Below are 277,737 nucleotides of genomic sequence, written 5' to 3'. Positions count from 1 at the left end.
CCCAAAATCGGCTTTCGATTATGCCGATTGGACGACCCTGGGAGAAGGGCGCCCATCTCCCAATTTGTATCGAAAGATGGGCACCCTTCTCGTTCGAAAATAAGCCTGCAAGTGTCACCCAGGCTCCAGTAAAAGATAAAACTATTGTCCCTTATAAAATCCCCTGCTGTACTGACACAAATCTATTAAGCGGATCAGGAGCTGGCTGAAAAGCACCAAGCAACACAGTCTGACTACCATCCGCTTGGAGACAGAAAATACTGAATATTCTGGGCTGCACGATACCCTTAAAGGGTGATTCACTGGGAGCCATCTTTCTTTCCATCTCCATCTGCTCCTTAATAGACAGAATTATTATTCCCAACTGGTCTGGTTGTTCAACAAGGACTAGCCTGCAAAGGGACACAGCACAAATCACTATACCAAAAAAAATAAGGGTCAATGCAAAGTCAAGCTGTGGAATTTGTCGCCAGAAGATCTGCATGGTGGGGTTACACAATTCCTGGAGGACGTCCACAAACCATGAATAGCCATGTAGACCCAGGAAAGCCACAGCTATCTCTGGTATGATTAATACTGGATCTGCTCCTTGGGATCCTGCCAGGTATTTGTAATCGGATTGGCCACTGCTGGAAACAAGATACTGGGCTTGATGGACCTTTGGTCTGACCCATTTTGAAATGGACTTGAAATTCAGGTTCTCTTAACCACTGAGCCAAACTTCATCCATAACCATTACAAGGATGGAGAGTTCCACATCACCCCAAATATGTATATTAAAATGAATCCAAGCCGCTTGCAGTGGCAAGTCATCGCATTCCAGTTAGAGACATTGTGCTGTGGAATAGGAAAGACTGACTTGCTTCACCCTGACTACTAGGAAGAAAACACAAAGGGGATTTCATGCAGTGCTTTCTGCTTTTGTTTCTTTTATTTCCTTTGACCCAGCAGTTTCCTTGTGTTCGTCTGGGCCTCCGGGTCTATCTCAACCAGGGCTGGGCTCTTCCACCATCATCCTTCACTTGCAGCTAAGTGGAGATCCCCCCCCCCCCCAAACCTAATCTGGTCATTGCAGTGATGGTCCTGGACCATTCACCTTAGCTCCTTCCGGAATCATGAGATCATGGGTCCCAAGTCCAGCCACCCTTTACTACTACTACTTGACATTTCTAAAGCGCCACTAGGGTTAAGCAGCGCTGTACAGTTTAACATAGAAGGACAGTCCCTGCTCAAAGGAGCTTACAATCTAAAGGACAAATGTACAATCAGTCAAATAGGGGCAGTCAGATTGGGGTAGTCTAGATTTCCTGAATAGGTATAAAGGTTAGGTGCCGAAGGCAACATTGAAGAGGTGGGCTTTGAGCAAGGATTTGAAGATGGTAGGGAGGGGCTTGGCGTAAGGGCTCAGGAAGTTTATTCCAAGCATAGGGTGAGAGGCAGAAAGGGCGGAGCCTGGAGTTGGCGGTGGTGGAGAAGGGTACTGAGAGAGGGATTTGTCCTGTGAGCGGAGGTTTCGGGTGGGAACGTAAGGGAATGAGGGTAGAGGTAATGAGGGGCTGCAGACTGAGTGCATTTGTAGGTAAGAAGGAGAAGCTTGAACTGTATGTGGTTTAATGACCATGACTCCTCATTCCTTAAGCTGTCCCGCACCACTATTCAATCTCCCACCATCACATGCTCATGATCGGTTCAATCCATCTTGAACTTGTCCTATACCTAATAGTGCTGTTTATCCTCTGGTTAACTTGGGTTGTGCTGTTGGATCTCCGTAGGTTGTTAATGGCTCGGGAGCTGTCCAGTCCTGCATCTGCCTGAACAGGAAAAACAAAAGAAAACATTCATCCAGGTTCCTTCTAAAACTGAAGGCTGCTGAGATGTCGTGCAGGACTATAGTGGGTGCAACTCTTGTAAGCTACAGAAAAATAACAGATATCATCACCATCACCAGTTTTCCATCAACTATTTTCATTTAATAATATTAGTATCAACTAGAGAAGGATTCTTAATTCTTCACACAGCACCAAGGATGAGCAGAGCTCCAAAAAGTAGACCCAAGACTTGTCAATATGACAGTATACAGATGATTGAAAATCTGCTTCCTTTCAAAGCATTTACTTGGATAAAACATATTTAAGTAACAAAAACACTAATGAGTTTGTATCGTACCTTTTAAAAAAAAACCTCTGTGAGCGCATAGTGAAACTCAGACAAAAAGGGGCTGAATTCGCACCAGTTGAAACCTGCAAGTAGCAGCACTAACTGTCATGAACCACAATTAAAGCCTTGACACATCGGAACTACTGCTCACAAGCTTCATATTAGTGATAGTTCAATCTGTTTGTGTGTCTACAGTACCTTATTTCTGTGGTGAACTCAAACAATTTACATACAAAACATACAATACTACATTTTATCACAATACACACAATATAGAAACATAGTAACATAGTAGATGACGGCAGAAAAAGACCTGCGCGGTCCATCCAGTCTGCCCATCAAGATAACATATTTGCTGCTTTTTGTGTATACCCTACTTTGATTTGTACCTGTGCTCTTCATGGCACAGACCGTACAAAGTCTGTCCAGCACTATCCTCACCTCCCAACCACCGGCCCCGCCTCCCACCACGGCTCTGGCACAGACCGTATAAGTCTGCCCAGCACTATCCCCCGCCTCCCAACCACCAGCCCCAACTCCCAACCACCGGCTCTGGCACAGGCACAGACCGTATAAGTTCTGCCCAGCACTATCCTCACCTCCCAACCACCAGTCCCGCCTCCCAACCACCGGCTCTGGCACAGACCGTACAAGTCTGCCCAGCACTATCCTCACCTCCCACCACAGTCCCGCCTCCCCAACCACCGGCTCTGGCACAGACCGTACAAGTCTGCCCAGCCACTATCCTCACCTCCCAAAACACCAGTCCCGCCTCCCAACCACCGGCTCTGGCACAGACCGTACAAGTCTGCCCAGCACTATCCTCACCTCCCAACTACCAGTCCCGCCTCCCAACCACGGCTCTGGCACAGACCGTACAAGTCTGCCCAGCACTATCTCACCTCCCAACCACCAGTTCCCGCCTACCAACCACCGGCTCTGGCACAGACCGTACAAGTCTGCCCAGCACTAGTCCCCGCCTCCCAACCACCAGCCTCGCCTCCCGATCTTGACTAAGCTCCTGAGGATCCATTCCTTCGGCACAGGATTCCTTTATGTTTATCACACGCATTTTTGAATTCAAGTTACCGTTTCATTTCCACCACCTCCCGCGGGAGGGCATTCCAAGCATCCACTACTCTCTCCGTGAAAAAATACTCCTGACAATAAAACACTTCATACCAGTACCATAAACGTTGTCGTTCTATTGAACCAACGCTTTGTTGTTACGTTTCCTAATGTAGTTTATTCTGTAAGGGCAAGGCATGATCTAATCACTAAGCCTCGCCATAGTTCTTGCTGCTGTGTTCTGTAACAGATGAAACCTCTTGTGGGTGGTAAGAAGTGTGGACTGTTGTTGAGACCAGGTTCCTAAACAGAGATCTTACTCTATTCTTCACCTGTTTAATAAGGATCAGATGCTTCTCATTTTTACAGCAATATATTTTATGGATTTTCTAATACTCAAGCAAGGCGCAGTGAGGATGCCAGCGGGGCACGAGCTGGGGGCGGTAGGAATTTTCCCGCCGCACAGCAGCACCCTGCTGAGGTGGGCGGAGAGCAAAAGGGGTTTATAACCCCAGGGCGGAGCCCGGAAGTCCTCTAATAAAGATCTGGATTACAAATTACAATGCTGGATTCCCAAACACTTCATTCTTACAACTAGACATCAGCAGCTCACTGCAAGAAGGAAACCATTGAAGAAAATCCTGGGTATTGCCCACTGGACAGGTCTCGTTACCCTCTACTCATGGGCTGCCTCAGTGGTATAATACTACAGAAATCAGTCATAAAACACATATCAAATTTAGAACTTAAAATAATAAAACACTAAATGATGGTATGTGTAAATTATACATATATAGAAAGCAAACATAAAAGGCACATGCATAGCATTTAATACGTACATAAAAACTATATATATTCATATAAAATCACAAACAGCAATTGAACATAAGGGTGACATGCAAGGCATATAATAAACACTTTATTTATCAACATAATTGGAAATCATATTAATGTAAAATCATAAATATAAAAGAAAAGAGAAACCTAAATATAGGTACAGGATATCTGATATGTATTATATGCCATGCATGTCACTCATGATTAATTGCTGTTTGTGATTATATTAATATATGATTTTTATGTAAGTATGTATATTCCATGCATGTTCGCTTTATATATATACTAGCCGTTAAGCCCATTAAAACGGGCGAGATTTGTAATTCTCACCTCCATGTCCAACAAACCTCCTCTCTCCCCTGCCCTCCCCCCATGTCCGGCAGCCCTCCTGTATCCCCTGGCCTCCCCCCGTCCACCAATCATCCTCTCTCCCCTGCCCTCCCCCCATATCATAAGTACATAAGTACATAAGTAATGCCATACTGGGAAAAGACCAAGGGTCCATCGAGCCCAGCATCCTGTCCACGACAGCGGCCAATCCAGGCCAAGGGCACCTGGCAAGCTTCCCAAACGTACAAACATTCTATACATGTTATTCCTGGAATTTTGGATTTTTCCAAGTCCGTTTAGTAGCGGTTTATGGACTTGTCCTTTAGGAATCCGTCCAACCCCTTTTTAAACTCTGCTAAGCTAACCGCCTTCACCACTTTCTCCGGCAACGAATTCCAGAGTTTAATTACACGTTGGGTGAAGAAAAATTTTCTCCGATTTGTTTTAAATTTATCCAGCAACCCTCCTCTTTCCCTTGGCCTCCCCGCCCTGTCCACCAACCCTGCTCTCTCCCTTGCCCTCCCCCCATGTCCAGCAACCCTCCTCTCTCCCCTGCCCTTCCCCCATGTCCAGCAACCCTCATTTCTTCCCTGCCCTTCCCCCCATGTCCAGCAACCCTCCTCTCTTCCCTGCCCTCCCCTCCATCGATCCATATCCAGCAACCCTGCTCTCTCCCCTGCCCTCCCCCCCATGTCCAGCAGCCCTCCTGTCTCCCCTGGCCTCACCCCGTCTACCAACCCTCCTCTCTCCCCTGCCCTCCCCCCATATCCAGCAACCCTCCTCTTTCCCTTGGCCTCCCCCCACCCTGTTCTCTCCCCTGCCCTCCCCCCATGTCCAGCAACCCTCCTCACTCCCCTGCTCTCCCCCCATGTCCAGCAACCCTCCTCTCTTCATGTCCAGCTACCCTCCTCCCTCCGTGCCGGGCCCTCTGCACTGACATGAGAGTGCCTCTCACCTCCATGTGAAAGCGCTACAGGCAGCAGCAGATCGCTCTGCTGCTGCCTGCAGCGCTTCTACACGGAGGTGAGAGGCGCTGTCATGTCAGTGAAGGGCCCGATACGGAGGGGGAGGGAGCGGCGGTGACGTCGGGGATGGGGGGGGAGGGTGGAGGTTGGTGCGCCGGCGATGTTCCTTTCCTTCGTCCAGGCTCTCCAGCGGCAGGCTGGCAGCGTCCGTTTCCCTCTCTGTTCCGCCCTCTGACATCATCAAGTCTTGACGAGAGGGCGGGACAGAGAGGGAAGTCTCTACTGCGCATTTGCGGATGAGTCGGTCACTTGTCTTTTATATATATTTGATATATATATATATACCTATATACATACACACACACTATAATAAAACGCACCTCCAACGTTCTGAAGCTGACTCCGTGGCTTCAGTGAAGGGTTCGTAAGGGTGTCACATCTCTCTCTACCCCGCCCTCTCGTCAAACGTGATGACTGTTGAGGGCAGAACAGTGAGAAGTGCCCCGCCCTCGTGTCAAAACGTGATGACGTCGAGGGCGGGTACTCCTACTATATAAATGAAGAGCGGTGGCACGTCACAGGGGGGGTGGGAAACAGATTAACCAAACTGGCTTCCTTGCTTACAATGGACTACATAGGCTCACTTCCACTCCTGTCTATTAAAGCCTCCTTGGGCAGCTCTTTCTCACTTCTCCACACCCCCCCAGTCTTACAGCTTTCGCGTTTCGCCCCTGCAGCCTCTCTACAGCCGCGTGGTCCATTTCAGTGCCCTGAAGCGTTCTCTCTCCGGCACCGGCAATTCATATAGTCAGCCCTTCTGCCCAGCGTCGGGGTCTCTCCTCAGGCACGTCCCACCTACTGTAATGCAACGTCCGTTTTCCGCAGAGGTGGGACGCGCCTGAGGAGAGGCCCTGACGCTGGCAAGAAGGCTGACTCTCTGAATCGCCGGTGCCGGAGGGAGAACGCTTCAGGGCTGTAAAAACGTGATGAGAGGAAACTGATTTTAACACGATCCAGCTTCACTGATTTTTGTCATGCTAAGGATCCAATATACCAGGATAATGGCGTTTCTCCAATATGTTACTTCCTTTGATCCTATCTCCATAAACTAGTCAATGAAAACATAGTTTCACCACTAAGGTAACGGAAGTGTGTAAAGCATTTTTTTCTCACTTTTAAGCAAAACATCTTTCTATTGGTATGCATACTTGGAATGCTTGCAATACAAAGGACAGTATGACTGTAGCCAATAGGTGAGTGCCCACACTCTCACACACACACGCCGCTACACTGTCCCCCCCCCCCCCCAACATCATACACAAACTCTGACACCCTCCCCACCCCATCACCACCACCCACCCACATCATACACAAACTCTCCAAGGGACAATCAACAGACATACATCCCTTCAAAACACCCCCCCCACCCCCCCAAAATCATCATACATACACTCTGCCATGGAGAAACAGCATCTCTGTCACTCACACCCACACACTCCCCTCCCACCCCCCTTAATACACAAACTCTAAAATGGAAATCAACATCTCTCTCACTCACACACACAGACACTCCCCCCCCCCCCCCCCCCCCACTAAATACACAAGCTGTACCATGGAGAATCACCATCTCTCACTCACACCCACAACCAAACTCCACTCCCCCTCCCCACAAGAACATACACACACTCTGCCATGGAGAGACAGCATCTCTCTCTCTCACTCACACACACACACACTCCTAGCCCCACCCCCCTTAATACACAAACTCTACCAAGGAAATTCAATATCTCTCTCTCTGACTCACACACACAGCCCCCCCCCCCAAAAAAAAAACACACACACAAACACATGCACTGATGTGGAACACCGCTACCATCTCCCCCCCCCCCCCCAAGAATGGCAAAGCAGATTGGTCATGCAACTCACACACTCCCAACCAAATCAATAACCAAGCCCCTCCCCCTTCCGCTACGGGGCTAAGGGAAGTTCAGGGGAAGAAAGACAATTGTCCCCCCTTCAAACACTCTCACACACAGACGCCGCTACCCTCTCCACACCCCCCCCCACATCATATACAAACTGTGCCACCCTCCCCACCACCCCACCACCACCCACATCATACACAAACTCTCCAAGGGACAATCACCATCTTTCTGTCTGACACAGACACACATTCCTTCCACCCCCCCCCCCCCCCCCCCCCCCCCCCCACAACATTATACACACACTTTGCCATGGAGAAACAGCATCTCTCTCTCTCACTCACACCCTCCCCTCCCACCCCCCCTTAATACACAAACTCTAAAATGGAAAATCAAGATCTCTCTCTCACTAAGACACACACACTCCCCCCCCCACTAAATACACAAGCTGTACCATGGAGAATCACCATCTCTCACTCACACCCACAACCAAACTCCACTCCCCCCCCCCCCACAAGAACATACACACACTCTGCCATGGAGAGACAGCATCTCTCTCTCTCACTCACACACACACACTCCTAGCCCCACCCCCCTTAATACAAAAACTCTACCAAGGAAATTCAATATCTCTCTCTCTCACTCACACCCTCCCCTCCCACCCCCCCTTAATACACAAACTCTAAAATGGAAAATCAAGATCTTTCTCTCACTCACACACACACACTCCTAGCCCCACCCCCCTTAATACAAAAACTCTACCAAGGAAATTCAATATCTCTCTCTCTCACTCACACACACAGCCCCCCCCCCCAAAAAAAACACACACAAACACATGCACTGATGCGGAACACCGCTACCATCTCCCCCCCCCCCCCCCCAAGAATGGCAACGCAGATTGGTCATGCAACTCACACACTCCCAACCAAATCAATAACCAAGCCCCCCCCCTTCCCCTACGGGGCTAAGGGAAGTTCAGGGGAAGAAAGGCAATTGTCCCCCCCTCCAAACACTCTCACACACAGACGCCGCTACCCTCTTCACCCACCCCCCCCCCCCCCATCATATACAAACTCTCCAAGGGACAATCACCATCTTTCTGTCTGACACAGACACACATTCCTTCCACACCCCCCCCCCCCCCCCCCACAACATTATACACACACTGTGCCATGGAGAAACAGCATCTCTCTCTCTCTCTCACTCACACCCTCCCCTCCCACCCCCCCTTAATACACAAACTCTGCCATGGTAAATCAAGATCTCTGTCTCTCACTCACACCCACACACTTCCTCCCCCCCCCCAATAAATACACAAGCTCTAACATGCAGAATCAAAATCTCTCACTCACACCCACACCCACAACCAACACAAAAAAAACACAGAAAAACAAAAAAAGATATTACTCATAATACAACAATGTAAATTATTCATTATCATGACAACACATTTCTCCTAACAATCCCTTTCAGAACATTAATTGCAGGAAGCCAATACCTTACTAGCGCCCGTTTCATTGGTTTCAGAAACGGGCCTTTTTTTCCTAGTATATATATAAATACCATCATTCAGTGGGTTCCAATGTTTGTTGTGTTTTATCCCCCAAATTCTATATAGCGTGCCTAGAGATCCACGCCGAAATCCAAGCGTATTCTTAACTTAATTGGCTTAACAAACTAATCAACGTTGATAACTGCTCTAACAATAAGAATTTACAGGCACAACTTACTAAGCTCATTCAGCAATGTAGTGCACCTAATTTCTAACGCATGCAGGCAAAAAGGGGCATGGTTATGGACAAGGAAATGGGCTTCTCATTTTCCCCCCCCAAACCCACCTCCCCGCTCCCCCCGTTTTCTATTTCTGTTGATGGCTCTCTCATTCTCCCTGTCTCCTCAGCTCGAAACCTTGGGGTCATCTTTGACTCTTCTCTCTCCTTCTCTGCTCATATCCAGCAGATTGCCAAGACCTGTGGTTTCTTTCTTTACAACATCCATAAAATCCGCCCCTTTCTTTCCGAGCACTCTACCAAAACCCTCATCCACACCCTTGTCACCTCTCGTTTAGACTACTGCAATCTGCTTCTTGCTGGCCTCCCACTTAGTCACCTCTCCCCTCTCCAGTCGGTTCAAAACTCTGCTGCCCGTCTCATCTTCTGCCAGGGTCGCTTTACTCATACTACCCCTCTCCTCAAGACCCTTCACTGGCTCCCTATCCGTTTTCGCATCCTGTTCAAACTTCTTCTACTAACCTATAAATGTACTCACTCTGCTGCTCCCAGTATCTCTCCACACTCGTCCTTCCCTACACCCCTTCCCGTGCACTCCGCTCCATGGATAAATCCTTCTTATCTGTTCCCTTCTCCACTACTGCCAACTCCAGACTTCGCGCCTTCTGTCTCGCTGCACCCTACGCCTGGAATAAACTTCCTGAGCCCCTACGTCTTGCCCCATCCTTGGCCACCTTTAAATCTAGACTGAAAGCCCACCTCTTTAACATTGCTTTTGACTCGTAACCACTTGCCTCCACCTACCCTCCTCTCTTCCTTCCCGTTCACATTAATTGATTTGCTTTGCTTACTTTATTTATTTTTTGTCTATTAGATTGTAAGCTCTTTGAGCAGGGACTGTCTTTCTTCTATGTTTGTGCAGCGCTGCGTATGCCTTGTAGCGCTATAGAAATGCTAAATAGTAGTAGTAGTAGCTTTTCGTGGGCATTCTAAACTTTTTAGAGCACCTTTTTAAAAGGGACCCTTGGCTAGGTAAGCTGAAATGGGATTTAAAAAATATTCCTGCATAATTGCAAATGAAAGTTCAGTTCTGATTGACACCGAAGCCCAAACGGAGAGGGGGTGGGGTGCAAACTGACAGCCCCACCCCCCCAAAAAAAACATAGTTTCCCAAAGTTTGACAAATGTGAATATTTCATAACTACCTTTTGCAAGCGAATATGTGAAACTGGACAGCTTTCCTTTTTTAGTAATTGTTTAATAATCATTATTATTCCAATTTTTGAGTCAGCATTCAAAAAAAACAAAACAAATACCAGCTAAAATACACAGTTTCTGCTCCCCAACATGTTAACGGAGTCAAAACACACAGTGTGGGGGTTTATTTTCAAAGCACTTAGACACTCAAAGTTGGTACTCTGTTAGGCATATTTTCAAAGCACTTAGCCTTCCAAAGTTCCATAGGTTTCTATGGAACTTTGGGAGGCTAAGTGCTTTGAAAATATGCCTCTGTGCGTCTAAGTGCTTTGAAAATGAGCCCTTAAAAGTAAAATGCTTAATCACATCTTAGAAATACAGGAGGTGGGTATTTATTTATTTATTGCATTTGTATCCCACATTTTCCCACCTTTTTGCGGGTTCAGTGTGGCTTACAATAGGAGTTAAATGTTGGAAATACAATTTGTTACATATTGGTTATGGATTATATTTTGCAGAATTATGCGAAACAATTGAAGTGTCGTTGAGAGTGTAACAATGGAGCACAAACATTGAAACATTGGAAGGAAACAATGGGAGCTTAGAGGGCGATAAGGGGGCATAAAGACATATAATATATATCGTTCTGTGATTGGAGGTTTGAATGATGTGATATTACGGGAATGAGAGACATCTCACCAGAAAAGGAACAGATCAGACAAGGTGCACTCACCGGAGCATTTCTCTTGGCTTTAACTTCTGTGGCTACTGAGAAGGAGCGAGTTATATGCTTGGCGGAACAGGCACTGCTTGGGCGCTGGCTCACAGATAGCTGGGAGCCAGTTAGACTCAGATCTAACCCATCACCAGTAGCTTGGGAGGAGGAGCTGCTGCGGAAGTTCTGCATCTGGAGGGAGCACGAGAAGGAAGCAGGGCTACGATGACGAAAGAAGAAATTAGAGAATGACAACATGGGGAAAAGCACTCCAAAACAAGGGCGTCAGCATTTTCCGACAACCAGCTATACCAGAAATGATGGATACAATGAATTCACCACTGGCTGCAACATTCTGAGAGACTAGGTCAGGACTTCTCAAGCCAGTCTGGTTTTCAAGATTTCCACAATGAATATATGCATGAGATATATTTGAATACAATAAAGGCAGCACGAGCAAATTTCTTTCACGATTGTGGATATCTTGAAAACCAGACAGGCTTGGGGGTTCCCTGAGGTCTGGGTCGACAAACCCTGGACTAGGTGCATTAAGTCAGGGATCTGGATTTAGCTCGTGCTTTTTCGGTAGTAGCTTAGGAATTGATTATTGAACAGAAAACAGAGGGTAGGGTTCATAAGTATTGCCATACTGGGAAAGACCAAAGGTCCATCGAGCCCAGCATCCTGTTTCCAACAGTGGCCAATCCAGATCACAAATACCCGGCAAGATCCCAAAAAAGTACAAAACATTTTATACTGCTTATCCCAGAAATAGTGGATTTTCCCCAAGTCCATTTAATAACGGTCTATGGACTTTTCCTTTAGGAAGCCGTCCAAACCTTTTTAAAACTCCGCTAAGCTAACCACCTTTACCACATTCTCTGGCAACAAATTCCAGAGTTTAATTACACGTTGAGTGAAGAAAAATTCTCCCCGATTCGTTTTAAATTTACTGCATTGTAGCTTCATCGCATGCCCCCTAGTCCTAGTATTTTTGGAAAGCATGAACAGACGCTTCACATCAACCCGTTCAACTCCACTCATTACTTTATAGACCTCTATCATATCTCCCCTCAGACGTCTTTTCTCCAAGCTGAAGAGCCCTAGCTGCTTTAGCCTTTCCTCATAGGGAAGTCGTCCCATCCCCTTTATCATTTTTATCAATGGAGAAGGTTCAGCAGTAGAGTACTAAGCCACGCTAGCGTTTTTAGACAGCGCTAAAAATTAGCACGCATTAATGCCAGAGACACCCATATATTCCTATGGGTGTGTCTAGGATTAGCGCGGACTAAAAATGCAAGCGCACCTCAGTAAACAGAACTCCTAATCTTTTCTTTCCTTTAACTATAGAAAATGTAAAAAAGTTATCAGCAATAAATCTCTGAGCTCAATTAGAGGAAGCAAAACAAAAGTGAGTGAGCATATATTTGGGAATCTGCCCTTGTAACATAGTAACATACATAGTAACATAGTAGATGACGGCAGAAAAAGACCTGCATGGTCCATCTAGTCTGCCCAACAAGATAAACTCATATGTGCTACTTTTTGTGTATACCTCACCTTGATTTGTATCTGTCATTTTCAGGGCACAGACCGTTTAAGTCTGCCCAGCAGTATCCCTGCCTCCCAACCACCGGCTCTGGGACAGACCGTATAAGTCTGCCCAGCAATATTCTCGCCTCCCAACCACCAGCCCCGCCTCCCACCACCGGCTCTGCCACCTAATCTCAGCTAAGTTTCTGAGGATCCATTCCCTCGGAACAGGATTCCTTTATGTCCTAAGCATGTTTGAATTCCGTTACCGTTTTCCTCTCCACCACCTCCCGCGGGAAAGCATTCCAAGCATCCACAACTCTCTCCGTGAAAAAATACTTCCTGACATTTTTCTTGAGTCTGCCCCCCTTCAGTCTCGTATTGTGCCCTCTAGTTCTACCGCCTTCCCATCTCCGGAAAAGGTTCGTTTGCGGAGTAATACCTTTCAGATATTTGAACGTCTGTATCATATCACCCGTTTCTCCTTTCCTCCAGGGTATACATGTTCAGGTCAGCAAGTCTCTCCTCATACGTCTTGTAACGCAAATCCCGTACCATTCTCGTAGCTTTTCTTTGCACCACTTCAATTCTTTTTACATCCTTAGCAAGATACGGCCTCCAGAACTGAACACAATACTCCAGGTGGGGCCTCACCAACGACTTATACAGGGGCATTAAAACCTCTTTTCTTCTGCTGGTCACTCCCCTCTCTATACAGCCTAGCAACCTTCTACTTACGGCCACCACTTTATCACACTGTTTCATCGCCTTCAGATCCTCAAATACTATCATCCCAAGATCCCTCTCCCCATCGGTACCTATCAGACTCTCCCCGCCTAACACATAAGTCTCCCGTGGATTTCTACTCCCTAAGTGCATCACTTTGCATTGAATTTTAATTGCCAAACGTTAGACCATTCTTCTAGCTTCCGCAGATCCTTTTTCATGTTTTCCACTCCCTCCCGGGTGTTACAAATCTTTGTATCATCCGCAAAAAGGCAAACTTTACCTACCAACCCTTCGGCAATGTCACTCACAAATATATTGAACAGAATCGGTCCTAGCACCGATCCCTGAGGCACTTCACTACTCACCTTTCCCTCCTCCGAGCGAATTCCATTTACCACCACCCTCTGGCGTCTGTCCGTCAACCAGTTCCTAATCCAGTTCACCACTTCGGGTCCTATCTTCAGCCCGTCCAGTTTGTTCAAGAGCCTCCTATGGGGAACCATGTCAAAAGCCTTGCTGAAATCTAGGTAGATTACGTCTATATCACATCCCTGATTTAATTCTCCAGTCAAAGAATTCAATATTTGTTTGGCACGATTTCCCTTTGGTAAAACCATGTTGTCTCGGATCTTGCAACTTATTGGTTTCTAGGAAATTCACTATCCTTTCCTTCAGCATCGCTTCCATTACTTTTCCAATAATCGAAGTGAGGCTTACCGGCCTGTAGTTTCCAGCTTCTTCCCTATCACCACTTTTGTGAAGAGGGACCACCTCCACCGTTCTCCAATCCCTCGGAACCTCTCCTGTCTCCAAGGATTTATTAAACAAATCTTTAAGAAGGGAGGTCACGTGATGCTGTGAGAGAGCCAGACGTGCAGAGCTAGCTCTCCGAGGCCCCAACCCGAAAATCGAACTTTATAACTCTAAACGAGACAACTCGGGTGCAAATCTTGATAACAGCAAGAGTGAGGAGTGAATGGAAAAATATTTGGAGAGCTCCCCGAGCGGAATGGTAGGCAAGGGAGTGAAACGCGAGAAGGAGAAAACGAAAGCGCTGGGAGCGAAAATGGAGGAGAAAAAGCAACAGGAGGGGCCGGTTTTCTCCGAGGAACAAGTCTCACAAATAACAGCTGCAGTTGAGAAAGCGCTGGAGCCGCAAATCAATCGCTTAGAAGAGAGAATAGTAAGCATCGAAACACTACTTACCGACATTAATAGAAGAGCAGGAGAACTAGAGAATCGGGTCTCCGCGCTAGAGGACACGGGCCCAGCAACAGCAACGGCAGTGGAACAGCTTCAAAAGAAAGTGAGCAGGATGGAGGAGAAAATGGACGACCTAGAAAACAGGTCCCGCCGAGCGAATCTCCGAATCATAGGACTCCCAGAGGAAATAGGAGAAAGGGATCTCTCGACAATACTAGAGAAGTGGCTGGCTGAAGAACTGGCCTTATCGGACACATTCGGGCCCTTGTGCCTAGAAAGAGCGCACCGCGTGGGGAGGCTTCAAGATGGCCGCCGAACACCAAGAGCGGTATTAATAAAAGTCCACAATTATACCCACAAGGTAGAAATCCTCAGGGGATATCGCATGAAACGCGACACACTACAATACAAAGGACATAAAATTCTAATATTCCAGGACTACTCAATGATGCTCCAGGAACAACGGAAACAGTTTACTCCTCTGTGCAAGAAGCTTCACGACCATAACATAAAATTTTTGCTGCTATATCCAGCGATTCTCAAAATCCACCACAATAATCAGTGGAAATCGTTTACCGCCACGGAGGCTGCACAAGAGTATGTGGCACAATTATTGGATAAGTGAAACAGTTATCATCCAATGCTGAGACTGGTAATGTGGTTTGATTGATAATGCAATATGAGTAGAAAATGCACAGAGTTTATCGTTCACTGTTAAACAAGATAGCTGGAAATGTTATAAATAACTGTCTTGTGGGAGTTAATGATACCTTATAAGATAGGGTTGGGGCCGATGGCATTGAACATGACCTGGGTATCTGACTCATTAGTGGGTCGGATGCATGTAAAGGGCAAAGAAGGGAAGGGGAAGATAGGGGAGGGGGAGGGAAGGGGGGGAGGGGAAGGCAATAGGGAACAAAAACCTAATATAGTCTGGAGAGAGAGAAGAGATGGACGAATAAATAGTAACGGGAAATGGGGGATAATAAATAAACATACTGGCATGGATAACCTGGACTGCTCTGGGGTGAGGCTGGGCGCCCTAGGGTCGAGATGTAAGGTATTACACCTAGAAGAATATTGGCCCATAGATAATGGTTAAACAAAAAGGTAGATGTGTACGACTGATATCTTGGAATGTTTGTGGCATTACTTCGCCAGCTAAGAGAACAAAAATCTTGCAAGCTCTGAAAAGGCAACAGGCAGACATTGTTTGCCTCCAAGAAACGAGGCTCTCATCAGAGGAACACAAAAAATTAATACGTTATTGGGTAGGGGAAGTGTATGATTCTCCTGCTGATGGGCGCAGAGGGGGAGTGGCCATTCTGTTTAGTAAATCCCTACAATACAAGGCTAAGTTACTTTTTAAAGATGTAAAGGGCCGATTCGTGGGGCTTCAGGTAAACGTGCAGGGACGAGAGTTTTTGTTGGTGGCCCTATATGCCCCTGTAGGGAACAAGACAGAGCTGTTTGCACATCTATTGAGGGAATGCCAGAAATATCCAAACCTGCAACTGGTACTGGCTGGAGATATGAACGCGGTGATGGATCCAGCATTGGACCGCACAGGGCAGGGGTCCCATGGGCCCACACACTCACCTACTGAATTAGAATTGTTCACCACAGCGTTGGGGGTGGTGGACCCCTGGAGACTCCTCCATTCGGAGGAGCTGGACTTTACACACATTTCCAGGGCACATAAAACACAATCTCGACTGGATTATATTTTTGTGACGCAGCACATTCTCCAACATATATCTGAAGCCACAATAGGGCCCGAGGGGATCTCCGACCACGTGATGATATGGGTGGATTTACGGGCGCCCCACTACTTCCAGGGAACACCGCATTGGAGGTTCCCAACTTACCTATCATCCTCAAGGGAGTTTGTCACTTACCTACAGGCTAAATGGCAAGAGTATGAGTCCACGAATAGCCAACATATAGAAGACCCCGTACTGTTCTGGTCAACTGCAAAAGCAGTAATCAGAGGGAGTGTAATATCGTATGTTAGTGGGAGAAACCGTAGAATAACTGCCAAAATAGTGGAACTGGAAAATAAACTGAGAGCACTAAAAAAGAGATATACAAGACAGCCCACACAGAACACATATGAAACATTGATAGCCACTAGAGTGGCACTCAATAGTCTCATACATGAGAGAACAACTAGAGCACTCATGTACCAGAAATATAGATTTTTTAGATTTGGGGAAAAAAACTGGGGGAATGATGGCACGCCTAGCTAAAAGAATGCGGAGACCTCACTACATATCAGTGGTGAAGGATGAGCATGGTACTCCCATTACAGATCTCACAGAGATTGCTAGGATTTTTAGGAATCATTTTGAAAAAACATATGCACCAGAGACCTCACAAAGATCAGAAGCAGAAACGAAGAAGTATATAGAAAAATCTGGCATGTTACACCTGTCGGAAGAAACGGCAGAGGCACTAAACGCACCAATCTCCATTAGGGAGATTCAGAGGGCCATCAAAGCATTAAAATACTCCTCAGCCCCTGGGCCAGACGGCTACACGGGAGAATTTTATAAGATCTTACAGAACCAGATTACTGGTCCCTTATTAGATTATTATACAACAGTAGTAGAAGAAAAGAAATTCCCTCAACACACCAACACAGCGCTGATTAGCCTTATACCCAAACCAGGGAAGGATCATATGCACCCGGGTTCTTACCGACCAATCTCATTGATCGATGTGGATATAAAGATTTTGTCCAAAATCTTATCGGAGAGATTGTCACCGATGATACCCCGGGTGATACACGGAGATCAGACGGGGTTCGTGAAGGGAAGGCAGTCTGTCATCAACGTTAGGAGACTAATAGCGGCATTACTACATGGAGGGGCCGGCCGTAACCCATATCTGATTGTGAGTTTAGATGCAGAAAAGGCATTTGATAGGGTGGGCTGGCCTTTCCTGTTCACAACCTTGCGGAGGGTGGGACTGCATGGGTGGTATCTGGATGCTATACAGGCTATGTATTCTACGCCCCAGGCTCGAGTGTTAGTAAATGGAGTGCAGACAGATTCCTTTCCCATTGGCCGAGGGACCAGACAGGGCTGCCCCCTGTCTCCTGTGCTGTTCCTTTTAGTATTGGAGCCATTACTATGCATGATTCGCGCAGATGAGGATGTAGGGGGAGTGTGCCTGAATGATAGTAAACTTAAAGTGCTTGCATATGCGGATGACCTCCTTATTCTCTTAAGTAAACCACAGAGCTCCTTACCCAGGCTGCTACAAGTGATAGAGGAATATGGTACCCTTTCGGGGTACAAATTGAACCTCCTCAAATCCTTGGCAATGCCAATACAAGAGGAGACTCAATTGACATGGAGGGGGGCATTTCCACTAACATGGGCTAGAGAACAAATTACTTATCTAGGGGTGACCATTACTGTTGATCCCATGAAATTATATGAGAAAAATGTAACACCATTACTTATGGAAACAAAAAGATTGTTGGGTCTTTGGGGCGGGGTCCCCTTGGCGCTGGTGGGACGCATTTCACTATTTAACATGATGTTAGCGCCTCGTTGGCTGTATTTGTTTCAAATGCTACCACTGGCGCTGAGGAGAAAAGAAGAAAGAATATTACACAACGCCTTGCAAGGATTCTTATGGAGAGGACGGAAACCAAGATTGCCAATCTCTAGTTTACAAAAACCCAAAGAACAAGGAGGTATGGGACTAGCCAATATTAAATATTTATCAGTAGCATGTGCCATGAGACACATACGAGATTGGATCGCAGAGACCAATGACTTTTCGGACAGAACAGTGGAGGGTGCTTTGATGCCATCTGCACATCTCAGTTGGCTATTGCACACAATGCCTGGAAGACGGGTTCAGGGCATAAGGAACAATCCAATGCTGCGGTCATCCAGAGCGGCCTGGAGATGGCTCTGCCGGAGGCATGGATTCTCTGCAGCGAGCACCCCATATCTGCCCCTCAACCACAATCCAGACTTTATAGCAGGTACCGAGTCGAGAGGGTTTCGGCACTGGACAATACAGGGGATAAAATATATAAGCCAATTGATAACAGAGGAAGGAACTATCAAACCCTTTACCGAACTTAGACAGTCATTTGGATTAAAGCACACTGACTGGCTTGCATACTTACAGATAAAACACTACATTACCTCCTTGGGGTGGTCTAATCTGACTGAGGATGTGCGGGATGTGTTGAGCGAAGCACTCACCCTAAACGCTAGCACTGCAGTACCATTGCGCTTTCACCACAGATACCTTAAGGATACGACCGAAGAAATAAACTTCAAGAAACTCATAGATCAATGGACTGAGGATTTACAAATTACCATAACAGAGGATAGATTTCGTCAGCACTTCACATCCATTCAAAGGAGAGAGACATTTCCAAGATACTGGGAATTACAGTATAAGTTTGCCTTAAGACTTCACATATCGCCAAGGAGGGCATACAGAGCGAGGTTGGATACAAAAGGAGCCTGCCCTAAATGCGCGCAGGGCCTGGCCACCTTAGCACACATGTTTTGGCAGTGCCCAGACATCTCCAGCTTTTGGACACAGATCATCCTAACCGCATCTCGGCTCTGGAAGAAACCTGTTCCAATTTCAGAGTTGATTCTATTTGAGGACTTTCAGCTGGAGGATAGACCCCCAGCAGGCTTGCTACAATTCTTACGCAAGTCAGTATTGATGGGGAAGAAAGTGATTCTATTGTATTGGAGAGAGGTGCATGGACCCTCGGTGTCAGTGTGGAGAACACACATGATAGACTTGGTACGATTGGAAAGATGTAGCTTGCAAAGGGCCTCATTTGCCGAGCAACGACAGTTTAAATATACGTGGCAGCGTTTTTTGATGACACTCCATCCAGTGGCACGTAAACGACTAACTTTCTCACCGGACTAGACTCATGATAAAGGTTATCAGAAATGGGAAGGGGGGAGGGAAGGGGAAGGGGAACTGGGTGGGGGGGAAATTGTTGTAAATGATGACATGAATCTGCAGTATTTGTATTTGTTTCTTTCTGGTTCAATAAAATGTTTTAAATATATAAACAAATCTTTAAGAGGACCCGCCAGAAATTATTCCTCAGCTGCTCCTACAGACAGCTTAATATAGCATTTGCTATTCCAGTCTGAAATCTTAATACATTTTATTCTTAGTGTTCAGCAAAAACATCAGACAACTCTCTTAAAGCCTTTGAAACCGCGGCAGGCTGTTTAGGGACAATTGACTCTATTCAATCACACTGTTCTCACTCATACAACTCTTAAAACACTTTAAAACCGCTTTTAAAAGGGATTTTCTGCCACTGCTGCTCCCAGACTCAAAACACATCTATCCAGCTTTAAGCTGACCTCCCAGCTGACCAGCAAGCCGTTGCCAAGGCAACCAGGTCTCAGCTTGCTCAGCGGTTCTCCCAGAGTGATGATGTCACTTTAGAACCTTAAGTTTTTCCCTCTGGAGGAGCCCAGAAGATTATTTGAACCCCCTATGGGTTACACATGTATGAACTTAGGTGTACAAAGAGATTGATGTCAACCCTTTGATAACCTGAAAGCACACCCAAATATGGTCACCAAGAAAAGGCAGCCACAGCACAATCGGTTGATGTCACAATGGCTGGCAGCTATATAGGTGGGGCTCAGTGGACCTGACTCAGAAGCACCTGGATGGGAGCCCAGGTAGATAGCAGGAGGAAGAGACAGAGCAGCAGTCAGGTACAGTATACTGTACTTGCACATATAGTCTTACTATACTTACTACAGGGAATTAGGGAGGGAGGGAGGGATTGGGAGTGCAGAGGGCTGCACAGGGAGGGGGGAGGGAAGGGATTGGGAATGCAGAGGGCTGCATAGGGAGGGGGGCAGTCCCTGTATTCTAGAAGGCTCACCCCAAATAAATAAACTGAGGAAAATTGGTCCTCCTGGAGAAAACTATGGGGCCCTTTTAAGAAAGGGTTACCACATGGCAACCCGGAACTACCACTGCACTTTCCCAATGTGCAACCAAAGGGGCTTCTTTTCTTTTTAATCGTAAATTACTTAGATGTTGCACATATGTACATTCTGTGTATTACAATCGGTCCATGAATGAAGAAAAAATAGCTTTCCAGACGAATTAGGAATTGTAATATTGTGTGACTACTACTACTACTACTATTTAGCATTTCTATAGCGCTACAAGGCATACGCAGCGCTGCACAAACATAGAAGAAAGACAGTCCCTGCTCAAAGAGCTTACAATCTAATAGACAAAAAATAAATAAAGTAAGCAAATCAAATCAATTAATGTGGACGGGAAGGAAGAGAGGAGGGTAGGTGGAGGCGAGTGGTTACGAGTCAAAAGCAATGTTAAAGAGGTGGGCTTTCAGTCTAGATTTAAAGGTGGCCAAGGATGGGGCAAGACGTAGGGGCTCAGGAAGTTTATTCCAGGCGTAGGGTGCAGCGAGACAGAAGGCGCGAAGTCTGGAGTTGGCAGTAGTGGAGAAGGGAACAGATAAGAAGGATTTATCCATGGAGCGGAGTGCACGGGAAGGGGTGTAGGCCTGGAACAGAACAAAAAAAAAGTGTCTAGGGGGCTGCAGTTGGATTCTAAACCCTGAACAGATTCTGCAGCACCGACTGCCCAAACTGACTGTCGCGCCGGGTGTCCTGCTCAAGGCAGTAGTGTGACGTGAATGTGTGGACTGAAGACCACATTGCAGCCTTGCAAATCTCTTCTATGGAGGCTGACTTTAAGTGAGCCACCGACGCAGCCATGGCTCTGACATTATGAGATATGACATGGCCCTCCAGAGTCAGTTCAGCTTGGGTATAAGCAAAGGAAATGTAATCTGCTAGCCAACTGGAGACTGTGTGTTTTCTCCCTCCTGTTGGGAACAAAAGAAACAAACAACTGGGCGGTCTGAAGGGCTTTGTCCGCTACATGTAAAAGGCGAACGCTCTCTTACAGTCCAAGGTGTGCAAGCTGCTTTCAGCAGGACGGGCATGAGAACGGGGAAAAATGTTGGAAAGACAATTGACTGGTTTAGATGGAACTCAGACACCACCTTCAGCAGGAACTTAGGGTGCGTGCGGAGGACTACTCTGTTGAAGTGAAACTTAGTATAAAGTGCATCCACAACTAGGGCCTGAACCTCACTGACCCTACGAGCTGAAGTAAAAGCCACCAAGAAAAGGACCTTCTAGGTCAAGTACTTCAGATTGCAGGAATTCAGCGGCTCAAAAGGAGCTTTCATCAGCTTGGTGAGAATGACGTTGAGATCCCATGACACTGGTGGAGGTCTGACAGGGGCCTTTGACAACAGAAAACCTCTCATGAAGAAACAACTAAAGGCCGATCAGAGAGGCTTACCTTCTACATGCTGATAAGCACTAATTGCACTATGGTGACTATTGCAAATGAGCAACAGATGCACCCATCACATGGGAAATGGCCCAAATATTCTGTTTTCTCTCTGATTTTTCTGTCTAGAAACAGGTAACGGCTCCCCCAATTTTCAAATTTGAGTAAAAAGAAACTGAGGGATTTGGGTGAATTGAGAATGTAAAGACAAAATCGACAAATGTTTACATATCAAATCATTTTAAAACGAAAACAAGCTAATTGAAATGAAATTCTAGCTGCGACAGGCAACCAAAGAAGTTTTACATAAAAAGGAGAAATCCTATCAAACTTAGATAAACTATCTAATTGCCATATTCTGCACTGTTTGCAACTTTCTCAATGAGTTCTTGGAGCAACCCCGACAGATCAAATTGCAGTAATCAAGAGATGACAATAGTAAAGAATGTATCAATCGTTCATACTGGCTAAGTTCAAAAAATTTACTAATTATACAAAGCTTCTTCATTAAAAAAAAAAAAAAAATTAACTACACAATTTACCCGTGAATCTAATGAGGTAGAACTATCAATTTGACACCACCCCCCCCCCCAATCTTAATATTTGAGGAAAGTTGGAAATCAACATCATTGATAGTAAGCTTCTGAGGAATTTGTTCTAGTCTAGAATGAAAACATAGAAACTTTGTTTTCTCTGTTAAGTTTTAGCTTATGGAGATACATCCACCTTTCTAATAAATCCATACAACACTGAATTCTTGCAGTATTCTTGCAGGAATCTCATCTGCATAATTGTAATGAAGGAAATCAGTATCGGAGAGAGTGGAGAACCCTAAGGAACTCCACAAGGGTTACACCATCTAAAAGAAAACTCCATCTGTAACTTGACTCTATAAGATCTACTAGCCAAGAAACCCCTAAATCACTTCAAGACATCACCCGCAACTCCCAATTCCTCCAAATTCTCTAATAGAAAGCATGAATCCACTAGGTCAAAAGCTAATAAATCGAATTGAAGAAATAGGGCACACTTTCCTTCACTCAATAACAACCTAGCATGATCTAATATGAACACAGTATAATTTCCGTGCTGAAAAATGCACGAAACCTGGATTGAGCTGTGGGAAGAATATCATATGAATCAAGATATTCAGTTGCTCAGTGACTAAGCACTACATAAGTTTCACAAAAAATGGGATAGAGATCACTGGTCTATAATTGGCAACCACCTATTGAGATAGACATGGGGAAAACCACTGCTTGCCTCAGGAATGGTAGCATGGAATGTTGCTACTAATTGGGATTCCGCCAGGTACTTCAGACCTGGATTGGCCACTGTTGAAAACAGGATACTGGGTAGATGGACCATTAGTCTTATGTCTATTCTTATGTCAAGTTGGGATTTGAACCCTGGCTTCCTTGGCTCTCAGCCCACTGTTCTGTTAGGTTATTCCTCCACTGCTGAGTTCCAGACTCTTATGTTGGCAAATCTGCTGCAAAGTAGCATAAGTTTATGCAATTGAGAGGCTCTTCTAAGAAAGGGCCAGTGATGGAGTACTGTGCAGTGCTGCAGAGAAGAACTGAACAGAGGTGGGTGGGTGGGGGTGTGTGTGTGTGGGGGGGGGGGGCGGGGTAGGGGTGCAAAGTGCACTGTCCAAGCTGAGTGCGCACGATCTCTGCACTGGAATAGCAAGGGCAGCTGCAAAGGACAGGTAAGTGGTAAGCATAGTCTTGGCTCTGGATATTAGCCTATATTGCAGCAGAAGCAATGGATTGCATCAAGAAATTAGGATTTGCATAGATAAAACAAGGTAGAGGATGGGGGAAGACATACCCAGTGCTCTGCATGCCTCCCAATCCACATTATGGAGGGGTGATTTTCCTAAAATCAAACAGGACTCCTTTTAAAATAATTCTCAGAAATGCCCAAAAGATTGGTGGGAACAGGACCCCATAGAACAACTCCTCTGTGCCCAATTTCCCTTCCTACTTTGATCTGTACAAAAATGTTTCCAAATATCCAGCAATGTGATCCCCCTTTTTTTTGGGGTCAGGTAAAAAGATTTTATTACAACAAAATCTGTGATGTTGCTATGTTGTTTCAGTTGAAAGAGTGCAGTACTGTCTATAAAAATATACAAATGACATAACTATTAGTGTAGCTATTCATCCAATGTTATGTAATTTGAAGAGGATCGAATGTGTAGGCAGATTTCAGCTTATTGCTAGTATCATTACTCCTTTTTGCTGAAATTTCGTCAGGTGCTTTCTATAAAAATATACAACCATCTTTAATAAAGAAAAGCTTGCAAAAGGCTTAATCAAAACCCTTTTCAGAAGTCAATACTATCATAGGTTTCAAAAGAGCAGAAAACCAACTGCTCCAAGAAAGGGTATTTTCAAAGCACTTAGTAACCAATGGTTCTTTGAAAATACGCCTCCAAATCCCACGCATTCGGGGACCGGCCTCCCCCCCCCCCCCAAGTCAAAGTCATACCTGAAGTCGCCCACGCCCACTCTCAATATCGCGACTTTCCTTCTCCGGTGCCCCGTCCGTCCCCTGCTGCTATGATAATCACAACAATCTCTCTCCCAAGCAGTCCCTCCGCACATCCCGCCTTCCCTTACCGGAAACAGGAAGTTGCGTCAGAGGAGAGAGAGAGAGAGCGCGCGGCCGCTTGGGTTTGTTGTCTGGGGCTGAGGGAATCGGGAGTCGGTTGCCATGGCAACTGGACGCAGTGTTGCTCCGCAAACGTAGATGCAAGGGTAGCCGTGCAAAGCTCGGTGCCAAGACGATGATATAGAGAAGCTCATGGCAGATAACTCACCTAGGGGCTCATTTTCAAAGCACTTAGCCTTCCAAAGTTCCATACAAACCTATGTGCTTTGAAGACTAAGTGTTCTGAAAATATGCCTCTCTAATGTACTTAGGTGGAACCTAGTGGTTAGTGCAGTGGGCTTTGATCTTGGGGAACTGAGTTTAATTCCCACTGCAGCTCTTTGTGACTCTGGGCAAGTCACTTAACCCTCTATTGCCCCAGGTACAAAATAAGTACCTGAATATATGTAAGCCGCTTTGAATGTAGTTGCAAAAGCCTCACAAAGGCAGTAATCAAGTCCCATTTCCCTTTCCCCCTTTCCCTTATGACATCACAATATCAGAAGTGAGCCAAGTATCGGGCAATCAAGCCATTGTGACATCACTGATGAGGTTGGCTCTTATTGGTGGAATGAGTGGAGGAGCAGCCTAGTGGTTAGTGCAGTGGACTTTGATCCTGGGGAACTGAGTTTGATTCCCACTGCAGCTCTTTGTGACTCTGGGCAAGTCACTTAACCCTCCATTGCCCCTGGTACAAAATAAGTACCTGAATATATGTAAACCGCTTTGAATGTAGTTGCAAAAACCACAGAAAGGCAGTATATCATCTCAGTAACAAGATTCCAGGCACAATCTCAAAGTGTAGCAACATTCCATTTAGAGCCCCAATGAATAGCAAGATTCCGGAATCCCAAGGAGTGGAAGAGTAGCCTAGTGGTTGCTACTAATTGAGATTCTAGATGGAATGTTGCTACTATTTAGTTATTTATTTTGTTACATTTGTACCCCACGCTTTCCCACTCATGGCAGGCTCAATGCGGCAGGCAATGGAGGGTTAAGTGACTTACCCAGAGTCACAAGGAGCTGCCTGTGCCCGGAATTGAACTCAGTTCCTCAGGAACAAAGTCCACCACCCTAACCACTAGGCCACGCCTCCACTATTGAGATTCTGTTGCTACTATTTGAGATTCTAGATGGAATGTTGCTAATGGAGGAGTAGCCTAGTGGTTAGTGCAGCAGATTCTGGGGAACTGGGTTCGATTCCCTCTGCAGCTCCTTGTGACTCTGGGCAAGTCACTTAACCCTCCATTGCCCCTGGTACAAAATAAGTACCTGAATATATGTAAACCACTTTGAATGTAGTTGCAAAAACCCCAGAAAAGCAGTATATCAAGCCCCATTTCCCTCCCCCCCTCCTAGATCAATGCCATAGAACCAGGGTTTTTTTTTGAGGGAGTACTGAGTACTGGCACCTTTTCCATTGTCTTCTACAATTGACCTATGGTACCCAAGTTTTAATGAAAGAGCTCAGGCTCTACACACCAATTCAGTGTTGTCATAGATTCTGGGACTGGTTGCAGGGGGCCTACCTATCATGGGGTGGGTCCCTCAGTAATCACCCCACCCCTGAAGGGTGGCCTGGCATTTGAGTACCAGCACCTTTTTCGCTAGAAAAAACGCACTGCATAGAACCCTGTCACTCCTTTCCTTTCACTTCTTCATTCCAGGTATTCTTGCATTTTGCTTTTCCCACCTTCACTTCCCTTGAGAGACTGGTAACCACAGCTCAAAAAAAAAGATATAGTGGAATTAGAAAAGGTACAGAGAAGGACGACAAAAATGATAAAAGGGATGGACGACTTCCCTATGAGGGAAGGGCTCTTCCACTTGGAGAAAAGGCGGCTGAGGGGAGATATGATAGAGGTCTATAAAATAATCAGTGGAGTGGAACAAGTAGACGTGAATCACTTGTTTACTCTTTCCAAAAATACTAGGACTAGGGGGCATGCGATGAAGCTACAAAGTAGTTTTAAATTTACTGGCTGCGGTGCCTCCAGGGTCAGGTTTGGGAACCACCACCCTAGATCACACAATATTGACACTTTAAAATTAAACCTTATTCTTGATACTACAAATTTGTGAAACAGCCAAGTTAATTTTCAAAAACTTACATCATTAATTTCAAAGCATATATTCACAGGCAAGCTGTTCCATCATTTTAAAACCCACTAAGCTAAGCGCCTGTACCACATTTTCTGTGTAACAAATTCTAGAGTTTAATTACACATTGAGTGAAGAAATATTTTCTCTGATGTTTTAAATTTACTACTTTGTAGCTTCATTGCATGCCCCCTAGTCCTAGTATTTTTGGAAAGAGTAAACAAGCCATTCACATCTACCTTTCCACTCCACTGATTATTTTATAGACCTCTATCATATCTCCCTTCAGCCTTTTTTTCCCCCAAGTTAAAGAGCCCTAGCTGTTTTAGCCTTTCCTCAAAGGGAAATTGTCCCATCCGCTTTATCATTTTTGTCACCCTTCTCTGCACCTTTTCTAATTCCACTATATCTTTTTTATTTATTTGTTACATTTGCCACATTTTTGCAGGCTCAATGTGGCTTACATATTACCGTTAACGGCGTTAGCCAATTCCAGTCTGAACAAATACATGGTATGAATGAATACAAAGTGATATTGTGGTAGAATGAGGTACATGGTAGGTACAATTGGGGGGAACTTAAGACAGGGAAAGGGGGAAGAGTCAGGCAATGTGTGTTACAGTCTTTGGTTACATTGTGTCACAAGTGTCCGGATATTTTTATGTTGGGTCAATGGGGTATGCTCTTCTGAACAGGTCTGTCTTTAGTGGTTTCCGAAAATTTTTTGAGATGAGGTGACCAGAACTGAACACACTATTCGAGTTGCGGTCGCACCATGGAGCGATACAAAGGCATTATAACGTCTCATTTTTGTTTTCAATCCCTTTCCTAATACCACCTAACATTCTATTTCCTTTCTTATCCTCCGCAGCACACTGAGCAGAAGGTTTCAACATATCATCGACGACACCTAGATCCCATTCATGGTCACTGACTCCTAACGTGGAACTTTGCATTATGTAGCTATAATTCGGGTTCCTCTTTCCCGCATGCATCACCTTGCACTTGCTCACATTAAACATCATCTGCCATTTAGCCGCCCAGTCTCCCAGTCTAGTAAGATCCTCTTGTAATTTTTCACAATCCTCCTGTGAATAAATTTGTGTCATCAGCAAATTTAATTACCTCACTAGTTGCTCCCATCTCTAGGTCATTTATAAATATATTAAAAAGCAGCAGTCCCAGCACAGACCCCTGGGGAACCCCACTAACTACCCTTCTCCATTGAGAATACTGACCATTTAACCCTACTCTCTGTGTTCTATCTTTTAACCAGCTTTTAATCCACAATAGGACCCTAACTTCTATCCCATGACTCTCCAATTTCCTTTGGAGTCTTTAATGAGGTACTTTGTCCAACGCCTTTTGAAAATCCAGATACACAATAGCAACCGACTCACCTTTATCCACATGTTTGTTCACCCCTTCAAAGAAATGTAATAGATTGGTGGAGCAAGATTTCCCTTCACTAAATCTATGCTGACTGTCTCGTTAATCCATGCTTTTGAATATGTCTCTACCATTTTGCCAGCACCAGCATCAGGCTCACTGGTCTCTAATTTCTCGGATCTCCTGTGGACCCTTTTTTAAAAATCGGCATTGCATTGGCCACCCTCCAGTCTTCCGGTACCCCAGTCGATTTTAAAGATAAATTACATACTACTAACAGTAGTTCCGAAAATTCATTTTTCACTAAGACTTTGCGGAAGGCTCTTACCTCCTTGGAGTTGGCACATGGTCAGTCTACTCCCCCCCCCCCCCCCCATGCTAATAAGTTTTGATCCCGAGAAAGCTTTTGATTGGGTGGCGTGGGATTTTTCTGTTTGAGGTTTTAAATGCATATGGGATATTTGGATTTTTCCAAGAAGCGATCCGCGCTTTATATACTTTTCCTCAGGCTCAGGTATGGGTTAATGGATCGCTTTCTTGGCCCCCGACAAGGCTGCCCATTATCACCCCTATTGTTGGTTCTTAGCTTAGACCCCTTGATTCAAGACATTCAGAGCAATCCTGACATTCAAGGCCTTACATTAGGCACAGTTACTTTTAAAATAGCGACCTTCGCTGATGACTTGCTGGCTCATGGTAAATCCGCCTGCTTCAGTTGTTGTGCTGTTAGAATGTAAGATTGAGTATGGGGATTTTTTCAGCTTTAAGCTAAATCTGGAGAAAACAGAGGCCACGCAGAGAGCAGAGTATGTGGATTAGGATGGCATGGACCGTTCCCACTGAAATGGGCGGGCAGTTCTTTCCATAATCTTGGTGTGCCACTATCTTTTTTTTTTTTGTTACATTTGTACCCCGCGCTTTCCCACTCATGGCAGGCTCAATGAAGCTTACATGGGGCAATGGAGGGTTAAGTGACTTGCCCAGAGTCACAAGGAGCTGCCTATGCCGGGAATCGAACTCAGTTCCTCAGGACCAAAGTCCACCACTCTAACCACTCCTCCTTGGTGTGCTGTTGTCTGTGGAGACACAGGATATCTATCATTTGAATGTACACAGGCTGTTACAGAACACTAAACTTCAGTTTGAAAAATGGAGCCATTTACCTTTATCACTAATGGGTAGGATTAATCTCTTTAAAATGGTGACTTTTCCTCATTAGCTTTGACTTGCAAGTTTTACCAATTTGTCTCTTACAAAAAGATTTGCAGTTATATAGACTGTGTAGGAAGCTTTTTTTTGTGGGGTGGCAAGAAATCAAAAATGCGAATAGAGTATCTTGGTCACAGGAAGGTCTTGGTTTACCCCGTCTTAAACGATATAATCAGGTCTGTTTATTGAGGCATCGTCAAGACTGGGTATTTGTGTTTGATCAATTTACACCAGTATGATGGGTGCAGGCATTGCTTGCCCTGTGGCATTTAAATTTTCTTCTGCAGGCCACAGATAAGAGTTTGCCAATGACTTGCCGCAACAGTATTGTTCTGCAAGCAACGAGAAGACGCTGGAGACAGCTTTTGCATTTTTGGAACCAGAATCCTGTTAGTGATTTGCTGTTATTTATTTACTAGGATTTACTTACCGTCTTTTTGAAGGAATTCACTCAAGGTGGTGCACAGCAAGAATAAGTCAAACATAAGCAATAGACAATGAAATGCCGTAGAGACTTATTATCCAACGTAAACAGGATCAATAGGCTATTGGATAATCAAAAATTTGGACAATACATACCAAAGGTTTTCTGGGTACAGGAGTTTCAGCAGGTGAGTGAAATTACACAAGTCTTCCAGTCTTTAGGACACAGGGCTCCTCTATTTATTTCTGACATTTTTATCCCACACTATCCCACATTAAGCGCAGGTGCAATGTGGCTTACATAAACATCAGTTAAAAGATTTCAGAACTATGTAGGGGCAACGATGATTTTGTGCCTGTTATGACCCGGTAGTAGTGAGCCCCTGTGCCCCGACTGAGCACGGCTGAGATGGAGTGATGCCAGCCAGTCTCGGTCAGCCAGCCAGACAACCCCTAGCTTCACCTGGGAAGCGACCACCGTTCACCGAGAGTTGAGCTCCCAGCTGCAGGTGGCCACCAGGACTTCTGGAACTGGCGGGGTTGCACAGCCGCTGACCAGGATGGCAGGAAACAGACACAGTCCAGCACCAGAACTCCAAATAGGCAAGAATAGTCAAAAATCACTCCAGGGTCAAGGCAGGCAGCAAACAAGCGAAATCCAAGAAACTAGCCAAAGTCTGGTACACAGGAAATCAGGAACAGACTATAGCTGGCGAACAGCACTCCGACAGCAACTCCTCAGAACAACTGAGGCCGAAGCAAAGAAGGCCTGGAGGCAGTGCTTTAAATAGTGAAGCAATCAGAGCAAACCAAACTCAGGTGAATCCAACATGGCAGCCCCCATAGGAGATCCTCCCAAGACCAGATATGGAGTTCCTTCCTGTTCTCGTTTAGACAAGATGGCTGCCCCCTCCTGAGCTAGCCAAGATGGCTGCTGCTCTTGCTCCAAGCCGGATGACGGCCGCCAGACTTAGGAAACTGAAACAGACCCTCCTAAGACTGAACCTTGTCCCTTTTGGACGGAGCTGCGGAATGACTTAGCCGGGAGGAGCGTCGAACAGGTGAGGGACGTAACAGTGCCGGAAATGGAGTCTGGACTCTTTTAGGAGATGTTCAGACTTAGATGTCACTTTGCTTAAACATCTCCTTCATAACGATGGCAGATTCTATTCTTTCTTAGAATTACAGCAAAGACTTTCTTTAACTCAGAAAGATTATTTTTCTTATCTACAGTTGCATCACTACTATGCTAGTTTAGATCAGGCAGCCTTAAAAACAGGTTTAGGTCAGAAGCTTAGAGAATTTAAAAAAAAACAAATGTTCCCCTCCGAAGGGACACCACCGTGTCGTGGAGGGGCTTCAGTGTTTCAATGACTCAGAGGGCTATGCTGTAGGGTTACCCATATCAGACAGGCCTCTGAGGAGAAACCAAAGAGTGTCCCAAACTGGAGGATCCAAGATGGCGTTGAGGGAGGACGAACGTTAGTTGAGTTCCTGTTTTACGCCAGAATACCTGAAGAAGTAGGCGCGCTCCCCAGAGAATGGGGAAGAGAAAAGGTAAAGCCGTGGTGGTGTCCTCCTCAAACACGGCTGGGGTTCCCACCACTTCTCAGCCTACTTTGGAGAGATTCGATGTCATAACATCGGGGATATCGGTTCCTGCTTCGGGGAACAGCAAGGCTTTATTGCCGAATCTCAGTGGAGGAGTGACTTTGAGTCCCCCTGTTGGCATGACCCCTCCAAGACCCAGAAACAGTAATGCTTCGCTATGGAGGTCGACAGTGGAAACGCCCGAAGTGGGTCAGGATTTTCACGCGACCCGAGGAGGTCCTGGCGCAGCATCGACTACAGATAATAAACCAACTGGGGGATTGGAGTTCTCTCTCCCCCCCCCCCCCCCCCCCCCCCCCCCCCCGAAGATATCTGGAGCGGTTTCTGTGGAGAAATTGGACCTGGTGAAGCCAAAAAATGTCACAATGGACGCATTATGAGAAGCGCTGCAGAGTGTGAATAACTTTCTTCTTCAGATGTTTAAAATTTTTCAGGAATAAACATGTGAATTAAAGAATTTATATCAATACTTATCTAACAAAGTGGAAGTCCAAGATATGAAAATAGAGACTTTGACTATGGAATTTTTTCTTTTATTGAACTGTTGAAGACATATTCTCTGATAATTTGCAAACATTTTCTGATAGCCACCCTCCAGTGTCTAAAACGATTTATATTTCCCCTAAATAATCTTCTTTATCAGAGAAAAGAGATGTGAACTTAACTGATATTTTGGAAAAGCTATATTACTAGTGACTTTCGCCTTTGATTTAGATAGGAATAATGTTTTGAAATTGTATTTCTGACACATGGTTGATAGTTTTTTTGGGTTCAAAGATAACTATATTTCCTGACTTCTCAGGGGAATCGCAGACTAGGTGTGAACTCTTGGCTTTTAAGCCAAAGATCATTGCCCTAAGTGGGACCTTCCTAGTGCGATTCCCTTGTAAGTGTTCCATTTCTTTGAATTTTAATAATTACTTATTTGTTGAACCTAAGAAATTACAAGTGTTTGTGGAGTTGAAAGAACAGATGACGAACCCTCTGCAGCAACTTCCTTTAGTTACCACTGTACCAGCTGCAATTACCGATTAACCTTCCTCCCTCAGAAAAAGTGAATTGTAAGATTAACTATTTTGAGTTTTTCTTATTTTCTTTGAGATTGTTTTCCTGATCTTGGATCACCCAGTTGTGGACAATTATATAACATATATTGGTGGGAGAAAATGTTTTCTTTTTTAATATCAATTTCTGTTTTCCCTTACATTTATATGATAAATGTGAATGTAATTAAGTAAAATGATAAATAAATAAAAAAAATGTTTTTGGATTGGTCTCTCCTCTCCCTCCACGGGAGTATGGTTCTGTCAAGGAAGCATGAAGCAGAGACCTTGGGTAGGACTTGGTGGGGGTGGACTTTCCTAAACTGAGAAAGGCTAGCCTGAAGCAGGTTTTTAGAGCTGAACTCCAAGAGTGTCAATACTGCACACTTCAGAGCATATATATATCACAGCTACAGGCCTCAAAAGCGGGTTGGGTGCCTATTGAACAATGCTCCAAGTGGCACAGGGGGGTGGGGGGAGCTGTAGTAGTATCCAGGCTTTTTGGAGAACAATTCATAGATACTTGGGGACTCTTTACTGTCAACGTGTATTCTGTTCTTGGAAGGGAGTTCTATTGACTAAATGGGATTCTGGATAAAGCTTCCTGTTTATTTCTTAGCAAAGCCTATGTATTGGGAAAGAAATGTATACTTAATCATTGGTTGCAAGATGTGCCTCCCCCTTTTTGGTACTGGACAAACAGACCACATGCTTTTGTTATGGGCGGTGCGGGCTGCCCATAGAAGACAAAAGGCTTTTCTGTCTGTTTGGAATTGCTATCTACACACTATTAAGTGCAGTACTGAATAAAATTCCAGAGTGGATCATTTGGTTATCGCCGATAATAGGCTGTCTGGGGGTCATCTGCCTGGGTGGGGAGCGGTTAGGGCAGTGGCGTAGCCACAGGTGGGCCAGGGCCCACCCATTTAGTGCTCAGGCCCACCCAACAGTAGCACACATTTAGCAGTAGCTGATGGGGATCTCAAGCTCGGCCAGCTGAAGACTGCTCCCTGATGGTAACAAAAACGCTACTTTCCACGATACTGGCACCTGCACACACTCTGTTTTCAGCGCATGCCTGCTGCATACCTCCAAGGTGGAAAGAAGCATTTTCCCCACCAGCTGAAATATTTTTTTTGGTGGTGGTTGGAAGGGGGGAGAACACTTGGTTTCCACCCACTTCTTGCCTAGGCCCACCCAAAGTTTGTTGTCTGGCTACGCCCCTGGGTTTGGGAATCTTGGCCACGTTCATCTCAATAAGATGGTCTGAAGTCAGAGTACAAACAACAGTCATCGTTGTATTCTCAAAGGATCAGGCTCATGAGTGGCTTGTATTATTGTTCAGCAGTGTGCTGTATTGTTCTTTTGATCCTGAATAAAAACCATTAATGATCAAAGCTGTTTAAGTTTTATGAGCTGAATACAGTCACACTTATTTGTGTGCCCAAAGTTCAAGTAGTAAGAGAATTAAACTAACTGTTTTCCACAACAAAACATACTATGAAAAACAAAGCCAGTTTTTACTACAGGAAGAGTCATTTAAAGGCTCTGAACAGAAGAATTTGATGCAGTGAATTCCACCAAGAACTAAGCAGACATTGCACCAGGGGCGGACTAACCATTCGGGCAACCGGACAGTGCCTGATGGCCCAGAAGCTCTGGCCAGTAGCCCTCGCTGCACATTACTGCCCTCCCCAGTCCTACTTTGAAGGGCCCTGGTGGATTGTAAGCTCTTTGAGCAGGGACTGTCTTTCTTCTGTTTGTGCAGCGCTGCGTACGCTTTGTAGCGCTATAGAAATGCTAAATAGTAGTAGTAGCAGTAGTCAAGTGGCCTCTGCAGGAGCAGGAAAGAATCCCACTCTTTTCCTGCCCGCTGCTGTTACTCTGCTTGGCGACGCCATGTTTTAAAAACGGCTGCCGAGTCCTACTGCGGTAAGTCTCGGCAGCCATTTTGAAAACACAGCAGCACCAGGCACAGTAGTGATAGTGAGCAGGCAAGAGCGGTGTTCTTTCCTGTCCCCCAAGAAGCTACTAGACCACCAGGGCCCCAATTGCTCAGGGTATGTGGGATGGGGGCACACCCCAATGACCTTTACTGCCTGGGGGTCCTGACCACTGTCAGTCCACCCCTATAGCCAACTAAAAGAAATTAAGCCAACATGTTTGAAATAGGGCCCTATAAATAAATTTCCTACTTCCAAAGGGGAAAAAAAAAAAAAAAAAGATAGGAGGAAAACAAATAGCAAAGGTGAAAATGAGAATGAGGAGGGACTGCTGCTGCCCCCTCTTTCATTATCAAGGTGGAGGAGTGTGGTAGCCGTGTTAGTCCACTCTTAAGGTTATCAATAGAAATCAAACAAAATAAAACATGGAAAAGAAAATAAGATGGTACCTTTTTTATTGGACATAACTTAATGCATTTCTTGATTAGCTTTCGAAGGTTGCCCTTCTTCCTCAGATCGGGTTCTACATGGAATGCTGCTACTCTTTGAGATTCTGCCTGGAATCTTGTCACTCTTTAGCATTCCGGAATCTTTCTGTTCTTTGGGGTTCTGCGTGGAACGTTGCTACTCTTTGAGATTCTGCCTGGAATCTTGTTACTCTTTAGGGTTCCAGAATCTTGCTATTCTTTGGGGTTCTACATGTAGAGAGGTGTGGTAGCCGTGTTAGTCCACTCTTAAGGTTATCAATAGAAATCAAACAAAATAAAACATGGAAAAGAAAATAAGATGATACCTTTTTTATTGGACATAACTTAATACATTTCTTGATTAGCTTTCGAAGGTTGCCCTTCTTCCTCAGATCGGAAATAAGCAAATGTGCTAGCTGACAGTGTATATAAGTGAAAACATTCAAGCATTACTATGACAGGGTGGGAGGATGGGGGTGGGTCGGAGGTATGCATGGGGACATCAAAGCATATCATTGATATTCTAACAGGATGGGTGTGGATAGGTGAGGGGAGGGTGATCAACATACAGCTTTATGGTTTATAATGGGCTAGGAACCCCAGGTCCTTGTTAAGTCCTTTATGTTGGGTGTTAAAATATTCAATCATTCTGACTTCAAAGGTCTTACGTTCTTGTATGGTTTTAAAGGTACCTTTCAGTATTTCAGTAGGGCCCCCACCCCGGTGGGACAGCACTTCACAGAACCAGGACACTGTATCAGTGATTTCACAGTGAGAATACTGAAAGGTAACTTTAAAACCATACAAAAACGTAAGACCTTTTAAGTCAGAATGATTGAATATTTTAACACCCAACAGAAAGGACTTAACAAGGACCTGGGGTTCCTAGCCCATTATAAACCATAAAGCTGTATGTCTCTGTTGATCACCCCACCCCTCACCTATCCACACCCACCCTGTTAGAATATCAATGATATGCTTTGATGTCCCCATGCATACCTCCTACCCACCCCCATCCTCCCACCCTGTCAGACTGTCATAGTAATGCTTGAATGTTTTCACTTATATACACTGTCAGCTAGCACATTTGCTTATTTCCGATCTGAGGAAGAAGGGCAACCTTCGAAAGCTAATCAAGAAATGCATTAAGTTATGTCCAATAAAAAAGGTATCATCTTATTTTCTTTTCCATGTTTTATTTTGTTTGATTTCTATTGATAACATTATCAAGGTGGGAAAGGCAGAGACGGTTTCTGGCCCTGTTCAGATACTTTTTAATGGCTCTACACAGGCTCAAAATACGGTACATCAGTTTTTAACACCTCATAAGACATCTCCTAACATTTTCAATAGCTACATAGTCTCTTGACCTGCATAACACTTTAGATCTAAAGTGTTATATAGTATTAAATGTAATTATTCACTCAGCACCGATGATGCACATGGCTGAGTGGAGGAGGGTGGCTGATTCCTGCCACATGAAGTCTTTTCTCATACAGAGGAGGTAGGTATGTACTTAAGGACATTTGGTCCTTGAGGCTCATCTTTATATATGCATCGCATTATAGGATTTAATTGAGGGCTTAGCCAAAACCTTTTAAAACAAAATGCCAGTATTTGTATTAAAACAAATATCTTCTTTTCAAGAAAAGAAACATTCAGGTAGACTCTTAGGTGAGGATGTAGACTGTGTCCCTTTAAATATTCAAAAAGGAGAAAGAGGAAGGTTGCCTTTGCATGGCATTTAATGTATCTGTGCATTCCCGGTCCTGCAGCTCCGAGTCTGTTGCTTCAGAATGCCTCTTCCTTGCAGCTGGCAGGGTAACTAGGTTCATCCCGGCAAACAGCGACGTACTGTGGTCCTGTGCTCCCCCAGAATGCAGAGTTAAGGTCTGTGTGTCAGAGGAGGTGAGTGTTGTTCTGTTCCTAGACACCTCTGTACCTGCCAGCATGGTGAGTGGTGGTCCTGCACAGCTTGCGTGAGTAGCTGGATGTTGGGGCTCCTCACTTCCTGGCTCTCCCCACGGTGAGGGGGAAGCCAGAGCAAGTTCAGAATGAGAGTTTTTGGAGGGCACAAGCTCAGGTGTACTTAGTAAGAAAGGGGATGACTGTAAAGGTTGTGCTACGCTTTCGCTCGCAGCCGTGGGGTAGGTGTTGGTGAGCAGATCCTCCTCTGAGACACAGGCTGACCGGGATTCACACTGCAGGCTTTCGGAGGTCAGCTTAACTCTGTTCAAAGCTTCAAACTGCCTTAGAATCTGATAAACCACAAGGATGAAAGATGAAATTACTTTGAGCAATGTATCTACAATCAGTCTTACTGCCTATGGTGATGACACAACATATACATTTTATAGTTAAGTGTAAGATTTCCCTGCACAGAGCAGAAACAAGCAGTGGTAAAACAAGGCTCTCTGTGCACTGCTTTGCCACTCCATCTCACCCCAGTGCTGACAGATGAGACGAGAGCTTGATCCTTATGCTCGTTAAAGATGCACAAAAAAACTAAGGCAGTTAAATCACTTTCTCTGAAAGTAAGACGAGTCAGATTTAGGTGTTGTTGTTGTTACATTTGTACCCCGCACTTTCCCACTCATGGCAGGCTCAATGCGGCTTACATGGAGCAATGGAGGGTTAAGTGACTTGCCCAGAGTCACAAGGAGCTGCCTGTGCCTGAAGTGGGAATCAAACTCAGTTCCTCAGTTCCCCAGGACCAAAGTCCACCACCCTAACCACTAGGCCACCTCAAATGTAACAAAAATAAAATAGATACTATTGGAGATTCTACATGGAATGTTGCTACTATTGGAGATTCTACATGGAATGTTGCTATTCCACTAGCAACATTCCATGTAGAAGGCTGCGTAGGCTTCTGTTTCTGCGAGTCCGACGTCCTGCACGTACATGCAGGACGTCAGACTCACAGAAGCAGAAGCCTGCGCGGCCACATTGGTGATCTGCAAGGGCCGACTTCTACATGGAATGTTGCTAGTGGAATAGCAGAATCTCAAATAGTAGCAACAGTGGAGAAGTGGAGGAGTGGCCTAGTGGTTAGGGTGGTGGACTTTGGTCCTGAGGAACTAAGTTCAATTCCCACTTCAGGCAGCTCCTTGTGACTCTGGGCAAGTCACTTAACCCTCCATTGCCCTATGTAAGCTGCATTGAGCCTTCCATGAGTGGGACAGCATGGGATACAAATGTAACAAAATCAAATAGATACTATTGGAGATTCTACATGGAATGTTGCTACTATTGGAGATTCTACATGGAATGTTGCTATTCCACTAGCAACATTCCATGTAGAAGGGCTGCGCAGGCTTCTGTTTCTGTGAGTCTGACGTCCTGCACATACGTGCAGGACGTCAGACTCACAGAAGCAGAAGCCTGCGCAGCCACATCGGTGATCTGCAAGGGCCGACTTCTATATGGAATGTTGCTAGTGGAATAGCAACATTCCATGTAGAATCTCAAATAGTAGCAACAGTGGAGGAGTGGCCTAGTGGTTAGGGTGGTGGACTTGGTCCTGAGGAACTGAGTTCGATTCCCACTTCAGGCACAGGCAGCTCCTTGTGACTCTGGGCAAGTCACTTAACCCTCCATTGCCCCATGTAAGCCGCATTGAGCCTGCCATGAAAGCGCGGGGTACAAATGTAACAAAAAAAAAAAACACTGGCTGCAGTCCACAGCCAATCAGTATTTCTGTCCTAAGCCTAACATTCAATTAAGCAACCAGAAATTTAACCCTCATCAATCTGGGGAATAATCAGCAAAGGCAGTGTCCAATGAACAATTATGAACTGAAATAAACAGAGTCTGAAAATCTCTGCTTGTCCTCTTTCATGAAGACAGACTTCACTGCGGTCTCCTAGAGGGTTCTGGAGGGACTAAAGCAGGTGTTCCCAACCCAGTCCTCAGGACACACCTAGCCAGTCAGGTTTTCAGGATACCCACAATGAATATGCAGGAGAAATTTGAATACACTGCCTTCTTGGTATGCAAATTTACATTATGCATATTCATTGTGAGTATCTTGAAAACCTGACTGGCTAGGTGTGTTGAGTGGACTGAATTGAGGACCTCTGGACTACAGCAAGGAAAATTAGCAAGTTAAGAACTAATTTCTCCTCTTAGCATCCCTTCAGACCATTCCAGACATGTGGGAAGTACCAAAGAAATACAGCTAGTCCCATGGACAGAATTCTCAATCCAAACTCTGTATCCCGATGAGGCTGGATATCCGGCCAATAATGCTTCACGAAGGAATGCATGAACACCAAGTTAGTGCCCTACAACTGTCCTGAGGGGTAATAAGACTATGCTTCATCCAGGAAGTTGCCTTAAGAACTGAAGGAACTTGGCAGCCCCTGAAGACATACGCCAACAGAATGGCCTCCTTTATCCACCGAGCTATAGTGACCTTCAAGGCCACCTCATCTGTCTCTTGTCTGCCAAACAGGACAAAAAATAAAAGTGGTATGAATACCGGAACTCCTCTCTCCTTCCAATATATCTGTCAAGCACCCTACACATAGAAAATGACAGTAGATAAAGGCCATATGACCTGTCCAGTCTGCCCAACCACATCATCCACTATCTCTTCCTCACCTTAAGAGATCCCACATGCCTGTTCCATACTTTCTTGAATTCAGATACAGTCCTGGTCTCCAGCATGTCCAAACAAAGCAGCTTCTTCTGGAGTCCATCACCTCATGCATCCCCCAACACCAGCACTGAGATGCACTGGTGAATATGGAAAGAATAAACCACTTTGGGGAGGAAGCAGGGCAGGGGACAAAGAGCCACTTTCTCCTTAAGGAACAGAACAAAGGGTTCACTACACAGAAGAGCCTGTGGCTACAAAATTCTCCTACTCAAACAATAGCCCCCAGGAATATTGTCTTTAGGGTGAAGTCCTTCAACACAGCTTCCCTCCATGGCTCAGGGAGAGGCTGAACTACTGCCAACAGCATCAGCTTCAAATCTCAAGAAGGAATGACTGGATGCCACAGCTGAGCAATTTAACATTTCTTAAGGAGTTCCACCACATAGGACAAAGACAATGCTCTGCCTCGAAGCATAAGAACATAAGCGTTGCTATACTGGGATAAACCAAAGGTCCACCAAGCCCAGCATCCTGTTTCCAACAGAGGCCAATCCAGGTCACAAGTACCTGGCAAGATCCCAAAAAAGTACAAGTTTATGCTGCTTAGCCTAGAAATAAGCAGTGAATTTTCCCCAAATCCATCTTAATAATGGCTTACAGACTTTCCTTTTAGGAAGCTAGCCAAACCTTTTTTTAAACCCTGCTAACTGCTTTTACCACATTCTCTGGAAACGAATTCCAGAGTTTAATTACATGTTGAGTGAAGAAAAAGTTTCTCCAATTAGTTTTAAAATTTACTACTTTGTAGCTTCATTGCGTGCCCCCTAGTCCTAGTATTTTTGGAAAGAGAAAACAAGCAAGTCATAGTAGTTAGACTCTGGAATTCGTTGCCGGAAAAAGTGGTTAAGGCGGTTGACTTATCAGAATTTTAAAAAGGGTTGGACGGCATCCTGGAGGAAAGGGCCATAGAATGTTATTGAATGGACGTGGGAAAAATCCGCTATTTGTGGGATGAGCGGGACAAATTGTGTTTGTTCTTTTGGTCGCTGTCAGAGACAGGGTGCTGGGCTCGATGGACCCTTAGTCTGTCCCAGCATGGCGATGCTTATGTACCTATGTACCCATTTTACTCCACTCATTATTTTACAGACCTCTATCATATCTCCCCCTCAGCCGTCTCTTTTCCAAGCTGAAGAGCCCTAGCCACTTTAGCCTTTCTTCATAGCAAAGTCATCCCATCCCTTTTATCATTCGTTGCCCTTCTCTGTACCTCTTCTAATTCCACTACATATATGCATGATTGAGAAGGCTGATTTTAACATGGTGAAATTAAGGGCATGTAACATTGTGAGCACACAAAAATAACTACAGTTATATATATAACTACAAGTTGTCTTAAACAAGAGGTACCAGGCCAAAAGATTTGTTTTTACTCCCCTTTCTAGTGTTGCAGGTTCCACAAGCTGGAACTTCCTGCCATCATACCCGTGTCTGGAAACTCGGTTCCAGAAATGCAAAAGTTGCCCTTGACATTTTTTCCAAAAAGCACTTGATCTTTAAAGACATGCATTATTCAGACTCAACCGCTGCTCAAGAGTACGAGTGCTGAGTCTTGGGAGTCTGGGATGCACAATGACAGGGGATCTTATAATATTCCTTTCTGTATACTGTAAATTGTATTTCTCACTTCGTTTTCCTTTTCAATTTCTACTGAATGCATCAGATATGGCAAATTGCCTAGATGGCTTACCAACTAAGGGATATTTATTTATGACATTTATATCCCACCCAAGGGCAGGCTCAATGTGGCGTACAATAGTTAATAAGCAAACAATAGTACAAAATACAGGTCACAAGAGGGAGAAAGAAATAACTGAGGAAAGGAAGAGAGGGGAGGTGATAAATTATCACAGAGAGCCGTGGGTTAAAAGGGTGGGGCACCAGAAGGGCCCACGGCATATGCTCTGCCAAAAAGGAAGGTCTTGAGTTGCTTCTTAAAGGTCGGGTGATCAGGAGTGAATTTGACCTCTCCAGGCAGCCCGTTCCACATTCCAGCACCAGCTACAGAAAGACACCTCCCCTTCATCTCAATGGGTTGAGTGTAAAGGGGGGGGGGGGGGGGGGCCACTTACCTTTGTTGCTTTGTTTGCTACTGGTCCTGGGTTCCCCTGGCTGAGCTGCTGCAAACTGGTTTTGATCACCATAAACATCTGGTCATGTGACAAAAGATCAGCACACATGAGGGATGAGATGGCACACAAGGCTCTCTGGGGGGGGGGGGGGGGGGGGGAGATAAGGCACACTGTCAATTAACATGCCTTTGCAAGAACACATTGCCAGGTCAACTTCGAAATTGTAGCAGTGTGACACAGTTTAGAAAATTGTTGAAATCAAAACTTGGTTACAGTATTTTTTTTAACCTTGAAGATTGTATTTTTGTTATGGTTTGTTTTGTTTTGTGTTATGAACACTGAATATGTTTATTGTAACCTACCTAGTTATCGATGCTATAGAAAATTTTAAAATAAATAAATCAATCATTCCACCCCACTTCTGGAGTTGCCGACACTCGCAAACACCCTTTACCCTAAAACAGTAACTGAACCTTTCGGCTAAATCTCCAAAACAAGATGCTCAAACAAAACGCTCAGCTGTGTATTTTTCAATTAACTGTTAAAACAACCTAAATATTCCTCATAGTCAAAAAATGACAACTTTAATGCATACAGGCAGGCTACAACTATCACATCCTCCGAATCCCAAGCAACTTGGCAGTTCTGCTCATACCCTGCTCTGCAGCTGCAGGTATTTCTGATCTTTATAAGCTTTGTTGTATCCAAACATCCCTTCGTACAAATATTCAATTCTTAAAATTTTAAACACTTTGCTGTTCTCACAACAAACATCCTCGTTGCCCATCAGATCACTCCTTTATACACATAGGATCAGACATGGAGTACTAGCCTCTACATTTCTTTAGAAAATAGTTCAGATTCTTTCAAAATGAGTTCAAACAACATCATATGTCACATGCATTTTCCTTCCGATTACCACAGTCCACATAAAGCCTGTCAAAGATGAAAACTTCAGTTGTCGGAGTGAAGAGAATGTGAGCAACGAGGAGGACGTTTGTTGTGAGAACAGCAAAGTGTATGAAGGGATGTTTGGATACAGTAAAGATTAATATTTTGCAATAGTTGTTTTTATAACTGTGGTAGCTACAAGTAATACAACTATTATATAACTAGTAAGAAAGGCCCGTTTCTGAGGCCAATGAAACGGGCGCTAGCAAGGCACTTTCGTTCCCATCCCCCTCCCCTTGTTGCTGGACTTACCCTCCGTGCTTCAGGGTGTCCCCGCGACTTAGAGTGTGGCTGGCTGGCTCCCTCGCTGCCTGTCACCTACAGCCTGCCTGGCTCACTCCCTCCGTTCGTCCTCGCGTAGTAGATCGATGTATGCCCCGCCCTCGCGTCAAATGTGATGAGGTTGAGAGCGGAGCGATGCGATTGGTCAAGTGTCACAGCTTCGCCCTCGACGTCATCACGTTTGACGCGAGGGCGGGGCAAACAGTAATGGGGCTAAATTCCGATCTCTGGCACCTCACAAACCGGAAGTTGCAGCTTCATTAGAACGTTGAGGTAGCAAATTATGTGCGGAAGAGGCGTGGCTGTGGGTGGGTCTATCAGTGAGAGTGAGTGGTGACAGCCTAAGTGCAGGGCTCCAGAGTTTCCCTGCTACAGAGTGAGCTTCAGAATGTTGAGGTGAGAATTCTTAATATAGATATTTTACCCTAGTATTACTATTGTAGCTTTCTAAGTTTGAGTTATACTACAACTATTAAGATGTCTGGGCCTCTGACTTTATTGACTTTGCTGAGCTGGGGATCAGTGCATGCAGCACGGGCGCCTGGATCAGAGCACCAAACTTCTCTTTGCTCCATTCATATTCCAGGCATCGTAGTGACATTCAAACATGTCCTCACCATTTGGACACAGGTACTTGCATCATCGAGGCGAGTGGTTCAAGAGCTCCAGGATGGCTTCACAGTTCAGGAGGGCACACCTATGAAGGACAGACAGCTCATGTTAAGCAACCTTCCCTATGCTAGCAATTACACATTCTACCACTGTGGCAGTTCTGTTGTTAACATTTTTTCAGAAAGGAGGGGATTTTCCTATATATTTTTTTTATCTTCATAAGTGTATTTATGAGTTTAAGCCATAACTGGAAGGGAAGAGATAAGCTCTGTGCAACTTACCCTTTCACAAATTCCTGCACTTCCTCTCGGGTGAGGAAGACTGTCTCTCCCTTGGTTATTACCTTCACCAGGTTTATCTCTTGCAGACAGTCATTCAGGTTGATAGCTTCCACTCTGCAAAACAAATTATTAATCCTATAACAGAGGAAAAAAACACCCCAGTCCTCCTAATGCAGACCTGGAAATGGCCCACGTAGGCTTTTGAAGCTCCTTGTCATTCTGCTAAGGCTCCGTTTTGGTTGCATGGTTCTTGTGATGCGTGGGCTCATTGTAGATTGGGACTTTAGGATCCTTTTGTTGCAGGGATTTTTTCTGCCATTTTTTAGCTGTTGCGTAGGAAGCCAGGCTCTTTTCTCATTCACCATGGCCTGTCAGTGCTCTGTCACAGCACATGACCTATTGACAGTAAGTACTAGGCTAGGAAAGGGGAAGGGGAGAGCCAGCATGTGCTCACAGGCCATGCAGCAGCACTCCCCCCTCCCCACCCACACAGGCTTTTGCCCCAAAAAAACCAGCACGGACCTAGGCTGCTGCAGGTCTGTGGACCATGCACCAGCTTACACTGATTGTTCCCTATTACTGCTACAAAATACTTCTACTGGGCCTCAGATCAGACAGCTAAATGAGGTGAGATTCGGTGGGGGGGGGGGGGGGGGGGGCACCATTGGAAGACGGATCCTACAAGGGGCTATGTGGAGAAGGGGGCCATAACAGGATGGGAGAGAAAGACCAGGAAGAGGAGACCATGCGTGGGATATTGGTAGGGCAGAGTAAGTGTCTTGAGGAGAGATGATGGAGCATATCTAGGGTACAGGACTGGGGGTCCCTTTCCTAGGGTCCCACTAGGCTTATAACCGGATTCTCATTCTGTAGGGTTTTTTTTTTCTATTACCCTTTTGTATAAAGACAAATCAACAACTTAAAAAAGGAAACAAGTCAAGTCACTATTTTTATGCCCATGAATGGGCGTTTCAACTGAAATTATATATTTAACTTGCACACCAGCCATGTTTTTTTAAAAATACCTTTAGTGCAACTGTTGTATAGTAAGGGACCAAAGCCCTAAGCTACTTTTCTAATCTGTATTATTGGGGGCCTTGGCACAATGTATCATCTTTAAATTTTCCTATCATAATACCTATAACATGCAGGTCGTCAGTTCCATTTCTCACCTCTCCGTTGGATCACTCGCCTCTCTGCTGGCTCCAGACTGGCCGTCACTGCCACATTTGCTGCAGGATTCCGATGTCCTGCTGAGGTCACAGGTCTCCTGTGATGAGTTCTGGGAGCTGTTGCCACTGTCATTCTCCTCCCACCCTCCTCCTGCCAACCCTGGCTGGCGATAACTTCCTTAAAGGGAAGATAAAGTACCACATATTTAAGCTTTCCTCTGACTACACACGGGTTTTCTCCGATAGTTGATGGACAATTGGATTTTTTGGCTTGAACTATTTAAAAAGTACATGTAGTAAGCAAAACGTATTTCAACCAGTACGAACGTGACCATGTTCTGGTCTGGAAAGCAGCTGTGATAGCCAGGTCTCCCACTATTACCTAGTATAGCAACAGGCAGAACCTATTGAGACCGACGTACCTCTCGTGCTCTGGGTTGATAGAGGTGGAGTTCTCCTTGGCATTTGACAGCTGTCGCCAGTCGATGGAATCGTCACTGGCAGATAGACTTCTTCCTGAGGTTTACTGCTAAGGGAATTGGGAGGCCCAGCATTGGACATGGCCTCCGCTGCCTTCTGTATGGTGGAAAGCAGAGACTCGCTTACAGAACCTAAGAGGAAACCAAGGGTGAGACAACAGGAAGAGTACCAAGTTTTAAACAGCTTTAAAAGTTGCCCCATGTTTACCAACAGAGACAACCCCATGGAAAAAAACACATACCATAGCTAAAGTGCTCTGAGTGTAGCCAAAGCCTTGTAGAGTAGCAGAGAGAGTGGGCTCAGATCCCATCCCTTGAGCAAGAGAAAAGCGATAAACTGCACCCATTGAAAAACAAACAGGCTGTAACGTTATTCAGGAGAAAACATGATGGACCAGTAGTTGAGAATGGAATATCTGGCTGTCTGCATAAAACAGTCTGCTACGTTTGCAGGGCCGGTCTTAGGCAGAGGCGACCAAGGCGGCCGCATAGGGCCCCGCGCCTAAGGGGGCCCCGCTCAGCATGCCTCAATCTGCCTCGTGCCTCCGCTCCGGACCAGGACCGCATCGACTCACTCAACCTCTCTCCAGCCATAGGCAGATAAAGCATTCCTGGCATACCTTGTACACTGTAGCACTGTGCTGGATCTTTTCTTAATATTTTTCCTTATTTTTCTCCTTTGTTATGAGAATTGGAGCTACTAATTGTAGTGGACTGAACTGAATAATTTCTGGGGAGGGGAGGTTTCATGATGATAGCATTGTGCTTATTATTTTCAATCAGTTTTTTTTGTACAAGTTTAGCTTCATTTGTCTTTATTTGAAATTTCATAAATAAAAAATTTCTAAAAATGGAATAATCTTATCAATGGGGTGGAGCTAGGGTGGGGGCGGGGCTAGGATGGGGCCCCACCAAATTGGTCTGCACAGGGCCCCGCACGTTTGTAGGCACAATGCTTCAGACCAATGTCACCCAGCCTGGATTCCTCAGATCACCATAGCATAAAACATGAGCTACTGAGGTCTTACTCCAAAGACCCTGGCTTAGGAGCGACGTTCCATTACTGACCACTTAAGAGACAAGGCGGCTTTTAGGAGGAGCAAAGAAAGAGACATCATGCCTGTACCTCCGAGGGGTAGAGCATTATGCTGTATACTGTGATAAGTAAGGGGGTGTCCTATACGGTGTAGGCCACTAGAGGGCGATAGAAGAAGATGGAGGTCGCTAGGACCGGGGAGAGCCCTGGGAGGCCCACAGATGCAGGAGATTATGGGCTGGGTCCTGGGTGGCTAATTAACCACTTTATACCCCACCTGAGTTGTGAAAGGGAGGGAAGTGAGCTAGCAGCAGGAGAAGAGAGAGCCCCTGAAAGACACTGGCTAACCTTATGGACTTGGGGGTGGACTGGGTGTCCAAAGGAGATCAGCAGGCTGATAGTCCTGGGGTAAGAAGTCCCTAAAGCATTAGAATTTGACTGTGTGTCTAGAACTGTGTGTTCAAAGAGGGGACTGTGTGTCCAAAGTATGAGAGAAGCAGGCTGCAAAGCCTGGGGTTGAGAGTCCCCAAAGTATTGGTGTAGTACTGAGCCCATGTATCTGTGTGGGGAGGCTCAATGTGAAGATCTATGAAAGCATAAAGTGTTAAGCTAGAAGAAGTGTGCCCAGGGGCTGGAATAAAGAGTTGCCTGAGATATATGCAGTTGGTGAGACCTGCTTAATTTGCTGAGTGGAAACCAGGTCACCCTGAGCGAGAAGGGGTAGCACACTAATCTGCATATGATTTGCATATCGAGAACCAGGTCACCCTGAGTGAGAAGGGGGATATCACAATACTCATATCCATCAGCTGTCTCTTATAGAGTGGTATACAATGTATTTTTGAGAATTTTTTTTCTATTACTGCATTTGCTTATTATTTTGTTATCCACTTTGAACCTGATGGCATAAATCCACATTTTAAATCTCTCTGGGCCAGGCTGGTAGATTTCATAATTACCTGTCTGTGGTAGAGCTCTGGACGTTGGAGTCAAAGACTGTGATAATAAGGCATCAGAAAATAAAGCACTTGCAAGTCCTGGAAAACAGCAGACAAAACAATGAGGATCACAAGAAGCAACGAAAGAACAAGAATGCTGCTCTCGCAGACACCGATGGCTGAAGGGGGCCTTGGCTTCTCTTTTTTAACATTTTTATTTAATTTTAGTATTCGATCACACCTTCCTAGTGGTAGTTCAAGGTGAGAGTTATATTCAGCAACACTAGATATTTCCCTGTCCCCAGAGGGCCCACAATCTGTTTGTAAATGAGGCGATGGCAGGTTAAGTGACTTAGCTAAGGCCACAGGTAGAGTCAGTGGATTTGAACTCTGATCTCTCCGTTTTACACCTCAGCAATTGGTTCAGATATGGGGGTAAACCAATAAATGCTGGAAGCTGCATTTAAAGACAGCTGCACCGAGAACTGTACCCCAGGTTTCCTTCTCGGCGCCACGACCTAGTCAGCACTGGGAAATTCAAATTTCTTCTCTCCCCGAATCCGTCATGTCTCAGCTGTCACCAGTGACTCCAAGTCACAACTCTTGCCAGTAATGCACTAACTAATCTACTCCTTTGAGCTGTGTCCAAAATCCAGGACTTACTTACCTGTGCAGTCGCTCGAACCTTCTGATAGAGGCTACTCCCATGTAAGGGGTCTGAAGGACCGCTGAAAACTAGACAAAAGGAGAATGCCCTCAGCGGAAAGCAAAAGTAAACGGCAAATTCATGAAACGGATCTGGAACTGCCTCATCCACACAGCCCACTTCCAAAGCTCACGTTCCTTCCCTTTTACCATGGAGGCTGGTTTGCAGGACTCAGCAGTAGCTGATGTGCCAGAGGATAAGGATGGACTACAAGACTACAGGATTGAGGATGGGACAAAAGCCATGCAAGGCTTATCTGTGTACGATGATTTACTATTTATTGTGAACATTTATATCCCACATAATCCCACCAAGGCAGGCTCTATGTGGCTTACAACGTTGGAAGAAGAGAACAGTAGAATCAGTCATATGCAAGATGGAGTAGAGAGTAGAGGAGGGGAAGAGAGGGGGTCAACAGGGGACATGAATGAGGGAACGCAGGAGATCAAGCAGGAGTGGAGTAAAGTAGTGAATGATACATACCTGTAGCAGGTGTTCTCTGAGGACAGCAGGCTGATTGTTCTCACGACTGGGTGACGTCCGCGGCAGCCCCCACCAACAGGAAGAAGCTTCGCGGGCGGTCCGCACGCAGGGCACGCCCACAAGCAAAAAGATGAAAACGCAACTCCAAAGGGGAGGAGGGAGGGTAGGTGAGAACAATCAGCCTGCTGTCCTCGGAGAACACCTGCTACAGGTATGTATCATTCACTTTCTCCGAGGACAAGCAAGGCTGCTTGTTCTCACGACTGGGGTATCCCTAGCTCTCAGGCTCACTCAAAACAAGAACCCAGGTCAATTGAACCTCGCAACGGCGAGGGTACAACAGAAATTGACCTACGAAGAACAACTAACTGAGAGTGCAGCCTGACCAGAATAAATTCGGGTCCTGGAGGGTGGAGTTGGATTTACACCCCAAACAGATTCTGCAGCACCGACTGCCCGAACCGACTGTCGCGTCGGGTATCCTGCTGGAGGCAGTAATGTGATGTGAATGTGTGGACAGATGACCACGTCGCAGCCTTGCCGATCTCTTCAATAGTGGCTGACTTCAAGTGGGCCACTGACGCTGCCATGGCTCTAACACTATGAGCCGTGACATGACCCTCAAGAGCCAGCCCAGCCTGGGCGTAAGTGAAGGAAATGCAATCTGCTAGCCAATTGGAGATGGTGCGTTCCCGACAGCGACCCCTAGCCTGTTAGGGTCGAAAGAAATAAACAATTGGGCGGACTGTCTGTGGGGCTGTGTCCGCTCCAAGTAGAAGGCCAATGCTCTCTTGCAGTCCAATGTGTGCAAACTGACGTTCAGCAGGGCGGGTATGCGGCCTGGGGAAGAATGTTGGCAAGACAATTGACTGGCTAAGATGGAACACCGACACCACCTTCGGCAGGAACTTTGGGTGGGTGCGGAGCACTACTCTTGTTGTGATGAAATTTGGTATATGGAGCATGAGCTACCAGGGCCTGAAGCTCACTGACCCTACGAGCTGAAGTAACTGCCACCAAGAAAATGACCTTCCAGGTCAAGTACTTCAGATGGCAGGTATTCAGTGGCTCAAAAGGAGGTTTCATCAGCTGGGTGAGGACGACGTTGAGATCCCATGACACTGTGGGAGGCTTGATAGGGAGCTTTGACAAAAGCAAGCCTCTCATGAATCGAACGACTAAAGGCTCTCCAGAGATAGCTTTACCTTCCACACGATAATGGTAAGCACTAATCGCACTAAGGTGATTCCTTACTGAGTTGGTCTTGAGGCCAGACTCCGATAAGTGCAGAAGGTATTCAAGCAGGTTCTGTGCAGGGCAAGAACGAGGTTCTAGGGCCTTGCTCTCACACCAAACGACAAACCTCCTCCACTTGAAAAAGTAACTCTTTAGTGGAATCCTTCCTAGAGGCAAGCAAGACACGGGAGACACCCTCAGACAGACCCAACGCAGCAAGTCTACGCCCTCAACATCCAGGCCGTGAGAGCCAGAGACTGAAGGTTGGGGTGCAGCAACGCTCCGTCGTTCTGCGAAATGAGAGTCGGAAAACACTCCAATCTCCACGGTTCTACTGAGGACAACTCCAGAAGAAGAGGGAACCAGATCTGACGGGGCCAAAAGGGCGCTATCAGAATCATGGTGCCACGGTCTTGCTTGAGCTTCAGTAAGGTCTTCCCCAACAAAGGTATAGGAGGATAAGCATACAGGAGGCCGGTCCCCCAATGTAGGAGAAAGGCATCCGACGCTAGCCTGCCGTGTGTCTGAAGTCTGGAACAGAAACAGAGGCAGCTTGTGGTTGGTCTGAGAGGCGGAAAAGGTCCACGAGGGGGTGCCCCACTCTCGGAAGATCTTGCGTACCACTCTGGAATGGAGCGACCACTCGTGCGGTTGCATGACTCTGCTCAGTCTGTCGGCCAGACTGTTGTTTACGCCTGCCAGGTATGTGGCTTGGAGGAGCATGCCGAACTAGCAAGCCCAACGCCACATCCCGACGGCTTCCTGACACAGGGGGCAAGATCCGGTGCCCCCCTGCTTGTTGACGTAATACATTGCAACCTGATTGTCTGTCCGAATTTGGATAATTTGGCAGGACAGCCGATCTCTGAAAGCCCTCAGTGCGTTCCAGATCGCTCGGAGCTCCAGGAGGTTGATCTGCAGATCCTTTTCCTGGAGGGACCACAGACCCTGGGTGTGGAGCCCGTCGACATGAGCTCCCCACCCCAGGCGAGATGCATCCGTCGTCAGCACTTTCGTGGGCTGCGGAATTTGGAATGGACGTCCCAGGGTCAAATTGGTCCGAATGGTCCACCAGAGCAGTGAAGTGCGGCAACTGGTGGCGAGGCGGATGACATCTTCTAGATTCCCGGTGGCTTGGAACCACTGGGAAGCTAGGGTCCATTGAGCAGATTTCATGTGAAGACGAGCCATGGGAGTCACATGAACTGTGGAGGCCATATGACCCAGAAGTCTCAACATCTGCCGAGCTGTGACCTGCTGAGACGCTCTGGTCTGCGAAGCCAGGGACAAGAGGTTGTTGGCCCTCGCTTCGGGAAGGAAGGCCTGAGCCGTCTGGGTATTCAGCAGAGCTCCTATGAACAGGGCCGTGCCTAGGGTCTCTGGCGCCCCCCTGCAGACTATCAGTTGGCGGCCACCCCCCCCCCCCCCCCCCCCCCCCCCCCCCCCCGTGAAAATGATCGCTCACCACTTGCTACACTGACAGGAATTGTCAGCAATATTCTTATAAACAAATTGCTATACATTGCAAAATAAGATAGCAGATGTAAATTCTCAAAGTAGACATATTCCAAACGATAAAATGAAAATAAAATGATTTTTTTTCTACCTTTGTTGTCTGGTGACTTTCTTTTTCCGATCATGCTGGCCAGTATCTGAGTCTGCTGCTATCTGTCCTCTTAACTCCATTTCCAGGACTTCCTTTCCATTTATTTCTTTACTTTCCTCCTTTCTTCTCATTTCTTGCTCTATATCCATTTCCAGCAATTTCTTCTCTCTCCCTGGGTCCTGTCCTCCCATCCACGTCCATCCTTGTCCCCCTCTGCCCTTCCCTCCTCCATCCATAGCCAGCAATCCTCCTCTCTCCCCTCCCCTCCATTTCCAGCAATTTGTCCTCTCTCTGGGCCCCCATGTCCATCCTTGTCCCTCTCTGCCCTTCCCTCCTCCTCCATCCATAGCCAGCAATCCTCCTCCCCTCCCCTCCATTTCCAGCAATTTGTCCTCTCTCTGGGCCCCCATGTCCATCCTTGTCCCTCTCTGCCCTTCCCTCCTCCATTCATAGCCAGCAATCCTCCTCTCTCTCCCCTCCATTTCCAGTAAATTGTCTTCTCCCTTCACGCGATTCGCGAACCGCTTAGCACTGCTTTAAAAAAAAAAATTACACGTCAGCAGGAACAGGCTGCTTCAGCCAATCCCAGGGGCCTTCCTTCAGCGTGTTCCGCCCCTGAGGGCTGAAGGAAGGCTCCTGGGATTGGCTGAAGCAGCCTGTTCCTGCTGACGTGTAAATTTTTTTTTTAAGCAGTGCTAAGCGGCAGCGTGGTTCGCGAATCGCGTGAAGTGGGGGGTGGGACGACGCGACGGCAACGAAGAGGTCGCAGCAGCGTCAGTGAAAGCGGAGCGCTGCCGACGTCTACCTTCCCTTCGCGCTCTTGGTTCCCTCAGTGTCCGCCTTCTTCTGACGTCAGAAGAAGGCGGGACACTGAGGGAACCAATGAGTGCAAGGGAAGGGAGACGTCGGCAGCGCTTTCACTGACGCTGCTGCAACCAGGTAAAAGATTTAAAGGCCTCGGCGGCACGGGGCGAGAGTAAGCACCGCGGCGGCGCCCTCCAGAGGTGGGCGCCCCCCTGCGGCGCTTACCCCGCTTACCGCATCGGCACGCCCTGCCTATGAATTCCAGAGACTGTGTTGGCTGGAGATGGGGCTTTGGGTAATTTATCACAAACCCCAGCAGCTCCAGTAGTTGAATAGTGCACTGCATGGACCGGAGGGCTCCTGCCTCCGAGGTGTTCTGGACCAGCCAATCGTCGAGATATGGGAACACGTGCACTCCCAGCTTGCGTAGATACGCCGCCACCACCACGAGGCACTTTCTAAACACTCGTGGGGCAGAGGCGAGCCCAAAGGGCAGCACACAATACTGACAGTGCCGTGCGCCCAGGCGGAATCTGAGATACTGTCGGTGAGCTGGCAGTATCGGGATGTGAGTGTATGCGTCCTTTAAATCCAGGGAACATAGCCAATCGTTTTTCTGAATCATTGGCAAAAGGGTGCCCAAGGAAAGCATCCTGAACTTTTCTTTGACCAGGAATTTGTTCAGGCCTCTCAGGTCTAGGATGGGACGCATCCCCCCTGTTTTCTTTTCCACAAGGAAGTACCTGGAATAGAATCCCTGCCCTTCCTGCCCGGGTGGTACGGGCTCGACCGCATTGGCGCTGAGAAGGGCGGAGAGTTCCTCTGCAAGTACCTGCTTGTGATGGGAGCTGAAGGATTGAGCTCCCGGAGGACAATTTGGTGGCAGGGAGGCCAAATTCAGGGCGTATCCGCACCGCACTATTTGGAGAACCCACTGGTCGGAGGTTATGAGAGGCCACCTTTGGTGAAAAAATTTTATCCTCCCTCCGACCGTCCGGTACGGACACTGAGGGCGGCTATGTTCCCGTGGATCCAGTCAAAAGCCCGTCCCCGGCTTTTGCTGTGGAGGCGCAGGGGGCTGCTTAGGCGCACGCTGTTGACGAGAACGAGCGCGCTGGGGCTGTCCCTGTGCCTGACGAGGCCTTCGGGCCGGCTGGGTGTACCTACGCTTTGCAAAAGAATAGGGTACAGCCTGCCGGGCCCGGAAAAACATCCACCTGCTGAGGTGGATGCTGAAGGCGCCCGGTGGGAGAGCTTGTCGAGGGCGGTTTCCTGCTGATGCAGTTGGTCCACCAGCTGCTCGACCTTCTCACCAAAAATATTATCCCCCCGGCAAGGGACGTCGGCCAGTCTCTGCTGGGTGCGGTTGTCCAGGTCAGAGGCACGCAGCCATGAGAGCCTGCGCATCACTATACCTTGGGCCGCAGCACGAGATGCCACGTCACAGGTGTCATAGATACCCCTGGACAGGAACTTTCTGCACGCCTTCAGCTGCCTGACCACCTCCTGATAAGGCCTGGACTGCTCCGGCGGGAGCTTATCGACCAGGTCCGCCAGTTGCTTCACATTGTTCCGCATGTGGATGCTCGTATAGAGCTGGTATGACTGGATGCGGGTCACGAGCATGGAGGATTGGTAGGCCTTCCTCCCAAACGAGTCCAGAGTGCGAGACTCCCGCCCCGGGGGTGCCGAGGCGGTATCCCTCGAACTCCGTGCCCTCTTGAGAGCAGAATCCACGACCGCCGAGTCATGGGGCAATTGGGCCGCATTAACTCTGGGTCCGAGTGGATTCTGTACTGGGATTCCGCTTTCTTGGGGATGATGGGATTAGATAGCGGTCTCATCCAGTTCCGAAGCAGTGTCTCCTTAAGGACATTGTGCAACGGCACCGTGGAAGACTCTCTAGGTGGTGATGGATAGTCGAGGACCTCGAGCATCTCAGCCCTCGGCTCATCCACAGAGACCACGGGGAAGGGAATGCAAATAGACATATCCCTTACAAAGGAGAGGCTCTCAGGAGGTGAGAGCTTCCTCTCCGGTGAAGGCGTGGGATCAGAGGGGAGGCCCGCAGACTCCTCTGAGGAGAAATATCTGGGGTCCTCCTCTTCCCCCCACGAGGCCTCTTCCTCGGTATCGGACATAAGCTCATGTAGCTGAGTCCTGAACCGGGCCCGGCTCGACGTCGAGGCACCGCGGTCTCGGTGTCGTCGAGCGGTGGACTCCCGCGCCGGCGGGGACGAAGCTCCCTCCATCGACGGGGACTCCACCTGCGTGGCGGTTGAGACCGGCGCCGCAAGCGTCGACGGCCTCGGCACCGGGCTAGAGCTCGCCGGCGCCACAGTCATTGGCGCCGAGGGTGCAAGCACCCCCGGCGCCGGCACCGCCTGGCGCATCAGCCCTTCCAGGATCCCCGGAAGGATGGCTCGGAGGCACTCGTCCAGGCCCGCTGTCGGGAAAGACGTGGGGGCCGGTAGAGGCGTCTGTGCCGGAAGCTGCTCGGGTCCAGGAGAGTGCACCAAGGTGCTGGGACCCTGACGTGGCGGTACCTCCACCACCGAGGGGGACCTTTTCTCTCGACGAGGACGCTTCGGCGTCGACTCCTCCCCGGTACCGAGTGTCGAGGGTGACCGGTGACGGTGCTTCTTAGCCTTCTTGCGGTGCCCGTCACCGGTGCCAGGTGGTATGGAGGAGGAGGTCGATCCCCCTTGGTCCCGAGTCAGACAGGGTTCGGTTCCGAGGGCCACAGGCTGAGGGAGTGACCGGGGCAGACTGCCCACGCGGTCTCTCACCCCTACCCTCACCGGAGAACCGGCGGGCCGACGGGACCTGTTCTCCTGGGGTCGATGCCATCGGTGCCGATTTCTCGGGCATAGATACCGGTACCGAAGGGCCGGGCGTCGATACCGATGCCGTCGAGGTAGACGTCGAGGGGCCGGCGCAAGTTCCAAAAAGGCGGTCCCGCAGAACTTGCCTCGCAACCTGAGTCCGTTTCCGGAGACCGAGACACAGAGAACACGACTTGATATTGTGCTCCGGCCTGAGGCACTGGAGGCACCAAGCATGGGTGTAGGTCTGCGAGATCGGCCGGCCGCACCGACCACACTTTTTAAATCCACTCGGGTCCTTCGAGGACATCGACGGAAAAATCGCGTCGGCGAAGTTAAAGTCGTCGATGGTGGCGGAAATCACACCTCGGAAAAATAAATCGATCGCGCGGCCACAAGGCCGCAACGCAACGCCCTCGCTAGAAAACGAGGGAAAAAAGGAGCACGTGCTCTCTTTTTTTTTTTTCCCCAGAAAAGAAAAACAGGAGTGCGCGGCAACAAAATCAAACGAAAAAATAAACAAAATCGCGTAAACGCGACGGTCTTTCCGGGGCTGCTAAGAGAGAGCGGCGACGGCACGACTCTCTCCAGGCGCGGAAAAGAAAAGACTGGCGGGAACGGTCACGCACTGGCGGGTAGACGGCCGCGCATGCGCGGTGGGCGTGCCCTGCGTGCGGACCGCCCGCGAAGCTTCTTCCGGTTGGTGGGGGCTGCCGCGGACGTCACCCAGTCGTGAGAACAAGCAGCCTGCTTGTCCTCGGAGAAATATTGTTCCAACTATTTTTCCATAGTCACTTTCACTTGCTCATCTTCCAATGTGGTATATATCATTCAGTGTAAAAAATGTAACGAAGGATGCTATATTGGAGAAACAGGCCAGATGCTTAAGACAAGTTTCAATTTACATAGACATCATATGAACAATACAGCCAGTAGGGCCCCCACCCCGGTGGGACAGCACTTCACAGAACCAGGACACTGTACCAGTGATTTCACAGTGAGAATACTGAAAGGTAACTTTAAAACCATACAAGAACGTAAGACCTTTGAAGTCAGAATGATTGAATATTTTAACACCCAACAGAAAGGACTTAACAAGGATCTGGGGTTTCTAGCCCATTATAAACCATAAAGCTGTATGTCTGTTGATCACCCCACCCCTCACCTATCCACACCCATCCTGTTAGAATATCAATGATATGCTTTGATGTCCCCATGCATACCTCCGACCCACCCCCATCCTTCCACCCTGTCAAACTGTCATAGTAATGCTTGAATGTTTTCACTTATACACACTGTCAGCTAGCACATTTGCTTATTTCCGATCTGAGGAAGAAGGGCAACCTTCGAAAGCTAATCAAGAAATGTATTAAGTTATGTCCAATAAAAAAAGGTATCATCTTATTTTCTTTTCCATGTTTTATTTTGTTTGATTTCTATAGATTCTACATGGAATGTTGCTATTCCACTAGCAACATTCCATGTAGAAGTCGGCCCTTGCAGATCACCAATGTGGCCGCGCAGGCTTCTGCTTCTGTGAGTCTGACGTCCTGCACGTATGTGCAGGACGTCAGACTCACAGAAACAGAAGCCTGCGCAGCCTTCTACATGGAATGTTGCTAGTGGAATAGCAACATTCCATGTAGAATCTCCAATAGTAGCAACATTCCATGTAGAATCTCCAATGGTATCTATTTTACTGTCATAGTAATGCTTGAATGTTTTCACTTATATACACTGTCAGCTAGCACATTTGCTTATTTCCCATCTGAGGAAGAAGGGCAACCTTCGAAAGCTAATCAAGAAATGTATTAAGTTATGTCCAATAAAAAAGGTATCATCTTATTTTCTTTTCCATGTTTTATTTTGTTTGATTTCTATTGATAATCCATAGTCACTGAAACAAATAACTCAGTACTAGCATCAAACAAATGACTATATCAAAGAGCACAAACACTGCTCATGTCCTAAACACTGGAGGAGTAAGTGTCGCATTTGGAAGCGCAGAAGGATAAGAGGCATCTTTAGGTCCTTCCTACATCATTACCTTAACAGATTTACTTTCCCAGCTGGAGGTTCCCCTGCACAGCTCTAATTATAAATCTAGTGGTTGTATTACTGGACAATCAATATTCTTCTCAAACAGCACAAATATCTCCTCTACTGTTCCGGATCAGGGATGGCCTTAGACTTACCTGCTGCTTCCTGAATGAAGGTGACATTCCGTCTGAGCTCCAGCATAAACTGCGGCGAGCCATGCACGCACATGTAGAGCAGAATCTTCAACACCTGGAGACAGAGAAACCTGCACTGTAACTACAGTGTTGAGTGGGGGTGAGGAGCATCACAGAGAGATACTCAGCCCTGGAGGATTGGGGTGGGGGAGGGCCGAGCAGCAAAACTATAAAGAACTTAAAAAAAAAAAAAAGATTTTCAAGATATCTACAAAAGAGTGTTTTTATTAGATCACTGGTGTACTTCTATTCTTCAAACCTATTTCTAATTACTCTCTTACCCCTCAAGGGATGCAAAAGTAAGACCAAGAATATTATAATGCCCCTTTCTCTCCATGGTGCAACCTCACCTTGCATACTGGGTTCAATTCTGGTTGCAGTATCTCACAAAAGATATACTGGAATTAGAAAAGGTTCAAAGAAGAGTGACCAAAATGATAAAGGGAAGGCTGAGGGGGGAAATGATTGAGGTCTATAAAATCCTGAGTGGTGTGGAACAAGTAGAAATGAATCAATTTTTCACTCTTTCATAAAATACAAAGACCAGGGGACGCTCAATGAAATTACAAAGAAATACTTATCACTCAAAGAATAGTTAAGCTCTGGTACTCACTGCCAGAGGATGTGGTAACAGTGGTTAGCATATCTGGGTTTAAAAAGCTTTGGACAAATTCTTGGTAGAAAAGTCCATAGTCTGTTATTAAGATGGACATGGGAGAAACCACTGTTTGCCCTGCGATTGGTAGATGGAATCTTGATACTCTTTGGTATTCCAGCATCTTGCTACTAATTGGGTTTCTCTCGGGTACTTGTGACCTGGATTGGCCACTGTTGGACGCAGGATACTGGGCAAGATGGCCCATTGGTCTGACCCAGTATGGCTGTTCTTAGAATGTATAGCGTCGAGCTTATAGTCTGAAATTTAAAACTATACTATTAAGCCCCCACACCCCACCAAACCAGAGACCAAACATATAGACCATTGGTTTCAGTCCAAAAGTTTGGACTGCTCCGGACAAACACGCAAGCATCCACTCTGCACACTCACACGTGATGTGCCACATGGTCAGTTAAGCCCAGCCTTTTGTTACAGACAGTGGCCATTCCTGGTCACTTGGAAGTAGCCAGCAAATTCCTCACTGATGAGACTAATGACACTCAGAGTCTGCAGCCACCATGGCAATGGTACATGCTGCAAGACACCTCAGCATTTACCTTCAGCTTGACATGACAGGACTTATTCTGCAGTCGGTTCAGCAGATATTCGAGAAGACATTGACTGCTTCCCTCGGACTCCTGAGATATTTCTGAACAGATGCTTGATTAGGAAAATGCCCATGCTTGCTGATCATCAGGGAAGATTTCCCCCTTTAACACTCCCAGGAAATGTCCAAACTGGAAATCATAGCATCGAAAATACAGATGCATCGAAGTGTTCTGTACCCCATTTACCCAAACAATAGTTCAGCTGAAGGCCCTCCCATGACCAAATACAGCCCTCCTAACCCATGGAGAAACAAAGCGGATTACGAATAGAATATGGGTCTCTCATAAGGCTGAATCCTGTAAACCTATCTGTGTAACTAATTACATTACAACTTCATAATGCTCAAATAATTTTATATATGTGCATTTTTTTCAAATTTTCCTTTCATCAGTTAACAGAGGTGGATAAATAGATTACAAACTTCGGAACTGCAGGGTTTGAATACCGCAGTTGAATGGCAGGCATTTTATTTTAGCAGCATTGCAATATATTTTCAATTATTTTATTAGGATCCGTGGTAGAATGGGAGGTTGGCGACCTGTGAGCTGTGCAGGGGAGAGAGTTTTGGTCAGAATTTGGGGTCAAGAGGTCAGGCACTGCTGGAGACAAAGTGGAGGAGTGGCCTAGTGGTTAGGGTGGTGGACTTTGGTCCTGAGGAACTGAGTTCAATTCCGGCACAGGCAGCCCCTTGTGACTCTGGGCAAGTCACTTAACCCTCCATTGCCTGCCGCATTGAGCCTGCCATGAGTGGGAAAGCACGGGGTACAAATGTAACAAAAATAAAAAAAATCTGCAACCAGAACATCTAAAAGCATATTAGTACCTGTGGCACGCGGCCTGAAGGGGCATGACTTAAGGGGCCCACCCCTTTGGAGACCATAGGAGGCTGGTGGGGCTGGAAACTTTTGACCCAGCAGTTTTTTTCTCTCTTAATTATGAATACTTTGTTTTCTGTTACTATGTGGAGGAATTGCAAGGTAAAACAGTCATTGACTATTCCTAATAGTAAGGGTGTGGTAGGTCCAATGGACAGACATTTTTTGATATGACTCAGATTTTGGATACCAAGGGGCTCATTTTCAAAGCACTTAGCCATAGAAACCTATGGGACTTTGGAAGGCTAAGTGCTTTGAAAATATGCCTCCAAGTCTTCCACTCCTTTATCATCCTCCAGTGCATCTCTTAGTCCGGGCGGTCCCTCAACCCCTCCTCTGCTGAAGACCTCCTTTTATGAATAACCTGTGGATAGGCCTTCCCAAGAGCTGCTCTTATCTCCTGAAGCTGCTAAAACAGGATCAACTTTGGCTGAGTCCTCCTTTTTGAACAGATATTGTTCTCACCCCCGACTTTTATACCCGAGCTGTTGGAGCAGGTTCCAGCAGATATTATCTTGGTAGATGTGTGGAAGTTGTTACCAAGAGTAGAGACTACGCTGCAGAACTCTGCTACTCAGCTTTGTGTTTTTTTTCAGAACAGACACGTAAATTTCAACAGTAGATTCTGGAGTTCAGGACTCTACTCGACGCCTGCTGAGTATGGAGCCTAAGGTGGCCATACTTCAGCCAACACTGACTGTTGGTATTAAGGACAGTTTCTTGCTCCATAGTAAATGTGAATCCTTGGAGAATATGTATAAATTTATTATGATTTATTTACCATCATTTTGAAGGCATTTACTCAAGGCAGTGTGCAGTAAAAATAAATCAAACGAGCAAACAAGTGCAAAGTGATGCATGTGGGTAAGAGGAACCCGAATTATAGCTACGTCTTGCAAGGTTCCGCGTTAGGAGTTACGGATCAAGAAAGGGATCTGGGTGTCGTCGTCGATGATACGCTGAAACCTTCTGCTCAGTGTGCTGCTGCGGCTAGGAAAGCGAATAGAATGTTGGGTGTTATTAGGAAGGGTATGGAGTCCAGGTGTGCGGATGTTATAATGCCGTTGTATCGCTCCATGGTGCGACCGCACCTGGAGTATTGTGTTCAGTACTGGTCTCCGTATCTCAAAAAATATATAGTAGAATTGGAAAAGGTACAGCGAAGGGCGACGAAAATGATAGTGGGGATGGGACGACTTTCCTATGAAGAGAGGCTGAGAAGGCTAGGGCTTTTCAGCTTGGAGAAGAGACGGCTGAGGGGAGATATGATAGAAGTGTATAAAATAATGAGTGGAATGGATCGGGTGGATGTGAAGCGACTGTTCACGCTATCCAAAAATACTAGGACTAGAGGGCATGAGTTGAAGCTACAGTGTGGTAAATTTAAAACGAATCGGAGAAAATTTTTCTTCACCCAACGTGTAATTAGACTCTGGAATTCGTTGCCGGAGAACGTGGTACGGGCGGTTAGCTTGACGGAGTTTAAAAAGGGGTTAGATAGATTCCTAAAGGACAAGTCCATAGACCGCTATTAAATGGACTTGGAAAAATTCCGCATTTTTAGGTATAACTTGTCTGGAATGTTTTTACATTTGGGGAGCGTGCCAGGTGCCCTTGACCTGGATTGGCCACTGTCGGTGACAGGATGCTGGGCTAGATGGACCTTTGGTCTTTCCCAGTATGGCACTACTTATGTACTTATGTACTTAACAGGCAATTACAGCAAACATTAAAACAATACAAAGTATGGCATAGTATACTACTTACAATGTCAACACAAAACGTAACAGAACATTTTAATTGACAGTGTAGGGTATAAGCACAGATGGAACATATAGATAGGTAAGAGAGTAAGGAGTTAGAAAGTAAGGCGACTAATTTAAAGAAAGTTGAGCATGAGGTCAGAGATATGGTTTAAATATTATCTCAGCTAGGGTAGGAGTGGATACACATGTTCTGATGCAGTATGTGCAGCCAGCGTCATTCCTTGTGTGTTTGAGTGAGACTAAAGTTAGTTCCTTCATCCATTAAAGGCCTGCTTGAAGAGCCAAGCTTTCAGTTGCTTCCTGAAGTAGAGATAGCCTTGTGTTAAGCATAGCCTTTCAGGCAGTGCATTCCACAGTTTGGGGGCTACTCCGGAAAGGCTCGCTTGCAGGTATCACATCGTGTAATGTCTTTTGGAGAGGGTGTGGTTAGTGATAGTCCTTGAGAGGACCTTAGGGTCATTGTAGAGGATCATCCTATTCTTCAGGTACTCGGGGCCATTTCGTTTAAGGGCCTTAAAGATCAGAGTTTTAAATTTAGCCCTGTCTTGTACTGGTAGCCAGTGAAATTTTTGCAAAAATGGTGTGATGTGGTCACATTGCTAGCAACCTTCTGTTAGTCTTGCTGTAGCATTCTGAATCAATTGGAGCTGGTGCAGGCCCTTTGTAGTCAGACCGTTGATCAGCGCATTACAGTAATCCAGTCTTGATGTTACCATGGCATTCACAACTGGGATAAGATTTACCTTCTCCATTTAAGGATAGAGGCAGCATAGCTGTTACAAATAGTAGAAGCAGCTCTTGAAGGCTGCTTGGATTTGGGGAATCAAAGTGCTGAATCTAACTATATTCCAAGGTTTCTGACCTGTGATTTGAGCGGGAGTTCGTACTTCCCAAAAGATTTTGATATCAGGTATTTTTATGTTACCGATATATTATCCCTGAGGAAATCCCCAAGGAAGCTTATATATCGGTCTCCTCTCAGAAGGCTGCCCCACATCATGTCTGTATAGCATTAATAATGTGTGGCATTATTGTGTCATATAGTCCCTATGAAAGAAATAAACCTGTAGATACAGAATAATGAAGACAGAGAATAGAGTCCAGTAATAAAAGATTTATTCTTACCAAAAGCACATCAGACAGTCAAGTCCATCAATCAGATTTCTGACATAACGGCAGTACTTCAGGATGACAGCTGGATTAGTCTCCAGCCACACCCCAAATTCTCTTCTCTTATATACACTTTTGCACCCATTATAACTAATGGTTCCCATTGATTCCTATGTAAAACATGTTTACCAAATATTCTTCAACCGCAAACTTGCTTCATCGAAAGTCCCCTCCTACAATTTCTCAACACCTGCAGTTTCTTTCGAGAAGACAGTTTTTTTCTTAACTTTAGATGCAAGCATAAGTATCCATTTTGTGACAGTTTCCATTTTGATTTCAGATTCTCTTGACCTAAGTTTTCCAATTTAAGTCATTCCGGCCTTATTCTAGGCTTGATAACTACACCTGGCTTTTCCATCAGGCCTCAATCTGGGCTTATAACTAGGCCATACTTTTCAGCAAGCTCCTAGAGTCAAGCTAGCCATCAGATTTCTGACCTGGCCTGTGTCTCAATACCCTGAGCTCTATGACTGGGTCCTCCACCATTCCAATGGGGGTCCAGCAAGAGTCTCTGGCTATATTATATCTTAACAGTATGTATCCACGTGTAGGGACTAGACACCTGCACAGGAATGGGATTCACGGGAATCCCTCAGAACCAGCGGGATTCCCGCGGTGAAGCAGTTCTGCAGGGTTCAACAGGGATGGAAGCAGTTTCTGCAGGATTCACGTGGGGATGGAAGCAATTCCTGCAGGGTTCCCATGGAAGTGTAAGCTACACTTGTGCCAGCCTCTTATCTACCAAGACCCAAGTTCTTTGAGTGCTGTCTCGTCCTCCTCCTTGTTTTAACAGCACAAATGTGGAAAGTCTTCCATTAAGTAGGTAGTAGAGACACAAATGATGAAGGAATTCAAAAAGGCAAGGGATAACACAGAGGATCTCTAAACTTAAATGGCTGCATGTGTGTGGTTGTGTCGAGTGACGCTTAGGTGCCGTCTCTGGCTGATTAACTAGGACCGATACCAGGCAGACTTGTATGGTCTGTGTCTAATATATGGCAATCTGGTTTAGGATGGGCTGGAAAGGGCTTAGACAAACGTCAGTGGCTGGAACATGAAGACAGTGCTGGACAGACTTTTACGGTCTGTGTCCCACAAATAAGACAAATAGACTGGAATGGGCTTCGACGGCACCTCCAGCAGTTGGAACATAAGGATAGGGGCTATGTATGTCCCAGAAACTCCAAAGAAAGAACATAAATCAGCATCAAGTTGAACACAGACTGTTTGGTCTATAAAAGTTTGGTTACTGGCCGGTAACTTTTAAATTTGTCCTGGTCAAGGTTGTTTTTCTTTAGCAAAGGGTGCATCACTGCCCTTTTTAATACAGTTGGTAGCTGCCAATTAGAAAGAGAAGTGTTCACAATGTTTGTGGCGCCTTCTATGAGGCCCATACTTGCCTACTGCACTATCTTTGATAGGCAGGGGTTGAGGTAGCAGATAGTTGGTCGAAGGGCTCTCCTGTCATTGGTTAAAAAAACGTCCCATCTGTCAGGAGGGGGCGAGTTTGTGCACCCCTGGTTAACTGATTGGAGACTGGGTGGGACTGCCTGTAAATCCTGGGGGGTTGCAGTAGGCTGTTTTCAACCAAGCAGTTGTTCAGTATACTAATGGCAGCCTGTGCAATGCATTGAGAGAAATATTGTTTTTTGGTTACTGTTAAAGCTTGGTGGTACTTTGTCATGTGCTTCCTATGGTTTAGCCCATCTTCATCCAGGTGAGATTTACGCCATCTCCTTTCCAGTTTCCGTCCTTCGTATTTAAGGATCTGGAATTCTGGAGAAAACCAAGGTGAGCGTTTGTGAGTGGGGCATAAGACCTTTTTAGTGGTGCTGTTTTCTCTAGGTCTTGGTTAAGTGTATATTCCAAATATCAACTTGTTCTGACACTGTAGTTGTCTTTTCATCCACATGTGGATAGTCCAAGGCCTCTAGGAAATTCAACGGTCAGCTTTTTTTTTTTGTCTCTGATCTCCCTCCAAACTCTGGGAGGTGCCATTTGTTTCAGGTGGTCACTTAGGGAAAATTTAATTAGAAAATGGTCTGACCATGTGTAGTGGAAGTGAATTTTAAAGATTGTTTTTCAACTCTGCCTTGACCGACCGTGCACTCGGGGTCTGTATTTTTGATTAGAAGTAATTCTGTTTAAAAATGATTGTTTAACTTTGTGTGAAAGTAAGTTGGAATGTAGAAGATAAAACACAGCTCTAACTAATTTGTTATGTGAAGGGAAAGATGAGGCCTGTTTTTGAGTTCAGACTGGCCACCTAGACTAGGAAACAATGTGACCACATTCCCACAGTATGGCTTGTTGACCTAAACAGAGAAGCATTCTGTGATTTTCCTTAGCCCTGAACAGGAGTTCTAAACCTAATAAAAAAGGGAGGCCTCTGGCAGTGAAGTGGGAGCTCATCTGTGAGTAATGTACAAACTGCGCAGAGAACCATGTTTCCTGGTTAAAGAAACTCCTGGCTTTCGCTGTGAACGGGCCCCCCCAGCTGATAAGAGCCTGGATGATATAAGGACCAGTGATGACTGTTTTATTGCTTCTTTTCCTGGTCTAGGAACTCTTAGCATTGCTTAGATGTAGAGACCAGTGATGTAATGACTGTATATAGATCTTAATCATTGTAGATTTTAGCACCTCTAATAAAAGGTCTCATTTACCTAATACGAATCCAAAAGAATCCACAGTAATTACTGTGTGTTAGTGAAGCAGGCTGTAAATCCACAGCAGTATACCATGATAGGGGTGTTATTTCAATACTGTTACCCCAGGGTTAATCCAAGTTAAGAATCTTAGGATACTTAAATTTCCCTGTCACTCATCTGTTGTCTCCTGAAATTTCGCTTTGAAGATATCTAAAGGAGGTTTTGGTTCTTTCAGTTGCTGATTCTTTGCAGTTATCGAATTTATATTATATACCTCAAAGGAAAATTATTCAAAAACCTAGAGTGAAGCTTTGGATATTTTAGACTCTCAGGTTGATTTTGATTTAACTGCATTTTTAGAAACTTCCTAAGATGGGTTTATGCACTAGGCAACTCTTTTGGTGACTTTTATGTCTGAATTGGATTTTAAAAATATGGTGTTGCATACTTATTTTAAGAAAAAAAGATGCTTTGTTCTGTGGCCAAAAAGTGCAAATCTTTCCTGATGTCGCTAGGACCAAATACAAGACAGACAGCAAAAGTTTCTTGACTTGAAGTCTCGCTTTCTTGCATTAGGGGCTTTTTTTTTTTTTTTTTAGAAGTTTCCTTGCAAGTGTATGGTGACACTTCAGGGTTCTAATTATGTATTTTATGATCCTCACCAACTTGAAACTTTTTTGATGGAGGAAGAATCAGTTGTAAAGACTAATGCAGGCAGATAGAGAGTTGGAACTATTTAGTCAGCTAATAGGTTAGTGTAAGTTAAGCTAGTACTTTCATGTCTTGTAATCTTTAATGATGTTAAGTTTGTCAATATTCCCAATAATATGGGCTGGAATTTATTTGAATTTTCCTATACCATTTCATTGCTATTTTAATGTTTAAAAATGTTAAAAAAGGAATCCATGGTAGGATAACTTCTGGGTCCACAGGTCAGCGTTCTACAGAAATTTGGAGCACCATTTTGAATGCTGTGTAATTTTGTTAGCAGCTTTCATTACTCAGTAAGGTATCGGTAGAATCTAATGGACTGCCTTCTAGGAAGTGTATTAAACACCAATTCTGTATTTCATTCTTAGGTGATTTGATTTATTTATTTATGGCATTTATACCCCGCTCTTTCCCGCTCGATAGCAGGTTCAGTGCGGCTTACATGTATGGTACAAAGTATAACAGAGATAATAGAAAGTATAGGACAAAGTATCGCATAGATGACAAAGTTACATAGAGTAGGACAAAAGTAATAGGTGTGGGGAAAGAATTGGAGTGTGGGTGATGCTAGTGGTGATCATTTTGCGGGTTAGTTCTTCAGTTTCAGTAACAAGGCATTGAGACAAAGGCTTCAAACGAAGCTGAGGTCAAGGAAACAGATGACTCCACTGAGCTCAAGCATTTTAAATCAGCCTTAAAAATAAAAGTTTTTCGTGTAAGTGGAATATTTACACTAAGCTGATACAAAGACGTTTATTTTGAAATATCAATGTTTATATTCTTATATGATAACTTTAAATTGGTAAAGGGATACATTCATGCACAAATGAGTAATAAACGAGGGGTTTTTAGACCAACGATGGTGGCGTTGACGTGAGGTTCTTCTGTGTGTTCCATATTTAGAGCCATAAGAGACACTGAGGACTTTTCACGCGAAAGGAAATTAAAAAAAAAAAAAAAAGAATATATATATATATATATATATATATATATATATATATATACTGTATATAAAATTGTTTGAGCATTATGAAGTTAGTAATGTAATTAGCTACACAGGTAGGTTAACAGGATTCAACCCTTATGAGAGGTATTACCCGAGATTGTATTCTGTTTTTCCATAATTACTGATAGTATAGAATACAGGTCACCCATCTGGCCACCTAGAAAGTGCAATATTAACTCACTCAGCTGGGCCTAACAGCAATTTATCAGCAGCAAGTCAGAATAATTACATTAATAACTGCTTTGTCTTTTTCCTCCAAAAGCTGTCAAGCAATACATAAGGAAGCACTGAGTCCAATGGAGCAACTCATGACATTTCAAAAGCTTTGCGGTGTGTGTTCTCTCTAGTGAGTCGAAGTCTCCTGGGATTTGCTCTGCACTGCTGAAACCATATTTCCTAACTAAAAAGGATACTAGCAATATCTTGAAAGAGATACCCGGGACACGGCACCTCATCATCAGACGTTCCCTTCATCAGGACGGGGAGCTGAAAAGACAAACAGTAACTTGTACGTAGCAGGGGCTTCTCATATCTGGTTTGCAGTTTTTGGACTAGAACAAACTTGGTTTCTCTCGGAACGTGCGATGTCTCTCATTAAAACATAATAAGCAGATTGTTTTGGCAAAGTGAATGTAGCCTTGTTAAGCCATAGAGCAGATCCCTGCAAATGCTGAACTGCCAATTCCTTTTATCTGCATAAAAGAAAGTTCTGAGAACACAGCCTGCATACTGCTATGCTTATCTGCCTACGTGAATCGAGGGGTGAAAAAGTACGTTTACTCAAGCAGGTGTTGAAATAAAATCTCTACTTTCAAGCAAGTATTTTGTACCTGCTTCAGAGCAACTGTTGGATATCGAGGTATCAATGTTCCTTGCTTGCTGCAAATTTTCAAAGGGAAACTGAGGGGGGAATATCTCCTTGAAAACGATACTACAGGCCTATGGGTACAAAATTCTGCATGGAAACTGAAAATTGCCCCTCTAATTTTGCAATAAACATGTAAAAGGAGGAAGGGGTTTCCTTACCAATACACAGACAAAGACCTTTACAAAAGCAAAACTGGCTTCTTTTGCACTGAATGACAGAATTCTTCAAATTTTCACCACTGGTAATTATGTGTAACATGAATTTAATTTGGATCATGTGCAGTATGGCATGTCTCAAAAAGTATACATGATATGTTTGTATTTTTGTTATTTATGTCTTTTACAATTTTTATTTTGACGTGTTTATGACCCTGGTGCAGGGACAAGCCAAAACGTAGCTGTATTGGGCTCCAAAACTGTTACACTAATCTGCTAACTTCAGCTCCTGATTGGATACTGGCAAGTCTCTCTGCTGATGGTCCTTATCCTCAATAGTTCAATTACTGGATTGTTCGATATGAATTTACTTGGTTAGTACATGCTCAAAGTCAGATTATTATTATTTCTTTTTTGTCATTTATAAAATAGGCATAAAATAAATGTTTTTTTAAAAGATCTTTTACAGATACCCTATTATTAGGTTACCTCTTAATCTCTGTAAGTCTACCTTCCTTCTATTTACGTGGCGGGGTCAACCGGCTAACTTTACCTAGTTAGTACTGAATATCCCACTAGCCAACTGAAGCCCCTAGACACTTGCATTTGGATTTTTCAGAATTACTTCCCTTTTCCAAATTAGAGCTCAAGGGGTGTAGTGGATCTAGATACTGTTTTTAAGCCTTCCTGTGAAGTGACTTTCCCCAAGGGCATTGGGAAAAATGTGCTTCTAAACCCCTGTTTCCTCATTTCGTGGCCTGCTAAGTTGACCACTAAGCTGCTACTTTACTCCATGCAGGATTGAGCCCCTTTTATCAGACAGCCAGACAATTTATAACTGGGCACCTCCAATTATGGACCCAAAGGGGCGTGGAGTCAGAGCCCGGCACCTAGATTATGCTGACCATCAGTGCACCTAATAGGTTCTTCCATTTATGCCAGCCACGGAATTAGTGAAAGTGGAGCAAGGATGCAGATGGACAGGACTTGCAGAATGCAATAAGTTTATCTTACAAACTGCAGATACACTCTATGTAAATTAAGCTGGTATTTGCAGAACAGAACTTAAGCACTATACAAGAATTTACACATATTAGCATGCATGTAATGTGAAAAGACAATTCTGTAATCACATGTGTACATCGTACGATTTTTAACCACACAAATTCAGTCGGTTAAAGGGACCAGAATTTAGCCAGATAAATATTCTGAATGTCAACCTCCAATCTTTTTTCTTCCCATAAAACACTGAATGAGTAAAAAACCTTAAGGAATCAGAACTTGTATCTTATTTTCATTTCTCAGCCTTCTGGCTAAGATCAAGTGTAAATATGTAGTTTAACCTACTCGTAAAAACAATATTATGTAATGACTGTGCTTTAAAACTAGCCAATACATTGCAAAGCATGACTGAGAGACAAACATCCAGATCCAAGAGATCCAACCCACGAAAACAAATGCAATGTTGCTCAACTACTAGTGAGTGGGAATACAGAAATCCAACAGAATGAGTTTCAGACATTTCAGGAACATCCATAGGTTAGGGCCTTGAAGGCCATAAATGGACACATACCCAGTCCTCATGCCTCTGGCAAGCAGCACCACTCTGATTAGTCACAAAAAAAAGCTTTCTGCAGCTAGCCAAAAACCGGCCCCCACAAAAAAAAACCTCTCCCAAACCTATCATCCCCAGAGACCCCAAAACACCTTCCCAGACTATAGAGACACTACAGAGACAAAACCATCACATCCCCCTCCCCAAAGAACACAACAGTCATCACTCCCCCTCTCCCTACCAGACCCAGAGACCCCAAAACACCTTCCCAGACTATAGAGACACTACAGAGACAGAACCTACTACTACTATTACTTATTTCTATAGCGCTACAAGGCATACGCAGCGCTGTACACCATACATGAAAAGAAAGTCCCTGCTCAAAGAGCTTACAATCTAGAAAAGACAGGCAAACAGACAGAACAATAAGGGTAAGGGAATAAAGAGGTGAGGATAAAAGGACAGGGCAAGTGAGTAGTGGTTAGGAGTCAAAAGCAGTGGTAAAGAGGTGGGTTTTAAGTCTGGACTTGAAAACGGCCAAAGACGGGGCTAGACGTACAGGCTCGGGAAGTCTATTCCAGGCATGAGGTGCAGCAAGACAAAAGGAACGGAGTCTGGAATTAGCAGTAGAGGAGCAGGGGACAGGCAAGAGAGATTTATCTACAGAACGGAGTACCCGAGAGGGGGCGTAGGGAGAGACAAGAGTGGAGAGGTACTGGGGAGAGGCAGAGTGAATGCAGTTATAGGTCAACAAGAGAAGTTTGAATTGAATGCGGAAACGGATAGGGAGCCAGTGAAGTGACTTAAGGAGAGGGCTAATGTGAGCATAGTGACTTTGGCGGAAAATGAGTCGCGCAGCAGTGTTTTGGACTGATTGAAGGGGAGAGAGATGGCTAAGAGGGAGACCGGTGAGAAGCAGGTTACAATAATCAAGACGAGAGGTGATAAAGAGTGTGAATAAGGGTTCTGGTAGAGTGCTCAGAGATGAAGGGATGGATTTTGCTGATGTTACAGAGAAAGAAACGACAGGTTTTAGCAATCTGCTGAATGTGAGCAGAGAAGGAGAGAGAGGAGTCAAAGATGACCCCAAGGTTACGAGCTGATGAGACAGGGAGAATGAGAATGCCATCCACCAAAATAGAGAAAGGGGGAAGAGGGGAGGTAGGTTTAGGAGGAAAGATGAGAAGCTCGGTTTTAGCCATGTTAAGTTTCAGATGACGTTGAGACATCCAGGCAGCGATATCAGATAGGCAGGCTGAAACATTGGTCCGGATGCTGGATGAGATTTTCGGGGTAGAGAGGTAGATTTGGGAGTCATTAGCATAGAGATGGTATTGAAAGCCATGGGATGATATCAGAGAGCCAAGGGAAGAAGTGTAGATGGAGAACAGGAGAGGACCGAGAACAGAACCCTGCAATTGGTAGAGGGATAGAAGTGGAAAAGGATCCACCAGAGTGTATACTAAAGGTGCGAAGAACAGAGCCCTGGAATCCAAATGAAGACAAGGAGTAGGTTGTGATCAACAGTGTCAAAAGTGGCAGATAGATCGAGAAGGATGAGGATAGAATATAGACCTTTGGATTTGGCCAGGAACAGGTCTTTGGAAACCTTAGTAAGTGCAGTTTCAGTTGAATGAAGAGGGCGAAAGCCAGATTGGAATGGGTGAAGAACAGCTTGTGTTCAAGTAATTTGGAAAGGAAGGGGAGGAGGGAGATGGGTAGATAGTTGGAAGGACAGGTAGGGTCAAGTGAAGGTTTCTTCAGGAGCGGTGTGACCACAGCATGTTTGAAGGCACTGGGAACGGTCGCAGTGGAAAGAGAGAGATTGAGAATATGACAGATAAAAGGGGTGAGAGTGGGAGAGATGGTGTTAAGAAGGTGGGTAGGAATGGGATCAGAGGAACAGGTAGTTCGTTTTGAGGAGGAGAAGATGTGATGTTTCTTCATCAGTGACCTCAGGAAAGGAGGAAAAGGATGGAGGTTTATCTTCTGAACCTTGTTGTGGAAGAACTCAGCTAGGGTCTGGGGAGTTGGGGGTGGAGGCATCTTGAGGAGAGAGTTTAGTGTGGTGAAGAGAAGTCAAGGGTTTGAGCCGAGAGAATTAATCAGCTGGATGTAGTAGTCCTGTTTGGCAAGCAAGAGAGCAGATTGGAAGGAGGTCAACATGAACTTGAAGTGTGTGAAGTCAGCAAGGGCAGGAACCATCACATCCCCCTCCCCAAAGAACACAACAGTTATCATTCCCCCTCTCCCTACCAGACCCACAGACCCCAAAACACCTTCCCAGAGACAGAACCATCACATCCCCCTCCCCAAACAGCACAACAGTCATCACTCCCCCTCTCCCTACCAGACCCACAGACCCCAAAACACCTTCTCAGAGATAGAACCATCACATCCCCCTCCCCAAACAGCACAACAGTCATCACTCCCCCTCTCCCTACCAGACCCAGAGACCCCAAAACCCCTTCCCAGACTATAGAGACAGAAACATCACATCCCCCTCCCCAAAGAACACAACAGTCATCACTCCCCCTCATCCCCCTCCCCAAAGAACACAACAGTCATCACTCCTCCTCTCCCTACCAGACCCAGAGACCCCAAAACCCCTTCCCAGACTATAGACAGAACCATCACATCCCCTCCCCAAAGAACACAACAGTCATCACCCCCCCTCTCCCTACCAGACCCAGAGACCCCAAAACCCCTTCCCAGCCTATAGAGACAGAACCATTACATCCCCCTCCCCAAAAGAACACAACAGTCATCACTCCCCCTCTCCCTACCAGACCCAGAGACCCCAAAACCCCTTCCCAGACTATACTACTACTACTTAACATTTCTAGAGCGCTACTAGGGTTACACAGCGCTGTACAATGTAACAAAAAAGGACAGTCCCTGCTCAAAAGAGCTTACAATCTAAAGGACGAAATGTCAAGTTGGGGTAGTCTAGATTTCCTGAGTAGAGGTGTAGTGGTTAGGTGCTGAAGGCGACGTTGAAGAGGGTAAAATTATGTATCATACCTGATAATTTTCTTTCCATTAATCATAGCTGATCAATCCATAGACTGGTGGGTTGTGTCCATCTACCAGCAGGTGGAGATAGAGAGCAAACTTTTGCCTCCCTATATGTGGTCATGTGCTGCCGGAAACTCCTCAGTATGTCGATATCAAAGCTCCATCCGCAGGACTCAGCACTTAGAGAATTACACCCACGAAGGGACACTCTGCCCAGCTCACCACCGCCGAAACGGGGGAGGGGAATTAACCCAGCTCATCCCCACACAAGTGGGGGAGGGGAATCCGTCCAGCTCATCCCCGCAGAGCGGGGGAGGGACACCACACCCGCCGATGCGGGGGGATCTGGCTTATCCTGCAACCGCAACCGCGGGAGGAGCTGACTGACCCTAACACCGCCGAAGCAGGAGGGGTACAAAGCTGCCCTACAGCCGCACGAAGCGGGAGGGAGTGCCGGCAGAATTTAAATCTCAATCCAGCCCCGTAAAACGGAGGGGAGAGGAATGCAGCAGCTCACTGTAACACAAACTCGTCTCAACTCTTGAAGAATCCAAGTGAAAGAAGAACTTGAACACGAAGTCCTCCTGAAGTAACTGAAGGCTAAACTTGAACCTAAAATTCAACCAGAATATAAACAGTACAGATATCTGGGAGGGGCTATGGATTGATCAGCTATGATTAATGGAAAGAAAATTATCAGGTATGATACATAATTTTACCTTCCATATCATCAAGCTGATCAATCCATAGACTGGTGGGATGTACCGAAGCAGTACTCACCCAGGGCGGGACATAGAAATCCCTGACCGCAACACTGAAGCTCCAAACCGGGCCTCCGCCCGAGCAGCCACAGTCAAGCGGTAATGCCTGGCAAAGGTATGGGCCTTCCCCGCGGCCACCTAAGCCGCTGCAATGGCTTCCTTGCCCATCTTGCCACTGTAGGCTTAGAAGCCTGCAGACCCTTACGAGGACCTGTAAACAGGACAAACAGATGATCCGATTTCCGGAAATCATTGGTCACTTCCAAGTATCTGATGATGACTCGTCTCACATCCAGAAAATTGAGAGCAGAGAATTCCTCTGGGTAGACCTCCCTACGAAAGGAAGGGAGACAGAGCTGCTGAATCACATGGAAGCGAAAAACAATCTTGGGCAGGAAGGAAGGCACTGTGCGAATAGTCACTCCTGCCTCAGTGAACTGCAGAAAAAAACTCTCGACATGAGAGTGCCTGGAGCTCGGAAACTCTTCTGGCTGAAGTGATAGCCACCAAAAAGACTGCTTTCAACGTCAGGTCTTTCAGAGATGCCCTCGACAAGGGTTCAAAAGGCGGCTTCTGCAATGCTCTTAGCACCAGGTTGAGATTCCACGCAGGCACCACTGAGTGCAGAGGAGGGCGCAGGGGATTAACTCCCTTAAGAAAGCGCACCACATCTGGCTGCGAAGCCAGGGAAGCACCCTTCAGGCGGCCCCTGAAGCAAGCCAGAGCCGCTACCTGAACTTTCAGGGAACTGAGCGACAGGCCTTTCTCCAGACCTTCTTGCAGGAACGCCAACACTGAAGAAATTGGAGCAGTGAAGGGAGAAAGTGAGCCTGCTTCACACCACGCTGCAAAGATACGCCAAACCCTGGCGTAAGCAGTAGAAGTAGAGCGCTTCCTCGCTCTCAGCATAGTGGCGATGACCTTGTCTGAGAAGCCCTTCTTTCTCAGACGCTGACGCTCAATAGCCAGGCCGTAAGACCAAAGGGGGAGGGATCCTCCATCACCACGGGACCCTGATGTAACAGGCCCTGCTCCACTGGCAGCCGCAGAGGATCGCCGACTGAGAGCCTGATCAAGTCCGCATACCAGGGACGTCTGGGCCAATCCGGACCCACCAGGATTACCCTGCCGGGATGCTTTGCCACCCGGTCTAGCACCCTGCCCAACATGGGCCAGGGCGGGAACACATAGAGAAGCTCTTGTGTCGGCCACTGTTGGAGAAGAGCATCTACTCCCAGGGATCGAGGGTCCCGTCCTCTGCTGAAAAAGCGCGGCACTTGGCAATTGGCCGATGACGCCATCAGATCTAGGCTCAGCTGGCCCCAGCGCTTCGTGATGTCCAAGAACGCCTGAACAGATAGCCGCCACTCTCCGGGCTCCAAGGCATAGCGACTGAGAAAGTCCGCCTTGACATTCATGACTCCGGCAATGTGGGCCGCTGACAGCTGTTCCAGGTTCGCTTCCGCCCACTGGCATAGATTCATGGCCTCCTTGGCTAGAGGGGCGCTCTTGGTACCTCCCTGGCAGTTGACATAGGCCACAGCCGTGGCATTGTCCGACAGGACCCGTACAGGCTTCAACACCAGTACCGGGATGAACTCCAACAACACCAACCGAATGGCTCTGAGTTCCAGGAGGTTGATAGACCACTTGCCTCTGCAGGAGACCAGAGCCCCTGCGCTGTCCTTCCCAAGCAGTGGGCTCCCCAGCCCATCAAAGAGGCGTCTGTCGTGACGACAATCCACTCCGGGGTCACCGGAGGCATTCCTGCAGGCAACTTGTCTGTCTGCGTCAACCAGCTCAGCGCCTTGCGCACTGCTGGGTCCAAGGGAAGGCGCACAGCATAATCCTCCGACATCGGAGTCCAGCGCAGCAGCAGAGATTGTTGTAGTGGTCTCCTATGAGCCCTGGCCCAGGGCACTACTTCCATCGTGGCCATCATAGAGCCCAACAGCTGCACGTAGTCCCAAGCCCGAATAGGAGAGGCTACGAGGAACTAGTCCACCTGAGCCTGAAGCTTGACAATCCGATTGTCTGGCAGGAACACTCTGCCCACTTGGGTGTCGAATCGAACTCCCAGATACTCCAGGGACTGAGTCGGGCGCAGCTGGCTTTACTCCCAGTTGATGATCCACCCCAGGGAGCTCAAAAGAGCAACCACCCGGTTCACAGCTTTGCCGCACTCTGCATAAGAGGGGGCTTGGATCAACCAGTCGTCCAGATAAGGATGGACTTGAACTCCTTCCTTCCTCAGGAAGGCCGCGATGACCCCCATTACTTTGGAGAAGGTCCGCGGAGCAGTAGCCAACCCGAACGGGAGGGCTCTGAACTGGAAGTGTCGGCCCAGTACTGCAAAACGCAGAAAGCGTTGATGAGGAGGCCAGATGGGAATATGCAAGTACGCTTCCTTGATGTCCAAGGATGCCAGGAACTCTCCTGCCTTCACTGCCGCTATAACAGAGCGGAGGGTATCCATGCGAAAGTACCGAACTTTCAAGGCCCAATTGACCCCTTTGAGGTCGAGGATAGGCCGTACAGAACCTCCTTTCTTTGGTATCACAAAGAAAAAGGAGTAACATCCCTTGCCAAGCTGATTTTCTGGCACCGGAACGACCGCCCCCAGGCGGATCAGATTGTTCAAGGTCTGCTGCACTACCACAGCTTGACCGGAGACTTGCAGGGAGAGAGTACAAACCCGTCTTTTAAGGGTCGGCAGAACTCTAGCTTGTAGCCGTCTCTGATGACTTCCAGCACCCAAGCGTCTGAAGTTATTGTGGTCCACTCGCCCATAAACGAGGCCAGCCGTCCTCCAATCTGTACTGGGGCGTGGACCAAGGCCCCGTCATTGGGTACGAGACCCTGGGGGAGGACCGGAGGGGACACCTCCGGGACGGCGGTCTCTGCGACAGGAATGCTGCTTGGGGGAGAAGTTCCTCTTGAAGGAAGAGGGGGCAGAGGAGCCCGACCTGCCCGGGCGGTACCGACGGGCTTCCTGAAACCGTCCTCTGGAGGTACCAGGGCGAGTACTAGCCCGAGCCCTGACCTCTGGTAACTTCTTGCCCTTAGACGTGCCGAGAACGGTCACGATTTTGTCCAGCTCGACCCCAAAGAGCAGCTTGCCTTTAAAAGGCAATCTAGCCAGGCGGGATTTAGAGGCGTGGTCAGCAGACCAATGTTTCAGCCAAAGCCACCGCCGCGCAGAGACATCATACAGCAAGTCTGCCAAGTAGGCTAAGCCCGATTCCAGGGCCGGCCAATCAGCCCTCAAGGAAAGATCCGAGGGGAAAGCCCGCTGCACCATAGACAGGCACGCCCTGGCCACATAGGAGCCGCAAATTGAGGCCTGCAAACTTAAAGCAGCCGCCTCAAAGGACGACCTTAAGGCCGCCTCCAATCTTCTGTCTTGGGCGTCCTTTAGGGCCGTGCCACCTTCCACCGGCAACGCCGTTTTCTTAGTCACCGCAGTGATTAAAGAATCCACGGTAGGCCACAGATAGGCCTCACGTTCACTTTCAGTCAAAGGATAGAGGCGGGACATAGCCCTAGCCACTTTAAGGCTCGCTTCCGGGACATCCCATTGAGCCGCAATTAAGGTGTGCATGGCATCATGCACGTGGAAGGTTCTAGGCGGGCGCTTCGTCCCCAGCATAATGGCAGAGCCAACAGGGGCTGAGGGAGAGACGTCCTCCGGAGAGGAAATCTTCAAAGTGTCCATGGCCTGTACCAACAGGTTGGACAAATCCTCTGAGCTAAAAAGCCGCGCTGCAGAGGGGTCATCCGCTCCATCCGAGCGGGGATCCGTCTCCTCCAAGGAATCCGCAAAGGACCGTTGGGAGACCTCAGATACGCTGCCCTCATCTACATCGGAGGAGACAAAGTCCTCCAAGGCCTGGGAATCAACCTGAGGGCGTTTACCTCTGGGAACCTCAACCTCTTTACAGACGAGGGAGCAGGGGCAGTGTTTTGCATAAGGAAGGCCTGATGCAGCAGCAAAACAAACTCGGGGGAGAAACCCCCCAGACTGTGTACTTCCGCAGCCTGGGCAACAGGCCTAGACGCACCCTCAACCGGCGCTCGCAAGAGCGGGGGAGAGACATGCTGCGCATCCAAAATGGCGTCCGGCGCGACACTCCACGAAGGAGCCGCGTGGGAAGAACGGCGCTTAACTTTAGCCGCTTTTGTGCCGTCGCCCAAATTAAGGGCGTTCATGGCATTAATGTCTCCAACCTCAAGGGCGGCCCAAGAAGAAGCCGTCCGAGCCGCGTGGCCGGCCAAGATGGCGGAGGCGAGGAGCGGGGGATGGGCGTTTATGGCGGGAAAAATCGCCACGCCGGAGGAAGGACCGGGACATTCATCGGCCACGAAACTGTCACCCAACAAGGGCGAATCAGGCTTTAAGACCCCCGCATCCCCTCTAGAAGCGCCCAAGCGATCCAGGGAGCGACTCTTTACGCCCTCGCCCTCCGACGCCATATGCCACGTGGAGATAAATCGGGGAACCCCCTGCCCGCTATAAAAAGGTAAAATTACCTGCTTGCCGCTCCGAGCTGTAACGACCTGGTGTCCCAGTGAGTAGCTGCAATAAACGTTTAAATAAACGTCGAAATAAACGCCTTTAAGGACGTTTAAAATTTTTTTTTTTTTTTTTAAACGGAGCCAGCGGGAGGGGGGAGAAAAGGAGGGACCTGGCACCACCAGGTTTGCACTTGCTCAAAAGAGCCCTCAACCCCAGGCCTCAACAAAACCTAAGGATTAGGCTTGGAGGCCTAGCCAGAGCTGCTGCTGTGTGTGACCACCACCTGCTGAGATAGAGAACATACTGAGGAGTTTCCGGCAGCACATGACCACATATAGGGAGGCAAAAGTTTGCTCTCTATCTCCACCTGCTGGTAGATGGACACAACCCACCAGGCTATGGATTGATCAGCTTGATGATATGGAAGTGGGCTTTGAGCAAGGCTTTGAAGATGGGAGACAGAACCTCACCCCCCTCCCTACCATCCCCAGAAAGCCAAGAACAATTTCCCACAGAGAGACATCACATCCCCCTCCCCAAAGAACACAGTCATCACTCCCCCCTTCCTCAAGGGGGAAATAGAAACCAGGCCATCCTCCCTACCCCTACCTTCTGCAAGAAACTCAATCTCTCCATCAACGCAGCCATTGCCCTTCTTTTCGCCCCCAAGAATGTTGTGCGCTCTCCACTGCGACCTTAAGTTAGCTTCACATCACTTCCGCCTGGAAAACCAAACCGGTTACCGACCAATCACAGTCGGCTTAACTGTCACTCACAGCCAATTGCAGCTCTGCGGCTGCCAAAACACGCGCACTTACAGCCAATGCCGAGTTTTATGTATTGAAAAGGCAGGGCTACGGGGGGGAAGTCTGAAGATGACACCACGTTCCTGTCCTCCAATCGGAATCCCGCTCGGTATTGCTGCGGACCAATCAAAGGTGGCGTGGGGGGGGTGGGGTCGGAGCGGATGGGATCTTAGCGCGAGGGAATGGGAATCTCCTTTGGTTCATTCCAGGAGACTGCATGATCCTATCTGGGTTGAATGTCGTGGGCGGAGCTTGCCGCCATATTGGCCAGAACAAAACAATCGCTGCCTGTTGCTATTGAAAACAAAATAGCAAATATGTGAAATTTATATTGCTTTGGTAAAGCTCCTAGGTTTGCATTCCCTCTGATAGGAAGGAGGGATGGGGGGGGGGGGGGGGGGAATGTAAGTATATTTAGTGCTCCATAGCTTCCTTTGTTATTTCCAATTCTGTGCATTTCAGTGCTGCTCTATATGCTTTTCTTTTTTCATTTTTATAGAGGGTTGTCATCATAAGGAAGATATAAAGGCATATATAATAATTATTATTTTTTTTTTGCAGCGCTACAATACAGCATTGCAAATAACTAGATTAAACATTTCTATAGCGCTACTAGACTTACGCAGCGCTGTACAAATTAACATGCAAAGACAGTCCCTGCTCAACAGAGCTTACAATCTAAATTGGACAAATATAAATAAGAAAGCAAGGTCTGGAGCACTGACAAATACATTTTGAATATAACCCTCCTCCCTTCACAGACTCCTCTAAAAGTACTCCACCAACCCCCCCCCCCCTAAAAAAAAAGAAAAAAAATCATAATAAACCCTCCCCTGAGTCCCCTCCGATCACGTCTGTTATTGTTTTCAATAGCCGTAGCAATTGTTTTGATCTGGCCAATATGGCGGCTGCACGGGAGGAGTTGCTTCAGCTCTTTGACGTCATGCCGGCTCCTGTCCATTAACCCGTCCCTCCTCCTTGAGATTAGGCTCCCTGACCCTGGGGCTGGACTGGACTCAATTAACCTAAGCTCCTGGGAATGACCGGAGCCGCCTCCGCCGCCGGTGTGTGGCGCCGCAGTCGGGAGAGGCTGGCGAGGTTCGGGCAGCAGCTAACGGAGTGCGGGGCCGAGGTGAGTCTGGCTCCTGGCACGTGAGTCTGCGCGGCTATTGTCAGAGGACGCTGCCCGTCTAAGTCTTGATATGCAGTTTATTTTGCAATCTCTTCCAGGCAGCTGCCTATGGGAAGTGCGTTTCTGCAGCGGTCTCTGCCCGGGACAAGGAAGTGAAGAAAGATCTTTGTGCTAAAGAGTTTGAAACCCTGAAGATGTGTTTGGCCAGTGCAGTACGTTGTTTTATTTGACATTGCAATGGAATGTGGCACTGGATAAGTGAGGTGAACGTTTGTGGGCTCAGACTCTAAGGGGCTTGTTCGGACCAGGATAAGGTGTGAGAATCTTTCAGGGCCGCCCCCCACCAGAGCTCACCAGGTCCTCTCTCCACCCCCGGGCCCTCTGCACTGACCTTAAGCACCTCACCTTTGAAAGCGCAGCAAGTAAGGTTGCCAGGTGGAAAATTTTTTTCCCATCCAAACCAGCCTAAATCCAGCCCAAAACCCGCCCAAATTCAAACCCCGCCCCTGACACCCCACCCCCACATCATCAGCCCCACCTCCCCATCACCAGCCCCGCCTCCCCATCATTGGCCCCGCCCAAAACTTCACTAACCCCGCCCCCGCGGCCGAAAAAAACACCTGAAAACCGCCCAAAAAACCACAACCCGCCGTAGGCAAAAATTTCCCGCGGCGGGTCACGGAAAACCGCCCACCTGGCAACATTGGCAGCAAGCAGCGGCAGACCACTCCTTCCTTCCATGTCCCACCCTCGCGGAAGTTATGTCAGGCAAGGGCGGGATACGGAAGGAAGGAGTGGTCTGCCACTGCTTGCTGCGCTTTCAAAGGTGAGGCGCTTAAGTTCAATACCAGGGAGCAATGGTGGGCGGGCCCAGGGAATTTTGTACCCCCTCTCGGCAGCCCTGGAACCTTTAAACTGGGAATAAAACGCAAGTCTGTATGCATTTGGTATAATAACTTTCAGAAGACATAACATCTCAATTTTCTTTCCCCCCACAGGCAAAGAACAGAAAATAATCGTAGTGTACTGCGATTCACGGGATGAGCTGGCAGGGACTGTACTGGATGGGAATTGACGGCACAGGGATTGAGAAACGCATTAAAAAGAGGAGATGGGAGATCTAACCTCAGTCCCAGGGTTTCTAGACCTATCTCTGCCCTTGCTTGCCAAACGTAGGTGTGTGTGGTGGGGGGAGTGTGTCAACTGTCTGTGTTGGAGCTTACAAAATATTTATATTTAATAAATAACTTTTCTATTCAAATATTCTTTATTAAAGTTTTGTAAGTAACAATACAAAAGAAGCTTATGTTTACAACAAGTCAACAGGTTTCCAGAATTTTATCATGTCTTACAATCAACCTTGAGTAAGTTTTTATCCCTTTCTAATCTAATAGTAGATAATCCAGATATATACACTATTATTTCTGATGCTCTGCTTACATGTAATGCTGCCTCTAAATATTATTCTTATTCCTACATGCCCAGAATTCTTCCTTTTTACAAAAGTATTGGTAAGATACTTGTTCTGTTGTTTTGACTGATCAACAGTGGTTTGATTTCTGGACAAAGGTTAATAGACCACTAGCATCTGCACAAATATTACAATTTATATTTTCATATGCATAGAACTACTTGGACCCCAGGCTGCATAACTAGATTATGAAGAAATATGTTAGCCTTGCTAGCTCTTGCTCTCAGTAAAATACAAGCTAATGGCTCATAATAAGAGCTAGGCTTCTTAAAATCAAAATCACCTCTGATACAAAAGAGAGCTAGGCCTGTAAAAATCAGAGGTTACCTTTGACACAGGTACATTTCACTGTAGCAAGTGCTGAGCTCGCAAAGGGGGGGGGGGCATTTGCTTTGGGACTGGCACCTGTGAAAAGTTATGAGCAAAGCTGTTAGGGCTAATGTACGTCATTAGAAGGTCGGATGCAAGGGGGGTAAGCACACCAAGGGGAGGGGGTGGAGCGGAAGAGGGCAACATGACCTGTGAGATCATCTCACAGATGGGCTTTTGTTTATACTTGGGGCTTGAAAACATGTGAAGTCATTCTAATTAAACTGATAAGGGCTAGGAGCCCTGTTGAGACAGCTGGGTCCATTGGAACCAATGAAGCCAAAATAGTATAAAAATGGGAGTCAGAAGGGTATTAGATTCAGAAGACTCCAGAAGGCTAGAGAGAGAGGACGTACCATGATATGCGGTTCCATTATGTGAATGCTTGACTTGCCTGTACTGCTATTGGTAAGATTGTAATAAACTATCTTATTATATCTACTACATACTGGGTTCCTTTCTAATTACTAGGGTCTATACTGCCTTGACCGAGTAACACTGTCATGAGCAGATACCAGGTTGGGGTAATTAAGGATCTAGAGGGGTTATGAAGTTCTTTCCAGGATAGTACAGAGAGCCCATGGCGTCCGCTGCCCAAATGGGTGAGGCAGATCCAAATTAATATACAATTAGCATAAATTAGAAGTATTATTGCTTAGTCTTGTAACTCCGCAATAGGTAGTCTTGATCACATGCTTGTCCAAACTTGCAATTATTTTGGACTTTAGTTTGGAATTTCTACACTACTTCATTTACAGATCCAGTTAGACTTCCTTACAATTATTTTCAGATCAGTTTGTCAACATTATCTCCAACACAAAATAAATTATTTAATACATAACTTTTAAAGAACCTGTACTTAACTTTTCTGTGGCATGTTTACTCACTCTTGCACCCCAAGAAAAAATGGTGAGTAGCATGCACCAGTTACAGTGGTGATCCTAGCCAGCATGACACCCGGGGCGGATAGCCGATGCGCCCCCCCCCCGGTGCACGCTGCTGGGGGGGGGGGGGTGGTGCCGCAGCGCGCGCCCGTCAGCTGAGTTCGCTAACTTCGCTGCAGCTCCCTCTGTTCCGGGACAGAGTGAGCTGCAGCGAAGTTAGTGAACTCAGCTGACAAGCGCAAGCCGCAGCACCCCCCAGCGGCGTGCACCCGGGACGGACCGCCCCCACCCCCCTTGGTACGCCACTGACCAGTTATAACCCTAAAAGAGGTTCTCTTCTGTTGTGACATACAGAACACTAAAATTCACAGCTGAAGGAAAAAAAACCTTCCTAAATAGTTCATTGTTAAAAATGATGCAAAGGAAAAATAAATCTAAAATATTCTTAAACAGAATTTAATTTTAGCAATTTATAAAACAAAAAAGTTTTGATCTTCACTTTATCAATGAGAAATCTGGGACTGATGAGTCACATTAAATTTTTTTCCATATGGGATTGTAGAGTAGGTAATTTCATAACAACCCATCAAGTCGAGAAACTTTTATCCATTCTAGAGTCTGTATAGCTTAACATACAAAATCAAATATTTTCACATTGTGGTGTCACATCAGTAACAGCAACACAAAAATCCCTCTATTGCCAAATACTGTGAAGTAATACAAAATCCTGCAAATCCTCAGAAATTATGTAGCAAACAAAACATACGGATAGTAGACTTTTGGGGACTTATGGCAGCAGGGTAGTCGAGAAGCAGAAATAGGGACTAGTTATAGACATGTCAAGGGACATACTGGTTGAGAACCACTGCCCTAAAATAAAGCATATTGGGGGGGGGGGGGGGGGGTCGGGTATAACCTGCACCAAGCAGCAGTTACAGCCCTAAAAGGGATTATGGAGGATTTAATTTGCAGTCTGGCAGTTATTAGCTGTCATTATGTACTGCCCTGGTGATGGTTTGGAATAGAGTTCCAGCTGCCATTTGATTCAGACAAATCCCTCCCCTCTAAAACAAATCATATTAGCCCAAAATATGGAGCAGGATTTAGGACTCCTGTATTTTTGAAACCTCAGCATAGTTGTCTTATAGGTCAAGGCCATTGTAGCAAAGTAGTCTTGAAACTGGTTGCTACACTTTCCATGACTAACTAATCACGGAGAGAGGGGGATAAAGTTTAAATTACTTGTCTGAATTATTTTAAAGATTTTTTTTTCTGCAACCTACCTTTGCTTATAGCTCAAGGTTACAAAAGGTCCTGTTGAATGTCCCCTGTTGACTTTGCAGGAGGAGCAGACTGAGCCCCATCAGCCTCCATAGCTCTGTTGAACATTCCAGAGAATGTGGCTTTGGTATTCTGAGATTTTATCCTAACTTTAGGGTTTTCTTTTTCCTTTTCACTTAAGTGAGTGCAGACACACAATTAGTCAGTTATTTGCCTTTTAAGCAGATCGCTACATCTAGTTCCGTTTAAGATACACTTAAAAGCATACTTACCCATTTTCTTTGCTTATTTTACTACATAAATTTCACTTAGGCCCCAAGGCACAAAACTTACAGGGGCAGTAATGGCTCAATGAGCACAGAATACAGTGAGAAATGCATAAAGAGGTTCTGCGTTGCTGTTTTATGTTAGCGGAAGCAGCCAATGGGAATGAAATACTAATGTAATTTAATGAGCTATTTACTATTCAAATGTGCACTCCGAGGGATGCACAACCATTTCTGCCTGATGCAGAGAAAGGACTGCCAACCTTGTCCGAGGGAATTTTAACATGAAGTCAGGCGCTATTGGTAGTGGCTGTGTGAAGTGTCCCTGGAGCTGTCAGCCACAAGAGCTTTTTTTGTATGCAGGGCTGGGGACTGGAGTAGGGTAGGTGATTGGACCCCCTTACGACCCACGCAGGCTGGCAGCATCAACAAAGACTGCAGAGATACCCTCCAGTGGTCATCTGGTTATTTAGGGCACCTTTCTGTGACTTAAACAGGTCTAGACCAAAATGTCTAACTTTTAGCCCTGGACATTTTTGCTTTGTTCCACGATGGTAGAAAACGGTCCAAGTTTTGGGAACACCCAAATCCCACCCCCAACATGCTGCAGAGAAAAACTTCCAAATGCCACTTTATGACATTTTACTCTTTTGAAAATTGCCCCACCAAACTTTCATAGCCTTTATCTGTTAATCTGTAACCTCTCGTTTGGTAGCTTTTTGCTCAACAGGTTCATATAATAATTGTAAGTTATGTACCTACTAGTTAGAAAATAAGTCGTCCTTGAATCTGAAGAAGGCGTTTGGGATGCAAGGGCTCCTTTTAAGTCACTTTAACTTGTAGGCCAAACTAACCCACAGGCTACATGCATAGGAGACAGAGCACTTTGGGTGCTGAGCGGGTATTGGCTTTGTGTCCAGGGAAGGTAATTTTGCAACTCCCAATCTGTTATACATATATCTACATAGTGAGCATATGTGTGTTACCCTCCCCATTCCACCTAGACACTATATAAACAGCGGCCAGAGATCAGTTTTTGGTGATACTTTTGACAAATAAGCAGCTTTGGGAGTTATATGTTTACTGACAGATGGTATATGTGTAACTCCTTTTGACGATCTGGCCCTGCAGTCAAAACAGCAATAGCTCCAAGGGGAAGGGCTCAGAAAGTGTGGAGTAGCAGCCTAATGGTTAGTGCAGCAGACAGAGATCCTGGGGAACTGGGTTCAATGACCCTGATCAAGTCACTTAATTCTGCACTGCCCCGGGTACAAAAAAACTTAGATTATGAGCCCACTAGGGACAGAGAAAGTACTTGCATATAATGTGTACAGCACTGCCCTCTAGGGACAGAGAGAGTACCTGCATATAATGTGTACAGCACTGCCCTCTAGGGACAGAGAAAGTACCTGCATATAATGTGTACAGCACTGCCCTCTAGGGACAGAGAAAGTACCTGCATATAATGTGTACAGCACTGCATATGTCTAGTAGCGCTTTAGAAATGATTAGTAGCAGTAGAAGCAAGGTCAGGACATTGTTTTTCATAGAGTGGCGGGACCATGGGATACCCTCTTGTATGCAATAAGCACATCTAGAAGCAAGTGTATTAACATGGCACTATTTTTTAATTGTTTCAACAATGGCTGTTGGGTTTTTTAAAACATCACCCTGTGGCTGGGTGGTACAGGCCAGCATGACAAATCAGTTTGCAGCTGGTTGGCAATACAGGTAGCCAGCCACCTGTCAAGTTATTCAAGGGAACTGGGGGAGACTAGATTTGGCTGTGAAAATGGCACCAGGCTCTGCTGAAGTAGTAAAAAAAAAAATGCAGATACTGGCAGAGCAGTGTGACCGGAAGATCATGCACAAGGCCAGGTGTTTGGGCAATAAACTATGTTAGCACTGGTAGGCCTAGGGGAAACGGGATCTTATAAAGAACAAAAGACACAAAAATAAGGATACATTTTCAGTGTGGTCACACTTTGGCTGCCAGCATGGTCAGAAGATTGGTTGGGTTTTCTGCCACTAAGTTGGCTAATTCTAAGCCATACTAACCACATTTGGGTCCTTAAATCTGTAAAATAAAAAACACCACTCAAACCAACAGTTGCTGGATAGGACTGCTACTATCTGGCCAGTATTACAGAGTACCTTTTCCACTGCTCACGAGAGTATCTCAGGCCTTTGTCACATATGCTAGGGCTGGTCTAGACATCCAGACTTTTCCATTCTTTAATCTCCACAGAAGACAGCCTAGGCTTGTAGGATCCTCTGCTGTATTTTCATGTCCATCTCCAGTGGAATTAGAAAAGGTGCAGAGAAGGGCGACGAAAATGATAAAAGGGGATGGGACGACTTCTCTATGAGGAAAGGCTGAAGCGTCTAGGGCTCTTCAGCTTGGAGAAGAGACGGCTGAGGGGAGATATGATAGAGGTCTATAAAATAATGAGTGGAGTGGAACAGGTAGAAATACTAGGACTAGGGGGCATGCGATGAAGCTACAAAATAGTAAATTTAATACAAATCAGAGAAATTGTTTCTTCACTCAACGTGTAATTAAACTCTGGAATTCGTTGCCAGAGAATGTGGTAAAGGCGGTTAGCTCAGCAGGGTTTAAAAAGGGCCTGAATGGCTTCCTAAAGGAAAAGTCCATAGACCATTGTTAAATTGACTTGGGAAAATCCACTGCTTATTTCTGGGATAAAAAGCATAAAATGTATTGAACTTTTTCGGGATCTTGCCAGGTATTTGTGACCTGGATTGGCCACTGTTGGAAACAATACTGGGCTTGATGCACCTTTTGTCTGTCCCAGTGTGGCAATACTTATGTACTTATATTACATTCTTATTAAAAAAAAATAAAACCTAAGGAATTTAAGTAAATAGCAGCAGAAGAAGGCTGTCGGGCAGGTATTTTAAATCATTTTACAAATCATGCTGAGCTGAAGAATAAACCATTTTATTGGGCTGTAGCCCTCCTATTCCACTGAAAGGCATGGAAATAAGGTCACCACTGAAAAGCTATAAAGATGAGAGCTTCAGAATGGACTCAATGTATATTTCATCTTACTTTAGGAACTTCATATCCTCTTTGGAAATGGTATAAACCTCCAGAAATGAGGCAAGAAATGTATGAAGCATCAGTTTAATAAAGATCAAAGCACCAGAAAAACTACAGAAAACCAAAATATTTACACTTGTTTACAAAATGCAGACATGGTCCCTTTGGTCAGACTGAGCAGGACCAACAACTGCTGAATTAAATATTAAAGGAGACTCTTCCTGGAAGTCAGTCCGAACCGTTTTGACATTGATGTTAACAATATCCATTGCTTGGCTATGTCTCCATTTTCAGCTAAATCCTTGCCCCATTATACCATTAAACAGTACAGAAGAAAGCACAGGGAGAGACACAAGGGCTTTTGCTTTTTCATCATTCTGAATTTCATGTGAACAGAAGATCCACCATGAAAAGCGGTACTCGTAGCCCCTTCCATCCCTGAAGGGCCTCTGCTGGTGTCAGGGAACCTATATTTATAGCAGATGGATCCCTTCCGGTTTGGGATCTCAAGGGTACATTTTCTTCAATGCCAAAACGCAAAGAGAAACAGAACAAGGAAAGACATCGTACGGTCTCAGAACTGCCCTCCACACCCAACGCCATACAATTCCGACAAACTTGTTGACAAGTAACAAGTGCAGTAGCAAAACCAGCTCTGAAGGCACGCGCTTCAATTAAAACTACAAAACAAAATGATCTGAATCACTTTCCCTGAACAGAGACCGTATAAGGCCAGGCTTGAACAAGGTTCCTTTCAAAATGACTGACAAGCCTAGTCACTTCCACATACAGTATCCAAAGGTTACAAAAGGCCTTGGAAGAGATTTGAATCTTAATTATTTCCATTATATCTGAAGTTGCCACACAGCAGCACTAACCAGGAAGCATGTTAGGCTGACAACTGCTGTGAACGCCCTGGGCCTGGCAGATCAATCAGGCGTCTTCTTCAGCCACGGGAAGCTGCTTGATGTGCCGGCTCTGGATGACATGTAGGCTTCCCTCAGCCACCTGGTTCAGTTGCATCTCCAGAGCACGGTGCAGTTCATTCACTTTCATATTTGGCATAGGCTGTAAACTAATGATCATACCATCCTCTTCACCCCTGTCCTCCATCATGACACTCCTCCGCTTGCGCCGACGCAGACCATTCTGCTCTTTAAGGTCTCGGATTGGTTTGAGTTGTTCCTCCTCTAGATTTTCCTCTGACTTGTGGAGCTGTACATTGTTTTCTTGGGGAGCCTTGAGCAGTGAGGCTGGTTCCTCTTTGGTAGGACTCTGCTCTTTGTCACCTGCAGGATTGACTGGTACATCTGCCTGCTGCCCACCTGCTTTCTCTTCCTTGTCACTGTCTGGAGTTTTCCGATGCTCCACATTTGGTGGTTTCACAGTTGCAAACTCAGACTCTCTCCTTTTTGTCTGAGAACTACTGCTATTTTTCTGGAGTGGCTTGCTTCCTGCCTCTACTCTTGCTGGGACAATGGCCTCCGACTGCTTGGCAGAAAGCCCTGGCATTACTTCCTGGGCAGCAGCTACTGTTTGTTTCTCCCTGGTGTCCTGCTCCAGGCTTTTTCCTGCGGCCACAGCTCCCTGGAGCGCCGTTTCCTTGTCCTTCGCCTTACTGTCTTGCTGGGTTTTGACATTGCCAGCTGCAAGACCAGGACCACCATCAACATCTCCAGCAAGAGGAACATCATTGGGTGCAGCCGCTTCAGCAAGACTACCTGAACGCTTGGCTACCACCTGCGACTTGTCATCGTTTTCTTTCAGTTGCTTGGCTGATACAATGGGGGGATTTCCAAGAGCTTGTTTATGTGGGTCTGGGGCTTCCTTCTTCACTTCCTCTTCAACTATAACAACCTGGATCTCTTCCTCCTTACTTTTCGTTAAAGGTAGGACATGCTCTTGCTGTTTTTCTACTGTGGGAAAATACACAAAAAAATAGTTATCCTTCTTTGTATGTAAACACATGAAAACAGATCAAGAGCCCATGGCCTCTGCCCATCCATACCATCCACTATCCCTTCCTCTCCCTTACAGATCCTATGTACTTGTCCTGTGCTTTCTTCTCGAATTCAGATACAACACATACAGATTTGTTATTAACCACTCATGAAAATGAGCTGTCAACACCATCAACTGAAGTAAAGCAGATTCTTCCAAAACAGCTCTGCCAATGCACCTCATTTCTACCCCACTGTAAAACCTGCCATTTGCTCATTGAGACCACCTCTTCCCCATAGTTCTGTCAATATACCTCGTTCTAGTACAGAGACCTCCCCCCCCTCCTTCCACATCTCTGTCAAGGACCTTAGGCCTTTCCTACAGCACCCCATGAGTAATGACAGAGCAATTTCTGAGCTAGCTTTTGGTGTGGCCCTAATCTTTTTACCCTGCTTCTCCTCCGCCTCCTCCTGTCTCTGTTGGTGCATTTCCTTGTGCTGCTCTTCAATCACCGCCAGCAGTTTCTCCTGTTGGTCTAAGAGCCGCTTCTGCTGCACCTGCTGTTCTTCAATTACTTTCAGAAGAATGGCGTGATCCAGAATTTCAGCTTTGTTGGCTTCTAAAATCGGGAGAGAAAGAGGTGAAAGCTTCGGTCATATGACCGCGGTGGTAGAGTGTCAGAAATCAGAATTAGAGCAAAAGAACTCTCTTCAGGGAAACCACAAACCAGAAGCAGCAGGTTTGACAGATAACTGGTACCATTATGTTACGGAGTCAGATCGCTAAATTTCAGTTTACGACTTTACTGGCAAAAGCTGGGTACTTTGATTAAAACGACATCCCTACCTTAAAACCCACCTCTTCAGAGATGCTTTTCATTAGTACCCTTCTTTTTACGCCTTCAACGAATTACGGAACCCTGGAAATGTTAGTAGCACTCCTTTTGTTTTACCCGCCCCCCCCCCCCCCCCCATCCTATCAATCATATCTAATATTGTAGTTCTATCCTCCATCCCTTGTGTCAGGTATCGTCCCCCCTCCACTTGAATTTCTGTCTTTGCACCTTTCTTTTTAGGCTGGATAGGTCGGGATAGCAAAACTATAATAAACTTGGAAATGTTTATGTTTTCTGGTACACTAGTAAAAAAGGCCCGTTTCTGACACATATGAAACGGGCGCTAGCAAGGTTTTCCTTGGAGTGTTCTTCTCCACGCGATGCTCCCCCCCGCCGCCATCCCACCCTACCGTCTCGTAGTTTTGCTTGCGGGGGACCCAAAATTCCGCCAGCAGAAGTCCTCTGTTGTTTGCTGTGCTGACTCCGACGTGATCTTCAGCATTGGTAGCCTGTGCAGGGCGGGGTTCTGTGCGTCTGACGTCCTGCGACGCACAGAAGCCCTGCCTGCAGAGGCTAGTAATGGTGAAGATCACGCCGGAGTCAGAAGACAGGACTTGTTCTTGCGGGGTTTTGGGTTTCCCGGCGTCCAAGCTAAGCGTCGGTGGGTGGGTAGGGGTGGGGGTGGGTGTTGCTTCATCTGCATGTTGTTGCGTGGCTTATTTTGTTGCCTGGTTTTTCGTGGGTGGGTTGGTGGGGGGGGGGGGGGCGGCTTGGGGTTGGTTGTTGCACCTCCAGCATGTGGAAGCGGGGCTTCTTTTTTTTTTTGTGGTTTTTCGTGGGTGGATTTTGTGGGGGGGGGGGGGGGTGTTGGACATCCAGGGGTTTCCCTACTCCTCCCCCTGCTTGTTTGCGTTTCGTTCGTTGTCACCCTTAACGTTCTGTGGGCAAAGGTTCTGAAGTCACAGCACAACGTTAAAGGGTTCATTTGACGTCAGGACGTTTGACGCGAGGGCGGGGCACAAAGTCATAGTGGGATGGCTTCACCACCATGAACTTACGAACCCTTTATCGTTGTGCTGTGAGTTGAGAACCTTTGTCCTCAGAACGCTGAGGGTGCGTTTTATTATAGTAGATATGATGGTGTCTATTGTATAGGTCTTATTTACGTAAATTGCTCTGCAGAACATCAAAATGTTAAATTAAACTAAAACGTGAACCTTCTTGTTCCCCTCCGATGCCGCAGAAAACATGGTTGAGCCTGGGCCCCGACGCTAACCGACAATACAGCTCCTGAGCTGTTCTGACCCGTCCAAGAGCGAGCGAGCGCGCGCTCAAGTAGTTTGCGCCTCATTTTTTTTTTTTTTTTAAACAGCTGAGCCAGCAACAAAAATAATTAAATGACAAAAAATCTCCGATTAAAGCCCCAGACACTGTCTTTTCTTTTGTAGGCAATTCATTTTCTTAGACTCCTCAAACATAATAAAGCAGAAGAGCTGCCTGCTCGTTATAATTCTGGGGAAGCAAAGCCTTCTTTGAATTCGTTTAAAGTAGAATTGGCCACCTATTAAAGGTGGCTGCCTCTCCCAAAGACGGAACACCTTTCCAGAGAAAGGGTCGGCCCTTCCCAACTAAACAAGGGAGATGGGGAGGAAGGGGGGTGGACTCGGGACACCCGAGTTTAACACCCCAGAGGCTGTCAAAGAAAGAAAAGGAAAGGAAAATCTATCAAGCCTCTAAATGAGATTTCCGGCACAGAAGAAACAGTATAAATATATGTAATATCTTAAAGAAAAAGAGAGAGACTAATGGGCTCACTTCCTACCTGCTGGGAGACTGAGAAAATACTGAGGCTAAGGTCACATGGCCAGGGCTCCTATTGGCTCTCTAGAGTCAGAGTTTTTTCTCAGTCTCCACCTGCTGGTAGGCGAGCACAACCCATCAGTCCAATCCTGGTCCGGTCCGGAGGGACGCTAAGGAACATAATGTTAAATTAAACTAAAACGTGAACCTTCTGTGCAGGTAACTACTTCCAACAAGATAACCTGAAAGAAAGTAGCTGGTTGGAGGCACCTGGCCTGCATGGTATCTTACGCTATACTTAAGGCTTTTAATGTTAGATTTTAACTAAAATACCAATAAAACAACCCTGATGGGGGGGGGGGGGGGGGGGGGGAATACATTAAAATAGGCTTTATTCAATAAACCAGTCTAAAATGGATCAAGGTAGTCCGGGAAGTTCTAAAACACCAACAGCCTATTACTGGTAAAACAGAACAAATGAGACTTCTACAAAGTTCTACACTGAAAATACATGAAAACAGAATATACCTTGGTCACATGCAAAACACAATCAGACCCTCAACTAATACAGAACAAAGAATCATAAATTAGAAATATGAAAACAAAAATTGAACTGAGAAGCCCAAGTCGTCAAACTCGGCATCCACAACAGCACAGGAGAAAGAAATGCATTTCCTCTTGTACTGAACAAAATACAAAGACAACTGCAATGTACACTTTCTAAAGCTAACATATTCCAGTTAATACATTTAAAAAAACAACAACACTTTTTTCTGCCTTTCTTAGTGTCCTCACCAAATCAGTTCAGAACTTGCTGACATTGTGTCCACTGACCAGCAGCTAGAGACACAACACGGAATTGCTTAGGGCACTATGCAGCTTCAGATCTCAATATTTCTCTATCTCCAGCAGGTGGAGGTTGGACTTCTGTGCAGCTCTTGAACTGGTTTGCTGAGGCTCGTTCCTGGAACAGTTTCTTAATTGATGTCTTTTGAGGCTTAGAAATTGGGCAGCAGAATCAGCTTCTAAATCTTACTTCACCAATGAGGGAAATTGTTTGGAGAGGATCTTAAAATCATGGGCGTAGTTTGACTGTTTCATTTGGGGGGGCAAAATGGCTTCCTTACTTCTGTTACAGTGGACGCCTATCTCCTGGCTCACTCCACTCCCGAAGCTGCAGAGGCGAACGGGCGGGTGGGAAAGCAGCCACACTGAACTCCGTCCTTCGCTTCCTGAATCCTGCCCTCTCTCTGCGTCCCGCCTTCCTCTGATGCCATTTCCTTTGGGGCGGGCGGGACGCTGAGAGGGCAGGATTCAGGAAGCAAAGGACGGAGTTCAGTGTGGCTGCTTTCCCACCCGCCCGTTCGCCGCTGCGGGAAAGAACTCGTCTTCGTCGTTTAGGGGGGGCACTGCCCCCTCTCGCCCCCCCAGTCTACGCCCATGCTTAAAATGGTTTAAAATTTAGGGGATGTGAGGCCTCAAAGACCTCTAGAAGATAATCCTAAATCTTCCTCTCATTCTTTGTCTGTTCCTGGAGCATTCTAGTTACTCTCAAAGATCTCACTTCCAAGCCAGCAAGTTTTCTTTTTAAGCTGACAAAAAAAAGCACAGCTCAGGGAACTAGAGCTGCAAAGTAGGGCTCCAAATACTTGGAGTAGTTATAGACCATCACTTAACATTCGAACCACAAGTCTCTTCGGTTGCCTCTAAAACTTTCAAAACTCTTTGGAAGCTAAAATTCATAAGGAACTCTTTCTCAGCCTCGACCCTCAGACTGCTGGTACAATCCCTTGTACTAACACAACTGGATTACTGCAATGCAATATATGCCGGTTGCAAAGTACAATTAATCAAAAAAACGTCAAATGGTTCAAAACACAGCAGCTTGCCTTGTTTCTAATATGACACGTTTTGACAGTGCAACCTCTCTGCTAATTAAGCTTCATTGGTTACCTATAAAAGCTAGAATCAAGATATATGCTTTCTTCATCTTATAATTTATGGAAACGCCCCAAATTACATTCAACTACTCATAGAACTTCCCCTGTGCAATGCAGTCCCAGGAACAAGAGATTATCTTACACTACATTTCCCAAACTGCAGGAAACATTATGTATAAATCTATTCTATTGACTGACCTCACTTATCTGGGCACGAAATGGTGGAACTTATTACCTAAACCTATCAATCATGAACATAATTATCTAATACTAGTGGAACGAAGCCCGTTGCGTCCAAAATCAAACGAGCCCTAGGAAGGCTCTCCCCTGCCCTCCCCTCCATGTCCAACGATTCTTCCCTCCCCTCCATGTCCAGCGATTCTTCCCTCCCCTCCATGTCCAACGATTCTCCTCTGCCCTGCCCTCCCCTCCGTGTCCTGCGATTCTGTTCTCCCCTCTATGTCCAGCGATCGTCCTGTGCCCTGCCCTCCCGTGTCCCACAATTTTGCCCTCCCCAGCGATTCTACTCTGCCCTGCCCTCCTATCCGTGTCCCGGGATTCTCTCCTCCCATCCCATCCATCGACTCTCCTCTGCCCTCCCCTCGATGTCCCGCGATTCTGTCCTCCCCTCCAGCACAGCGTTCCGTTGCCTACTTGCCTTCAGTTGCTTTCGTTCGGAACATCCTGACGTCAGCTCGCCTCCAGCGTTCCCTTCCCTCTCACTTTTCCACCCTCTGACGTCATTACGTCTTTACGCAAGGGCAGGACAGTGAGAGGGAAAAGAACGCTGGAGGCTTGCTGAGGTCAGGATGTTACGAACCCAGCCAGCCAGCGAACGTTGGAGGTACAAATTATATAGATAGATTCTGCAAATCATTGAAATCTTATCTATTTAATAAATTCTTGACAACAGATTAACAATTCCTACTATTCCTGATCATGATGATTCTAGTCCGGAATTTTGTTTCTTTAACATTTTTAGATGTAAGACAAAGTTTGATGACATATTTAGAAATCACCATGATTTCAGTCACTCCGACGGACTGTTTGTCCTTTCTTTGGGCCCCCCAAAAGGACAGACAGCTTCCAAGGCTATGAATGCTCGCCGGTCGAAGGAAAGGATTTCCTCAGCACTGCAGCTTTTCTTGCACGTTCTACGAGGGGTGTAGATACAAACACAAAACTCAAGGGAGGCATCAAACACGCACTGCTTTGATCAGCAAACCCACACAACCTATGAAGCAGCACGGCGGCCTTCCTACAGCTGGCGCCAATCTTGCTGGCGAGATTTTGGCCCTGTTCCTTGTATTTCCTTTTCTTCTTTATAATATTTGGCATTGTACAACACTCTGTTGTATTAAATATTTAAACTAGATCCACTAGACACACTCGCAGGACACGGATACGAGGGCAGAGGAGAATCGCTGGGGAGGTCAGAATCACGGAACACGGAGAGGATGGGAGGGAAGGGAAGAATCGCTGACTTACATAAGGGCAGAGCTATGCAGTTGGCATGGTCCTGAATACAGGAGGGTCCCTGAGAGGATTATTACATAAGCTATTTTCTGGTTCTTTGTACACACTTCCTCAATAAGTAAAGGAAACATCTTTGAAAACTAGTTTCTTTATTGCAAGACTTTTCACCAATAACCCAGTCTTTATTGTGACAGTCATTTGGTGAAAACAGAAGCTGGGCTGGGCCACGTGACGGCTAGCTCTACCATCCTCCGGGAGCCTGTGATCACTGCCTCTGCACTGCAGTTTCCCCCATTCCCTGCTGGCCTGACAGCTGAAGCAGTAAATAAATTGAACCGGAGTCTCTCATAAGGCAACAGCGACTCATCAGGTTTAAAATATATTTACAAAGGTTTTGAAAGTCGAGGAAGAGTGGAGGAGTGGCCTAGTGGTTAGGGTGGTGGACTTTGGTCCTGGGGAACTGAGTTCGATTCCCACTTCAGGCACAGGCAGCTGCTTGTGACTCTGGGCAAGTCACTTAACCCTCCATTGCCCCACGTAAGCCGCATTGAGCCTGCCATGAGTGGGAAAGCGCAGGGTACAAATGTAACAAAAATAAAATAGATACTATTGGAGATTCTACATGGAATGTTGCTACTGTTGGAGATTCTACATGGAATGTTGCTACTATTGGAGATTCTACATGGAATGTTGCTACTATTGGAGATTCTACATGGAATGTTGCTACTATTGGAGATTCTACATTCCATGTAGAAGGCTGCGCAGGCTTCTGTTTCTGTGAGCCTGACGTCCTGCACATACGTGCAGGAAGTCAGACTCACAGAAGCAGAAGCCTGCGCGGCCACATTGGTGATCTGCAAGGGCCGACTTCTACATGGAATGTTGCTAGTGGAATAGCAACATTCCATGTAGAATCTCAAATAGTAGCAACAGTGGAGGAGTGGCCTAGTGGTTAGGGTGGTGGACTTTGGTCCTGGGGAACTGAGGAACTGAGTTAGATTCCCACTTCAGGCACAGGCAGCTCCTTGTGACTCTGGGCAAGTCACTTAACCCTCCATTGCCCCATGTAAGCTGCATTGAGCCTGCCATGAGTGGGAAAGCACAGGGTACAAATGTAACAAAAATAAAATAGATACTATTGGAGATTCTAAATGGAATGTTGCTACTATTGGAGATTCTAAATGGAATGTTGCTACTATTGGAGATTCTACATGGAATGTTGCTACTATTGGAGATTCTACATGGAATGTTGCTACTATTGGAGATTCTACATTCCATGTAGAAGGCTGCGCAGGCTTCTGTTTCTGTGAGCCTGACGTCCTGCACATACGTGCAGGAAGTCAGACTCACAGAAGCAGAAGCCTGCGCGGCCACATTGGTGATCTGCAAGGGCCGACTTCTACATGGAATGTTGCTAGTGGAATAGCAACATTCCATGTAGAATCTCAAATAGTAGCAACAGTGGAGGAGTGGCCTAGTGGTTAGGGTGGTGGACTTTGGTCCTGAGGAACTGAGTTCAATTCCCACTTCAGGCACAGGCAGCTCCTTGTGTCTCTGGGCAAGTCACTTAACCCTCCATTGCCCCATGTAAGCCGCATTGAGCCTGCCATGAGTGGGAAAGCGCAGGGTACAAATGTAACAAAACAAACAAACTAGGAAGAGAAGCAAAGGTAAAGGGAATAGTACAAGAAACAGTCTCTCGTCCGTATTTAAACACCTGAACAGGACTTGGGTACCCTGAATACATTTATATAAATCACAGCACATGGAAACTCCCCATCCACATACTGTGCTGTATACAGGCACGATGAACATACAGATGGACAGATACATGAGTAATGATTTTCATTCCATGACCCTTACCTGCTGCTAGCTTTTTCATTTCTGCTGTTTCAGTTCCAATAAGAAGAAAGAAGAAGAAAAACTGATCAGGAAAGAAAAGCAAGCGGCCATCCAACACAGCTCGGAGTCTAGGAGTGAATGCACTAACATATGGCAAACAGGCCCACAGATTTACTGGTAAAGCATGAGGGCACATCTTAGTCCCAAGCCTTTGAAATCCTGTCAGTATTATACAACCCTTGAGATCAAGGGCCAGGCTACTACTACTACTAAACATTTCTAAAGCGCTGCTAGGGTTACGCAGCGCTGTACAATTTAACAAAGAGAGACAGTCCCTGCTCAAAGAGCTTACAATCTAATAGATAAGAGTGAGACAAATATAGGACAATCAAGCCATTGTGACATCACTGATGAGGTTGGCTCTTAGGCATTGGTGGAATGAGACATTATGACATCACAATCTCAGCTCTGGATACCAGAGACTGAAACTCTTCACACTAAGGGGGGAAGTGGGCCAAGTATAGGACAGTCGAGCCATTGTGACATCACTGATGAAGTTGGCTCTTAGGCATTGGTGGAATGAGGCATTATGACATCACAATCTCAGCTCTGGATACCAGTGTGAAATTCTTCACACTAAGGGGGGAAGTGGGCCAAGTATAGGACAGTGGAGCCATTGTGACATCACTGATGAGGTTGGCTCTTAGGCATTGGTGGAATGAGGCATTATGACATCACAATCTCAGCTCTGGTTAAATCACTGCTATATGTAATACTACTACTACTACTTAACATTTCTAAAGCGCTACTAGGGTTACGCAGCGCTGTACAATTTAACATAGAGGGACAGTCCCTGCTCAAAGAGCTTACAATCTAATAGATAAGAGTGAGACAAATATAGGACAATCAAGCCATTGTGACATCACTGATGAGGTTGGCTCTTAGACATTGGTGGAATGAGGCATTATGACATCACAATCTCAGCTCTGGTTAAATCACTGCTATATGTAATACTACTACTACTACTTAACATTTCTAGAGCGCTACTAGGGTTACGCAGCGCTGTACAATTTAACAAAGAGAGACAGTCCCTGCTCAAAGAGCTTACAATCTAATAGATAAGAGTGAGACAAATATAGGACAATCAAGCCATTGTGACATCACTGATGAGGTTGGCTCTTAGGCATTGGTGGAATGAGGCATTATGACATCACAATCTCAGCTCTGGATACCAGAGACTGAAACTCTTCACACTAAGGGGGGGAAGTGGGCCAAGTATAGGACAGTCGAGCCATTGTGACATCACTGATGAAGTTGGCTCTTAGGCATTGGTGGAATGAGGCATTATGACATCACAATCTCAGCTCTGGTTAAATCACTGCTATATGTAATACTACTACTACTACTTAACATTTCTAAAGCGCTACTAGGGTTACGCAGCGCTGTACAATTTAACAAAGAGAGACAGTCCCTGCTCAAAGAGCTTACAATCTAAAGGACACGTGAACAGATAAGCTGAAGCAACCACAATGGCTTCTGCAGGCCTCAGCGAGGTAGAGAGGAGTCCAGAAACCAGGAATACTGGTTTAGAAATAACAAGGAGACTTACCATTCTGCTTCTCTTCTTGCTTTTCCTCTGTGTTTCTGGCTTCTCTCTGTTCCAGGTGCTGTTCTTCCCCAGCATTCACCTTTTCTGCGGAAATCACCTTTTTATGTTCCCCTGTGGAAAGATAGACTGCATCAATGATCTAGAGACGAAAAAGGTACAGGAATCTTGATGAGGGATGAGTTAAGGACAGTAAGAGGCAACACAGTGACTATAGGGAGGTAAGATGGTAATAGGTGTCTTACAAGTTCCAGTCGCTGTTATTAAAGAGTGTAAAATCAAACTCTGTCTTAAGAGAAATGAAACCATTTAACATCCTTGTAGGCATGTCAAAGATAGCCAGTGGTAGCCACTCAGTCAATTAAAATGCAAGACCATCCCTTAAAAATACGTTATCTACCAGCAGCCCAGACTCTCTGTCCCCAGTAACCTTCTGATATGGTCCAGAATAGAGTTTAAAACCCAGGCTTCGGAGCAAAAGCTGGGCACATTTAAACCAGGACAAGTCTCTCAATGACAGAGTTGCCAACACTGACCTAAATCAAAATGGAACTCTGGCTTCAAGCAGCTGTGATCCCCATCCATCAAGTCTGTGCCTCAACCAAACAAGGGATGAACTATGGCCAAATGTAAGGAAAGAGGCTTCTGCTCTCTGCAGTCAGAGGAACAGCGGTGTTCAAGATGCTGCCATCTGCAGGGGGTTCATGTTATCTAATTTCTGATGGAGCGAACGGGGACGGAATTGAAAAACAAGAACTGATCCAGTATAGGCTGTTTGTTTTTTTCAATATAAAAAAGTTTGCTTGGTAAAATGCTGACCAAATTGGGAAGTTATGCTTTGTCTTATGCTGACGACATATTTTTGCTGTGTCCTATGATGATACGTTTTCAACTTTAAGATAAAACATTTCATTGATAGATTCCTGGACTCAAGAGAACTTTTTGAAGTTAAACAAATCAGAGGCAAAGATCTTGTGGTTTTGGGGATTATGACAGTGGGAGAAATTTTGAAAACTTAAAAAAAGAATCTAGTTCTAGGCTTTCTCTTAGACAAGACTGAATTCTGAGCCGCAGGTAAACAATTTAAATTTCTTTTTTAATTTACAACTTAGGGCGATTAGATTTCCACTTAGTAAAAATAATTTCAGGGTTGTTGCTCAATCAATATTTCTGCTATACCTGGATTATTTTAATTGGTTATATAAAGGACTATCTTCCAAACCGCAGAACCCAGCTACCAGGATGATATTCTCTCCGGGCAAGTCTCACTATTGTTGGTTGCCTTGCACTGACTTCCAATAAACAGAGTTGCGTTTACAATCGCTTTTTTTATGGTCTAAATTCTGAAGGCTCAATTGAGTGACATCAAGGACTACTCAGAAGTTAAAGCTCAATTATCCAGCAGATATAAAACACGTTTAGAATCATTGTTTCCTTTTTATGGGCTAAGAATCTGGAACAATCCCGTCTCAGATTAGAACGTACCATCTTATGATGTGTTTTGTAAAGCTTTGAAAACAGCTGTTTTCTGAGACATGATTTCAGTTGAGTAATGTAATTCTATTGTTAGGTTATGATGGTATTTTCCCTTTGAATGAAGAGGTTTTCTTGAACGTCACCGCTTAGAATTTTGTTTGAAATAAGTGGAATATAAGCCTGTATGTAGTAGAGTATGAAAAGACTGGGAGATGGTGGATGCTTGGAATGCCCTCCCGCGGGAGGTGGTGGAGATGAAAACGGTAACGGAATTCAAACATGCGTGGGATATACATAAAGGAATCCTGTGCAGAAGGAATGGATCCTCAGGAGCTTAGCCGAAATTGGGTGGCGGAGCCGGTGGGGGGAAGAGGGGTTGGTGGTTGGGAGGCGAGGATAGTGGTGGGCAGACTTATACGGTCTGTGCCAGAGCCGGTGGTGGGAGGCGGGGCAGGTGGTTGGGAGGAGGGGATAGTGCTGGGCAGATTTATACGGTCTGTGCCAGAACTGGTGGTGGGAGGCGTGGCTGGTGGTTGGGAGGCGGGGATAGTGCTGGGCAGACTTATATGGTCTGTGCCCTGAAAAAGACAGGTACAAATCAAGGTAAGGTATACACATATGAGTTTATCTTGTTGGGCAGACTGGATGGACCGTGCAGGTCTTTTTCTGCCGTCATCTACTATGTTACTATGTAGATGACAAAGAGAAGTACAAACCAAAAAGAGAAACCATTACCCTCGTCCAGCTCCTGTTCTACGGACTTCACCAGCTGAGCTAAATTGTCATCCTTCTTGCCTTCAGCCGCATCTGCTTTCTTCAGGACCTGCTCCTCGTGTGGTTCTGCCTGCAGGCCTGGCTCCAAGTCTTTGTATACTGGGCCATCATTTTCCTTAGCGTCAACCTTGGGTTTGAGGTCCTCGTCCTTCACAGGACTGTCCACTGCTTTTACCTCTTCTTTTCTAACTTCTCCCTTGACCTGAGTTTCCTGTTCTTTTTCTTTCTTCACATCTGGCTCTGCGTCTCTATCCACAGGTGGTCCATTATCTGCCGGGATGTGTTTAGTATCAGGTGGCTTTTTCTTCTGATCTGGTTCCTCTCTGTCCTTTCTCTCATCCACAATGACCTCATCGTGTGGAACAGGTGGTTCGTGGCGATGGGCTTCTCCGACAGGCAAAGCGATACCTTTAAAAAAAAAAAAAAAAAGGCAAATTTCACTCCTTACACGCCGGTGCATGGAGGGTAATATTCTATACGAATGCGCTTACTCAAGAGCTTATTCTGTACAGAAAAGTAGGCGCTTACTAGTACAATAAGTCAAATACACAGATACATTTAGGCATGACTTGGTGTAAATGCTCAGGCCTAGGCTGTGAAAGTGTACCTATAAAATCATGGTATTTTATAATTAATACATGCTAAACGCAGGGGCGTAGCCAGACGTCATGGTGGGAGGGGGCCGGAGCCCGAGGTTAGGGGCACATTTTGAGTGCTGCCCCCCCCTCCCATCACCTCGCCTTGCCTCCTCGCCTCACAAACAAATACCTTTGCTGGCAGAATCCCTGCCAGCCAAAGCCTTCTTCAGCGCCGGTCTCCGGCGCAGCTGCGTTCGCAGCCTGTCCCCTGCTCTTCTTTCTTCTTAATCCTCCTCTGCACGCTGACGCTAGAGCATCAGCGTGCAAAAAGAAAGAAGAGCAGGGGACAGGCTCTGCTGTTTATTTTTTATTCTCGTAGAATTTATGATTGCATTCTTTTAAATGGCTATTTTATTGTACCTCGCCTTTGGTGCTTTCTTAGGAGGGTAAGTAATGAAATCTTTTACATAAACAAACAGATATATCAGGAACACAATTTTCTCATTCAGTTGCATCCAGATGCTCTTTTATCTTTGTGTCCTGAGTAATGCAGTTCACAGTGTGTCACACCTCCAGGGTGCCTCCCCCTTACCCTGATCAGGTCGATCAAGCTGTACCTCCTCCTTTCCCTTCTCTTTGGCCTCTTCAGGTTTAGGCATCTCCATAGGAACCTTGATCTGTGGCTGCTCCATGTCTTGTTTCTCATTCTCCAGTTTTGGCTTATTACGGTTGTCCTCCGCTTCCTTCCCAACTGAGTTCTGTACTGTTAAAAAAAAAAAAAAGGCAGAGTTAGCCAAATGGCTCCTGGACTCAGTACATTTCTCCTACTCTTCTACTGGTAACAGAATGGAAAGGTTTTACTCAAGAAAACCGCCAATATGTCTCTAAGGGGGTCTTTTATTTATTTTTTGTACATTCATACCACACATCTTTCCCACAGTTTTGCAGGCTCAAAGTGGCTTACAATGCACTGATAGGCTATTGCCAGATCAGAGGTGACACAGTTACAAATAAATCAGAATTAAATTAGATAGAATCGAAGAAACAGAGAAAATAGATAATAAGGAAAGGTGAAAGAGTCTAAAAATGGTCCGTAAATAAGTTGGTAGGAAGGACTTCAAGTGATATGTTGAAGCCTTGGAGTAGGCTCTTTTGGCTGCCTGTGCTAAACTCCGACAGTTGAGAAGATTTTGACTCGCTGTGATTGAATAGTGGCAACCGTCCACTCCAACCCCAAGACAAGGAGTGCTGCAATCAGTCCCTCTTCCACAACCTTCGTCAGAAGCTTAGCTCAAGTTATCTGCAGCAGGGACCATTTTATTCCTATGGGCTCTGCTGCAAATAACTCGAGCTAAGCTTTAGTAAAAGACCCCCTTAATAACAAATGAGGTCAAGTCTGCCTGATATGTGAACTATCAGTATTTACAAATACTGGAATGCCATTACCACCAGGGGGCACCATAAATCCATTCAGTTTTCTACCTCAGATTAGAATTGCTATGAATTAAGAGATCACAGAAAGAGAAAATGATGGCAAATAAAGATGGCATCCGCTATCCGGTCTACCCTTCCACACCAATTACTAAGCTCTCCAGTCTTCATCTCCACAGTATCCATTTTTTTAAAAATCACAAATCATTGGACAAATGCAAGAAATAAAGAGTTACTTGTCTAACAGGTGTTCTCTAAGGACACAATACAGTCCTTAGTCTATAGCTTTTCTAATGCTCAAGAAAACTCTCAGAGATGTAAGATTCTCCAGCTGGGCTCTATTAGACAATGCCATCCGTGTGCAAGGGTGGTGGATACACGGAATGCCCTCCCGCGGGACGTGGTGGAGATGAAAACGGTAATGGAATTCAAACATGCGTGGTATAAACACAAAGGAATCCTGTTTAGAAGGAATGGATCCACAGAATCTTAGCGGAGATTGGTTGGCGACGCTGGTAATCGGGAAGCAAAACTGGTGCTGGGCAGACTTCTACAGTGTACGCCCTGATCGTGACTGAATAGACGGGTGGGCTGGAGTGTAAATTTAAGGGGCTTCGACGTTGGATTCAGAACTTAGTACAGGAACAGTGCTGAGCGGACTTTTACGGTCTGTGCCCTGAGAAAGGCAAGGACAAATCAAACTTGGGTATACGTATAAAGTATCAGCATATAAAATGAGTTTATCTTTTGGGCAGACTGGATGGACCGTTCAGGTCTTTATCTGCCGTCATTTACTATGTTACTGTTTGGGGTTTTACATGGAATGTTGCTACTAACTGGGATTCCGGAATCTTGTAACTCTTTAGAATTCCAGAATCTTCAGAACTTTTAGTACAAGAACAGTGCTGGGCAGACGTCTACGGTCTGTGCCCTGAGAATGGAAAGGACAAATCAAACTCGGGTGTAAAGTATCACATACCATGTAAAATGAGTTTATCTTGCTGAGCAGACTGGATGGACCGTTCAGGTCTTTATCTGCCGTCATTTACTATGTTACCAATATTCTGCTTGTCTTTGTAGAAGAACACGTGTAGAAATAGGGAAAGATCTACGCAGGAAGCACTGGCCACACACACACTGGACTGCAGGATCAATTCATTGGAGATCCCAGACACTGGCTTACAGCACTCCATAGTAACACCTAGGTCCCACTGCGTAAAAAGGAGCTGTGGGGATGTTAATAAGTCTGACTGCACAAGGAAATGCCAACCGTTCATGGATGTACCTTGTCTTGAGCTAAACTAAAATAACATTCATGAAGCACCCTTTTGTGATAGGGTAACTCACTGGTATGGATTATTATACAGGGGAGCTGATTTCAAACATGAAACTAGCTTCCCTGATATACCCAGTTTTGTGGCCTTGTCTCCCCCACGTGTTCTATTGGCAGGGGGTGCCCTCTTTCGCCGCTTGTATTTTTGCTCTTTTTACAACCTTCTGTGCACAGTTTGCATCTTGAACCCACTATCTTGAGGGAGCCGATGATATACTTTTTAACGGACCCGATGTGCACCCTGCCTTACTTTTATGCCAATTTGCTATTTTTGGAAGGCGCTAGGTTTAGTTATAGTAAAACTGTGGCAATGCCAGTTAATTTTAAACCTTAAGACTGGCAGGTGGAGGGGTGTCCCTTTCACTGGGGTGGCCTAGGAGTCCAGTTGCCACAACAGAACTCTGGGCTTTATGCTATGAATGTTACCCCCCGTGCTGAATCTTACACAAATGTTATTTCAGAACTGGGCAAATTTACCCTCATCTTTGCTGGAATCGGTAGCTTTATATCAAAATGGCTCCATATTATGCAGATGACTTCTTTTATACTTCAACACAAAGATAAAATGGTGCTGGACCATATGCTACAAAATTTTCTTTGGAGGGGAAAAAGGGCTAGATTTTGTATTAATCTATTGACTCACTCAGCATGGGGGTGGGGGGCTGGCACTATCGGCATTAAATCTATATGGTACGGTAGGGCATGCCACCTGCATTAGAATTAATGACTGGCTTCGGGATACCCACCATTATACTTCCTTTAGACTATGAGAAAGCTTTTTACATCCATTTTCACCTAGCTTTGTGCTGTATGCATGACCTGGGTTAAGTCAACGTAGCTTGGTAAAACTCTGGCGAGTGCTACAGCTTAATCAAATTAACAGATATGTGACAGGTTGGTTACCCTTACAAAGTAACCCTAATTTCCTAGCTGGTAATACTAGTAATTCCGTTAAACAATGGACAGAACAAGGTCTAACCTCAGTTAGAGGGAAGTCAGGACACTTGCACAATTAAGTGAGCACTACAGGTTACCTACAAGTTAAACATTATATCCAGTCCCTTCATTGTCAGCATTTGACCGAGGAGGTAACAGAGCGAGTGGAGGAGACTATTTACTTGCCAAGGAAGAGGGTACCAATATTTCTTCTACTATAAAATGCTGCGTCCCAAGCATTTCCCTCTGTACAGCACTGGGCCCAGAAATGGACCCAAGATTTGGGTTTGGAAGTTGAAGGGACTTGCGTTTAAACCTGTAACTAAGGGGTCCTTTTACTAAGGTGCGCTAAATAAGACGTCTTATCATTTAGTGGGTGCTAAGTGTTAGCATGCGCTAAATCTGGTAGCGTACCTCAGTAAAAGGACCCCTAAAGTAGTCAATGCTAATTTAATGGAAAAACATAAATTTGCATTTCGAGCATAAATAGCCCCTAACCGAGCTCAAAAATGGGCATTACCTCGGATGATTTTTCTGTAAAGTGTGGAGAAAGAGAGGCGACACTGATCCTGTGAACCTATTCTAATTCTGGGAGCATAGTCTGTCGATATGCTATCTCAGTATTATACAGGCAGATTCCTTTTGGCCCTGTTTTTTTTTTTTAATTCCACGATTGTACTTCAATTAGGTGGTCTACCTCAGCTGCAGAGAAGCAATTTCTTTATTATTGTTCTTATTGGCTAAGAAATGTATTCTGATTCAATGGAGGAGTGAATCTCCACCTGTGCATATGCAGTGGCTGAACTTAGTTTAGGCAATGATGGTTCTCAAACGCTATAGAGTGGGCTGGAAAGACCCTAGACGCTGGGTAACTTTCCAAAAAATATAGGAGCCCATATTGGGGAGGGGGGGGGGGGAAGCGTGACGACTGGCTGAGCACGTAGCTGGGTTCTCAATTATTAATTAGGAAAGTCACATATTTTATTATCCATAATTATGTTCCATTTCCAGCATAAGGAATGTAATGCTGCGTGGGTTATGCTATTCTCTCAGAAAACATGAGAAATTCCATAACAAAAACACTGCTGGACACAGACTATTTATGCTATGTCTGGTATCATTTCGAAGTTGATTACTAATTTTTTTAATGATCTTGTTAAGATAAGTTTCACTGTCTTTTCAGTGGATCTGTTTAAATGGCTGACAACAACAATTACTAAATAAAGAAACCTATCATACTTTTTGCTATATTATCAAACAACTGCTCAGTTTCAGCCTTACAGAATCACAAGGGGAACAGCTGGGCACCCTGTAAGCTCATGCTGCCATATACTGAGAATTGACTGTGTGTGGGTTCTAGCTCTGCAGTCAAAATTCACCTGCGACTCTTCTGTACACACACGCTTCAAGACATCATACTGGTAAAAAGAAACAGCTGCATAAGAGTCTTCCTTTCCTGTATAACAGAAGAAATAGACTAAGGGGCTCATTTTGGAAACAGAAAAATGTCCAAAAAGGGGCACAGAACAGCAGATGGACTTTTTTTTGTTCAAAACATCCAAATGGCTATTTTCGAAACCCATTTTTAAGACGCTTTTCTATGTAGGGAAAGGGAAATGGGACTTGATATACTGCCTTTCTGAGGTTTTTTTGGAACTACATTCAAAGCGGTTTACATATATTCAGGTACTTATTTTGTACCAGGTGCAATGGAGGGTTAAGTGACTTGCCCAGAGTCACAAGGAGCTGCAGTGGGAATTGAACTCAGTCCTCCCAGGGTCAAAGTCCACTCCTCCACTCGTCTGGAGTATGTTCGTCTGCAGTATGTAAAAACCTCAAGAGCGTGTGTCAGGAGCTTGCTGGGGGCAGGATTTGGGTGTTTTTCTGCCATATTGGAACAAAACAAAAACATCCAGGGCTAAAAACTAGATGTTTTGGATTAGACCTGTTTCAATCTGGACTAAGTCACAAAAAAGTGCCCTAAATGACCAAAATGACTAAGGGATTAAGGCATGACCTCCCCTTACTACCCCAGTGATCACTGACCTCCTCCCACCTCCCCCCCCAAAGATAACTCATGTAACAAAATTTGTGGGGGGGGGGGGGGGGGAAGGGGGGAAGAGGTGGTAACAAAGTGCATCCAAAACACCCCAACTGGTGGCTTTGCTTCTCTCTTGATAGGAAGGGACCTCGGCAAAGCAGCAGCAGAGGCCATAAAAGAAAATGTAAGTGGCAAGCCCTCTGAGCCAGTATTCCATGGGGGGGGGGGGGGGGGGGGGGGGGGACACAGGGGTGCCACAGGGTCTTCAGCATCTGCATGGGCTTAAAGGACCCATACTTTTTCTTTTTTTTTATTGCTGCTGATGCAGGCCTGGAGAGATGCCAGTGAAAAGAAGGAAGGAACACGGTGGACATGGGAAAGGGGGGGGGGTTGATTGGAGAGGCTGAGAAATAAGGGTGCTGGAGTGAGGGAATGAAGAAAAGCTGTAGGTAGATGCATTAAAAAGAGGGAGACTGAGGACTGGATGGTAAGGAGCAGGATGAAATGTGAGTGAACAGAGATCTAGATAAAATACAAAGAAAATCTGAAAGAAAAAGATCAATGTCAGAGACAGGTGTAGGGAAGAAAGCGAAGAAGGCAGGAGGACAGAGAAGAAATGACAAACAGGAGAGTCCTGGAAAGAGTCAGCAGAAACCAGAGACTGGGACCAACACAATTAGAAAAATAAAATGGCTCAGATGAAAAAGGAAGAAAATGAATTTTATTTTCAGTTTAGTAATTAGAATATGCCAGTTTTTGAAATCTGTCAATTAGTCAATACAGAGGGGTACACATCTGTATTGAGTGGAGGAGTGGCCTTGTGGTTAGGATGGTGGACTTTGGTCCTGGGGAACTGAAGAACTGAGTTCGATTCCCACTTCAGGCACAGGCAGCTCCTTGTGACTCTGGGCAAGTCACTTAACCCTCCATTGCCCCATGTAAGCCGCATTGAGCCTGCCATGAGTGGGAAAGCGCAGGGTACAAATGTAACCAAAATAAAATAGATACTATTGGAGATTCTACATGGAATGTTGCTATTCCACTAGCAACATTCCATGTAGAAGGCTGCGCAGGCTTCTGTTTCTGTGAGTCTGACAGGACGTCAGACTCACAGAAGCAGAAGCCTGCGCGGCCACATTGGTGATCTGCAAGGGCCGACTTCTACATGGAATGTTGCTAGTGGAATAGCAACATTCCATGTAGAATCTCAAAATAGTAGCAACAGTGGAGGAGTGGCCTAGTGGTTAGGGTGGTGGACTTTGGTCCTGAGGAACTGAGTTTGATTCCCACTTAAGGCACAGGCAGCTCCTTGTGACTCTGGGGCAAGTCACTTAATCCTCCATTGCCCCATGTAAGCCGCATTGAGCCTGCGATGAGTGGGAAAGCGCAGGGTACAAATGTAACAAAAATAAAATAGATACTACTGGAGATTCTACATGGAATGTTGCTACGATTGGAGATTCTACATGGAATGTTGCTATTCCACTAGCGCAGGGTACAAATGAAACAAAAATAAAATAGATACTATTGGAGATTCTACATGGAATGTTGCTATTCCACTAGCAACATTCCATGTAGAAGCCTGCGCGGCCACATTGGTGATCTGCAAGGGCCGACTTCTACATGGAATGTTGCTAGTGGAATAGCAACATTCCATGTAGAATCTCAAATAGTAGCAACAGTGGAGGAGTGGCCTAGTGGTTAGGGTGGTGGACTTTGGTCCTGAGGAACTGAGTTTGATTCCCACTTCAGGCACAGGCAGCTCCTTGTGACTCTGGGCAAGTCACTTAACCCTCCATTGCCCCATGTAAGCCGCATTGAGCCTGCCATGAGTGGGAAAGCGCAGGGTACAAATGTAACAAAAATAAATAGATACTATTGGAGATTCTACATGGAATGTTGCTATTCCACTAGCAACATTCCATGTAGAAGCCTGCGCGGCCACATTGGTGATCTGCAAGGGCCGACTTCTACATGGAATGTTGCTAGTGGAATAGCAACATTCCATGTAGAATCTCAAATAGTAGCAACAGTGGAGGAGTGGCCTAGTGGTTAGGGTGGTGGACTTTGGTCCTGAGGAACTGAGTTTGATTCCCACTTCAGGCACAGGCAGCTCCTTGTGACTCTGGGCAAGTCACTTAACCCTCCATTGCCCCATGTAAGCCGCATTGAGCCTGCGATGAGTGGGAAAGCGCAGGGTACAAATGTAACAAAAATAAAATAAAATCTTGCAATTCTCTGGCACTGCATGCACAGTCTTGGCGTCTCAGGGTTTCTGTTTAATTTGTTAGTCTTCGGTCACTTATTCTGCATATTTCTTTTTTCAGTTCATGGTCTGTATTCTGCATTTGTGACAATGACTGAATACTCTGTTAGCATCGAGGCTCTACACAAAGATCTATAAAATAATCTGATTTGTTCAATTTACTTAACAGATGCATGGATGTAATAGGGCCTTCAGCAGTAATTACGATGCTACATTTTCCGAGTTAGGATCCCTTGTTGTGCAAGTTCTGGAAGATTGTGCTATTAAATTAGATTTGCTGCATAGGTCTTAAGTGACTTTTATAGGATTTTGTATTACTTTACTATATGCCTGGTACGGGAAAGGGCTGCATTAGGACATGAATTTAGGCTGCAGGGGGCCGACTCAGGAATAACGTCAGAAAGTACTTTTTCCACGGAGAGGGTGGTAGATACCTGGAATGCTCTCCCGCGGGGCGGTGGTGATAATGAAATGCAGGAGATAAATACAAAGGAATCCTGTATGGAAAGAGACTGGAACCAAACAAGCTTAGCGGTGATTAGATGCAACTCCAGCAACTGGGAAGCAAAGCCAGTACTGGGCAGACTTCTACAGTCTGTGCCCTGAAAATGGCAATGACAAATCAAGATCTTAAAATACCTCATATCTAATACTATGAGTTTATCTTGTTGGGCTGACTGGATAGACTGAACAGGTCTCTTTGTTTTTTATTTTTTAATTTCTAATTTTCAAAAAAAATACATCAAGTACTACTTGAAAAGTAAGATATTGATTACACAATAAAAAGATCACCATGTTCCCCAGAACATCAGAAATAGAAAAGAAAATAAACCACCATCCTATATAATAAAAGGCACCTCCAACATTCTGAAGCTGACTGCATGGCTGAGGCATTCCTGCTCTCTGTATCCATCTCCTGAATTGACATCACGTACTTCCGGGTTCGTCACAAGCAGAAGTGACCAACCACACGAGGTTTCTCGGCTTCAGAATGTTGGAGGTGCATTCTATTAAATAGGATTGGTCAGTTCCTTGAAGCACAGCCAGAGCTCAGCGTCCTGCACAGTAACGCTCAGACAGCAGAGAGAAAGGGGGGGGGGGGCCTGACACCAGAGAGGGGGGGAGGTATCTGTCACACACACACACTCTCTCTCTCACAGTCAATGTCTTTCTCTCTCTCACTCTCACACACTCTATGTCTCACACTGTATCACATTCACTCTCTATGTGTCACACAGTCACTCACACACTCTCTTGGTCTCATACACTCAGTCTCACAGAGAGTCTGTGTCACACACACTCTCTCTCTCACACACACTGTATCTGTGTGAAACACACTCTCTCTCTTGCACACACTGTATCTCACATACGCACTTGCACACACTCTCATTCTCACACACAGTCGCACCCAGACTCACTCTCTCTCTGTCACACACACACACACTCGCACAATCACTCTCTCAAACATACACACTCTGAGGAAAACCTTGCTAGCGCCCGTTTCATTTGTGTCAGAAACAGGCCTTTTTTTTTTTTTTTTTTACTAGTATTACCATTAAAAGGCAAAAAAGGAAACAGGAGAGGGAGAGAGAAAAACACTCCACAACCGGAAAATCGTGGAGGAAAATCAGGAAAACTAGCAGATAGGAAAATAAAACTCATCAGGAGAGTCAAGGATAGAAAATTATCTGGCGGTAGACAATCCAATTACAGCATTTTAAACGGATGGGGTAACAGTGACCATAAGACTTGACGGAGATATTTTGCCATCAATAAAACTCTTCAGTTGTTGAGGGTCAAGGAACACATAATTATTACCCTCAAATTTAACACAACATTTACAAGGAAACTGAAGGGAAAAGGTAGCCCCCAAGGCTGTGGATTACACAAAATTGGTATCCCAGACACTGTTTATGACTAGTTCTCCTCATACCTTCAGGACCTTTTGAACACTGTACTTTGGAACGAATCAGAATCTCAGCCATACAGACTCCTATGCAGCCTCCCACAAGGTGCCACTGTACCCCTACACTGTTCACACATTTACGTTTCAATTACTTACTCTTATTCAATCATTAGACCCAACGCCTTATGTCTACGCTGATTCTTAGCATTCTTGACTGCAATTCAGCCCAAGACATTATTACTTGATCGAATAGCTGTTTGGATAACATCAAACAAACTGAATCAATTCAAGACACAATGGGTCATAGTCTCCTCGAAAGGCAATCCAGAACCTATAACCCCATTAGTATAGCCGGATCACCAGTCGTTTTTGGTCCTATCACTAAAGTTCTAGGTGTTTTTCTAGACCTAAATTTCAGCCACAAATATTGAATACTATTAGCTCTTGTTTCATCAAGCTAAGGATGCTTTACTCTGTAAGACATCTTTCATTTCATTTATTCATTTTCCTATCCCGCATTTTCCAAAACATGTTTGGTTCAACGTGGCTTACATTATAACAAAATCAACGTGTGTAGTTTACATTATAACAATAGGCTTACAGTTAATAAACAGTAATGTGTGTATCTTACATTGAAACAGTTTGCTTCCAGTTAACAATAAACAGCAGTAACCAGCAGCACAACACTGAGCAATGACAGCAACTGCATGAGAGACGAACAGTGAAACAAACAAGCAACTTAAGAGGTCCTAATCTAAGCAACACATGCCAACGTTTAATGTGTATGAATCTAGTATTATGGTTCGGTGATGTCAAGAGTGACCTGACATAGTGATCGGGTGTGGGTACAGTTCCATATAGTCTAGTGACAGGGATTAGGAAGACTGTTGTGCTTGTCAGCATAATTATCCGCATCCCAAATAATTATCCTGCTTTCGCAAAGCTTTGAAGACACATCTATATTAATAAATCCCACCTTGAACGTTCTGAAGCTCACTCCAAGGCAGAGAAGCACAAAAATCCTGTAGTCTTCATAGGCTAGGACCAGACACCCTCACTCACAGACCCGCCCTCAGCCACGCCCCATCTGTACATAAAACGCTACCTCAACATTCTGAAGACAACCTGCTGAAGCCATCTGCAAAATCCCTAAACAGTTCGTAAGTTCATGGTGGTGAAGCCATCCAACTCACCATGTCTCTCTGCCCCGCCCTCGAGGGCAGAACACAGAGAGTAAAGGATCCATAAAGGCACCCCTACCAACTGGCAACCCCCTCCAACAAACAATGACCCAGGCAGGGGGAGTGTTTCCATACTCCTCCCCCTGCCTAGGAATCGCTACAGACTGCTGGCAAACTCCCCAACCACACGACCACAAAGCCACCCGCAACCCCCCCCCCCCCCCACACACACACAAACGCAAACACACACAAACACACACACAAAAACACACAGAAACACACACACAGAAACACAAACACACACACAAACACACACACATACAAACACACACACAAACACACACACACATTCAAACACACACACAAGCACATATACACACACACAAAAACACACACAAACACACACAGAAACACACACACACACACACATACAAACACACACACACAAACATTCAAACACACACAAACAAACACAAACACACAAGCACATAAACACACACACACATACACACACACAAACAGCCTTGACGGTGCACCTCTAAGTGCCCTCCCCCGCCGCATCGCCACAACAACCCGTGCAACGGGGCATCAGAAAGCCCCTACCCCCCTTCCCTCCTCGCCGCATCACCCAACCCCTCCCCCGCCGCTTCACCAAGCCCCTCCCCCCCATCGACCGCCTCACCACCCGCGACCGCTAATACAAACTCTGTCCGGCGGCTGCTGCTTCTCCTATTCAGCAGCCCGTACATAAAGAAAACAACAAAAAAAATCCTCCTAAAACGCACCTCCGTTGAGAACCATCTCACATTGGCTGACGTCTCTGCAGCCGCTCCTCCTCTCCCCTCAACGTCAGTGCCCCTGCCGGAAGACCCCGGAGAAACGCCGAGACGTAAGAACATAACAGTAGCCGTACTGGGTCAGACCAGTGGTTCATCTAGCCCAGTATCCTATTTTCCAAACAGTGGCCAAGCCAGGTCACAAGTACCTGGCAGAAACCCAAATCCAAATGGTATTTGTGTATCAAACACTCAACATATTCAAACAATTCAAAACTTAGCTTTTAAACTAATTATTAACTCACGCAAATACGATCATGTAAACCCCCCCCCCCCCCCCCCCCCCCACCCCCCCCCCCCCCCGCTTTGGCAAGAACACTGGCTGCAAGTCCTCACAGGATAATATATAAAGCTCTTGGCCTTACTCATAAGATCATAAAATCTTTCATTCAGGACAACCTTTATACCTTTCTCGACTGCTGACTCCTTATTTACCCCTCCCCCCCATCCTCTCAATGTAGTAACATAGTAGATGACGGCAGAAAAAGACCTGCGCGGTCCATCCAGTCTGCCCAACAAGATAAACTCACATGTGCTACTTTTTGTGTATACCTTACCTTGATTTGTACCTGTCCTTTTCCGGGCACAGACCGTATAAGTCTGCCCAGCACTATCCCCGCCTCCCAACCACCAGCCCCGCCTCCCACCACCGGTTCTGGCACAGACCGTATAAGTCTGCCCAGCACTATCCCCGCCTCCAAACCACCAGTCCCGCCTCACACCATCGGCTCTGGCACAGACCGTATAAGTCTACCCAGCACCATCTCCGTCTTCCGCCACCGGCTTTGCCACCCAATCTCGTCTAAGCTCCTTAGAATCCATTCCTTCTGAGCAGAATTCCTTTATGTTTATCCCACGCATGTTTGAATTCCGTTACCGTTTTTGTTTCCACCACCTCCCGCGGGAGGGCATTCCAAGCATCCACTACTCTCTCTGTGAAAAAATACTTTCTGACATTTTTCTTGAGTCTGCCCCCCTTCAATCTCATTTCATGTCCTCTCGTTCTACTGCCTTCGCATCTCCGGAGAAGGTTAGTTTGCAGATTAATACCTTTCAAATATTTGAATGTCTGTATCATATCACCCCTGTTTCTCCTTTCCTCCAGAGTATACATGTTCAGGTCCACAAGTCTCTCCTCATACGTCTTGTAACGCAAATCCCATACCATTCTCGTAGCTTTTCTTTGCACTGCTTCAATTCTTTTTACATCCTTAACAAGATACGGCCTCCAGAATTGAACACAATACTCCAGGTGGGGCCTCACCAACGACTTATACAGGGGCATCAACACCCCCTTTCTTCTGCTGGTCACACCTCTCTCTGTACATATAACTGTCTCATGGTTCCTTCATTCAGAATCATCGGTCTTGACACCATCAGAGCAAAAATTTTCAGTGTCGTAGCTCCCACACAATGGAACTCCCTGCCCATATCTCTAAAAGTAGAATGTTCTCATCCGAAATTTAAACAAGAACTAATGGGGCTCTTTTACAAAGCGGTGGGGTAAGCCCATCACCCGACAGCCCACTGCGGGCGCCGGCAGTAGTTCAACCCACAGATATATCTGAAAAATATTTCCACTAGCGCTAACCTGGCGGAAATTGGGCAGCGCCATGTACTACCCAGTTACTGTCGGATTAGCATGGAAGCCCTTAACGCCACCTCAATGGGTGGTGGTAAGAGCTCCCCCGCATGGCCACGCGGTAAGTTTAATCTTCGCACGACCATTTTTTTTGGCCTTTTTACCTGCTTCGGTAAAAAGGGCCTCAGCGCATGGCAAAAAAATAAAACGTCCCCATCGCTAGCTCAGGGCCCCTTTTACCACAGATTGGTAAAAAGACCCCAAAGGACTTTTCTATTTTGTGATGCCTTTAATCTATATGTATCTACGCTTACCTTATGCCCACCCCTGCCTTCAGCCCTCTGAAGAGGGGGGGCAAAAACCATGCTGAATGTTGATGGATTGCTGTTCCTTCTCCCTCTTTTTTGCCTTTCTTTCGTATTGAATTTATGTACTTCCATTCCGTTCTCAACATTGATACTTTATATCTGTGAACTGCCCAGATAGTTCAGACTTGAGCGGCATATCAAGATTTAAATAAACTTGAAACTTGTCTATCAGGCCCAGTATCCTGTTTCCAGTGGTGGCTAGTTCAGGTTGCAAATACTTGACAGTATCCCAGAAATTGATTCCATGTTACTTAACCTCAGGGATAAGCTGTGACTTTCCTCTAGTTTACGTTAATAATGGTTTGTGGACTTTTCCTCCAGGATCTTGTCCAAACCTTTTTTGAACCCAGCTATGCTAACTTGCTTTTACCACATCCTCTGGCAATGAATTCCAGAGTTAAAATTAAGCACTGAATGAAAACATAATTTTCTCCAATTTGTTTTTAAATTTAGCAACTTCATGGCATGCCTCCTATTCTTTGTATTTTTATAAAAAGTAAATAATGGATTCACGTTTACTTATTCCACTCCACATTTTATATATCATAGCATATCACAACCTCTTTTTTCATAGGGAACTCATTTTGGTCATCCTTTTCTGTAGCTTTTCTAATTATGCTGTACCTTTTTTCAGATGTGGCGACCAGAACTGTGCTTAATACTCAAGGTATGGTTGCACCACATGGAGTAATGCATAGGCATGATATTTTTATTTTTGTTACATTTGTACCCTGCGCTTTCCCACTCATGGCAGGCTCAATTTGGCTTACATGGGGCAATGGAGGGTTAAGTGACTTGCCCAGAGTCACAAGGAGCTGCCTGTGCCTGAAGTGGGAATTGAACTCAGTTCCTCAGTTCCCCAGGACCAAAGTCCACCACCCTAACCACTAGGCCACTCCTCCACTGTCCCTATTCCACTAGCAACATTCCATGTAGAAGTTGGCCCTTGCAGATCACCAATGTGGCCGCGCAGGCGTCTGTGAGTCTGACGTCCTGCACGTACGTGCAGGACGTCAGACTCACAGAAACAGAAGCCTGCGCAGCCTTCTACATGGAATGTTGCTAGTGGAATAGCAACATTCCATGTGGAATCCCCAATAGTAGCAACATTCCATGTAGAATCTCCAATAGTATCTATTTTATTTTTGTTACATTTGTACCCTGCGCTTTCCCACTCATGGCAGGCTCAATGCGGCTTACATGGGGCAATGGAGGGTTAAGTGACTTGCCCAGAGTCACAAGGAGCTGCCTGTGCCTGAAGTGGGAATCGAACTCAGTTCCTCAGTTCCCCAGGACCAAAGGCCACCACCCTAACAACTAGGCCACTCCTCCACTCCACTTCTGTTTTATTCTCTATTCCTCATAATTTCTAACAATTTTATGCTTAACTGCTGCGACATACTAAGCAGATGATTTCAAAGTATTGTCCACAAAAAGTTCTAGATTCTTTTCCAGGGTGGTAACTCTGAATATGGTACCTGACATGATGTAGCTATAGTTCTGTTTATTGTTCCATATGCGCATCACTTTGCACTTGTTCACATTAAATTTCATCTGCCATTTGGATGCTCAAGTCTCCCAGCCATTTCTCACAATTCACTTGTGATTTAACAACTTTGAATAATTTATGTCATCTGCAAATTTGATCATCTCACTCAAGGACCCAAGTAGAAAGCATTAGCACAGGTTTTACTGGCCGAGCAATGTGGACATTAAGGATTCCACAGCCATACAATTAAAAAATAATAATGTTTTTCACCCGCGCTGAGCGCAAGAAACTTTGTGCAGGGTCTGGGACAGAATAGAAGGATTGGTTGAGAGGTGTCTAATGGCACTCCTCTCTCCTTCCAACCCAGTAATCTTGCCCTGCATTGCTTTCTGCAAAGGTCCTATTTAGTGCCTCCGTCCACCACCTGATACGATCCGACCTGGACCCCCCCTTCCCCCAATATTTAATAAATAAATAAACCACAACTTTCCCTGGTAGTCTAGTAGCCACCCTCCTACCACCTCCATCTGTCCACCGTTCCGACCCCCCCTGCCCCCAACGTTAAAGATCCCTAGTAGTCTAGTGGCCCCCTCCTCCCACCTCCTGACCAGGCTCCCCGGTTAAAAAAAAAGGAAATCTCCAGTGTCTAGTGGCATCCCTTCCCGAGCACCCCCCCCCCCCCAAAAGAAGCAGAAGCAATGCCCACTCGGCTCCTGCCTCACAATCTTGAAAATGACGACAAGATGCACCAGGCAGGGTCAATCTGCATATAAGGGAGCCAATAGACTATCGGGGCTTTTTAAATTTAGGAACAGCAGTGTCAAGGGGGGGTGGAGAAGGAGCTCGTGGCTGATGCAGGCCCACCGTGCCTTTTTTTTTTAATGTTACAGTTCCTGTCAGTGCCTTAGGCAATCACTGCTCAGGCTCTGACAGGAATGGTGACATTTAGCCACAGCTGTGGCATTGTAAGCAATTTTGGATGGAGCTGGAGTTGGCAAAAGTGTACCGACTGCCAAACATTAAAAAAAAATTGTTTAAAAAAAAAAATATATATATATCTTTATTCTGGATCTAAAATTATATTTACCAGTACTTTAGATCCAGAACAAAAAATCTTAAAGCTTAATATTAGTAGGAGTGAAACAAAACAGAGGAGTCTGAGTCGAAGATTTGGTTACCGATCACAGCCCTGCATTTAGCACTGAACTGCAGTGGAATCTGATCAATCATGTAATTTGTACATCATTTGTCCAATGACGTTTGTTATATCGTTTGAAGCCAATGTTTACTATTTCTGATTTTCCCTCTGTCTTGCAAAGCATGGTGATATCGAGGATAGATTACTGCAATTCTCTGTACTTGGGGGTATCTGCTGCAAGAATTAAAGCATTGCAGATAGTACAGAATGCCACGGCGAGGGTGGTTATGGGTCTCTCAAGGTGGGATCATATTACTCCCACTTGAAACAGCTGCACTGGTTGCCTGTGCAATATAGGACTCATTTTAAGATTCTGTATTATCTTCATCAGACTGTGTTTGGTAAATTATTTTCAGTCAGTAATTCAGCTGTTTGTATTTGCTAGGTGATTGCTCTTACGAGAGTGGCAGCCTTTTCGGCTGCACATCCTGTGGAATATTTTGCCCAGTTACTTGCGTTACTGTATTAATGCAGGCTACTTCAAAAGGTTTCTGAAGACACACTTTATTTGTTCAGGCCTTTTAATATTTTGCAGCTAGATTTTTATAGTGTTAATTCTTTTGGGACATGGTTATTTAATTGTCTGTGTTATATGTTGTAATCGTGAATGTTTTATTGTTACCCGCTTAGGTTTAAGAGGAATATAAGTTTTACAAATAAAATAACACAGCAGTAATTTGCTTGCTCATTGCTTATACCATAGCTGCGGGATTGTTTTGGGTGTTGATTTGGCAGTAGAACCGATGCGCTGAGCCAGTTTTATTTGCATGCATTTTTGAATGGGCTCCTCATTGCTCCCATTTTGAAATCATTTATAAATACGTTAAAAAGTGCCTGCCCCAGTCAAGATCCTCGCGGAACTCCACTATTCACCTTTTTTTCCACTGAGAAAATTAATAATTTAACCTACTCTCTATTTTCTATCTTTTAACCAGTTCCTAATCCACAACAGAACACTGCCTTCCATTCTGTAAGCTCTTTAATTTCCTCCGGGGACACTCATAAGGGACTTGCTCAAACATTTTCTGAAAATCTAGATACACTATATTAACTGGCTCATCTTTATCCACAAGTTTGCTCATGCCTTTAAATAAAATGTAGCAGATTGGTGAGGCAAGGCCTTCCTTGGCTAAATCCATGGTGGCTTTGTCCCATTAAATCGCATCTATACGCTCAGTAATTTTGTTCTTTATGAAAGTTTTTGACATTTTTCCTAGAATCGATGTCAGGCTCATTGTAGTTTTCCATCACCTCTACAGCTTTTTTTTTTTTTTAAAAGAAGTATTTTTATTTATTTATTTATTGCATTTGTATCCCACATTTTCCCACCTCTTTACAGGCTCAATGTGGCTTACAATACATCATGAGTAGTGGAAATATAATAGAAAATAGGTGTTTAGTGTTACAGAAGAATCTTTGGTAACATGATAATGATAAGACATGATAATAGTATAACAAACAGATATTATAAGACAGTTCTAACTATGTGTGGAGGAGTGATGTATATTCACATTGGTTGATCTTTGTGGTAAGCCTTGTTAAAGAGATGGGTCTTCAGTAGTTTTTGGAAGTTCGTTAGTTCGTAGATCGTTTTTAAATTGTGCGGCAGTGCGTTCCATAACTGTGTGCTTAAGTAGGTAAAGTTTGATGCGTGCATTAATTTGTATTTTAGACCTTTGCAGTTAGAAAAGTGCAGATCAAGGAATGTGTGGGATGATCTTTTGGCATTCCTGGGTGGTAAGTCTATCAGGTCTGACATGTAGGCTGGTGCATCTCCGTGAATGATTTTGTGAACTAGGGAGCAAATTTTGAACGTGATGCGTTCTTTAAGTGGGAGCCAGTGTAGTTTTTCTCGTAGGGGCTTAGCATTTTCATATTTTGTTTAGCCGAATATGAGTCTAGATGCAGTGTTCTGGGCTGTCTGAAGTTTCTTGATTATTTGCTCTTTACAGAATCCTAGAAAAAAAAAAACCCCCGGCTTGCAATTCATCTAATAGTTGGGGAGGACACAGAGATACTTGTCTGCTGCTATGTGGCTTCTGACGTCACACCAGCAGATAAATCCACAGGGCTTTCCAAAGAGGATTATTCCCATTCAAGATACAGCTCCACAGGTTCCCCTAAGAGCAATGATTTTGAACCTTTTTCATCTTCAAGAACACTGACAAGGTGCAAAAATCGTCAAGGCACAGCATCATTTTTTTTTTTAAGGCTACATATTTTATTATTTAATAAATGAGTATTAAGATTCTGTTTAAATTCCAATAATTACATTTTTAATCATTGCGTTATCTTTATAGTTGAATATTTTTTATTGAAGACACGAGTTGGCAAAAGGGCAACAATTTACTTCAAAGATAATGAAATTAGCCACAAATAATACGCGTGCAAAAAAACAATTGTAAAGCAAATATCACCCCTCCCCCCAGAACGCTGCTGGTGATCACATCCCTTCAACTGCATCTGATCTGTAGGCCTAAATTCCTTAACAACAGACTCCCACCAGACACATTTATAGAAATAACCCCATAATGATACACAGTAATGAGATCATACCAAATGGGGACAATCTGAACACCACACAATTTTCACTATACAATAATCTGGTTAAAATTTGTGATGAGAACTAGCAAACTGCCACAGGAATACACGCCAGTTAACGTATGGCCAAGTTAAAGCAGATTTATTATTATTATTACATTTGTATCCCACATTATCCCACCTTTTTGCAGGCTCAATGTGGCTTACAGTTCATCATGGATACTGGAAATAGAAAAGAATGTACATTTGGATTTACCGCAAGTTTTGGGTACATAATGGTGAAATACATGATAGTGTTAGAGTCAAAGGCATTAGGTACAAGAAGGTGTGAGAGCAAAAGACATTAAAGAACATTCCTGGATATCTTGAAGAAAGTAGAGTTACGCGTGTTGTTCTTTATGATATATTTTGTCGAAGAGATAAGTTTTCAGGAGTTTGCGGAAATTGGTCATTTCGTAGACCGATTTCAGGTTACGAGGCAGTGAGTTCCAGAGATGGGTACTTGTGTAGGAAAAGGTTGATGCGTGCATCGATCTGTATTTCAAGCCTTTGCATTTAGGAGGATGAAGATTGAGGAATGTGCGGGAGGATTTTTTTGCATTTCTGGGTGGTAGTTCTATTAGATCCGACATGTATGCTGGGGCGTCACCATAGATGATTTTATGGACCAAGGTACAGAGTTTGAACGTGATGCGTTCTTTGAGTGGGAGCCAGTGTAGTTTTTCGCGGAGGGGTGTTGCGCTTTCGTATTTTGGTTTGCCGAATATAAGTCTGGCTGCCGTGTTCTGGGCTGTATGGAGTTTTTTTGAGTATTTGCTCTTTGCAACCGGCGTAGAGTGAGTTACAATAGACCAAATGACTAAGTACCAGTGATTGTACCAGGTATCGGAAGACATTCCTTGGGAAATAAGAAGGATCCATTAACTTCCTCGTGGTATCTCAGTACACAAACTGGGAAATTTAGCCCGCCTGGTTTTCCCTCACCTTTTTTCCTGTAGCGGTGAACAGCAGCGGTCGGCAGTGGTGACAGCAGCAGACAGCAATTCAGACGGCCTACTCGAACCAACCGCCTATGCAGAAGAAGGAAGTTAAGTCAGAGAGAAGACTTGAGGGTTGGCACAAGCAGGCTGTCTGAATCTCTGCCCGCTGCTACAGACGAAATCTTATAATGCTGGGTCACTGGCTGACGATGGGACAGGCGTGACAGAAAACTCCCGTGGCACACTGGTTGAAAAACGCTGCCCTAGTGACTCTTCTCTCCTCAGCAGTAACTACAGAAAAAGGTTCATTCGCTCTGGGGCTGATGCAGGTGGCCACGGAATACAGCCCCACTTTGATGGCTTAGTGCTTGGCTTCTACCGCAAAATTAACTCTAAAACATAGTGGGATATCTTTTTAAAGAAGTCACCAGGTCTGTATTTGCCCTTTTAAAAATCCCCTCAACTCAACCTGACCCCCGGAAAAGATTTCAGCACCCCCGATCACCCCTGCGTTAACTCCCATCCCCCCAAAAATATACACCAACACCACAAAATATACCTGATGTTTAGCGCCACCCCCACAATCCACTCGGGTCCCCCAGACCTCCACCAACAAGAGGCAGGAGCAATGCCCATTTGCTCCTGCCTCCACACCACCATCTTGAAAAACGGCAGAGCCTGACCCTGTGCAATGCATCCTGGAATGAACAGCGCGAGGGCCAGTTTTCTTTATTTGGTACTCTCCGCCAGACTACCAAATAAGGGAAATGTTTCTCTTGTTTGACAGACTGACGCCATGCAGCGAGTCCCAGGCTGCACCACATGGAGTCAGGTTCTCCGCCATTTTTCAAGATGCTGGTATGGAGGCGCAAACAAGGGGGCATCTCGCCTGCCTTTGGAAGGTACATGGTGGTGGTGGGGTCTGGGGGAGGGTGTCACGGGAGGGGGGAGCCACTAAACACCAAGTCTATTTGTTTGTGTGTGTGTGTCTGGGGGGGGGGGGGGGGGTTCTGTCCAAAAGCAGGAGGGTGAGCAAACCCTTCTATGCCGCCTCAGATCAGGTGGCAAAATTCTTGCATTGCGCTTGCCTTAGAACCAGCTCTGTATTTCTCTGCATTGGGATAACTTGATTTTAATATGCTGAGTGCTAACATCTACTGCATGAACCGATGTTTGCGCTGAACCCATTCCTGCATTGCGTAAAGCATGCACTTCTGCAATGTGGCTGCTCTCTGTAATGGCCCCTTTATTCAGTACCTTTTTACTATTCTTCCCAAGATTCGTCTTCCGCAGCCTAGTGCAATCCCTCGTCCTCAGCCACCTGGACTACTGCAACTCACTATACGCGGGCTGCAAAGAGCAAATAATGAGGAAACTTCAAACAGCCCAGAACACAGCAGCCAGGCTCATCCTCGGAAACAAGATACGAAAGGGTGAAACCACTACGAGAGAAATTACATTGGCTTCCACTTAAGGAATGCGTTACTTTCAAAGTTTGCACACTAGTCCATAAGATCATCTACGGCGAAGCCCCAGCGTACATGTCTGATCTAATAGACCTACCACCCAGAAACGCTAAAAGGTCATCCCGAACATACCTCAACCTCCACTTCCCCACTTGCAAGGGCCTGAAATACAAGACGCTACACGCGTCAACCTTTTCCCACATGAGCACGCAGGCTTGGAATACACTACCGCACAACCTAAGAATGATTAACGAACAAGCTTCCTTCCGAAAACTACTGAAGACGTACCTGTTTGAACAAACTTACGGAAAGAACCAAAACACATAGAGTCCATACTCACTGTTCATCAATGCAACATACATCCACTTCAGATCCCTCATCCCGTAATCAATTGTCCCACTGTCTCCTCCCAATGTTTCTATGTTGATGTCCCATTGTTATATTCCTAATGATATTCGAATGTCTCGCACAACTCTGCACAATGTATTCCATATCCAAGTTGTTACAAATGTATTTCTACTATTCATATCTTATTGTAAGCCACACTGAGCCCGCAAAGAGGTGGGAAAATGTGGGATACAAATGCAATAAATAAATAAATAAATTACAATGTTAAGGCCCCCTCCTTCGCCTGGGAAAGCCAAAGACAGAGCTGAGGCAGGCTGGTAAAATACTCTCTTACTATCATTAGAATCCTTAGGTGCTGAACACCAGGAGAAGCAGTGGAGCCCAGATGATAAACAGCATGATTTAAGGGCTCTGCACAATGTAACGTTTAAAAAGAGGTAGTCACAGCTATGTAAGGAGCTGAGACTAGTACAATACTTGAATGCATCCCCTGGGATTCTCTGGGTACTTCCACATGCTGAGAGAAATTGTCTAATTAGCTTTTTTTTTAATGGATAATTACTTTCATGAGTTTTACCAGGAGGCTTCGCAACCTTTTAACACGTAGTTTTGCTCTCTCTCAAGCGTATTTTCTTTGGTACTCTCTCAACTCTACACATACATGGGGGGTGGGGGACAGAGGATTATTTCTCCAATCAATGCATGTTTCGGTAAAGGACAGCAGCAATAATCATAATTTCAGCACCGGAGGGGGAACGTTAATAAAATTCTGTACAGCCCTGGTCTTTGCACGTCAAAGGGATACCATAAAACTCCCCTTGAACGCTGAGCGGTACAAATACACATAGCCTTTCAGTTACACCAATGAGGAAAAGCTACCCAGCAATTTGAAAAGTCCTAACCTCAAACAGCTGGACAGGAGTACAGCCATGTGTTTGTGTTAAAAACCTGTGGAAGTCAGGAGAAGCAGATGTCAGCCTGTGCAGGGAGGGGAGCCAAGGTGCTCAGGTGATGGCAGCACACGCTCACAATGACAGGATGCAGCTGCTGTTCAAAGCTCAGGGACACAGACTGGAGTTGGGAGTGTGGTAGCGCTCTGACACTGAATTACCAGTTGGCTTGCCAGGTTTTTCAGTCATGTGGAGGGAGATAAGGACAAACAGCTGTCCTAGGATCCAATGACTTCCCTCTGCTCCAAGAAGAATACCCTACTGCATGAGAAGGTTGTCATGGCCTGCATCTTTCTTTTCTTGGACTGCAGAGAGAAGTCTCATTCTCTCTCTGAATATTATGGCGGTGAGAGAGAATCCTCAGGAATATTTTCCTGAGAAGGTTGAAAAATGAAAAATCATGCTAAGGATTTCCGAGAGGATGCATTGGCACTGAACAGATGCAGAAAACTGCCTGGCATTCAGAGAAACAAGTATCAGTGCTGTGTGCATGCACGTGTCGTGTTCAGCAGAGCAAGCTTTGCAACATAGCCAGCTTCTCTCTGAAGTCAAGCGAAAGGAGGTCCTACAGACTTTTTAATCCCCTTTCAAAATCCTCTGAAGTAATTTTTTCTTTAGTGCTTCCCTTCCCCTCCCCACTGATGTCTGTTTACATTCTACTAGCAGGACTATGACAGCTCCAGCCGAGTTAGCCCAGCTGCATGGGAGCAGATGTGTCACAGCAGTCAATGGAATCTCACCTCGAAGTGCAGCTCAATGTCCTTCAAATTGCCAATGTTTTCAGCCCATGCCTTCTGAATCTTGCTGCAACCTAACCTTTTCAGCATGTACACACTCAAAAATAACTAATGAATCGGACTCCCTAGAAAAAAATATTTGCCATTTCTGGACCTTTCCTGACAAAAGTCAGAAACCTGCTGAAAGCGATGCAATTCTGGTGCTCTAATCTCGCAAGCAGACAAACACGAATACTCTCTTATACGAATTCAAGAGGGGTCATTCAGCGCCCTTCATATCAACAGCTGATCTTTTACTATTAAAATAAAGCAATACTAAAGGGTAAGACTCGCAGACGCCATTAGAATAGAATGACCACAGTTAAGGAAATGAAACTGAATACGTATCAGTGCAAAGCTCTGGTCCCTGTACTTGGTAGATGTGCAGACCAGACCCTCTGCTGGATGCCCCACATGTCAATTTACTTTAAAGGAAATCCTACGTTCTGTTGTCAGGCCTGGAGGAAAGATTTGACCGCAATGCTCTCCCAGCATCCTGCAGCTTTCCCGTAGGAATCTGTTCACAACACGGGGCTAGGTTAATCTGGGCCATGTCCCCTCCCCCAGTACACATCATCCACCATCACTGACTTCAAACCTCTTGCTAGAGGATGGCAAAGGTCAAAGAGCAAAAACAGAATGATGGCAAGCAATTCCAACAGAACTGCACAGATCTGGAAGAGAACTCAGGCAAGGGTTCAGCACATGGGCAGAAATGGCTTTGGCACAGCTGGTCCACGGAAGCCTTAATTCTAGCAACACCTCCCGTAATCAAATAATTAATAAACAAAGCAGATGGTATAATCACAAGCTCTGTCCAGAGCTCAAACTGGCTCTAAATTTATATCCTCAACTGCCCTTTTTCTGTTCCTTCCTGTCAGCATTCAGAAGGGCCATCTATAAATTTACATCCGTTTTAGAAGCGTGAACGGTTTGTAAGTGAACATTTATACACGTTGGGGCTTTATCACTGTGTTGCCAGTGAGTACAGAACTCCTTTATTGATAGATTCACAATGATTCAGGGAGGTCAACAGTACAAATTATCCCTCATACTGGAAGCACCTACTGGACCTACAAAACTGGCACCTATGTCTTTGGGTTTGTTGCGGTTCTCCAATTCTGCCACCAGGGGTTAAAGGGTCATGCACTTGGTACAACCAAAGTGTTTTATATTTTATTATATACAGACACTTTCTCTGTCCCTAGTCGGCTCACAATCAATGTTTTTGACCTTGGGGCAACAAAGTGACTTGCCCAAGGTCACAATGAGCTGAAGTGAGAACTGAACCCAGTTCCCCCAGGTTCACAGTCCACCAACACTCCCCCCCCCCCCACCCTCTGGCATCCTTGTACAGGGTTGTCAACTTGAAACTCTATCCTCAAGAGTCTGCTCCTGTCCGTTTGTGAAGCGTAATTTATGAAGGTCTTCCAGCGCATAAAGCCCGTTATACGTGGAAAAGGCAGACTTCTAGAGGTGCCCTGTGTAGAGCTCAGCAAGTTGCAAGGTATGTGGGATTTATAAAATAGACAAGCGAACCTGTAATGTACTTGCACACACAGTCACCCATCTTGCAGCACGTGGAAAAGTGTGCAGTGGCTTGGGACTGGATCTGGGGGCCTATTTTCTAAAAGGGACATACTACTATTTATCATTTCTATAGCGCTACAAGGCATATGCAGCGCTGTACACCATACACAAAAAGACAGTCCCTGCTCAAAGAGCTTACAATCTAGATAAGACAGGTAAACAGACAGAGCAATTAAGGGTAAGGGAATAAAGAGGTGAGGATAAAAGGACAGGGCAAGTGAGCAGTGGTTAGGAGTCAAAAGCAGTGGTAAAGAGGTGGGCTTTAAGTTTGGACTTGAAAATGGCCAAAGACGGGGCTAGGCGTACGGGCTCGGGAAGTCTATTCCAGGCATACACACCCATGCTGCCATTATGAAAACGAGCTAGAAACAGATGTCATTTTGGACTTCTCACGTTGGTGCCCTTTTACTGTCTACTGAAAATACTGCATGACTTTCCCTTTCCCTGGCATACAGCAGCAGACTATCTGCTATTAGGCACAGGAGTAGAGACATTTGATGTGACAGCAGGAGAAAAAAAAACAGCAGCAGATTTCCTTCCCCAAATCTATTTCTGACTTACCTGCTATAAACTGTAAAGTCTGATTTTAGTTTTAACAATAAATAAATTGAACTACTGAACCCTCTTCTAAATAACATTTTTCCCCAACACAGATCCTTCCTGTAACAGTAATAAGGGCCTCAGGCTATGTACTGCTCCTTGGGGAGCTAGGACTGCTCGGTCTTCAAATAATGCATGAGGAGGTAAAGGAAGACATACACATGCCCAGCCTTGCTCTCGGAGCCCCTTTAAACTTAGGAGGAGGAGAAGAAGATTTAAAACCACTTACCAGATATTTTGATTGGGTTTTCTTCAGCACGGTCCTTGCTTTCTCCTAATTGCCCGTCATTTGGCACAGGTTCAGCTTTTTCTGGCTTTTCCTCTGTAACCGACAGAGTGCTATATGTGCTGACAATCAATATGCCTAGACCAATCCCCAGCATAATCTGCAGAGCACACAAACACCACAGTGAATCCCAGGGGAAAAGATACCATTGCACTGTGGCACGCTCAAACACAGGCAATACACTACACAGAGCCAGTCCTCGTGCAGTTCACTACTTCTCACTACTAATGTTACTCAAGAAGGCTTTTCCTTTCACTCAGTTCCGAAATTAAGTTACTAAGCATCTTGTATGACGCAGCTACCTGCTGCTGAGAAAATGACTGATGAACAGAAAGCAAGCAGAGAATCTGGCCCTTGATTAGAAAGAAATGTTTTTATAGGCTGTAGAAGTGAAAAGGAATATTAGAGCAGAGACATGTTCAAAGAGGAAATATTTTAAAGACTCCTATCAGAAGGTATTAATGATTTATTTGATAACGCAATTAATACATGTCAATAAATTCCAATTACCACAAATTATGCATAATTTGCACTGCTCAGTCACCACTCAAGAGGCTTTACAGAAACCAGCAGAACTATGATCGTCACCATTCAGTTAACTTCTTGCCCTTATGGATCTTTCTCAGTAAAATATTTATTTGTTACATTTGTACCCCACATTTTCCCACCTATTTGCAGGCTCAATGTGGCTTACATAGTACCATAAAGGCATTCGCCAACTCCGGTAAAGGAACAAATACAATGTGATGTTAGGGTCGAATAAGGTAGGTATGTTTCAGGCACATTAGGGGGTCGAAGATAGGGAGGGTTATATGGAGGCTCATTTTCAAAGCACTTAGCCTCCCAAAGTTCCATAGAAACCTATGGAACTTAGCCTCCCAAACTGCTTTGAAAATATGCCTCATAGTGTCCAATACGATCTTTGGTTTTGCTGTGTTGCAGAGTTGAGGCAATATGCTGTTTGCAACTCAAAACAGGGTCTGAGGAGAACGGAACAATGCGCTAACTGCATGTGAAATGGGAAGGAAAAGAGTGACATCTCTAAGCCACATGTGGTAAATGCCATTGTCCATTCCAGCTGTGTCACTCACAGGGCAGAGCAGCTCAGTGCCCGAGGGAAAAGCTCTCGCACTACAAACACTGGCTGAAAACAAAGCACAACTAGCTTTTTTTTTCTCATCACATTCAAATCTTACAAAATGTAAATTGAATGATTTAAGCAAGTTAATGTTTTAAAACTTGAGTATAACAAAATCTATTCCAATGCCAGCACTGGGTACTGCCAAGCAAAGGGAATCTGCTGATCCCTTGCCTGATGAGACTGAGGATGCTGCAGAGTCAGCATATGCAGCCCCTGGGCCAGCAGGGGCGTCCCAGTCACCAAAGAGTGGCAACAACTAAAAGTAAAGGGCAGAGAGAGAGAGGGGGGGAGGGGCAGAGAGAGAGAGATCACCACCACCACCACCACCACCACCACCGCACTCCCTGGCCCCTGAAGCAGTTCCAGCAAAACATACAGCTGAGTTAAGTGCAGTGATCAGCTTCAAACGTGGTGGGCGAGCGAGGTTGGCGAGGTCGGAGCGGGCGCGCGCCGCGTCACCCCCCAGTGGCGTGCACCCGGGGCGGACCGCCCCCACCGCCCCCCCCCCCCCCTTGGTACACCACTGCTTATACGGTCTGTGCCAGAGCTGGTGGTGGGAGGCGGGGCTGGTGGTTGGGAGGTGGGGATAGTGCTGGGCAGACTTATATGGTCTGTGCCAGAGCCGGTGGTGGGAGGCGGGGCTGGTGGTTGGGAGGCGGGGATAGTGCTGGGCAGACTTATACGGTCTGTGCCAGAGCCAGTGGTGGGAGGCGGGGCTGGTGGTTGGGAGGCGGGGATAGTGCTGGGCAGACTTATACGGTCTGTGCCAGAGCCGGTGGTGGGAGGCGAGGCTGGTGGTTGGGAGGCGGGGATAGTGCTGGGCAGACTTATATGGTCTGTGCCAGAGCCGGTGGTGGGAGGCGGGGCTGGTGGTTGGGAGGCGGGGATAGTGCTGGGCAGACTTATACGGTCTGTGCCCTGAAAAAGACAGGTACAAATCAAGGTAAGGTATACACAAAAAATGGCACATGTGAGTTTATCTTTTTGGGCAGACTGGATGGACCGTGCAGGTCTTTTTCTGCCGTCATCTACTATGTTACTATGGAGCATCAGTACTACAATTACTAATTTTACAAAAAAGGAAAACAATTTTTTTGGACTGAACTGGTGAGGTAATTAACACAGCAGCTGTGCTGCTCTTAGTCACGCATGATTCTGAGGCTCCTTTATTATATGAAAGATTAAACACTGTGATTAACTGCATGCTTTTCTCCCACAAATTGGGCTACGTGTTATAGCTCGGACGTTCTATTATGCCAACCTAGTGAGGTTTTGTCACACAGTGACCCTGAGAGGTCTATAGGAGCTGCTTGAAAAAGGTAAGATACAACAAATAAACCATACATTTTGTAACTACATAGGAAAAATCATTATTTCAGTTGGCCACGTGGCTTTCGGAAAGAGCACAGAGAATACAAGGTAGCCTTTCTTTTCCAACAGACTGAGCTAAACTGTCTAAAGTTCTACCACAATGCCATTTTTAAAAGCCGTGACCTTGTGCATTTTCCAAATGATTTGCAAGCTCTCTCCCACACCAATTTCACATAGTTTTGCAAGCAGTGCTCTTGGAGGATCCCAGTGCTGTGCTGAAATGTGCCTGCACATGAAGAAACATGGGAACGAGGAAACTATTGGCAAATTCAAATCTGATTCTATACATCTGTAGTAATGGTTCTTCTGAAATAAATCAGATGTTTAGGAAATGCTGTTAAAAGGACACTGTTGCCACAATGCCCTCATTCCTATAGCTTAGGATTTTTTTTTTGTAGTTTAAAAGAAAGAAAGCCATCCTGTTTCATTCCGTATCTGTGCCTTCTATGTATTGTATCCTCTTGAATTAATATAAGCCACATTGCGCCTGCTCTTGTGGGAAAATGTGGGGTAAAAATGCACCAAATAAATAATAGTAACATAGTAGATGACGGCAGAAAAAGACCTGCACGGTCCATGCAGTCTGCCCAACAAGATAACTCATATTTGCTGCTTTTTGTGTATACCCTACTTTGATTTGTACCTATGCTCTTCAGGGCACAGACCCTATAAGTCTGCCCCGCACTATCCCCGCCTCCCAATCACCAGCCCCACCTCCCAACCACCGGCTCTGGCACAGGCACAGACCGTATAAGTCTGCCCAGCACTATCCTCACCTCCCCAGCCCTGCCTCCCAACCCCGGCTCTGGCACAGACCGTACAAGTCTGTCCAGCACTATCCCCGCCTCCCAACCACCAGTCCCGCTTCCCACCACCGGCTCTGGCACAGACCGTATAAGTCTGCCCAGCCCTATCCCCGCCTCCCAACCACCAGTCCCGCTTCCCACCACCGGCTCTGGCACAGACCGTATAAGTCTGCCCAGCCCTATCCCCGCCTCCCAACCACCAGCCCTGCCTCCCGATCTTGACTAAGCTCCTGAGGATCCATTCCTTTGGCACAGGATTCCTTTAAGCTTATCCCACGCATGTTTGAATTCCGTTACCGTTTTCATTTCCACCACCTCCCGCGGGAGGGCATTCCAAGTCTCCTTATTTCACAATTTTATTGTCTAAATGTATTACAATTGTGAATTAAGTTTGTTATGATTGTAAAACATCCCTTGTTGTACAAGGTGGAACAACTGAATGAATCAGATCCAACTGAACAGTGTTTATAAATGTCTTTCTTCACTAGATTTTGCTTTCAGTAACATGATCTAATTCACCCTTTGAATGCCTAGCAAAACAGTGCTGTAATAAAGCTTAAATAGGGTCCAAAAATAAGTGATCAGAAGCAGCCAATTAGAATCTGAACATTCACCATCATCATTTGTACCCAGCACTTCATTCGACCTTTCGGGAAAATTCTCCCATTCTCAATTCTTCAACAAGAGGATGCCAGAGCACCTCCAAAACAGAAATTCAAGGAGCAGCAGGTGGGAAAGGTTGCCCGGCGCTTCCCCAGGAGTCAAGAAAGAATAGCTCTTGCTCCGTTTCCTTTTCTCTTATTTCCAGTAACCCTTCTCCACCATCCAGACTGCCCCGGCCTTAAAATATAAATACAAAATACTTGTAGCCAAATTTGCTGCCTCCCTTGGGAGAACTGCATTACTAAGCTCATTCAAAAGAGTATACAAACACACTAGCCAGTAGCCACTGAAATATCAGCAGAATAGACTGGCTGACTGCAACCGCACAGTTGGAGATCAAATCTCACTACCTGACTGGCTGCCTTCCAACTTTAGCTGTAACAATGGGAATGTCTGTCAAGGCGCAAAGGCGGACCGGGGCCAAGTCAGCATTTCCTACGCAGATATGGGCACATGGAGGGTAAAGGCTGGGAGCGTGTGTGTGTGTAAAAATGACTTCAAAAAACTACCCTCAAGGTGTGCCCACTCTTGTGCGCTGACTAGGTCACTTGTAGTTGGCCCACTGCACAGCAGAGTGAGAAGGGAACAGGGGGAGTCAAGGGCCATCTCTGTTTGCAGCAGGTCTCACAGTGGTCTCTATTGCTAGAACTGTGCAGGCATCAATGGACAGGCCTACGCTATTAAATAGATCCCGTTTACACACTGAATACCTGCAATGAAGGGAATTCTCAGTTCACTCACACCTCCTCCAAGCCTGGCTGTGGGCTCTCAAACTTCCCCAAGATATCAAAGCTCATACATACAGAATTAAAATCAAACACTACAAACATTCAAAGACAAAACAATAAACCATTCCACAATACATATCCCCTCTCCCAGCCTCTTGCACTTTCCCCCGGTCTTTTAAACAAAACTTTGTATAAAATGAAAAGCACATTTGAAAAGCTATGCCTTTATTATTAGTTATTTTTACGTGTTGCTAGCTTCCTAAATTGAAGATCACTTCATTTAGTCCTCAGTTCTAAATACAACCTGGCTCAGGAGTGGTTGATACCTTTACTGGAATATATTGCCCAGCCTTGTTTCCAGGACACCCAGGCATGTTAACTTTGCTGCCTCCTAGTGGAAGCCAAGCTGTATTTTTCAGACTACAGCTTCTCTCGCCAGCCACTAAGGGCCAAGCCGTTTCCAGGAACTATCAACTCACTGGTACAGCTCTAAGTTAACTGTGACCTATGAGAAACATCTGGTCAGTGCAAGCTCCTCCCTTTTACATCTGCCTCCAGCCAATCATCACCCTCCCAATTCTTACTAGAATCTAAACTCCTGACCCAGAACTTCTTTCTTAGTCCACGTCACATTAACCTACAGCTCTGGGGTTATCACGCTGTTCTATCCAATGGAATACTAGGATTTAAGCAATTCTGTCTCTGTATGTCGCCATCTTATCTCTAGGCTGGATGGCTTAAGGAACAACTAGTATAAAGATACCAATTCTCTCACCTGTGCTGCTGGAGGGCTCAAGGACAGAGCGTTTCGATTGCCAATCTATAATTCTGTATGTAGGAACTGATCATAATTCCCTGCCATCTAACGCCTATTTATCACCTCTTGTAAAATGGGTTGTTTAAATAAGGCTATACATAATTGTGCACCTGAGTAAGAAATCAAAGATGAAATAGTGTAGCGATGTAAACATTTCCTCTTAACTTAAAAATAAGACCATTTAAATTAAAACTGGAAAAGCAGTTACAGAATTAGCTGTGCCCTAAGAAAGCACAGGTAGCCTCTCCTCTTCCTCAGCCACATCTATGACTGGTCAGGGGCCAAGGCTTAGATAAGGAATATTGTTCTTGTTTAACTAGATGGACGCTGCCCATGCAGACAGAAAATTAAAAAGCTCCCGCAATAATCTGCTGCTTTTGCAACACAGCTTTGTGTACGGTGCTGTGTATATGTAGAAGTGCTATAGAAATGATAAGCAGCAGTAGATGAGCAAGGACCATCTCTTTCCCAGGCTGTGTACAGCAGTGCATATGTCTAGTAACGCTATAGAAATCAGTAGTAGAGTAGGGACTGTCTCTTACATGTTTTGTATACAGCGTTGCATATGTCTAGTAACGCTATAGAAATCAGTAGTAGAGTAGGGACTGTCTCTTACATGTTTTGTTTACAGCGTTGCATATGTCTAGTAACGCTATAGAAATCAGTAGTAGAGTAGGGACTGTCTCTTACATGTTTTGTTTACAGCGTTGCATATGTCTAGTAACGCTATAGAAATCAGTAGTAGAGTAGGGACTGTCTCTTACATGTTTTGTTTACAGCGTTGCATATGTCTAGTAACGCTATAGAAATCAGTAGTAGAGTAGGGACTGTCTCTTACATGTTTTGTTTACAGCGTTGCATATGTCTAGTAACGCTATAGAAATCAGTAGTAGAGTAGGGACTGTCTCTTACATGTTTTGTTTACAGCGTTGCATATGTCTAGTAACGCTATAGAATCAGTAGTAGAGTAGGGACTGTCTCTTACATGTTTTGTTTACAGCGTTGCATATGTCTAGTAACGCTATAGAAATCAGTAGTAGAGTAGGGACTGTCTCTTACATGTTTTGTTTACAGCGTTGCATATGTCTAGTAACGCTATAGAAATCAGTAGTAGAGTAGGGACTGTCTCTTACATGTTTTGTTTACAGCGTTGCATATGTCTAGTAACGCTATAGAAATCAGTAGTATAGTAGGGACTGTCTCTTACATGTTTTGTTTACAGCGTTGCATATGTCTAGTAACGCTATAGAAATCAGTAGTAGAGTAGGGACTGTCTCTTACATGTTTTGTTTACAGCGTTGCATATGTCTAGTAACGCTATAGAAATCAGTAGTAGAGTAGGGACTGTCTCTTACATGTTTTGTTTACAGCGTTGCATATGTCTAGTAACGCTATAGAAATCAGTAGTAGAGTAGGGACTGTCTCTTACATGTTTTGTTTACAGCGTTGCATATGTCTAGTAACGCTATAGAAATCAGTAGTAGAGTAGGGACTGTCTCTTACATGTTTTGTTTACAGCGTTGCATATGTCTAGTAACGCTATAGAAATCAGTAGTAGAGTAGGGACTGTCTCTTACATGTTTTGTTTACAGCGTTGCATATGTCTAGTAACGCTATAGAAATCAGTAGTAGAGTAGGGACTGTCTCTTACATGTTTTGTTTACAGCGTTGCATATGTCTAGTAACGCTATAGAAATCAGTAGTAGAGTAGGGACTGTCTCTTACATGTTTTGTTTACAGCGTTGCATATGTCTAGTAACGCTATAGAAATCAGTAGTAGAGTAGGGACTGTCTCTTACATGTTTTGTTTACAGCGTTGCATATGTCTAGTAACGCTATAGAAATCAGTAGTAGAGTAGGGACTGTCTCTTACATGTTTTGTTTACAGCGTTGCATATGTCTAGTAACGCTATAGAAATCAGTAGTAGAGTAGGGACTGTCTCTTACATGTTTTGTTTACAGCGTTGCATATGTCTAGTAACGCTATAGAAATCAGTAGTAGAGTAGGGACTGTCTCTTACATGTTTTGTTTACAGCGTTGCATATGTCTAGTAACGCTATAGAAATCAGTAGTAGAGTAGGGACTGTCTCTTACATGTTTTGTTTACAGCGTTGCATATGTCTAGTAACGCTATAGAAATCAGTAGTAGAGTAGGGACTGTCTCTTACATGTTTTGTTTACAGCGTTGCATATGTCTAGTAACGCTATAGAAATCAGTAGTAGAGTAGGGACTGTCTCTTACATGTTTTGTTTACAGCGTTGCATATGTCTAGTAACGCTATAGAAATCAGTAGTAGAGTAGGGACTGTCTCTTACATGTTTTGTTTACAGCGTTGCATATGTCTAGTAACGCTATAGAAATCAGTAGTAGAGTAGGGACTGTCTCTTACATGTTTTGTTTACAGCGTTGCATACGTCTAGTAACGCTATAGAAATCAGTAGTAGAGTAGGGACTGTCTCTTACATGTTTTGTTTACAGCGTTGCATATGTCTAGTAACGCTATAGAAATCAGTAGTAGAGTAGGGACTGTCTCTTACATGTTTTGTTTACAGCGTTGCATACGTCTAGTAGCGCTATAGAAATAATAAACAGTAGTAGTTCTGCAAGGCCTGGACAGACTCCTGCATCACAAGGGAGGAGGGGAGCAAAACTGTGTAACAACCAGGGTTCAGAACAATCTGATTCCACCCCTCCTTTGTGTAACTGCTGAGAAACCATGCAACCATACTGATGTTAAAAGAAAAAGGATTTCCAGCAATCCCTGCTAACCACAAACTCAGGCAGATAAAAACATCCTCATATTCTAATTCAAAGCAAGGAGTAAAGCGATTCATTGTGTTCAACATACAGACAAAATGACAAAACCCTCTGCTGACATCACTGGGCTCCATTCAGACTCTGCTATGCGCAACAAACCTGCAACGCTCAACTAACCAAGAGGAGACCCCTTGGGCTTTTAATGTCTTTCCTCCTCCCCAGCACAACTAAATTAACAAAGTTCCCAGGCTTTCTATTCAAGCTGGAGAAAGTCAATTAGCATCTGCACTGACCTGTGCTGAAAGGGCATTCTTGTGGATTTTCTTGTAAATTAAAGCTGGGCAGATAAAACAGATGAGGCTTCCCATTGTCGCACCTGTTAGACCTAAAATAGTTTCAACTAGAAAGAGGGGAGGAAATAGAACAAGTCACATCCAATGAGTGAGAAACAGAAAACAGCAACCTGGCAATGAAGAGGTGGAGGGGGTGGGGGGGTTCCACCAGCAGGAGAATTTAATGTTTTTCTCTGTACAAATATCTCTTCTCCCAGTTCACAGCCATCACACAAGGCCTCTCTCTTTCTTTGTCATCAGTGAAATGTGCCCAGGCCAAGTATTACAGGGACAGACAAGGTAGGAATTACCATTTTACCACTCTCACCCTTCACTTCACCCTTTTCTCCACTAACAAATTTTCAACAAAGCTATTTCCATAATTGACAGAACACTGGGTGCTCTTCCCCCTTTGTGGCAATACATTAGAGGCTGACCGGATTTCAGTTTTGGTACCGAAAATGACCTGAAATCTGGGTTTGGGTTTCGGCCAAAAATACTGACGCGTTTTCATCAGAAAACGAAACCATGGCCATGTCCCACCAAGTTTGTCCCCCCACCCCCACTTAACCCACGCTCTTCCCCTCCTCTGCCCCCCACCCCCCCCCCGCCAGGCCATAGGTTACAGCCAACATTTTGAAAATTGGAAATGGCATGAGCAAGAGCGACTGGGGATTGGCTCATGCCTATGCCAGTTCCAATTACAAAATGGTGGCTGCAAGGCTGCCACGGGACATCATGGCTGCCATTTGTACAACACAACCAGTGGGGGCAGGAGAAACTCGGGATGCTCCTGCCCCAAAGAGGCCACTAGACCAGTGTTTCTCAAGAGCTTTCCTGGAGTATCCCTTGCCACAATGAATATGCATGAACTCGATTTGCATGAACTGCCTCCACTATATGCAAATCTCTTTCATGCATATTCATCGTAGATATCCTGAAAACGGACTTGAGAAACACTGCAGTAGACCACCAGGTGAAGGCCTATGGGTGGGGGTGAGGGGGAACAGACTTGCGGCTATAGTGGGACCATGGCTTCCGTTTCAGTTCCAGCCAAAACAGAATGGCAAATTCCGGCCGTCCCCTACCATGCATATTACATGAGTAGCACAGAATCACCTCAAAGCAGGAACCCATGCTGAGAAGTAAACCCAGAGCACAAGCCACGAACTCTGTGAAAGGCCCAATTTCTCTCTCAGACTTGACAGATCATAAAAAGCTGGATTATTCTTTGGGTCAGGGACTCCTGTTCTCTCAGTATTAGAAACATGGATAAACAATGAAATGGAAATGCAGACATGAAGCACCCGGGAGCAGAGAGAGAGAGAAATATTATGCACAGAATGTAATCCGAATCTCTACAACTGCTACTGTGGCTGATGCCCCCAACTCCCAAGGAAGAAAGTATCATTAAGGATTACCTTTCCCTTACCATTTGGGATGAGGATTCCTCCAAACATGGTCCCAATCACAATGACTAAGGTGAGCGCTTTAAACCGCAGAGGTGGCATATACCCTCCAGCTGTGAAGGTCCCATCCTTTTGTTGCTGAATAACAAGAACAATTAAGTTGCCTTCCTGTGCCTGACCTCCAGAACAATCATTCTATGGCACAGCACCAAGTTGAGCAGTGGGCCTTGAAGCTACAAGACGAACACCTGCCACTGACACGCTCCGCAGGTGAGCGCCCATGTGCAATTAGCATTCAGATTTGCCAACTGTGTCAATGTTGCAACATGAACCTAAAAAGGGGCAGAGGGAAAACTGCTGCCCCTTACTCTGTCTGAGACCCTTTGCTTTCAGTATAGCACTACATAGGAGACAGATGCTGATCACCGCCACGGTCTCCTGTGATGATTTGCTGAGTTGTCGAGGTAAATTGCACACCACACAAACTATTTTTCATCGGAGTGTGCAAGTTAAAGCATTGCTTGCCAATCAGAAATAATTCTTACAGAACCAGATGCTCAAAACTCCAGCGCTGTACGAAACAATGCTGGAAAACACTGCCACAACAGCGCTGAGCAATTACTTCCTAATGCTCTATGCTAATAGTATTCAAATGATATGCGCACTCTTAGCTTCGAGCATTAGGAAGTAAAAGGGGAGGATGGTGCCTGGCGCATACGCTTACAAGTTGTGTATCAAGCACAGCTCTTCAGCGCATGCCCAATGCGTCAGAGAGGAGGGAAGGAGGAAGAGGAAGAAGTATCAACTAGGGATGGAAGGAAATAAAACAGACATGCAGGAGACAAGATGGCATATGGGGCTCATTTTCAAAGCACTTAGCCTTCCAAAGTGCCAACCTATGGAACTTTGGAAGGCTAAGTGCTTTGAAAATATGCCTCATAGTGTCTTGAGCATCGGGGCATAAAGCAGAATACCTGTCCCAGAATGATTCAGCACGGTTTATTTCTATGCACACTCCAGGATAAAAGATTTGTTTGGTTTGGGCACCTTTTGCTACCTTCCCTATTCCTCCCAGCAGACAGACCTAAAGCCAGCAACTTGCTTGGCGTGCTGTCCGCTGAGCATTGGGGAGGAATGGGGAATCAGCTCATCTGCATACATTTGCATGCTTGTTGCGCTATCCCTCGGCGCACTTGTTATTCCCCGTGGTGGAGGCCTCTAAGCGTGGTGTGCCAGCAAATGGGAGCGCTAGTCCTGTGCTAATGGCCTATAGCACCCGTGTTTGCTTCCGAGGATCGGGGCCACAATGAACAAAGTCAAGGACGTTTCAGTTTCTGTCCCCAGACAAACAGGAATAAGAGGGGCTTAAGCTACCATGACCGCCTGTGCAAAACTCATATACAACAATGAGCTGAAAAAAACAACCTAATGTTTGCATCTCTGCCTGTCAATATCCAGATCAAAAATATTATAATTCCTTACTCCTGATAAATGGAGGAAAAGACCTCAAATGTCCTGACTTGGCTGCACGTACAATATATCTTACTGCCAGTTCATACTGGACACCAGTCATACCATTGGTCAAAAAAAACCTCCAAAATGCCTGTAACTTGTTTTTCAATCCTTTTTGTTTAATTTTCGGTACCTTCTCCTACTAATTTTACATATGATGCTTCATTCCTTTATTTGTTGCATTTGTATCCCACATTTTCCCACCTATTTGCAGGCTCAATGTGGCTTACAATGTTCCGTCATGGCAATCGCAACTCCAGAATAAAAGATACAATTGGTATTATATAAAGAACATGGATAATATAATAGAATTAAGCAATCAGGTATAGAGAGATGATATTCGGAATATCAGGTAAGCGGTGCTGCGTTACAGTTCCTATGATGGTTCATTGTGGTATGCCTTGTTGAAGAGGTAAGTCCTTCAGTGATTTCCGAAAGTTGATTAGGTCATAACTTTAGTATTTATTTGAGTCCAATGTAAGGTCACTTTTATAAAATTAAATATAAATGATTAAAAAAGGATTGCAAAACAATTAAAATAATCAAGTTACAGGCATTTTGGAGGTTTTTTTTTTAACAATGATATGACGGGTCCAGTATGAACTGGCAGTTAAGATACTGTACTTGCAGCCAAGTCAGGACATTTGAAGTCTTTTCCTCCATTTATTAGGAGTAAGGAATTATAATATTTTGATTTGGATATTGACAGGCAGAGATGCAAACAGTAGGTTGTTTTTTTTTTCAGCTCAATGTTGTGCCATTGACATTAGATTTTGCTGAATCAAGTGTCTATACATTTATTTAAAAGTCATACTAAACAGTTTCAATCCTTGATCCAAACAATTGTATCTGCACGTTTCTAGCAGCAGATCAAAGGATAAGTAACCATCCCCTCCCTATTAGCAACCAGTAAGTGCCTTCAGTCTTTGTTCCATGTATTTATAATTTTAATCTAATCTAGACGCTCTCGTCCATTTACAAAACCCAAGATCTGTCCTGCTGATCTAAGAACAAACAAAAAGACTGAACACTTCTCTGCAGCTAATAGAGGAACGTGAATGCATTTGTACAGAGGTCTAGTTTGTCTTCTTTTATGAGGCCCCTACATGATTTATTACGTACCACTGGAATCAGATATCTTTTTTGCAGGCGATGTGCAAATCTGGTTGCCACTGCAGTCTTTAAATGATGTTGAAACAGGGTGAATGTTTGCCTGCCCAAGATAGTCCAATAATTTATTCTCAGGTTAAATGTTCAGCAACTGCAGCTGATTTGATTGGGGAAACCCGAGTTACCTAATTTTGCTGTGGTATATTTGGATGGGAGCATTCTACCTGTTCGTACGACAGGGATTTGGAGGTGCTGTTGGATAATGATCCAGTTATGGGTTCCCAGGACTTGACTCAGTTTACTTGACAGAAGCAGTCTTATTGTTCTACACTGGATCCGACCAACATAGGGGCAGATTTTATTTTTGTTACATTTGTACCCTGCGCTTTCCCACTCATGGCAGGCTCAATGCGGCTTACATGGGGCAATGGAGGGTTAAGTGACTTGCCCAGAGTCACAAGGAGCTGCCTGTGCCTGAAGTGGGAATCGAACTCAGTTCCTCAGTTCCCCAGGACCAAAGTCCACCACCCTAACCACTAGGCCACTCCTCTCCTCTCCTCAGATGTCTAGATTAGTCCAACTCAGTCCTGGTGGGCCTACCAAAAAAGGTTTCTAAGAAGACTACAGTTGTAGCAAAACACTGCAGTTAACCTATTCACAGGGCTTAGGCGTTGTGATCATATTTCACCAGGTAAGAAAAAGTTGCATTGGCTTCCTATGAATACCAGGATTGTATCTGTCCCGACTTTAAAGCCCTGAAGGGAATAGGTCCAATGCACCTGTGGAAATATGCTCTCCATGTTCCAACAAGGGGCTCCGAGATCAGCCTCTAAAGGGCTTCTAGTGGCACCTGATAAAACTCAAGCACAACTGAAGACTGTTCTTTTTCTATAGGAATTCATTTTCTGATGAACTTTGCCTGCAGAAAGGCTCTCTGAAGCTCAGGAAAGGAGGGGCAAAGCTTTCTATTTGTAAAATGGCTTTAGATTTTTTTTTTGTGGTGGGGGGGGGGGGGGGGCTCAGAGAGGTATAGCTTGGTATACCAAGGGCCTCAATTCATTTTGTATTGCATTTTACAAGATGATATGATTATGCTTTGCTAGTTTTCTTTTATCAATTTGTAAATCGCATTTAAATATTTTCCTACCACCTCAAAGGCTGCCAGATTTTCCCTGTTAACATGATGACAAACCTAAGAGCAGTTAAGACTAAAATTTTATGAAAATGCATCTCCATCACTAAATGGACACATTACTCCCTGCTTTTGTGACCTTTATAAGTTGCCAGTTATAATACCTCTAAGCTTTAAATGGCTGCCTATGATTCATGAAGGCACTTTCTGGAACCGATCTGAAATATCCAAGAGATATTTTTACACCACTACGATCTGTTCTTTGGGTTTGCTTGAGGTTTCATCAATTTAAGAAGTTCGGCAAGCCATGGTGAGGTATCGTATTTTTGCACTCCTTAGCCCTGATATATGAAACTCCCTTCCCACTGAAGACAGATTCGAGCCTATCTTTAGTATCTTAGTTAACTCAAAATAGGTTTTTTTTTGTTCTATTTTGCCACATCTTGATCCTATATTTGGTTACTGTACCTTTTATTTATTTTCAGTTGTTTGTCCTATGCATGCTTGTATTAACTTCTGATGTTTTAGGTGTTACTCAGTTACAGTGTAGTGAACTAGTCGTCTTAATGTTTAGCGCAATGGTCTGAGAACCTGGGGAACCAGGTTCAATTCCCACTGCAGCTCCTTGTGACCCTGGTCAAGTCACTTAACCCTTAATACTTAGACTGTGAGCCCACCAGGGGCAGAGAAAGTACCTGTATAAAATAAATGTAAACTGCTTTGGCCCTCAAATTTTAGAAGTTGCGATGAGCAAGATAAACATAACGAAGAATTCTTAGAGAAGGTCAGGATGATGCATCCATCCTTGACAGGTCCTCACCTGCTGCTCAAAGAGGAGGGTGTTCAAGGCTTGCCTGCATGGCAGAATCATCATGGGAAAGCCGACTGCCACCGACATCATGAAGCCAACACGGATCATTTCCGTCACCAGGTTAGAAGGGAAGTTCATCAACACATTTCCAGCAATGGCATCCGTAAAACTCACATAGCCAAAGAATCCCACCTGTCTCATATGGAAAACAGAGGAAAAACAATGCAGATACATTTCAACTACAAAACACAAACTGTATATACTATCCTCTCTCTACACTTTTTTCCTCATGTAAATATTTCTCTAATCCCAACATTTGCAAGAAAATGTTTCAATACTGCTTGATGAACTCAAAAAGGTTAGGTGGCTTTGCTCCCATGACAAAGGCAGAATCAGGCATACTAAGAATTTATATCTTGAATATAAAACTGAGTGGTAAATCCAAGAGCAGAATGCGAAAAGACTCCGAAACCAGACAAGCCTTGAAACAGAACAGTAGTCACAGTGGGCTACACATCCAGGGAGTGTAAAAATTCTGTGGGCGTGAGCAGAGGAGAAAAAGCAAGCGGCATGAGAAATTTCTTACCGCAATATAGAAGGTGATGACCACACGCAGAGATAATGCAAAAATGGAACTCATGGTATTAACGGAGGGCTCATCCAGACTGTCATAAGTAGGTAAGACTTGGCTGTAGAAAAGTAGGTAAATGGTCATTTATAAGAGTGTTCATGGCAAACATACTGCAAAATATTCTGGACTACTTTCAAAATGAAGTCCCGTTTTCTTAATACGATATTGATTAAGATCAGCAACCAAGAACTTTACCCCTTCAGCCCTTCTCTTAATCCAGCCTTGGGAGACCCAAAAGACCAGGAAAGAAACAGAAGGGAAAGAAGAGAAGAAAAGCGAGGCAAAGAGTAAAGGGAAAACAGGAAGGTGGGAAGAGGGATAAAGGGTAAATGAAGATGTCTTAAGCAACCTGATGAAATCCCAACAAATCAAAATCTTTGGCTTGTTAACCCTGTACAATATTAATATCCAACAACGATCAATTTATATGACTATAAATATAAAATATTTCATAACTCCACATTAACTTAAAGTGTTGCAACTTATTTTTATTTTTCTCCAATCAGGGACACTGTGCTGCAAACCCTTCATTATAAAATGAAAGCACGTTCTCTTCCTCTCAGTACACTTGGTGCTGCTCCCTGCTCAGACAGTTTAATGTAATGGAGAAGATGCAGGAGAATGTTTGACTGTGCTGCATTGCCAAAGAAAAAAGTTAAATAAACAGAACTTCAAACAATAGGATGATCTGCCATATTTCAGTTCGTAAGCAAGGAGACAGGTTAAAGATCTGCAAAGGTTTGTACATTAAGGCCATACTTTACAGACCTGTCAGGCCTTCTTACTCCAAGCCAAGGTACCAGGCTCTTTATGATGCACCTCTGGACTGTGCAGCTAGAAATAGAGCCTTCCTCTCACGATGGACATTAAACCACACAATCACGACCCATGGTGGTGGCCAATGTTAGGAATTATTTTAGGATCTCAGGATATGTATTTAGATATTGTCATCTTTTACTCATAAGTGGCCTGAGGAAGACGGCTCTGCCTTTGACAGCGTGTCAAAAAATGCATTAAATTAGCCCAATAAAAATTGTCTCTCTTTATTTTCCTCTCTTCCATTTTATTTCTGTCACTTCTAGAGTGGACTAACATAGCAACCACACTACTTTATCCAGGGATAGAGAATAAAACAAAGAATATCATAATTATGATGAGCCATACCTTGGATATTGTATACAATTCTGGTCAGGCTAACCAGGAACACAAGCAAAGCCTTCTAAGCAGTGGCGTCGCAAGGGCAGCTGACACCCGGGGCGGGTAGCCTCTGCGCACCCCCCCCCCCCCCGGGTGCAGCGTGGCGCATTCTCCCCCCTCTGGAGCGCAACCCCCTCCCCACCGAGAACATACCTGGAAGGCGGTGAGGGGCGGGCGGGAGAGCCACTCTGACGAGTGCACGCTGCTGGGGGGTGTCGGCGCCTTGCTGGTTCCCTGCTCTCTCTGCCCCGGAATAGGAAGTAACCTGTTCCAGGGCAGAGAGAGCAAGGAACCAGCGAGGCGCCGAAACCCCCCCAGCGGCGTGCACCCAGGGCGGACCGCCCCACCCCTTCCTACGCCACTGCTTCTAAGTATAGACAAACTTTTATTGATGAAGACTCGCCTGCTTCAGGAGTCTTCATATGACATGTAAATCATCAATAGGTATATGGTGGTTTGTAAAAGTAGATAAAAACAGTTGGTCTTTAAAAAAACCTTTATGTGACAAACAGATTTGGTAGTGTCAGCGAGCTCTCTCTGCTCAATAAAAGTTTGACTATACTTAAAAGGCTTTGCGTGTGTTCCTGGTTAGCCTGGTCTACTTTCCACTCCCTATCTACCGTTTGGCCGTTTCCGTGGGATTTCAGTGTTCCTCTGCTTCGGCAGATTTTCACTATCCAAGTCTGGTCGCCACATTTCAAAAAGATATAGTGGATTGGAAAATGTACAGAAAAAAAAGTGACCAAAATGATTAAGGGAATGGAACTCATTTCATACATGAAACGGCTTAAGAAGTTAGGGCTCTTCAGCTTGGAAGAGAGACAGCTGATGGGGGACATGATAGAGGCCTACAAAATCCTGAGTGGAGTAGAATGGGTAAACGTAAATCGATTGCTTACGCTTTCAAAAAGTACAAAGATGAGAGGACACTCCATGAAGTTACATAATGGCACAATGAAAACAAACAGCAGAAAAAAAAAATTTTCACTCAACATATTGTTAAGTTCTAGAACTTGCTGCCAGAAGAGGTGGTAAAAGTATAGCTGGGCTTAAAATAAGTATGGACAAATTCCTAGAGGAAAAGTCCATAAGCAGTTATTAGGGTAGACCTGGGGAAAGCCGCTCCTCATTCCTGAGATTAAGTAACATGGAGTCTTGCTACTCTTTGGGACTCCGCCAGGTACTCGATGACCTGGACTGGTCACTGTTGGAAACACGATACTGGGGTAGATGGACCTTTGGTCTGTTCCAGTGGGGCAAATCTTATGTTCTAAAACACTAAAAGAAATAAGCTTGAAAAATACAAACTGAACTAGGCCGTTAACAAGCTACACCATTTCCAAAAAGAGATGCAACCGCTTAGTTGCCGAGGATCGGCACAGTGCAAAGGGAGTAGAGGCTGACCATAGACTAAACCAACTCGGGAGATGATGTTGATAAAAACACTTTATTGAATATTCAAGGGACCCCACACGGTCCGTGTTTCGACGCACAAAGGCGAGGATCTCCATGGTGCAGAAAACGTGCTGGAGCCACGTGTCCCAAGAAGAAGCTGCCACTGGTTTACAGTATCTTTAGCTTAGAGATTTTTCCTAATAAGAAGTGAAGGGTTTGTGGCTAACAAAAGGTCAGATGAATACTAGCTTATTACTAGATGGGGACGGTTCTAGATCAGTTCCCATCTGGACAATTACCATTGAACCAATTCCCACCACACCAGGGAGGACAATTCCCACCCATAACCCCAAAAAATGCAACACACACTAGGACAATTAATCTCCTTCTCTTTTCGCTTCCAGATAATTTGGTGGGGGGGGGGGGGGGGGGGGAGCAATACAGCACCACACCCCCTTAAACATGACCTTTTACTCGTCCCTTTCAGACATGCAGTTTGTTTTTGCCCATCCCCCTCCACACTACACCCATCCCCCTCCACACTACACCCATCCAAAAAGAAAAGACAAAATAATTTTTTTTTTTTTTACATTTGTACCCCGCACTTTCCCACTCATGGCAGGCTCAACGCGGCTTACATGGGGCAATGGAAGGTTAAGTGACTTGCCCAGAGTCACAAGGAGCTGCCTGTGCCTGAAGTGGGAATCGAACTCAGTTCCCCAGGACCAAAGTCCACCACCCTAACCACTAGGCCACTCCTCCACTGTTGCTACTATTTGAGATTCTACACCAATGTGGCCGCACAGGCTTCTGCTTCTGTGAGTCTGACGTCCTGCACGTAAGGACGTCAGACTCACAGAAACAGAAGCCTGCGCAGCCTTCTACATGGAATGTTGCTAGTGGAATAGCAACATTCCATGTAGAATCTCCAATAGTAGCAACATTCCATGTAGAATCTCCAATAGTAGCAACAGAATCTCAATAGTAGCAACATTCCATGTAGAATCTCCAATAGTATCTCTTTTTTGTTACATTTGTACCCTGCGCTTTCCCACTCATGGCAGGCTCAATGCGGCTTACATGGGGCAATGGAGGGTTAAGTGACTTGCCCAGAGTCACAAGGAGCTGCCTGTGCCTGAAGTGGGAATTGAACTCAGTTCCTCAGGACCAAAGTCCACCACCCTAACCACTAGGCCACTCCTCCACTGTTGCTACTATTTGAGATTCTACATGGAATGTTGCTATTCCACTAGCAACATTCCATGTAGAAGTCGGCCCTTGCAGATCACCAATGTGGCCGCGCAGGCTTCTGCTTCTGTGAGTCTGACGTCCTGCACGTACATGCAGGACGTCAGACTCACAGAAACAGAAGCCTGCGCAGCCTTCTACATGGAATGTTGCTAGTGGAATAGCAACATTCCATGTAGAATCTCCAATAGTAGCAACATTCCATGTAGAATCTCCAATAGTAGCAACAGAATCTCAATAGTAGCAACATTCCATGTAGAATCTCCAATAGTATCTCTTTTTTGTTACATTTGTACCCTGCGCTTTCCCACTCATGGCAGGCTCAATGCGGCTTACATGGGGCAATGGAGGGTTAAGTGACTTGCCCAGAGTCACAAGGAGCTGCCTGTGCCTGAAGTGGGAATCAAACTCAGTTCCCCAGGACCAAAGTCCACCACCCTAACCACTAGGCCACTCCTCCACGTGCAATCCAAACTAGCCTGGCAGCACAACTTTTCATCGTAGCAAATGACTACTCTACCTATGAAAAGTTATTCCATTATTATACTGCCTCTGTCTACATCCGTATGCTGCACAAGTGGATGATGACTAAACATGGGAGGGGAAACAGAGACAGTTCTCAATCTAACTCCCTTGTTCCAGACAATCCTCGTCAGCAGAAACTTCCTCTACATCCGTACGCTGCACGGCTGAACGGACAAATCCTCCCTCTCAGCGTCTGAAAAAACAGCGCCACAATGCAACGCGATGGGGAGGAGAGGAAAGAGACAGGATACACGAATGCAGCTCCAGTTATTAAAAAAAAAAAAAAAAGAAAAAAGGAAATGATAGGGAGGGTGCAGTGGTGTGCTGGAGCAGGCTCTCACAGGCTCGCAAGAGCCGGTTGTTAAGTTTTTAAGAATTTTGGGAGCCGGTTGTTAAAGTAGGGCCCTCCATGGCTACTTTAACAACTGGCTCCCAAAATGTGGGCTTGGGCCCCCTGCTGAATTCTCTTTTACTTTGCTGGTGGGGATGCTGAGCCCTGCCAGCCAAGTAAATAGACTACTGCTGCTCCCCGCTCCTTGTTTCCAGCTCTGGGCAGCAGGCTGGGACTTCTCGAGCATGTGAGAGAAGTTCCAGCATGCTGCTCAGGGCAAGACGTTGGGAGTGGTGGCAGTCCATTTACTGGCTGCCAGCAAAGGTCTGCCTAGCGTGTCCGCACTAAGGGAGGGAGGGGAGAGAGGCAAGTGTTGCTCCCCCACCCCACCCCGGCCCCCCGTGGCCCTTCCAACTGCAGAGCTGGCTACGTCCGGAGAAAGAGCCTGTTGTTAAAAATTTACCAGCACACCCCTGGGAGGGTGGGAAATGACTGGGGGTAAACTCGGCATCTAGAATTCGCACTCTGCGCACTGCATCAAAGCACTTAACTTGTGGCCCCCACTGCAGAAAATATAAAAACATTTCAAAAAGAAAAAAAAAAAAAGAGTGGCCCTGACAGCACACAGAAAATGACCATCACCCTACTTACAAAAAAAAAAAAACACAAGATAACGCCTATGTGCAAGTGATCTGTGAACAGGCAAATCCACATTTTATAATTTATTTGTTACATTTGTATCCCACATTTTCCAGGCTATCTGCAGGCTCAATGTGGCTTACATAGTACCGGAAAGGCATTTGCCGTTTCCGGTGTGAACAAATACAATGTGATGTTGTAAAAGATGTAATTTAATGCAGGGGCGTAGCCAGACACCCAATTTTGGGTGGGCCTGGGCCCAAGATGGGTGGGCAAAAGAATCTCTCTGTCCCACAAGTGATTTGGTCTCTCCCTCTCTTGCCTGCATGCCATAGGGTCTCTCAAACATACCACTCCCTCGCATACCTTTTAAACAGCAGATTTTCACCAGCAGCGAGCAGCCACTAATACACACTGCTCATGTTGGCCCCACAGCCTTCCCACTGATGCAACTTCCTGTTTCCGCATAGGCAGGACTACGTCAGGGGGAAGGCTGTGGGGCTGGTGCGAACAGTATGTATCAGTCTCTGCTTGCTGCAGGCAAAGATCTGCTATTTACAAGGTATGCAGGAAGGACAGCTGTTGGGAGTTTTCAGCTGGTGGGATTTGGGGATCCCTGCTAGCCACATCATAGGTGTGCTGCTAATGGGTGGGCCTGAACACAAAGTGGGTGGGCCAGGGCCCACCCTTGGCTACGCCACTGATTTAATGGTGAAGTCACAGTAATAGTTGTAAGGTGGGAGAGTAGCATTGTGTTCATACATGCTTCGGTTTTCTTATGTAGCCAAGGTCAGTCCTGTAGGTTGAATCGGGAGGGTATGCTTTTTTGAACAGGGTGGTTTTTAGTATTTGGTCGCTTTTAAGGCTTTTGGTAGTGCGTTCCACAATTGTGTGCTTATGTAGGAGAAGCTGGATGCATAGGTAGATTTGTATTTAAGACCTTTACAGCTTGGGTAATGTAAGTTTAGATATGATCGTGTTGAAATCGGAGGCGTTTCTGGTTGGTAGGTCGATTAAGTCTGTCATGTACCCGGGTGCTTCGCCATAGAGAAATTTTGTGGACCATGGTGCACATTTTAAAGGCAATGCGTGCTTTGATTGGGAGCCAGTGTAGTTTTTCGTGGAGGGGTTTTGCGCTTTCGAATCGCGTTTTTCCAAATATGAGTCTGGCTGCCGTGTACATGCATGCATGTACTTTATTTCTGCCTTGGAGCAGCAGTAAATCTGTGTAAGCACATTTGTGCGCTACTGGGGCTGACTCTGGAGCCTGTACTTATGTGAATCACTCCCTGTGGAGTTAAAAAAAAAAAAAAGTGCTAGATGATTACATGGCTTTTTGGCATGGGCTGTAAGGCATTTTAATCAAAGAACACTTGTTGAACTGAATGTTAGGAGGTGACTGTAATGATGTAAGTTCTTTTATTTTAATGTGTATGAAAACTCTACTGTATATGGAGCTTTGTAATTAGAATTCAGTGTTTTACTGAACTATAAATGCAGAATAAGGAGAAATTAGGTCTTACCTGCTAATTTACTTTCCTTGAGTCTCTCCAGACCATTCCCAATGAGTGGGTAATATGCTCTCCTACCAGCAGAGGGAGACTGAGAACTATTGACTAGTGACACCTGTATAAGGGATTGTGTAACCCTGACCAGCTCAGTATTTCACATAGCCAAGCAGTAAAATTAAACTAAAAAGAAATTTAGAAACAAGAACCAGGAACAAAGAAAGAACAAACATTAGAACATCCAATAATAGATCTCTGTAAAGGAAATGAGCATCATAATTACATATCACCAGCATTAAACATCATGCTACAGCTGCCAGACCCCCCCCCCCCCCCCGAGACTCCCATAAATGAATACATTCTTCCAGGGCGTGGTTTGGGAATGGTCTGGATAGACTAAAGGAAAGTAAGTTAGCAGGTAAGACTTAACATCTCCTTCCTTATCATCTACTCCAGACCATTCCTGATGAGTTGGAAGTACCAAAGCAGTAATGACTGTGAGTGGGAAAGTCCGAGAAGCAATACAGAAGCACCAAAAGAAGCATCCTGCCGAGCCTGAACATCCAACCAGTAATATCGGACAAAAGAGTGTAGAGAAGACCACGTAGCTGCTCTGCAAAAATTCTGCAGAGGAATAAGCAAGTGCTCTGCCCACGAGGTAACCTGAGCTCTTGTAGTATGTGTCCACAAAACCACCGGCGCTGTTCTTCCACTCAGTAAGTACGCAGAGGAAACCACCTCCTTAATCCATTTAGCGATCGAGGCCTTCGAAGCTGCCTGTCCTTTTCTTTGTCCTGCAAACAACACGAACAACCGATCCGAGTTTGGCACACATAGCACTTGATAGCTCTAGCTACATCCAACCTAAATAAGGAGGACGAAGCAGAAGCCTCCTCCCGTGAGAAGGAAGGCAAAGAAAGCAACTGACTGACATGAAAAGGAGAAAGCACCTTAGGTAAAAAAGATGGCACCGGACTCAACGATACCTTTTCCTTCGAGAAAACTAGAAATTGTTCCCTACACGACAAGGCATGCAACTCTGAAATACGCCTTGCCGAGGTGATAGCCATTATAAACACCACTTTGAGAGAAAGATCCTTAAGAGTGGCTTGCCAAAGCGGCTCAAAGAGCGCCTTAGTCAAGGCAGACACAATACCAGATTCAAATCCCAAGAAGGAATCACCGGCCGTAGAGGAGGCATATCTTGAACCCCTGGAAAAAATAAGTGACATCTGCATGCAAGGAAAAGGAACTGGACCCCGAAAAGAGAGAGCTGCTAACTGCACCCAAAGGGAAGACAACATAAACTCCTTCTCCAAGCCAGTTTGAAGAAAGTCCACAATTTGTGCAACAGATGCTCGAAGTGGGGCCACTTGCATGCTCTCACACCAGCCTCAAAAATACACGAGCGACATCTGCATGAAAGGCCAGGGAACATTCTTGCACTGGACCCCGAAAAAAAGACAGAGTAGCCAACTGCACCTGAAGGGAAGACAACGTCAACCTCTTCTCCAAACCAGTTTGAAGTAAGTCCATATTTGCGCAACGGATGCTTGAAGTGGAGCCACTGCATGCTCTCACATATGCCAAACCCTAACATAGGCTAGAGAGGTGGAATTCTTGCGCAAGCTCAAAAGGGTATGAATAGACCCCAAAGAATAACCCTTCTTCAGCCGTTGTGCCCACTGAACAGCCAAGCTGTAAGCACGAATCAACCCACATGGGCATTAGAATGGGCCCCTGCCTCAAGACCGTCCTGCAGGAGAAGGCGAAATGGATCGGCTACTTGCAACCGCACCAGATCCCCATACCTACGTATAGAAGAACCTGAGGTGGCCAAGGCTGCGCCAATGCATTCAGTCCTTCTGACATTCGTTCCTTCCTATGACTGAAAAATCATGGAGCCTTGGTGTTTTGTGCCATAGCCATGAGATTCATAACTGGAGGACCCCATCAGTCGACAATGAGTTGGAAGGCCACTGGGACCAGACTCCAGTCCCCCAGATCCAGACGATGATGACTGAGGAAATCCGCCTCCAAACTTTCAACCCCGGCAACATGCGCTGCTGACAGTAACTGAAGGTTCTGCTCCGCCCAGATTATAAGGGCCGGCTTTTGTGCCAGGAAAGGGCTCTTTGTGCCCCCCTGCTGATTGGCATAAGTTACCACCGTTGTATTGTCCGAGAGGACTCGTACGTCTCTGAAATGAACTAACCCAAGAAAGGCCATCAGGGCAAGACATATTGCCCGAATCTCAAATCGACTGATGGACCATCGAGCCTCCGTCTCCGACCAGCTTCCCTGAGCCACTTGACCGAGACAATGAGCTCCCCAACCGGAGAGGCTTGCATCCATCGTCACCAGAATCCAATCCAGTGGATCCAGGGGCATGCTTCAACTCAGATGACCGAGGCCCAGCCACCACCAAAGACTGAGGCACACCATTCGGTAAAGCCATACTCGGAAAGAGAGAGGATGCACTTGAGGCAACCATTATGTCAGCAGTGCCGTCTCTTGTGCACTCTCACCATGGCACCACTTCTATGGTTGCTGCCATGGAACCCAGCACCTGGAGAACATCCCAGGCTGACCGAGCCCGAAAAACAAGGAGATCATGAATCTGAACTATAAGCTTTTGCCTCCTGGACTCCGGGAAAATAAGCAATCCTCTTTTGGGTGTCAAAACTCACCCCTAGGTAATCCAGCACCTGACTGGGAAACAACAAACTCTTGGATGCACTGACTATCCAGCCCAGATGCTGCAGCAGCTGCACTACCTGACTCATAGCTGACCAGCTCTCCTCGACCCATCTCGCTTGAATCAGCCAGTTGTCCAAGTACGGATGTACTAGAATGCCCTTCTGCCGAAGATGAGCCGCCACCACCATTACCTTGGAGAAGGTTCTGGGCGCCGTGGGTAGGCCGAAGGCATTGCCCAAAACTGGTAATGCTCACACAGCACAGCAAAGCGAAGATATTTCTGATGCTCCCAAAGCATCGGAATATGCATGTACGCCTTGGACAGATCCAGCGACGTTGAACCGCCATAATAACCGATCGGAGGGTCTCCACGTGAAAAGGAGAAACATGTAAAGACCAATTCACTACTTGAGATCCAAAACCGGGTGCCAAGAACCCTCCTTTTTGAGCACCACAAAATAAATTGAATATCTTCCAGAACCTCTCTTGTCCTGAGGAACTGGAACTACTGTCTGAAGAGCCAAGAGACGATGCAAGGTGAGACGGATGGCCTCTGCTTTGACTGGCAACTTGCATGGAGAAACAAGGAAGGCATCTGGAAGAGGATGATGAAATTCTAAGGCATAACTGTTCTGGATAATATCGAGGACCTACTAATCCAACATGATAAGGACCCACCTCCGGTAAAACTGCTGCAATCTGCCGCCTATAGGCAGCCCCAAAGGCTGGGTCCCCATCATATCATTGTGAGGACTGGGCCGCACCTTCTGAGGAGCCTTCACAGCCGCCTCTTCTACTGCCTCGAAAGGAAGGAAAGGACTGAAAAGATTAGCCTCTATTCCAAAAATGAGCCTGAAGCGACCCGGTATCTCTACCAGGGCGATATCTCCAAAATTCCCGAAGTCGACCACGACATGTTGACTGTGGAACCGATCTTGATCTATCTTCTGGAAGTCTAGACCCTTTAGAGTCTCCAAGGCTCTTAACCAACTTCTCCAACTCCTCTCTGAAGTGCAACTTGCCCTTAAACTGTAGCTGACTCAAATGGACCTTGGAAGCTACATCCGCTGCCCAATTCCGGAGCCACAAAAATCTCTGCTCTGCTACTACCAGAGCTAGGTTCTTCACAGAAGCACGGACCAAGTTTTTTTTTTTTTTAAATTACATTTGTACCCCGCGCTTTCCCACTCATGGCAGGCTCAATGCAGCTTACATATTATATACAGGTACTTATTTGTACCTGGGGCAATGGAGGGTTAAGTGACTTGCCCAGAGTCACAAGGAGCTGCCTGTGCCTGAAGTGGGAATCGAACTCAGTTCCTCAGTTCCCCAGGACCAGAGTCCACCACCCTAACCACTAGGCCCATGCCTCTCCCATGGCCACGCCCCCTTTTCAGTGTGCAACAATATAGAATAGCATGCAGGCAAAAACATGCTCAAATCCAAGTAATTGCCAAATAATCCCAATAACTGGTATTAATTGCCTTGATAAGTGATTATTTTGCATATGCATCTCTGGATCATGCCCAAACTTTGGCGTGCAAATTTCAGCAACCATTATAGAATCCAGGGGTTAACAGTAAAGAACTTTCCTGGGTGGTATGGGACTATGCTGGAATGCCCTAAATAGAGGACAGGCTTTGCACTTACCATAAATTCATTTTTGTATCTAACAGGCGGTAAGTGCAAGACTTTACCTCAGCTGAATAAACAGACCCTCTAAGAGTTTCCACCCAAGGAAAGAGGAAAAGAACACATGACTTCATATGATAAACTCTGGCTAACAAGATAAAGAAACTAAAATGAAGTGTCCCATGGATTTACAAGAGAAGTGAATATATAGGGCCCCCAAGAGTTAAAGAGGGATATAGAACAACCAACTGAACAATAAATAATGTATAAGTTAACGCTGTAAAATAACATATTTCAGTCAGAATGGATGTACTTTTGTTCATTGCAACCCCACAAAACCCAGGTTCACACAGTTCCAAGAAATGTAACTACAGACCAAACACAAAAATGCCCGGATGGATCACCAGTGACTCAGTCACAGACACAGGGCGATGTCTGTCCTGAGCAGCCTGAAGGGATCACTCTTACCAGGTCTTCCTTGCTCTGCTAGTACTATTGGTTGGCTTGACTCAGATGCTGAGCTGCTACTGACTCCTTCCCTTCCTGTTGACATCATCCTGGCTCAATGTACAAGTCCTGACTGAGGCATCCCTTGGGGAGCAACTAGGGGATTTGGGAAGCCTGTTAATTTATTTGGAGATCCACCAGAAAGGCAATACCCAATTCCAAATTGAGCACATCTGAAGAGGAGTCCGGCAAACGCTTGGCCCAGTGAAAGCAGGCCCGAACCACATAACCCCCACAAATATCCGCTTGCAAAGCCAAGGCTGACACCTCAAAGGAACGCTTCAGGAGTGCCTCCATTCAACGATCCTAAGGATCCTTGAGAGCCGTCCCTTCTTCCATTGGCGAGGGCTCTTCACAGGTGTGACAAAGGCCAATGTGTGTGGAGAGCACGCGGTGCACCAAACAGGCCGTGCACCGGTGGACCTTCTCAGCCTATGAGGACATGTGGCCCAGTGGTGTCTGGAGAAACGCCTCCTACTGCCTCTATAGTCCCCTGCCCCAGAGGATCGGGCAGCTGCACCTACTGGTGTCAAAATATGCCGCCGTGGCTCTGCAGTATTCTTTTTTTTAAAACCAGACTCCCTTTGCCACTGCCTTTACTTAGGATCTTGTCAAGGAACCCCTCCCAGGCAAGGTGGGGGAGGAGTCGAGGCACAGCCACACTAACCAAGGTGGGCAAGGGAGGTACCTAGAGACTGGAGTGTGCACCCCCTACAAGGTGCAAGGGCCAAAGCCCGAGGCCCAAGAGCTTTAAATTTGCTCTTCTTTCTCTCCAGTTCCTGTAAGTGCCTGGTTTCTTTTTTTTGTTTGTTTTCTTCAATTTATACGCACCAAATCAACTAGGAACTTACAAAACAAAGAATGAAAATAACCTAGCAAAGAAATGGGAGCAAAACCGGCGCACCCAACAAAATTAAAGAACTGGATTGCACAGGTTCACCCACCTCTGCTGGGAGACTGAGAAATACTAAGCTGGTCAGAGTTGCACAGTGTCACTAGTCAGTAGTTCTCAGTCTCCCTCTGCTGGTAGGAGAGCATATTACCCACTCATCGGCAATGGTCTGGAGTAGAGAATAAGGAACACATTTTTTTAAAATTAATGAACTGGTGAAGGATGCAACGCACCTGGAATAAGGGGAACAGCCTATTCTGTACTTAAAAATAAATAAAAGGTCTGAACACAGAAAAAAAAGTGCTAGTGCATCTTTCTTCATACAAAGTGCTGTATCTGAGAATGGGCTCGAAACATATACCTAGTACAACAATAAAGACCAGAGAACAATCTATTTCTAACTCCAAAGTGAAACAATCCATCTCGTAGCTCTACAGAAATACGTGGTAGTAGTAGCAGTAGGACAGCAAAGCTCCTCAAAGGAGGGAGATATGAGAAAGGACAATGTCCACATTTAGGCATGGAAAAAGAAAAGCAAGCTTGAACAGTGGGATTTTAAGCTGGCAAAATCTTTTTACCTCGTTTACTCCCTTAGACCTCAATTAGTACAAAAGTGGTAAATAAGACCTTCTTAGAAGAACATAAGAGTAGCCATACTGGGTCAGACCAATGGTCCATCTAGCCCAGTATCCTGTTTCCAACAGTGGCCAAGCCAGGTCACAAGTACCTGGCACAAACCCAAATCGTGGAATAAGAGTACATAAGTAATGCCACACTGGGAAAAGACCAAGGGTCCATTGAGCCCAGCATCCTGTCCGTGACAGCGGCCAGTCCAGGCCAAGGGCACCTGGCAAGCTTCCCAAATGCACAAACATTCTATACATGTTATTCCTGGAATTGTGGATTTATCCCAAGTCCATTTAGTAGTGGTTTATGGACTTGTCCTTTAGGAAACCGTCTAACCTCTTTTTAAACTCTGCCAAGCTAACCGCCTTCACCACGTTCTCCGGCAACGAATTCCAGAGTTTAATTACGCGTTGGGTGAAGAAAAAGTTTCTCCGATTTGTTTTAAATTTACTACACTGTAGTTTCATCGCATGCCCCCTAGTCCTAGTATTTTTGGAAAGCGTAGTCTTGTGTGCTACCCCATGGCATTTGAATCCCTACCATCCTGCAATAAGAAAAAGCAGCACTGCACCGCAACCTTGTGGCGGGATGGAGCCGGCAATGTGTCCAAGTTCAGAATGAACCGGACTTGGAAAAATTCTCAGGATACCCTGCAATAAAGGTTGGCAGCACTGTGTGTTCTGTGGCACCTCATCCATTACATTTCCATGTGCCTCAGTAACACGAGACAAAAGTACTTACGACTGACAGGTGAAAGACATGCCAAAGATAGGGATGCAGCGAAAAATGCCCTCCCAGCGTGTGTAACTGACCCACTTCAGCCACTGCCCATGGAAGAGGCCATGTTTGAAGGAGGACAGCACAATCTGAATGTAAAGAGAAAGCAGAGAGATTTAAAATGGTAAAAAAAAAAAGGACAAGACACCACAATCCCCACAGAACTCAGCAAGCAATGCTGTGACAGAGAATCATGAAAACAGGACACTCACTGCTTTATCTGCACTGCACACCTCTTTTCTGTATTTGCTGGTTTTCCAGTAATTCAAAGCTGAGTAAAGATGTTATATTTCATTTTAAAATGTTAAGTCCTGAATTTATCAGCAGCCAACAGGTCCAGCACTGATAGATACAAGTAGACATTTTCTAGTTGCTGCAACACGAATGGGCCTCGACTTCAGTCTTTTGTGACTAACAACTGGGATAACAGTTTGGTCACTGGGAAATGGACAAAGACCACCAAATCACTTCACAGTGACCAACAAGTAACTTGTGATCACCAGGGGCATGTCCAGAGCCCAAGGTGGTGGTGGGGGGGGGATATTTTAGCCTGCCTCCCCCAGCCGCCGACCCTCCCCTGCCACTTTCGACTTCCGCCGCTGCCAGGTACCTTTACTGGCGGGGGTCCCCAACCCCCGCCAAGCTTAATCTTCTTCAGCGCCGGTCTCCGGCGCGTTTGCTGATCTGTGCTGTGAGTCCGTGCACGAAGGACGTCAGTCAGGACTCACAGCACAGATCAGCGAACGCGCGCCGGAGACCGGCGCTGAAGAAGACTAAAGCTGGCGGGGGTTGGGGACCCCCGCCAGCAAAGGTACCTGGCGGCAGCGGGGGAGGGTTGTCGTCGGCGATGGCGAGAGGGGAGGTCGAAAGCAGAGGGGGTGGGGGTCGAAAGTAGAGGGAGCCAGGGCTAAATCTGTGGGGGCCCATGCCCCCGTGGCCCCACCTAGCTATGCCCCTGGTGGTTACTACTAATCCCAGCTGAATTTGATCTAGAGTCGCCCAGTCCCACTATTAAAAAAAAAAAAAAAATCATTTTCAGTTATTAGGTTAGCGTCATCCTAGTGGACGACAGGAGGATGATCTGGTAATAAGATGCAGCAAATGAGCAAAGCAGTACCAGGTGCTCTCTGCCCCACAATGGTCCAGAAACACGACATTCTCTATCTCAGCATTGCAACATGACCTGCATATGGCAGAAAATTCCCTCAATGTATTACCTTGTTGGCACTTCCCAAGCAGCTAGGCAGTCTGTGAGATACAGAGGTGCCCCTTCAGCTACAACGTTTTACTTACGGATGGCAGGAGAAGCTGGTGCCAAATATGGCCAGGCTCTTTATTAGCCCTGAGGTGCGCCATAGATGGACGTGATCCAACCAAGTGCCAGTTAAAATGTGTAAATGCACAGAAGAGAAGACTATCTAAAGGCAGGGGGACAAGTGGAAACACCATACACATGGTTACTGGCCCTGACCCTTGAAACAGACACACACTTCAAACCTTAAACAGAACATGCAGCATAAATCAAGTAACAAAATATTGAACATAATGAGAACAAACATCTGGTAAACAACTGGCCTTGCTCATCTGGGAACTACTTAAGCAATAGTTGCTAGAAAGGCCATGGTACTGGCAGCCTGTGGCCACTTGCACAAGTTCAGTCTAGCTCTGCCATACGGCTCAATCGTTTTAGTCACAAAATGCTCAAACAGAAGATCAGCTTTATATTGACCCGTCAAAATGTAGAAAAACAAGGGATTGGATTTAAAGTTGCTTATGCAACCATGAAGGCCCCACTTTCACTTCTGCCCCACACAAATCCATGCCTCCACTTTGCCTGAATGACTTATTCTAAGCTTCGCATTATGGGGCAGAGCTGATCCTCTTGCACCGGCTGCACATTTTTGTGACGCGTTGTTCCGTGTCACGAGGAAGAGGCTCTACTGGTGCAAGAACAGACCAAATTTAAAAGGAACAGGAGAGCTACTGCACTCAGCTTGCTCGTAACAGCAGCAACTGCTGTTTCTCAAATATAACTTAGAAAGCTTGTCAGATTAATCCCTTCCCCAAGTCCCGCTTATTTCTGCTCACCACAAACATGAACACAGTGTAAAAGATCAGGGCCATGGCGCTGAAGGACTGGATGGAGGCCATCATGTTCCTCTGGAGGCTTAATGGAAGCACAATACACAGAGAGACGACAAAAAGCAGGACAATGCGGAACGTCCCCGTTACCTGCAAATAAGATCAGGGAGAGTAATCCTTTAAGAGCTGCAGGAGATCCTTGCCTTTAAATGGACAGCAAAGAACAGGAAAAATAAGAAGACACAGTCCCCAGGGGATAATTTACAGCCTAGGCTTGAGCAGAGGGAGACCGTGACTCACTCAGAGACACAGCTCTGAACCACTATACAGAGTCGGCACAGGAATGAAGGACTATAGCTGCTCAGGACAGGTGTCAACTTTTGGCCCAACATGTTGAAGTTCGGTTTAAAAGGCACAGTCTTTAGCCACTCTGGTTACACCCTACAAAGATTAGTTCTACATAATTCATCTACTGCCCTTCTCCTTCAGCATTCTGAAGTAAATTATCAAACGTGATAAGCGAAAAAATTTGGACTTTTTTTTTTTCCATTTCCTTGTCCCATCACCTAGGGTTCAGTCACCATCTCTCTTAGTAAGAAAATATATGGGAACTGCATCCCTGGAAAACGAATCCCTCGCTTCCAACCACCCCCTTCTATCACGGATTCACAAACAAGATTCAGGCCTTGCCTTCTGGGACCCTCTTTAGGCTGCTTCTTATACATGTGTTTTCTTACCTGCAGTCCGAGCAAGCGGGCAAAGAAGTTGGACCCTAAGTCACCAATCACAACATAAAAGGCAATGCACGTTCCAAGCATCAAGCCAATCATACTGCAAATGGAAAAGCAATTCAGGGGTGAGAAGAGTCATGTGCCAGTACTCGGGGACATTCACAGCCAATAACGTCTAACTGCATGCTGTTACTGGAATCAACACTGGATTGTAGCGAGCGGAGAGATGTGAATGTTCTGTTATATACCGACCTCTCTCCAGCAAATCTGATCTATCAGCACAACTCTGTCTCCTAAAGACAAACACAACTGCCTGGAATTCAAAGCAGCATGAATGACCTCAAATGCAATAAAATATCCTGAATGCTTTACAAGAAACATCAAATATACAAGTTTATAGATGAACCCAAGCATGTGGACAGGGTTACTGATTGATTAGAACACCATTTTCCTGTTTGTCTTTCCTCTCTTTGCAAGCACTTACTTGTCAGTATTTCCCAGTCACAGACCTCCCTCTTTAAGGGGAAATTCACGCTTATTGGTCAAAAGCTGTTCTTTTCAGGTTCTCTAAAAATTCTCCCCCACCCCCCACCTTCCACTGCACTTTACCCATTTGATCTTCCAAAACTCTATCTATAGTTATATTACAAGTCATAGAACTGTACCAACACAGCGCCTAAATTCAGCGCTGCTACTGGACCAATACTTTTGTTCTCGTCCCAACTTTGGTCAACCTCATGAGCCAGGAATAGAGCTGCACTCTCCAATCTGGCAGCAGACAGTATCAACAACTAGCTACTAAAACAAGTCCAGTAATAACATACTTGAACAGAATTTGAAAGAGAAATTAGGTCTTACCTGAAATTTTCTTTCCATTAATCCCTCCCACTATTCCAGAACCTGTGGAATAATTGTGTCCTTCAACCAGCAGGCGGAGGTAGAAAACTGAAAACTGAGCTGAGACATCTCCCTTGGCATCCAATCCAGCTTCTCGGTACTTATGTAGACAAGCAATAAGGAGAAATTCAGAATAAACACAACACAATTGTCAGGTAAGACCATAATTTCTCCTACCACTACGTAACTTTCCACTATTCCAGAACCTGTAGGATGTTCAAAAATCAATCCCTAGAGTGGGTGAGATCCTGGCACCACCACACTGAGGACCAAAGCACACCACAATGTCCACCCTGTAAGTGCTTGGCAAAGGTATGCAGCGTTGACCACGTCACCATCTTGTAACTATCCAGCGGAAATAGTAAGGTAGGATGTCGTTGTACACCTCGTAGAATGAGCCCGCAAGGCCTGAGCAGCCTGCTTCCCCGCAAGCAAATAAGCTGACATGATAAACTTCAGCCATCTAGCAATTGTGGGCTTGGAAACTATGAGGCCGATCCTCTGTTTACCAAAAAAGCACAAACAGTCTGATTTGCGAAAGTCATTCGTGACGTCCAGATATCTAATGAGGATTCTATGCACATCGAGAAGTTTCAAAGAAAATACTAAGCCTCTTTGCCCTCTCTGTGAAAGAACAGAAGTGCCACAGATTGGTTGAGATGAAATGCTGCGGGATTCCTGGTTTGCACACACTGCAATGCCTTGATGCAGGCCGACGGGTCCCACAGCGGGAACACCGCTTAACTGCCTCCGCGGGAGCTGCCGTTCACTCCGACTGTCACCAACATAGCACAACGTGTCCCAAGCGGTGAGTCAGGATCCTTCCCCTACATCAAGTAGAACTTGTACCCCTCCAAGCGGTTCTGCGTCAAACTTAAGTCGGACTTACCACTGCTGGCTGCCCCCCCCCCCCCACCCTGATGAGAAAGGCTCAGGACACTGTCCAACACTCTCCAAAAAACCTCTTCTTCTCCTTTCTTTCTTTTTTTTTTTTTAAGGTTGTTGTGCTAGAAAATGAGAGCTCCACAGGAAACAGGGAAAAGGGAAGAAGTAAATTCACGGGGCACCACAGACAGGGATCTGAGGACCTCCAGATATGACTCTGCAACTCAAGCCACCTGCAAAGCTCAACTGGGGACCAGCTGACCAACTGGACCAAGAGCAAGTCACTCAGAGCCAGAGGCTGAAAAGTGTGTCCATCCACCTGCTGGAGATAGAAAATACTGAGGAGCTGATCAGGATGCCAAGAGAGACATGTTTCAGCTCAGTTTTCAGTTGTTTTTGTCCACCTGCTGGTTGATGGACAACTATCCCACAGTTTCTTGAATAACAGGAAGCTACAAATGGAAGGAGAAATTCGGTCTTACCTAATAATTTTCTTTTAATTAGTCTTTCCCATTATTCCAGAGGCCTGCCCGAGGTTTCCAAGATGTTTAGCCAGTGTGAAGTAATGGGTCAAATAATGACGGTCACCTTGAATTTATTTTATTTTATTTTTGTTACATTTGTACCCCGCGCTTTCCCACTCATGGCAGGCTCAATGTGGCTTACATGGGGCAATGGAGGGTTAAGTGACTTGCCCAGAGTCACAAGGAGCTGCCTGCGCAGCCTTCTACATGGAATGTTGCTAGTGGAATAGCAACATTCCATGTAGAATCTCCAATAGTAGCAACATTCCATGTAGAATCTCCAATAGTATCTATTTTATTTTAGTTACATTTGTACCCTGCGCTTTCCCACTCATGGCAGGCTCAATGCGGCTTACATGGGGCAATGGAGGGTTAAGTGACTTGCCCAGAGTCACAAGGAGCAACCTGTGCCTGAAGTGGGAATTGAACTCAGTTCCTCAGTTCCCCAGGACCAAAGTCCACCACCCTAACCACTAGGCCACTCCTCCACTGTTGCTACTATTTCAGATTCTGCTATTCCACTAGCAACATTCCATGTAGAAGTCGGCCCTTGCAGATCACCAATGTGGCCGCGCAGGCTTCTGCTTCTGTGAGTCTGACGTCCTGCATGTACGTGCAGGACGTCAGACTCACAGAAACAGAAGCCTGCGCAGCCTTCTACATGGAATGTTGCTAGTGGAATAGCAACATTCCATATAGAATCTCCAATAGTAGCAACATTCCATGTAGAATCTCCAATAGTATCTATTTTATTTTTGTTACATTTGTACCCTGCGCTTTCCCACTCATGGCAGGCTCAATGCGTCTTACATGGGGCAATGGAGGGTTAAGTGACTTGCCCAGAGTCACAAGGAGCTGCCTGTGCCTGAAGTGGGAATGGAACTCAGTTCCTCAGGACCAAAGTCCACCACCCTAACCACTAGGCCACTCCTCCACTGTTGCTACTATTTGAGATTCTACATGGAATGTTGCTATTCCACTAGCAACATTCCATGTAGAAGTCGGCCCTTGCAGATCACCAATGTGGCCGCGCAGGCTTCTGCTTCTGTGAGTCTGACGTCCTGCATGTACGTGCAGGACGTCAGACTCACAGAAACAGAAGCCTGCGCAGCCTTCTACATGGAATGTTGCTAGTGGAATAGCAACATTCCATATAGAATCTCCAATAGTAGCAACATTCCATGTAGAATCTCCAATAGTATCTATTTTATTTTTGTTACATTTGTACCCTGCGCTTTCCCACTCATGGCAGGCTCAATGCGTCTTACATGGGGCAATGGAGGGTTAAGTGACTTGCCCAGAGTCACAAGGAGCTGCCTGTGCCTGAAGTGGGAATCGAACTCAGTTCCCCAGGACCAAAGTCCACCACCCTAACCACTAGGCCACTCCTCCACTCCATGGTGTTTCCTGCATACCTCTTGTTTTCTACAAGTTATCCAGAGATGAAAGAGGTTTGCTCATCTGGTTAGTGTTCGGTTAACAAGTTGTATAAGTTTGTTGTGCTTATTCTGAGTTTCTCTTTACTGCTTTGTCTACATAAATACTGAGAAGCTGGACTAGATGCCAAGAGAGATATGTCTAAGCTCAGTTTTCAGTTCTCTGTCTCCACCTGCTCGTTGATATATAATGGAAGGGCACATTTATCTGTCAAAGGAACAGCAAAAACAGATAACTTTGGGCCAGTCACCAATTTATTCTCTCAGACGAAAAGCATTAAGTATCAAACAGCATGAAAGAAAAAAGTTTAAAAAAACAACGGTTTACCTGGTTTCCACCAACATTTTCCCTGCTTTTCCATAGGCAAGAAACGCTAATACGAAAAGGAAAAAACAAAAACAAAACATACAAGTGTTGGCTAAGATGATACTCATGGATGTAACCCAGAAAGAAACAATCATTGAAACAGATACTTGGAAGCACTGCACAGACTCCAGAGACTGACCCGCATCAATCAAAGCAAATGAAAGGACGGATACAGAAGCAGGTCGGCCTCCTAAAGGCCTGATTTTATTTTCTATTTTTATAAAGTCAGAATGACTAGCATTTGGGTACAGCAATCATTAAGCAAAATTCTTGCCTGGAATGAAAGATCTGGAGCCGGCCCTCATCTCCCAGCCCACAGCAGTTGCTATTGTGTCCCTGTGTTATTTGCCTGTAGGCGAACAACTGAGTACAGCAGGCAGTGAGGTGCTTCTTCTGCCAGACCATTATCTAACTTCACACCAGAGAGAAAGAAAATTTCTACACAGAGCAGGAGGAGACTATTTTCCAGGACACGCATGTAAACTTATTCATGATCTACATATGTATGAATCCCCCAAAAACCTTGACTCGGAGTCTTCATGTCCTCTGGACCTGGTCTGAAAACCTGATGCGACAGCAACCTTAGGAGTCCCTTTACTAAGGTGCGTTAATGGATTTAGTGTGCACTAAAGGATACGATGCCCATTATATTCCTATGGGTGTCTTATTTAGTGCGCGCTAATCGTTAGCATGTGCTAAATCTGATAGTGCACCATAGTAAAAGGACCCCTTTTCCTCTGGAAAAATAAGGTAACATTGAAAAAGTACATTTTTTATGTTCCATACCAACAATGGGAAATATTTTTTTTTAGTTTCACGTATTATCTTTTCAGTATATGTTTTTTTTATATTTATTAGGATTTAATAAACATAGAAACATGATGACAGATAAGGGCCAAATGGCCCATCCATTCTGCCCCTCCTCAGTAACCACTAACTCCTCCTTTCCCTAAAGCAGTGGTTCCCAAACCTGGTCCTGGAGGCACCCCAGCCAGTCAGGTTTTCAGGATATCCACAATAAATATCCATGAGAGAAATTTGCATGCAATGGAGGCAGTGCATGTAGATCTCTCATGAATATTCATTGCTCCAAATTTCAGGGGGTAAATCTGCAATACTTAGCCCAATTACATTTAAATATCCATATCTTAGGGACTAATATTTCTTTTTATCTATTATATCAATAATAAACCTCATATATATATGAAATTTATTATTGATATAATAGATAAAAAGAAATATTAGTCCCTAAAATATGGATATATGAATATTCATTGTGGATATCCTGAAAACCTGACTGGCTGGGGTGCCTCCGGGATCAGGTTTGGGAATCACTGCCCTAAGGGATCCCACAAGCCTGTCCCACGCTTTCTTTCTTAAATTCTGACACAGTCCTCGTCTCCACAACTCCACCGGGAATGGCAAAGCAAAGCAGGGAACAATAAAAACATATACTTAAAGGCCAAAAGGAACTACATGAAATCAAAGCAGGAGAACAGACAAACAGGCAGAAAAGCAAAGGCCCAGCACCAAAAAAACAGAAGGAACAGGCAGAAGCACGGGCTGGACTAAAAAGATAAGTAGATCTAAATCAGACACAAGGTTTTAAAGAGAAAGACTAAAGGGCATTCCAAAATGTGAGGGCTAAAAAGGTGGTGGTCATGGCAGCCATTTTGAGATTGGAGCTGGCATGGGAAGAAGCGACTGGGCCACTAGACCACCATGGCTTCTAAAGTAGGCCTGGGGGGTGCTATCAGTGGGGGGAGGGTGTGTGTGTGTGGGGTGGGGGGGGGGGGTTGTGGCCACTTTTGGTCTGACGGGCCAACAGTTTCTGCCAAAACTGCATGTGATGAATTTTGGACCCAGATTCGGTTTTAGCCAAAACTGAAAACCCCAGTTGCAGCCGCCCTCTAATAAAGATGGAAGTGGCTTATGTTACTATCAAAAGCATGAACACTAGACAAAGATAGGAGATGGAGAAATTTTATGGAATTTTATGGTCTTTATTACTACCAGCAGATACAGTATAGTGCCGATGACCCAACACAGCCGTGTTTCAGCATAAAGATTGCCTGCGTCAGGGGTCTGATCATATGGACAGCTGGTGAGAAAGGACAGTGTTCAGATATAGACAATTGATCAACTGAATGCCTTTCAATGTCAAAAATAGTGAAAGGACACACTCTAGAATGGAGCTATATAGTACTGCTGAGGAGGGGGAGGAGTGGCCTAGTGGTTAGGGTGGTGGACTTTGGTCCTGGGGAACTGAGTTCAATTCCCAGCACAGGCAGCTCCTTATGACTCTGGGCAAGTCACTTAGCCCTCCATTGCCCACCGCATTGAGCCTGCCATGAGTGGGAAAGCGCGGGGTACAAATGTAACAAAAAAAAAACAAACAAACAAACAAAAAAAAATACTACACCGTTATTGCGATACTGCATGGTTCCATGCTAGAGTGTATTCTTTCATTGTTTTCGGCATTGAACATAAGAACATAAAGTTTTCTTGTAACTTTGTTAGCCACATTGAGCCCACATAAGCTGGGAAAATGTGGGTTACAAGTGGACCAAATAAATAAATAAATAAAACATACGTAAGAGTAGCCTTACTGGATCAGACCGATGGTCCATCTAGTCCAGTATCCTGTTTCCAACAGTGGCCAAGCTAGGTCACAAGCACCTGGCAGGAACCTAAATCCTAGCAACATTCCATGCTACAAATCCCAGGGCAAGCAGTTGCTTCCCCATTTCTGTCTCAATAGCAGACTTTGGACTTTTCCTCCAGGAATTTGTCCAAACCTTTTTTTAAACCCAGATATGCTAACCACTGTTACAACATCCTCTGGCAAAGAATTCCAGAGCTTAACTATTTGTTGAGTGAAAAAATATTTCCTCTTATTTGTTTTAAAAGTATTTCCATGTAACTTTCTTGAGTGTCCCCTAGTCTTTGTACTTTTTGAATGAGTAAAAAATTGATTTACTTCTACTCGTTTTACACCACTCAGGATTTTGTAGACCTCAATCATATCTCCCTTCATCTGTCTCTTTTCTGTTATTTAGAATTTGAGTTCAGACGCTTTGAAATTCCCAGTTTTATATTTAGAATGACTTATCTAATGTCATACCTATGAATTTTTATTTTGTGAATTTCTACAGTGTACCATATCCTTTTTGTTTTTTTCCTTGTCATAAAATCTTTACATTTTGACAAGTACAGACCCCCATTAAATATATGTCAGTTATTTTAAATATTATGTTTTATATCTACGTATTTTTATTTCCACATTCTTCTTTATGGGGATGGGACGACTTTCCTATGAAGAGAGGCTGAGAAGGCTAGGGCTTTTCAGCTTGGAGAAGAGACGGCTGAGGGGAGATATGATAGAAGTGTATAAAATAATGAGTGGAATGGATCGGGTGGATGTGAAGCGACTGTTCACGCTATCCAAAAATAATAGGACTAGAGGGCATGAGTTGAAGCTACAGTGTGGTAAATTTAAAACGAATCGGAGAAAATTTTTCTTCACCCAACGTGTAATTAGACTCTGGAATTCGTTGCCGGAGAACGTGGTACGGGCGGTTAGCTTGACGGAGTTTAAAAAGGGGTTAGATAGATTCCTAAAGGACAAGTCCATAGACCGCTATTAAATGGACTTGGAAAAATTCCGCATTTTTAGGTATAACTTGTCTGGAATGTTTTTACGTTTGGGGAGCGTGCCAGGTGCCCTTGACCTGGATTGGCCACTGTCGGTGACAGGATGCTGGGCTAGATGGACCTTTGGTCTTTCCCAGTATGGCACTACTTATGTACTTATGTACTTATGTACAATGGGGGGGGGGGGGGGGGGGTTCATGCATTATCCTTTTTTTTCCTTTATTCTTCTTTTATCTGATGATGCCCCTATAAAACAATGAACTAAGGGTGGGAATTAAGGTGCATTATGGCCACGCAGGTTACTTGCCCCTTAAAGTGCACTAAATAGCAATAATGTGCATTACGGTAATAATGAGCTATACAGCATGCAAATGCATTTTGCATACCTCATTACTAGGTAAACAACCCACAGACTGTGGAGAACTCAGCAAGCTGTTACTGATGGAAAAATAATGCCAGCTAAAAGTACGCAATTATTTTTTCTTGGCTGGGTTTGTGGCATGATGCTCTTGGGAAACATCAAAGTGGGACTGGGCAATAAGCCATAACCTCCCCGAAGCTCTCTTACGAACATATCCCCCTCCCCACCAACAGGGTCCATACCAGGCCTACCTGTAGAAAATCCCCAGTTGACTTCGGCCAACACCAGTGACCCCTAGTGGTAGTCTTGTGGTACTACTGCTAGGGGTTCACCAGCGCTAGCTGGGGCAGAAGCAACTAAGACTTGCTCCAGCCAGGGAATTTCAGCAAATAAGAGGGTAGTTTCAGGGGTGGGGAACGTGTTTTGAGTAGAAAGGAGAGATTATAGCTTATTGCCTGATCCAATTAAGATGTAGCCTGGGACTTGTTTGTATTGCAGGATGTTATTTTCTGGTTCTTGAACTGTACTATGTTCTTTGAAAATGTGTTAATAAATATTTAAAAGAAAAAAAAAAGATGCAGTATGGGGGCACCGAGCCATGGGTTTGGGGCCCGATGCTACCAGGCAATACAAACAGCGCAGCTTGCGAGGTCAGTAGTAAACTGGATTATCCAAATATTGCAGGACTGACTAAGAGGAGGTACTGAGGTACCACAAATTAATGACTCCTATGGTAAACTAAGAGGTGTACTAAATTATTATTTTTTTTTATTTGTAGCATTTATTCCCCGCTTTTTTCTGCTCGATAGCAGGTTCAATGCGGCTTACAAAGTATGGTACAGTGTATCACAAAGATAATACAAAGTAAGGTACATGTATCACAGAGATAGCACAGTTATATAGAGTGGGACAATAGTAAAAGATGTGGGGTAAGGATTGGAGTGTGGGTAGTGCTGGTGGTGTGGATTAGGTTCGAGATTTAAGTTGGGTCATTTGGGTAGGCTTGTTTGAAGAGGTAAGTCTTCAGCAGCTTTCGGAAGGGTAGGTGTTCATTGGTTTTTCGGATATGTCTAGGTAAAGCGTTCCAGAGTTGACTGCCTATAACAGAGAAGTTGGATGCATAGTAGGTTTTGTATTTGAGGCCTTTGCAGTTGGGAAGATGAAGGTTGAGATATGTTCGAGAAGATTTGGACCAGTTCCTGGCTGGAAGATCGATCAAGTTGTACATGTAGCTTGGGGCTTCGCCATTAAGGATCTTGTGGATCACTGTGTGGGCTTTGAAGTTTATTCGTTCCTTGATAGGGAGCCAGTGAAGTTTTTCTCGAAGTGGTGTTGCGCTTTTGAATCGTGATTTGGCAAAAATAAGTCTGGCTGCTGTGTTTTGGGCGGTTTGGAGTTTTTTTCATGATTTGGGCTTTGCAACCAATGAAGATGCCTGACTTCTTAGCATACCTTAATAACTACCCTGCTAAGTTACAATACCTGATGTGAAAGATGCTAACACACCTAACAATGTATCACTCTTGTATCAATTTTCACTTTTTCCTTCCCCCTTTTTTGCTAACCTCACTTTTAGCAATAAAGCACTTCTGTTAAGCTACACAAGCGAGAACAGTTTCCTGAAAAATAGCAACGGTGTTAAGATTGTTTGTTGTAATAGCAATATACACCTTTCCTATTTGGGGCAAATGATTAGTTCATATTAACAGGAAGTGATGCAGGTGAAGAAGTAAAGTAGTGGTCTCCAACCTTTTTCAGGTAAAGGGTCACAAAGTGGATATGAGAAAGCTTTGGGGGGCCACCAAAAGATTTTAGGCTTACAAATATAATTTTAAATACTAATTTTGATTCTACAAGGATATATATATTTTTTAATCATTTTATTTTGGTTAACAACAACCTTAAATGAGACTCTGTTTGTGTTACTTTAATCCTTCCCATCCCACACGAGCCCAAAGGAAAGAACCTGAAACTGTTAAATAAGAATAAAATACAGACTTAATATTTCACAGACCAAAAGAGAAAGAAGTGTTTGCTCAATTGTCTTCAAAGTGAATTATGTAGGTAAAACATTGCCTGAAAGTTGGCCAACACAAAATGAAAACTTGTAGTCGAGTTGATAGGCGGTAAATTTATGTTTGCTGAGGATGGCATTTTCAAATCTTTCAAATCAAGGCTGAGCTGGAGCAGAGGTGTACACTTAAGAGGTTTTGCCGCTACTGCAGGTTGAGAAAAGGCCCCAACAGAGGTAACACAGTGAGCAATAATGCGAGCTTCCCTCAAACTCATAGGCAACAACTTTTCAATAGAATTGGGGGGGGGGGGGGGGGGGCAACACACCCAGTATCCCACCACAGAACAGGACACAGCAGTAATGCAAGCTTCCTTCACATACACAGTACAGGAAGCAGAAATAATGCAAGCTTCCCTCACACACACACACAGTATAGGAGGCAGAAGCAACACAAGCTTACCTCCCACTAAAACACGGTCTGTGCCAGAGCAGGTGGTGGGAGGCGGGACTGGTGGTTGGGAGGCAGGGATAGTGCTGGGCAGACTTATACGGTCTCTGTCTGAGCCGGTGATGGGAGGCGGGACTGGTGGTTGGGAGGCAGGGATAGTGCTGGGCAGACTTATACGGTCTGTGTCTGAGCCGCTGATGGGAGGTGGGACTGGTGGTTGGGAGGCAGGGATAGTGCTGGGCAGACTTATACGGTCTGTGCCAGAGCCGGTGTTGGGAGGTGGGGCTGGTGGTTGGGAGGCAGGGATAGTGCTGGGCAGACTTATACGGTCTGTGTCTGAGCCGGTGATGGGAGGCGGGACTGGTGGTTGGGAGGCAGGGATAGTGCTGGGCAGACTTATACGGTCTGTGTCTGAGCCGGTGATGGGAGGCGGGACTGGTGGTTGGGAGGCGGGGATAGTGCTGGGCAGACTTATACGGTCTGTGCCCTGAAAAGGACAGGTACAAATCAAGGTAGGGTATACACAAAAAGTAGTACATATGAGTTTATCTTGTTGGGCAGACTGGATGGACCGTGCAGGTCTTTTTCTGCCGTCATCTACTATGTTACTATGTAACACACACAGTTCCCACCACCTAACAGGTGTGCTACAAACAAAAGAACTGCACTCTTTCTATAAAGCTCTGCCTTGTGCACATAACTGTCCTGTCAGAAATATTTTTATTTATTGGGATTTATTAACGCCTTTATGAAGAGGAGTTTCACCCAAGGTGGTGTACAGCAGGCAATGTTTAACATAAAGCTTACAATTTTGTTAACAGCCTAACAATAGTAAAAATAACTAAATATAAACATAAATGCGATAACTAAGGTGAACTAGAGAACAAAAAATTAAAAGCTGATAGGACTGCCATGAAATAGTATCAAAAATATACACATTTAATCAGAGAACATCCATCTGCTCTCACTTCACGTCTCGCACTCGAATCTGCTGAAATTTCCAGGCAAACATCACTCACTTGTTCCTCTTGTTGTACAATGAAAAAGATAATCTGGCAGATCATCACATACTTGCTACTTATCTGCATCTATGAGCAGGAACTGCAGCATTTCAGGTAACAGCTTTAACAATAGTGAGGACAGTTGTGCTACCCTCACACTCGGGGATATATTAACAATTACACACAGTTCATGCTCAGAGGTTAGATCCTAACCGGGAATCACTAATGAGGGATGGGGAACTCTGCTGTTAACAACGCAAGTCGTAAAAAAGTGCTTTAAGGAAAACTCAGTCAGCACAAGCAGAAAGTGGATAAGAGAACACACCTGCCTGCCACGGGTTCCAGTATATTTCACTCTACAAAGGAGTTGTAATTTCACTGGAAGGTCAAAAAACAAAACAAACAAACAAAAAAAGGTATCTCACCAAGGCCTGCATAAGTCCTCCGTTTGCTAAGGTTGGCTGATTTTACTAGGAACATGCAGGACTGATGTGTCATCCAGGAGCAGAAAATAAGCAGGAGGATTCCCAGGACAATACCACACTAGGGAAGAACAAAAATCAGAACATAAAAGATGTGAATTTTACATTTAAATTACTCACCTTTTCCAAATCTAAGGCTCAAGGTAGGTTACTACTGGGCTTACTAGATAGATTGACCTACTGGGCCCAGCATCCAGTCCCCACCACTGGTTGCAAAATTCCATCAGTTGCTCATTTCATTAGAAGTTATTTACTTTTTTCGTACGCTCACAGCTCAGCTTCTTTAATTATCTCATTCTTGGCCTCCACCTTGTCACCCCTTCTCAAAGAAATGACCCCATTTATGCAGGAACATTTTTCAGGCTTTCTACTTTCTTCTGACCAGCAAGGGGGACGTTTCTAAGTGATTTGGACAAGTATGACAGTGTTTTCGTGCTCAGTTAGACATTTCTAAAACTGCCTAGAAATCTATGTGCATAAAGTGGGTACTCAGGAAACAGGGCCAGTTCTTCTGTTACACACAGGCATTTCTGAGGCTGGGGAATCAGCACAGAAGGAGCAGGACTGACACTTGTGTATTACAGAAAATACCTGCAAATGTGCTAACTTCTACCAGCATCTGTTTGCACAAAGTTACTCTCTTAGAAAAAAAAAAAGCCAAGGAAAAAGGTGAGAACATTTAATATTTTTCATTTAAAGTACCATCCAATATCATCGCATTAATAGATGTCATCCAATGATTTACAATAAGGCTTCTACCTTTTTAAAATATATATAATCATATACCTACCTCTCACATATCAACAATTACTTCAAAAAGACTTTCCAATGAGACATTTTGTCTATCAAAACCATCTGACGAAATATTTTTAAGTCACTTAAAAAAACATATTTTTAAGATGTTCATGCATATGAAAACTTTGAATATAGGGTAACTCAAAAGGAGAAATTAGGTCTTACCTGATAATTTTATTTCCATTAGTCCTTCCCACTATTCCAGAACCTGCGGGATAGTTGGGTCCATCAACCAGCAGGTGGCGATAGAGAACTGAAAACAGACCTCTCTCTCTTGGCATCCAGTCCAGCTCATCAGTATTTACATAGCAAAGCAGTAAGGAGACAACAACCTTAACAACTTGCTAACCTAACACTAACCAGACGAGAAAACATGTGTGGACCTCATCCCTTGACAACTTGTAGAGAACAAGAGATATGCAGGAAGCACCATGCAAGGTGACAGTCGTTATTTGGCTCATTGCTTCGCACCGACTAAATATCTTGGAAACCTCGGGCTGCCCTCTAGAATAATGGAAAGGAACTAATTAAAAGAAAATTATAAGCTAAGACCTAATTTCTACTTCCACTATGTAGCTTTCCACTATTCCAGAACCTGTGGGATATTCAAAAGCAATCCTGTCGCTGCCCTGAGAACCAAAAACTGGTTTCTTAGCTCACTGCAACATCCACCTTGTAGTGCTTGGCAAAAGTATGCATTGCTGACCATGTCAACAGGCCTTGCAAAAATCCACCAGACAGTAAAGCAGCCTCCGCCCAGGATGTTGCTATGTCTCATAGAAATGAGCTTGAAAGGCCCGAGAAGCTAGCTTCCCTGCAAACATATGAGCTGACACGATAGTCTCCTTCAGCCGTCTAGTAATTGTGGGCTTGGAAACCATGAGGCCAAGCCTCTTTTTACCAAAAAGCATAAACAATCTGTCCAATTTGCGAAACACATTCATGGTTTCCAGGTATCTAATGAGGACTCTACACACATCGAAAAGCTTCAAGGAAGAATTTTTTTATTTATTTAAAAAAAAAATTATACCCCGCCTATCCCTAGGCGTTTTACATAAGAAAACATTTAAAAAAAAAAAAAACAACATTTAAAATAAAAATAAAAAAACAACAACAAACTAATCAGACCTTACATAAAACAAACTACCACAAACAGTCAAGCGCCACAATATGAGTCTCAATACTGAGGCTCTTCATTCTCTCTGCAAAAGGCCAAAAGCTCCGCAGGTTGGTTGAAATGAAATGCTGATACCACTTTTGGAAGAAAAGAAAGAACCATGCACAGGGAGACCTGACAAGAGAGAGCCTGAAGCTCCAAAACCCAATGTGCTGACGCAACAGCCACCAAGAATGCGGTCTTTAGCCTAATATCTTTCAAGGACGTTTCAGCAGAGCCCAGACTAAATTAAGGCTTCACTCTGGACACAGCATACAAAAGGGAGGCCTCAAGTGGCCCACTCCCTACAAGAACTGAACGATATCCAGGTAAGCCACAACAGATGTCTTCTGTAGTCAGCCCCTGAAACGGGCCACTTTTAGAGAACCCAACACCAATCCTTTGTGTAGATCTGCCTGGAGAAACACTAGGGACATGCGTGATCTGAGCACACCCATCCTGTTAGAATATCAATGATATGCTTTGATGTCCCCATGCATACTTCCTACCCACCCCCCTCCTCCCACCCTGTCAGACTATCATAGTAATGCTTGAATGTTTTCACTTATATACACTGTCAGCTAGCACATTTGCTTATTTCCGATCTGAGGAAGAAGGGCAACCTTCGAAAGCTAATCAAGAAATGTATTAAGTTATGTCCAATAAAAAAGGTATCATCTTATTTTCTTTTCCATGTTTTATTTTGTTTGATTTCTATTGATAACCTAGCAGAGAAGGGAGAAAGGCCATGCTCAGAACACCAGCCCTTGAACATCCTCCACACCCTCACATACGCCATGGATGTAGAACATTTCTGAGCCTGAAGCAACACAGCAATGACTGAATCAGAATAACCTTTTTGTCTCAACTGAGCCCTTTCAATGGCCAAGCCATAAGACCAAAGGGGCACTGATTCTCCATGAGCACCAGACCTTGCTTCTGTAGGCGTGTACCTGCAGAAAAAGGAGTGCACCCCCGTTTAGCAGCTGTATTGTATTGACAGATTTATATTCCGCTCTTAACTCGAGCTACAAGGCAGATTACAATTATCAAGAGCTTCTCATAAAAGAAAGAATTTACAGCAAAATAATAACAGTTGTCTAATACAATTATCATCACTACCTGACAAGCAGTGATATATACATACAAGGTATATTGAAATCTATTACAATCTTTACTTTAAAAACAGATAGGTATTTAAATAGAAAATAAGATGTAATTTGCCAAAGTTGAATCTGAATCAAGTCAACATATCACAGCCTCCAATCCAAGGCTACAAGAATTATTCAACTCCAGTGCAATGCGATCCCTTTCAACATGCAGCCTACCATGGCTCAAGAAGGGAAGACTTATGCTAAATGCATCTCCAGTCAGGGCTACAGTAGGACATTGATCCCTATCGAGCCCGTTCTTTCCAACAGCTGAAGAACTTGGGCACTCTGGCATTCCTTTCCGTCGCCATCAAGTCCAGAAGTGGAGTACTCCATCAATCCACTATCAGCTGAAAACCCTGGCTGGATAGTTCCCATTCTCCTGGATCCAAGGAGTGCCTGCTGACAAAGTCCATCTCCACATCCAAAGACCCAGTAATGTCAGCTGATAAGCAAAGAAGATTTTTCTCTGTCAAACTCATGAGGGAGGCCACCTCCAGTGCTATCGGATGGCAGTGGATCCCACCTTGCATGTTAATATAAGCCACCGCTGTCGCATTTTAAGAGAAAACAGACTAGGGCCCCCACCAGAAAGGGAGTGAAGTTGTGTAAGGCATTCCACACTGCCCTGAGCTCCAAGCAATTTATCGACCACTGAGACTCCAATTCCATCCAGTTGCTTGTGCCAGATGAAACTTGTAATGAGCTCTCCAACCCAACTTGCTGGAATCTGTCGTCACCACCTCCCATTGTGTTATCAGAAAGAAAGCTCCAACAGTCGGTCAAATTCCTAGGTGACAACCACCACTACCTATTCTGTTTGGCAACCAGTGTCCAAGGAAGACGAAGGTCGTACTTCTGTTTACACCGGAGACCAGTGGCTGAGAAGAGATTCCTGTTATGGCGCATATGAGCCCTTGCTTATGGCATCACTTCCATCACCGCTGTCAATAATCCCCACAACTTGAGCGTAGTCCCAAGCCCTGGGCCTGCCTTGATTGAGAAGACAAATCTGTTGAGCCAGAGCTCTGTGAGGAAAATCCTTCCCCATGCTGTGTTGAACAGAACGCCAAGGTACAAGACTGACATTATCCACTGCCGCCACGCTGTCCGTATAGGACACATGCGTGAGCCAGTTGTCAAGATACAGGTGAATTCCGAATCCCTGGCACCAAAGGAAGGACATCACCCCCACCATAAACTTGGGAAATGTTCTTGGAGCTGTGGCAAAACAAAAGGGTAAAGCCCTGAACTGGAAGTGATGGCCCAGGACCACATAACACAGAAACCTCTAATGCGGCGGCCATATGGGTATATGTAAGTATGCCTCCTTGAGACTGAGAGCCATGAGAAATTATCCCACTTGAACCAAGGCTATGACTGCTCAGTATCTCCATGCGAAAGCAGGACACTCAGAGGCAGCTGTTTAGAGCTTTGAGAGCTAAGACTGGATGAAAGGTGCTTTCCTTCTTTGGGACAATGAAGTAGACTGAGTATCTGCCTTGTCCCTCTGGGGAATTGGAACAATGGCCCAGAACACCAGCAAGGAATCTATGATGGCCTGAACCTCAACTGTCTTCGTTCCCTTTCGACAAGGATACTGCAAGAAGAGAGAAGCAACAGGGGGGGAGAACTCTGACTTGTAACCTTCTGTAAGAATATCCAAAACCTATTGGTCTGAACTGATTTTGGCCCGCTCCTCCTGAAACTACTGAAGAAAGATGTCCTCCCACTGGAGGAACAGAAGAGTGGACCAGCCTCACATCATTGCGAAGCTCTGGAGGCACTGAGCAAGGACTTCTATCCGCATGAAAGGAAGATTAGCATGCCTGAAAGCAGGACTCCTGACCATATTGATGATGGCCAGGCCAGTACCATCTGCTGTCTCGAAATTGAGACTGATAGTCCCCTGAAGACAGATGACCAGAGGCTTTCCTCAAAAAAAAAAACCCAAGATCTTAATGCAGCTGAACGCTTTATCGGGCCCTGAGGCTATAAAATAGCAGCTGTGCTCCGCTAGAGGCTGCTCCTCACTGCCAGTTGGCTCCGACATAATGGCGTCCATTCCTACACTCTTTTGCATCAAACTGTGCACCGGCCATGCCAGAGAGACTGAAAACCTCAGCATATTCGGATGCTGCACCAAATCCGAAGATATACTGCCACCGACCGTTTCTTCCCCGTCCCGTGGGATTCCTGGCTTGCATGCACTGCAACGTCACGACACCGGCTGGCGGGTCCCACAACGCAAACACCCTTTAACTGTCTCTGTGGGAGCTGCCATTCACCCTGTCACCAATGCTGCACAACATGCCCCAAGTGGTGAGTCAGGAATTGTTATTGGACAGAAAAGAGAGGGTAGGGTTCAATAAGCATTTTTCTGAATGGAGAAGGGTGAATAGTGGAGTGTCGCAGGGATCTGTACTGGGACCGGCGCTATTTAACATATTTATAAATGATCTGGAAATTGGAACAAGAAGTGAGATGATTAAATTTGCAGATGACACAAAAGTATTTAAAGTTGTTAAAACGCATGCAGACTGTGAAAAATTGCAGGAAAACCCTAGGAAATTGAAAGACTAGGTATCCAAATGGCAGAAGAAATTTACAAAGCTTTGTGCGTGAAAAAAAAAAACTTTCAAATGGAACAAGCAAAAGAAATCACATTTAGCTTTCTTTGGTGCTTCTGAAGGGATAAAGACAAGCGTGAAGACAGTATTATGACAGTAGTCAAAATTCCCTGGGCTAAAAGTGTACCTTCACCTAGTATGCACACAGTATATTTATAAATCATTCTCCACTCCAGCCCAATTTTTCAAAGTGACGCTCTATTTAAATGAGACTGTTCCTGAGACAAAGAAACACACACACAAGCATAAAAGTGTTGCCATACTGAGACAGACTGAAGGCCCATCAAGCCCAGCATCCTGTTTCCAACAGTGGCCAATCCAGGTTACAAGTACCTGGCAAGATCCCAAAACAGTACATTTTATGCTGTTTATCCTAGAAATAAGCAGTGAATTTTCCCCTATGCCATCTTAATAATGGCTTACAGAATTTTCTTTTAGGAAGCTATCCAAACCTTTTTTAAATCCCGCTAAGCTAAGTGCTTTTACTACATTCTCTGGTAACGAATTCCAGAGTTTAATTACACGCTGAGCAAAGAAACATTTACTTTGTAGCGTCATTGCATGCCTCCTAGTGCTAGTATTTTTGGAAAGAGTAAACAAGCGATCTTGCTCAGCTCAATGTCATGTGTGTTAACTGGGATCGTGCATTAACAGAATGGCAGATGTGATAACAGCTATACTTATTCAGGATCCATTGACGTTGCGTATTAACAGTTAACATGCGGTTACTTCTGCATTAACTGTGGCACACTCTCCTCCCATTTTCTTTTCTATGCCTTTATAGTTAATGCAGAAATTAATGGACTGGAGAAGTGGCCTAAAGGATTCTGATCCCAGCATCCTGGGTTCGATGCCCACTGCAGCTCCTTAACCCTTCATTGCCTCCGGTACAAAAAAAAAACAAGATTGAGAGCCCTCTAGGACTTATAATTGGATTGTAAGCCACATTGAACCTGAACTCTGTTTGGGATAATGTGGGATACAAATGTCATAATAAAATTTAAAAAATAACAACACATAGTAGAAATCCGAAGTGTCACTGCATACAATGCTAACGTGGAAACCATGCATGTTATTACATTTGACATTGTTGCAGTCATAATATTTTTGCTGTCGTGTCACAAGCTGTAGGATTATTATTATTAGCATTTGTATAGCGCTACCGGACGCACGCAGCGCTGAACACATGACACAGAGAGACAGTCCCTGCTCAATAGAGCTTACAATCTAAAAAATACAGACAAACAAGACAATTAAGGGCGAGAGAGATTTGCATACAGTGAAGGCAGTGCCTGCAAATCTATCTCATGAGTATTCATTGTGTACATCCCGAAAACCCCGAGCCCGTCTCATTTTCCCAGCCTTAACTGTGCCCCTTGAAATGCCCAGCAATGCAATTTAAACCACCAGAAACTTGGTGCTATTGATTGCTACTTACGTGTTCAGAATTTTTTTGATCCAGTCTCTCAATTAAGAAGCTGTTTGGTGCAGAGGCGTAGCTGCTATGGGGCCACGGGGGGCCTGGATCCCCCCTGCCGACGCCCCTCTCAACCCCAACCCCCGCCAGCCGAAGTCGTCTTCCTGCGTTTGGTTTCTTCTGAGTCTGACGTCCTGGTGCACGTACAATGTGCAGGTTGTCAGACTCACAGAAACAGAACGAAGCCCTGCATATCGCAAAAGGGGGGGGGGGTCAAACTTGTTGGAGGTGGTGCTGGCGGCGGCAGGGGGTGTCAGCAATGGCGACGGGGGGGGGGGGGGGGGGGGGGGTCAGCAATGTGCCCCCTCACCTCGGCTCTGGCCTCCCCTACCGCTGAAGTCCAGATACGCCCCTGGTTTGGTGCTATTTTTAAAAAATGCAGCTGAAGGATAGGACCAGTGCATCTTTTCTACCAAAAAAGGTGCTGGTACTCAAATGTTAGGCCACCCTTCAGGAATGGGGCGGTCACTGAGAGACCCACCCTACAATAGCCAGGCCCCCCTGCAACCAGTCACAGAATCTATGACAAGGCAGACTTGGTGTGTAGAGCCTGAAATCTTTCATTAGCACTTGGGGACCATGGGTCAATTTTAGCAGACAATGGAAAAGGTGCCAGTACTCAGTGCCCCCAAGTATAGGGTTACCATATGGCTCCAGGAAAAGGAGGATGGATTGAGCCAGCCGGGTTTTACTTCCATTGCTTTCAATGGAAGTAATTGAGACAGCCGGGTTTTACTTCCCAAGTACCCCCTCAAAAAAAAAAAGCCCTGGACAGGACTTCTTACCTGCTTGAAACAGAAAGGCATGGTCAGCACACTGACCCCCACGATGCTGTTGACAATGTTCATGATCAAACCCCAGTTGGAAGCTGCCATCTTTAGAATCTCTCCCTCTTACACAAGGTAAAATATACAGGAAAAGAAATGTACTCAGTAGGCACAGCAAATGCAACAAAAAAACAACACAAAACAGGGGTTTATTCGGTTGCATTAAAGAAAAACAAGGTCTGAGCCTGGGCAGAGCGACTGGAGGGCCGGACACGCGCGTGTCCTCCCCGGTGACTGATCGGCGGAGGAGGACCTGGCGGTGGCGGAGCTGACGTGGCGCTGCTCGCCCATGGACAGACTGGGGCCCTGACCCCCCTCCCTCCCCCACCGCGACCTAGCTGACCCGGAACCAGGCGGAACGCAGGCGGAACCCTCGACTTTGGGGCATAGCTCCAGGCGCAAAAAAGAAAAAGCCTCTCTGCAGCCTCCTTCCAGGCAGCGATCGCGCAAAGCCGGCGCCGGACTCACACACTTCCGGGTTCACCGCCTCCTCCGTTGCCAGGAAGCAGCGCGACCAGCGAGGCGAGAGGAGGGCCAGAGTTACCCCGGAGGACTGGCGCTTGTGCCTGACTACTATCGTCTCTAGGCACAGCGACCCCCCGCGGCGTGGAGGACTTGAGCTCACTCTTCATTCTCTTGGCTTCACCCTATGGCTCCAGAAAAAGGAGAACAGATGAAGCCAGGCCGGGTTTTAATCTGGCTCAATCTAGCCTCTTTTTTTTCTGGAGCCCTCATTTCACTCCAGTAGCATCTAGAGGGCTGCTTCCATTCTCACCTATAGCATCCGGCTCTGTGGGTGCTGTCGGTGCTTCAGCAGCACCCTCAATATTGAGCAAACTTTTTTATTGTGTCCGCAGTGGCGTAGCCATAGGTGGGCCTGGGTGGGCCGGGGCCCACCCATATAGGGCTCAGGCCCACCCAACAGTAGTATACGTTTAGCAGTAGCTGCTGGGGATCCCAGTCTCTGCCAGCTGAAGACTTCCCCCGGATGGTAACGAAAATGCTGCTCTCCACGATACTGGCACCTATGCATGCTCAGTTTTCAGTTCATGTCTGCTGCAGACTGCCAAGGTGGAGAGAAGCATTTTTCCACTAGCTGAGATATTTTTTTGGTGGGGTGGAGAACACATTGGTGCCCACCCACTTCTTTCCTAGGCCCACCCAAAATCTGATGTCTGGTGACGCCCCTGGTGTCCAGAGAAGGGTAATTTCCATTGGCCCCAATCATTGTGAAAAGTTGGCTCCTATGTCCTCCCCCCCCCCTCCCCCCAGCCAAACAGGCTGAGGATGCCTGAGCTGTGTTCAGAGATGCCAAGATACCCGGTTCCCGGCTTGAGATTTGGGCTCAGTCCTGTATCTCCGACCAATTCATCCTGGTACATTTGTAATAACCACCAGACCCTACAGATCCCAGACTGTTTTGGGTTGTAAGGTCCAGGACGTGTCATAAGGTCTCCAGCCTGGAACTGGGTAACTTGGCATCTCCGCATGTTGGGTCACGCGAAGGGTTGATGGACCCCAGTATGCAACTGAGGTCAGTCTGAATCACCTGGAGGCTGGAGCATCCAAACATAGTAACATAGTAGATGACGGCAGAAAAAGACCTGCACGGTCCATCCAGTCTGCCCAACAAGATAAACTCATATGTGCTACTTTTGTGTATACCTTACCTTGATTTGTACCTGTCCTTTTCAGGGCACAGACTGTATAAGTCTGCCCAGCACTATCCCCGCCTCCCAACCACCAGCCCCGCCTCCCACCACCAGCTCTGGCACAGACCGTATAAGTCTGCCCAGCACCATCCCCGCCTCCCAACCACCAACCCCGCCTCCCACCACCGGCTCTGGCACAGACCGTATAAGTCTGCCCAGCACTATCCCCGCCTCCCAACCTCCAGTCCCGCCTCCCGCCACCGGCTCTGCCACCCAATCTCGGCTAAGCTCCTTAGGATCCATTTCTTCTGAACAGGATTCCTAAGTAGGAAAGCCCATTCCATGCTTCTCGCTTTCAGGATTGGGAGGTGGAAACACCTAAAGCTATCTGGCTAACGAATGATTAATGGATCTGCCCTCGAGAAACTAAGGGGCCCACACAGGGGCGTAGCCAGACACCCAATTTTGGGTGGGCCTGGGCCCAGGATGGGTGGGCAGAATAACTTTGCCCTGTCCCACAAGTGATTTGGTCTCTTCCTCTCTCGCCTGCATGCCATTTGGTCTCTCAAACATCCTCCCTCCATCACATGCAGCAACTAATACACACTGCTCATGTTGGCCCCACAGCCTTCCCTCTGAAGCAACTTCCTGTTTCCGCATAGGTGGGAATACATCAGAGGGAAGGCTATGGGGCTGGGGCGAATAGTATGTTTCAGTTGCTGCTCGCTGCAGGCAAAGATCTGCTATTTACAAGGTATGCAGGAGGGACAGTTGTTGGGAGTTTTTGTCTGGTGAGGCATAGGGATCCCTGCCCCTGGCAGCCACATCATAGGTGCGCTGCTACTGGGTGGGCCTGAGCCCAAAGTGGGTGGGCCTGGGCCCATCCAGGCCCACCCTTGGCTACGCCACTGGGCCCACATGCTAAATGCTACACAACCTTTTTTATACCTATTAAGCCACATGCAGAGCTTTTTTGTAGGAAAAAAGGTACAGGTACTCATTATGGGCGGGGTCACCACCTGTGGCTCTGCCCCTATGATAACCACACCCACATTAGCCACACCCCTTATACCAGCCATGGTGCATACAAACAGACATCATTGAAAATATTATATTTATTTATTGCATTTGTATCCCACATGATCCCACCTCTTTGCAGGCTCAATGTTGCTTACAATTCGTCATGGATACTGGAAATAGAAGAGAATATACATTTGGTTTTACAGAGGGTTATGGGTTACATGGTGGTAAGATACATGAAAGTGTTAAAGCAAAAGGCATTAAATGACATTTCTGGATATATTAAGGATAGTGCAGTTACATGTGTTGACCGTTATAATATATCTTGTCGAAGAGATAAGTTTTCAATAATTTACGGAAATTGGTCAATTCATAAACCGTTTTCAGGTCACGTGGCATCGCGTTCCAGAATTGCACTTTACACTTGGGAGGATCGCAAATTGAGGGGTGTGCGAGAAGATTTTTTTGCGTTCCTGGGTGGTAGTTCTATTAGGTCTGACATGTAGGCTGGGGCGTCACCATGGATGATTTTATGGACTAGGGTGCAAAGTTTGAAGGTGATGCATTCTTTAAGTGGGAGCCAGTGTAGTTTTTCTCGTAGGGGTTTTGCGCTTTCATATTTTGGTTTGCCGAATATAAGTCTGGCTGCCGTGTCAGTATAGGAGAAAAAAATAACTTGTGATTTTTTTTCATTATAAATAATTTCTGTAAGCTGTTACAGCTGCAGTATACCCAGTGCAAAATCAGACAGCAGATGCAAATTCTCAAATTGGACATATTCCAAACACTAAAATTAAAATACATAGTAACATAGTAACACAGTAGATTTTGTTTCTACCTTTGTTGTCTGGTGACTTTGTTTTTCTATCCATATTGGTCCCAGTCTCTGATTCTGCTGCTCTCTATCTGTTCTCTTAACTCTGTTTCCAGGGCTTCCTTTCCATTTATTTCTTTATTTTCCTCCTTTCTTCTTCATTTATTGCCCTACATCCATAAGTAAAAGCTGGGTCCTCCTCCATGGAATTGACTGGAGGAGGTATAACATGGATCCAGCTTTTGCCTATTTTCTCCATCCATGTGCAGTTTTTCTCCTCTCTTCCCTTTCCCTCATCTCCATCCATGTGCATCTTCTTCTTTTCTCTTTCCTCCCCTCCCATCCATGTCTAGCATTTCTCCTCTCTCCTCTCCTCTGTCCATGTCCAGCATTTCTCCTCTCTCTTCCTTCCCCTTTATCCATATCCAGCAATAATTCTCTCTCCCCTCTCCTCCATCCAAGTCCAGCATTTCTCCTCTCTTCCCTGGCCACCCCTCCATCCATCCATGTCCAGCAATTCTCCTCTCACTCCTGCTCTTCTCTCCATCCATTTCCAGCATTACTCCTCTCTTCCCTGCCCTCTCCTCCCATCTATGTCCAGTGATTATCCTCTGCCACCTGTCCTCCCCTGCCATCCATGTCCAGCAAGTCTCCTCTCTCCCCTGCCCTCCCCTCTCATCCATGTCCAGTGATTCTTCTTCCCCCATCCTCCCTTGCCATCTATGTCCAGCGATTCTTCTCTCCCCCGTCCTCCCCTGCTATCCATGTCTAGCGATTCTCCCTCCCCCCACCCATCCTCCTTCTCCTGCTACCTGCCTGCTCGAGAGTCCAGGCCCCCAGCATCAGCCAGTGCAGCGAGAGAGGCTGCTGGCGTCGGGTCCTTTTCTCTGCGAGTCTCGCCTACTTTGTTTCAACTTCCTGTTTCTACATATGCAGGACTTGCAGAGGGAAGGCCCTAATGCCAGCATCCTCTCTTAATTGATGCACCACTCTGTTGAGTCGCTAAAGAAAAGTAAGGAAGGTCGCGGGGAAGAGGGGAGCAAGAGGAAGGGTGCAGACCAGTTGCAGGACTCTCCAGGAAAAAAAAGGTGTCGGTACGCCATATGAGTGCATACCGGCACAAAAAAAGCCCTGGCTACATGGTACTTAGCGCAGGCTAATGTCTGTTAGAACACGCTAAGCTTTAGTAAAAGGGCCTCTAAACATTTTTTAAGATCAGCTAACTCACTGGTCTTGACCACATTTTCTGGAAGCAAATTCCATAGATCAATTGAAACAAAACAAAACTTTCTCAATGTGTTTTAAATTTGCTATTAGTTACTTTATAGGATGTGCCCTAAGTTTAGCAGTCTTTGGAAAGAGTAAAACATTTCCTTATAAATGATTTTATGTAGGTATCTCCTCTCTCTCTCTCTCTTAAAAAAAAAAAAAAAAAAAAAAGAGTCCTAACTTGTTTAGCCTTTCCATACTTTGATCATTTCTGTTGCTCTTCTCTGAAACTTTCCAAGTTCTGTGGTATGCATGGATTTCTAGTTCTGATTTCCCCTCCTTAATTTCCCTAAGAAAATTGCAGATATAAGTATCAACAAACAAAAATAAATTGAAAAGTACAAGCTCACTGCAAGAAAGTGGGTGAGTGTGACGTGTGATTGTGAGTTTGCATAGGTTGTGAGTGCTTTGGTTGCAGGTCCTCTGCTCTTCAGGTGCCACTGGGGATCCCACATTTCTTGTCTGCTGTCACACAAGCCTCTTCTGCTCTTTAGTAAGTAAGGGGTTGATATTCAGCTGGCAGCAGTGAGTATTTTTTTTAGCCACTGATGGTGTTATTCTCAGGCCAGCATTTAACTTCATAAGTGACACACCATAAAGATTAAGTCTAACTTTTATGCAGTCTAATGTAACTGCTAAACTTAGTTGGTTAAGTGCTGAATATCACTATTTAACTACATACAGGGGAGGCGGGAGCCTCGGGTGGCACTCCTCCAGGAGCAGCATCTCCCCCCTTCCTTCCTCTACCCTGTTCTCCGATTTTACCTTCTTTTTATGTTTTTTAAAAGCCGGCGGCAGCAGCGATTCCCATACACTGCCCTGCCACTGGCACTCGCCTCTTCCCTGGTGGAAACCCAAATTGTGGCAACATTCCATGTAGAACCCCAAAGAATAGCAAGATTCTGGAATCCTAAAGAGTGACAAGATTCCATGCAGAAACTCAAATAGTAGCAACATTCCATGTAGAACCCCAAAGAATAGCAAGATTCTGGAATCCTAAAGAGTAACAAGATTCCATGCAGAATATCAAAGAGTAGCAACATTCCATGTAGAACTCCCAAAGAATAGCAAGATTCTGGAATCCTAAAGAGTGACAAGATTCCATGCAGAAACTCAAATAGTAGCAACATTCCATGTAGAACCCCAAAGAATAGCAAGATTCTAGAATTCTAAAGAATAATAGGATTCCATGCACAATTTCAAAGTGTAGCAACATTCCATGTAGAACCCCAAAGAATAGCAAGATTCTGGAATCTTAAAGAGTAACAAGATTCCATGCAGAATATAAAAGAGTAGCAACATTCCATGTAGAACCCCAATGAATAGCAAGATTCTGGAACCCTAAAGAGTGACAAGATTCCATGCAGAATCTCAAAGAGTACCAACAATACATGTAGAATCCCAATGAACAGCAAGATTTTGGAACCCTAAAGAGTAACGAGATTCCATGCAGAATCTCAAAGAGTAGCAACATTCCATGTAGAACCTCCAAAGAATAGCAAGATTCTGGAATCCTAAAGAGTGACAAGATTCCATGCAGAATCTCAAGGAGTAGCAACATTCCATGTAGAACCTCAAAGAATAGCAAGATTCTGGAATCCTAGAGAGTAACAAGATTCCATGCAGAAACTCAAAGAGTAGTAACATTCCTAAGGGCCAGTCTTTATTATCAGTATATGAGGGAGGGGTATGAATTGTAGGAGCTGGGGAGCAGATGTGATCACTAGCCTCGACATATAGCAATATACATAGCATACAGATTCACCCCTAATCACCCCACAAATCCATGGCTTCCTCTGAAAGCACTGCCAGTAGATGCCCCCAGTGAATGATCAATAACACGCTCTTTGCCCCTTGGTCCAAAGCACAGTGTTCATAGTTTTAGCTAAATTCCAGTTTTGTGATACTGTTAATGATTAAGCTTGTCACCCATTCCGGGTCGATTGAACAAGCTGACCCGATTTTGCCCCATTGCATACATGGATTTGTACTTTTGATTGCCTTATGTAGAAGTATTGTGTTACCGTATTAGGTTTTGCCAACCAGATGGTATTTGGATGGCCTCTTGCCAGTTAGGTGAGCAGAACTTTGAACTGGCCAATGTAAGTACCAGTTTCTGCCCAGTGCTGACTGCAGACTACGAGAGACTCTTCCCAGCTAGTCCTTTCTGATTCATTGTGGTGACAGTGGTAACAGCTGCACATTGTAAAGGACAGCAGGCCAGGGGATGAGTCAGAGAATGATCTGCTCCTGGTTCTTGCGTACCATTTGGAAGCCAGAACAGGTAGAAGCCACTGGGCTGATTCACTCCCCGGCGGCTGCGCTGCTGCATCCTTGGTGATCAGGCCTCCAACCAACTACTGCCTCGATGAGAGGTCCATTGGGAAGGAAGGCTGGGGGAGTATGTGAAGGTTGGAGGGGGGGGGGGGAACAGGTAGATAGTATATTTTTTCAAAATTGGAAAACACAGCCAAATGAATAGGCAGAAATAAAGGTCAACAAGCATAAACAAACTTAGCAGTGACATGGGCTGTTTAACATTTCCAGACATAATTTGAGTCCCTCTTTGTGACCTTATCACCCTGCTAACACAGCACTTGCTCCTCCTGCCTCTAGCCCTTCACAAGATGATGTCTCTAAGAGATGTGCCATGTTGGGAGGCAGGGCTGGTGGTTGGGAGGTGAGGATAGTGCTGGGCAGACTTATACGGTCTGTGCCAGAGCCGGTGGTTGGGAGGAGGGGCTGGTGGTTTGGAGGCGGGGATAGTGCTGGGCAGACTTATATGGTCTGTGCCAGAGCCGGTGGTGCGAGGCGGGGCTGGTGGTTGGGAGGCGGGGATAGTGCTGGGCAGACTTATACGGTCTGTGCCAGAGCCGGTGGTTGGGAGGAGGGGCTGGTGGTTGGGAGGCGGGGATAGTGCTGGGCAGACTTATACGGTCTGTGCCAGAGCCGGTGGTTGGGAGGAGGGGCTGGTGGTTGGGAGGCGGGGATAGTGCTGGGCAGACTTATACGGTCTGTGCCAGAGCCGGTGGTTGGGAGGAGGGGCTGGTGGTTGGGAGGCGGGGATAGTGCTGGGCAGACTTATACGGTCTGTGCCAGAGCCGGTGGTTGGGAGGAGGGGCTGGTGGTTTGGAGGCGGGGATAGTGCTGGGCAGACTTATACGGTCTGTGCCAGAGCCGGTGGTGGGAGGCGGGGCTGGTGGTTGGGAGGCGGGGATAGTGCTGGGCAGACTTATACGGTCTGTGCCCTGAAGAGCACAGGTACAAATCAAAGTAGGGTATACACAAAAAGCAGCAAATGTGTCTTTCTTCATACAGCATGACACCGAGTGACAAGTATGCAACCACTTCCACTGCATGTTACAGAATCTGCTTTTGTCTGTTTTATGTTTCTTTCTATTCTGGCTATGAACCAACTTCCTGTCCATAATCCATGATCCTGTGCTGCAAGTCTCAATCTCGCATCTTAAACTCTCTTTAACCATCCCATTGGTGATTCACCTGTGTGTGCAAACATCATTGTCTGCCTTTTCTTGCTATTTCTGTTTGGACCTGAGGAAGGACAAATTAGCTCCTGAAAACTATTCAAGAAATGTATGAAGCTAGTGCAGTAAAAAGAAATCACCCTACATCTGTATTTATTTGTTTGGCATGGAATATGTACTGTGGATTTTCTGTTTGTCCATCCATCTGTATGCATAGCCCCTTAGGGTCTACAAAATCCTGAGTGGTGTAGAACAAGTAGAAGTGAATCGATTTTTTACTCTTTCCCAAAGTACAAAGACCAGGGGACACTCAAGGAAGTTACATGGACATACTTTTAAAACAAATAGGAGGAAATATTTTTTCACTCAATGAATAGTTGAGCTCTGGAACTCTTTGCCGGAGAAGGTGGTAACAGCGGTTAGCGTATCTGGGTTTTTAAAAGGTTTGGACAAATTCTTGGAGGAAAAGTCCATAGTCTGCTATAGAGACAGACATGGGAAGCAACTGCCTGCCCTGGGATTTGTAGTGTGGAATGTTGCCACGATTTGGGTTTCTGCCAAGTACTTGTGACCTGGCTTGGCCACTGTTTGGAAAAAGGATACTGGGCTAGATGGACCATTGGTCTGACCCAGTATGACTATTCTTAGATTCTTATGTTTTAATGTCCACTGTGCTGTGATGGACCCTTACTAAAATTTGTCTCACGATACTAAGAGAGGTGATTTTTTTGGTCTGAGCACATTCACTATACTCATTTAAACATATTATATAATTAGTACATATTTTGTATCTGTGCTTTTATATTTTATATAATTTCAGTATTAGCACGGAATTTAGGGGTCCTTTTACTAAGCTGCGGTAAAAGGGGGCTTGCGCTAACGTCAGCGTGTGCTTTTGATGTGCGCTGAGGCCCCCTTTTACCTCAGCGAGTAAAAGGGTGTCATTTTTTCTCAAAAAGAAATGGCCATGTGGTAAGTGAACCACTTGCCGCAGGGCCATAAGTACATAAGTAATGCCATACTGGGAAAAGACCAAGGGTCCATCGAGCCCAGCATCCTGTCCACGGCCATTTCAGTGGACAGCCCTTAAGGACTCCCGCGGTAACCTGATGGTAGCTGGGTAGCAAGAGGCACTACCCAGTTATCACCAGGTAACCACTGGTGCTACAAAAATAGAAATGGTGCATGCTGGGGGTGGGAATTTCTGCCAGGCTCCTGTGGTAGCCCCAGATTGGCACACAGCAAGCATTTAGTAAAAGTGCCCCTTAATTTTATTGCATCCTTTTTTGTCTGTGATTTGTATAACCAAACATTTCAAGTGTATAATTTATTTAATTAGATTTTGCTCACACCTTTTTCAGTATTAGCTCAAGGTGAGTTGCATTTGGGTACTCTGGGTATTTCTCTGTCCCAGGAGGGCTCACAATCTAAGTTTATACCCAATCTAAGTTTGTACCTGAGGCAATGGAGGGTTGTGACTTGCCCATGGAGGGTTGTGACTTGCCCATGGAGGGTTGTGACTTGCCCAAGATCACAAGGAGCAGCAGTGGGATTTGAACTGGCCACCTCTGGATGTCAAGGCTGGTGCTCTAACCACTAGGCCACTCCTCCACTAGCAACATTCCATGTAGAATCTCAAATAGTAGCAACAGAATCTCAAATAGTACCACCATTCCATGTAGAATCTTCAATAGTAACAACATTCCATATATTTATTTATTTATTTATTTAGATTTTGCTCACACCTTTTTCAGTAGTAGCTCAAGGTGAGTTACATTCAGGTACTCTGGATATTTCTCTGTCCCAGGAGGGCTCACAATCTAAGTTTGTACCTGAGGCAATGGAGGGTTAAGTGACTCGCCCAAGATCACAAAGAGCAGCAGTGGGATTTGAAACGGCCACCTCTGGATTTCAAGACCGGTGCTTTAACCACTAGGCCACTCCTCCACTCCTATAATGCAGAGTTAGACATCAGAGGAGTTTTCATAACTGAATCCATTCTTTACTGGGACTCCCATAAAACTGCCTTGATCCTACTGGCTGTTTTGGTTCTTGACCAATGTGTAATAATATCAAGAGGGAAGGTCTAAGGAAACATGTGTTTTCCGTCAGATTTTGCCCACTGGATCATCTACTGGGGGGTGATGAAGTTAACACAAACAGCTCCATGGGGCTATTGTTGACAACAGATCAAAGGCTCATGCAAGAAAAAAAAAACCTCACAGACCTTGGAACCTTTTGAAAACTTGTGTTTTCTTTGCTTATATTTAGGTGAGATCTTTAGGAAAAGATAGAATTTTGCCTGGAAGCAGGCATGGGCTGGGTGTGCGGTATGCAAGGTTCCCCTCACCTAGTAATTATGTCGGATCTAGGCCTCTCCCTGAGCAGAGAGAGAGAGAAACGCTGGTGCCAGACTCTGAACGAGGGATGAAGGGATAGACACAGCTTTATGACTTTAAGGGTCATATTGCAAGATTAGGTAAAAATCCACAAATCAACCAGCATGTCTGCACAATTATTTTTTCCCTTTGCTGAAAAAACTCACCCCGATCAGAATCCTCATATTATCTACCCCCCCCCCCCCCCCCATATATCCTCCAAATTTCATGTTAATGACAATCAAATGGAAGAGCTATTGGGTGGGGAAAAACACACACACAGAGTGATCTCATAAGCCATGTTTCCTTCCCCAAATAAGCTAAAAAAATCCTGCACCATTAATATTTGCTGAGATGTAAAATGCCTGACTTTAGGATGACCGGGTTTGCTTTATTGTTCCTCTCTCTCTCTAGAAGATATGTTAATATTTACGTGTATGATAAAGTATTTCTGTGTGGTCAGTGCAATGTTTAGAATGCCAGCGAAAAACGGAGTAAAAATGGTTAAAATGGAAATACGTTTAAAAAAAATTAAGAAAACTTCCTTAGGGTAAATTTCACCATTTTTCCAGATGTGCAGCAAGCAAGGAAAGCGCTCTGTTTGCTCAACTGTTTGCCCAGGGCTTCATCGCAGTGAAATGATGACTCCAGCCACAGAAAAATCCATTGTTTAGCTGCTGCACCCTTAGCATAGATCATCCTGAAAAGAAATGTGCAGTAAAGAGGGATTAGTTATTAGCATCCATCAAGGGAATATTAACACACGTTAGTTTAAGGTACCACGGGTTTCATAGCATGTAAATACATGTAAAACACATCATTAGTAAGTAAATCAAAAATGCAGTTTGCATTGAGCTTTTCCAGCTGTGTTATTTTTCCAGCCCAAGAGCATCAGGCCACTAACACGTGGCCTGATGCTCCAGGATGCCATCTTAAAGGGGCCGCACTGTCAAAAAGGCCTTTTGTACTTGAGGCATTATGTCCTCTTCCCCACCAAGGACACCCACAACCCTCCCAGAACCCCCAGCCCTGAAGCCACATAAAGCCCCAAGTATTGTAGCTCCAACCCCACACCCTGTTGGCCCTTTTGGCTCCCCAAGACCCCCAACTCCCCTAAGTAGTCACTGGTGATCTAGGGTTTTCCTCTTCTAATGGAAGAATAATTGGTTGAAGTGACTTCTGCTTGGTTTAGCAAATCATCAGAATCTTGCCTCTTGTCTTATACACCCTCTGATGGAGAATTGCTCTTTCCTGTTCATCACTCATGCTTTCTGTTGGTATTCAAGAAGATATATCCAATTAACAGGACCTCCCAAACCCCTAGAACCTTCAAGACATAGAAGATCCCAAGTACTGGAGCCTTGACTCCACTCCCTGCTCACCTGCCTGGCCCTGCAAGACTCCAACCCCCCCCCCCCCCATCCCTATAGACTCCTGTGCCTAGCTTAAGTAGTCACTAGTGGCCCTGGACATCTGTGGCCCAGTTGCCCAGTTGATTCTGTCCCTACTGGCATTGGGTTTAAACTGGTGCCATGACCCCTAGCTGTAGTCTTGTGGTACTGCTACTAAGAGTCAGGCCTTTTGCACTTTAGGCTTACGTGTCTTGACTCTTTGGTGGGGAGGTGGAGCTTCGAAGGGGGCATATTTTTGACAGCACCAGCCCCTTTAAGAGAGGCTTCTCAGGAGCATGGGGCAGTGTATTAGTGACCCAATGGTCTTTGGGAGCAGAATAACTCGGCTTGTGAGGCTGAATTATTCCTTCACCGTAGGAGTCACTAACCTGCAGTTCTGTCTAACCACTGCTTAATGACTCATGGTAAACTAAGCTGCAAGAAAATGCCATATCTTACCACACCTTAGTAACTTACCCCAAAATGACATCATTTAAAAGCAGTGTAAATTTGACCAAAGCTTCAATTTGGTGCAAAGCCAAGACTTGTGCTAAAAATATATTTTGAAACAAAAACACTTTAATAAATTGTGGGATCATTTTTTTTTAACCTTCATTTCTTAGGAGGTACGGAATGTATTGAGGGAAAACTATGTCCATCCATGTGCACTTTTCTCTGGGCGTTGTGATGAGGCAGGTGATCCCCTCCAGGGGGATAGTTCTTAAGAAACCCATCTCCAGGGAAAGGGCTCTGGGCCATAGATACAAGGGAGAGAAGAAAGACCTGGTGCACCCTCTGAGGGAGAGAGGAACATGGTAATCCCTTCAAGAGTAGACCCGAACTTACCCCGGATGGTCACTAGGGGGAGCCCTGGAGATGAAGCCCAGTTCTTTGGGTAAAGAAACAAGGAGGCATATTTTCAAAGCACTTTGGGAGGCTAAGTTCCATAGGTTTCTATGGAACTTTGGGAGGCTAAGTGCTTTGAAAATGAGCCTCAAGGTGTGATGCCTCCTCTCAGAGGAAGTGGAGAGGAAGAACTTTCTGAAGCCCAGCTGAAAAACAGACAGAGCTGAGCAAGGTGGGCGAGAAGCTCCTCCTGACACAGAGGCCATAGATGGCCTAGAAGCAGGGACCCGCCAACAGAAGATGTTGAAAAGGAATGGGAAACCTCTTGAAGCCCCGTTCAAGGTACTGAAAAGGCAGCTGTAGGAGGCCATAGTGGGATAAGTGCTGTGGAGTGGGAGGCGAGCTGCCGGCCCTTCTATAGTGGGATGGGCAGACTGCTGAGAGCAGTGTATTTTGAATCTTGGAAGTTTTGAACCGAATACCCCTTGGGAGCTTAGCACAGGGCCCCACAGACTCTGAGTAATGATATTGAGTTATTGGACTGTGCATTTTTGCTTTCTTGTGTTTTCTGAATCTACTAGAATACTTTGTTGGCTGAAATAAAGGGGAAGAACCCAAACCAGATCACTTTATAGTCTTGAGCTGGACTTGAGGAAAATACAAGGCTGGGAGCGTGGAGCAACTGCCCAGAGGTCTGACAGAGCTCAGGATTATCACAGTATGGATAAGTCTGGTAGAAGAACGCTAGAGCTGCTCATATGCAGGTGGAGAATGGAACCCGTGGAAAACGTCTGGGTGCTCCAAAGAGAACATCCCCTTTCCCGCTCGTTCTTCTACTCCTTCTGTTAGGTGCACTATCTCTACTTTGTGACGTTCTGTAACTAGAGTGAACTCTTGTCTACTGGTGACCAGCTGAGACGCGCCAAATTTATTGGATATGGCATCTAAACTTGATTTGGAGAACAGTTTCACTGCATCTGCAAAACTCTTCAGTGAGTCTCGGCTTTCTTAGCGTACAAACAATAGACAAATCCCAGGTCCGTGGGCTTTTTTTGTGGGGGTACTTGGGGGTACTGAGTACCGGACCTTTTCCATTGTCTGCTAAAATTTACCCAAGGACCCCAAGTTTTAATGAAAGAGCTCAGGCTCTACGCGCCAATTCTGCCTTGTCATAGGTTCTGTGACTGGTTGCAGGGGGCCTGGCTATTGTGGGGTGGGTCCCTCAGTGATCACCCCACCCTTGAAGGGTGGCCTAGCATTTGAGTACCGGCCACTTTTTTGCTAGAAAAGATGCACTGCATATCGCGAACAGATAATGAGAATGATCAGTCTGTTTGATCAAAGTTATTCATCACAGGAAATTTCAGGTCATGCTAGAATGGCTTTGTCACCTTTCACCTACAGTTGTAATTGGTTCACATCAGCTGAAGAACATTTTACTAGTTTGACTAGTTAAGCCATGTGAATAAGGTCATAAGATTCACCTACCGGCCCTTAAGAAATTACCCTGCATTTGAGTGTAGATTTTTCTTTTTTCTTTTTTGCTCTGGTTGTTCTTCACAGGAGTGACTTTGTACTTAAGATTGTTCAGAAGGCGGTTAGTACTTGATATGCTAAATAGTCCTTCATTGCTGATGAAGAAAAATCTACCCAAAATGAAACTATTGCTAGAGATGTATATAAGTCTGGGACCAGCCATCTGAACCTTTCTACAGTGATTGCAGATTTCTGTTTACTGCACTTTTTTGTGAGGTCTGGATGATGGTTCTCTCCCAACTCTCATCTTCAGCTGGTCTGCTGCTGGAAAGTTAGCATCACTGCAAGAAGATCACTGCACTTTCTCCTCTTAAAAAGCTTCAGCTGGACTGCTGCTGCTGCTGGAAAGTGCCCATCTCACCCTCTTCCCGCGATGGCGGCCTCTGTGGTGTTTCGGTGGCGTCCCACTTCAGCACAGCATTGCCCTGTGCCGGTCACCTCTCCCTCGCCTGCCGTGTCTCCAAGTTCCAGCCTTGCCTTGGGAGAAGTGGCCTAACATTAAAGAAACTTCAGACCGCTCAAAACATGGCAGCTAGACTTATCTTTGGAAAAAAAGCCTTGAGCCTGCAAATAGGTGGGAAAATGTGGGATACAAATGCAAATAACTACGTACGACCACCTAAACTTCCAGAAAAAAACCTAAAAACTAACCTGTTTAAAAAAGCATACCCTACCAATCCAACATAAATGCCTGATCGCTGCAACACAACAAAACTAAAGTACGTAATGGACATAACACAACTCTTCCATTGTATGATTCCCTAATGTGGCTGTGCCACATGAACTTGATCTTACCACAACATCACTTTGTATTTGTTTACACCGGAGTCTGCAAACGCCTCTCCGGTACTATATAAGTCACATTGAGCCTACAAATAGGTGGGAAAATGTGGGATACAAATGTAATAAATAAATAAAATAAAATAATGGTTAGTTCAGCAGGCTTTGATCCTAGCAGCCTGGGTTTGATTTCCATTGTAGCTCCTTGTGACCTTGGGCAAGTCACTTAACCCTCCATTGCCCAAAAACATAGATTGTGAGCCCTCTAGGGGCAGAAAAAGTACCTGCATATAATATGTACAGCACTGTGTACATCTAGTAGCGCTAGAGAAATGATTAGTAGTAGGTAGTCTTCAAGTACCAGCCTTACCTTGTCTCCTCTAAGTCGCTGCCTTGTCTCCAGTTCAAGTCCTATCTGCCTTGTCCATAGCCGCCGAGAGTGGGGGACAGGGGGAGACAAAATTCCCCGGGCCTCCAAGGGGGGCCCGGCGCCACAGTCCCACCCGCCCTTCGTTGTCGACCGCCTGCCACCGGGTGCGACCCCCTACATTGAAATCACAGCGCCTCTCACCTCCGTGTGAAAGCGCTGCAGGCAGCAGAACACCTCCCTTCGGGCCTCCTTCCCTCCCGGTGTCCCGCCCTCGTCTGATGTAACTTCCGCAAGGGCGGGACACAAGGAGGGAAGGAGGGCCGAGGGGAGGCGATCTGCTGCCCTGCTGCCTGTAGCGCTTTTACACGGCGGTGACAGGCGCCTTGATTTCAATGCAGGGGGTCTGGCCCGGTGGCGGACAGAGGGGGGCGGGTGGAGGGGGGAGCAGCGGCGACCTCGGGGAGTGGAAGGGGGGAGCGGCGGCGGCGACCTTGGGGGGGGGGGCTGGCGGGGGCCCAGCCCAGTCTCTTGGCGGCCCTGGCCTTGTCTTCTGCCAAGCCCTGCCTGCTCTGCCTGTCTCCAGGCCGATCCTGCCTTGCCTAGTGCTGTGCTCACCTGCCGCTAGCTGGTTCCGGCTACAGCCCAAGGGCTCACTTCCCCCCCCCCCCCCGAGTCCCATGACACACTGCAAGGAGATCACTGCACTTTCTCCTCTTAAAAGGCTTCAGTTGGGCTGTTGCTCCTGTGGCATCACTGCAAGGTCACTGTGCTTTTGCAAGCCAATAGGAGCCAGAATGATTTGTTCAGTTCTTACTTAGATTGTTGATGTGAAGCACTTAACAGTAATGAAATATGTCACTGTATGGGGTACATTTTAATCTTTTATTGTTAAAATATATTTTTCCTCTATATATTGCTCTCCCTTGATCAGCTATTATGTCTACCTAGCAGATGGGTTTTCATTTTTTTGTCTTCCACTGAAAACAGAAAAGCCTTTGGAAGCGCTAACCATCTAAACAGGAGAAGTTGAGAAACAGCAGCTCCCTCTGAAGGGCCTATTATTAACGGACTTTTTTTCTTCTCTTTATCCCCATGACCATAAAGCCTGAATGGCACACAAACCGCAGTCCTACGTCTCAGCATTTTACTCAAGCCCAACTGCACGCTTGGATTTGAACAAAATAAGCCACGCTTGTATAATTTGCCGCAAAGGCAATTGGTGACCACAAGAATTTGCTCCACAAAAGGTTTGCAGGGAGTTTGAATAGTTTGGCCTAATTCCCTCCAGGTGCCACTTAGCCCCTTCCACATCTTCGAGCAGAGACGCTACAGTATATGTACGTAGAGAAAGAAACAGAGAGATACAGATACATAGACACATTTTTCTCCTTTTCCGCTTTTACATTTCTTACATCCTGCCTTGGCAGTGCCATGGGTTGGCCATACCCACAGCAGTAAACAAAACCCAGGCTTGAAGTAACCAAGCCCCCGTCCCCTTTGTGTGAAAGGTGAGATTAGAAATCTTTTGTTCCACATCCCAGGTCTGACTCTTTCATCTTAAAGAAAACCCTTTCTGGAATATTTACAGAATCTTTGGCCTGAATTTGCTCTCTAATCTCTTCTGTTTGAAATTCTATGCAAAGTACACCCAGTTTCCCAACTCTCTTGTACCTTGAAAAGAAAGATTCTGTAGGCCATTGTTCTCAAAGCAGTGGCAGGTCCTGGCAAGGCTCCATCTTCTTCCAGGGGAGGTCCATAGCTTCAATATGTCTTCACTTTTTTTTTATTAGCCAAAAGGCTCTAGTCTTAGAGGAAATTAGGAACCCAGAAGGCGCAAAGCCAACTTGAAAGGACATCCCAAAGACTTTTACTGTGATTAAGCTGCAGTGAAGCTGGAGTAGAAGAGAAGGCTTGGATCTGAACTGGAAGTCTAAAGGGTTTTCCCATTAGTTATAGTAACAGATAAACATAGTAAATGACGGCAGATAAAGACCTGAACTGTCCATCCAGTCTGCCCAACAAGATAAACTATTTTACACGCGTGGGATAAACACAAAGGAATCCTGTTTAGAAGGAATGGATCTATGGAATCTTAGCAGACATTGGATGGTGACACCGGTATTTGGAGAATAAAACAGGTGCAGGGCGGACGTCTACGGTCTGTGCCCTGAGAAAGGCTGGGACAAATCAAACTCGGGTATACATATAAAGTATTACGTACCATGTAAAATGAGTTTATCTTGTTGGGCAGACTGGATGGACCGTTCAGGTCTTTATGTGCTGTCATTTACTATGTTACTAAGTTACTCTTTGGGGTTCTACATGGAATGTTGCTACTAATTGGGATTCCGGAATCTTGTAACTCTTTAGGATTCCAGAATCTTCAGAACTTTTAGTACAGGAACAGTGCTGGGCAGACTTCTATGGTCTGTGCCCTGAGAATGGCAAGGACAAATCAAACTCTGGTAGAAAGTATCACATACCATGTAAAATGAGTTTATCTTGTTGGGCAGACTGGATGGACCATTCAGGTCTTTATCTGCCGTCATTTACTATGTTACTATACATGGAATGTGATATATGGGTTGCTTGATGTGGACAGATTATACATTTAACACACATGTGGTATGGAATAATGCCATCAGCAAGACAGGTATTTTTAGGGAGTCTGGATAATCTTGTGGCATAGGAAAGGCTCTCCATTGGAAGGGGGAAATATGAATTTATATTCTCAGTAGAAAATGGGAGGAGACAATGTTTCTGTACAAATCATCAGCGAGACATTTCCAAAAGAATGTCCAGTAAAGGACCCTCAAAATGGCTCTATAACCCTATGAACTGAGGACCGAAATGTGCATATCTTAGACAAAAAGGGAACGGAGAGGGATTGAAATGAGACCCAGCAGTAAATGAAGCCAGCATGCATTTTTGCATTAAGCTGGTGCTTGTTGGAGTGGGGGGGGGGGGGGGGGGGGTTGGAGGTTTTCAGAGGGGGTTTGAGGAACAGAGGGTTTGATATTAGGACGACTGATTATTTTATGAGCTTTTTGTATTGAATTGTGAATCAGTTCAATGGTTGGATTCAACATGTACATGGTATATAACAATTTATAATAAATACTTGTAATTTTTTTTATTTACATTTACCAAACATTACTACTAATAGCTATTAAACAGAAATACACTGTAGGTCTGATATTTTAAAAGACATGCATTTGGTGCTGATAATCACCCCATAAGTCTTGTTTTCTAAATATTTGCCTTGATTATCTACATAATTAATGCACAAACTGGTCGTTGTGGATTACAGGCATAAAAGTTATGCATTATTCTGGAAGTGGACTAATGGATGTGCTGGTTTGCCAGCACCGAAATCCAGAAAGCGTCAAATTTAGCCACTCTCTGGATGACTTTCACACATAAATCAAGTGGGGGGGGGCAGGGGGGGTCTGCAGACTGGAAAGATCTTGGGGTCTTGGTCTGCAGTCAGCTTTGGCAGGAGAATGTGCACAGCAAGATCTGATGCTTTGCTTTCCAAATCCAAGCTGATGAGGAAATACAGTTCCGATACAGGAAATATTTCTCTGTCCCAGAGGACTTGCAGTCCAAAGTCAGATTTAATAATGTGCATTAATGTGTTACTACATGTTAAATGCAAGTTATCCAGTTAATATTCAGCTGGTGGTGGTCAGTGTTTTTTTTAAGCGCTGACTGTCACCGATTAAATTAGGCCCCAGATATTCAATTTTGGGGTGTGCCCAGCACTGACTTTGAATATCCAGTATGACAAGCAAGCTGGGTCAAAACCCCTGAGAGCCAAGAAATTAGGATGTAGACCAGGGAAGTCAAAAGAACATTCAGCAATATGTCCTTACCTGCTTGCTTCTTTGTCTACGTCTAAGGAACTCCCTAAAATGGGAAGGAGCAAGAGGATGTGGTTGGAAGAACACACTGTAGGCAGTATTTGAGGAAGAGAGATAGAGCACACACGGACTGGAATTCCTCAGGTAGTCGATAGACCCTAAATTATGAGGACCATGCGCAGACTGGAATTCCTTGGGTAGTCAGTAGACTGTAAAGTATGAGGACCACACGCAGGCTGAAATTCCTTGGGTAGTTGATAGACCCTAAAGTATGAGGACCATGCACAGACTGGAATTCCTTGGGGAGTCAATAGACTCTAAAGTATGAGGACCACACACAGGCTGAAATTCCTTGGGTAGTTGATAGACCCTAAAGTATGAGGACCACACGCAGGCTGAAATTCCTTGGGAAGTCGATAGACCCTAAAGTATGAGGACCACACGGGGGCTAGAATTCCTTGGGTAGTCAATAGACCTTAAAGTATTCCTTGGGTAGTCGATAGACTCTAAAGTATGAGGACCACACACAGGCTGGAATTCCTTGGGTAGTTGATAGACCCTAAAGTATGAGGACCACACACAGGCTGAAATTCCTTGAGTAGTCGATAGACCCTAAAGTATGAGGACCACACGCAGGCTGAAATTCCTTGGGTAGTCGATACACCCTAAGGTATGAAGACTACACGCAGGCTGAAATTCCTTGAGTAGTTGATAGACCTTAAAGTATGAGGACCACACGCAGGCTGAAATTCCTTGGGTAGTCGATAGACCCTAAAGCATTGAATCTACTAGGAAGGTATAGAAACTGGGATAGAAAAGCCTTTGGGAAAGTTATTGCAACCTAGAGAGAGAACCTTGAAGAAGGTTTGGGCTGGGGGAACACAGGCAGGCTGAAATTCCTTGGGTATTGGATAGATCCTAAAGCATTGAATCTACCAGAAAGGTAAAGAGGCTGGGACAGAAAAGTCTTTGGGAAAGTTATTATATCCTTGGAAGTGGGGAACTGGGAAAGAAAATTATAAAGGATTTTATTGCAGCCTGGAATTCTGGAGGAAGGTTTGGGCTGGGGAAAGTAAAGCTATAGTTGGGGGGGGGGGGGGGGACTTTGTATGCTGAACTTTGTAACCCAAGGGACAGTTCTGGTGGGCTGAACTGGGAAAAGGGTTTGAGAGCCTAGGAGTGGCATATGTTATATGCATGAAAAGGGTGGTTTAACCCTCTGTGCAGTGCAGTGCAAACCACAGAAAGGGCACTGTTAGGCTGAACCTGGAAGAGAGGGATTGCTCACATGTAACCAGTACTGTGTGGAACCAGAGATGGGTTTTCGTAGGAGTAAGCCCTCAATGAGGTATGTTTGATTCCCTACTGTTTGTAAGAAATGAGGCGTTCTTTGTTAGTGATGCTTTTGTATTTTCTGGAAACCCCTATAAGCCAATGCCAAGAATAGAGGCTTATATTTTCCGTTTGTTATAACCGCAATAAAAAAAAGCTTTGCTTTGGGAAATGCTAGGAATTGTGGTCATTGTAAGAAAAGGCTTCCATGGGGCTAGACTAAGCTAGTTCCAGGGGAAATGGGAATAGCAGGAAGGCTGCAGCTCCCTCTCAGTACAAGCCTGTGTGCGAGACTTTGTCAGAGACCACTCATCTTAACCAGCCATCAGGACCGGGACTTCCCCCTAGTGGTGATGCCGGGTCTGACTGGACATGTGCTGGTTACAGGTCCCAGGCACTGTTCAGCCATCCATAGGTTTCCAACACATGGTTCGTGTACCCCAAGACATCAGAAGGCAGGTACATGGCACCAGGTGAGTGTCCAACCGCTACCTTCCCCTCCTTGTCACTACTTTCTTGCCTCTTTGGCCACTGCCTTCCCGTGTTTGCAACAGCACCAAGAAATAGAAACTTTGCCCTTCCTCTCCCCTACTGCCTTCCCATTGCTTTCCTGACTCCATGGCTTAACAATGCAAACACATGTAAACAAGGCACTGGGTCATAAGTACATAAGTACATAAGTAGTGCCATACTGGGAAAGACCAAAGGTCCATCTAGCCCAGCATCCTGTCACCGACAGTGGCCAATCCAGGTCAAGGGCACCTGGCACGCTCCCCAAACGTAAAAACATTCCAGACAAGTTATACCTAAAAATGCGGAATTTTTCCAAGTCCATTTAATAGCGGTCTATGGACTTGTCCTTTAGGAATCTATCTAACCCCTTTTTAAACTCCGTCAAGCTAACCGCCCGTACCACGTTCTCCGGCAACGAATTCCAGAGTCTAATTACACGTTGGGTGAAGAAAAAGTTTCTCCGATTCGTTTTAAATTTACCACACTGTAGCTTCAACTCATGCCCTCTAGTCCTAGTATTTTTGGATAGCGTGAACAGTCGCTTCACATCCACCCAATCCATTCCACTCATTATTTTATACACTTCTATCATATCTCCCCTCAGCCGCCTCTTCTCCAAGCTGAAAAGCCCTAGCCTTCTCAGCCTCTCTTCATAGGAAAGTCGTCCCATCCCCACTATCATTTTCGTCGCCCTTCGCTGTACCTTTTCCAATTCTACTATATCTTTTTTGAGATACGGAGACCAGTACTGAACACAATACTCCAGGTGCGGTCGCACCATGGAGCGATACAACGGCATTATAACATCCGCACACCTGGACTCCATACCCTTCCTAATAACACCCAACATTCTATTCGCTTTCCTAGCCGCAGCAGCACACTGAGCAGAAGGTTTCAGCGTATCATCGACGACGACACCCAGATCCCTTTCTTGATCCGTAACTCCTAACGCGGAACCTTGCAAGACGTAGCTATAATTCGGGTTCCTCTTACCCACATGCATCACTTTGCACTTGTCAACATTGAACTTCATCTGCCACTTGCACGCCCATTCTCCCAGTCTCGCAAGGTCCTGTAATCGTTCACATTCCTCCTGCGACTTGACGACCCTGAATAATTTTGTGTTATCGGCGAATTTAATTACCTCACTAGTTATTCCCATCTCTAGGTCATTTATAAATACATTAAAAAGCAACGGACCCAGCACAGACCCCTGCGGGACCCCACTAACTACCCTCCTCCACTGAGAATACTGGCCACGCAATCCTACTCTCTGCTTCCTATCTTTCAACCAGTTCTTAATCCATAATAATACCCTACCTCCGATTCCATGACTCTGCAATTTCTTCAGGAGTCTTTCGTGCGGCACTTTGTCAAACGCCTTCTGAAAATCCAGATATACAATATCAACCGGCTCCCCATTGTTCACATGTTTGCTTACCCGCTCAAAAAAATGCATTAGATTGGTGAGGCAAGACTTCCCTTCACTAAATCCGTGCTGACTTTGTCATAGTCTTGTGTGCACTGTCCCTGCAAAACAGGAAGTTACATCATAAGAAGCAAGACCGACAAGAGCCGCCAGTGGTGCACACAAGGCTAAGCCCCACCTCTCTTTCTGGTTTGCTTGTAGCATGCAGCCATGGAGTCGGGGAAGCAATGTGTGAGTGAAAGGGTAGGTGGCAGGGAGGGAAAGGATACAATTTCTATTTCTTGATTCTGTTGCAGACATGGGAAGGCAGCAACCCTGCAGGTGAGTACATGGTGGCAGGGAGGGGAGGGGAGCAGCAAGTGGATGAACAAAGGGATGGATGGAGGTGTCGGTGAAGAAATGAGTGACTGGGGGTAGGATAGGAGAGAGAGAGAGAGAGATGGGAAATGGTGGTGGTTGACGGGGAGAACCAGAGAGAGAAAGAGAGAGATTGGGCTATGTGGCATAGTGGGATGAGGGGAAGAAATGAGACAATTCTCGATAGTGAGGGATGGGTGGGAAGAGACAGGGCAATGGTGAGAGGGGAAAGAGAAAGGGGTGATGCTGGATATGGGGGGGATATGAGAAATGAGGCATTAGTGGATGGTGGTATAAGAGAGACAGAGGGGGACTATTACATTGGTAGAAGAGAGAGAGGCAATGTTGGGTGGTTGGGGTTGAGAGAGACAAAGGGCCTATGTTGGATGGGGGGTAGAGACAGAGATGAGATCCTGGATGGCCAGGGCAGGTGGGAGAGAGAAATAGAGGGCTGATATTAGATAGCGGGGGGGGGGGGGGGGGGAACACAGAACAGATGCTGCAGGGAAGAGACAGAGAGGAGATGCTTGAATGGCTGGGAGGGGAAGACAGAGAAGAGATAGGAAGTGCTGTGTGGTGGGGGGGGGGGGGGGGGGGGGGGGGAGACAGAGAAGAAGTGCTGATAGCTATTCTATAAATGTTGCTCCGAGTTGGGTGCCCTTTATAGAATAGCTCTTTACACCAGGATCCATGCCCAATTTTGGGAGCAAGGATTTACACCAAGTGAGACCTACTCATCTCTAGTGAACGCCCCCGACTCACCCATGTCCCTTTTCAGTTATGCACTAAAAAAATTCACAAACACATCTTTATAGAATACTGCCTAGCAGTGGCATAGCCATGGGTGGGCCATGGCCCACCCTATTTGGACTCTGGCCCACCCAAAATTGTGCACTCTTGCTATGGCTTGCAGAGGTCCTCAAACCCCGTCAGCTGAAGATTTCCTCCTTCTCAGGCAGCCAGTGCTCTTTCAAAGGGCAGCCGGCAGCACTTGCCTCAAGCTGAAACCAACACCAGCCCCCTCTTCACATGCTTAGGTTTCATGAATGCCCACCCACCTTGGACTCAGGCCCACCCAGAATTGGCTGTCTGGCTACGCCCCTGCTGCCTAGCAGGATGTGCAGGTAAATTGAAATTGTTACCAATTAACACCGATAAATGAGTATTAGCACCCAATTACTGATGCTAATTGGCTCATTATTCAATTAAATTGCGAGTGATGCAACATGCACCTGCTTCAGGGGTTTTCCCTTGTTTTCAGCTGCTGAGTATAATAAAGAATCATCTGGTTCCTATTTTCATTGACTGACTCCACTTCTTTTCTTTGATCTTTGGTTTGCTCCCTTCAGTGGAGTTTTTTCCCTTCTCCTTTTTTTGTAATTAAATTGTGAACGCCATTTCTAGAATTTGGGGGATTATAGGCAATTTCTGCAGTATTTGAGACAGACACCTTTCCCCCTCTCAGTCTAGGCAACCTATTATGTTGTTGTTACATTTGTACCCCGCGCTTTCCCACTCATGGCAGGCTCAATGCGGCTTACATGGGGCAATGGAGGGTTAAGTGACTTGCCCAGAGTCACAAGGAGCTGCCTGTGCCTGAAGTGGGAATCAAACTCAGTTCCTCAGTTCCCCAGGACCAAAGTGCACCACCCTAACCACTAGGCCACTCCTCCACTGTTGCTACTATTTGAGATTCTGCTATTCCACTAGCAACATTCCATGTAGAAGTCGGCCCTTGCAGATCACCAATGTGGTCGCGCAGACTTCTGCTTCTGTGAGTCTGACGTCCTGCACGTATGTGCAGGACGTCAGACTCACAGAAACAGAAGCCTGCGCAGCCTTCTACATGGAATGTTGCTAGTGGAATAGCAACATTCCATGTAGAATCTCCAATAGTATCTATTTTATTTTGGTTACATTTGTACCCTGCGCTTTCCCACTCATGGCAGGCTCAATGCGGCTTACATGGGGCAATGGAGGGTTAAGTGACTTGCCCAGAGTCACAAGGAGCTGCCTGTGCCTGAAGTGGGAATCGAACTCAGTTCCTCAGTTCCCCAGGACCAAAGTCCACCACCCTAACCACTAGGCCACTCCTCCACTCCTCAAATGACCTCCCAAAAGCATTAAAAAAAGGAAACTGTAGTCAGGGAGGAAGGAAGCAAGTTGTTTTTAGGGGTAAATCAGTTCATCTGTAAAGGACATGAGACAGATTTGGGGGTAAAGGGAGGGATGCATCTCACTCTCTTACTGAAATACATTGAAAGAAGGGGTCTTTGAGGAGAAAGACCATTGGTAATGATGGACAAATAACAGAAATTATCAAGAATAGTTGCCTGGCTGGTTCTTGAAACATCTGCAGAAATGGATGGGCTGCTGGAATCTACTTGTCAAAGACCTGTTCGTTTCCAGCTGTCTTGGCCTCTCTCTCTTTCAATAGTACATTAAAAGATTCTGTAAATCACGCATAACACTGCAGTAAAGTGACATATGAAGGCAGAGAACATAGGACTGTTCAGGGCTCCGCAGCTTGCAACAGGGCTAGATCTGCACCTTTGAAGTCATTCAAGGGCCATCCTTTATCTTGTATTATCATGTTCATAAGTGGCAGCACTGCTGAAATTTGGAGAGCTTGATGACTTTTATCAGGTTGATGTTTGATGGCGAAGGAAGAGGAAAAGTCACTTTTTCCTTTTGCAATCATGTCACCGTAGTCTCAGTCTGACAAGTAGAGAGGTGTGGTAGCCGTAACCTTCGAAAGCTAATCAAGAAATGTATTAAGTTATGTCCAATAAAAAAGGTATCATCTTATTTTCTTTTCCATGTTTTATTTTGTTTGATTTCTATTGATAACAGCCTCACAAGTTAAATTAGGTTGGATTTGCCCAGTACTTGGACTATAGACCTCCAAGTATCTGCAGAAAGGATGTGGCCTCTTTAGCGGGTGGGGCGGGATACTGTTCTCCCAGAGTCACTAAGGAACCAGTATCAAGGAAACATTAGTGCTGTGATCTGCTTTCTGGGGATGAGAGATTCCTGCACCACCAGGCACTGAAGGGTCCTTTTACGAAGCTGTGGCAAAAGGAGGCCTTCGCTGTCATCGGCATTGTGTTTTTGAGGTTACAGCAGCGGGTAAAAGGCAGGTTTCTCTTTTCTTAAAGAAACGGCCGGTGGCGTTAAGGGCTCCTGTGCTAACCCAGCGGTAACCAGGCAGCTCGCAGCACTGCCTGCTTACCGCCAGGTACACACCGGCACTACAGAAATCGAAATATTTTTGCATCGACGGAAATGGCACGCGCTGGGGGAGGGAATTATCACCGGGTTGCTTCGGTAGCCCGACGGTACTTCCCGCGTTGGGCTTACTGTCACTTCGTAACAGGGTCCCTGAAACAGAATCATGACTAGACTTTAACAGAAGGTAGACGTGATTTCAGGCAGGATGGATACACAAAGGTAACTGTAATTTTTGTTTCTAAGTATCCTTGTATTCAGATTAAGTGATACATGCTTTCGAACGACATTGCTTTTCTGGATCCTTTAGGTAGGTTCTTTTCTCTTTCTCTCTTCTCTCTCAGTTTCCATGATAGAATACTAGCAGAACGCGGTATCAGCGCATCTAACATTAAACGCAATTACACTGCCCGTAGACCCGGCGTAAGCTTGAGCACCACAACCTCACACAGAGAAGTGAAGTTTTAAATAAGCAAAATCAAAATCTCACTTCACTCTAACCATGTTCAGTTTTACCATTAGCAAGTCCCCAACCCCTGTCAGCTGAAGCCTTTGTCCAGCGTTGGTCTCTGGCGCCGCCACATTACCTTCCCTGCTGTCTCTTCCGAGCGCACCGGACGTGAGGGGAAGAGAGAACAGGGTAGGCAATGCGGCAGCACCGGACAAAGGCTTCAGCTGGCAGGGGTTGGGGACCCCTGCCAGCCAAACCAGGGGCCCAGAGCCAATTTGCCCCCATGCCCCCTGTAGCTACGCCACTGGTCGCAACATGCTCATTTGGGGGAAATATAAACTCGGTGAATAAATTTGTATTGTTGTTCCTGATAAGGTATGTAAGCTCATTTTGACAAGGGCTTACTGATAAGCCCTCTCAGCAAGTCCTCAGAGATAGGGACTCCCAAGTCTCGTCCAAGCAGCCGCCCATCTCTGATAACTCAACTGGGGCAGGCTTGCTTGCACCACTTTGTAATAAAAAAGAGGAAACGTCCTCGTAAAAGAGGACTTATGGTAACCCTACACAGGATCTCTGCCTTCCTTGGCTACAGTCCTTTCATCATATGTTCCTTCTAGGAATCTTCCTTACATCATCTTTCTTTTCCCTCAGTTTTCCAGTCCCATTTTGCCTCCTCCAGGGAAGGTGCTGTCTTCTGCCTCTCATTCTGTCTGTGGAATGCTCTTCCCCTACCTCTATATAGTGAACTGTCAAAGCTCATCTTTTCTCCCTCGTCTTTCCACTTATGCCCCTTCCCACCTAGTCTTTTTCTTTCCTATCTACCAATTGTAGTTCCTTTTGTTTATAGTGGAGTCCATGCCCCCCCCCCCCCCCCGATAACTACCTAGTCTCAGGGAAGGGCTATAATATATGGGAATTCCATCTATGATGTATTTCTACTTACCATAGGAAATATACTATTTGGACCTGTGGAGCAAATAGGGTTTCTGCCTCCTTACACTCACCCCAAGATACAATGGACAGAGGAAACAGAGAAGACAGAGACTATGTTCCTTGGAAGGGGAACGTCTTTATTACTTACCAAGGTAACAACAAAGCATTCAGTCAGTAACAAATTTAATTTGTTATGAGACGGAGAGAGACCACTGTGGTAAAGAGTTACTCAGTTGATCATCTCAGCCTCTGTCTAAATACCACACAGCAGCCACTTATATATTCTTTTGCACAATGGAAATTCCTTCCCAAATCATACAACTTTGCAATTTCAGCTGATTTCTGTCTTACTTTATTGTTTACATAAAATGGAAAACACTATCTGAATGTTAAGGAATACAGAACACAATATCTAAATGTTTATGAAAAACAGAATGTAGTTTATAAACCACTCTAATCATGGGAAAAATCAACAACAACAACAACAAAAACAAAAACAAAACAAACAAAAAGAATCCAAATACATACAAACATACCAAAACCATCCAGTCTGTTGTCCAAACATTTGATACTCCAAGTCCCCTTGGACCTACTGGATGATATCCAGCCATTACCAGCCTGTTGGTTTCTGGGAATTGTAGTATGCTGGTTCCAAACTGGACACCCCTTGGCCTGAAGCAGACTAAATAAAAACACAGGCTAGTCTAGCCTCGTACAACCACTTTACTAATTAGTTTTGAGGTCCTTATGGCAGAGACCTCTTCAGTTTATCTAGTCAGTTTGATGACTGCTTTGAACCATCAATCTCAAAAGCCTGTTTATTTGGGTTTTGGATAACTGAAGCTAATCAGTGTGGACTCATTCTTAATACTTCAAGATTAAAAAAAAAAACAAAAAAACTCTCGCAGAATTTCTTGGTTAAAAGGGAAATTTCATGGCACTTTGGACAGTGTTTTCTAAGCCTGGGATGGAGGTCTGTAAGAACGAAAAATAAAATAAAAAGGTGACATTCAATTGTTTTTGTGACATTTTGCAGCTATGGGAACAATTATTCAAATTTCGCGATATGGTCAGAGACCCTGTGGGCTTGTCAGAGTGCAGAACAAATCATAGGCCCGGCTAATAATTGAATATTTTTAATTGCTTTGCAAATCTGAATTATCATAACTGACCGAGCTGTCATGAATCTTATGACAACATCTGAGTCCTGTTTCATACGCTCAGGTTACCTGTGAGGTCTTCAGTCATAAAACTCTTTATTGTTTTCACTGGCAGCGATGTTTCTAATTGCCATTTTAATACTGAATTTAAAATTACAATATGCTGGTGATATTCTGCCCATGGTGGTCGGTGTTTTTAAGGCTGCTGATAACCGCAGGCTGAATTAGAAGCAAATATTCACTGTTAGCTGCTTAGGTTTAGGCGGGATATAAATGTTATAAATAAATAAAAATAAATACAATTAAACCACACTGAATCTCTAAGCTGTGATTTTTACAATCGTTGAGTGGAAGTATTAGGAACAAAGACCAATCGATCTTCAGACAGCAGTTTTTTAAACACTGACCGTTGCTGGCTACGTTAGGACAGGCCATATCTGATACTGGCATTGAATATCCGGGTCGGACTGGATTGAAACTTATGCAGGTCCCGGCTGATATTCTGTGGGTTCTGGCTGAACCTTCATCCCAGAGATCAGACCCTCCTTCCTGAACCTCCCCTCACCTACCCACCTTTAGCCCCCCCCCCCCCCCAGAGTCTGCTTACGATCCCTGGTCGTCCAGTGGGGTATTTGGACAGGAGCGATCCCCACTCCTAGTGGCTCCATCAGTAAAATGGCTACCACAAGCTCTGGCAGTAATTTCACGGTTCTTCCCCTAGAGGTCAGCCTTCCATATATGTCTGATCTCGGGGGCGGAAGTGGGGGGGGGGGGGGGGTCTGGACGGGCATTGTACCACGTTGGGGAGGCAGGAGAGAGGGGAGCGCATCCACATCTTCGGCTGCTGTCCAGGTGCGGGTATTGGTCAATTTTCAGTGCCAGCACCTGCATAGTAAAACAACCAAAGTTAGGATCTGCTACTTATGCAGTCCTGTTTGGTCGCTTAGCTATATGGGCGCCTGCACTGACTACTGCTGGCACCTACGTAGCTGCTGGCTTCTCCCTCAGAACAGTGGCTTAGCCACAGGTGGGCCTGGGTGGGCCAGGGCCTACCCACTTTGGACTCAGGCCCGTCCAAAATTGTGACACTCTTGCTGTGGCTGGTGCAGTGGCGTAGCCACAGGTGGGCCTGGGTGGGCTGAGGCCCACCTAGTTAGGACTCAGGCCCACCCAACAGCAGCACACATTTAGCGGTAGATGTTGGGGATCCCAAGCTCCGCAAGCTGAAGACTTCCCCCGATGGTAACAAAAACTCTGCTCTGCACAATACTGGCACCTGCGCATGCTCCGTTTTCAGTGCATGCCTGCTGCAGACTGCTAAGGTGGAGGGAAGCATTTTTCCGCCTGCTGAGATATTCTTTTTTGGTGTGTGTGGGGGAGGGAGAACACCCACTTCTTGGCTAGGCCCACCCAAAATCTGCTCTCTGGCTACGCCCCTGGGCTGGTGGGGCTCTCCCAATCTTGCCAGCTGAAGATTTTCTTTCCTTGGGCAGCCAGCGCTCTTTCAAATGTCAGCCAGCAGCTCTTGTCTTGAGATGATGCAGCCCTTCTGCACATGCAAAAGCACTGAGCATGTTTGGCCTGCCAGCAGCAGAATCAGTCTGAGGCAAGTGCTGCCGGCTGCTCGAGGAAGAGGAGGAGGAAATCTTCAGCTGACAGGGTTTAGGGATCCCCGCCAGCTCAAACATTTAATATTTGGGGTTTGTGAGCAGGGAGGGGTGAAGAGAGGAGCAAACTGGAGGAGGGCCGAATTCCATGCCCACCTACCTTGGGCTCAGGCCCAGCCAAAATTGACCCTCTGGCTACGCCCCTGCCTCAGAATTCCCCTCCTGCCCTCTTAAAAATGGCTGGTCAGGGCCACTATATTGACGCAGACAGGAGCCTCTCCTGCCCCTGCTGAAATCATTTTGAATACTGAGCTCATAGATTGTTTTTCAGCTACAACGTAGCAGCAGATTATTGGGCAAACCACCAACTTAACCAGTGTCCTGCGAATGCAAAGGTATTTATCTTGCATTTATCTACTTATAATCAACTTACACCCGTTGCAGTAGTAGATCAAGGGAAGATCCGTTCAATTTCCTTTGTTGGGCTCGCAATGCAAAGGGTCAATGCAGAAAGCCACGTGCTACACTCATGTGCCGATGGATAAGCGAATGCTTCTACTGTGAAACTAAATTCAAAATATATACTATCGTGTCACAGTAATAAATGAGTATAAAAAGTAGAGCCAAATGAAAAACAATTGTGCTATTTATTTATTTATTAGGATTTATTTACTGCCTTTTTGAAGGAATTCACTCAAGGTGTACAGTAAGAATAACATGAGCAATAGACAATTACATCAGTAAAAATATTCAAATAACAATACAAAGTATGGCATAGTTACTACTTACAATGTCAACACAATACGTAATAGAACATTTTAATTGTATAAGCAAAGAGGGAACATATAGATAGGTAAGAGAGTAAGAACGGTTAGAAAGTAAGGTGATTAATTTAAAGAAAGTTGCAGATGAGGTCAGAGACGGTTTAATATGATCTCAGCTAAGGTAGGAGCGGATAAACATGTCCCGCTGTAGAATGTGGAGCCTGTGTCACCCCTTGTGTGTGTGAGTGAAACTAAGAACTTCTGTTAAAGGCCTGGTTGAAGAGCCAAACTTTCACCTGCTTCCTGAAGTAGAGATAGTCTTGTGCTAAGCAAAGCCTTTCAGGCAGGACATTCCAGAGTATGGGACAGTGCATTTTTTCTAGCAAAAAAGGTGCCGGTACTCAAATGCCAGGCCATCCTTCAGGGGTGGGGTGATCACTGAGGGACTCATCCTACAATAGCCAGAATCTATGACAAGGCAGAATTGGTGTGTAGAGCCAGAGTTCATTCATTAAAACTTGGGGGGGGGGGGGGGGGGGGTCCATGGATCAATTTTAGCAGACAATGGAAAAGATGCCGGTACTCAGTACCCCCCAAGTACTCTGTCAAAAAAAGCCCTGAGTATGGGGGCTAACCAGTGGCGTAGCTAGGTGGGACGCAGGGAGAATGGTTGCTCCCCCAAATTGATTTCTAAAAATAAACTGCGCCTATGCACATGCACTGCTGTCTTCCTGCGCAGAGCCCGCGGTGCTATAAGAAACAGGATGCATGCGCCGCTGCCAGACCGTGACGCCTAAAGTGCCTGCCCTGCTGCTGCTCTAACATGCAGGCCTACTAGTAGAGCACCGCCGGGAAGGGAACAGACAACAGAGTGATAGCTGAGCTAACCGTGGAGGACAACCCGCTCTCAAGTCTCGACGTCGAGAACGTTCCCCCTCATCATCTCTTTTCCCAACTCCAACTTTCTTAAACAGCACTGTGGGGCAGACTGCAGAGGCAGAGCCAGGCTGCGGATTCCTCCTCGGGCATAGTGCCGGTCGGCGCGCTGTTCGGCGCTCGGACAGCAGACGTGTCGCGGAGCCTCTCTCGGCCTCGGCTTCAGGTGAGCTCTTCTCTGACCTTATGACGGCTGTATAGGGTAAGGGACTGCGTGCGCTGTGCTGGCTGGCTGACTGTGTGTGTGTGTGGGCTGTGCTGGGGATGGAAGGGTTCCTCCTCCAGGGCGCTAGCTGTTTTGTTTCAGCTAAAAACATCATTCTCAGGGAGGAGAGCAAGAGGAGAGGAGGGGAGAGGAGGGGAGGGGGTGGGGGGTCACAGAAGGCAATCATGGACAGGAAGGGGAGGTAGACACACAGCCCTTTTTTTTTAGCCCTTAAAAAAAGAGCGGGGAGGGGTTGTGACACACACATTCTATCTCTCTTTTCTTCAGCCTATAAAATAAATTTAAAAAGGGAAACATAATGGAAATAAAATACACTGTATGTGGTGGGGGGGGGGGGGGAGGGTAGACCAAGATAGTCAAAAGGTCATCAAAGGGAAGCAAGAGGGAGATTTCAGAGGGGGGGGGGGGGAAAGCAAGAGAGACCCAGAGAGGAGGGGGGCCAGGGAAGCAAGGGGCGATGTCCAAGGAGATTGAAGAAATCAGGAGATGGGGTGTTCCTATCTAGTTTTAGTTGGATAGGCAGTGCCTTAAAAGGTGGAGGGCAAAGATTTTGTTTTCTTTTTAATTTACTTGAAAGCTTCCCATATTTAGATATAAATATCATGAAATAAAAATTGAACATCACTAAAACAGCTTAAAAATTATTATAGCTGGTAGAAACCGCAGTTATATTCTCTGTATTTTGTGCTCATTTTTCTACTCTGTTCTATACTATACAGAGATGGCAAAATTTCAGTAAGACTATCCTGTTTCTTGATCTTAACTGTTGCTGTAATCTGCCTTTGGGAAGCCCGGTTTTATAAAGATGGAATATGCTGAAATTAAATGGAAGTAAACTTAAAACTCTTCTTTCGTTGGGACACACGGAATCACATCTGCATCTGATGTCTGTTTTGGTGACCCTTTACTAGGTGAAAACATCTTTGCATGAATACAGTGAGTGAGGGGGAGTTCCCTATAGCCAGACCCTCCAAATGACAACAATGATTTAAAATGTAATAGAAATTAGGACTCTAACCAATTAAACCAATACGTCCTCTGTGAATGTCCATATGCTGCACAAGCCAGCATGTTTAATATAAATGAGATTACTATGTTACTATATGTTACTATGTTACTCTTTGGGGTTCTACATGGAATGTTGCTACTGTAATGGTATCAGTTTATTACTGAAATATGTAGCATGATATATTGCTGGATTATATATACACCAATATATTTGTGCAGCTTTTATATATTTGACACTGCAGCAGAGAAAATACTTTCATTTGAAGCCCCTCTCTCCCCATCCCTTTTTCTGGGAACTTCTGATAGCAGGGATAGTCAATTACAAACACTTAACAAAGACAAAAGAGAGATATATAGCTTCCTCTGCCCTCCCACCTAACAAAAGCTTGACTAAGGTGGGTACCTGGACGCTCATCAGGACATCTCTGAAAACCAAAGACCCAAGAGACCGAAAATCTGGAGAACCCATTGAAGACAAAGAACTCAGAGGAAAAGCATAAACAGGACATTTGCTTGTCAAAGGTATACCTGCCCCTCCCATCAACTATCAGACAAATGGACGCCAGGACCTCTGCAGATCATGTGAACAGACTACAATAACCATAATGCCTTGCAAGTTATCCAGTGCAAACCAGGAAACAGGTGCTGGGACTCTGTGATCATATCCTCCTGCAGCTTGCAAGATATAAAAGCAAAAGCTTTCCCCAAGATTCAGATTCTCTTCAGCTGCAAGCAACTCAGATGATCCACTCACTGCAGAAGCCCTGTTCCTGTCCTAACCATGTGCTCATCAATCAGCTGGACCACAGCATGCTTGTAACAAGGACTTGTAAGTTAACCTACCTGCTACTTTGTTCTATTTTATGCACAAATTCTCTGTTCTAAGATCCTTTTAAAAACCTACCTCTCGTGTGCAATTGTATATTAAATCAACCTTTTTGAAGCTAAAAATACAGTCTCTTTGTGTTCTGAGTATATGGTATTTTTTATATATACTTAATTTATTAAATTTATTGCAATTATCACCTTTGGTGATTGGTGGAGAAATTAATATCCTAAAACTTATAAATACAGTGCCTGCTCTTAAATTATAAACAGTAGCGAGTGCTCTAGAGCTCTTTCCCCCAAGATAAATCATTTCTTGTAACACTACTAACTGGGATTCCAGAATCTTCAGAACTTTTAGTACAAGAACAGTGCTGGGCAGGCTTCTATGGTCTGTGCCCTGAGAATGGAAAGGACAAATCAAACTCAGGTATAAAGTATCACATACCATGTAAATGAATTTATCTTGTTGGGCAGACTGGATGTACTGTTCAGGTCTTTATCTGCCGTCATTTACTATGTTACTCTTTGGGGTTCTACATGGAATGTTGCTACTATTTGTAGTAGTAGTAGTAATTGGGATTCCGGAATCTTGTAACTCTTTAGGATTCCAGAATCTTCAGAACTTTTAGTACAAGAACAGTGCTGGGCAGGCTTCTATGGTCTGTGCCCTGAGAATGGAAAGGACAAATCAAACTCAGGTATAAAGTATCACATACCATGTAAATGAGTTTATCTTGTTGGGCAGACTGGATGGACCGTAAGGTCTTTATCTGCCGTCATTTACTATGTTACTAAATAAAAATGCTACCAACAATAAAGAACGCCAGCGTGGATGCAGCAGCTCATAGGTTTGCTTGCTTTGTTTTCAGTGTACTAGACTAACAACTTAATTGGTATTGAATCTTGAACAGTACTTACTTGCTCTGTACCAGTGGCGTAGGAAGGGGGGGGGGCGGTGGGGCGGTCCGCCCCGGGTACATACCGCTGGGGGGGTGTCGGGTCCGCTGGTACCCTGCTCCCTCTGCCCCGGAACAGGTTACTTCCTGTTCCGGGGCAGAGAGAGCAGGGAACCAGCGGAGCCGACGCAGCTCCCAGCGACGTGCAGTCGGGGCGGATCAGCCCTCCCGCCTGCTCCCCGCTTTCCTATGCTAGTAAGAATGCGCTCTTGGGGGGGGGGTGTGCCATGCTGCACCCGGGGGGGGGGGGGGGGGGTGCACAGCGGCGACCCGCCCCGGGTGTCAGCCGCCCTCACTACGGCACTGCTCTGTATAAGTCTTTATCTGCTGTCATCTACTATGTTAGGGCCTGATATTCCGAAAAAAAGAAAAGTTCAACTTCGTTTTTTCTCTCTATTTTAAGAGGCATAATACAAAACTTAGTTGTAAGTTGATTAAAGTGTCTTTAAGTTTCAATAAAAAGATATCAGCGTATACATTTGCTTTGTATTTATTAACCTGTATTTCTGTAAATTCAGATTCAGTACTGTACCAGCACTGCCACCTAATCCACCTCAGCATTTTTCTAACTGCAGCCTATTGTATGAAATTCCACTTCACAGTACACGAATGCCAACGTCTTGCCATGCTAATATAGGCTGCAAGTGTGAAAAATATTTCTTCTGTTTGTGTTTGCACTTGGCTGCCACTTGGCAGTACGTTGTAAAAAGGTCAGGGAAGTTCCTATTTGGTTGTTACCTTTATAGGAGTCAGAGCCTTGGAAGATGTGCTAATCCCAATCAGACTCTAAAGCAGCCACCGGTGTCCCCTAGGCTTGGGGTGCATTAGCAATGCCTTGACTTTTCCAAGAATGCCTAGTTGCACCTTCTCTGCTGTGGGATGCTGTGGCCGGCCTACCCTTCTGGCGCCTATTTTACAAAAGTCTGCTCCCCCAGGTGGCAAAACCTAGCTACGCCTCTGGGGCTAACAGGAAGAGGTGGGGAAAAAAAGCTACCAGGTTTTTATCCTACCCAACAACATCACAGAAAAAGTCCTGATAGTCTAGAGGCCACCCTTCCCTGGTCTGACCCACCTGCCCCCAACATAATAAAAGAATCCTTGGTAAACCAGCAGCCCTCCCACGACCCCCCTCCCTGGTAGTCTAGCAGCCTCCTCCCTCCTCTGACCAACACCCCTGCCCCCATCTTAAAAATAAATCCCTGGTAATCTAGTGGACCTCCTCACCTTCCGAAACTTCCTAGACACTGGTCATCTAATACTGATGCCCACTCATTCCTGCTTCCAGCACCGAGTGGAGGAGTGGCCTAGTGGTTAGGGTGGTGGACTTTGGTCCTGAGTTTGATTCCCACTTCAGGCACAGGCAGCTCCTTGTGACTCTGGGCAAGTCACTTAACCCTCCATTGCCCCATGTAAGTCGCATTGAGCCTGCCATGAGTGAGAAAGCGCAGGGTACAAATGTAACAAAAATAAAATAGATACTATTGGAGATTCTACATGGAATGTTGCTATTCCACCAGCAACATTCCATGTAGAAGCCTGCGCGGCCACATTGGTGATCTGCAAGGGCCGACTTCTACATGGAATGTTGCTAGTGGAATAGCAACATTCCATGTAGAATCTGAAATAGTAGCAACAGTGGAGGAGTGGCCTAGTGGTTAGGGTGGTGGACTTTGGTCCTGGGGAACTGAGGAACTGAGTTCGATTCCCACCACAGGCAGCTCCTTGTGACTCTGGGAAAGTCACTTAACCCTCCATTGCCCCATGTAAGCCACATTGAGCCTGCCATGAGTGGGAAAGCACAGTGTAAACAAAAATGGCAGCACCTGAGCCCTAGCAGTGTGTTGTTGTTATTATTATTATTATTAGCACTTGTATAGCGCTACCAGATGCACGCAGCGCTGAAGACCTGATACAAAGAGAGAGTCCCTGCTCAAAAGAGCTTACAATCTAAATAATACAGACAGACAAGACAGTTACAGGTGAGGGAAGTAATGGGTGAGAAGGGAGGTGTTGTGAAGCACCGCTAGGGTCAGGCTACAAAATAAGTCAATAAGTGTTGCCTCATTTGATAGGTTACTCCTGGTGGTGTGTCAGGATGATCTGCTAGGGGTTAACCTATCAAAGATATAAAGGATCCCTAAATAGAAAAACAATAGAAATAATGGATCATCACAGAGCTCTCTTCAGGCGCCTTAAGTGCACACACTCACCCTGAGCAATCTTAAGGAAACACCTATGAAAGTGTAAGATACACAGTCCTAGTGCACACGTTCACATGTATTTATCCCTGAGTAATCTTAAGGAAATACCTATGAAAGTATACGTTACACAACCCTAGTGCACACGTTCACATGTATTTATCCCTGAGTAATCTTAAGGAAACACCTATGAAAGTGTAAGCTACACAGTCCTAGTGCACACATTTACATATACTTATCCCTGAGCCAGTGGTGTTCCGAGGGGCGCTGACACCCGGGGCGGATCGCCGATGTGCCCCGCCCCCCCGGGTGCAGCGCCCCCCCCCCATGCAGCGTGACCCCCCCCGGCAAAGGGACACCCCCTACCCCGGGTGCACGCCGTTGGGGGGGTGCCGTGCCCGGTCAGCGTCGTTGGTTTCCATTCTCTCTCTGCCCCAGAACAGGTTACTTCCTGTTCCGGGGCAGAGGAAGCATGGAAACCAACAACGCTGACCGGCACGCGGCACCCCCCCAGTGGCGTGCACCCGGGGCGGACCGCCCCACCGCCCCCCCCCCTTGGTATGCCACTGCCCTGAGCAATCTTCACAGCCCTAGTGCACACATTCACATGTACTTATCCATGAGCAATCTTATGGAAACACCTATAAAAGTGCATGTTACACAACCCTAGTGCACATGTTCACATGTATTTATCCCTGAGTAATCTTAAGGAAACACCTATGAAAGTGTAAGATACACAGTCCTAGTGCACACATTCACATGTACTTATCCATGAGCAATCTTATGGAAACACCTATAAAAGTGCATGTTACACAACCCTAGTGCACATGTTCACATGTATTTATCCCTGAGTAATCTTAAGGAAACACCTATGAAAGTGTAAGATACACAGTCCTAGTGCACACATTCACATGTACTTATCCATGAGCAATCTTATGGAAACACCTATAAAAGTGCATGTTACACAACCCTAGTGCACTTGTTCACATGCTTTTTTTTATCCATGAGTAATCTTATACGCACCTATTTCTGAAAAGCTCTATAGAATTACCCCCAAATGACAAATTCCAGAAAACAATCACAAAGACAAATGCCGGGATACTGCCCAGCGATGATGCTGGTCAGATTATGCCCACACAGGCGTGGCAGAGGGTATCTCATGAGCCCATTCATCACACACTTCTGACCAGGATCAAAATGAGAGCCTGGAGCAAGGAGGAGTCCTTTGTGCAGTCAGTGGAAGGTTACAGGGCCCATATGGAGTGAGAACCAGGCAGGAGATGGATACTACTACTACTACTTAGCATTTCTAGAGCGCAACTAGGGTTACGCAGCGCTGTACAGTTTAACAAAAAGGACAGTCCCTGCTCAAAAGAGCTTACAATCTAATGGGCGAAATGTCAAGTGTCAAGTTGGGGCAGTCTAGGTTTCCTGAATAGAGGTATAGTGGTTAGGTGCCGAAGGCGACATTGAAAAGGTGGGATTTGAGTAAGGATTTGAAGATGGGCAGGGAGGGGGCCTGGCGTATGGGCTCAGGGAGTTTATTCCAAGCATGGGGTGAGGATACAAAAGAAATCATAAAGCTTTTTCTCCTTCAGCTTTGGGAAGAGGACGTTTTCCTATTACTTCCTTCCAGTAACCAGAAGCACAGAGTTTCATATTCGTAATAATGTAAATCTTATTCTTCCTGGTGTTATAATTAGCAATGTTAATTTACAGTCAGTAGGAATTATGTTCCAGAAAACAGCAAAATATATACCTATATATATATATTTTTTTTTTTTAAACAGACACAAAAGAAAAATGGACAGAGTATTGGCATTCCTGCTTGAAAGGACCACAAACCCCAGCTGTTAAGTGTAACAATTAAGGTGAAAAACTTGATTACAGACAAGATATCCAGACAATAAATATCCATACATCTGCTGTTGGGGAACATTCTTGAATAATTTGCTTATTTTTTTATAATACTGCTCTACAAGAGAACAGATGTGAGGATGTTATAATGCCGTTGTATCGCTCCATGGTGTGACCGCACCTTGAGTATAGTGTTCAATTCTGATTGCTGCATCTCAAGAAAGATATAGTGGAACTGGAAAAGGTGCAGTGAAGGGCAAGTAAAATGATAGCAGGGATGGGACGTCTTCCCTATGAAGAAAGACTAAGGAGGTTAGGGCTATTCAGCTTGGAGAAGAGACGGCTGAGGGGAGACATGATAGAGGTATATAAAATACTGAGTGGAGTGGAACAGGTGGATGTGAAGCGTCTGTTCACGCTTTCCAAAAATACTAGGACTAGGGGGCCTGAGATGAAACTACAGTGTAGTAAATTTAAAACTAATCGGAGAAAATATTTCTTCACCCAACGCATAATTAAACTCTGGAATTCGTTGCCGGAGAACGTAGTGAAGGCGGTTAGCTTGGCAGAGATTAAAAAGGGGTTGGACAGTTTCCTAAAGGACAAGTCCATAAACCGCTACTAAACGGACTTGGGAAAAATCCACAATTTCGGGAATAACATGTATAAAATGTTTGTACATTTGGGTAGCTTGCCAGGTGCCCTTGACCTGGATTGGCTGCTGTCGGGGACAGGATGCTGGGCTCGATGGACCTTTGGTCTTTTCCCAGTATGGCATTACTTATGTACTTATATAAGAGAAAAAGTGGTAAAAGCATACAGTGCATGGTTCATGATATTCCTTCCAACCCTCTCCATGTGTGTGTATCTGTTGTGTGTTCTGAGTGTGCACTGCATGAATTGTGTCTGGGAGGTGGGGGTAGCTGGTGGTGATGCAGTTTGAGGAAGAGTACTTTTAGGGGTTGGGCAGTTTGTAGGGTGATGGGGGATAGGTTATGGGGATGGGGCTGTTGTGAGGGCTATTTTAGCAGGAACAGAAGTTTGTAAGATGTGGGGCAGTTGCAGGGTAATTTTTTGAGTGGGGTAGTTTGCCAGGTGGTGGGGAAGTTATGGGGGTATTTTTGAGTGTGTGGCAGTATGTGAAGTGGTGTTGCAATTGTAGGGGTGGGGCAGTTAGCAAGGTGGTGGGACAATTGCAGGGATTAGGTTTTGGGGATGTGGTAGTTTGGGGGTAGCTTTGAGGGTGGGGCAGTGTGAGAGATAATAGTAAAGTTGCAGGGAGCATTTTATAGGGTTTTAGCAAATTTCAAGAGGTATTTTTGAGGTGAGGCAGGTTATAGGATGCTCAGCAGTTGGGAGGAGTAATTCTTGGGGATCAGGGCAATTTGCAATGAATTGGGGCAGTTGTGGGGAGGTAATTCAGGGGGTGGTATAGCTTGCAGGATGGTGGTAGCAATTTGTGGGGCATTAGTTTTCAGAGATTGGGTAGTTTGTAGAGTGTTGGGGCAGTTGTGAAGCATAGTTTTAGGAGGTGGGCAGCTTCTGCAGGGAGTAGTGTTGGGGGTAGGGTAGTTTGGGGGATTGGGAGAGTAGAGAATGAGGAGAAGAGGTTTGAAAGGAGGAATTCCGTACAGCTATATTTCACTGTATGTAAGTTTCGATGCTCCGGAAGCTGGAACTCTTTCCAAAGAAATGCACTGGATCATTTTTTAGGGGGGCTTATTTCTCTGGAACCTTAAATCCAATGTGGTCCATTTTTGAACTTTTGTATCTTGTTATCTCTTTTTCCTCCGTGCCAAATTTCATTCCATTCCGTTAAACCTTTGGAGAACTGTCTTTCCCCCAGTCCTGCTCCCAACCAAATGCATTGGGCCATTTTTTAAATTGGGGGAGGGGCTTATTTCTCTGGGCCCCCAGGCTCATTTTTCTCAATTGTTGAACCTGGTTTGTCTGACATACCAAGCTTCGTCCCATTATCTTATCACTATGATTATCTAGGTTCAATCACTAGTATCTAAATTTGACTATTGTTAACACCATTTACGTTGGAATTAAGTACTCTCTTCTCAAAAAACTGCAAACAGCCCAGACTACCACTGCCCATCTTGTGTGTAGAGCATCTCATTATGCAAAAGCGTCTTTTCTTTTATTAAAATTGCACTGGCTCCCAATAAACGCAAGCATTACCTTTAAATTGAGTGTATTTGCATACCAAATCCTGCACGGTTTGTAACACCTAATTGAACTGCCATTAGGTAATGCATCAATAACTTCAAGAGAATACCTTACTCTTCATTTTCCTAGCTAGGAGAAATTACTTCAGAAATCAATTCATACTGCAAGATTTACTTATCAAAGTACAAAGACATAGTAACATAGTAACATAGTAGATGACGGCAGAAAAAGACCTGCACGGTCCATCCAGTCTGCCCAACAAGATAACTCATATTTGCTGCTTTTTGTGTATACCTTACCTTGATTTGTACCTGTGCTCTTCAGGGCACAGACCGTATAAATCTGCCCAGCACTATCCTCACCTCCCCAGCCCTGCCTCCCAACCCCGGCTCTGGCACAGACCGTACAAGTCTGTCCAGCACTATCCCCGCCTCCCAACCACCAGTCCCGCTTCCCACCACCGGCTCTGGCACAGACCGTATAAGTCTGCCCAGCACTACCCCCGCCTCCCAACCACCAGCCCCGTCTCCCGATCTTGACTAAGCTCCTGAGGATCCATTTCTTCGGCACAGGATTCCTTTATGTTTATCCCACGCATGTTTGAATTCCGTTACCGTTTTCATCTCCACCACCTCCCGCGGGAGGGCATTCCAAGCATCCACTACTCTCTCCGTGAAAAAATACTTCCTGACATTTTTCTTGAGTCTGCCCCCCTTCAATCTCATTTCATGTCCTCTCGTTCTACCACCTTCCCATCTCCGGAAAAGGTTCGTTTGCGGATTAATACCTTTCAAATCTGCAAACGAATTTGCGGATTCCTTACCCAAAGGAAGACATGGAATTCCTTACCCAAACAACTAAGGCATATAAATGATTATATGACATTTTGCAAACTGTTAAAAACCTTCTTAGTAAGATCATCTCTAACCAAGGAAAATAATTGATATATTTGTTATCATGCCGCCTCACTCTCACTGTTCAATAATAATGCGTACTGTACCTATAGTTATGTATTTTAATATTATAATGTACACAATACTAATGTTTCTTGAATGTAAGCCACATTGAATCCAAGCTTGTTTGGGATCAGGTGGAATACAAACGTCACAAATAAATAAATATTTTTGGAGAGTTATTTTACCCCCAGACAGACAGGATGAACAGACAGACCTTCTCAACCCCTTTTGTATGATTCTTTCCAACTTTAATTGGGTTGGAAAGAATAAAAAGAGAGAACTGAGCTGACGGAAGAAAGTAAGACAAAGTAAGAAGAAAATGAAGGGGAGGACAGGAGAGACTAAATGAGACAGGAAAGGACCTGGTGAAAGAGGGAGAGAAGACAAAATGTGACAGTAAAAATAAAAACAGGAAAGAGAGAGGAGGGGAGAAAAAGTTGACTGAAAAAGAGAAAGAATGGAAAGAGACAGAGAGAAAGAGAGAGAGAGAGGGAGAGAGAGGTGAGAAAGAGAGAGAGAGAAGAGAGGGGAAAAAGATGAGGAGAGGAGAGAGGGGAGACGAGGAGATGAGATAGGAGGTGAGGAGAGAGAGAAAAGTAGAGAGGGAAGGAGAGAAAGAGAGAAAGAGAGAAAGAGAGAGAGTGAGAGAGAGAGAAAGACAGAGAGAGAGAGAGAGAGAGAGAAAGAGAGAGAGGATGGAGTAAAAGTTGACTGCAAAAATAGAAACACAGGAAAGAAACAGAGAGAAAGAGAGGAAAGAGAAAGAGGAGGGAGAAAAAGGTTACTGCAAAAAAGAGAAACAGGAAAGAGAGAGAGCAATAAAAGGAAGGGAGAAAAAGGTGACTGCAAAAAAGAGAAACAGGAAAGAGAGAGAGAGAGAGATAAAGAGAGGGGAGAAAAACGTTACGAAAAGAGAAACTGAGGAAAGAAAGAAAAAGAGAGGAGAGAAAAAGTGAGTGCAAAAAAAAAAGAAAAGAAAGAGAAACAGAAAAGAGAGAAAGATAAGGAGAGGGAGAAAAAGGTGACTGGAAAAAAGAGAATCAGAGGAAAGAAATAAACGAAAAAGGAAAGAGGAGGGAGAAAAAGGTTAATGCAAAAAGAGAAACAGAGGAAAGAGAGAGCAATAAAAGGAAGGGAGAAAAACATGACTACGAAAAGAGAAACTGAGGAAAGAAAGAAAAAGAGAGGAGAGAAAAAGTGAGTGCAAAAAAAAAAAAAAAGAGAAACAGAAAAGAGAGAAAGATAAGGAGAGGGAGAAAAAGGTGACTGGAAAAAAGAGAAATAGAAGAAAGTAAGAGAGATAAAGGAAGGAGAGAAAAAGGTGACTGCGAAAAGAGAAATAGAGGAAAGAAAGAAAAAGGGGAAGAAAAGGGTGACTGCAAAATGGGAGGGGGATGAGAGAGAAATACTGTGAATTATAGAGAGAGAGAGAGAGATGAGTCTATCAAAGTGCCATTGACATAGAGAGCCACAATTGAAATCCACTGAAGCTTCTCGAGCTTCAAGTAACCTTCCACAAATGTGCAAGACTCAGCAAAATATAAACTATGAAAGACTGGTACATTTTATTGCAAAAATTAGACTCATATATAGTTACACTTCCAGAAAGATGAGAATAGTTTCAAACTTTTTTAACATCCCAGAAATGAGTGGGGCCCAGGAGCTGCAGGCATTGGTTTCCTTTGTCCAGGGTGACGTGCAGAGGTGACTATGGAACAGTGTTTCGTGATCAGGGTTGCAGCAGTTTATGGATTACACAGCTCCAGTGCACTGTACACAATTCACTAGTTATGTAAATTGTGTCCTGTCCAGGTTTTAGCTTAGAGGCTGTCTACAGACAAAATGATCTAGAAATCAGAGGAAACACAACAGGGGTGAAAGCGAGGGAAACAAGAAGCGCATCCAAGGGTTTATTTGCCAAAGTGGAGTGGAGGAGTGGCCTAGTGGTTAGGGTGGTGGACTTTGGTCCTGAGGAACTGAGTTGGATTCCCACTTCAGGCACAGGCAGCTCCTTGTGACTCTGGGCAAGTCACTTAACCCTCCATTGCCCCATGTAAGCCGCATTGAGCCTACCATGAGTGGGAAAGCGCGGGGTACAAATGTAACAAAAATAAAATAGATACTATTGGAGATTCTACATGGAATGTTGCTACTATTGGAGATTCTACATGGAATGTTGCTATTCCACTAGCAACATTCCATGTAGAAGGCTGCGCAGGTTTCTGTTTCTGTGAGTCTGACGTCCTGCACGTACGTGCAGGACGTCAGACTCGCAGAAGCAGAAGCCTGCGCGGCCACATTGGTGATCTGCAAGGGCCGACTTCTACATGGAATGTTGCTAGTGGAATAGCAACATTCCATGTAGAATCTCAAATAGTAGCAACAGTGGAGGAGTGGCCTAGTGGTTAGGGTGGTGGACTTTGGTCCTGAGGAACTGAGTTCGATTCCTGGCACAGGCAGCTCCTTGTGACTCTGGGCAAGTCACTTAACCCTCCACTTAACCCTCCATTGCCCCATGTAAGCCGCATTGAGCCTGCCATGAGTGGGAAAGCGCAGGGTACAAATGTAACAAAACAAAAAAGTAAACTGACCCAAGAGACCCTACACAGGCTGTGTTTCTGCTAAATGCCTTCCTCAGGGGTCGTAGCAGTTCAGATAAGTCTGCTCCATAGAGTGTATAAATGGAAAACCTATTAAAACGCTGGAGCGATATAAGCTTAGAAAACTGAGTGGATGCCTACATGCAGGGGTGTGCTGGTAAATTTTTAACAACGGGCTCTCTCTCCGGGCATAGCCGGCCCTGAAATTTGGGGGGGGGGGGGGAAATACATGCCTCTCTCTCCCCTCCCTTGTGCGGGCACGCTAGGCATACCTTTGTCGAGCCCCACCAGCCAATAAATGGACTGCCACCATTCTCTGCTCCTTGTTTCTGGCTCTGAGCAGCATGATGGAACCTTCTTGCGCTTGCATGAAAAGTCCCAGCCTGATGCTCAGAGTCAGAAACAAGGAGCAGGGAGCAGCAGCAGTCTATTTACTTGGCTGGTGGGGCCAGCATCACTGCCAGCAAAGTAAAAGAGAATTCAGGAGGGGGCCCAAGCCCACATTTTGGGAGTCAGTTGTTAAAGTAGCTATGGGGAGGCCTACTTTAACAACCGGCTCCCAAAATTCTTAAAAACTTAACAAACGGCTCTCGCAAGCCCTTGAGAGCCCGCTCCATCACACCACTGCCTACATGGCATGACAAACAGCGAACTCTTTCCTGTTTGGACTGTAAAGCAGAGGTCCAGCCAGCGGCTCCCACAATATCCCCCCCTGCCTGTTTCCTGGCTTTCTTGATTCTCCTGCCTTTTTATTTTTAGAGTTACTTAGAATACAAGATGAACTTCTTTATGGAACTGCTTTGTTTTCGTTCTTCACTTCTGGACACCGTCTCCCAAATTGTATAACTCGTGCTGAAGGAGCATATGCAGTTATTGAACAGGGCCAGGCACACACATAAGATAATTAACTAATTGGGAAATAATTGATGATAAAGACCAGTAATTGGCATCAACCAAGTTTATTTAAAATTTGAACTGTTACCCAATCTGGGAACCTTCTAGATGGTTTACAATTTCCAAAATTAAAAATAAGAAAAAGAACTCCAAAATAACTCAAGAGGACAGTGGAGAATTTTAACTGTAAGAAAAGCCATAACACACTACCGAGAAGACCGAATTGACATTATTGATACCCGTTTTGGGTGACCTTGGGTGTCGACAAACTTGGCCATCTCTTGTGGTACAATTTCCTTCCTTTAGAGGTGTTAAATTTAAAAGGTTTTATGAGAGATTATTTACATTTCAAATAAAAGTGGGGTGGAGGAGTGGCCTAGCGGTTAGAGCACCAGTCTTGCAATCCAGAGGTGGCCGGTTCAAATCCCACTGCTGCTCCTTGTGATCTTGGGCAAGTCACTTAACCCTCCATTGCCTCAGGTACAAACTTAGATTGTGAGCCCTCCTGGGACAGAGAAATATCCAGAGTACCTGAATGTAACTCACCTTGAGCTACTACTGAAAAAGGTGTGAGCAGAATCTAAATAAATGAAATAAAAGGGGTGGGGAAATGGGCATTTTTTTGGCGTTCCAAAATTTACACGTGCAGTTATAGAATACAGCCCACAGCTCGTATGTCTGCTCACGGGGATTTAGCCCATGTCTTCATTGGCCTAAATGAACGTACATTCTTTTCCACCGAATTGTATTCTATACATTGTTCCCAAATCCTAGCGCTGCTTACAGAATACACTTAGGAGGAAATCTTTACCACACAGATTTTGTAGGCGTCATATATAGAATCTGGCCTTATGCATATAACACACTTACGCCCTATTCTGTAAACAGTGTGCATAACTTCTTGTGCGCACATATACAAAGGGAGCGTTAAAGTGGGAGGGGCATGTCAGGGTGCTCTGACTATTCATATGTACCCAACTGCTGCATTTCGGTGGCAACATTTATGCCAGCCACACACGTGGCATAAGTGCTCGCATCTCGTATTCTAGAACAGTTTGGTGTTCAACTCAGCTGTTCTAGAACACTGGCTTAGTGCCTACTTTTTTTTTTTTTTACTCCTTTTAGCAATCTATATAGAATTATCCCTGTATACAGCAGCGGTTACCCAAACCTGGTCCTGGAGGCACCCCAGCCAGCCAGGTTTTCAGGATATCCATATTGAATATTCATGACATAGATTTGCATGAGGTGGAGGCAGAGTATGCAAATATCTCTCATGAATATTCATTGTGGATATCCTGAAAACCTGACTGGCTGGGGTGCCTCCAGGACCAGGTTTGGGTAACCACTGCTGTAGAGACATATTTTAAATGGCTAGAGAGCCCTATTGTATATATTTTGGGCAACTGTCAGTAGACCAGGATCCTGTATCATGATCCAACTCTGGTGCACAGTGAGAAGCAGATAAATCAATTCAACACATCAAATCAGATGAAATTTCAGTAGACTGAGTGGTGGGTTTAATTAATGAGGATTAACTTTCATAGCTTTATGCCATTTATACAGGGGCAGCAGAACACTTATGGTCAGAGGGGACCAGACTAACCCATCTCCAGCCCTGGCCCCAAGCTCTCTAGTTGTTGATGCTGTTGGGTAAAACATTAGTCAGGTCATGGCCCCAGCATACCCTTCATCCCCAGTTCTGCTGCGTGCACATTTATAAATGCATTAGAATAAAATAATTCTCAGAAAACTTTGCGATCATCCTTAATCTTTCACCTGCCTGTGCCTCTGTTTTAATGTTTTGATTTGGCTTCTCTTTCCAGATTCCAGCAACGTCCAGGTGCACAATGAATTGTGTCCTTCTGAAGCAGCTCACCTGTCCAAATAGCCACTGGTATTTCCTGTCCGGAGAGAGTTTCAAAGAGCCCTTGGCTTTTTACGGCCACAATGTATCTCAGTCAGCTAGTGATGAGAAAATAATTCTGAGATTCGGGCTCAGTGGAGTGAATTAATAGGAAATAGGAGAGCATAGAAGTGGCCAAGACGATTACCACCCCTAATGGAAACAATAAATTGATAAAAGTGTAAGCTGATAGGTCTGGAGAAAAGAGCTCAGCACTCTGCCCAAAGCCTGATGCATGATTCTCCCTTCCAGACTCTTCCTCCTCCCCCCTGTCCCAGGCAAAGACCCCATTGTTCTCCTTGAGTTTGGGGATGAAAAGGAATAGGGTCAGGCTGTGATTGGAGGGCTAATTCCTCCCAGCACTATTTGGTTAGTATCGGGGTGGTCCGGGGCAGAGCCAGAAGTTATCCTGGTAGCGCTGATATTCCACGCCATATCCAGATTAGTATCTGAATAAATTAGGACAGTTATTCTGTGACATGGTCCAAGGCAATATTAAATACAGGCAGTTCAAGTATTTACTGACCTAACTTATCTGGAGAGCTATCCGGGCACCAGTGCTGAACTCCAGTGGTATCTGGATAACCTCCGGCGCCACTTATACCCAATATTCAGTGTTGGTATTTGAATATGACTCATGTGTGGATGTGTGTGTTTGTGTGTGCACTTGTGGGTATGTGTCTGTGTGTCTATGTGTGTAGGTGGGCATGTGTGTGTGTTTGGATGTGCATGTATGAGTATGTGCATGTTGGTGTGCATGCATGCATGTAGCTGTGTGTGAGTGCATGTTGGTGGGTGGGTGGGCATGTGTGTGTGTGTGGGTGGATGGGAATGTATGTATGTTCATGTTTAAGGGTGTGTGTGTACATGTGTGTGTATGTGCATGTTTGGGTATGGGTGTGGGTGTCAGTGGGTGTGATTGGGGTGGGTAAGTGTGTGTGTGTGCATGTTTAGTTATGGGTATGAGAGTTTGTGTGTGTGTGTATGTATGTGCACATTTGAGCACGTTTGCGTGGGAGTGTGAGTGTGTGTGTATCTAAAGAAGAAACACTGCTTGTTGTTTTGTTCTTTCTGCATTTGGACATGGTATGAGCAAATGCAATGACTTAATACGGGGAAACCTTGTCAATGGTGGGTCAACTATTACCATCTCTAGGTAGCAAAGAACATTTGAGGCGTTCCAAAAATCTAACATTAGATATACCAATATTAAAGAATTTGAAGCTGAACTTAGTCTGGGAACGCTCCTTTTCTTTCCAAGGTCCTAAGATCTGGAATTCAATACCAGTTTCTTTACTGACCATTGCAAACTATATCTCCTTTCCTAAAGCTTTAAAATCACATGTATTCTGATTTATTGTATACTTTTTGATACTTTTGAATTTGTGATTCATGTCTCATTTAATATATCTTCTTGATTGTAAACTGCTTTGAAGTTATGGTTATAAGCAGTATAGAACTGTCTGTATAGAATAGAATAGACTATTTCTACTTCAGGAAACGCTTGTCTCTTCGACCAGGTCTTTAATGGAAGAAGTAACTAACTTTTTAGTCTCACACACACAAGGAGTGAAACTGGCTGCATATACTATAGCAGGACATGTTTATCCACTCCTACCCTAGCTAAGATAATATTCAGTCACCTTCCTGACCTCATGTGCAACTTTCTTTAAATTAGTTCCCTTATATCCTTACTCCTTTTACTTTATCTTATCTATCTGTATGTTCTGTCTTTGTTTACACTCTGTGCAGTCTATGAAAATGATTTATTTAGTACTGTGTTGACATTGTAAGTAGTAACTATGCCATACTTTGTACTGTTAGCTGAATATTTTTACTGCTCTGATTGTCTATTGCTTATGTTTGACTTATTGCTGTACACAGGCTTGAGCGAATTCCTTCAAAAAGGCGGTAAATAAATTCTAATAAATATCTGTCTGTCTACCTATTTGTCTATCTAATAACTCAGGACCATTTTAGCTAATTAACTGAAAGTGAATAATCCTTGAATCAGCCCAGATTAAACACTGTGAACAGCAGCGCTTCAGTCCCAGCTACTATCCAGTCCTGCAGCATCTTCAGAAACATTCATTCAAGCACCTTTAAAACAAAAAAAATGCCCCCCCTCCCCCATGGTGTTTTGGCTTTTTATTTATTTTATTTAGTTATTAGGATTTATTTACCACCTTTTTGAAGGAATTCGCTCAAGGCAGTGTACAGTAAGAATAGATCAAACATGAGCAATAGACAATTACAGCAGTAAAAATATTCAAATAGCAATACAAAATATGGCATAGTTACTACTTACAACGTCAACACAATACGTAATAGAACATTATAATTGATAGTGAAGGGTAAGGCAAAGTTGTAACATATAGATGGGTAAGAAAGTAGGAAGAATTAGAAAGTAAGGTGATTGATTTGAAGAAAGTTGCACGTGAGGTCAGAGAGATGGTTAAATATTATCTCAGCAAGGGTAGGAGTGGATAAACATGTCCCACTGCAGTATGTGCAGCCCGAGTCAATCCTTGTCTGTGTGAGTGAGACTAACAAGTTAGTTACTTCTTCCATTAAAGGCCTGGTTGAAGAGCCAAGCTTTCACCTGCTTCTTGTGTAAACTACTACTACTACTACTACTTAACATTTCTAAAGCACTACTAGGGTTACGCAGCGCTGTACAATTTAACATGGAAGGACAGTCCCTGCTCAAGGAGCTTACAATCTAAGAGACAAATGTACAGTCAATCTGATAGGTCAGGCAGATTGGGGCAGTCTATATGTTCGAAAGGTTAGCCTTTCAGAGAGTGCATTCCAGAGTGTGGGGGCTATTCTGGAGAAGGCTCGCTTGCGGGTATCACATCATGTAATGTATTTTGGAGAGGGTGTGGTTAGTGGAAGTCCTTGAGAGGATTAGTGTCCTTGAAGGTGTGTAGAGGGTCATCCTATTGTTCTGATACTCAGAGCCATTTCCTTTAAGGGCCTTAAAGATCAGACATAGAGTTTTAAATTTAGCCCTGTCTTGTACTGGTAGCCAGTGTAGGATTTGCAAAAATGGTGTGATGTGGTCACGTCACTTGCAACCTTCTGTGAGTCTTGCTGCTGCATTCTGAATCAACTGGAGCTGGTGCAGGCCCTTTGTAGTCAGACCATTGTATAGTGCATTGCAGTAATCCAGTCTTGATGTTACCATGGCATGCACAACTGGGATAACATTTACCTTCTCGATTTAAGGACAGAGGCAGCATAGCTGTTGCAAATAGTAGAAGCAGCTTTTGAAGGTTGCTTGGATTTGGGGAATCAGAGTAAGTGCTGAATCTAACGGTATTCCAAGGTTCCTAACTTGTGTAATGATTAGATCTGCCTCACCTGTTTGGGCAGCAGCGGCATGGGCTTTCTACTAACCTGGAAGGGACTGCACATCCCCTCTAAATACTTAATCACCCCAACCTGGTATCTGCTCATGACAGTTCTGCACAGACTAAGCTGTAGCTATGTCTGTAATTAGAAAGGAACCCAGTATTCAATAGATATAATAAGATAGTTTATTACAATCTTACCAATAGCAGTACAAGCAAATCAGACAGTCACATGGTGGAACAGCATTGCATGACACATCATAAGTACATAAGTACATAAGTAGTGCCATACTGGGAAAGACCAAAGGTCCATCTAGCCCAGCATCCTGTCACCGACAGTGGCCAATCCAGGTCAAGGGCACCTGGCACGCTCCCCAAACGTAAAAACATTCCAGACAAGTTATACATAAAAATGCGGAATTTTTCCAAGTCCATTTAATAGCGGTCTATGGACTTGTCCTTTAGGAATCTATCTAACCCCTTTTTAAACTCCGTCAAGCTAACCGCCCGTACCACGTTCTCCGGCAACGAATTCCAGAGTCTAATTACACGTTGGGTGAAGAAAAATTTTCTCCGATTCGTTTTAAATTTACCACACTGTAGCTTCAACTCATGCCCTCTAGTCCTAGTATTTTTGGATAGCGTGAACAGTCGCTTCACATCCACCCGATCCATTCCACTCATTATTTTATACACTTCTATCATATCTCCCCTCAGCCGTCTCTTCTCCAAGCTGAAAAGCCCTAGCCTTCTCAGCCTCTCTTCATAGGAAAGTCGTCCCATCCCCACTATCATTTTCGTCGCCCTTCGCTGTACCTTTTCCAATTCTACTATATCTTTTTTGAGATACGGAGACCAGTACTGAACACAATACTCCAGGTGCGGTCGCACCATGGAGCGATACAACGGCATTATAACATCCGCACACCTGGACTCCATACCCTTCCTAATAACATCCTCTCTCTCTCTGGCCTTTTGGAGTCTTCTCTTGTAGCCTTCCTTCTCCCTTCTGATTTAATACCTCTCAGACTGCTGCTTATATACAATTTTGGCCCTATTCATTTCAGTGGACCCCAGCTTTGTCACCAGGGCTTTTGGACCTTATCAGTTGATCAAAATGATTTCACATATTCTCAAGCTCTAACTATAAACAAGATAAGTTCAGAGCGCATCTTGTGAGATGACTTCACAGGTCACTTTGCTCTCTTCAGCTCCCCCCTCCCTCTACTTGCATCTAACCCTCTACTATCTTTCATTTTAATCAAAAACAACTTGGCTCATGACTTCTTGCAGGTGCCAGTCTCAGGACTGTGGACAAGAAACTTGAGATTTGAGCGGGAGTTTCTACTTCCCAAAAGATTTTGAGATCAAGTATCTATCCACTTGTGTTAGGGACCTAAAGAAGCTCAGTTTTACTTGGATTCAGGCAAAGTTTGTTGTGTTTAGCCCGTTCTTGAATTGATGTTAGACAAGTGATCAGTTTATTCAGGGCTGTAGGTAAGTCAGGTTTAATGGGTATGAATAGCTGCACATCTTCCGCATAGATGTAGAACTGAGTGTCCATTGACCGAATCAGCTCAGCTAGTGAAGGAAGAAAGCTCTTCCAAACCAAAGCACACAAAGTACAGTTAGAGAGGGGATTAGAACTCACTAAGGCACTCCTTTATTTATCATTCAGAGGGACGTGTTTTCTACAACAAACTCAGTAAAACATCCCTGAAGAGAAGCAAGCAGAGGTACCCTTAATTACAGAATCAGCGTTCACATTTTAATTGTTTTCAGATGATATGAATCACCTCCCCAACACCCTCCCTGTCTCTTCCTCTCTGACACACACACAGTCTCTCACATATATACACCCAATCTTGCAGATTAATAGGCTGTGCAGACACAGACAGATATGCAGAGAGAGAGGGGGGGGGGGGGGGCTCTTTTTCAGTACTGAGCCAGTGAGGAGAGACTAAAGCTCTCTGGTTGGGGTTAGTATTTGGGACTAAGGAAGGATTCTCCTGATCCTATAACAACCTGGAAAGGCTGTACACTAGGGGATGAATTTTATAAAGCTTTTCCCCCACACACACAGCCCTTTTTATACATGGAAAGGGTTTTTTACAAGTAAATCTGCCCGATCACATGAGTGGAAAGTCCAAGTGCAGAAAGAGCCAGCTCCGTGGGTGCAGTGGGTGCTGAGCACCCCCCAATATCGAGCAACCTCCTTCATTGTGTCCAGGGAGGGATAATTTTGTTTTGTGTTTAGCACCTCCAATCATTTGGAAAAGTTGGCACCCGTGGCCCTACTTTTACCCAATCTGTTTGGGGCATTTCCAGGGGTGTAAGTTGGGCAGGGCAGAGGTGGAATTGCAATGCCCACGTAGATTTTATTTAATAGGCAGGTACTTCCCTCAAAATAGACATTTTTATATGCAGTTAATGTACCAAGATTGTTGCATGATACAGACACCTGGCTGCATGCATGGCGGGTGGCATACACATGTTTAACATGTTTTCAAATGCTTCTCCTATATTTGCATCTGAATTGCTTATTTCTGACATTCTTTTGGCAGAGAAAGAGGGCCTGTCTTCCTATTTCTACCATCCAGACCCCATAACACTGGGGGGGGGGGGGGGGGGGGGGACTGTTGAGTATTCATCACTTGACTGTGGCAAGTGGCATGAGGCACATTAACAGGGCTTTTTTTGAGGGGGTACTTGGGGGCACTGAGTACTGGCACCTTTTCCATTCTCTACTAAAATTGACCCATGGTCCCTAAGTTATAGTAAAAGAACTCAGGCTCTACACACCAATTCTGCCTTGTCATAGATTCTGTGACTGGTTGCAGGGGGCCTGGCTATTGTGGGGTGGGTCTCTCAGTGATCACCCCACCCCTGAAGGGTGGCCTCGCATTTGAGTACTGGCACCTTTTCCATTGTCTGATAAATTCAACCCATGGTCCCCAAGTTTTAATGAAAGAGCTCAGGCTCTACACACCAATTCTGCCTTTGTCATAGATTCTGTGACTGGTTGCAGGGGGCTTGGCTATTGTGGGGTGGGTCCCTCAGTCATCACCCCACCCCTGAAGGGTGGCCTCGCATTTGAGTACTGGCACCTTTTCCATTGTCTGCTAAATTCAACCCATGGTCCCCAAGTTTTAATGAAAGAGCTCAGGCTCTACACACCAATTCTGCCTTTGTCATAGATTCTGTGACTGGTTGCAGGGGGCCTGGCTATTGTGGGGTGGGTCCCTCCGTGATCACCCCACCCCTGAAAGATGGCCTGTCATTTGAGTTCTGGCACCTTTTTTGCTAGAAAAAAATGCACTGGACATTAATGACTGGTACCAGGAGACCCAGGAATTTTCAGTCTCTTCCTTGGAAACTCTCTTGACTGACTGTTCATTTCAGCTGTTTGCTCCACACAGTGCGAGGACGGATACCATTGGTGCTTTACAGCTTCACACCTCCTACCAACAGCGAAGGCAGTATGGCACTGGATATGTCGTCATCGTCATTTTTCAGCTAAGGTTACTCCATTTTGGGGCATTTGTCATAACCCGGCTTTGACACCAGGAACCCAGCATGCAGCGTTTCGTCGTTGGGCACAGCGAGGCATAAACTGTCCTTTTCATGTAGTAACATCTGATGGACATCTGAAACCCTTTGCCGACCTCCACAAAGTTTGCAATCCCTCCTCCTGATACTTCTGGTTATATTCAACTGAAGCATTATGTGGACAGCTTCCCATGAGAGGATCTTAGAGAGGACGTGCAGGAGGAACTAGCGTACACAATCACGTTGGGAGCGCAATTACAGGTGCCACTTGCCTTTCATCATCACCATATTTGGGACACTGTTGTTGAATTGGATTGTGGGATGGGATGACTTCCCTACGAGGAAAGGCTGAAGTGTCTAGGGCACTTCGGCTTGGAGAAAAGACAGCTGAGGGGAGATATGATAGAGATCTATAAAATAATGAGTGAAGTGGAATGGGTAGACGTGAATCGTTTGTTTACTCTTTCCAGAAATACTAGAACTAGGGGGCATGGAATGAAGCTAGAAAGTAGTAAATTTAAAATGAATCAGAGAAAATGTTTCTTCATTCAAGGTGTAATTAAACTCTGGAATTCATTGCCAGAGAATCTGGTAAAGGTGGTTAGCTTAGCAGGGTTTAAAAAAGGTCTGGACGGCTTCCTAAAGGAAAAATCAATAGACCATTATTAAATGGACTTGGAGAAAATCCACTTCTTATTTCTGAAATAAGCAGCATAAAATGTGTTGAACTTTTTGGGGATCTTGCCAGGTATTTGTGACCTGGATTGGCCACTGTTGGAAACAGGATGCTGGGCTTGATTGACCTTTGGTCTGTCCCAGTATGGCAATACTTATGTACTTATGCAACCGATACCACAGACTTATCCAGATGCCTACCTTCTGAGATTTATAAAGCATACGTACGTGGAATTTGTCGCTTGACAGACAATGTCTGCCTGGGGGAATTACAATATGAGTTTGCCGTCCGACATTATGTGGCCCCTCGAAGGGCGCTTAACACGGGCATTTCCATTTCGGGGGATTGCGCTAAGTGTTGCATCTCTGCAGCATCTCTAGGACACATTATTTGGAGCTTTTCACTCGTCTCCTTTTGGCATTGCCTATTGATGGAGGCGTCTTCTCTTTGGTCCCGTGGAATCCATTTTGAGCCCTTGCTCTTATTTGATCAGGCCATTTTTACTCCCCCAGTGTCAGCTGGAATGAAGGGCTTTGTGAAATGAGCTATATTAATGGCAAAGAAATCTATATTGATATGTTGGCTGTCCCCCGCATGCCCCAACACTTCACCAATGGCGAGCCCAGATGACTTTCCTTCTGAAACTAGAGCGTCTCACTGTTTATGATGATATGGACTCTCCGGCTGGACTCAGCATATTTGGAGTAGATATTGGAACACGTTTGCCCATGGTCCAAAGTCGCTTGTTGAAAGTAGAGCCCAATGGTTCTGTTTTGATTGTAATTAGTTCACAAGGAGGGGAAGGGGGAGGGGAGAAGAATAGGGGGGGTGTTCTCATTGTTTATACTGGTTATTAATGGTTCTTGCTATTGATGTTTTGTCTTTTTAGTTGTTTTGCTAATGGTTAGTACAGCAGGCTTTGATCCTGCCAACCTGGGTTCAAATCCTATTGCAGCTCCTTGTGACCTTGGGCAAGTCAATTAACCCTCCATTGCCCCAGGTACAAAAACTTACATTGTGAGCCCCCTAGGGACAGAGAAAGTATCTGTATATAATGTGTACAGTGCTGCATACATCTAGTAGCACTATAAAAATGATTAGCAGTAGTACCATAAAATAGTAAGCTACATGACGGAGGTGGAATTATATTTTATGAAATAGGCAGGTAAGTAATGCAGGTGAAATTGCAATTGCACACGTATTTCATTTATCTTATTTGGAGAATAATACAATATTAATCCTTCAGGAAAGCATTAAAATTTTTTTTGTATGTGATGAGAAAAATGCTTTTTAGTTTCAAAGTATTAGATTAACAGTGACGTAGCCTGGGCCCCCCCAAAACTGGATCTGTGTCCCTGGTTTGGCTGTTGGGGGGCTGCAACCCCCTCCAGCTGAAGCGTTTTTTCCAGCGCTGGTCTCCGGCGGCGTTGCCGCATTTCCTGCCCTGCTTTCTCTTCCCCTCACATCTGGCACGCTCGTTTTAGTGAAACTGACCATGCTGGACATGACATAAGGGGAAAAGAGAGAGCAGGGCAGGAAATGTGGCAGTGATGGAGACCAGCGCTGGAAAACGTCATCTACTATGTTACTATGTCACAGGTTCTACAACACTGCCATAAGTTAATTGTTAAATTAGGTACTAATTGGAGTTACCAATCAATAATTGCTGCTAACTGGAACTAATTTGCAGTTATTTATGTAACCACTTAGTTGGTGTCACGCTCCTCACCTTGGTGAGGAGCGCTTCCTCGCTGTGGAGTGCCGGCCATCTTGGCGGGCCCAGCGCTCTGTTCTGCTGCCGCGGTGCGGAGCACCGGTCGTCGCTACTGGTCTGACGCGCCAGCCCTTTGGCTCGGTCTGCTCTGCCCTGGAAGGGGGTCTGTGGCATTGGGGAGCTCCGCTCAGGCAGTCTCGTCCGGGTGGATGGTTGGCAGCGTGCTTGCCTCCCTGAGGAACACCAGATTCGTTTGCCCCGCCTCCTACTCTGCTGGATTGGAGGCCGGTGACCAGGCTCCTCTTTCTCCCCTACTGACGGGCCAATGGGGACATTGTGTGCCAGCTGATTTTTGTCTCCAGGCTCCCCCTTCTCCACTACTGATGGGCAAATGGGAGACTTCGTGTGCCAGCTGATTCTTGTCTCTCTGATGGTGGGGGCTATTTTAGGAGCAGCTTTACTCCACAACTTTGCTTCGGCTTCTACCTCGGTAGGTTTTGCTTTGCACTCCGGTGTGTTTCTCCAGAACCTTTGTTGCTGATTACCTTGTTCCTGACTACTGCTTGAACCCGGATAACTCTCTGCCTGCTGCCTGAACCCGGATAACTCTCTGCCTGCTGCCTACTACTACTACTACTACTATTTAGCATTTCTATAGCGCTACAAGGCATACGCAGCGCTGCACAAACATAGAAGAAAGACAGTCCCTGCTCAGAGAGCTTACAATCTAATAGACAAAAAATAAATAAAGTAAGCAAATCAGATCAATTAATGTGAACGGGAAGGAAGAGAGGAGGGTAGGTGGAGGCGAGTGGTTACAAGTGGTTACGAGTCAAAAGCAATGTTAAAGAGGTGGGCTTTCAGTCTAGATTTAAAGGTGGCCAAGGATGGGGCAAGACGTAGGGGCTCAGGAAGTTTATTCCAGGCGTAGGGTGCAGCGAGACAGAAGGCGCGAAGTCTGGAGTTGGCAGTAGTGGAGAAGGGAACAGATAAGAAGGATTTATCCATGGAGCGGAGTGCACGGGAAGGGGTGTAGGGAAGGACGAGTGTGGAGAGATACTGGGGAGCAGCAGAGTGAATGTGAACTGACCTGACTACTGCCTGAACCCGGATTACTCTCTGCTTGCTACCTGACCTGACTACTGCCTGAACCTGGATTACTCTCTGCTTGCTGCCTGATCTGACCTCTGCTTGAACCTGTACTGCTCTCCGGCTGCTTCCTGCCTCAGCTGAGTGCTTGAACCCAGGATTCTCCCTGCCTGCTGCCTGCGGCTGTCAGACCCCTGCCTGTATCCAGAAGTCCTGTCGGCTGCCTGCACCTGGGGGCTCAACCCTCGGGGAATGGCGGTCACCACAGGTGAAGCCTCAGGGTTGCTCTGCTGCCCAATAGAGCACAGGTTCGAGTCATCGTCTCTATGCTCCGCCTGGGCACAAGGACTCACGGACGTGACAGTTGGTATTCTGTAACCTTAGTGCATAATTTGTTTAGCATGCAGCTGCTGGGGGGGGGGGGGGGGTGGCGAGGACATCAGAGGGTCAAAGGTGTGCCTACCACTTATATGTGCAGGTCATAGAAGGTCCCTAACTGTCGTAAGTTAGCTGAGAGCATTTACACCAACCACTGAGGTAGCGTAAGCACTCGCAGCTAAAGTTAGGCACATAATTGCTGACTTAGTATTTAGAGCTGTAGAAGGTGATTGAAACCGGGGCTTTTGGTGTCGACTGAAACCAAATTTGCGGCCAAAATTTGCTGCTCACTTTTGGCTGGAACCAAAGTCGAAAATGAAACCATAGCCCCGTCCCCTGCTGCCACAAGCCCGTACCCCTTGGCCAGCCTCACCTCCCTTGACAGAAAATCCATCTCCCCCCCCCCCAGGCTGCCCATCAACAACAGTCCCTCACCCCCTAGTGGTCTAGTGGTTTCTTCAGAGCAGGAGCAATCCCGAGCTGGAAACGGCATGACTGGGAGCGACTGAGGATTTGCTGTTGCCCATCCTAATTCCAATCTGAAAATGGCATCCACGACCTCCCACCCCATTTTGACTGTGCAGTGGGTGAGGGCAGGAGCAACTCGGGATTTCTCCAAAGAGGCCACCAGACCACCAGGTATTGTAGAAGACAGGCCCAGGGAGGGCCTACGGGGTGGGGAAGAGTGCAGTTCAAGGGCAGACTGGGAGTACGGGTCTTCTATCAAGAGGTGGGGGGGGGGGGCTGGCTTGGGTTTTTGGCAGCAGCAGCACCATCACTGGCACAGATTGGTTGCAGGGGCGGGGGTTTTAGTTTCAGCTAAAAATGCACTTTCAGCCAAAACCCGAACCCGGATTTTGGACTGGTTTCAGTACCGAATCTGAAACCAGATCTGAAATTTGATTGGCCTCTATATAGCAGCAATTACACACATAATTGTTATTATAGACTTCAAGCTTAATGTACACACTTTAAACTTTAATCAACCTTTTGAGAATTTATCCCTGCGAGACCTGACTCTGGCAGCCCATTTTGTAATGGCTCGGATAACCTTGTTTATGGGCCAGATAGCAAATGTTTAATAAACTTGAAAACTTGGTAATAATATTTATGTATTAGGATTTATTTACCATATGCACCTATGTTGCATTTCTAAAGTAGGTGCTTTTTGGACTTCTCACACGGGGGGGGGGGGGGGGGGGGGGTAATTTTTAATGGGATTCCTACCTGTCAGCCAGGGCAGCCAAGCCAGATGCAGCCGAAGGGCCGCAGGTCAGAGAATCCAGTGCCTGGCTGTGCAGCACACACACTAATATTCCATGTGTTCTCGATGTATTATTATTTGCAAAAAGACATCTAGATTTTACAAGAGACTGTCTGCATGGTTCAGCTTTTCCAGCAGGGGGCAGTGCATTCATTGTGTCCAGTTTTAAAAAGGATTTCAGTTTAACTCTTTGTGAAGCAGGAGAAACCCTTTTATCTCAGTCTTATAATGTGGTTTTGGGTGCTACAGTGTTTTAAAAAAAAAAAGAATTAGTCACTGGCTCCTGGGGAAAGCATGGAACTCATTATGCGTTACTCAACACTTAAATCAGCTCCTTTGTTGCTCCTATAACTTCTCTGGTACTGGAAATCAAACAGAGCAGACTGCAGGCATATTTCCACCTTCCCATCCTGCTCAAAAGGAAGGATTTATCTTTACTCAGAACCCACCTCAAAACAATCAAATGCTAAAAGCTATGAGAAAAGGAGTGGCCTAGTGGTTAGAGCACCAGCCTTGACAGCCAGGGGTGCCGCCCCGCCCAGTTCAAATCCCAGTGCTGCTCCTTGTGATCTTGGGCAAGTCACTTAACCCTCCATTGCTTCAGGTACAAACTTAGATTGTGAGCCCTCCTGGGACAGAGAAATATCCAGAGTACCTGAATGTAACTGAGCTACTACTGAAAAAGGGGTGAGCAGATTCTAAATAAATAAAGATTCTAGAATTCTAAAGAATAACAAGATTCCATGCAGAATTTCAAAGTGTAGCAACATTCCATGTAGAACCCTGAAGCGTAACAAGATTCTTTGGGGTGGAGGAGTGGCCTAGTGGATTCTTTGGGGTGGAGGAGTGGCCTAGTGGTTAGAGCACCAGTCTTGCAATCCAGAGGTGGCCAGTTCAAATCCCGCTGCTGCCTCTTGTGATCTTGGGCAAGTCACTTAACCCTCCATTGCCTCAGGTACAAACTTGAGTCCTCCAGGGCCACAGAAATACCCAGTGTACCTGCATGTAACTCACCCTGAGCTACTACTGAAAAAGGTGTGAGCAAAATCCAAATAAATATTACAGAAGCCAGGCAGGGTCCTGAGTGCAGTAGTCAGGATACCCAGTAATATGGGATCTAAAGTGAATTCTACTAATCAGGAAACCCAGAAATATTAAAGACCCTCTCTCCAGGATCTCTCCCCCACCTTCCTGTCCTTGCTCAAAGCCCACCTCTTTAATGTCACCTTCGGCACCTAACCACCATACCTCTATTCATGAAATCTAGACTGCCCCAACTTGACATTTCGTCCTTTAGATTGTAAGCTCCTTTGAGCAGGGACTGTCCTTTTTGTTAAACTGTACAGTGCTGCGTAACCCTAGTAGCGCTCTAGAAATGGTAAGTAGTAGTAGTAGTTTTACATATAGCAGTGATTTAACCAGAGCTGAGATTGTGATGTCATAATGCCTCATTCCACCAATGCCTAAGAGCCAACCTCATCAGTGATGTCACAATGGCTCGACTGTCCTATACTTGGCCCACTTCCCCCCTTAGTGTGAAGAGTTTCAGTCTCTGGTAACCAGAGCTGAGATTGTGATGTCATAATGCCTCATTCCACCAATGCCTAAGAGCCAGTCTGATCAGTGATGTCACAATGGCTTGATTGTCCTATATTTGTCTCACTCTTATCTATTAGATTGTAAGCTCCTTGGAGCAGGGACTGTCCTTTTTGTTAAACTGTACAGCGCTGCGTAACCCTAGTAGCGCTCTAGAAATGGTAAGTAGTAGTAGTAGTTGTTGAGCACAGCCAGGGCAGGATTAACCCTCTAGGCAAAGAAGCACATTAGAATTTGCATTATAATAAAAATACATTTTAAAACTCCTGCCAATGGGACACCACAGGGTCCTGACTGCAGAGGAGAAAGCAGCAAGTAAGAAATGCTTGTCTTTAACTCTTCCTGCCTGCAAGAGGACAATGTACAAAGGATGGAGAGAACAGATAGACCTCTGGCTTCCCCCTCCCCCCCCCCAAATACTTTTCTTTCTTCCAGCAGGTGACTTGCCAAGGCACAATTCTGTCCTGGGAGGCATTGAATTAGCACTTCTGAAAGGCCTCTCCCAAACACTTGGAGTGCTAGGCATGAGCGTAATTCACCTATGCCCTAATTTTGCCCTGGCACAGCCAGCTGCCACACTAACCCCTGGATTCTACATAGGTTGCCCAAGTGCGGGCTCCATTCCAAATCAGCACATAAACCAGGGCTTTTTTTGAGGGGGTACTTGGGGGTACCGAGTACCAACACCTTTTCCATTGTCTGCTAAAATTGACCCATGGTCCCCAAGTTTTAATGAAAGAGCTCAGGCTCTACACACCAATTCTGCCTGGTCATAGAATCTGTAACTGGTTGCAAGGGGCCTGGCTATTGTGGGGTGGGTCCCTTAGTGATTACCCAACCCCTGAGGCATTTGAGTACCAGCACTTTTTTAGCAAGAAAAAAATGCACTGACATAAATTAATTAGTCAGTTAGGTGATAACAATCAACAAGCCCTTAATTGGCAGTAATTAGGACTTACCCGCATATCTGCCCTACCTGTCCCTAAATTTCATAGCACACAACTCCAAAGGGGCGTGGCCACAGGAGGGGGAATGGGTGGGTCTTATAGAATACCTGCATTTGCGAACCTGTCATCGGTTGGCCGCCTGCTTTATTGGCAGGCGTAAATCTGGAACTCACTTCCAACTCACTTGAGAACGATCAAAGAACTAACTAACTTTCGCAAATCCCTGAAGACTTACCTCTAACAAAACTTACCACGAGAACCCTTAACTATAACAAAACACCTACCCAACCTTACTCAGTGTATCTTTCTACAGTTGATTGACCAAACCCTCTTGCCTTCATTGACTTCTTTGTAACACCAACTGTATTATTTAACCTGGAATGGCGATGCCATAACAGGTCTTTGTAAGCCACATTGAGCCTGCAAATAGGTGGGAAAATGTGGGATACAAGTGCAATAAATAATAATAATAAATTCTCATGCCCAATATCCTAAACCATTTAACCAGCCAGGAACAGTACCTGGCCGGTTAAATGACACTTAAGTGGCTATCCAGCGATATTCAGTAGAGGGTTAGCCGTTTATCCCCTGCTGAATGTTCCCGGTTAGCACCTAGGCCAGTGGTTCCCAAACTGTTCCTGGAGGTACTCCAGCCAGCCAGGCTTTCAGGATATACACAATGAATATTCATGAGAGAGATTTGCATGCACTGCCTCTACTGCATGCAAATCTCTCTCATGGATATTGTGGATATCCTGAAAGCCTGACTGGCTGGGGTACCTCCAGGAACAGTTTGGGAACCACTGACCTAGGAGATAACCGGCTATCTCGAATATTCAATTCATATCCTGCTATTGTAAGTGGCCACATCAGGTCACTTAAGCAGCCGATTTAAAGTTAACTGGCTATCTTCCAATATGGACCTACCGGTTAACTTTAAATCGGCTAAAAATCAACCGGAAACAGCCTGGCATTGAATATCCGCGCCGAACACCGACCATGGGATTTAGCCAAGCTGCGGTCTGAATATTGGCCCCCCAAACGTGCACTAAACTGGAATTCTGCACAGAGCAGCCTTTACAGAATAGCTTTGCACAGTTCGTCAGTGCTAATAGTGCAATGGGGACAGCTACCCAGGATCCTCAGCAGCCATGCACAAGGGCAGCATGGGGAAGTGCAGGGGCCCCAGGTGCTTCACATGCTCCGGAGTGAGCCCTGTACAAAGGGAGCCTTCTTGTCACAATCCAGCCTTGAAGGGAAGCACTGGAAGACTCCAGGGCTCAGGAAGGAGTGTGGGAAAGAGTTGAGAAAAGCAGCCTGGGGTCACTATGGGGGAGTGATTGAGAAATGTAATTACTGCAGTCACCAGACCCTCTCCCAGGTCAGCACAACTATTTATTGTCTGCAATAACGTTCACACTAGGGCCGTCAGCACAAGAGAAATCAGAAGTATATTTCCTGTTACAAGACAAGAGAGCAGAAGTGTTTACAATAGAACCAGCTCTTTTTTCATAGCCACTTGGGAAAACATTTTATAAGATTTTTTTTTTTTTTTGTAATACAACTAGAAATTTCCAAACAATGTAACCTGATCTCACAGAATAATTGTCCTGCATTTTTTTTTCTAGAAAATCCACCTAAATGTCGCCTGTCCACTGTGGATACTGTTTTGTATTATCTAAACACTCACTCGATGTACAATGCTGAGTATCTTTGGAGTTTATCAAAAGAACACTAATAAATCCACTGTAGCAGCAGCAGAACAGAGAAACTGACCAGAGGCAAAGGAGAATGAAGAGGACATTGCAGCATCCGAGAGAGCCACCACAATGAAGGGAGGCTGGAAAGGCTACGGTAGCAGCATAGCGAGAGTGGCCAGAATCGGGGGGAGGCTGGAGAGGTCACTGCAGTAAGAGTGGCCAGAGCTAGGGGAGGCTGGAGAGGCCACTGCAATAGCTCAGTGACAGTGGTCAGAGCCAGGGGAGGCTGCTGGAGAGGTCACTGCAGTAACACAGTGAGAGTGGCCGGAATTAGAGGAGGCTGGAAAGGTCACTGCAATAGCTCAGTGACAGTGGCCAGAGCCAGGGAAGGCTGCTGGAGAGGTCACTGCAGTAACACAGTGAGAGTGGCCGGAATTAGAGGAGGCTGGAGAGGATTCCCGCTTCTCCTTTTTGTCCTAGCCCATGGCGGAGGTGCAGCACATTGCCGACTGTTTCCCTCTCTTCTCCTTCTCTTGCATTTCTTAAAATTGATGGAGTTCCTTTCTTGAAACTTTTAGTTTGTAACCACTTTGAGCGTCCCCTCATAAAGCGAAACATTGCGCATACAGTCAACAATAAGCAGAAGGGACATAGAAAAAGATCAACCAGCCCACCCAGTCCGGCCAGTTATTCCTGTCCACACAGCTGTGAACATTATCCCGTGGGCAGTGGTCACTCATTAGACAACATAAGCTTGCCTTGCCTTCCTCCTCTGTGCTTCACCTTTTGAGTCTTGGGTAGCTAAATGAAAGCGCATCGTCTCTAATTATACATTTTTACTGTGAGGTAATTATATCAAGGATATTTTGGGAGTAGAGGCTGTTTTACTCATGTAAAAGGGATTTCTTAAAATTACTTCAGGGGTTACCCAAGTCAAAGTCCGTGAAGTGACAGAAGGGTGCGTGCTTTTATGCAGCCCGCACCTGCACATGTTCACGAGCAGAGTAGGGTGGACTCTCATAAAATACGCACCTATGCATGCATGTTAGGCGTAGCATTGACACCTGCGTAAATGTTTGTGGCTTCAATCTCACACAGTAACACAGTAAATGACGGCAGACAAAGACTGGCATGGTCTATCCAGTCTTCCCAACAAGGTGGCCAGAGCTGAGCCCGCCAGTCTGTGCAGGCCCCAGCCACCCATGCTTAAACGCTGGTTGTCACGTCTCCACCAAGCCGACCATAAGGGAGCCAGACATGATGGGGGTCTTGGTTATAATCACGCATCATCCTCAAGTATTGCTGACAGTATTCAACTTACTAGTCAAGATATCATCCCCCCACCCCTGCCCACAGCACCCTCTCTAGCAGCACATGACAATAAAGTGAAGTTGCCAAAGCTTCAACTGACTTTTGCCATTTGCCGGACAAAGACCATAGGAGTCTGTCCGGCATCAACCTTGGTTCCCCCATAAGCTGGAGTTGCTGAATCTTCACCAGTCTTTTGCCATTTGCAGGACGTAGACCGTAGGAGTTTCTGCTGATTTACCCCTAGTATTTATAAAGCCACAGAGGCGCCTACATAGCCCTCATGCGTAGGCAACCTGTACTTCTTAGATTGCTAAGTATTTCTCCTTCTTCTTTCTCTTCTTTGTGTGTTTTCCTCCTCTTGGTTCTCTTTTTCCATAAAATCATAAATGGAACCTTTCTGGGGGTGACCCACGAAACCCCATGAAGAGCTACGTCCCACGCCAAAAGTGAACGATGTGCTTCGGCTTTCCCACTTTTGGTGGGTGTGCAAATGTGCCAAGCTTTCTCGCTCTCTTTTTAGGCTCTCGGTTGCTCCCTTTCCTTGGAACTACAATTTAAACTGTTATTACAAACAGTCTGGCAAGTAATTCACAACAACAACATACAGGTGAAGTACAAAAAACTCACCGGGCTGCAGGCTAACAACCAGAAGCTCTCGCAACCATTTCCTTGTCCTCAACTGCTGATTCTTCCAGTCAACCTCTTGGGTTCTCTTGGGAAGAGGCTGTACTTCTTTCAAGCTGATGTTTTGCTTCCGGTTGGCTCTGAGGTTCCTCGGATTGTCAGTCTCTCTCTTGTTCCAGTCACTTCTACCTCTCCTTTTCCTCCAGGCCTGTTTTAACCTGTAAAACCTGTAGGTTTCCATTTGCTTTGAAGATAAATTGGTCCAGGTCCAGGACCTCCTTTGAAATGTTTACGGTAGGGTTACTTTCTTCTGTGCTCTAGTCCTTACAATGGGTCAGACCAGTGGTCCACTGAGCTCAATATCTCATCTCGGACAGTCTGGGCCATTTTGAAATACCTGGAAAATCCTAAAGTGGACATCATAAGTACATAAGTAAGTACATAAGTAATGCCATACTGGGAAAAGACCAAGGGTCCATCGAGCCCAGCATCCTGTCCACGACAGCGGCCAATCCAGGCCAAGGGCACCTGGTGAGCTTCCCAAATGTACAAACATTCTATACATGTTATTCCTGGAATTGTGGCTTTTCCCCATTTAGTAGTCCACTTCCCTCTTGCTCCCGTTCAAAGATGACGATGATCCTCTCAGCCCAACTTTCTATCAAGCCTTCCCATCAACAATTCCCCTTGAGCAAGGCAAGTTTTGTGCTGAAATATGCCAGGGGGAGATGATGGGTCCTTAAAAACTTTTTCCTCAAAGTTTGGAAACTATTTACAAACCTAGACCCAGCTGCTAGTCTGATCCTTAAGCAGAGGATGTGGTAACAATAGTTAGTGTTGGTGGGTTTAAAAAAAAAGGTTTGGACAAGTTCCTGGAGGAAAAGTCTATAAATCATAATTAATGTTGATCAGGAGAAAGCCAGTACTTATCCCTGGGGTATGTAGCAAGGAATCTTGCTCTTTTTGGGATCTTGCCAGGTACTTGTTGACCTGGATCGGCTACTGTTGGAAACAGGATATTGGGCTAAATGGACCTTTTTTCTTTCTTTATTTATAATTTTATAAACATTACATCAAATCAATAATTTGAATAGTAATGTGTACCAACAGAAAGTTTTTCAAGGCAATCACACAATCATATCAAATATTTAGTACTTAGGACCCTAATTAGAACTGAAACAAATCCTTGTTAAAGAAGATCCGAGAGCGAAAAGAAGGAGAACAAATATCCAGGAAACTCCTTAGAGAAAACTAAAGGAAAAAGCCAGTCCTGCCCCATTTTAAAAATAAAAGTCCAAACTCATCTATAAAATACCTCTGTTGAATAAAGGGAAAGGGGACTTGATATACCGCCTTTCTGAGGTTTTTGCAACCACATTCAAAGCGGTTTACATATATTCAGGTACTTATTTTGTACCAGGGGCAATGGAGGGTTAAGTGACTTGCCCAGAGTCACAAGGAGCTGCAGTGGGCATCGAACTCAGTTCCCTAGGATCAAAGTCTACTGCACTAACCACTAGGCTGCTCCTCCACTCATTCCACCAATAAGAGCCAACCTCATCAGTGATGTCACAATGGCTTAAAGTCCATTGCACTAACCACTAGGCTACTCCTCCACTCGTTCCACCAATAAGAGCCAACCTCATCAGTGATGTCACAATGGCTTGATTGCCCGATACTTGGCTCACTTCTGATATTGTGATGTCATAAGGGAAAGGGGAAATGGGACTTGATCTATCGCCTTTCTGAGGTTTTTGCAACTATATTCAAGCGGTTTACATATATTCAGGTACTTATTTGTACCTGGGGCAATGGAGGGTTAAGTGACTTGCCCAGCGTCACAAGGAGCTGCAGTGGGAATCGAACTCAGTTCCCCAGGATCAAAGTCCACTGCACTAACCACTAGGCTACTCCTCCACTCATTCCACCAATAAGAGCCAACCTCATCAGTGATGTCACAATGGCTTGATTGCCCGATACTTGGCTCACTTCTGATATTGTGATGTCATAAGGGAAAGGGGAAATGGGACTTGATCTATCGCCTTTCTGAGGTTTTTGCAACTATATTCAAAGCGGTTTACATATATTCAGGTACTTATTTTGTACCTGGGGCAATGGAGGGTTAAGTGACTTGCCCAGCGTCACAAGGAGCTGCAGTGGGAATTGAACTCAGTTCCCCAGGATCAAAGTCCACTGCACTAACCACTAGGCTACTCCTCCACTCATTCCACCAATAAGAGCCAACCTCATCAGTGATGTCACAATGGCTTGATTGCCCGATACTTGGCTCACTTCTGATATTGTGATGTCATAAGGGAAAGGGGAAATGGGACTTGATCTATCGCCTTTCTGAGGTTTTTGCAACTATATTCAAAGCGGTTTACATATATTCAGGTACTTATTTTGTACCTGGGGCAATGGAGGGTTAAGTGACTTGCCCAGCGTCACAAGGAGCTGCAGTGGGAATTGAACTCAGTTCCCCAGGATCAAAGTCTGCTGCACTGACCACTAGGCTACTCCTCCACTAGCAACATTCCATGTAGAAGCCTGCCTTTGCAGATCAGCAACGCGGCCACGCAGGCTTCTGTTTCTGTGAGTCTGACGTCCTGCACGTACGTGCAGGACGTCAGACTCACAGAAACAGAAGCCTGCGTGGCCGCGTTGCTGATCTGCAAAGGCAGGCTTCTACATGGAATGTTGCTAGTGGAATAGCAACATTCCATGTAGAATCTCAAATAGGGAAAGGGAATTGGGACTTGATCTACTGCCTTTCTGAGGTTTTTGCAACTATATTCAAAGCGGTTTACATATATTCTGTTACTTATTTTGTACCAGGGGCAATGGAGGGTTAAGTGACTTGCCCAGAGTCACAAGGAGCTGCAGTGGGAATTGAACTCAGTTCCCCAGGATCAAAGTTCCCTGCACTAACCACTAGGCTACTCCTCCACTCCACTGTCAGCTGTCTCCTAGAATCCTCATTTATGCCTCCACTGTCGAGAGAGATCGCTTCTTATTCTCCCAAAAAGTCTGAAATTGTGAAAATTCAAAGAAAATATACCTATGTGCATGACATGTTACAATACGTTTACAAGGAAATTTAACAACTTGCTTCCCAAGAGTTCAGGCCTCCTGGGATGCTTGAAGGAATTTCTTTCTTTTATCCTGTGTTGCTTTACATAAACCAGGAAAACCCTACAAATTTCTGTCTCAGGAATAACGCTGAACAGTATTGACAGTACAGAGAAAAAACACATTTTGTATCTTGCTCAGATACAAAGGCCAGTAACAGTGTTGCCCTATTAGTTTCCTCATCCACAGATCTTTCAAGGGTGGCTGAAACATCTATGCTGTTGTCGGATATAGCAGTTCTCATATTGCCCAGGTTTTAAAGGCAAGAAGTAGCATTTTGAAACAGGAGGACGAAGATCAGATGGAATCTTGAGAATTTCTGTTAAATATTTGTGTCTCAAGGTACTTCAGAAGAGACCTTAGGGAAGTTGACAAACCTCAAATTCAAAAATCTTAACTTATTTTCAATCACTTCTCATCTTCGATGTACCATCATCTTATCTTGCACTAAAGTTTGCTCTGTCTTACCCAACCTCCCTGCAAAGGAGTTCGATATTTCTTCCTGTTGCTCTTTATCCAGCCGCAGCCTGTTAGATATTCCAGCAAGTTCTTCAGAATTCTTAGTAATTGAAGCTTCCAATCTCATCAGAGCTGACCAAATGGAGTCCAGTGTGACCAGCAAAGGTTTTATCGGGAGAGCACGTGCACACTGCTGTAATCCAACAGTGTTAGGCCCTTGGGTCAAAGAGCAAAGGTACAGAATCCCTTGATGCTCAACCTCCACAGAGATATATCTCCACCTTGACCCCAAACTACAGCCATTGGTTCACCTGGAAGTTCCTTCACATCCAGCGGGATAGAGTTACCACCACCCACTGCTCCGAGCAATGAAGATCGATTCTGCACTTCGGCAGTCGACTCTACATCCTGAGGTTATTCTGGACAGTAGTTAGGTGGAGGAGGACTTTGTGTATCAGGGCTCAACGAGCACTCCAGCAGATGTTGGATTAGTGTCTCCTATACAAGCGGACCTTTTGCTGGAGACACCTTTGGGGCCAGAGGAACAAGCGTAATTATTAAAGGCTGTTTCAAGGCGAAGGCTGAGGAGACTCAGAGGGTAGCTCCTAACCTTCCCTCTCCTCTTTGGAGCCATCAAGAAGAAAAAGAGTATTGAAAAATCCAAACAGGTAAAATATTCCTCTTCACAGCTACCGAGCAACCTACGCGTCCACACCAGCAGCAGCAGCAGCCATCTTGGATCCTCCTCCCTAGTATGACAGTTCTTACATAAGTACATAAGTAATGCCACACTGGGAAAAGACCAAGGGTCCATCGAGCCCAGCATCCTGCCCACGACAGCGGCCAATCCAGGCCAAGGGCACCTGGCGAGCTTCCCAAACGTACAAACATTCTATACATGTTATTCCTGGAATTGTGGATTTTTCCCAAGTCCATTTAGTAGTGGTTTATGGACTTCTCCTTTAGGAAACCGTCAAACCCCTTTTTAAACTCTGTTAAGCTGACCGCCTTCACCACGTTCTCCGGCAATGAATAATTTGCATTACTAGGGAGCCTCCAGTTCCCTTGCATAGCCTGCTAGACAGACCTAGCTACATGAGTGAATGCAATCTTGGTAGGACTTAAATGTTAATTAGAAAACTTGCACCCTGCCAGAGAGATCCAGCTGCCAGTTGATTCTACTATCACAACCTGTCAGACAGTCCAGTTAGGAAGATGCCTATGTTACTCTTAGCATTAAAGTCTTTGCTATAAGCATTCCTCCCTTTTTGCAAAGAAGGGTCTTCTTTGCTTATCCCAAGCCCTCTTAAGCACTGTTGTAGCCACCGGCCACTCCGGGAAGGTATTCAATGTTTCTACCACCCTTTGCATGGACAAATATTTCCTGCCATATCATAACTCCTTGTCCAAGAACTTTCTTTCTCTTACGATAAATTTGCTTTTTCTACACAATTAATACTATTCAGGTATTCAGATGTCTATATCATACTTCCCTTCTCTCAGCTCTCCTTCTATAGGATGTGAATGTTTCTAAGTATCATCTCATAGGGCTTCTGAAGCAGACACCACACCTTTTAGGTAACTGGACCACCCATGTATATTCTTTTGAAGGTAAGGCCTCCAGAACTGAAAACAGGAGGCCAGCTGAGGTTTCACTAAGGACCTCTGTAGTATGAATTGTACCCCTTCTTCTACATCGTAGCACCCCTCAGCTCAGGCCACCTTCTGAAATTGTTGGCTATAATCACCTCAAGACATAAGCAACACACCCCTTATTGTCTAGCAAACTCTTGAATTTCTGAACCCAAAGTGTATTATTTTGCTCTTTTTTAAACTGAAATGTAATTGCCAGTCGACTCCCCAGATTTCCTTAAATTGATTTCTGTCCCATCTATTCCCTTAAATCTGTCCTCTACATTTGAGATCTCAGCATCGTCCCCCAAAAGACTATTTCCTCATTATCTCTTCACAATACCTCTCTGGAATTATCTACCTCTTTAATTTTAGACCTTTTTTACATTTTAGATTGAACACTGCCTAGATGGAGTTTCCTATGGGCTGGATAGAGGATCTTAATAAACTTGAAAGATCTTAAACAAACTTGGTCCCAAGACCCTATCCCTGAGGTTCTTATAGAGAGGAGATCACGTCAAACATCCTATATTTGAATTGAAGGCTATACAAACAGAGTCCACCACAAACTGGAAGACAATGGAATAGAAGCAGCAAAAGGCAACCAATGGAAATGTAAGATCCGAAGAACAGACGTACGTAAATGACAACTTAAAATAAGAGAAGGAGAAATAGGAGAGAAGAGCTATTCTCAGTGGCTGTTTCTTCTCCTCTCAGCACAAATTCAATCTCTGCGGTTCCTCCTCTGGTCTGACCCAGCGGTGACCCTCTCTGGATCTACCCTGGTCCTGGGTCTGAGCTCTCCCTAGTTCCAATCCCCCCGCTCTTGGACTGGGTCTCTCCTCTGCCCATCCGTAGCAAACACAATCTCCCGGTTGCCACTTTCAGGAGCTGCAACCCTTCATCACACCTTATCACTTAGGATTCCCCTTTTCTCCTTCTGGTCTCGTGGCAGGGGACCATCAGGCAATCAAAGTACATAAGTATTGCCATACTGGGACAGACTGAAGGTCTATCAAGCCCAGCATCTTGTTTCCAACCTCATGGGCATAATTCCAACCTTTATTATTATTTATTGCATTTGTATCCCACCTTTTTCCCACCTATTTGCAGGCTCAAAGTGGCTCACGTGGAGGGGCATAATTGAACGAAAACGTCTATCTCCATGGGCGTTTATCTCCGAGAACGGGTCCGTGAAGGGGCGGACCGAACCGAAAAAAATAGACGTCCATGTTTTATTCGACAATTTGTGAGCTGGGCGTTTTTGTTTTTCAGCGATAATGGAAAATGAAAGCGCCCAGCTCAAAAACGAATAAATCCAAGGCATTTGTTTGTGGGAGGGGCCAGGATTCGTAGTGCACTGGTCCCCCTCACATGCCAGGACACCAACCGGGCACCCTAGGGGGCACTTTTACAAAAACAAAACAAAAGGTAAAAGAGCTCCCAGGTGCATAGCACCCTTCCCTTGGGTGTTGAGCCCCCCAAATCCCCCTCAAAACCCACTGCCCACAAGTCTACACCATTACTATAGCCCTAAGGGGTGAAGGGGGGCACCTACATGTGGGTACAGTGGGTTTGGGGGGTTGGACGACTAAGCATTAAGCAGCACAATTGTAACAGGTAGGGGGGGATGGGCCTGGGTTCACCTGCCTGAAGTCCACTGCACCCCCTAACAACTGCTCCAGGGACCTGCATACTGCTGCCAGGGAGGTGGGTATGATATTTGATGGTGAAAATAAAAAGTTGTGAAACATCATTTTTTGTGGTGGGAGGGGGTTAGTGACCACTGGGGGAGTCAGGGGAGGTCATCCCCGATTCCCTCTGGGGGTAATCTGGTCATTTAGGGCACTTTTTGGGGCCTTATTCGTGAAAAAACAGGGTCCAGGAAAAGTGCCCTAAATTCTAGCTACAAACACATACTTTTTTTCCATTATCGGCGAAAGGCGCCCATCTCTCCTCGGCTGATAACGACGCCCCAGTTCTACCTTCGCCACACCTCCGACACGCCCCCGTCAACTTTGTACACTTCCGCGATGGAGTGCAGTTGAAAACGTCCAAAATCGCCTTTCCATTATACCGATTTATTCGTTTTTGTGAGATAAATGTCTATCTCCCGATTTGGGTCGAAATCTAGGCGTTTTTCTCTTTCAATTATAAGCTGGATAGTTTTGTAACACAATTATTCTTGGATGTCAGGTACAATTATTGTTGTACTGAGATTAGTTAAGGGAAGAAGTAAAGAGTAGAAGGAAGGCATTTATTAGGTAAAGTAGACGGTAGGTTTTTAGCAGTGGATTAGTAAGGTTCTGGGTCTTCATTGTATGCTTTGTTGAAGAGATATGTTTTGAGGGATTTGCGAAAGATAGTTGTTTCGTTGATTGTTTTCAGGTTTCTAGGTAATGCGTTCCACAACTTTGTGCCCAGGTACGAGAAGGTGGTATCATGCATCAGCTTGTATGTTAGTCCTTTGCAGCTGGGGAAGTGCAGGTCGAGAAATTTGCGGGATGATTTTGTGGCGTTTCTGGGAGGTAGGTCCACAAGGTTTAACTTGTAAGTTGGGGCGTCTGCGTGGATGATTTTGTGTACCAGTGTGCAGATCTTAAATGTAATACGTTCCTTAAGTGGGAGCCAGTGGAGTTTCTCTCCTAAGGGTTTTGCACTTTCATATTTAGGTTTTCCAAATATGAGTCTGTCTGCAGTTTTCTGGGCAGTTTGGAGTTTCTTGATGTTCTCCTCTTCGCAGCCTGCGTACAGTGCATTGCAGTAATCAAGATGACTTATTACCATTGACTGTACCAGGGTGCAACTCCTCCTTTGTCATTCTCCACAAGGGCAACTCTTTTCTCCTGAATTTTGTTTCAAAATCACTCCCCGTGGGCTGGGTTTCTTCCCACCCAGGTACATCCTACCATGCCAGCCCTCTGGCAGGGCACTCTCTTCCCCCAGGGCTCTGGAGAAATGTATCACTTTAGCAATATCCATTCCCATGGGGTATTATACTAAGCAAGAACAGAAGACCATAAGCGTTGCCATACTGGGACAAATCAAAGGTCCATCAAGCCCAGCATCCTGTTTCAAACAGTGGCCATTCCAGGTCACAAGATACCTGGCAAGATCCCCAAACAGTACAATACATTTTATGTTGCTTATCCTAGAAATAAGCAGCGGATTTTCCACAGGTCCATCTTAATAATGGCTAATGGACTTTTCTTTTAGGAAGCTATCCAAACCTTTTTTAAAACCCTGCTAAACTAACTGCTTTTACCACATTCTCTGGCAACGAATTCCAGAGTTTAATTACACATCGAGTGAAGAAATATTTTCTCCAATTAGTTTTAAATTTACTACTATGTAGCTTCATTTCATGCCCCTAGTCCTAGTATTTTTGGAAACAGTGAACAAGTGATTCACATCTACCGTTCCACATCTCCCCTCAGCCATCTTTAATCTAAGCAGAAAGAGCCCTAACTGCTTTAGCCTTTCCTCATAGCCATCCCCTTTATCATTTTCATTGCCCTTCTCTGTACCTTTTCTGAGGTATACTGACTCCATCTCCAGGACCAATGCAGAGTTTCTTGAAGCATACTGGCAAAGCTCCAAAAGCTGTCATGTTTTCCTCTCCTCCCTCATCTCCTATGGCCCAGCCTAAAGAGCAATGATTTCAGCCTAGGTTTGTACACCAGCAGCTGCTCAAATGCCCTCTGGTCCCTTTTTACTCTGAGCAGAACTGTCAGCTCTAACTTGTTTCTATTGCTGATACGGGGCAGCCAGGTAGAAGAGAGAAGGGGACAAAAAGATTTGTACAGAAGGACTGACCTGGCTGTAGCCACCCTGGGGGGAATCCCACATTTTACAGTGTCAAAGACCCCCCCCCCCCACCTCCAGCTAAGATTTCCTTCAGGCACTAAAGCCCAAATTCGGCCCTTTAAAGAGGTAAGAGGAAGGGATATAGGCAAAAGGACCATCATGCAGTGGGGAGGGTACAGGGCTTTGAATAGAGACCACCCTGTAATGGATATGGTGAAAAGGCTGAATGTAAGGACATCGTGCTAAACCTCATACATTAATGGGCACAGGGCAGCTGTTGGACATGTGGCAGCCTGCAATTATTGTAATTAGAAACGGTGGTCTCAGGGGTTTCAAATTCTCAGGCAGTCTTAGGAAGCTGCAAAGAAACACCAGGACTCAAGTTCTTAATGAATGAGAGCTGATTAAAATCCTCCCCTTCAACAAAATGGATTTGCCTTTAACTGCTGTGTGTCTGTGTTTCCACATGCATGAATCTGAGTGTGTGTGTTTCTCCACATGCATGAATCTGGTAGTGTGTGTGTGTTTCTCCACATGCATGAATCTGTGTGTGTGTGTTTCTCCACATGCATGAATCTCGGAGTGTGTGTATGTGTTTCTCCACATGCATGAATCTTGGAGTGTGTGTATGTGTGTGTGTGTGTGTGTGTGTGTGTGTTTCTCGACATGCATGAATCTGGGATTGTGTGTGTATGTGTTTCTACACACACATGAATCTGAGAGAGTGTGTGTGTTTCTCCACACGCATGAATCTGAGAGAGTGTGTGTGTTTCTCCACACACATGAATCTGAGAGTGTGTGTGTGTTTCGCCACATGCATGAATCTCAGAATATGTGTGTGTTTCATCATATGCATGAATCTGGGTTTGGGTGTGTGGGTGTGTTTCTCCACATGCATGAATCTGGTAGTGCGTGTTTCTCCACATGCATGAATCTCGGAGTGTGTGTATGTGTTTCTCCACATGCATGAATCTTGGAGTGTGTGTATGTGTGTGTGTGTGTGTGTGTGTTTCTCGACATGCATGAATCTGGGATTATGTGTGTATGTGTTTCTACACACACATGAATCTGAGAGAGTGTGTGTGTTTCTCCACACGCATGAATCTGAGAGAGTGTGTGTGTTTCTCCACACACATGAATCTGAGAGTGTGTGTGTGTTTCGCCACATGCATGAATCTCAGAATATGTGTGTGTTTCATCACATGCATGAATCTGGGTTTGGGTGTGTGGGTGTGTTTCTCCACATGCATGAATCTGGTAGTGCGTGTTTCTCCACATGCATGAATCTGGTAGTGTGTGTTTGTGTTTCTCCACATGCATGAATCTCAGAATGTGGGTGTGTTTCGCCACATGCATGAATCTGGGTTTGGGTGTGTGGGTGTGTTTCTCCACATGCATGAATCTGGTAGTGCGTGTTTCTCCACATGCATGAATCTGATAGTGTGTGTTTGTGTTTCTCCACATGCATGAATCTCAGAATGTGGGTGTGTTTCGCCACATGCATGAATCTGGGTTTGGGTGTGTGGGTGTATTTCTCCACATGCATGAATCTGGTAGTGTGTGTGTGTGTTTCTCCACATGCATTAATCTGTGTGTGTGTGTACATATGTGTCTCCACATGCATGGATTGGGAATGGTGTTTGTGTGACTGCATAAGTCTGTTTCTTCTCTCTGTGTGCATGGATTTATCTGTATGTTGTCAGGTATGTGGATCTCTGTGTGTAAATACGTCTGTATATACGGATGTGCCTATGTATCTGTTTATAAAATCATGTATTTTTATCTGCATCTTCACATGTGCATAGATATGTATGTACGTTAGCAAATGCACCATCTCAGCATCTACGGAAGGGCCCCGTGAGGTCCTGACAGCGTTTTTGGAGAATTCTTGCACTGTTCCTATAACAGGTGTTACAATCTGCAGATTTGCTACCTTTCTCTGGCCTCAATAAGCTCACAGGCTCTCCGTATTACCAAATGAACTGACGTGAATATCCCAGTGTGGAGCAGTGGGCAGACAAATAGATTTGGGAATGTTTTTGAAAATATTTAATTTGTAACACGATCCCCTTGGAAACCCACCAGATTTGCTACTTTAGTGGCTGGAATCCAAGTTCCGAGGTTTGGAATTCAGGAGTCCATCCAGCCTTTTTCTACAGCAAATAATTTCTCCAGTGCCACTGACAGTTTAACTACTCCTCAGATTTATTTGGTTAGCAGGTTCCGTATACCCAGCCTCCACCAGCACATGCAGATTTGAGGCTGCCCCACCTTGTTTCTTTGGTGTTCATAGGTGTCTGTTGTACCGGGAGAAAAAAAGTATTATTTTGTACATGTTATGAATACATTTATCTCTAAGGGGTCCTTTTATTAAGCTATGTAGGCCCCTACGCACACCCAACGGGCATCAATTTTGAGTTACCACCCGGCTACTGCGTGGCCCTTGCGGTAATTTCATTTTTGACACGTGTTCGCTATGCGTGCTGGAAAATATTATTATTTTCTTGTGCATGGGCAGTAATCGGGCGGTAATTGGCACTTTACATGTGTAGACCATTACCGGCCGGTTACCATGTGAGACCTTAACACTAGGTCAATGGCTGGCGGTAAGGTCTCAGACCCAAAATGGACATGCAACAATTTTCATATTGCTGCACGTCCATTTTTGGCAAAAATTTTAAAAAGGCCCTTTTTACAGGTGCGCTGAAACATGATGCTGCGCACGCCCAAAACACGCGCCTACACTACCGCAGGCCATTTTTCAGCACATCTTAGTAAAAGAGCCCCTTAAATTACTGATAAATATATAGAGAGAGGCTGGAATCTTGAACGTTGCATTCTGATTGGCTGAAATAATAGGCATCATCTCCTTTGTATATAAAAATGCGATATTCTGCTTAAGGTTAAAATAATATTAAAGTGAACTATAGTTCACTTAAGTTCCACTTAAGGAACGAATTGCGTTCAAGATCTGCACGATTGTACACAAAATCATTCACGCAGACGCCCCAATCTACATGTTAAACCTCGTGGACCTACCTCCCAGAAATGCCACGAGATCATCCCGCAAATTTCTCAACCTGCACTTCCCCAGCTGTAAAGGACTAAAATACAAGCTGATGCATGCCACGACCTTCTCCTACATGAGCACGCAGTTATGGAATGAATTACCTACAGACCTGAAAACAATCAACGAAATAACTATCTTCCGCAAATCTCTGAAGACATACTTCTTCAACAAGGCCTACAATGAGAACCGATAACCCTCAATAATCCACCTCACCAACCCACTCAGTTATGAAAGCCCACCTTCTATAACTACCCTAACCACTCCCTCCTCCTTCTCTCTTCCCTACTTAATCTCTGCACAATACTAACTGTATCCGATATCCTGGAATGACAATGTTAACAAAACTATGTAAGCCACATTGAGCTTGCAAATAGGTAGGAAAATGTGGGATACAAATGCAATAAATAAATAAATATAAGCCAATTCCATGCAGGTAATGCCAGGGGTGAGGGCTCATCAAGAACCCCTTAGTAACAGGGGGCTGGGCGGGCCCCCTCCTGAGCCAGGAGCTAGAGGGAGAAGTGGTTTAAAAATTAAATTTAGAGGCTGTTTGCGGCTGGGGGTTGGTGGGCAGATGCCCTGGGAGGAGCATGGAGGGTGGGATTTAAGGATCAGGTCTGGTTCCTGCTCCTCGGAGGCGGCTTTCCTTCCCACCCGCTCTTCATTTTAGTACTTGATTGTTAAAGGGTGCATTTTGGCCTTTGGCCTTCCTTTTGTCGCAGTTGGCCTCTTGTAATTGGGCGACAAAGTAAACGCTTTCATTTTCCTAGGCTGTAAAATTAAGTTATGTTGTTGGGTCATTTGACTGGGTGGCTGTGCATGAATGTCCGTGCTTGCTCCCTTAGCTGTAGCGGAGCATGGCGGGGGGTTGTGGGTGAGTTCTGGTTTGAATCCTAACTACCTGCTCATGGTGGGTTGATTTTCACTGGACGGTTATTCAACTGACCTACTTAAGCTTATACAGCTCAGGTGTGGAATCCTTGATTGCTTTTGATTTTCACTAAATGAAGCTGCGGCCTCGGTTATACCATATATAGTTTTCCTGTTTTCATTTGTGTTTAAATTGACTGTTTATCTGATTGGTTATCGCTGGGGAGTATGGGTGAAGGGGGGGAGGGGAGGAATATTTGGATCAGGTGGAAGGAGGGGGTAGTCCCAGCTCCCCATGTTAAAAGTTAGGTCACATCTCTCATGGATTAACAAAACATGTTTATTAACAACAACAGCTAAAATACTTGTTTAGAAAACCGCCCAAGACCCTTAGTAATTTGTGAAACTGTAAATAACAGCCTTCAAAATGCAAAACAGTAGGATCTTTTTCATAATTTGGGGGTGAAATACTGAACAGCACAGAGAAACATTTCTTTGCAGAAAGCGTGGTGGATGCATGGAGTGGCTTCTCAGCGGAGGTGATAGCGATAAGAATGATATCTGAATTCAAGAAAGCTTGGGATAAACACCGAAGCTCTGAGGGAGGGGATGGAAGGAGGATGGACAGACTGGACAGGCCATATGGTCTTTATCTACCTTCATTTTTCTCTTCTTGATGTCTTATTGAAACCAATCTCACAAATGGATGAGTTGATATCGTCCAAAGACCCTGCTGGAACGATTTCGAAACCTGGAGAGTGTATGTGTACAGTTAAGTAAACCTCGGTAGCTCCGCGGAGCGCAGGCTTTTAGACCCCAGGGACAGCTTAGTAATTGGTGTGCATGGGCAGACTGGATAGGCCATATGGCCTTTATCTGTCATCATTTTTTATGTTTCTGTGTTCATTTAAAATGCATCCTTTGCTCTAATGGAAGACAACGAAGTTCCTGCAATAAGGGAGAAATATGAACATTTTTTTTTCCTGCCCATCACAAGTTTAGCTGTTTTATTTCGCAATAACTAGATTTCAGTAAGTCTTGACAAAGTTCATTAAATAATCAACATACATGTTGAAACCAGTACATGGACGAGAGCCAGAAGGTCCTCTTTTCCCAAATACTGCCTTATCTGATGGAGATGTCTCAGTACAAAATAAATAAATAAAATAAAATACAGATTTCACCGTGTGAGATTTCAGCTTCCATTGCCAGTTGGTCATCTAAATTCAATTTCTGGTGTTCCTCTGAAAACCTAGTTGCTTGAATTTTCTGTTTACTGGTCCAAAGTGGTTCAGTTCAAGTCTGTTGCTTTTAACAATAACAATATCTGACGATTTTAGATCAACTGACAATCAACATCCGATGATACAATTAACTGGATGTCATCAGCAAACAAAAGACATTCTATCCCAAACTTTGAATTAAAGCCACAACAATGGGTACCACATAAATATTGGACACGTGATAGAATTGACCTTGAGGTACCCGATAGTTCAATATTCTTAGGTCTGAATATTCATTTTCCCAAAACAACGTCTGAGAATAATTTTCCAGAAAAGATGTCAAGCACAGTAGTGTCATAGCTTTCAAGCCTTTCAGGTTTTCTATTCTGCCACAATCTTTACAGTTCAGGGCAGATTGCAGAAAAAAGAGAATTGAGCCAAAACATTCAAGAATTACATTATGTTAAAAACTACAAAACCAGGAGAAATAATACACTGACAAAAACTGCATAATAATTCATTCTATTAAAAATCAAGAATTCAAAAGACCACATTTACCAATAAAATAATGCTTTCAAATGTTTTCAAAAATGTCTACAAGCCCTAACTGATAAAGGTAACCCATTCCATATTGTTATCATTTTATATTGTAAACATGCAGAATGACACTCAGTGCCTAGCGAGGGCGGCTGACACCGGGGCGGGTCGCCGCTGCGCACCCCCCTGGTGCAGCATGGCACACCCCCCCTTGGCACGCACACCCCCCCCCCCCGGAGCGCTTACCACTACCATAGAAAATGGGGCAGGTGGGCGGGAGGGCCATTCCGCCCGGAGTGCACATCGCTGGGAGCTGCGTCGGCTCCGCTGGTTCCCTGCTCTCTCTGCCCTGGAACAGGAAGTAACCTGTTCTGGGGCAGAAAGATCAGGGAACCAGCGGAGCCGACACCCCCCTCAGCGGTATGCACCCGGGGCGGACCGCCCCACCGCCCCCCCTTCCTACGCCACTGCACTTACTTAACAGGTTGTAACAGTAGCCCACATTGATAACTTCCCCCCTTGGTGTAAAGAGTTTCAGTCTCTGGTAACCAGAGCAGATATTTATTTATTAAGATTTATTTGCTGCCTTTTTGAAAGAATTCACTCAAGGCAGTGTACAGCAGATATTGTGATGTTCTAATGCCTCATTTCACCAATAAAAGCCAACCTCATCAGTGAGAGTGGAGGAGTGGCCTAGTGGTTAGGGTGGTGGACTTTGGTCCTGAGGAACTGAGTTTGATTCCGGGCACAGGCAGCTCCTTGTGACACTGGGTAAGTCACTTAACCCTCCGTTGCCTGCCATGAGTGGGAAAGCGCGGGGTACAAATGTAGCAAAAATAAAATGTCACAATGGCTTCATTGTTCTATATTTGGCTCAATTATATAGTGATGTTGATTTCTAGAGATATTTCTTTCTATTTTTTTAATTAAGGAGGGAAGTTATCAATGTGGACTACTGTTATCGTGCTGAGTACCTGGGTTATTAGTAACTAGGTCTCATTGCATAAAATAGCACGAGTTGTGATAAAATAATCTGGCTTAATGGTAGCCCATGTTGATAAGTTCACCCCTGATTGTACTCATGTTTATATTTGATTATTTTACTATTGTTGTGCTGTTTGCAAAATTGTAAGTTTTATTTTAAACTGTACCTGCTGTACACCGCCTTGGGTGAATTTGGTTAATAAATTCTAATAAATTAATAAATAAATAGTGTGGACACCTGACGTACAACTGATTATACATTGTTTGATGTTGTTTATGTTTGTAAATGTATGTATGCAAGATTATGGCTCTTATTTCAGAAGCTCTCTTTGCAATTTACACATGGAAATATCTTTAAATGCAATTTCTCATTCATAATTGATTTTCTAAAGGTTAAACATCCGTAGTTATCCCAGTACGTTTATGATACTGTATTGTAAAATTAGATTCTTACAACAAATTACTTTCTTATGCATTATTCTTTGTTATGTATCCTATACCGTTTATTGTAAGCCACATTGAACTCAAACTTGTTTGGGATAATGTGGGATTTAATGTCATAAATAAATAAATTAATTAAATTATAAAAATACCCTGAATAAATTGGGATTTGCAATGTGCATATGGCAAGGGAGCGTGGTTTGAGCGGGACTAGGTCAGGGCCAAAAAATACACATGTATTCCCCATTTCGGAAGGGGAATCCACATCTAAAATCACGGAGATCAGCGTCGTATCCTGCAAATGTTTATTGTTTGTTTTGTTTTCTTATTGTTATTATATTGCTGAATATATTTGTTTCTGCCTCATCCAGAGTTGATAAGTTTCATGAGATGCAAGTTTGAATAAATTAATTGAAATGAAAAATTCAGCCACAAGTTCCTGTAAAGTGGGGGCTAAACCCGGGACTGGGTCAACTTGTTCTGAAAAGCTGGAGCCAGTTGGCACATATAGGTGACCATCAGCCTTATTTTCGAAAGTGATGGGCGCCCAGATTTTGACCCAAATCGGGAGATAGGCGCCCATTTCGCAAAGGCGCCCAAATCAGTATAATCGAAAGCCAATTTTGGGCGTCTTCAACTGCACTCCGTCGCTGGAACGAACAAAGTTGACGGGGGCGTGTCAAAGGCGTGGTGAAGGCGGGACTGGGGTGTGTTTATCGTCCAAGGAGAGATGGGTGCCTTCGGCCGATAATCAAAAAAAGAAAGGCGTTTTTAGCGTGAATTTAGTTCATTTTTGGACCCTTTTTTTCAAGAACAAGTCCCAAAAAAGTGCCCTAAATGACCAGATGACCACGGGAGGGAATCAGGGATGACCACCCCTGACTTCCCCAGTGGTCACTAACCCCCTCCCACCAAAAAACCCCCAACTTTAACAACTTTTTTTTCCAGCCTGTATGCCAGCCTCAAATGCCATACCCAGCTCCATCACAGCAGTATGCAGGTCCCTGGAGCAGTTGTTAGTGGGTGTAGTGGACTTCAGGCAGGTGGACCCAGGCCCATCCCCCCTACCTATTACACTTGTGGTGGTAAATGGGAGCCCTCCAAACTGCCCCCAAAACCCACTGTACCCACATGTAGGTGCTCCCCTTCAGCCATAAGGGCTATGTTAATGGTGTAGAGTTGTGGGCAGTGGGTTTGGGGGGGGGGAAATTGAGGGGCTCAGCACCCAAAGGAAGGGAGCTATGGACTTCAGAGGTAGTTAACTTTTTTTTTAATTGTTACAAGTGCCCCCTAGGGTGCCCGGTTGGTGTCCTGGCATGTGAGGGGGACCAGTGCACTATGAATCCTGGCCCCTCCCACGACCAAATGCCTTGGGTTTGTTCGTTTTTGAGCTGGGCGCCTTCGGTTTCCATTATCGCTGAAAAACGAACCCGCCCAGCTCAAATCCGCACAACTCCGATGCATTTGCCGGGCACAAACCGTATTATCGAAAAAAAAAGATGGGCGACCATTTTTTTCAAAAATACAGTCTGTCCCGCCCCTTCTCGTACCCGTTCTCAGACATAGACACCCATGGAGATGGGCGTTCGCGTTCGATTATGCCCCTCCACGTTTCCTGGCTCCTGAGTCAGAGGCGCTCCCCTCTGCCAAGCCATGGACTGCCTTCTGCTTGGTCGATACTGCAGAACTATCTATTTTTCTTTATTTCTATATTAGAATTTATTAACCGTCTTTATGAAGAGGTTCACTCAAGGCAGTGTATAGCAGGTACAGCTTGACATAAAACTTAATTTTGCTAACAGCATTACCTAAGTAAAATGACCAAATATAAATCCAGATCAGTCTGAAAAGCAGGGCCGCCGAGAGCCGAAGCCGGGACAAAGCTGCCCCCGGGCCCCCACCCCCACCCGAGGTCGCCGCCCACCCAAGATTGCCGGGCCCCGCCCACCCGAGGTCACCGCCCACCTGAGATCGCCGGGCCCCCCCGCCGCCCACCCACCCGAGGTCGCCGGGCCCCCCTCCACCCGCTATCGGGCTGGGCCCTCGGAACTAACCTTAAGCCTCCTTTCACTTTGCAGCAAGCAACGGCAGGGCACACCTCTCCTCCTTCCTTCCGTGCCCCGCCCTTCACGGACGTTACGTCAGGCGAGGGCGGGACATGGAAGGAAGGAGTGGCCTGACCTGCTGCTGCTTGCTGCGAAGTGAAAGGAGGCTTAAGGTTAGTTCCGGGAGTGACAGAGGGCAGGCCAGGCGGTGGCAGCGCCGGGCCCCCCTGGAGGCCCGGGCCCGGGGACTTTTGTCCCCCGTCCCCCCCTCTCGGCGGCCCTGCTGAAAAGGGACTACATTTTGTAAAAAGACACTGCCATTCCATAAGGGGAGATATAAAAATGTATCAGTCCATCCTCTGAACAGGATCTCGGTTATTTCCCTCAAAGTCTCACTGTTCTGATCTGTTCCCATTGGAGGCTCCTCTGGTATGCCCGGTATTTGACTCACTTCCATAAGGTCATAGTGCTAGAGGTTTTTTGCAGTGTGAGAGCTTATTCTGATGCCAGCCTACTTCTGTAACATCATCCCAGTGCATCCCAGAGTTCCAGAGAATGAGAAAACCAGGGCTGGACCCCCATCTCATGGACTTCTACATATACTCATCCGTGTGCTGATTACATCAATTGCTACCTACAGCACTGGACTATTGCTGTATTGTGTGTTGAACCGACCCATGGCACAGAGTCCAACCATCTCTCCCTTCTTTTTCTTAAGAAGCTTTTGCAATAAATTTGAGCCTATGCATCTGAAGCATTTCTGCGAATGTTGGCAAAATGCAAAGTCTTTCTGCTAAAAAACGCTTCCACGGCCTCAGAGGGCTGTTACCAAGCAGCGCAGCCTGATTACTAAAAAGAGCAGCAACCTGGTAACAGTCTCTTTTATTTATATACTGCAAGGGATCCCTGAGGTGACTCTGTGGATTTCAATTTCTATTACAGGTACTTCGCACTGTCCCTGAAGGGCTCACCATCAACTGGAGCAATGGAGGACTAGGTGACTTGCCCAGGGCCACTCGGAGTTGCAGAGGGAATTGAACCTGCTTCCCCAGGATCTCAGACCAACATTTCGGGATAAATGAAGCCTTCAGTTTGTCAAACTTTATTCTTGGGAAAGTTCAGCAATTTAGAAATGTACTTGGGGTGGGGGGGAATTTTTGGTGCGTGTGGGGGTGCCAGTCGAAGTTAGAGGGGAAGGGTGCCAGGGGGTTCAGCTGGGAGCCTGCCCACCTCTGAAACCAGCAGCACAGACTTTTCAAACCAGCAGAACGGGGAAAAGAGGAATTGCTCTGAGTGACAGGAGCAGATGCCCTAGAATCACTGTTTGCACACATGAAGACAAGAATTTGCCATGTCTGACTCCCAGGGCTGGGCAGTTATTTGCTAATACTGATCTGGAAAAGGAAGAAGAGCCCTCAATGCTCTCCCCCCCCCCCCCCCCCCCCCCACTTACTTCAGACATGACACAACAGAGGGATTTATTTCATTTCCAGGGATGATCCCAGAGGCATTGTGTAGCATTTGCACTAAAAACCAAGAGCACAAATGACCCATATGAAATGAGTTGATGGCCTCATCCTTCCAGATCATTGGGAACAGTGGTCCAGTCGGGTACCACAGGATTCGTCCCAGTTCTGCCACACTCTCAGAGACGCTCTTTCACTTAGCACTGTGCTGCTAAACCACGGACTTTGTTTACATTTAGGAGAAAATATTTTTTGCTTAAACTCTGGAACTAGTTGCTATATTCAAACCAATTTAAGAGGGCAGGAGAGGCCTCTCCAGAGCACTGCATGCCCCTTCATAGTTCTGGATGTCCCTCTATGCCACTCACATGGCCCCTCCATAGCACTACATACACCTCTATAGCACTACATGCCGTTCCATAGCATTGATTGCCCCTCCTTAGCACTACATACCCCTCTATAGCACTACATGCCGTTCCATAGCATTGATTGCCCCTCCATAGCACTACATGCCCCTCCATAGCACTAAATACTCCTCTATAGCACTACATGCCCCTCCATAACACTACATACCCCTCTATAGCATTACATGCCCCTCTATAGCATTGAATGCCTCTCCATAACACTACATACCCCTCTATAGCATTACATGCCTCTTCATAGCACTACATTCCCCTCTATAGCACTAAATGCCCCTCTATAGCACTATATGCCTCTCTATAGCACTACATCCCCCTCCATAGCATTGAATGCCCTTCCATAGCACTACATGCCCCTCCATAGCATTGATTGCCCCTCCATAGCACTACATGCCCCTCCATAGCATTGATTGCCCCTCCATAGCACTACATACCCCTCTATAGCACTACATGCCCCTCCATAGCACTAAATACTCCTCTATAGCACTATATGCCCCTCCATAGCACTGCATACCCCTCCATAGCATTGAATGCCCCTCCATAGCACTACATTCCCCTCCAAGAACTGCATGTACTTCATTTCAAATGCAATTGTAAATTGCTAAATTACAAATTTTAGCATGGAGACACACTTTAATGCTCTTTTGCCCTTTGCCCAACCCCCGCATTTTGATAACGTAATTTATCACGATTGGGGGTTAGGGGAGCACTACATAATTGGCTTTCTAGTTGATGCTGTGTTGGGCAAAATATTGGCTGGCCCCTGATCCCACTGGACACCCCATTCCGCTGCTGATGGGTAATGATGTTGGGGGTCACTTGGAAATAGTGATCATGGTTCATAGTTTGCCTTTATTTGATATATTTCCAAAACATCAGTTGGTATCTTAGCAGTTTACAAAATAATGAAATCAAAGCCAATGAAACAAATCATACAGAAGAAAGGAAGCACTAAAGCCCTTGCACAAATCATTGGTGAGACAGCACTTGGAATATTGTTTTCAGCTTTAGAGGTTGTATCTCGCTAAGGACATAAAAAAGATTTGACGCAGTTCAGAGGACGTCAACAAAAATGGTACGGGGGTTTGTGGCACAACATGTATGAGAAAAGACTTGAAGACCTGAATATGTCTACACTAGAGAAAGGGCTATTTCTCCCTCCTGGACCCCCTCAATGCCAAAGGTATTGTGTATCTCAATGGAGATCTGTGTGTATATGGGGGGAGGGGGGATACATTTTAGGACTGAAATTAAAGAGAACGTTTTTGGATTGTAAATGTTCTATCAGGAAGAAGTGTAACATGACCAAATCAGCTGATATAACTCTGGCCAGTTAATGCTCAAAACACAAAAGATACAGGGAATCGTTGTTAAGGCCCGCCCACTTTTTATTCAAGGAGGAAAAAGACCTCATCAAACTGTGGCAAGCAGTGGCGTAGCCAAGGGTGGGCCCAGGCCCACCCACTTTGGGCTTAGGCCCACCCAGTAGCAGCACACCTATGATGTGGCTGACAGGGATCCCCAAGCCCCACCAGCCAAAAACTCCCAACAACCGTCCCTCCTGCATACCTTATAAATAGCAGATCTTCACCTGCAGCAGTGGCGTAGCCAAGGGTGGGCCCAGGCCAGGGCTTTTTTTGAGGGGGTACTTGGGGGTACTGAGTACCGGCACCTTTTCCATTGTCTGCTAAAATTGACCCCTGGTCCCCAAGTTTTAATGAAAGAGCTCAGGCTCTACACACCAATTCTGCCTTGTCATATAGTCTGTGACTGGTTGCAGGGGGCCTGGCTATTGTGGGGAGGGTCCCTCAGTGATCACCCCACCCCTGAAGGGTGGCCTGGCATTTGAGTATGGGCACCTTTTTCATTAGATAAAATGCACTGACCCAGGCCCACCCACTTTGGACTCAGGCCCATCCAGTAGCAGAACACCTATGATGTGGCTGGCAGGCATTCTTCCCAAGCCCCACCAGCCGAAAACTCCCAACAACTGTCCCTCCTGCATACCTTGTAAATAGATCTTCACCTGCATCAAGTAGCGACTGATACATGCTGTAGGTCCAACATGAGCAGTGTGTATTAGTTGCTGCTCGCTGCCGGTGAAAGTCTGTTATTTAAAAGGTTAGGGGGATGTCTGAGAGACCATATGGTACAAAGGCGAGAGAGGGAGAGACCAAAGCACTTGTGGGATAGGGCAGAGTTCTTCTGCCCACCCACCTTGGGCCCAGGCCCACCCAAAATTGGGTGTCTGGCTACGCCCCTGGTGGCAAGGAACAGTACATAGAACCAGACTGCTAATTCAGCTGATCCTCCTGCACACAGTTAAAAAATTAATCATCGGTCAAAAAAACCTCCTATTTAGTTCAATAGTGCAAGGAAAAATTAACGCGTGCAAACGAAATCAAACGAGAGGCTTTCATAGCAAAAGCTGTCTTCAACACATTAGTGTCACACAAAAATCAATCACAAAAAAGTTAATGGTGCTGTATACCAGTTCACGATCGCTCAGTCTTGACGGGATAGTGAACAACGGTGTGGTCCCGACGGACCTGTTTCGCTCCAGCTTCCTCTGTGCCCCAATTCTGCAACCAAAAAAAAAAATCAAAATTCAGCTTTAGAGCTCACCTTCTTAGGTAGACCTGGATGGACTGTATTGATCTTTATCTGACATCATTTACTATGTTACTATATTGTTGTAATCATAAGTACATAAGTATTGCCATACTGGGACAGACCAAAGGTCTATCAAGCCCAGCATCCTATTTCAAATAGTGGCCAATCCAGGTCACAAATACCTGGCAAAATCCCAAAAAAGTACAAAACATTTTATACTGCTTATTCCAGAAATAGTGAATTTTCCCCCAAGTCCATTTAATAATGGTCTATGGACTTTTCCTTTAGGAAGCTGTCCAAACCTTTTTAAAACTCCACTAAGCTAACCACCTTTACCGCAGTCTCTGGCAATGAATTCCAGAGTTTAATTACACGTTGAGTGAAGAAACATTTTCTCCGATTCGTTTTTTTTTTCTCAGATTCGTTTTAAATTTACTACATTGTAGCTTCATCGCATGCCCCCTAGTCCTAGTATTTTTGGAAAGCGTAAACAGACGCTTCACATCTACCCGTTCAACTCCACTCATTATTTTATAGACCTCTATCATATCTCCCCTCAGCCGCCTTTTCTCCAAGCTAGAGCCCTAGCTGCTTTAACCTTTCCTCATAGGGAAGTCGTCCCATCCCCTTTATCATTTACGTCGCCCTTCTCTGCACCTTTTCTAATTCTACTATATCTTTTTTTAAGATGTGGTGACCAGAATTGAACACAATATTTGAGGTGCGGTCGCACCATGGAGCGATACAAAGGCATTATAATGTCCTCATTTTTGTTTTCCATTCCTTTCCTAATAATACCTAACATTCTATTTGCTTTCTTAGCCGCAGCACCACAAGGACGAGAAGGTTTCAACGTATCATCAACTACGACACCTAGATCCCTTTCTTGGTCCGTGACTCCTAACGTGGAACCTTGCATGACGTAGCTATAATTCGGGTTCCTCTTTCCCACATGCATCACTTTGCACTTGTTCACATTAAACGTCATCAGCAATTTAGACGCCCAGTCTCCCAGTCTCGTAAGGTCCTCTTGTAATCATGTGATTGCATATATATAGCTGCCTATCTGTGGTTGGCATAGTCATGAATTGTCAATTGCCCTTTTTGTGGTGCCAATGTTCCTTCATGGGGCAGCAGGTTTGGTTCAGGCTGCCTTGATGGACAGACTAGATGGATTGTGTAGGTCTTTATCTGTTGTCATTTACCATGTTACTATGATACAGATGTTTAAAAATTAATCTTTTTCCAGAGCTGAGGAAGCAGTAGAGGTAGAGGACGTGAATTGCTGGGTGGTAGATTTAGAAGTAACTTCAGGAAATACTTTATCATGGAGAGGGTGGTGGATGCCTAGAATACCCTCCCAGAGGGGGTATGGTTGGCAGGAAATGAGGAGTGGATGGGATACATTTATTTATTTTGTATATTGCTCAGAACTTTTTCAGTAGTAGCTCAAGGTGAGTTGTATTCAGGTACTCTGGGTATTTTCCTGTCCCTGGAGGGCTCACAATCTAAAGTTTTTGTCTCAGGTACAAACTTTAGATTGTGAGCCCTCCAGGGTTTGTGACTTGCCCAAGATCACATGGAGCAGCAGTGGGATTTGAGCTGACCACCTCTGGATGACGACTGGTGCTCTAACCATTAGACCACTCCTCCACCCCAAAGAATCTTGTTACTCTTTGGGGTTCTACATGGAATGTTGCTACACTTTGAAATTCTGCATGGAATCTTGTTATTCTTTAGAATTCTAGAATCTTGCTTCTGTTTGGGGTTCTACATGGAATGTTGCACATTTTGAAATTCTGCATGGAATATTGTTATTCTTTAGAATTCTAGAATCTTTATTTAGATTTTGCTCACACCTTTTTCAGTATTAGCTCAAGATGAGTTACATTCAGGTACACTGAATATTTCTCTGTCCCAGGAGGGCGATCTAGCTACTAGTCCACTCCACTCTACTAAATTCCATGTAGAACCCCAAAGAATAGCAAGATTCTGGAATTGTAGAGTAACAAGATTCCATGCAGAATCTCAAAGAGTAGCAACATTCCATTTATTTTATTTAGATTTTGCTCACACCTTTTTCAGTAGTAGCTCAAGGTGAGTTACATTCAGGTACTCTGGATATTTCTCTGTCCCAGGAGGGCTCACAATCTAAGTTTGTACCTGAGGCAATGGAGGGTTAAGTGACTTGCCCAAGATCACATGGAGCAGCAGTGGAATTTGAACTGGCCACCTCTGGATTGCAAGACCGGTGTTCTAACCTTTAGGCCACTCCTCCACTGTGCCCAATATTGAGAAAATGCAGAGCTCCTACTTTGCGCCCTATTTTCAGCCAAATTTAGGAACATAGCGTTTCAGCTGAAAATGTATCTTAATTTAAGAATTTGAAAGTTATGCTCATAAACTCTTCTTCCCCCTTTCCCTCCCTAAGTTCCCCCAAATTGTACCTACCATACATGTACCTCATTCTTCCACAATATCCCTTTGTATTCATACATACTGTGTATTTGTTCAAACCGTAATCGGCTAACGCCGTTAACGGTTATATGTAAGCCACATTGAGCCTGCAAAAGGTGGGAAAATGTGGGATACAAATGTAACTAATAATAATAATAATAATACATTTAAGCCTGCCATTCATATGCCTAGATTTATGAACTTAATTTATGAGCCTAGTGCTACAATTCAATGCTAAGCCCCTTTTCCTGGCTCTAAATCTACTCTGTTATTACCCGTGTTTTATGTACCTAAATTTAAGAGTTTAATGAAATTTTGAGTAAATATTTAGGCACCCAGTCCTTGGGACACTGCTAGACTCATCACTCAGTCTGATTCCACAAATTCAAACAACTTTCAAAAATTGTCTCTATCACCTACGGCAGCTACAAAATCTCTCTCCATATATTGAAAAGACGAGTCTGACCACAGTGGTCCATGCCATGATAACATGACAACTAGACTACTGTAATGCCCTGTACACTGGCCAAACCACAAAGAGTTTGTATCAGCCAGGGGCGTAGCCAGACACCCAATTTTGGGTGGGCCTGGGCCCAAGATGGGTGGGCAGAAGAACCTCTCCCCGTCCCACAGGTGATTTGGTCTCTTCTTCTCTCACCTGCATGCCATATGGTTTCTCAAACGTCCCCTCCTCTCCCGTATACCTTTTAAATAGCATATTTTCACCAGCAGTGAGCAGCAACTAATACACACTGCTCATGTTGGCTCCAAACCCTTCCCTCTGATGCAACTTCCTGTTTCTGCCTAGGCAGAAATACATCAGAGGGAAGGTTGTGTGGGGCCGGTGCGAGTAGTATGTATGTCATTGCTCACTGCAGGCGAAGATCTGCTACTTACAAGGTATGCAAGAGGGACACTTGTTGGGAGTTTTCGGCTGGTGGGGCTTGGGGATCCCTGCCAGCCACATTATAGGTATGCTGTTACTGGGTGGGCCTGAACCCAAAGTGGGTGGGCCTGGGCCCACCCAAGCCCACCCTTGGCTACGCCACTGGTATCAGCTCCAACTTATTCAGAATGTTGCAGCTCAACTGATAGAAGGCTGCAAGTGTTGTGACCACATCACACCCTTCCTGCAAAAGTTACACCGGCTGCCAGTACCTTGCAGGGCTAAATTTAAAACTCTATGTTTGATTTTTCAAGGTCCTCAGACAAAATGGGCCAGAGTATTTAAAAAATAAGTTAGCCCTTTACACACCTTTAAGACCTCTAAGATCCTATCAAGGATCATCATTATCTGTACCTTCATCAAAAGAAATTGTACGATGTGATACCCGCCAGCGAGCCTTCTCAGGAGTAGCCTCCACGCTCTGGAATTTACTCTCAGAGGGGCTACGTTTAACTCGAGACTACCTCTACTTCAGGAAGCAGGTGAAAGCCTGACTCTTCTCCCAAGCCTTCAAAACATAGGGTGACTGACTATACACTCATTCTGCACCTGGACTAGCTTGCAACACAGATCAGTTCCTTATCTCTTGCTTGACTATACAAAGAACTTGCCTTGAGTTTTAACTAACCACCAAATTATCCCAACGGACATTATACCATGCATCTTGTTCCCATCATATATCTGCTCTTGGTCCCTCAGCTATATGGTAAGCTGTGTTACAGAAAATCTTTAGCATCATATCTATGTTAGTTGAATGTTCTGATGCTTATTAGGTGTATCATTAGTGTTATGCTAACATTGTATTATATCTTTGGTATTTGAACTCCAGTGCTGTGAAATGTGTATATTTTTGAAACTGTTTCACAGTAGTTCTATTATTAGGTTTCAGTTTACGTTTTTCAAGTTTATCTCATTTATTGTATTTATGTTTATTCTTGGTTATTTTATATTATTGTTATGCTGTTAACAAAATTGTAAGTTTTATGTTAAACTGGACCTGCTGTACACTGCCTTGGGTGAATCTGTTCATAAGGGCAGTTAATAAATCCCAATAAACAAATAAATAAAGAGACGGCTGAGGGGAGATATGATAGAAGTGTATAAAATAATGAGTGGAATGGATCGGGTGGATGTGAAGCGACTGTTCACGCTATCCAAAAATACTAGGACTAGAGGGCATGAGTTGAAGCTACAGTGTGGTAAATTTAAAATGAATCGGAGAAAATTTTTCTTCACCCAACGTGTAATTAGACTCTGGAATTCGTTGCCGGAGAACGTGGTACGGGCGGTTAGCTTGACGGAGTTTAAAAAGGGGTTAGATAGATTCCTAAAGGACAAGTCCATAGACCGCTATTAAATGGACTTGGAAAAATTCCGCATTTTTAGGTATAACTTGTCTGGAATGTTTTTACGTTTGGGGAGCGTGCCAGGTGCCCTTGACCTGGATTGGCCACTGTCGGTGACAGGATGCTGGGCTAGATGGACCTTTGGTCTTTCCCAGTATGGCACTACTTATGTACTTATGTAGTAAATTTTCAAAGAGGCCAATTTATAAGTCTCAAAGTTAGGAGCATAAATCCTTTGAATATCAGGCCCTATGTGATTTTGGCTGAGAGCAGTTTGAAGCATGGGGGTGTGGGAATGAGTTGGAAAAGTGGATAATGGTACCTGACAGGAAGCTGAGTTACAGTACTCTGATGATGTGTATGTGGTGGGAGTTGTTGATGGGGGGGGGGGAGAGGATGGAAGGGATTCTTTGGGGAGGGGAGTGGGTGGGGGAAGTGTAAGGGGGAGAAGGGGCAGCAACAGTGGTGATTTGGAGGAAAGATAGAGGGTTTGGGATGACCTAAATGCAGTGGCGTTCCTAGGGGGGCTGACACCCGGGGCGGATCGCCGATGCGCCCCGCCCCCTGGGTGCAGCGCTCCCCCCGGATGCAGCGTGACCCCCCCCCGGTGAAAGGACACCCCCCTACGAAAGAACCCCCCCTGGGTGCACGCCGCTGGGGGGGTGCCACGTGCGCCTGTCCTCCGTTCATTTCATGCTTCTTCTCTGCCCCAGAACAGGAAGTAAGCTGTTCCGGGGCAGAGAAGAAGCATGGAACGAACGGAGGACAGATGCGCGCGGCACCCCTCCCAGTGGCGTGCACCCGGGGCAGACCGCTCCCCCCTAGGAACGCCACTGCCTAAATGGGAGGATCACCTAACCCTTTGGGTATACAGATTTTATCTGTGAATGTAAAGGGGCTCAGGGTGAGGCACAAAAGACAGCTGCTTTTGAAGGAAGGACACAGGAAATGGGTTGATGTAATTTTGCTACAGGAAGCCTATCTGTGTGTGTGGGGAGGTGGGAGGAGAGAACATTTATTGAGATCTCCAGCATGCCCTCATATCTTGTTTGTCTTTGATAAGGAACATTCAAGAAAGGGAGGGGGTGCTACTCTCTAACCAGTTTCATGTGGAGGTACCAAAAAATAGCTAAGTATCCAGAGGGCAGCTACATAATGGATGTGGAGTGGGTTACTGCAGTGTCTAGTTATGGGTCCAGTCATGATCAGGGCTCTTTTAGGAGATCTTGGGAGAGAAATTGAGGCTGTTTGGCTCAGAAAGGTTGGTACTGTGGTGGGGAGAGGGAGGACAAGGGGAGGGGACTTTAATCTCACTGTCAACCAGATAACTCCAGAGGTGCTGTGGAACACTTCTGACTCTATCAGCTTAAATTTAAAAGATTCATGGAATGGTTTGGTTTGGTGGATATATGGAGGATTAGGGCTGGGTGACAGAGGGATTATCCTTTATTTTCGGGGGCACAAAGAATCCTTTAGTAGAACAGATATGGTTTTGCTGGGACAAGAGTGGATGGAGTGCATCTCGTCTCTTATTGAGGCAGTTAGTTGGACACATCATTCTGAAGTTTGGGTACATCTTCATGATTCATAATTTTTATTAATTTTTATATACTTATTACAGAAATTATCATACTGCAAAAGTGTAATACAGCCATTAAATACAACAAATCATCTAAATAAAGACAAATATTGGCTTCCTTAGACCTCAATAGTGGGGAGGCAGGAAATAGTGAAGATATACAAAATCAAAACATATTAGTGAAACTTTTATGGTACCGTCAGTCCCATTTATAATTCTAATTCTATCGTTGTTTAGTGTCTAGAAAAGTCTGAAGCTGTTCAGGCATATAATATATGTATTTAGCTTGATTCAACCTGATGACACATTTACATGGGTAAGCCAGGAGGAAAGAACCTCCCATTTCCAATACTTTAGACCTCATAGATAGAAACTTTTTACGTTTTTCTTGTGTGGATTTAGTCACATCCGGATAAAGCCAAATCTTTTGACCTGCAAATTCTCGATTAGTAGATTTAAAGTAAAGACGCATAACTGCATTTAAATCCTGTTGAAATACAAAGGAAATTATCAATGTCCCCCTTTCTGGTGATTCCTCAATTGTTTGCTCCAAAATGGCTGTGACATTTTGTAGATCAATAGAATTTTCTGTCCCGACTTTTTTCATCGTGCTTGGAATATAATATATTTTATCCAGAGGAGGAAATACTTCTTGGGGAAAATTTAAATTTTCTTTTAGATATCTCTGGAACAGATCTTTTGGAGATTCTCCCAGTATTCTAGGAAAATTCAACATTCGAAGATTTAATCTCCTATTGAAATTCTCTACCTGTTCCAGTTTTCTTCTAATTTCCATATTGTCTTTTACCACTGCCATTTTGAAATCTTCTGTTTGTTTTGTCTCTCTCTCTAAGGCCTCAATCTTTAAAGTAAAATCTTGTTTTGCCAAATCTAGGGAGCCTTTCACTTCCTGTACATTGAAATTCAAAGTCTTTACCTCATCCGAAGATTGTCTCAAGGTTTTTTCTATTTCCAATAACTTCAGCCAGATCTTGCCCAGGCTCACCTCCGTCTCCTCTGCAGCTGCAGTTGTCTTTACAGAGCCAGGCTCCCCTCTGGGCTCCCCATGATAGCCCTTTCCGGGCTCCAAGAGAAACCCCGACTCGCTCAAGGCAGTTGCAGGGCAAGGAGGCGTCGTAGAAGGCGGGGAGAGAGAAACTTCTATTTCCTGCGGGGAGGTCGCTTCACCGGCCCCACTCGCTAAGGACTCCGCTCCGCTTCTTCGGGACAATGCAGGGAAGAAGCGTTCCAAACCTCCGCTTGCCGGTGTGGACGTCGCGGGGTGAAGGGGAATCCCCCGAGTCGTCCCTTTACGCTTGGTATGCGGCATTACAGGAAAAAACAGGTATATAATTTTAAATTCCGCAAGCAAAAGGCAGGAGCTCGCTTCTAGCACACCTGCTCACGGCGCCATCTTCGTTTGGGTACATCTTCAAAGAGGTCCTAGGAAGATACAGTTGAGATTTTGGAGGTTGAATAAATCTTTATTGGAAAATTTATGGTAAAATAGGAAATTAGTGAGTGTTATGAACAGAATGACATGGGAGAAGCATGAAGTTTTTGTGGGAAAGCATGAAAACAGTGGTGCGGAGGAGATTGATCTCAGCAGCAGTGTGTGTGAAACAAGAGTGGGTGGATCACTCCTACCCTTGTCAGCTCCAATCTCAAAATGGCTGCCATGACCTCTTGTGGCAGTCTCGTGAGATCACGGCAGCCATTTTGGTAGTGGAGAGGTCAAGGGCAGGAGCGACTGGGGATTACTAACTAACCACTAGACCACCGGCATTGATGGCCGTGGGCAGAACCTGCTCTAGATATTCAATGCCGAACCCTGTCCGGGCACCAACATTGAACATTCAGGACTAATTCTTCAAGCGCTAACTGCCAGAGCTTATGTGGATGCTGGTCAATATTCAGCTGGGACCCGCAGCAAACTCTGGAATGGCCTCCCCAGACATATCCAATCAATCTGTGACCATCTACTCTTCCGGAAAGCACTAAAAACCCATTTATTCAAGCAAGTCTATCCAAATGACCCGGACTAATCTTATGAACCCATCTACCCAACACATACCCAGGAGACAACAACATTGGCCCAGACTATATCTCCCACCTTACTCCCTTCTCCATTGCCTATCTCTACCTACCTATCTATTCTACTATTCTGTTATACTTAATTTTTACTTTCTTTAACAATATTCTGTATTCACTATTACTATGTAAGCGGCATTGAACCTGCTTTGAGTGGGAAAGCACGGGATACAAATGTAATGGTAAATATATAAATAAATAAATACAACACTTATGTGGACCCCAGCTGAATATCGGCTGGACCCCACAAAAGGGATGTGAGTGCACTCTGCTCACCCAATCCCCCTTCCCTCCCAACCCCAGAAGCAGCCCCCCTTCTGATCCCCCTCCTTCCTTCCTAATCCCAGTGGAAGCAAAGCTCCCCTTCCATTTCCAATCCCCCTCCCTCATAAGAAGGGCTGAACAAGCCCACCCCTCCCATTCCCATAGCCTCCCTTGGTCCTACCTTGACATGTCTTGGAGGTCCAGAGGGGTCTGAAGGGCAGGAGCTATGTCCACTTGCTCCTGCTCATGGCAGCTGCCTCCTTAAAATGTCTCCCATGACCTCTAGCTTTGAATATTTACCCCAAATGCATAAAACAATTAAAAAAAATAAAAATAAACAGAACAAGAAGGAGTGTAAACAATTGTATCTTCCATTAAGATTCTGGTGCAGTTTGAGTTCTTGGATTGGATGTTAGTATAGAAAAGTGAGCTTGAGTATCTGCAGAGTTTTGTGTTATCTATATATATAAAACTCACCTTCAACGTTCTATTTGCACTGACGTCACTGAAGCCAGGTTCATAAGTTCGAAGCTGTGAAGCCTCAGAAAAACACAGTCTGTGGGCCCCGCCCTCGCGTCAAACGTTATGACGTTGAGGGCGGAGCATTCTCAGCTCCAACGTTGTACTGCACTGTACCTCTGCTCCGCCCTCGCGTCAAAACGCGATGACGTCGAGGGCGGAGCACACGGGGGGGGGCGTGCCAAAAGGGCCAGGGTCACACATTCGCACGGAGGCTGCAGGGGGGACGGGGGCCGGCGACACACGGAGACACAAAGGGACGGAGGGGAGCCTTGCTAGCGTCCGTTTCATTGCGATTTGAAACGGGTCTTCCTTACTAGTTTCATATATTGTCTGGCAGAGGAGGGCGTTTGTGTTGCTGTCACTGATGTGGCACCAGAATTTTAACAGTAGTTTTTGTACGTTAAGTTGTAAAGCAAAACATCCTTCTTCTACTCTGCACTGGTAGGTTGCTAGACTTTCAGTGGTTAGTCTAGAAATGTCCCTTATGAATGAATAATTGTACTCGGACCCATATTCAAAGGCAACTATGAGTTCATCGGCAAACGGTTAATTAGCCTATCTGTGTATTACGCTGTTTTAAAAATATTATCCACATATTTGTGGGCCTTGGTAGGGGAGGTTCGAGGGCAGGCCTGAACACTACTCAGACAAAGGGGTATGAGGTACATGATAAAGTAGATGAGGTATAGGTATAGTTTAGGCTTGCCCCTGCCAAATCACAGACCAAAGGCAGTGCTGCTAGGACAGTAACTCTGAAAATAAGGATTATAATTAAAACAATGGCACTGGCTGAAAATATACACCTTACTCAGCATGATTGTTCCCAACAACTGGGGGGTGGGGGGGGGGGGGGGTAGGG

General features: G+C 45.3%; 3 protein-coding genes across 5 annotated transcripts; 1 reads left to right on the top strand and 2 right to left on the bottom strand.

Annotated features, from left to right (window-relative positions):
• Nucleotides 1-35,849: 35,849 nt before the first annotated feature.
• On the bottom strand, nucleotides 35,850-78,018 carry LOC115473533 (AP-4 complex accessory subunit Tepsin-like). The gene is given in 11 exon segments (XM_030208573.1): nucleotides 35,850-36,852; nucleotides 41,330-41,464; nucleotides 43,180-43,209; nucleotides 43,211-43,259; nucleotides 43,456-43,569; nucleotides 44,628-44,805; nucleotides 45,050-45,238; nucleotides 56,936-57,029; nucleotides 58,190-58,281; nucleotides 66,834-66,906; nucleotides 77,903-78,018. Coding segments are annotated over 11 exon segments (1,554 nt in total). The 5' UTR covers nucleotides 77,942-78,018; the 3' UTR covers nucleotides 35,850-36,291.
• A 1,002-nt stretch (nucleotides 78,019-79,020) lies between these two features.
• NDUFAF8 (NADH:ubiquinone oxidoreductase complex assembly factor 8) lies at nucleotides 79,021-80,454 on the top strand. Its single transcript, XM_030208574.1, has 3 exons — nucleotides 79,021-79,231; nucleotides 79,330-79,443; nucleotides 80,230-80,454. Exons 1-3 carry the CDS (start codon nucleotides 79,139-79,141, stop codon nucleotides 80,245-80,247), a joined length of 225 nt encoding a protein of 74 aa, XP_030064434.1. The 5' UTR covers nucleotides 79,021-79,138; the 3' UTR covers nucleotides 80,248-80,454.
• A 6,180-nt stretch (nucleotides 80,455-86,634) lies between these two features.
• Nucleotides 86,635-179,544, bottom strand: SLC38A10 (solute carrier family 38 member 10). 3 transcript variants are annotated; one of them, XM_030208571.1, is made up of 16 exons: nucleotides 179,015-179,544; nucleotides 170,964-171,081; nucleotides 163,022-163,067; nucleotides 158,958-159,051; nucleotides 158,227-158,370; nucleotides 157,432-157,556; nucleotides 142,116-142,218; nucleotides 141,539-141,721; nucleotides 136,988-137,102; nucleotides 135,517-135,623; nucleotides 126,882-127,038; nucleotides 101,427-101,597; nucleotides 100,218-100,664; nucleotides 98,010-98,120; nucleotides 88,956-89,126; nucleotides 86,635-88,482 (listed from the first exon to the last, which is right to left on the bottom strand). In XM_030208571.1, exons 1-16 carry the CDS (start codon nucleotides 179,102-179,104, stop codon nucleotides 87,500-87,502), a joined length of 3,165 nt encoding a protein of 1,054 aa, XP_030064431.1. In that variant the 5' UTR covers nucleotides 179,105-179,544; the 3' UTR covers nucleotides 86,635-87,499. The 3 variants fall into 3 exon arrangements, with proteins under 3 accessions (XP_030064431.1, XP_030064430.1, XP_030064432.1); XM_030208570.1 differs by lacking the exon at nucleotides 157,432-157,556 and adding an exon at nucleotides 156,103-156,227; XM_030208572.1 differs by lacking the exon at nucleotides 157,432-157,556 and adding an exon at nucleotides 156,103-156,227 and having other exon boundaries at nucleotides 86,635-88,479.
• Nucleotides 179,545-277,737: the final 98,193 nt, after the last annotated feature.

This window comes from Microcaecilia unicolor, chromosome 6, assembly GCF_901765095.1.
Source record: "Microcaecilia unicolor chromosome 6, aMicUni1.1, whole genome shotgun sequence".
Lineage (NCBI taxonomy): Eukaryota > Metazoa > Chordata > Amphibia > Gymnophiona > Siphonopidae > Microcaecilia > Microcaecilia unicolor.
This window is presented reverse-complemented; position numbering and strand designations above follow the sequence as displayed.

Coding starts and splice junctions, on each gene's coding strand:
- NDUFAF8 (XM_030208574.1), top strand. CDS start 79,139: ATGACCGGAGCCGCCTCCGCCGCCGGTGTGTGGCGCCGCAGTCGGGAG. Junction 79,232..79,329: donor TAACGGAGTGCGGGGCCGAG/GTGAGTCTGGCT, acceptor AATCTCTTCCAG/GCAGCTGCCTATGGGAAGTG.
- SLC38A10 (XM_030208571.1), bottom strand. CDS start 179,104: ATGGCAGCTTCCAACTGGGGTTTGATCATGAACATTGTCAACAGCATC. Junction 101,598..126,881: donor AAACCCAATCAAAATATCTG/GTAAGTGGTTTT, acceptor TTTTTTTAACAG/TACAGAACTCAGTTGGGAAG. Junction 88,483..88,955: donor GGAGGCGGAGGAGAAGCAGG/GTAAAAAGATTA, acceptor ATTTTCCCACAG/TAGAAAAACAGCAAGAGCAT.